The sequence below is a fragment of the Papio anubis genome, chromosome 6 (genome assembly GCF_008728515.1).
Source record: "Papio anubis isolate 15944 chromosome 6, Panubis1.0, whole genome shotgun sequence".
Lineage (NCBI taxonomy): Eukaryota > Metazoa > Chordata > Mammalia > Primates > Cercopithecidae > Papio > Papio anubis.
The window spans coordinates 40,626,375-40,914,732 of NC_044981.1; the positions used below are offsets into that span (position 1 = coordinate 40,626,375).

At 44.9% G+C, this 288,358-nt stretch overlaps 1 protein-coding gene and 2 pseudogenes across 20 annotated transcripts; all 3 read right to left on the minus strand.

The window, feature by feature from the left end:
- Positions 1-4,931: 4,931 nt before the first annotated feature.
- On the minus strand, positions 4,932-231,673 carry TRERF1 (transcriptional regulating factor 1). Of its 20 annotated transcripts, none has more exons than XM_021937267.2 (20): positions 231,139-231,587; positions 230,643-230,727; positions 139,924-140,006; positions 77,934-78,045; positions 62,861-62,959; positions 47,213-48,906; positions 44,818-44,864; positions 43,773-43,923; positions 42,342-42,650; positions 38,601-38,982; positions 37,383-37,449; positions 36,216-36,355; positions 35,981-36,084; positions 33,810-33,885; positions 25,388-25,476; positions 23,161-23,274; positions 19,615-19,701; positions 15,798-16,001; positions 12,635-12,882; positions 4,932-8,664 (listed from the first exon to the last, which is right to left on the minus strand). In XM_021937267.2, the coding sequence occupies exons 6-20, from the start codon at positions 48,647-48,649 to the stop codon at positions 8,340-8,342; spliced, it is 3,780 nt and encodes a 1,259-aa protein (XP_021792959.2). In that variant the 5' UTR covers positions 48,650-48,906; positions 62,861-62,959; positions 77,934-78,045; positions 139,924-140,006; positions 230,643-230,727; positions 231,139-231,587; the 3' UTR covers positions 4,932-8,339. The 20 variants fall into 20 exon arrangements, with proteins under 20 accessions (XP_021792959.2, XP_031522943.1, XP_021792960.2 ...); XM_031667083.1 differs by having other exon boundaries at positions 62,861-62,993; XM_021937268.2 differs by lacking the exon at positions 62,861-62,959 and adding an exon at positions 131,710-131,865.
- Positions 190,871-190,950, minus strand: LOC116275641 (annotated as a pseudogene).
- Positions 231,674-287,312: 55,639 nt separating the features above from the next.
- On the minus strand, positions 287,313-287,423 carry LOC116275607 (annotated as a pseudogene).
- Positions 287,424-288,358: the final 935 nt, after the last annotated feature.

Consider the following 288,358-nt stretch of genomic DNA (forward strand, 5'->3'; position numbering starts at 1 on the left):
GTGTTTGCAACCATTTTTTATTTTATTTTTATTGTTTGTAGAGACAGAGACTTGCTATGTTGCCCACGCTGGTCTCAAACTCCTGGCTTCCAGCAATCCTCTCACCTTGGCCTCCCAAAGTGCTGGTTTTACAGGTATGAGCCACTGCACCTGGCCCATTTGTGCACATTTCTAAGTTTTATTTTCCCAGAATGCTTTCACATATGCATTTTAGCCTAATGGAAAACTGTAGCCTTATCATCAGATCTGGTTTCTAATCCCAGGTTTACCAGTTAGTTGAGTGACTTTGAGCAAGTTACTTCCCTACCCTGAGCCTCAGTTTTCTCATATGTCCAAAAAAAAAAAAAAAAAAGATAACAGTAGTTCCTGCTTCCAATAGTTGCTTGGGAATTCGATGCAATACCAATGTATGGTGTCTAGTACAATACTGCCATGTACTGATACTATAGATGTTATCCACTATCTGTGCCATTAAGTTTCTGCTTCACCTGCCTCACAAGGTTGTTGAGAGATTAAAAATAAAAAGATCAAGTTTATGAGAATATTTTGTAGCATCCAACTAAAGAACCGTACACATATGAAGTTGTTTTTTTTCTCCCCACAAATAGTTATTACTACCCTATTTTGTAGGCAAGAGAACCAAAGAAGAGGTGAAATGATTCGCCCAACATCACACCTATCTAGGAGATAGGAAGGCTCTAGGAGCAGAAACCAGTTTTCCTGCCCCTCAGACTGGCCTCTGTTTACTAGAACTCAGTTCATGTTGAGGTGTGGCAGAGATTCCAGTGCGGCCTTGCACCAGAGTATGGAAACAGCACACTTCACCTGTGTGCACTTCTTATTTTTGAGACGGAGTTTCATTCTTGTTGCCCAGCCTGGAGTGCAATGGTGCGATCCTGGCTCACTGCAACCTCCGCATCCCGGGTTCAAGTGATTCTCCTACCTCAGCTTCTGAGTAGCTGGGATTACAGGCATGCGCCACCACGCCCAGCTAATTTTTGTATTTTTAGTAGAGATGGGGTTTCTCCATGTTGGCCAGGCTGGTCTCAATCTCTTGACTTCATGATCCGCCCACCTCGGCCTCCTGAAGTGCTGGGATTACAGGCTTGAGCCACCACACCCGGGCTCACCTGTGTGCACTTCTGCTGGACTCAGTGATGCCCCATGTTGGCAGGCTGCCCAGTGCCCTTCTCAGAATCAGTCTCTCTGAATTGTGACATTTAAGGGGATTTGCCTCAGCCAATGGGGTTTTCCAACAGCCTCCCCACTCCCAACTCTGTTGCTGCTTCCAAAGTTTGCATCAGTCTGTCCAAATGGCACTTCTGTGAGGCCTTTCAGCCTGCCTCTGTCCCCTTTGAGTAGCCTCAGTTGGGTGAGTGTTCTGCAACCATAGTGCTTGCAAACGACTTTCACCTAAGTTGCCTACTCTGATCCTCACCAGAAGACATGGATTTTGTCCTCATTTAATAGATGAGGAAATCAAGGTGAAATGATTCCCTCAAGGTCATTTGGTAAGTTAGTTACAGCTAAACCAATAACCATCTTAAAAGCAGTGCCTTTTCTACCACTGCAGTGGGCTGGTGCTGATTCTATTATAAGGTTCAGTTCTATTTAAATCTCTTCGATAATAGGACTAGAAATACCCACCCACCACCCTAGCACCACTCCAAAAGAAATAGGGGCTTATATTTAAAGACCTGTGTGGTCCAGACGGCTCCTGGAACTGGAAAGGTCTGCTTTGAACAGTCTTAGGGACTGGGATACCCTCTTCACTCCTGAGGCCAAATGTGTTCTTTTTAGTGATGGGCTTTCACTGCTTACCAATAGTTTCTGCTTCCTCAGGACTCTGCGTGGCCACTGCTTTCTGCTTTGGCTCATCAAGTTTCTCCATTCATACTCTCAAATGTGGGAATTTGATTTGGTCCTCTCATCTTCCTGGGCTGAGCCAAATGTGTCACCAAATGGCCTATGGGCCTAATGGTTTAGGGTCAAGTGCCAACTTGCTAGGGCCTAAGTAGAAGTCATTGTAAGGAGCAACGTCAGGTTTTGCCAAGAGTAGGGCTGAGAACAGTGCTCTTTGGCATGAAGTGTGGGCATGGATAGCATTCTGAAGCTTGGCCTATCCGTTAAGCATCTCTTTCCTACAGCCTAAACTTCTAGACACCCGACCTCATGTAGATGAGCAGGAGTCCGATGATTCTAGAGAGTTGATGCAAGTAAACCTTGCTTTATGTCCAGAAAAAATAAACAGAGATACATCAAATATTTTACAGTTAATCATATTTTGATTGTGCCGGTTGTTCTGTTTTTAAAGATAGCCCTTTCCAAAAGATCCTCTCTTACATAAAGGAAGTAATCAGCCCTTTGGCTCCTTTTTTATTTTTGTCTGTATTATTATTGTTTTTTGGAGACAGTTTCACTCTTGTTGCCCAGGCTGGAGTGCAATGGCGCGATCTCGGTTCACTGCAACCTCTGACTCCTGGGTTCAAGCAATTCTCCTGCCTCAGCCTCCCGAGTAGCTGGGATTACAGGCGTGTGCCACCACGCCCGTCTAATTTTTTGTATTTTTAGTAGAGACAGGGTTTCTCCATGTTGGTCAGGCTGGTCTCAAACTCCTGACCTCAGGTGATCTGCCCACCTCGGCCTCCCGAAGTGCTGGGATTGCAGGAGTGAGCCACTGCACCCGGCCCTTTGGCTCCTTTACACAGGGATATCTGCAATTCAGAGATCACTTATGGTTCTCTTAGGAATATATTATTCAATTTCTTAAAATATCTTCCAATTATGCTTTGCTATGTCAACATGAACTCTCATTCACATTCCTAGAGCACATCTCAGCTCGCTGACGGTGGCTGAGGATGGTAGATAGGGAGTAAATGGAATTCAGGATTTACACACATGTTCTGTCTCTACCAAATGCACACATGGATGAGCATACCTGGAGGACTGGCGAGGTAACTCATTGAACACACAGTTACTTGCTATAAATTGCTGTGTACGTGTGGGCGATGGTGAGAGGATTCCCAATATTGATAGGGCTCTTCTCAATGCTGGAATTGAATCTGTTCCAAGGCCCCCATATGTCTTTCTAGGTATTAAATTCCTTGGCTGGAAGGAATCATGTGTAGCCATCTTTATATACTCTTCTCTGCCATGTATAATACAGTATGGAATAATGCTTGGTACATGGTGACTCATGAGGATTGACTGACTGAATAAAAGTAGGAAAAAAACTTCCGATTAGGCTTCCTGAAATAGACTTTAAATTTACAACACTGGCTAAGTCACACAGTTTCTAGAGGAATAGCTATTTTATTTGGTATAGGTTGTCTAAAGTAAACAGCTAAAATTAAAGTCAAAAACTAAAAGAGGCCAGGCTCAGTGGCTCACACCTGTAATCCCAGCACTTTGGGAGGCCGAGGCGGGTGGATTACGAGGTCAGAAGATCGAGACCACCCTGGCTAACACGGTGAAACCCATCTCTACTAAACACACACACACACACACACACACACACACACACACACACACACAAAATTAGCCGGGTGTGGTGGCACGTGCCTATAGTCCCAGCTACTTGGGAAGCTGAGGCAGGAGAATCCCTTGAACTCGGGAGGTGGAGGTTGCAGTCAGCTGAGATGGTGCCATTGCACTCCAGCCTGGGCAATAGTGAGACTCCATTTCAAAAAGAAAAAAAAATCCAAAAGAGGCTGGGTGCAGTGGCTCATGCCTGTAATCCTAGCACTTCAGGAGGTCAAGGCAGAAGGATTGCTTGAAGCCAGGAGATCAACATCAGCCTGGCCAACATAGTGAGACCCCGTCTCTATGAATTTAAAAACAACAACCCCCCTCGACCCTCCCACCCTCCAAAAGAATCTAGATCAAGGTCTTGAATAGGCATTCCCCACTTAAAGCAAATTTATTTTTGTAAAATTCTGTAAACTTCTGTATGAAATCCAGAATTTCAGTTCTTCTGTAGTTTTCTGTTGACCACAAAGAAGTAAACATACATCACGCCTGTAATCCCAGCACTTTGGGAGGCCGAGGCGGGTGGATCCCGAGGTCAGGAGATCAAGACCATCCTGGCTAACAAGGTGAAACCCCGTCTCTACTAAAAATACAAAAAATTAGCCAGGCGTGGTGGTGGGCGCCTGTAGTCCCAGCTGCTTGGGAGGCTGAGACAGGAGAATGGCGTGAACCCGGGAGGCAGAGCTTGCAGTGAGCTGAGATTGCGCCACTGCACTCCAGCCTGGGCGACATTGAGGGAGTCTTCAAACCACGGCCAGGTGCAGTGAAAGCCACACCTGTGATCCCTAGCACTGGGGCGGGGCAGGCTTGGAGATCAAACGAGGGGCCGGGTTTGGGACCAGCCTGGCTGAGAACCTGCATCTACTAAAGTACAAAGAGTGTCCAGATTATGGTGCATGACCTGTGTAATCTCAACGACTTGGGAGGCTGACCTGTGAGAACTGCTTGAACCGAGGAGTAGAGGCTTCAGTGAGCCAAGATCGTGCCACTGCACTCCAGGCTGGGGAACAAAGCAAGACTCTGTCTCAAAAAAAAAAAAAGTAAACATACTTACTCAAATTTGGAAATGCAGATTTAAAATGCAAATAAATCGGGGTGGACTTAAGACTTTGTGGAGGATTTAGTGTAAGACACCTGTGTGTCACAGTGCACTCCCTTGAATTGCAGTTTGAGTCATAAGGTTTAGAGACCACCAAGTCCCCAAGTGGTTCATCCACTGCTTGAATAGCAGATATGTATGTCTTGGTCTCTGGAGTTGGGGGACACTTTAATAATGAGCATTAAATTTGATCAGCAGAGTTAAACTTGTTGTCTACAGAAACCAATTAACAGGTAAACTAGCATTTATCCAGCATTGAGAAGTCATTGCAGTGGCTAGAAAGAAGAAATATTTAAGCCAAACGAAACGCAAAAAGATAATATTTTATTTTCAGAGCAGCTGATGCAATATTGAATCAGGTTTTCACAAATAAATATGACAGTGTCTATTTGGTTACATCTCCATTTGATGAATGCCCGTCTATAGGAACTGTAATAACTTTCTGAGAAGGCTAATGATTAGAATGTGTTAAATAAAATTTCCCTGGTTCCCTTTCTGAAGAAGCATTGTGACAATTTAAAAAAAAAACAAAAAAAAAAGCTTATCACTTGGAGGGGAAACAACCTAGAATGCCCCAGTTTCTTTCTTTCTTTTTTTTTTTTTTAAGGAATGCACCTTTTTAGGACAAGTCTATAAAACATCTTTATTTATTTGTTACATATGATGTTTAAATATAACTTTGCTTTCAAGCTTCAAACTTTTTTTAAACCCCTGGTAAAATAAGACTTTTGGTTCACCTTAACAAAAACTGACCTAGGAAGAAACATTTTTAGCAAAATGTTATTATAAAATTCACTAGAAAATACTGTCCTCTTTTTGCCAAAATGTTACATAAAATCCTTATTAAAAATACACACATTACAAAAGAAAAATTATGAATATGCTATACATAGTGCTTTAATATGGACCAAGGGACTTGCATTCCAGGAAAATACAGTTAAGCACACTAGATATTATGATGTCAACTTATAATAGTGCAAACCTGAATAAATTACATCCTGATATGGAAGGCATGCAATTCATCTGCTGAGAATAGAACATAATGAAGCCAGAACAGGAAGCAATCACAACCACTATTTAAAAATGTTTTCCTTTTTATTACATTAATTTTTTTCAAAAATACTTTTCTTTACAATAGAACTCCTAGAAAATATTTACAACCTTCCTCTAATAAAATATAACAGCAGTTAAATATATTTGAAAATAAGATGGGTTTTTCCATAAAATATATCTGTTAACTTTTTATATACAAGCTTTCTCAAAGAGGTCTAAATTCACTAATGAAAAACCATCTGATAGTAAACAGTAACCGAGTTGAGACATTAACCATTAGGAAGAAAAGTTCTTTAGGGTGGGGTAAGGGGAGAAGCTAAAACACAACACACACATGCAGGCAGAATTATTTCAGAAAAAAAAAAAAAAAAGTGCAACATTGTCCTAGGAAGTCCATTCTTTAAGTTGATAGTCAAGAAATACTAATTCAGGAATTTGAACTGTCTCGTTATGGAGGAGTTCTTTGGTTGTTTCAAGTCAAAAATCCTTATGCTATACTGCACGGAAAATTAAAAGTAAGCTGTGCATTCTATTTTTGCCATGGCAACTGAGTTTATTTTTTAATGTTTAAAACTGGAACAGCTGGGCAAATCTCTAAACAGAGACAATACATTTGCTTTATAAACACTTTTCTGGATGTTTGCTCCACAGACCCAATAGCAGCACCCTTCTAGGCTCACCCTCAGACACTAAGTGGAGGGCAGTAGTCCCCGGGAGAGACGATCAGCCAAGGATATGACAGCTGTAATGGCGCGGCCACAAAGTTGATGCACACTGCCCAGGCAGTTCTTGACTCACGACTGCTTGGATAAAACAGGATAGCATAATCTTTCTGAAATGGCAGCAAATGAAACTTTTTTTTTCCCCTCTAAACAAAAGATGTAGGAAAACGCCAAGACCTCTTCTCTGAAAATAGGATGGAAAAGAATTTTAGTTTTTCTTCTGTTCATGACTTTCCTGAAGTTCAGAGACCACTGCCTGTGTGGGGCTGCTGTGGCTCACAGCCGGTTCCCCGCCATGAGTGTGTGCTAAATGCTTTTGCAGAGTCAAAGACGTTCGGTCCTACTCTCATGCTTCTGCTGATATTCTCTCTCATGTCAAGCTATGAATGTGTCAGCCAAGTGGCCCAGCGTGATAGGCACATTTATGTGGAGCTGGGAACCAGCATACCTGGGGTGGGCGATGCCTGAAAACACCGGCCCAGGAAATCACGCTGCATTAACTCCGAAAGGGGAGTTGTGTGAAGCAGGATCCTCTCTGTACTGGGGCTGTGTCCCAGCCTGACTTTTGCCCTAACGGTGGGATGGGTCAGTCTGACTCAGTTCAGAAGCCTGGGGCTAAATGGCATTTTTGAAGGATTACAGGTTTATTACCTTCAAGTACAAACAGCAACCCTGCTGACAGGGACAGGAGGAAGCAGAGCAAAGTCATGAAGGTTGGAGAAGTCTAGAAGTACTTTGGTAAGTGACTTGTAATGAATACATTCATTGTTTGAATGCAAACATTATAGCTAAGGTGTATCCGAAGCCATACTGGTTGGCCTTCAATGCTATTTGTCTTGTATTTGCTATCATATGTGTTAGAAAACTATTTCTTATAGCTAACATCAAGGTAAACTTCAGTCCAGCGGATGTGAATTATAGCAAAATCCCAGTGAATGCGGTTTCACAGTACTTCCAAGTGGCATAAAGTAATCTCAGAACTCCACTAATCATTAACAGTGTTGCAAAAAAGAATAGGCTTTTCTGATTTGTTTTTTGGGCAATAGAACACTTTCTGGCATTCTAGGTACTTCAATATGTGTCCTTCAATCACCCTAAAGTGAAAGCAGTCCTGGCAACTTAATATTTGCCTCCAGATGGGTCTCTAGTCAGTTCATGCTGAAACACAGTTCTGCGACCCACAACTTGGAGCTGACCAGCCCCCAGGGAACACAGAAGAGGACAGGACGCACCTGCTGTAGAAAACCAGGTCCTCAGTAAACACTGCTGGGAATGAAAGCCTAAAATTATATAGTACTCCATTCCTGCAAACGGCCCAAAGGATGACAGGCAACACAGGGGAAACCTATTTTCACATTTGGTCATCTCCTCACATGTCACGTGTGCTGGAGGAGAGCTGTGTAACAGCAGGGCTTGCTTTGCCCCTGGAGAGCTGCCCCTAGCATAGTATCTCCAGGCGAAGATGCCATGCTTACTGCAAACTACGGAATGAGGTCAGAACAGAATCAAAGTAACGCTTGATGGGAAAAGTTGGCCCCAAGACTCCAGTACTAAGAGGGTCGCCTGCCTCTCACACACACACACTCACAGCAAGCTTTGGGATAAAAGGCAACCGGGATGGTTGACATCTGAATGCAATGAAACATGAAGGTCAGCTTCAGTCCCTACCAGGAATGATTTCATGAGAAGGTAGCCCAGATGAAACACCTCTTAAAGATAGTTGTGCCAATTATTTATTCCCCCAACCCCCCACAAAAACAATTTTTTTTTTAAATAAAAGGAAAAGAAATGGGATTTTTTTCCTAAACCTGAATAAAATGACCACTTTTAAAACAGGTAGTTTAAAAGGGTTACAAAACAAGCAGGCAGTCCAGGTTTCCTGATTAATGAAGACGGAGGCCGTGGGTTTTCACTGTCTTTAAGTGACACACAGGGCTTTATAGTTCTGCGTCACCCTGAAGCAAGACTGAATCTTGATCATCCAAGAGAAGATCGGTGTCCACGACTTCAGCCTCTTCCATGACACCTCCCAACTGCTGGACGACGTCGTCGTCGAGGATGTCCACGTCCTTGATGGGTTTTATCAGACTCAGCTGGTCCAGGGGCAGCAGCCCTGGCGCCCCCACGGGCCCCGTAGTCCTCTCGATCGTGGCTGCCATCTCAGCTGCAAAAGCCGCCTTCTGAGCCTTTTGCCTCTGCTGTTCCTCCTGCTGCCTGTGAGTTTTCATGTGCGCATTTCGGCTTTTGATCTTGAAGAAGACTCTAAAAATAAAGAAAGAGAGGTGTGTAGAATTTAGAAGGAGATCTGAGTTCTTGGAAATCCGGGTGTCCTAGGGGGAATAGGGGTGCGTGGTCTGACAGAGTCCCTGGCTGCTCAGCTTCTAGGACCTCCTTCCCCTGTGACCTGTCACCTCCCTTCCTTCCTCTCCAAGCATTCCAAGGAAAGGGATGGGGCAGAACACACTGACTGTGCCTCAGGCTTCCTTCCTGTGACAATGGAGGAGGAATTCTCAAAGGCCTCCTGTCCACCTGGAGTCTGGAGCACAGGCCCTTTCTCCGCCTTCAGCCTCCCCCTTCTCCTCATCACTGACCATGCCCTCTCCACTGGAGAATCTTCTAAATCATGCTAACAAGCCCTGATAGTCCCCATCATGAAACAACCCACCATCTGCCTCTGGCCTCTGTCCCTGTTCCTCCACAGTAGAAAGTTGTTGGTGTTTTTTTTTTTTTAATACACACAGGGTGTCTCTCTGTTGCCCAGGCTGGAGTGCAGTGGTGTGATCACAGCTCACTATAACCTTGAACTCCTGGGCTCAAGTGAGATGGGACTCCAAGGCTCCCACCTCAGCCTCTTGATTAGCTAGGACTACAGGCACACACCACCACACCTGGTTAATTTTTAAATATTTTGTAGAGAGGGAGTCTTGCTATGTTGCCCACACTGGCCTCGAACTCCTGGCCTCAAGTGATCCTCCTACCTTGGCCTCCCAAAGTGTTGTGATTACACGTGTGAACCACTGCGCCCAACCCACGGTCAAAATTCTCGACAGATCTGCCCACATGCATTTGGTGGATCTCTTTTTTCTCTCCTCCTTCCTCTCCAAGTGGACTGTTGTCCCCCCCTTGTCAACCCAATTGTTCTTCTCGATGTCATCGGTAACTCTGTGTGGCCAAATTCAGTGGCCCCTGTCTTTATTGTACTTGACTTCTGAGCTGCATCTACTACTCCCTTTCACTTAAGGCCCCTGCTTTGTGGCCAAGATATTACCATAATGGCTATATATCCTACAACACAGGACACCCCCTCTTCCCCAAGCAAGGAATTAGCAGACTCGAAATGCCAATAGTGCTGAGGTTGAGAAACCCTGGGATAAAAGGATACATTGCCGGGGTTAATTCTTCAGATGAGAGGTCTGCAAACTATGGTCAGTGGGCCAAATCCTGACTGTTTTTGGGAATCAGTTTTATTGGCACATAGCCATGTCTATGTAATGTTGATGGCCGCTTCTGTGTTGCAGTGGCAAAGCTAAGCAGTTATGATAAAGACAGTAAACGGCCCACAAAGCCTCAAATATTAACTATCTGGACCTTTTTCAGAAGAAGTGTGTCCAGGAGTGAGACTGTTTATGGACAGGGCGTGGCATAATACTCTTTAGTCACTCCTGAGCTCATGAAGGAAAAAAAAAAAAAATCACAAAACACCTGGTTTCTAAGGCCTGAGTCCAACAGGGCTGATAAATCACAATTCTACCTGGACACACTGAAAATGGTTCCATGTAACAAACATAATTTAAGCAGCTCTAAGAGGTATTTTGTGAACATTTGCCTAATGTTATTCTGAGTTAGGAAAAGCCACATAAACCATTTGTATTTTCCAGAAAGTCATAACTGGATTTCTGGTGGAAAAAAGTTCCCCAGCAACCTAAGACTCCAAAAAACCATTTAATAGATGCCACTGAGACATGGCCGGGAAACACGAAATACTGACTTTTGTTAGTTAAATCATCCTCTGTCTCCACCTGGTGGAATGTAGCGTTGTAGCCTGTCTGAGCCTAATGAGTGGGAGGTGCTGGCTCCTCTCGGGAAAACTGGTAAGACCCTGATACCCTGATGCTGCCACTCCAGGACAAATAAGTGAGAGATCACTGAGAGTCAGCTGAGGGTGGTTCCATCATTATTTCTATTAAAAAAGCCTTAAGATCAATCCAGGGGCCCATTTCTCCCGTGGTGCACCAGTATGTGGTGGGTGGTGATGTGAAAATGACATCATGGCCAGCTTGGAAGGACGGCAGGGTGTGGAGGAGATCCACACCGAATCCCACCTCTCCCATCCCTGTGCTTCACAGGAGGAAGTGATCTGCTAGTTCCAGTTCACTTTGGTGGGTGCTGCCAAGCTGGGCTTAATCAGAGGCAGCATGGCATAGAGCCAGGAGCACAAGGCCAGGCCTGCCCGCCTGATTTGAATCCCCACTAGGCTGCTCGCTGTGAACTGCAACAGGGGCTTCACCTTTCTGTGCCTCAGTTTCTGCCTGTAAAAAAAGAAGCTCCTAAAAGTACCTGCCTCACAGGGCTAAAGATTAATCAGTACATGTGCTATGGGTTGAATGTGTCCCCCAAACAGCACACGTTGAAAACTGAATCCCTAATGCAGCTGTGTTGGAAGGTGTGGCCTAATGGGAGGCGTTTCAGTGATGAGGGCCTCACCCTCATGAGTGGATTCATGCCGATTATTATAGGGTATGAGGCTGCAAGTTCAACCTTTTGCTCTCTCTCCCCTCTCTTTGCCCTTCCACAATGGGATGACTTAGCAAGAAGGCCCTTGCTGGATGCAGGCCCCTTGACCTTCAACTTCCCAGCCTCCAGAACTATAAGAAATAAATTTCTTTTCTTTATAAATTATCCAGTCAGTGATATTCTGTTGTAGCAACACAAAACAGACTAAAACATGTAAAAAATCCTTTAAAACAGTGCCAGGCACATAGTGAGTACCTGATAAACAGCAGTTACTATTAAGTTGCCTGCTCTACTCTATGAGGTCCCACCTGGCCTTGCTTATGTAACTGTGGATGTTTTCCTGGTAGAGTTTCAGAAACCACCTGGGCAGCATCTCTCCCAGGTAACACTCCTCTTCATGCTCGAGGCACTAGGAATTATGGGAAGAGGAACTCAGCAAGGCTCCTAAAGGATGTAATTCGTAACAATGTAGTACCCTTCCAGTCAGGTGGACTTATTGAGAAGTACACTGGAATTCTCTACTGGAGGCTGTGGGAGGGAATCACCCATCTTACCACCAATGGCATTTTCTACCTAAAGCAAAAAACAAAGTAAACCAAAAGGACAGAGCAGTGGTCAGGAGCCCAGGTCTGCATTCGGACAAAACTGGGTTCAAATCTCAGTTCTGCTCTTTACTGGCAGTGTGACTTAGGGCAAGTCATTTTACCTAATTTTTAAACTCTTATTTGTAAAACAAGTATAAAAAAACAGTATCTGTATCACATGGAGTTTCTATGTGAGGATTAAATGAGCTCATACACATAAAGCATGTACCAAAATAAGTGCTCAGTAAATGTTAGCTATTATAATTACTATCTCATGTTACTTTTCTTTAGTTGTTGTTGTTGTTTTTTTAATTATACCTAAAAGGGGAGGATAACAAATAGGTTTTATTTCATGTGTCAACTCTGATTAATTGATTGTGCAGCTTGAAGCATGACAATGAAAAGTATTTGAGGCTTTGTCTTAAAGTGATAGCAAAGAGTGTGGTGATTGATTAGTGATGTCTGCCCTAGGCACAGAAGTAAGCGAAGGTGGTAGGAATACCCTGTATGAGCCATCTGTGTTATAGAGAGTTCCTGATTAGGTGTTCTAGAGCCATTCTCAAATCATTCAGTGGGGATGCAAACAGAGTAATGCTAGTGAACATAGCTTGGGTGTGAAGGGAAGGAGTGGGAACCAGAGTCCCGCCTGCCATTCCTGGGAAAGAGGGAAGTTTTGTAACTTAGAGGTTCACTCTCTGAAGATATCCATCCTTACAAGGCTCTAAGATAACAGAATGGCCATATTCTGAGTCTGCGACAAGGCCTACATACCCATCCCAAAGATGGTATGAAGAAGAATTTTGAATTCTAAGTTCTTTTTTCTGATTGAAGAAACCTTAGGCCATCCTGGCCCAGTCCCCATACAGCAACTATCCTCATGAACTCAGATCCAGTCCCTGGTCCCCTGCACCTACTTGCCACACTCCTTGCAGGGGAAGATGGTGGTGGGGTCTGTCTCGCCGCTGGTGGTGCTGTGAGAGGGTGAGCTCTTCACCGAACAGTACCCACTCTGGGTGCCACCAGGCTTCTGCTTCCCAGAGGGGACGGCACCTCGGGCCTTGGTCACCTGGTTGGTGCCCCCGTGGATGCGGGCATGGCCATTCAGTGCCTGTCGGGAGCTGAACACCTGGGGAAGAAAGGGAGTGACATGACATCTACAGTCCTGAAAAGGAAATTAGGGTTATTAGTTACTCAGTGGTAAACATGGAATACTTGAAACTGTCTAATGACAGGGCACAAGGGTTTTATATAAGCAAACTTTGGGCATATGCTACAAAAGGTAAAGATCAAATACCACAACCACAAATGCTGTGCCAATCAAAACCTCATCACTGCTACAATCAGAAGAGAAGAAGCGATGTGGCACAGGATGAACAACAAAGCTACTGTCTAGAAGTCAAGACGTCAGGGGTTTGGACCCAGCTTTACTGTAACTAAAGCTGCTGGGCGATTTCCCTTCTTTATACTTTATTTTTTTCCATCTGAAAAATGAGGGGGCTGGACCAGCTTTCAAATTTTTTTAAAGCCGGTAACTACCTCCTCCTCTCCCTCCCATTTTTCTTCCTTCCTTCCTCTTTCCCTCCCTCCTTTTTTTTTTTTAAGCAATCAGGTCTTACTCAAAAAACTGAGGCTCAGGTTAAAAGCAGAGGTGCTCTGGCTAGAATGGAGACAGTGCCCCAGAATTGGGCCTGTTTGCTCAGCTCTATCTACCCCCAGGAAGCCCTAGTACCCTAAGGAACCCAGTTTGAAAGACAATGATTAGGTTTTCTGACATATTCTACGTTATATATAGTCTTAATCAGTAGCCCATTGTTGAATCAATGTTTAAGACCCCCAAATTTTAATACAGAATGATAAAAAGAGGGAGGATCTGGGCAGAATTTTAAAATCCTGCCATAAAGCTGGGTTTCTTAACATCAGCACTACTATCATTTTGGGTTGTATAATTATTTGGTGTGATGGGTGGGGGGCTCTGTTGTACAGGATGTTTAGCAACATCTTTGGTCAGACATTGCTTGCCAAATGTTCTTGGGGAATAAATCATGCCCAGTTCAGAACCACCGCTATAAAGGGATGTAAATCCATATCCCTGAATCCCAAGAGTCCTGGCTCCCAGCCTGTTAAACTCATCAGCTAAGGGGAGTACCTACTGGGCTGTCTAGCTGTAGTAGTTGCTGTGTTACGTTTATGAGCTCTGTGTTTTGTTTGTTTGCTTTTTTGTTTTTGTTTTCAGATGGAGTCTCACTCTGTCTCCAGGCTGGAGTGCAGTGGCATGATCTCAGTTCACAGCAACCTACGCCTCCTGGGTTCAAGCAATTCTCCTGCCTCAGCCTCCCGAGTAGTTGGGACTACAGGCACGCGCCACCACGCCCAGCTAATTTTTGTATTGTTAGTAGAGACGGGGTTTCACCATATTCGCCAGGATGGTTTTGATCTTTTGACCTTGTGATCTGCTCACCTTGGCCTCCCAAAGTGCTGGGATTACAGGCGTGAGCCACTGCGCCCGGTCAAGCTCTGTTTATTTTCTTACGTAGGAAAAAACCTATTGCTGACTTGGCAACCAAAGCCTCCATCGTTAGGCAAGGAATAAAATAAAACCAGCATGCTTTTTCCACTGTGATTTTTAAAAGTCATTAAAAAATATCTTCTTTTTTTATGTAAAGAAAAATTGGAACAGAAAAATATCTACCTTGCTGAGCATTTGATTGGAAAAAGTAAAAGATAACTTCCCATTTGGTACACAACTTACTGTACACAGAGCTATGATTTGAGGAGGCATCTAATTTCTGAACAAATTCACCAAGAAATACCATCACTTAAAGTCATTATCGTAATCATGCTGCACCGAACACTCTATACAAAACGGCCAGGTCATTAAACATCAAAGATGGAAAACAAGTCAGCAATTTCTTCTGTTCTCTCTAAAGTGAATGCAAAATGTATATATCTTTGTTTTTTTAAAAAACAATTTCATTTTTTCTTAAATGCAAATCAAATGAATTTCTGCTTTAGGATCTAAATATCTTAAAGACTGTTGCTTTCTCCATCTGAGCGACAGGCTTAATAAGCAGCATTCAGTGCACTCTGGAGAACAGCGCCGTCCTATGTCATGTACGAACAAAGAAAAGCATACCGACTTGAGGAAAATGGGCTTCCTGTGGAAGGGGCAACATTATTTTGAGGGGTAATCCCTCTAGAACTTGCCTATACAGGTGTACCTGGCCTTAAGAAATCTGATTTGGAAAAAGCTCACCAATTCAGACTAGTGGGGGACCAGTGGGAGATTGAGAAATAACCTTTAAAAATATCCATTAAAATACACATGGAGCCTTAGAGGAGGCCAGCACAGATACCATAAGGTCTTTCTTTAGTGCTAAGAATGACCAATGGTGAACTTGTTTTATTTTAGCTAAATTATGCTTCCAATATTCTTGAAAAGTACTGGCCTCAGTACTTAACACACACTCCCTTTCAGCCTGTTTTTATGATTAATTTACTTTTAGTAAATCCTTTTTTCTCCACTATAGAGTACAAACATAAACTTTAGTTAAATCTTTGTAACAATATTCTCAATTTTAAATTAGTGACATTTCAGTTAGTAACACTTTATGAAATGTGAAATGCAAAACCTTCTAATAGGTAAAAATTGCAGGAGGTGGGTCAAGTAATTGTCATAAAAGGATGATCTTTGTCAGCAGGCTCTCCTAGTACATTTAAATGCATGTTGACAGGGCACAAGCTTGTGTGACACACAGCCCAGGGGAGTGCAGAGGCTCCAGGAAATGTGGAATTATGTTCTGGAGGCCAACACTCGCTACAGAGCTTGGAATCACACACTTCTGGGCACAGGGGCCTTCTCCGTGTTCTCCAACACGCAGCATTGTGCTTGACACAGAACACACACTCTGTAAATACCTGTTGGCCAAATGAAGAAGAAAACAATGGCAACATGGAACACCCTCTGCCAAACTGTGATTGTTGGAAGAGCACTCTTGAAAATACATCATCTCTTAAAGCCAGGCACAGCTATATGGCCCTTGCTTGTCCCAGATCCCCAGACGACACAGACACACTTACAGCCCCACAGTTGGGCATTTCACAGATGAAGGAGCCTGAGGGCTGGCCCAGGGCCTGCAGGGGCGGCCCCTCCGTGGGAGCCAGGACAGGGACGGGTGGCGGCTCCGGGGACTTCGGCACCTCACTCTCTTCTTCTTTTGTGGATTTCCTATCTTCTTCCGGGTCCTCCTCCTCCTCCTCTAACTCTTCTTCTTCTTCACTTGTCTAGTGTTAAGGTAATAAAAGCAAGAGGGGAAAATCCCCAAATGGCATTCTTAGTGACGAACAGAACTCACAGATCAACAGAAGAGAGAGGGGCTGGATGCTGGCACTGTGCTCCTTTCTTTCTGCATAAGGAATGGCGGACAGAGCCTGCTAGGCGTGATCCCAGAAAGGTTGGTCTCAGGATGCTTAGGACTTTGAGGTCAAGGAAGTAAGTCCCCTGCCCCATTTTGGGACCCTCATCACTTGTACAAAGATATGGTGAGGCAGAAAGGAGCAATTTCTACATGCAAGGATTCCCTGCCTTGTTCAATACCATTAGATCTTAAAATGACTAAAACTCAGGCTGCACCGTGCCGGTGAGTAGCTCTGTCTCCTCACAGTGGTGAAGAGGGTTTTCCAGCAATACAATACCATGGAATCCCCCTTGGAGAGAGACTAAAGAAGAACCTGTGCTGATTTGTTTTAGAGGCTTTATAACACCACTCTGCAAGATGCTGGATTTGACCTGTGGCGGGCAGAAAGCACGTGACAGAAGGGGCGCTCCACTCTGGTCTTGTCAGAAAATAGAACGAAAGGAGAGAATATGGAAGGGGAAATTCCCTTTTATTTATCATGTGCTTTTCCTTTTGTCTCTGACCATGGGCTTAGAAAAAGCAGTGTATTCAATGTTTCTGTTTATTCATTTTCCCCTACCAGAGGCATTTAATGAAAAAGAACAAGAAAAATATTTCTTATGAATAATGATCTCCTCTGCTTCTATGGCCCCTCTCCCCACTTCAGAACAGCAGCCATGGGGAGAATTAAGCAGAAGGTCCCTGCTCTCCTCAAGATTAACAGAATAGTAAGTTACTGGAATAGCTTGGAGTGGGTGGCCTGGGTGTGCTGGGATGGAAGGGCGGGGATCCAGGAGGCTCTCATTCTCCCCTTGCTTAACTATATTCTGCTCTTTCCATCCTTTCCAGGGTAGGGGTGAGGGTTGCTGGCTCCTGCAGGCCCCGAAAGGGCTGAGGACCAATCAGCCTCATTTCAGCTTTCATTTTACAGTTTACAAAGTGCTTTCACATTTACCATGCCACCGAATAGGCTGCAAACAGTCCTCTCATTTTATAAACGAGGAAGGAAAAGGCATGTCCAGCTGCCCCTGACCTGGCAAGTCATTTGCCTCTGCCAGGCTCTCAGCATAACTCATCACTTAATGCACGTGGACTCCAGTCTACTCTACCCCGACAGTGATGGAACTCTGGGGAGTCTATGATTCTTAAAGCCCAGAAGCAAGACTTTCTAAGAAAGATACAGATTTCTGAAAGTAATGATACCCTAGGACCCAGAAAACACAAGCTTCCTCTCTGCAGTTTGGATTTGGGGTGTGTGTGTGTGCGAGAGAGAGAGAGACAATGCCAGTATGTGTGTGGCATTTAGTGGCCCCTCACTGTTTCAGTATTGTCCTTATTTAATATCACACACATGTACACTTGCGATGCAGTAGGAACAGGGTGTATTTAAGAAATGGCTCCAGTTTCCATTGGTAAACAGGATTAATTAGTAATGATCACATTTGTTAGAAGACCTCAGTGAACACTGATGTAGGCCTAGTACATTTGACAAAGTGGTTTATGATCTAAGGAGCCAGCCTCTTACTAGCATAGAATATACAGGTTGATTTCACTTAGGTGGTCTTATTCCTGTAGGACTCCACCATCTTTCTGTCCCAAAGAGTTTCAGGCAAAATGTTGTTATGTCAAACTGGGACTTTGTGGCCTCAAACATTAAGTAGCCCATGGTCTACAGTTTGGCACTTAAAAATAATTACACACAACAAATGACAATGCCATTTGTTTCATGGTATTTGTATTTGTTATAATGACAATTTTGTCACAATGCCATTGTTTGGCTTAAACATTCTTAGAAGAAATGTTCCATATAGCCACAACATTATAAATTACACTGTACCATGATTATGTATGTCTCCAGAATTTAGATAGGTTTTATTTCAACTGGCAATCTATAAATCACAAAATGATTTATCATCAAGCCATATGGCTCACCAAAGTGACTAAGAGATACAAAGATACAAGAACAGAAATCTTAACATGTAGAACTTTGTATCAACAAGTTGGTCATTTTATGATATATTGTGAAACAAAACATTTAGTATATTCCAAAATTAGAAGGCGGGCAAATATGGGGGTGGGGAGGAGGCTATACATTTAACATGGTGCTCAGAACCTTGAGTGTCCACAATAAGAGTTTCTTGAGGAGGAGGATATTTTTATTTCTCAGGCACACAAATGGAATTTATATTATGAGAAATTGGTAAGTCAGAATACAAATGCTCAACAACCCAAATCTGCTCAAAGACACAAATTTGTGTGTAACAGTCGCTAATAATAATGATGATGATGACAATATTGAATGCCTGCTGAGAATCATGCATTTCACACACACACACATACACACACACACACACAATTTCTAGTTCTCATAACACTGTAAAATTTTTTCATTTTTAAACAAATGAGGAAATCGACCCAAGAAATAAGTTTCTCAAGGTCACACAGCTGGTAAAAAAGTTGAACTGAGATTCAAAACCTGGCCTTATCTTATTCCAAAACTTCAACCTTCTTCACTCCTTGGTCTGGCTGCAAATGTCCACAGGTGCATATTTGTCTATCTGGAAATAGCTTAGAGATCCTAAACCTCTCAGTATCATTGGAACCAGCTGCTTTGAAATGTCAAAGGGAAGGAGGGTGTTTCCCAAGGCCCTTGTCAATGGACTGTGCTGTAGGTAACTGTGCTGACATCATTGTGAGTTCTACCTTTGCCCTTGGAGCCCTGATTGCTGTTTTCCACAGTCAGTTAACTGCCTCAGTTGGTTTCTTGAATTGTGCTAATTTTTGGTCACGGCCAGCCCCATATATTTGTCCTGAGTTGGGGAGCATGAGCACAGGCAGGGGACAGGAACGTGTGGCCAACACCTTCTCCTCTCACCTCATTAACAGAACCCATCTTGGCTCTTCCTCTGCTTCCAGTCACCCTGCCCCTGCGGAGTGAGCAGCTGTGCTCTGTTGACCTCCCGGTTACTTAGCTAAAGGGCAATCACTCCTTTCAAACCTCCTTCTTTCCCCCTCTCTCAAGTCCTCAATAATCCCTGAACCACCTGAGCATGTTCCTTCATGTTCCATCTGCAGGGAAATGGTCACCCGCCCTTTCGTAAAACATTGAAGACACATGATCAGAAGAGCTATCCCAGGTGTCCCAGACAGGCCCCGAGGACAAAGAGTAGGACCACATCCTAGGACTGTGCCTTGCACACCCTCCCCAGGTGCACCCTCCCCGGGATCCCCATGATCCCAGTTTTTCATCTCCACTTGGCAAACTATGCTTAGAAGGCTGACTGTGCACATAGTGCCCACAAAGCCCCTGTGAGCTGCCATACTGGCCTTTAATCAAGATTTTCTTGTTTTTTTTTTTGTGGGCCTGAGTCATCTTTGCACATAAGCCTTTTGCTCTCCCTAAGCTCACAAGTAACCAGGGTGTGGACACTCCTGGCCCAGCCTAATACTGGCTCCTGGTGAATAAACCCGAGGGTGTGGCCCCTCGGGCACCCTCTTACCCTCTCCTCCTTCATCTGAAGCTTCATGCTGGCCTGGGCCTTCCTACCCATCTTCAAAGCCCACGTAGTCCAAGACGGTGCCTCTGCCTTGTGTGGAAACATCTTTGTTAGCATCACTCCTCTGCTCAGCATCCCCTTGTTCATTCCATCTCCCTCCAGTGAATTCACAGAAGGAATGTTTATGAATCAGAGCAACTCCTATGTTCGAAAAATATTCACCCATTCATTTAACGAACATTTACTGAGTGACTATATTATGCCAGGCTCTGTCCTAGGCACTTGATAACGCCCAGGCCTAAGATGCACCAATTTACCTCGGAAGACCATATTCTCTGATTTTGCCCCTCTTCCAAAACATGGCACTGACAGAGCCCAGAACATTCCAGAATTGGAAAGGACTTTCTACATCATTTAAATCATCTGGCCATTTTACAGGCTAGCAAGCCTAGGTCTTCAAGGCAGGAATCTTTGTGCTTCCTTGTTTACTGTCTCTTCTATTCATTTGGAAAGCAATGCTGTGTGACCTGGGGCAAGCCCCTTCCCCTCTCGGGGTCTCAACTTTCTGCCTGTAAAATGGTGAAATTGGGTGAAAGAGTCCTTAAGGCTCCATCTAAGACTTCCTGGTTCTCACTGCATACTGCTTTTAAACACTCTTGGGGTTCGTGGTGTATTTCCACTTACACATGTTGTATCTTCCCAACAAGGACATATGTTCTGCGTGGTGGGGGGAGAGGAGGGAGGGGTCGTTTAACATCCTCGGGTTGCCCACAGCACTATATACACATTGCTGTTTACATTGTGGGAGTTCAACTGCTTTTAGTTGACTGAACTGGAGGAGATCATATTGTTTTCTTTTCTTTTCTTTTTTTTTAAATTTAGATGTAGTCTCACTCTGTTGCCCAGGCTGGGGTGCAGTGGTGCAATCTCTGCTCACTGCAACCTCTACCTCCCGGGTTCAGGCAATTCTCCTGCCTCAGCCTCCTGAGTAGCGGGGACTACAGGCGTCACTACTACGTCCAGTTAATTTTTTGTATTTTAGTACAGATGGGGTTTCACCATATTGGCCAGGGTGGTCTTGATCTCCTGACCTCGTGATCCGCCCGCCTTGGTCTCCCAAAGTGCTGGGATTACAGGTGTGAGCCACAGTGCCTGGGTGATCACACTTTTTTTAAACATTAGGCCACAGACGAGCAAAAGATTATTCTGATATCATACATCACTACTTATTCTGATATCATACATCACTACTTAAATGAGTCAAACCAAAGCCCTGGTCACAAGAAATCCTGAATATAGAATACTGCCATCTCTGATTGAAAAAATGGCAATACCATTCTATTCTACAGATTTCTATTTTCTCTGATATTTGGGCTCTAACATAAATGTATATATGTATGTATATTTCATAGTGAGGATCAATTATTAGTTAGAAGCATAGGCTTTGAAGCATTAATGAGTCCAAAAGTTTTTTTTTTTTTTTTTGAGACCGAGTCTCGCTCTGTCGCCCAGGCTGGAGTGCAGGGGCGCAATCTCGACTCACTGCAAGCTCCGCCTCCCGGGTTCACACCATTCTCCTGCCTCAGCCTCCCGAGTAGCTGGAACTACAGGTGCCCGCCATCATGCCTGGCTAATTTTTTGTATTTCTATTAGAGACAGGGTTTCACCATGTTAGCCAGGATGGTCTTGATCTCCTGACCTCATGATCCGCCTGTCTTGGCCTCCCAAAGTGCTGGGATTACAGGCGTGAGTCACCGCGCCTGGCCTAAATTTCTTTTTTTTAGACGGAGTTTTGCTCTTTTTGCCTAAGCTGGAGTGCAATGGTGTGATCTCGGCTCACTGCAACTTCTGCTTCCCGGGTTCAACCAATTCTCCTGCCTCAGCCTCCCGAGTAGCTGGGATTACAGGTGTGTGCCACCACACCTGGCTAATTTTTTGTATTTTTATTAGAAATAGGTTTCACCATGTTGGCCAGGCTGGTCTTGAACTCCTGACCTCAGGTAATCTGCCCACCTTGGCCTCCCAAACTGCTGGGATTACAGGTTTGAGCCACTGTGCCTGGCCAAGTCCAAATTTTTTATACTTCTTTAAGAAAATGTGTGGCCAGGTGCAGTGGCCTGAGATTACAGGGGTGAGCCTGTAATCCCAGCACTTTGGGAGGCCAAGGCAGGAGGATTGCTTAAGCTCAGGAGTCTGAGACCAGCCTGGACAACACAGTGAGACATTGCCTCTACAAAAAATTAAAAAATGAGTGGGGCGTTGTGGCGTGTGCCTGTAGTCCCGGCTACTCCGGTGGACGAGGTGGGAGGACTACTTGAGCCCAGGAAGTTGAGGCTGTAGTGAGCTATGATTGTGCCACTGCACACTAGCCTGGGCAACAAAGTAAGACCCTGTCTCAAACAAACAAAAGAAAATTTGCATATCACTGCTCTTACCTACACAAGGGAATCAGGCTCAACAACATACTCAGCAGCTGTGTGACTATGGCCAATTTACTTAAGCTCTGTGCCTCAGTTTCCTACCGCATAGAATTGGTATTAAATGAATTACATTGGATTAAATGAGTCAATATTTATAAAGTCCCTAACACAATGCCTAGCACATGAAAACTGCTATTTCATTGTCTGTTAAAGAAAATAACACACATACATGTGCTAACCCTTACAACTGGGGCACAATTGGGAATGAAAATATAATTTCAAATATTTACCTAATTCATGAATTCCCAATACTTTCACTGATGGTGACACAAGCTAGAGCTCAGTAATGTAATACATAATTTTTATATACACATACACTGTAGGTAATGTTTTCCACAGAGTGTGAAAAGGAGCTTTCCCGTGGCTATGGATGCAGGGTGGAGAGTTAATTGCAAGGATCACAAGTGATAATAATCACCAAAGCAACACACACAGGGTTCAGAGACTATTTAGGTCTTGTTGTGTCTTTGGTACATACTTAATGTGCAGTTGACTGTGGACTGTCTGCTAATGAAGGAAATCAATACCAGGGATAAATGGTGATGTAAGGATTAGAATCATCCACATGCAGCGAATTAGTTCCTCAGTGATGGAGGGTTCCTGGCACTACCTAGAGGTCAAAGCTCCTCTTGCTCATGCTTTACAGACTGTGGCAAAATCCCAGGGACCCTTTCTGAGGCATGTTATGGGCTCAGTTCAGTAGCATCTGTGACATGGAGAGATCAGAAAAGAATATTCCAGGGGGTCAGGACACCACCCAATCATAAACCAACATACCCAAAGCTGGGACCATCCTTGGTTTAACTCTTCTGGCTCCTAGCTGCCTTGAAGCGGGCACCAGCCCTCACCTCTGTATCTGAACACTGAGCTACAGGCCAAACCTATGGACGTCTTTCCTCTACCTACTCAGGAGGGCAGGTCCTGAATCCTGCAGGGGAGCTGGGCTGTTGTCACCTCCTTCCTCCTGCTATCTTGGCAGCAAAGCCAAACCGAACACCAGCTACTTACTAACCTGGGCCTGGGGTGGGAGCTGTGCCAGCACAAGCAACAACCTAGCAGCTTCACTCACCACACAATCGTCGATGATTTCCGCCAGGCGTGTCCGGTGTTTCCGCCCCAGCCGCATGATCTTTTTCCATGTGTAGTAGTACTCCACGCACTGAGCCACCGTCTTGGACTTCACCTGCCAGGAAAGCGAGATCAAGGTTAGCTCCAGCAATGGGCAGACAGCAAAGGCAGCAAGCATTTTTGAATATTTAATTTTGTAATAGGTAATAAACAAGTTTGTATAGTTCAAGAAAAAAATGTACGCAGTGAAAGGCCTCCTTCCCACACCTGTCCTTACCCCTCACCCTGAAACACAGGTAGCCCCTTGCATTACTTTCTTTGGGTATCATTCCAGATTTTTTTTTGAGATGGAGTCTCACTCTGTCGCTTCAGGCTGGAGTGCAGTGGCATAATCTCGGCTCACTGCAAGCCCTCCTGGGGTCTTCACACCCACTCTCCTGCCTCAGCCTCCTCGAAAGAAGCCGGGAATTACAGGTGCCCGCCTACCACGCCTTCAGCTAATTTTTGTATTTTTAGTAGAGACGGGTTCGCTCATGCTAGCTAGGGATGGTCTCGGACCTCCTGGCCATTCTGATCCCACTCCCCGGCCTCCCAGCTGGGATTACAGGCGCGGAGCCGGTCACCGCCAGGTCTATGCATCTTAAGGCAAAAAAACATCTCTCTTTTAGTTCATATACCCCACGCATCAGATGGAGTGCAATAAATGCCTGCCTTGCTGGTGGCAGATTAAAGGCTGCATTTCCCTGACGGGAATACCAAGGCCAATTTTACATGGTGATGAAGTCCTGTCTCCTCAAAGTTGCCTCCTTCTCATCCCCGACACCTGGAATTTCCACACTAGAATCACCTGAGGGAGTGAGGATAGTGTCCGTCCCAGAGAGCCCTGGGTTAAAACTCATGTTGCCTGGTAAGCTCGATATACGAATCCATCATCAGTTGAAAGTGTGGGGCCTAAAGGATTGAGGTCTGTGCCAGGCCAGTCCTGGGGGGGAGGGTGACTCAAGAAAGATGCAGCATGAGGGCTGCTGGGCACACGGGGCAGCAAGGGCATGGGCAAGGCAGGAGCAAATGCAGACATGGAGGCGGAGGCAAGTTAGAGAGAAAGTCCTCCTGCTTCTCACACTTGCCCAGGCAAGGCCCTAGACTGATGACAGGAGACATGCCATGCTAGGACACCTCTGAGGACCATCTGTCTCAGCCAGGGGCCAGTGGGTGCTGCCACCTGTGGCCCTGTTCTCTGTGTACCCGAACAGTCTTAAATGGCTTTAACACAATATGGCTCCATCATTCATCAGTTTGTTGAAACACTCTTTGAATGGTTTTAATTTTTTATGCTAAACCATCTTTCAGCCAATAAAGTCAATAAATGTATCTGTTGTATAAAGTGCTATTTCATCTATGGAAAGTTTTATTTTGCTTTAGAATGTTGTATATGCAAGGTATTTTTATTATTACTGTCGTTAAAAATAGGAGTTCAACACCAGAAACCATGCTACTGGGTAGAGGGAGGCCACATGTTCTCCTCTCCCCAGTTACCCAGAAAAAAACTCTGTCAGAAATGTGGTAGATCTGCCAAATATACATAAATTATGTATGACCAGGCACAGTGGCTCATGCCGGTAATCCCAATGCTTTGGGAGGCTGAGGGAGGTGGATCACTTGAGGTCAGGAGTTCGAGACCAGCCTGGCCAACATAGTAAAACTCCGTCTCTACTAAAGATACAAAAAGTAGCCAGGTGTGGTGGTGCGTGCCTGTAATCCCAGTTACTCTAGAAGCTGAGGCAGGAGAATTGCTTGAACCTGGGAGGTGGAAGCTGCAGTGAGTCAAGATCATGCCACCGCACTCCAGCCTGGGCGACAGAGTGAAACTATCTTGAAAAATAAAAAACAAAAAAATAAATAAAATAAATTATGTAAATTATGAACCAGGAGCCCGATTCTCATTATTCTGATAGAATTATGAATTACACATTTTTATTAAGATAGAAAATAACACCGCACCACTGCAGTGTCCAGATAATCTATGCCTTCTTTCCCCTGTCCTCTCCTTCCCACAGTCCTAACACTGGGGCCATACCACCCCTATATCCACTACCATCCTCACCAGCGAGTGTGGAAGACATCCTTTTTGTAAGTATCTTAAACCAGTATCCAAATATTTCTAAATATTTTTGTGTACAATTTCCCAAGTTTAATTTCAACGGGGCAATGGGAAAAATCATGCTTACCATCTTCTGTACAAAAATAAAGTCTTTGCTGTAAGTGGCTAGTGCTTTGTTAAACAGTTTTCTTTCTAGGGAGGTCCACTTGTCCGAACCTACAACAAAACACAAACCTCATAAGAACATCTCACAGTTCCCCTTGCTTTTAGTTGCTGGTTCATTTAGTTAAGTTACAAAATACAACTACAGAGCAAGTGATATAATACGTATCAAATTCCCATTTGAACAAAAAGATAGTGTGATATAATGGTTAGGAGCTCTGACACCTGGGTTCAAGTCTCAGCTATGGCCTTGACCTTGGCAAGTTACTCATCCTAAGCCTGTTTTGTTACCTACAATTGGGAATAATTATAATTGCCTCCACTGATTGGGATTTTTGTGAAACTTAAAGAAGATAATGCACAAAAAGTGCCCAGCATCATCACTGGGAAACAAAGAGCATTCAACACATTTTAGGGACAGTTTTAATGTTATTATCATATTCACAAGTGCAAGCATTCACGTAGCAAGTACCCTTCAGGGTGTGGCTGGATTTACCCTCTACCCTCGAGATGCGCACAATCTGCTGGGGAGACAAACAAGTAGGTCATGACGTTCAAGGTGGTAACTGTAACTATTCAGGTAAAGGTGAGGTGTCATTGGGGCACAAAGGAGAAACACCACACTCAGGTTAGGGCCAGGGCAGCCAGGAGGGCTTCCAGGTAGATAAAACATCTGAGTTGAGTTTTAAAGGTCATAGAGAAGCAAGTCAGGCAATAAGGAGATGGAAGAGTATTCTGGTGAGAGGAAGCAGGATATGCAAAGTCAGAGGCAAGAGTGAAGTCATGCACTTCAGTCATTCATTCAACAGATATTTATTAGGTGTATATTACAAGCAAGACACTGTGCTAGGAAAAATAGCTTAACATTTCTAAGTGCTTACTATGTGGCAGGTTCTAAGTACTTCAGTTATTCATCATCAGGTTCTACTAACAATCCTGTAAGATTGTTATGATGATGAGCCCATTTGACAGATGAGGAAATGGAGGTTTCCAAAGAATGACTAGTAATCTAATCTGGTTCAAGTATACTGTTCCAGCAGAAGCAGATGAGGCTGGAGAGGTGAGTGGAGCCAGTTCTTGATGGACTTGCTGACCAAAGAGGGAGAGGCTTCACTACTGGGCTGGTGCATCTGCCTTACTGGCTAAACCTGATATTTATGTCTTTTTCCTCCATGAAAGAAAGCAGAATATGCAGATAATAATATAAAATGGTACTGGCTTGTTTGGGGCAAGAAATAAGGTCTACTTCTAAGGGGACTCCTATTTCTGGAGGCTCTAGGGAAGGTTCCACCACTGCGGCTGGTTCAGAGAAAACTCAGTCTTGTTCTTTTGGCCTGCTGAATTCTCCACATCTCTGGTTCTTTGGATGGTATTCGGCCAAGGCTCTGACCTCACTACACTTCTCTAGACTTCATTAGTGGTGTCCACTAGTACCCTAAACCGTATCTTTCATTACACTTCATCGGTGGGGTATACTAGTACCCCACCTCACTATACTTCATTACTGGGGTACGCTAGTACCCCAAACCATAATATCTTTCTTCCCTTTCCGGGCAAGTCCAAGGTTTCCATTTTGCTATGGTCAACTGATGGAGCTGCAGTACAGGAAACCCTAATCACTTCTTCCCTTGTAGGGTTTGGCCAAAATAAGTGAATCAGGTGAAAATGCTCTAGGTAGGCAGAGGCCTCCTTAGACCACAGGTGGGGAGCCTAGGGTCCTTAGGAAAATATATGGCTCAGTGACGTAAACTCACATTTCTGAAATAAACAACTTCCTTGTGCAGCTCTTTGATGGGTCCTCAAGCCAGGAGCTTTGGCTCCAGACTCAGAATATGCTTTATTCTGAGCTGGGTGGGGTCAGATGTCTACAAAAGCAGGGCGACCACCCAATTTATTTGGTTTGCAAACTTTTTTTTTTTTTTTTTTTTTTTTTTGAGATGGAGTCTTGCTCTGTCACCCAGGTTGGAGTGCAGTGAAAAGATCTCAGCTCACTGCAACCTCTGCCTCTTGGGTTCAAGTGATTCTCTTGCCTCAGCCTCCTGAGTAGCTGAGATTACAGGTGCGTGCCACCACACCTGGCTAATTTTTGTATTTTTAGCAAAGATGGGGATTCACCAAGTTGGCCAGGCTGGTCTTGAGCTCCTGACCTCAAGTGATCCGCCTGCCTCGGCCTCCCAAAGTGCTGGGATTACAGATGTGCACCACTGTGCCCAGCTGCAAACCTATCTCTTTATTCTAGAAGGAAAGCAGCTTTCTCATGAATCCTCAGCAGAAGGGAGTCATCTTCCATGGGTTCCAGAGGACTAGACAGCTCTGGCTGTGCAGACCACAGTAACAGGGAGCCTCAGGGCAGCTGTGAGTTTGGAGAATCCTTGCCGGAGTGCATGTGAGCACAGGGGGTTGGTGGGATTTGAGGCTTTATAGCACTTCCATCACCATTCTTCAAATTCTGTCCAACATTCAAAGCCTTGGGGTCCCCTTACCCAGAAACAGAGGCAGAAAGAGGGACACAGAAAAGAATAACCAACAATTCAGCTCAACAACCAAACAACAATCATGGTTCCTTTTAGGTATCCACCAAAAGAGCAAACGGGTAAGAGGAGTCAGAAAGATAATGATGGAAAAAAGACCACAATGGCAGTCTGTCATACCAGCTGACTCACGCGAGCTTACACAGAGGTTGCTCCGCTGCCCTGCTGCAGGTCCAGAATCTGTGTGGCCCTCAGTTGCATCTCCAATGGGGAATCAGGAGACATTTTGCTGATGAAACCCTCAACTAGATCAATGAAATTCTTTCCAACCTCAGCCAGATCATCAGTTTCCTAAGTTAGAGTGTAGCTCTAAGACATGACAAGACACTAACAGGGCCATCTAGCCTTCTCAGCTAGTCTCTGCAGTGGATATTCTTTTTTCTACCTGCCAGGCTCATTACCTGATTTCTGGCCCCAAAAGCAGTGTTCCGTTCCCTGGCCTGTCGATTTCTGAGCAGCATGTCCCTTCATGTTTCCAAATTGCTTGCAACTCCACAGGTGAAGTAACTTCCTGCCCATCTGTTAGGAGGGATCCCCAAACCTCATGGGGGAAGGAGACCTTCTCCCTGTTGACTCCTGGTGGTTTTTAAGACTGCTGCTCTGACACTGGATTTGGTGGCTTCCTGATTCTGGAATGTGCATTCTGTACAACTCGTACTGAGCTGGAGTGGGCTGCATGTTCTCCCTGCCCCTCTATGTGACTCTCCCATTCCAAGGGATACAGGGCTGGGTCAGGGAGTACTCTCTGAATAAGAGGTGGCTCTTCCGCATAGTCCTAGGGTCTGTGCTTTGGTGCAAATGACAGTGCTGTGTGTGTGCATGTGTTAGTGTCTGCTCAACAGGATGTTCACAAATTGAGGGACAGAGGCTTGGCCGGGCAACAAATCCATTCTCACACTAGAGCTGGCTTCCTGGTCACAGGATTGCCCACTGAGGCTGAGAGTCCATCCCTGGGCTCTTGGATTGAATTCCCAGGCTAAAGCCTCGGACAGATAAGTAACATATGAATGTGTTTTCCCCAAATAATATCACTGAACTGTGATAAAAAGGGTGATTTTAGTCACTTTAGGTTGTGAACCTGGTTCTGCTACTTACTCCTTCTGTGATCCCAGGCAAGCCTACTTAACTTCTCTGAGTCTCAGTTTCCTCACGTGACATGGGGAGGGTGGCAGTCACTCCGTGACTGACAGGTTTGGTCCTAAGTGTCTGATACATGTTTTGAACCTTCACTGGGCACCTGGAGAGCAGATTCCAAATCAGCCCAGGGCTATGAGACATATGCCGCCCCTGCTGATACGTGGACAGTGGCATCCAAGACCACCTGTTTCTTGTTCTGTGTATTTCTTATCCACAGTCTCACTCCTGGCTGCTTACTATATCCATAGTCTTCTCCTTCCTGCCTCCAAAATCCCTCTGTAATCTGAAGTTAAGGAAAGGCTCAGATGTCTCTCTTTCCTGGAGTCTGACAGGGACAAGTTCCTCATTCTTAGACAAGGTTCTAAGCCGGCCCTTCTTAGATCTTGCATCTTGGACAAAGTCCAGGATAAAATACAAAACCGAGGCAGGGGGTTGCCTCAAATCCTCCCCTATCCTTCAACTACCCTCCCACACCCTCCCTTCTCTCTAGGATCCCTGCTGCCCACTCAGCATGCACACAGGATTCGTGGGTTGAGAATCCCCCCGCACTCATTTGTTCTACCTGGGGATTCCTGGCTATTGGGCTATTACCAGCAGGGGCCCCTAACAAGACGATTAAGGCTAATTACAAAGAACCTAATTAACTGGATGAAACGGTGCTGGAACAGTATCCAGAGGAAAACTGTTCTGACCTTCGGTTGCTGGGAAACAGGCTCTGGACTGTGGTTAATTTGGGGGCAATCTACAGTGAACCCGGGCAATTAAAAAGAGACATGGAGGGGTGAGAGAAAGTTTGGACACAGAGATAAAGTTTAGACAGACTTTCTTTCTTAAAACTTCCATTAATAATTTTTTTTTTTTTTTTTTGAGACAGGGTCTCACTCTGTCACCCAGGCTGGAGTGCAGTGGTGTGATCTCTGTTCACTATAGCCTATGCCTCTCGGGTTCAGGTAACTCTCTTGCTCATCCACCCAAGTAGCTGGGATTACAGGCATGCACCACTATGCCCAGCTAATTTTTGTATTTTTAGTAGAGATGGGGGTTCACTATGTTTGCCAGGCTGGTCTTGAACTCCTGAACTTAAGTGATCTGCCTGCCCTGGCCTCCCAAAGTGCTCGGATTACAGGCATGAGCCACCATTCCTGGCCCCATTGATAATGTTTTGTAGTTACACAAGACAGACATGTTCATTGTAGAAAAAGGAGGACTGTTTTTACACCAGATTTTCATTTCCACACAGGGTTTTCAATAGCGGGTGAAGGTTGAGTAAGTTTTTGGGGGGTGCAAGGTGAAGAAGGCTGCTACCAAAGTTTTCTCTGTGGGTAAAAAGGGGGAAGCCTCCATCTGAATCCAGAATTTGAGCTTGTCCACTAGGCAATTTTTTTTTTTTTTTTTTAAATTTAAACTAGTGCCGTGTTAGGCAAGGTAAAAGAGTATTAACTCAGTCCTACCCTTGAGGGGACCACTGTCTAGCTACAGACACAGGCTAAGGATGCCTGGGAAATGAAATCACAGCTGTGCTTCTTGCAAATTACTCTTTTGAGCGTGTAATTCTGTCTCCTCATTTAACTAGAGCAGCTTCCAAGGCAGAAGAGACCAGTCCTCTCCAACAGAATGAGTAATTCCTCCAGGTCTCCTCTATCTCCACAACTCAGGTCAGGGTTTCAGGACTCAATAGGTGTTTGGGCTATGCTCAGGGCCAATAAGTAGACTCTGTTGAACACTTGACAAGAAGCCAGGGTCAGTTCTAACACCCCTCCACTCTTCACCCATCTGCAGGAATGACCAGTTCAATGAAAAAAGTCAAGCACGCTGCAATCCATCGAATCACAACCAGGCTTCCTCTCCACCCTGACTCCCCCATGCTTGGCCCTTCCCAACCCAAGTGCTAATTGGGAACCACTGCACACAACTGCTAACCACACATGGGTGGGAGGGTGCTGAGAGCAACAGAGGGCTGGACTGTGCATCATGGTGGGGGTTGAGCGCCAGGAGCCACCGCAACAGAACCTTCCTCTGAGGATCCTGTACAGGGTTCATGTGGCCTTGGCAAGCAGCTTTAGGCGAGTTGCCCACCACATCAGTCCTTCCCCTATAGCACATCTCTCCTGGGTGCCAGCACTAGTCACTTCTTCCTTTTCTTAACGAATGGCTTGGAATGGGTGGGAAAGGGAAGATAATGAGTAAAGTAAAGAAGTGATTTTCATAGGCCTGTGTCTTTGTCTTTCTCCCCAAACTTACAGCCTCCCTCCCTGACATGGACAGGCTCAGGCAGGCTTGGGAAACCTGAACTCCCTCTCCAGATAACTAGGAGCCTGGAGAGAAAATTTGGGGCTGGGACTCAGGATGGGTGACACTGGTCACAGCCACAGAGTCAGGAGCCAAAGGAGATCCAGAAGATAGGGTCCCAGCAAGGTGGCAATGAAGCCAACAGGCAGTCACTACTGGGGAGCAACCCAACAGGGCTCAGCAGAAAGGCCAAAGCAGAATGTGGCCATAGAGATGGGATTTGCGGACACCTAGGAAGCAAATGAGGGGGTTCAGCAGTGGGGGAAGGAGGTGGTGGCTGGGGCATGTGATGGGGAAGACTCTGCTGCCTCCCCTGTGGCTTAGAAGGAAACTGTTAAGGAGATTGTTTTGGGTCAGACTTTAGAGATCAGTGACCTCTGCCCTTTTTGCTCATACTTCTAGAAAATTCTCTGGGTCCCAGTCTATCATCACTTCCCAGAGAAGGCAAGTGACTGGCAAACATAGACGAGTACACTTCTCTTGGAGACGTCAACCCTTCACAGCTTAGCTCTACCTCTTTTGCCTCCAAGGACTGAAATGATTGCAGAAAACAGCAGAGTCCTTCCTGGTCTGCTGGCTGGGGAAGGGGGCAAGGGACAGGCAAGGAATTAGCTAGAATCCCCTAATCTCAGGAGATCAATTAATTGTTGCAGAGTTTAGGGCCTTTTTGTTTCAAAGTTTTTGGTAACATTTTAGTGTTTTTATTTTGTTTTGACTGGGGTGTGTGGTGTTCCTAGTACACAGCTTTCTGACCTTTTTAATGTCATGATACACGTAAAATACTTGTTTGGTACACTTGGAAAAACCAGAGGAGAACTGTATCCCAGATGAAGCTGCTCACAGCTGGCGCTAACCAGCCCAGAGGCTCCGGTGACCCCAGCCACTCTGAGGGCTGAGGGCAGCAGCATCTCACAGCACATGGTTGGGAAACTCCTTTTAGCCAATCCACTGGCCCACCATCATGCAAAGAAGCTTGAGACAGGCTCCAGGAGGCTGGACAGCCTCTCAGGGTTCAATGGGCAGCAGATGATGCTGGAAATTAAGAGAGAGGACTGAACTGTTTCCATGGCAGATTAGGGAGAACTCCTAAATCTTTCTACCCACACTTGGGACAGACACCAAGCAGGAAATGATGGAGACAACATTAAGAAGCTGGCTCCTTTAGGCCACTGGAGAAGCGATGAATTTCTTATTCCATACATCTACTCTGTACTGGCCTAGTTCCAGGGGTGACCTACAGGCAGACATCTTGGGCTTACTGTCCTCGGAAGAAGGGCTTTGAGGTCTACCTTGTGATGACAGGCAGGAAGGCTCATTCATGAAAGAGGAGGAGCACAGTAGGTGAGGCAAATATTGGTGGAGAAAGCAAGCTAGTATTTGTACAGAAGCCCTCACTGGGCTGCCCGGACCAAAGACTGGAAAAGGTATAGCTAGGTCCCCAAGCCCACATATTTGGCACCTGCCTAGGCAGGGTCTGCCCAGAGCACCAAAGAAACCCTCAAGTGATTAAAAATCAAGAGGCACTGAAAATTCAGCCCCCTCCAAAATAAAGAACCAGTGTAGGTTTGTGGAGACCCTCAGAAGGAACAGTTAGTACATGGAAATGAAAATGTTGACCTCAGTGTCACTGGTCACTTCTTAGGCTCTCCAACCTATTTCCTTCACTCTTCACAATTCTCAGTCCATTTCAATCTTGAAGGTGTCTTCTACTTCCCTCTTTTTGTGGTATTGTCATTAATTCACATACAAAACCCTGCATGTATGAAGTCTTTCCTGTCAGCGTGATCCATTATTTAATAATTGCCTCCTCCTCAGAGCCTCTAAGCTGTACAACATGGGACTCTGTCCATATCTGTCATAGTCACTGACGCATTTCAGTGTTTAGCAAGTCCCTTGTACACAGTAAGTGTTCAAAAAATAATTGTTGGATAAATGAGTAATAAATGCTATTAGGATGTGCCAGGCATTGGGCTACATACACCATCTCTAATCTCACAAAAACACTATAAGGGATGGAATACAAGTCTCATTTTACAGGTGAGAAAACCAAGGCTGCAGAAGACCACGGTACTTGGCCAAGGGGTACAGTAGAATCTGAACCCATGGCTACTGATTCCAAAACCAGGGGGCTGCTGATTGTACCTTCTGTGGCTCTCTCTGGTCTCATGCACTAGTCTCCTTGCCACATGTGCAGGCACTGGCCACTATCACCCAGGTCTTGGCACACCCACAAGGGGCAGGAGCTTATGCCAACAGACAAAATGCCAACAGTGCCAAAGCAACAGACATAGCTCTGCCTTAGGAGGCCTTGAGATCACAAGTGTGATTAGGACAGAACCGGTGTTATCCATTACCAGAAAGTGACACAACCAAACATGCAAGCAACCCACTGTCAGGAGGCAACAGGGCACAGGGCTCCTGGCAACCTACCGGCATAGTGGTAATTTGCTAAAGGATGACATTTTAACCTGACCGGCTTCCGCAGCAGCAGCATTTCCAGAGCAACCTGCAGACCCGGGGGAGAGAAAAGTCAAGAGTCAGTAATAGGTCTGTGTGTCTTACGGAGACCAGCCACTCAAAGGGGAAATGGAGTTAGCACTGTGGAGGCCAGGGGTGGGGGCACTGGAAGGAAACCCAGAGGGAGACTACCCTAACTAGGGTTTCATGTCTGTTCAGCAGCCAGTAAGACTCTCATTCTAACACCCTCCCCATCCAGGCCTGAAGCCAGTTGTTCATGTCACAGGAAAACAGAAAGACCTGACTCTTGCTTGGTAAAATCCCACCAGCCCCAGAGATGAGTGGGGCCTCCTCTGACTGGAGGTTGAGTCTTTGGGCAAGGGTTCCGAGGAAATGAGTGGGTGATCTGTAACTGTTTTATAGAAAAATCATGTTTCATTACAGCTGAACATAAACAGCTGCATCAGTAACAACTGTACTATGCACACACCATCCGTCCAGAGAGCCTAGCTAAATAAACTGTTTCAAATCAGCCTTCTTCAGCCTTAGTAGCTTTTTAAAAGATGCCACAGGCAGAGTTGAACAGCAGATAGGTTCCGGGCAGAGCAGGGTCTAGAATCTTGCTACTCCAAGTGTGGTCCATAGAACAGGAGTACCTCCCTCACCTGGGAGCTAGTCAGAAAGGCAGAGCTGGGCCCTACTCCCAAGCCTCTTAATCAGAATCTGTATTTTTAACAAGATTCCCCAGGTGCTGTATATGCACATTAAAAGTTTGAGAAGTGCTGTTCTGCCACACTGATCTGAAAGTCTTAAGGACAGTTCTCCAGCATTCTAGGAAATACTTGAAGGGTATCATAGTATTGGGACATTTACTTTCACATTTTCATAAAATCAAAATGCAGGAAGCTAGATCTACTACCATGTATTTATATAAAGGGGAAACAGAGGTTAGTGATTGAGTGATCTGGTCAGAAGTCCAGGTTGAGGCTGGGTGCAGTGGCCCATGCCTGTAATCCCAGCACTTTGGGAGGCCAAGGTGGGAGGATCACCTGAGGTCAGGAGTTCGAGACCAGCCTGGCCAACATGATGAAACCCCATCTCTACTGAAAATACAAAAACTAACCAGGCATGGTGGCATGCACCAGTAATCCCAGCTACTAGCAAGGCTGAGGAAGAATCGCTTGAACCCAGGAGGCAGAGGTTGTGGTGAGCTGAGATCGTGCCACTGCACTCCAGCCTGGGTGTTAGAGCGAGACTCCACCTTTAAAAAAAGGCCGGGCGCAGTGGCTCACACCTGTAATCCCAGCACTCTGGGAGGCCAAGGTGGGTAGATCACCTGAGGTCAGGAGTTCGAGACCAGCCTCAACATGGAGAAACCCCCGTCTCTACTAAAAATACAAAATTTGCCGGGCGTGGTGGTGCATGCCTGTAATCCCAGCTACTCGGGAGGCTGAGGCAGGAGAATTGCTTGAACCTGGGAGTTGGAGGTTGTGGTGAGCCGAGATCGTGCCATTGCACTCCAGCCTGGGCAACAAGAGTGAAACTCTGTCTCAAAAAAAAAAAAAAGGAAGTCCAGGTTGAGCAGGTCAACCGTTAGCTCTGATTTTGGGAAGACAGCACTAAGGCCTGGGTTTGGGAACATCTGCAGAACTGTGTTAAAAGTGGAAGAGTGGAACCAGTTGGTGAACAGCAAACACTTCATTTTGGTTAGATGAGAAAAGAGTTCTATAAACATCAAACTTTGGCTGATTTCCATAGTAGGGAAGAAGAATCAGCAGAGTATGATAGGCTATTTTAGACCAACTTCTGCTTCAGTAAAGCCTTCTACCTCCATCACTGGAGAGACTCAGTTTTCTGAAGTGAAATATAAGACGAGGAAAAGAAATTCTAATGTCCTAGGACAGATATACCCACAGTTCTAACTTTAGGAACAGATGTGGAAACAGAAGTCCAGTTGGAGATTTTTTTCTATAGGTTTTAACATCCTGACTTACTCACTGAGGGAAAGAATAGGGAGGCATGCTGATTGGTCATCACACGCTGATTGGCCATTACAAATTAGTTGTATGGTACATGAGACAATATTGAAACTTGAGAAAATACTCTTCAGGAATTTGTAAAGCCTCTTTTTCATGGTTCCTTACCATTACATCACCTTTGGCCTCAAACAGAGAGTGCAAAGCAAATTCAGAATTGGTCCCTCCACCTGGCAATGCACTGGAACAGCACAAATGCAGAAGATTCTCCACTGTTGGGAATAAGGAGAAGCCAGTGCATCAGAGAGAGCTAAGTGTAATGGAAAACACACCAATCCCAGAGCCAGTGATCCCAGTGAGAGAATCAAACCTCTCCCACCCAGCTCTCCCCATAGGCCAATACCTCTTTGCTGGAGGTCATGGTTTTCTAGTTCTGGCCAGGGCTTCCATACCAGTGTGGCCTTGTGTGTGTCCTGGGCCAGGGCAGAGATATCTTGGAGTTCAGGGATTTCTGCTTGGAATCTCAAGCCAATGTTGATGCGTCTTTAAATGACAAGAAGAAAAACAACAATGTGGTCTTCAAGTTGACGGCTCAGGCCAAGGGCAACTGTCAGGAACTTGAAAAAGAAGGAAACTAGTTCTTTCTACAAGAATGCAGGGGCATTTCCTCAGAGTGTGACCCTAAGATTCCACACACGGCTTTTTTGCTGGGATAAGGAACAGCTTTAAGATTAGGGAGAAATATTTTAGGAGCAAGAAGGCAGTTGGCCTGGGGCTTTTACGGCTCCCCGTAACTAGGAGAGGGAGGGTGATTAATTCCAAGAGAACAGTTTCCCAGAGCATGGCCAATGGTGCCATTTAACCACACAAAAAAGGGGACAAATACAAAGCATTCATTTCACTTTTTTGTCTCTTTCAGATCACTTTCACAGACATTATCCCATTCGAACCTCACGGAGATCTGCGACGTAAGCAAGCTGTAATAATTACTCCCATTTGACAAGTCCACTAAAGCCTAGAAAGGTTAACTGGATCAAGATCAAATTACAAAATGGTGTTGGAACTCAGGTGTTCTGATTCCTGACTCAATCTACTCATCACTCTACCACCTGGCCTCTTTTCTGTGCCTATTCATGAAGATAAGCACCTTTGCCTCTCCTAATACCACCCACTGCCTATGCAAAATTAAAGTACTTAACAAGCCCATTTGGAGGATGGGCCAAGAATGGACGGGGAGGGGGAAGTGAGGACATTCAGAAGGTGCCTCTTAAAGAATGAGAGAGATGCCTGTATCACTAGGGATGAGAAAGCACTGCCTGTGGAGCCAGACATAGGGATGCTAGGCTCTCTGAATACAGGGCTTCATGCTTTGACCATGTATCTAGTCTTTGGCAAAGGCCTTAAAATATTGGCACCATTGTGTAGGGAAACAACAGTACTCAAGAAATAACCACGATCCTACAATTTCTACAACTGCTCTCTCAGTGTAATCCTCTGACTACAAAAGTATTAACTACACTTCTCAAGAAGCTGAAGCTTCTGTTCGAAAGAGTAATTGACTTTTCCTTACGGTTCAACATCTACGGTCTGCTCTCCAGGCCCTGGGGTGACCGTCACGTTGCTGCCATCGATGCTGTCTAAAACACAAAAATCAGAGGTCAACGGGGAAGGAATGTTGAAAAAGACTAAAGGAAATGAGCAGTTACCTAACCAGCCATAACAGAGCTCCTCTCCTACCCAACTCCTGCCAGAGTTACTCCTGACAGTTTCCAGGGAGCTGGGTGGAGTATGGTGCTAAATAACTTACGATTACCCATTGCTCACACAGGGTGAGGAGAAGCCAGCTGTCCCACAATGGTCTGCTAAGCGGTACGATTTCTATGCAATTATTCTTTCTTCAGAAAGAGAGTCTATCCTCTCTATGCTTGATTTTCATAAAGCATGCTAAAATGTCAAGGCTTGATCTTGCATGTAATACCTAATCTTATCTGTACATCTACTGAGTACATTTTCTTTCTTTCTTTCTTCTTTTTTTTTTTTGAGATGTCTGGCTTCTTTGCCCAGGAGGGAGTGCCGTGGCGGGATATTGGCTCACTGCAGCCTCCGCTTCTCAGGTTCAAGAGATTCTCCTGCCTTAGCCTCCTGAGTAGCTGGAACTACAGGTGCCTGCCACCACATCCCGTTTTTTTTTTTTTTTTTTTGAGATGGAGTTTTGCTCTCGTCCCCCAGGCTAGAGCGCAGTAGCTTGATCTCGGCTCACTGCAACCTCTGCCTCCCAGGTTTAAGCGATTCTCCTGCCTCAGCTTCCCAAGTAGCTGGGATTACAGGCACGCGCCACCATTCCTGGCTAATTTTTGTATTTTTAGTAGAGACGGGGTTTCACCATGTTGGCTAGGCTGGTGTCCAACTCCCGCCTCAAGTGATCCACCCGCTTTGGCCTCCAAAAGCACTGGGATCACAGGCGTGAATCACCGCGCCCGGCCTCATTTTTTTCTCTCTTGCACGATCATTGCTGGCAGTCTTAGAAAGTGGGTGAACATTTCAACTGTTTCCTTATCCCAGAGACTGTAGTGATCAGTTTATGCATCTGTCTCCCAATTAGACTGCGATTCCCTTGAGGATAAGGGCTATATATTCCAAGTCTTTCTTAACACCCAGCAGTGTGTGCTACATACAGTCAATACTCCGCAAAAGTCTGTGGGATAAATGGGAAAGCTAAAGAAAACGAGGTCTCCCAGGACTCTACCCAGCACCCAGAGCCCAGGAGGACGCTAAAGGGGTGACTCACTGGAGCGACACAGCAGCACCCGTGGCGTGGGCGTCAGGGGCGTCAGGGGCAGCTGCGGGTGGGCGCCAGGGCCGTGGCCGGAGATGACATTGCTGAAGAGCCCTGAGCCCTGGCGCACCGGGCTCAGCATGGGTGGGGGCGTGTAAGGGGGCAGCTCGTGGGTGGGGTCCAGGAGCAGGTGATCCCCGAGGACGCGCGGGGAGCGCAGCTGGCTCTGGTACAGGGTGGCGCCCGAGTAGGAGGCGGCGGGGTTCGGGTTGTAGGAGGGCGGCGGCGGGATGAAGAGTGGTTCCGGCCGGTGCCGGAACTTTTTCTTCTCCTGCACGGTCTTGAGGGGCTCCTCGGCTTTGGGCACGCTGGGCTGATGCTTCCTGGGGATTTCCTAAAACGGGAACAACGATCTGATTCGAATACTTCAGCTTCCCCCGCAGGCCATTTCCCCAGATTCAGGGAAGAGGGCCTTCTACCGTCTAAGCAGAGAGCCCTTCTGCTTGACCACCCCCCGCCCCTACGCCCCCACACTGACCACATCCATTTCAGGGAAAGCGAGTTCTGGTTGCTAGACTCAGGAGAAAACTAAGGTTTTGGAAGAAATCCCCAATTTCTGAAAGAGCTGGGGGTGGTAGGAATAGTGGGTGGGCAAGAAATAATAAATTCAAATTCTTTATTGCTTATCACTACATTCCCATCTGTTTGAGTGGAATCCAGCTGAGTGGGCTCTTTAATTCCCCCACTGCTCCCCAGGGACGGACATCAGGAACAGATACCACATGTTCCGAGAAGGGGACTGAATAATCTCTTCAGGGAAGCTGGGACCGAGACCTGTGAGGCAGGAAGTGGGGGTTCAAGCCTAGCCAAGTTTCCCAAGGCCAGCGACCCACACCGGGCTCTCCTGGGTCACTTTCAGCACGGGGGAGCGCCCTCGATGACCTCTAAGGGCCCTTCCATGTGCTCACCTAAAAACGGATCTGGTTAACCTCCCCCGTCACCACCCTCACTATTGCTCCCAGAACTCGTAGCTTATTTGTAGCAAACTCTTCTCTGAGGTTGGCTTCCTGTCAGGAGAGTTAGTTTATTTTAATGGCAGCGGAACCAAGCATAGTCTGGAAGGAGGATCTGCCACATGGATACATATATACTAATAAGTAAACATAGGCACGTAAACAGATGAGCAGGGCATGCCAAAGCCAAACAGAAACAGATTCGGGTTGTGTGGTAGCATCAGCCCAGAAAAGTCCAGAGCTGGGTGTGGCTGCAGAGGCGGTGTGGTTGGGAGGGGCCACGGGGATACCTGAGGGAAGGTTCTGGGCAGTCTGGGGTGCCCTCTCAGGCCCTGCAGGCCAGGGGCCAGTCACAGCTGCAGGTCCTGGAGACTCCTGAGCCCAGGGTGGCGCCTGGGTAGGAAGCAGCAGGGGGTGATGGGAAGGGCTGACCACGGTCATGTGACCTGCCCCATGGGCTCCTCTGCTCTGGACTCCTCTCTCTCCAGAGCTTCAGGCTCTGCCCCCTTACGTTTCTCCTTCAGCTTCTCTGCCTTCCATGGTGCCATCCTGGCCTCTAGGAGGGGAGTCTAGGGAGGCAGAGAGTGGGGAAAGGAGGAGCGGGCAGAGGGTCCCAGGCTCCCGGCTCCAGAGTGAGGTTCCTAACCCCCGTCCCCACCCCGGCTCACCCCCAGGGGGCCCTCCTTAGGCCAGCGCGCTCAACTGCCTCCTCTCTCCACCAGAGGGCTCCTCAGCGCCTGAGGCTGAGGCGAGAGAGGGGCTGGGGAGAATGAGGGAAGGAGACTTGTGCCCCTCACAAGGGGAGCAGCCCGAAGATACACCCTGTTCCCGGGTAACAGATAAAGTCATCCAAGAACATGCAGACCTCATACGATCTCAACACGGCACTGCAATCCAGACCTCTGATCACTGGGCCAGAGGTCCCTTTTGGGCTCCTTCTCCTCCAGCTTCTTGTCCTGTTACTCCAGCTCTAAACCTGGATTTTCCAATCCTCCAGGCAAGGCTCTGAGCCACTGGGCCAGAGAAGCCACCCAGGATGTCAAGTCTGGTTGTCAATTGAGAGGAAGCACTTACGGTGTTCCATTTCACCAAGCTATTTGGACACTTTGGGGGTGAGGCCAACAACTGAAAACTTTAAAAAGCTGCCCACAGAGAAGGCTGAGAACCACTGATGAGTCCAACCCCACCAAGGTCAGGGGAGTAAACTCAGGCTCTGAGTGGGGGCAGGTCCCAGCTGTCTTCATCCCAGCTGGCTAGGAGCCAAGCTGAGATGGGCACTCGGGGCTCCTTCCTGGATGTTTTAATTGCTTTACATCAAGTGCCAGGGCCTTGTTCACATGTATTCAGTCTCACCTACATGCTTCCACTTCAGCCTATCGCCCCCACCAACAAGGTCTCTCTCACCCTTCCATTAAGCCAAGGTCATCCCTTCCTTCAAAACCCTGCTCAGAACTCTAATGATGATCTCCTGAGCAAACTCCCTTGCCCCTCCCCAGTCCCTAATGACTTTGGCTACCCTGGTGTGTTCTCATCCAGTCACACCTGAGGCATCCATTTCTTGTCTGCCCCTGTCTTTCTCTTACCATCTTGAATGGATAGGTGGGTGGGGTGTATGCCTGGGACTCTGACTCCCATGTGACTATGAACCCTTAATTCAGAGTTCCCCAAGGGAACTGTTTCCCCAAAGAGACACTGTTTCTCCTACCAAATCAGGAACTTCCCTGGGCAAAGAGGGAGCTTGGATGTGTCATTTCATCTCTGCCTGTTGCTGACCCCCAAGCCCTGACAGCTTATGAGAATCTTCCCCTCAGTTCTCCATCAGTTTCTTTTCTTTTGAGGACTTGATGTTACATAGATAACCATAAAGGCTTTTTTCTGGACTTTTCTAGTTCCTTTCATTATCTTCTCTCCCTCTATCCTGGCCCAGCCTACCTTTATGCCTCCTGGATTCTCAGCAGCTGCCTATTCCTAAGGACAAATATGACCCAACATGCCACTTTGTGGGGAGGGGGTAGGTTTGATATTCCCAACCACACAGGTCACAAATTCCCTAGGGGCCGAGAGAGAGACAGAGAGAGAGAGACAGACAGACAGAGAGACAAACCCTTCCCAGAGCCAAGTTAAGCTGTTTGAGTGAAGCACTTAGAATTAGAGAAAGGACAACAGTGAGTGAGAAAAACAAATCTCTTTGCTTTCCTGAGATTAGGCTCTCAGTGGAACTACTTTGGGAACTTTAACGAATTAGGTTTTCCAGGGTATTTAAGCAGACAAAATATTAAGCATCTGGTAAGGCTGACTGTCAGAATGGATGCCAGGGCTATTGCCTGGAAGCCTGCTGTGACAGTGTTTACCTCTTTGGTTGTGGATTTGGGAGATCTGGAGATCCTGGGGAAGGGGCCAGGGCCTGGGGCAACAGCTGCTTACTTTCTGGGATAGAGTACTTCCATATTTCAATAACGGCTATGATTGTCCCAGTGATTCCCAGCTGAATGATCATCTCTGTTTAAACCTGGGAACACTTTCGGGTCTCTCAGAATCTAACCCAGGCCATTAGTCTGGCATTTAATGGGCAGCAGGCAGTGTGAACAAGGATGGGGTTCCCAATGTGGCCATGGGGGTTCAGCCCTGAGAGACCAAGCCATGTCTGAGCTCAGGTCAGTGACTCTGGAAGGGCTGCCCCATCTCCAAGAAAGCAAAGGGAAGTCCCCACCCAGGCAGGTGGGGCAGAGCAGCAACTCACAGCAGGCGTGCGGGGGGCAGCCCCTTGGGGTGAGTGTGGGGGAGAGAGGGTCATCCTCACGAGCACAGGCATCTCGTCGTCCGACATCGAGCTGGCTGGCTTGTCTCTGGCGGAGGGGGCGGCAACGGTGCTGTTGGTGAACCCCTGAGAGCTGGGCTTGGGCGGGAGAAGCTTGACAGGGACAGACACGGGCATGACCATAGGCGTGAGGCTTTCTGCCTCGGGAGGGAGCTGTGGCGGCGGCGGAGGCGGAGGCGGAGGCGGCAGTGGCGGCTGGGGCTGAGGCGGCAGGACCTTCTCTCCTTCCTCCTACACAGACAATAAAGGCTTTGATCCTGGGCTGAGAGCAGCTCTCACAAGGGGGATGCACTTTGCTTTTCCTGAAAGGCTCCAGGACATCAGGTGTGGGTGATAGAGAACCACTGCAGGGTGATTTCCTTCCTGCAATGCTGAGTCCCTTGGCTGGAGTGATGCCAGCTGATGGTAGAGGCCGCCATGGACTCCATTTTCTACAGTTAAAAAATCTTGACCATGCATTACTTGTATATTAAACTATTTTTTAAAAATTGTGTCAGCTTTTAAAGAAAAGGACATGGACTTGTAATCAGTCCAAAAAAAGGTATGATCTTGTGTAGGAGTTTCTAATTCTATGGGCCTTAGTTTACTCATTTGTCAAAATGGAAATCCATCCTATATTTTATTCAGGCCAGGAAACCACACTGGAGATACAAAACATGTACTTTTAACAAGTAAAGACAAAAGCTTTTTTCAAAAACATAATCTGGCATGGCCAGGAGATGGAGTGATCCGGGTAATCAAAAATTCTGGTCAACAGAGATTTAATCCCATAGATTTAAATTCAGAGTAACAATATTAAAAGAATTCTGAGAAAACTTTTTGATTTTAATCTAACTCTAAAATTTGTGGATAGTTTACTATCTGGATATCCTACCTGGATAATCCAGAGGGTATTTAAGGATCTTTGGATGTTGAGCCAAACACCACTGCATCACTAAACAGAAAATTCTGGCTGAGAGCCTGATGATTATATTAGCTTTCTCTCGCCATTGACCATTAATCTGGAAGGCCCCAGTGGGCCTGGTCTTGGGTGTGTCAAGCAGCAGAAGTTTAAAAATAATATTGCATTTACATGTTTTCCTTTGCTGTCTTCTCCAGGAGGCAGAGAGAGGCTGGGATGACCTAAAAGGCTTTCTAGAGCCTCTGTTTTTGACCCTTACTCATCATAAAGCCGGGGAAGTGGGGCTGCTTGACCTGGCTGGCTCCCAGCGTCAAAGCCTAAGCATTCCTGTCAAGGGAGGACTGTGCCTCGCCAGGTCCCGCATGGGGCTCACATCACTCTCTGTCTGATGGCAGCAAAGCAAAGCAAGCAGCACACGGCCTAGAAAGGACCGGGAACTGGCTCCTGCTAACCTGTTTGAGGTTGGGGGAGGCCCTCATTCCCCCGTGGGACCGCATGTGGCCGTTCAGGGCAGGCAGGTTCTTGAACTCCTTCAGGCAGATGGAGCATGTCAGCTTGTTCTTGGCATCAAACTGCTCCCCAAACACTCCTTTGGGTTGGCCACTGCTCAAGGGTAGAGCCAAATGGAGAGGACACATACGTTGAGGAAGGGGAAACAGTGACTTGCCACAAGACCTCATACCCACCACAAACCCGTATCATTCATCCAATGATCCCATTGTCCATGGCACCACTTGTATCAGCCCAATGCCCTTTAGAGAACAAAGTCCAATTTACAGATGAAAAGCTGAGGCTCAGAATGGGAAAAGTCCTCTCAAACTCATGCAAGAATTGAACAAAACGTCCTTCTTCACGTCAGGACTTCTGGCAATGGATCTTGACTTGGGAACAATAGCTTATTACCCTTCAAGGGTCGGCCTGAGCCCAGCTCTTCCAAAAGCCTCCCCGCTTAGAGACACTTGTGCAAGTTCCTGGGGCAGCCTCTGTATTGCACACTTTAGCAGTTTATCAGGTTTGGCTAAATCTTTATTGACCATGCCCATGAGATGAGGAAGCCAGTCTGTACTGTTCACTGCTGCATTCTCAAAGCCTAGCTCTATGCTTGGCACACAGTAGATACTCAATAAATACTGAATGAATGCACAGTGGACAGAACATGGGCTTTGCAGTCAATCCCAGCACTGTTACTTGATGTGTAACCTTAAGCTCTTTGAGCCTCAGTTTTCTCATTTGTAAAGTAACAATCATACTAGCTAACAATTATTGAGTGCTTACTGAGTATAGGCACATCATCATCATACCCACTCTCACGGGTTACTTTACTACACACAATGCCTAGTGCTTAGCACATAGTATGCACTCAAACACAGCAGCTGCTATTATTATTTCTACGCACTTCTTTGAGGAATGACATGGAATTTAGAAATGAATCATGAGAGACACCCCAGAAAATCCTCCCAGTCTCCCAAAATACCAACAAGGCTCCACTCATCCTACCTTGACTCAGGGGACCCTGGCTGGGCTCTCCCATCAGGTAGGTGCATCTAATTTTGAGCCAAACAGGACACCGAAAAAAAGAAGAGAAAAAAACGTGTTCTGAAGGGAGAAGTCCTCGAGCAGTGGGAACATCAGGTACTCTTCCAGGACTCTTTCTGCCGTCCGCCTTGTGCTGACCCCATTCATGTCCACTCATGCCCTCGCTCTTCTGCATTTGACATCTGTCCCTGAATTGCTCCTTGACTTGGGACCACCGCCCCCACTCCTGGAGCTGCTGCCAGCCACAACAAGCCCACCAAGATGCAACCCCCCACCGTGTTCTTTCCTGTTCTCCCAGGGCACCCACTCTGTGCACAGATAGGCTCCATTCCCATAAAGGACACAGAAGAGAGTTGGAAGACACAGCACTATGCCAGGAGACCTCCTGATGGAATTCCTCCCCCTTTTTTTTTTGAGACAGGGTCTTGCTCTGTCACCCAGGCTGTAGTGCAGTAGCATGATCATGGCTCACTGCAGCCTCTACCACCTGGGCTTAAGCAATCCTCCTGCCTCAGCCTCCCAAGTAGCTGGGACTACAGGTGTGCGCCACAACACCCAGCTAAATTTTTGATTTTTTGTAGAGGCAAGGTCTTGCTCTGTTGCTTAGGCTGGTCTTGAACTCCTGGGCTCAAGCGATCTTCCTGTATTGGCCTTCCAAAGTGCTTGGATTATAGGTGTGAGTCACCATACCTGGCCCTGGAATTCTTCTTAAAAAGCCTTAGCCAAATCATCTAAATCATCTCATTCCTATATTTACAAAGGCTCTCAGTTACTACTGTTTCTGAGCCCCAGACAAAGCAAACTCAAGGGGAAGTTCATCTCTGGCCTTCAACCTCCATCAGAACCTTCTCTCTACCCAACCAGTTCCCATTTGGGGTCGCCTTCTCCTCAGACACGGCTGTCATCTGACTGCAGCACTTGGAATAAGCCACGGCATGAAAAGTGCCCAGCACATAGTAGGCTGTTTTCTGGTCAAATACTTTTGGGAACTAATCAAGGGTTAATCATGGTGCATAGGCTGAACCGGCCTGCAGACATGTTTGTTTGGCTAGACTGTTTTTTAAAAATCCTTAATGAGAATGTATGGGATGGGGTATCTGCTCTCTAGTCCCCAGTCACCACCACTCCCTAATGTCTCATACCAGACAGTTTTGCTTATTTACTTTCCCAGCCTGGATCATGTGGGCAGCTAAGGTTTTCATCTCTGCAATCACACATGGTGTGTGGGAGACTCACAATGCATTACCATATTAAAGACTACAAAAAGTCCTGCAGTACAGCAACCTGTTTCACTTTGGGAGGCTATAGCAGGAGGATCGTCTGAGGCCAGGAGTTCAAGAGCAGCCTGGGCAACATAGGGAGACCTGTCTCTACAAAACCAAACCAAACCAAAGAAAGTACCCAGGCATGGTGGCATGCACCTGTAGTCCTAGCGATGTGGGAGGGTGAAGTGGGAGGATCATTTGAGCCCAGGAGTTCAAGGCTGCAGTGAGCTATGATTGCATCACTGCACTCCAGCCTGGATGACAGAGCAAGACCCTGTCTCTAAAAAGAAAAACGGGCCGGGCACAGTGGCTCACACCTGTAATCCCAGCACTTTGAGAGGGTGAGGCAGGCACATCACGAGGTCAGGAGTTCGAGACCAGCCTGACCAAAACATGGTGAAACCCTGTCTCCACTAAAAATACAAAAACTTACCAGGTGTGGTGGTGCGCACCTGGAATTCCAGCTACTTGGGAGGCTGAGGCAGGATAATCACTTGAACCCAGGAGGCGGAGGTTGCAGTGAGCCAAGATTGTGCCATTGCACTCCAACCTGGGCGACAGGGCGAGACTCTGTCTCAAAAAAAAAAAAAAAAAAAGAACCCCCTAGTTTATCCAGAGAACCCACTGTTTCCCCAGCAATATCCATTAAACACTGTGGAACGACTGTTCTGAGCAATATACTTTGAGAAATGCTGTCATAACGTGGTCTCCCTCCCAAAGGGGGACCAATGTCACAGAGCATATCCTGAGCACACAGATCTAAGGGAACTGAGACACCACCACTGTGTGGTCCCCTGGCACCCTACTCAAGGTCTTGACCATTACATGAATCATTTAGGGCATGATATGGTACTCTGGCCATCTCCTTAGTAGATTATAAGCTCCATGGCCAAAGGACTTAACAGAGATTGATTTTGTATTCCAAGTGCTTGGCACAGACAGTGTGTGACACATGTGGGTTAATGTTTGGGGAATGAATAAAGAACAAAAGGGTTGAGGAGGCTTGGAGAGAGGATTGAGCACTGCAGACTCAGCCCTGGCTGACCCTGTAGCACACTGGGTATAGAGAGAAACTTCCAGTGGGAGAATACCTGGGGCCACATGGCACTAGGAGACAGCTGCTGATGCTGAGGCCCCATGTTGTTGAGGTGGATCCCACTGGGGGATAGGAGGGGGCGATGGGGGAGGGCGCTGCTGACCCGGGTCAGATCCGAGCTCGCTGGGTCTCCCATTCCTGCGTCAGGAGGCCCCAAGTCCCCATGGGAGCTCAGCATGGCCTGGGCCTGTCTGTCACTAGAGTAGGTCTTCAGCTGACTGTCCTCACGCTGCTGGTGCTGAGGCAGGTGGCTCTGCTGGTAGAGGGGGTGGCTGTAGGGCTGCTGGGGCTCCTGGTAGTAGTACTGGGACATGGAGCCCAGGGGAATCAGCTGGACAGTGTGTGCCTGCTCTGGGGTATACTGGTGAGGGTCCCTGTGATAAGAAGGGGGCTGCAGGTGCATCTGTTGCTGCTGCTGCTCTTGCAAGTGCTGCATCATGGGTTGGGGCTGATAATACTGAGGTATCTGCATTGAACCCTGCCGCTGCTGCAGCTGTAGCTGCTGCTGCTGCGGCGGCGGTGGCGGCGGCTGTGGTTGTGATGGGCGAATTTGTTGCGGCTGCGTCTGTATTTCTTGCATGGAGATACGCTGTTGCCCGGCTTGCTGCTGTTGCTGCGGTGGGTAATACTGGTGCTGCTGCATCTGTTGCATGTGCTGTGACAGCATCTGTGGGGCCTGCAGTGGCTGTCCTCCCTGCACTGGCACCTGAGCCAGTGGCTGCTGGTAGTCATAATACAGGTGCCCTTGGGTAGGGTGCTGCCCGACCTGAAGGGCTGGTTTGGACAGCCCACCAGTGAAACCAGGGTGAGGCTGCTGGGACACCTGCTGGTAGCGGGAAGGGATAGCCGGTGCTGGGGGCTCCATGGGCTTCTGAGACAGCAGCTGGCGGAGGGCACTGTCAGGGGCTCCATCCATCACTGCTGACTGAGTGTGCAGCACCTGGGCCATATTGTTGACCTGAATTCGCAGGTTTTGGTTGGCAAACACCTGGGTGAAAGAGTCCAGCTTGTGTAAGACACCGCTGGTAAGCTTCTGGGTCCGGATCTCGCTGGCCTGGGAGTAGGTATATTGGTAGCCATCAGTGGGCTCAGCCTGGGCCGGTGCCCCCCACATCATGTTTGAGTTGGCCAGGTTTCCACGTAGCTGGACATGGTTTCCAGGCCCTGCATGACTTCCCCACCCTCCCTGCCTCGAGGTATCCATTTGGCCAAGGTTTTTGGAGCCAACAGGCAAGCCCAGACCATCCCGCGTTTCTTGAGGGAAGTGGGGGGAGATGGGCGAGGCCTGAGGGGCATCCATTCCGCCCCCTGTTACTGCATTCCCATAGTTGTGGTTCAGCCCGCCGTGGACGCCAAGTGGTGGCTGTTGGTAGAAAAGGTTCTCACTACCGTGGGCCACATGGTTGGTCTTGTACAGTTGCTGGTCACCCATGCTGTCTGCCTTGGTTGTGAACGTCCAGCCACAAAACCATAAAAAAGGTAAATAAAACAAACCCAAAAGGACTGAAACCCTGAGAAGCTGAGAGAAAGTGTCAGCACTACTCCACGGCTGACATGTCTGTGAACGTGGCTGGAGCCAGGTGTTCCTGTTGGCCTGTACCACTCATGTGCAGGGCGGGGGGTTTCACATCCTCTCCCTGGCTGAGGTACGGACCACACAGCACTGCGGTGAGGAGACGGCGCTCACACCTGCAAGGCAAGAGGCAAAACACAGGAAAGGATTTATTTGGATGTTTTGTGATGAGCAATTGATATCTACCATGACCAGTGATAAAAATAAATATATAATCCCAGCTACCTGGGAGGCTGAGACTTGAGGTTCGTTTGAGACCAGCCTGGGCAGCATAGGGAGATCCCGTCTCAAAAATGTTTTTAAATTAGCTGGGTGTGGTGGCATGCGCCTCTAGTCCCAGCTGCTCAGGAGGCTGAGGAAGGAGGATCACTTGGGACCAGAAGTTTAAGGCTGCACTGAGTTACGACTGCACCACTGCACTATAGCTTAGATGACAGAGTGAAACCCTATCTCTAAAATATATACATACATATATATGTATATATATGTATTCATATATATATATATGAAACAGGAGACTCAATTAGAAATAGCCAGTGTCATGCACTGCACTCCACACCCTTTTCACTGAGTCCGCAGATCTTAATTCTCACATGAGATGCAAACTCTTACTTTCGAGCCATTGTTCAATGGCTCAGTAGTTCATTGATTTGTTAATTCATTGTTTTGTTCATTGATTAATTCACCCATTCTTCTGAGACCCTGCTATTGAAAGCCCAACACTATTCTAGGACCTGTGGGAAATATAAAGAGGTTTAAGATATACATTAATCAAGTTATCTGTTCAACACATATTTATCAGACACCTATTAACTGTTAAGGCACAATGCTGAGAAATGACTAAGACATAGGCCTGCTCTCAAGCATGTAGTTAGAAAAGGTGATGAGTTGCATGAATAATTACAAAGGGGAAAAAGATACATGTAATCAAAAGGTAAAAATAAGAGAAGCAGGGTGTGATGGCATGCACCTGTACCCCCACCTATGAGGTGAGGATTGCTTGAGCTAACGAGTTCAAGACTAGCCTGGGCAACATAGTAAGCAAGACCTCATCTCTTTTTTTTTTTGAGATGGAGTCTCGCTCTGTCACCCAAGCTGGAGGGCAATGGTGCGATCTTGGCTCACTGCAACCTCCGCCTCCTGAGTTCAAGCGATTCTCCTGCCTCAGCCTCCCGAGTTGCTGGGACTACAGGTGCCTGCCACCACACCCAACTAATTTTTGTATTTTTAGTAGAGACGGGGTTTCACCACGTTGGCCAGGATGGTCTCGATCTCCTGACCTCATGATCCGCCTGTCTCTACCAAAAATACAAAAATTATCTGGGCGTGGTGGCAGGCACTTGTAATCCCAGCTACTTGGGAGGCTGAGGCAGGAGATTCGCTTGAACCCGGGAGGCAGAGGTTGCAGTGAGCCGAGATTGTGCCACTGCACTCTAGCCTCAGTGACAAGAGCAAAACTCCATCTCAAAAAAAAAAAAAAAAAAAAAAAAGGTTCAATTCCTAGACCCTCAACTTCTACAGAAATTCTTTCTAGAACTCATGGGTGGCAGAGTCCTTTTAGGCGTTCTCTTTCCTAATCACCCTCCTTCACAAAAAGAAGGGCAAACTTCTCGTGTACTGCATCAGGAAGAATGAAAAATGGAAACATAATAAATGCTGATCTTTGTCTCATGCTAGCAATAACTAATATTCTTCTATGGATAATGAAATTGAAAATATAGCTCAGCACCAGCAATGTTTTATTTCTAGACCTTGGTGGGAACTGCATGGTCATTCTCACTCTGTGTAATTCAAGCTATACACTATCACCTGGTCATATACATAAAGGTGTATATGCTGTGTGTCAATTTTTAAAAGTTTATTTTAAAAAGTCACCCCCCCCAACGAAGTTACCCAGTACCACCATTTCATTTAGAGATGCATTTTCAATGTAATTTAACTATTTATGTTTACTATTTATCCAAATTAGTAACACATTTAATGTTGTTTTGATCAACTGTGTACTATTAATAATTGTGATAACTCAAGCCAGAAGAACATTTTAATACTTAGATCTTTTGATTTTAGGAAATTGAAAGAGTTTCAACTTTCTACAAAATTGTTACAGAAAAATATGGTAAGGAAACAAGTGAAAAAGTTCCAAGCATAAAAATATATTACACATATCACATTAGGATAAAATTCCACAGAGCAAGTGAAATGAAAATACAATTTCCAGAAGAAAAAGGAACACTGACGATTAAAGAGGGTGTTCATGCATTTTTAAAATGGATGACGGGAGGTATTAAATTGCTATGGTGTTTAGATTCCACTGGATAAATTTAAAACAGTGATGTAATAGTTTTGCTTAAAAATATCAATGTTTACAACATACTGGAAATTGTATCTTCAGCAAATGTATGATAAAAAAATGTGGGTGTAAACTTAAAACTGTATGAAGGGGCAAAGAGTTTTAAAAGATTCTTTTAGGGAGGATTTTAAACAGAAAAGTTTGAAGACCACTGCAGTCGTCCCCCTCTACCTGTGAGTGAGCTGAGTTGGTCTGTCCCTTTCTGAATTATGAGAGAAAGAGATGGAAAACTTCAGATGAAGGGTTGCATTTGGTAGAGGGAAGGGTGGAGGAAGGCCAGCCGTGGGTGGAAGGGGAGGCTGGCCAAGGATAGCTGCAGCAGGGAAAGGATGCTGGGCACGAGGATGCTGAGCTTCAGAGGCAAGGAGACTAATGAACCTTGCTGCTCAAACGGTGTTCCAGGTCACCTGGGAGCTGGCTAGAAATGCAGAATCTCAGGCTCCAGTTGAGATCTATTGAGTCAGAATCTGTATTTTATTGAGATGATCCCCACCCCCATGTGCACATTAAAATTGGAGAAGCACTGAATTAGCAGACTCTCGCTGCATCCAGGTGAGGCATAACTAAGACCAGAACTCAGAAGACAGTGAGCAGGGAGCGAGGGAGGAATAAGAGAAACATTCCCTGTCTTGCCAGTGGGAAGCCACTCTCCTTCCTTGAAACACTCTGGCCCTCTGGGGCTTAGGACCCAGTCTGAGACACCCACTCCTTTCCTCACACATATTCTCTCCTTTGACAGCCTCATCCACCACCCATCCTTTCTGACCCCTTATTGATTTTAAGCAGTATCATGACTGCCCCCAGCTCATATGGTCTGAGATCCTGATCAGCTCCCTACTCTACGTCACCACGTCCACATTCAAAGGCAATTCAACATCATCTCTCCCAAACTCGATGCTGTTTTCAGGGAGCTCTTTCCTTGAACCTGCCATGCTCTCTTCCACTGCAGGGCCTTTGTACCTGATGCCCCCTCACCATTTGGAGAGCTCTTCCCCTCCTCCCCAACACGGTATCCTTCAGATCTCAGCTCAAATTACACATTCTCAGAAAGCTGACTCTGACCCCAATCCCCAAGTCTACGTCAGATTCCTTTCTTATATGTTCTCATAAAACCATATTCCTTTCCTTTAGACTACTCTCCTCCGCTTGTAATTGTACATCCACCAGTGCAATTATTTCATTAATGGATCTTTCTCTATTAGAGCAGGAACCAGGTCTATTTTTACCTAGGAGTCTCTTCCTCAAACCTACCATAACGCCCAGCACATTGCAGGACTCCAATAAGGATTTGCTGAAGGAAGGGCAGCATTTATTGAATGAATAGATCAACAAATGAGAAAAAATTAGAAAACAGTGATCAAATATCCCAGTGAGCTGAGACAGGCAGAAAAAGATACTCAGTATAGATCAAGAAGTTCTTAAGTTCTCATGAAGAATAGTCAGATTGCACCTTGGTCCTGATAGACAAATAGGGCTTACAGAGGTGGAGAGGACCAGGAAGGGTATTCTGGACAGGGAACAGCATGAACAAAGGCATGGAGTCAGGTTCAGGAGTTCACGCTGGGACATCATGTCCTTGTCCAGAACTCACCAATGATCAGGCTAAATTTGTAAGAAAGGGATAAGTTGTAGTGGGCCTTAAAGTGACATCCGACAGTATTATCCTTTGGGCATTAGGCCTGGCTATTTCAGAATGCTCTACCAGGCTTAAACCTCTCCACTCAACCTTCCTTAAAAGGCTTACACAAAGTCACCACACCCAGAAAGAACTACTTGTTGAAACTCACCCGACTTTGAGCACTATTGATTTCATGTCTCTCTCCTGTGGCCCTGTGGGTAGAATGGAAGCTAGATAATTGAACTTCTGTTGACATGTTTGCTTTGTTAAGTCTTCCCAAACTGCTAGGGAAAGGGATTACTTCCCATTCTCAGTTGCAGGAGGCTATTTTTTATTTGTTGACATTTCCAGAACTGGAATGTAGTTTATTTAGAAGCACAGAACCCTAGATGGAACCCTAGGTGGGTTCCCAAAGTGTGGTTCTTGGGCTAGCAGCCCCAGCATCACCTGGGAAATAATAAATACTAATTCTTAGGCCCCATCCAGACCCCCTAAATCAGAAACAGACTGGGGCTCAGCAGTCTGTGTTTTAATGAGCCCTCTTGTTGAGTCCGATGCACACTCAAGTTGAAGACCACTGCCCCAGAGATGATCTGGTCTCTCCACGTTACAGATGAAGAAACAGAGGCCCAGAGATGTAATTTCTGGGCCCAGAGCAGTGCCTTGCTGATGGTAGGCAATCAAGCCTCATTTGTTCAATGAAAGAAGGGGAAAATGGCTGGGCTCAAGCCTGTAATCCTAGCACTTTGGGAGGCCAAGGCGAGCGGATTACTTGAGGCCAGGAGTTCGAGAACAGCCTGGCCAACATGGCAAAACCCTGTCTCTACTAAAAAAAAGAACACAAAAATTAGCCAGGCATGGTGGTGCATGCCTGTAGTCCCAGCTACTTGGGAGGCTAAGGCACAAGAATCGCTTGAACCGTGGAGGTGAAGGTTGCAGTAAGCTGAGATCAAGCCATTGTACAACAGAGACTCTGTCTCAAAAAAATAAAATAAAAATAAATAAATAAATAAATAAAATAAAAAAAAAGAGAGAAAATGATTTTTCCTAAAACACCGTAGGGAGATAATGGCAAAACCATGTGCTATTTATTTTACATTAAATGTAATATTTTTTGAATAGGTACTAGATTCACATGGTTCAAAATTCAAAAGGTTAAAATGGATATGCAAAACAGCAAAAATTATCCCAAATAAATGCTTGTAAATAAAGTGAAAATCATGCAAATTGTAAAAATAAGAGCATATGTGAAGAGTCTCCCTCCACCCCCCATCCCTAGCCACCCAGCACCCCTTCTGGGACAGTGAATTAGGTTCTTATATATCCTCCTAGAGACACTTTATGCTCATAGAAGAATACTGGTGCACAGCCCCTCTTATACAGATGGTAGCGTGCTAGGCCGTGGTTTAGCATCTTGCCAAAAGGCTATTTTAAACATATCATTTAAAACCTGGAAACTGTTGTTCTTGGTGGATTAGTCAATCTCCCAGAATTCTTATAATACCAACTCAGGATTCAAGTCTCCATTATTTTTCTAACAAGGTAACTGTTTTGCTCATTATGTGTAACAATTCCTACCGGGCACTTTGTACCAGGAGCTTTTTCATTCATGAACTAATTCACAGAACTGCTACTTTCCCATTTCTTCAGTCAGTTTCTTCCTTAGAGCAGGACTCCAGGGTGGGCTCAACAAATAAATGCCCACTCAGAACCTAAGGTGCCACTCTACACTCCCACAGAGCCTGTGACCGCCTTTCCTCTGCACTGACCACGTCACAGTCAGGCGACCCACTTCTGTGCCTATCTCCCGACTGGCTGCCCAGTCACTGTGACGCAGGGACAGCAGCCTGCCCATGTGGTGTCCTCAGGGACTGGGACATAGCAGATGCTCAACAAACGCTCACTGAACTGCAACACTGCACCAGGCAAAGGAGACCTAGAGTGGCTTGTTCCCCTCTGCAGGTCTCATACCTCTGACATGGACTGAGGGACAGAATTTACTAGTTTCTGTTGAGGGCATAGTGCCCTAAAGCACCAAATTTATGGAGTGCTGTAGAAAATAACAAGACTCTACAGAGACCTCCCAGCACACTTTTTCTATACAGGGCCAACTAGTAAATATTTTCAGCTTTGGGGCCCATGCATATGGTTTCTGTCACAACGCTGCCACGGTAGCGTGAAAGCGGCCACAGACCATATATAAACGAATGGGCGTGGCTGTGTTCCAATACAACTTTATTTATGGACACTGAAACTTGAATTTTATATAATTTTCACATGCCAAATGCTGTTCTTCTTTTGATTTTTCTTCAACCAATTAAAAATGTAAAAATCCTTCTTCACTCACAGGCAGTACAAGAATAGGTGTGGGCTGGATCTGGCCTGACCCATGGTTTGCTTGACCCCTGTTCTAGAGCATCAAAGTCTCTCCACACCCCACCCCCTGCCCTGGGGCACCAGGAGACAAGGCCGCAGTCTGCAAGGAGGATATCTGTCCTAAGGGCCACCCTTTGAACCAGAGAGACAGACAGAGAGATACATCAGGAGAGGAAGTTGACTTTGGCCAAGGTCTCCGCAGAACTTGTTTGCTTACAATTCAGAAGGGGTAACACCCTGCTCCGGCCAGACCACCATTGCTTGTTTGAGGAAGAAAAACCAAAAAGATTTTCCTTTTTCTGACCCTGGGCCGTCAGTTACAGACTGTATACACAATTCTCCAAATGCTTTGGCTTGTGTTTTAGTCCAGCCTTCCTCTGCGCTCTGTCAAGGAAGCTTCACTTGACTCCCCTGGGGGCTCCTCTTACTCCAGCTCACTCCCCAGCTCCCCCAAGCAGGCAGGAGCCAAGGGCGGCTCTCCAGGATGTGGGCCACAGTTTGCCGTCTTCTTTTTAGCACCCTTGTTGTTCTAAATGCTTTCTGATTAGTCTTCTAAATAATTCCAGTGGGTATTTTATAATCCAGTTACCCGATTATCGTGGACATGTGCTGCCAATGACGGCGGTTAGTACCTAAATCTTCCTCTGCGCAGTGAATGGTTCGCTCTTACTCCCTCACAGCCCTGGCTTTCCTGCTGACTCGGGGCTGTGGGAGGATTTTCAAGGCTCCCTTTGGGCATCAAGAAACATTCATTTCTCCACCCTCAGGTCTCACCCTGTAGCATCAGTTGCTCCCTCCAAGCCCTGGGGATCAGTAAGAAGCCAGACGCATAGCCCAGGAACCTGCAGAATGGAGGGTTTGGATTGTGCTTCCTGCAGGTGGCTCCTCATTAGGAAATAGAGATTGGAGCCATTTCACTTTTTGGTTGTCACTGTCACTGCCATCTTTCCTCTGGGCTGGCTGTAGTTCTTTACCAGGGACTTGAACATCGTCTCTCCCCTGTGATTACCATATGCCACTTCTTTCTCTCCCTAGCTGCCATGGAGTGGTATGGAAACTAAGGACATGGGGAGAGAAGGGGCTGCAGGAGTCTAGGGTAACTTCCTGGAGGAGGCAGCCAAGGTCTGAGTGGGCCTTGTTGTTATATTCCTAGACACATTTGTTTCATACTACCTTCCCTAAGTATCCAACAGCAGGGGTCTGCCTGCTCCACCTCCAGGGCCCTGGCTGGGATGACCTCACCCTCCTGTGTGGCTTGAGCCCCATATTGTGGCTCCCACCCTGTGAGGCCTGGGGTTGCCAGTTGTCCTTTTCTGCCTTCTGCTTGTGACATTCTTTGGGGCCTTTTTGAAGCCTCCTCCTTCAGATTGTGAGCTTAAAGATACAGGTTTGTCCTGCAGCAGTCCTGACATGGCTAGGATTGTAGGGAGATTAGGAACGTGGGCATTGGCTCTGTGAATATGGTGTAGTTAGAAAAGCACTGGAAAAGGTGGGAGCAGTGGCTCATGCCTGTAATCCCAGCACTTTGGGAGGCCGAGGCCCACAGATCACTTGAACCCAGGAATTTAAGATAAGTCTAGGCAACATGGTGAGACCCCATTTCTACAAACAATTAGCCAGGTGTAGTGGCGTGCGCCTGTAGTCCCAGCTACTTGGGAGGCTGAGGTTGGAGGATCACCTGAGCCTGGGAAGTTGAGGCTGCAGTGAGTGGTGACTGTACCACTGCACGCGAGCCCTATCTCAAAAAAAAAAAAAAAAAATTGGCCTGGTGTGGTGGCTCATGCCTGCAATCCCAGCACTTTGGGAGGCCAAGGCGGGCGGATCACGAGGTCAGGAGATCGAGACCATCCTGGCTAACATGGTGAAACCCCGTCTCTACTAAAAATACAAAACCAAACAAACAAACAAACCAACAAACCCGAAATTAGCCAGGTGTGGTGCTGGGCGCCTGTAATCCCAGCTACTTGGGAGGCTGAGGCAGGAGAATTGCCTAAACCTGGGAGGCGGAGCTTTCCCAAGATTGCAGACAGAGAGAGACTCTGTCTCAAAAATAAATAAATAAATAAATAAATAAATAAAAAAAAAAAAATAAATAAATAAGAAGAAGAAGAAAGAAGGAAAAAGAAGAAGAAGAAAAAGAAGCAGCAGCTCTACTGACTCCATGTGACCCTGGGCAAGTCATTTGCCCTCTCTGGACTTCAGCCCTGGCTTTCTCTATATCCAGATAATTGAAGCAAAGTTTTTCTAGAAAGAGAGCCTGAATAAAATCCATACAATCTCTCCCTCATCTTAACCTCACTTGTAGAGACGAATTCAGGGTTCTGGATCCAGCTGGTATTCACTGCATAGATCTGATGACTGTTTAGGGGGCAAATGCACACAGTGTAGAGGCCAATGTGGTCTCCACCTCTCCTTTTATGACACACAGAAGCTAGGGAGGGGAGGAGATGTTAAATTGATGTAACTGACATGGCTGAGCACTTCCTGTATGACAAACTGCTCTGGGAGACTAGAATGGGACAAGCTCCAACACAGTTACCTGGGATTAACAACTCTAACATCAGTACTGGTAAAGTCAGCTACAGTCTATGGTTCCAAGGAGAAAGTAGCAGATACAAATGCAGAGATCCTTAGCAAACTTACGACCCACACTTACCGCACCTTTCAGCCTAAAGGGAGAGGTGCAATAGGCTCTGAGCAGCGCATGCCAGGGACGAGGACCACTCCAGCTTACCTGGCTCCCCAGGAAGCTTCCTCCCAACCCACAGTTGACACCATCCCCCATCACCTGATGGTGGTGAGGTTGACAGATGATCCAGCTGAAAGGTCTGTAGAAAGAAGATGGGACAGAGGAGCACCAAAACAATTCACACGTGATTCCCTGAGTGACCCAAATGCTTTCATGATCACATGTGTCCCCTAAGGAGGAGCTGCTAAGAGAATTTCAGAATTAATCATCAATCAGATTGAAGACCTGCTATGTGCCAGGAGAGATGAGAGGTCAGGAGGGCCTCTGGCTTCATGAGGTTTACAGTTACATGAACTGAGGCCCTCATGGCTCAGACCAGCACCTGTGCTCTGTCATCCTTTACAGTCTTTTATACCAACTCACACTGAAGACCCTCTATGGCAGGGCCACTATGGGACAAACCTGTGTCTTTAAGATTGTAATCTGGGGAGGAGGAGGCTTCCAAAGGACCCCAAGGAATGTCAAAAGGGGAAGGCAGAGAAGAACAATTGGTTACCCCAGCCCTCGCAGGGTGGGAGCCACAATATGCGGCTTGGGCCTCACAGAAGGATAAGGTCACTCCGGCCAGGGCCCAGGAGGTGCAGTGGGCAGACCCTTGCTATGGGGGACTCCGGGAAGGTCTCTGCAGGGCACTCGGCTGAAGGAGTCTGGGCCCAGGGCCCACAGGAAGGATCCTCCACTCCTGCCCCCGAGGACTTGGGGCGTGGGGCCTTCTGAATCAGCACCTGGGACTTCAGCCAAACAAAGGATCCCCGGCCCTGCAGCTGTCCTGGGCAGGGCAGGGCAGGGCTGGGAGAATGGGAGGAGATTTCCCTCCGGCTGCTCTGAGGCGGCCCTGGCAAGAGTGGGGATAAAGCTAGAGGGGAAGTGGGCTGGCAGGGAGATCTGACCCCCTTGGCCCTACCTACAGCCGCAGAGTGAATTATTAATAGAAGAAAACACAAGTCAAGCACCTGCAGGCTCTGTTGCTATCACTCAAGCTCCACACCTAGCGTCATGGGGCCAAGCGGCCAGAACAGCCTCCGGGAGGTGGGCACCACAGACCAGCTTCCTCTGTAAGGGACGATAGGGAGGGAGGTGGCTGGTGCTGTCACCACATCCTGGCCACGCACATTGAGATGGTACCATACCCACAGACTCTCCAGGCCTGTGTGTGTGTGAGCTATACTCCCAAGCGGATCAGCTGGTGTGGCTTTGGTGTGTGGTCTTCCAAGACATCAGACTGTATAAAAAAACCAAAGGGTCACCCAGGGCTCCAGAAATGGGGGGATTATCTTGGGGGACAACCACTTCCCTTCTGTCTGGAAAACAGCTCACACAGTAAATGTCAGTGATGTACAAAGTCAGTATGTAAAATAACCGTGCAATAGTGTTCTTGTGTTTGGGTTGTCGTGGGTCCCCTCTGGGTCTCCTGCCTGCGTTTCAGACAAAAAGCCCTTGTGGAAGCCCAGGGTATCCCAGGTTACGACGTCGGTGCCACGCGGGAGCATTCTGTAAACACCGGCGGCGACACTGAACTACATCCTGGGCAGTGCCACAGTCCCAAGCTTTTCACTTTTAAGATAAGGGGGCTCGGACAAGCAATCTCCACAGTCCCTTTGGCTCAGAGTTCTAAGGTCTTTTGGGGAATTCTGGGAGTCAACAAACAAACCCGAGGGGACCTCTGGTGACTGGGGCTGGAGGCCTTCCAGTGGGACTTCCTGAGTCGCTCCCTCCTCCAGGCCTCCGAGGATCCGGTTCTGGCCTCCTTCTAGAAGCCCTGGGGGATGGTGAGCCTCACTCAGGCACCCATCTCCCAGCAGGCTTGGGCTCTGAGGGAGGGCAGGGGGAGCCCTGGTTCGCTCGCTCACTGCTCACTCGTCTCCGGGACTCAGCCATGCCCCCGCCTGACAGTGTGAGTGAGTGCTCAGCAGGCACTGACCCAGGGCAGCCAGGAAGAAGCCTCTATGCCCTGCAGCCCTCGGGGTTCAGCCCAGCCACTTGGCTGTGCCTGGCGACGTCTCCCCTGTGTGCTACGGGAGGCTGGCCTACGGGAGGTGGCCTTCCCAGGCAGATGGGTGAGCCTCCTCCTCTGAGGGTCCAGGGGGAGCCTCACTCTCATGGCACCCAGATGCAGGCTCTTGCCTATCAGTGCCAGTGCACTAAAGACCGCAGTGCCAGTCTTTAATAGTTGTCTTGCTCACACCTAATTTGGCAGCAATTCTCTTTTGGTGGCTTGCTGAGGGAGGGGAAAGGAAGGAGTGAGGGAGGTGGCCTGGAAGCCAGTCGGGAAGATGTCCTTGAGAGGCAAGTCCATGGGAGCTGTAGAGAAAGTCTGTCAGGAGGATCTGGTTCCAAATTTGTTCCAAATCACAGCATGCCACAATGAAGAAAAGCAGTATGTTTTAATTCACAAATGCTTCTAAGGATTCAGTGTTATGGAATAAAGCTGGAAGTGAAATTCCCCCTCACCTGAGATTCCCACTGTCTGGTGCTTTGTATGTGGATGGTGGCAGGGATGATGAAGGTTGGCTTCTGGTGACTGAGAGGCCTCAGGGGAAAAAGAGCAAACCCTTTCTGGGTTTGCTCCTCCTCTGGTAATCTTCACGCTCCCCTGGAAAGCCCCCAAACCTGTCTGGACCTGCTCAAGGCAGATATCCTGTTGGTCACTGGCCCCCATTATCTCACAGTCCCAATTTCTTGCCAAAACAACTTCCCTTTGCTGCTAGGGGACCCCTGCAGCTGAACCAAGAAGGCAGAAATGCGGCTCCGGAGCCTGGGCCGCAGGGAGAGTGTGAGGACCAAATCCTAGCTAAAGGTTTTACAGGCCCAGACACACATACTTCTGTTTGTTGGAAACATTACCCCACCAAGCTCAGTCACCTTAGGTACTTTATTTTTCAAACAATACTAGACTTCCAGTTCCACAGAAACAGAATTGTGTTTAATAGCTCTGTTTTTTAAAACCTCTCCCTCTCTCTCCACTGTGCCACGAGCAGTGTTTGACCAAAGCAGATTCACTCAATGTTTATGGAATACAGCAAATAAGTTTGTCAAACATCAACGGTGTGTGCATGGTAAACTATTAGAGAGTGAAGGAGCCAATCCCCTTCTCCAGACCAGCTGAGGTGGTCCAGAGTTACATCTAGGATGCCTGCTTAAGACTGCCCGGACTCTGCCAGCATCCTCCAGCCCTGTGTGGAGGCGGGTCACAGAGGGACGGCTGTAGGAGGGACACCCAGCCTGGCGCCGATGAGCTGGACTAAGATGCTGCTACACAAACAGGAAGGAAGAACAGCAACGATGGCTAACGTGCACTGGGCACTAACCCCGGGCCAGGCACAGTGCCAAGTCCCTTAGAAGCCCCTCCCAATAATTCCACAAGGTGGTAAGCGCATCCATCACCTTAACTACCTTACCAACCTCCCAATGACACCTTGCAATGACCATTCTCAGATGCATCCCCTTAGGAACATCTGTGAGAATTTCTTTAGGATACATACCCAGGAGTAGAGGAAGGTGTGTGATGCTTTTTTTGAGACGGAGTCTCAGCCCACGCTTCAGGCTGGAGTGCAGTGGTCGGATCTCGCTCACTGCAAGCCCGGGCCCCGAAGTTCACCATTCTCTGCCTCAGCCTCCCGAGTAGCTGGGACTACAGGCTCGCCACCGCCTCGGGCTAGTTTTTTGTATTTTTTAGTAGAGACGGTTTCACCGTGAGCTAGCTAGGATGGTTTCATCTCCTGACGGATCCGGGCCTCACCGCCTCCCAAAGTGCTGGGATTACAGGCTTGAGCCACCGCGCCCGGCTGGTGTGATGCTTTTTATGTGTCAATTTGGCCAGGCTGAACTACTGCCCTCAGAATTCCCTTTCTAGGGAGTTGGTTAAAGCAGAGACTCATAGAAAATGACATGTAGACAAGTGTGTATGCTGCGGTATTGCTAGCAAAGCCAAAGACTGAAAACAACCCAAATGCCTAACCATAAGGGATCGATTGAAGGAAATCATGGAATAACCGCAGGATGGGATACTATGCAGTTGTTAAAAGTAACAAGGAGACTGGGTGCGGTGGCTCATGCCTGTAATCCCAGCGCTTTGGGAGGATGAGGCAGGAGGATTGTTTCAGCCCAGGAGTTAAGACCAGTCTGGGCAACATGGTGAAACCCTGCCTTTACAAAAAAATAACAAAAATCAGCCAGGTGTGGTGATGCACGCTTGTAGTCCCAGCTACTTGGGAAGCTGAGTGGGAGGATCAATTGAGCCCAGAGGGTTGAGGCTACAGTGAGCCATGATGGCACCATTGCATTCCAGCCTGGGTGACAGAGTGAGACCCTGTCCCAAACAAACAAACCAAACCAAAACAAAAATTCCAAAAGAACAACAAGGAAACTCTCTATGAAATGATATGGAAAGATGTCCAAGGTTAAGTGAAAAAGAAAGATGCAGAACAGTATGTTCAATATGCTCTCTTTTGTGTAAAGAAATGGTTAAAATAGAACATATATGTATGGAGGTATATAGATAGTTGATTTTTGTTAGTTGTGGTAGTTACATCCTATAAAGTCTCTATGATCACTGAATTAGTGAATACTGAGCCACTGCTCCTAAGATAAGTACAGGGTTAGGTTCCTGCAAGCCCCTGGTTGCAACATTTTTGTCAACTGATCAGTATATATAACCTTGTTTTATATGTGTCTGCTTAAAGGATATCTTATTTAACATCTATTTTTTTCATTCATTAACGTTGACCTCACAGCCAACAGTACTACAACTAAGGCCTGAAAGGAGCTTATCTAATTCACCCATTTTCTCTGTAAGGCAAATCACAGCCTTCTTGTGCTGAGAACAGCAGGCAACACTTCAGCATTACACTTGGGAGCCATTTTAAACAGTGAAACCAACAACAAAAACCACAAAAATATGACAAATGCCACACTAAATACACCACAAAAAGGACACTTGTGTCCAGCAGGAGAGCTGAAATAAGAAGGCGGAGTTACCTTGTTCAAACTCAGCTTGGGAACGTGCATCGGGCGACTCAAAACTTTCACTGCTCTGTGCATGTCCTCAAATGATCAAGAAAGTACCGAGCATTGGTTCTGTGGTTGCAAATAAGTTTAGAGAGTAGAGAATCTGCACATACGGAATTTGTGAATAATAAGGGTCAACTATGTATTTATAATTGATATATATTCATAAAGAAAATCTAGAAGGATCCAAGAAACTAATAATAGTTGTCTGCAGGGAGGTGGTGGAAACTGGGCTAACTGGGGAAAAGAGCAGGAGGGAGATTATTCATTTTATAACTTGTTATATTTTTCTGTGTTTTTGAACCATGTGAATATATTACTTACAAAAAAACCCAGATATAATAAAACATGAAAAAAACCTTCTTTTTTTTTTTTTGAGACGGAGTTTTGCTCTTGCTGCCTAGGCTGGAGTGAAATGGCGTGATCTTGGCTCACCACAACCTCCGCCTCCCGGGTTCAAGTGATTCTCCTGCCTCAGCTTCCCGAGTAGTTGGGATTACAGGCGTGCGCCACCACGCCTGGCTAATTTTGTATTTTCAGTAGAGATGGGGTTTCTCCATGTTGGTCAGGCTGGTCTCGAACTCCCAACCTCAGGTGATCTGCCTGCCTCGGCCTCCCAAAGTGCTGGGATTATAGGTATGAGTCACTGTGCCCCAGCCGAAAAAACCTTTATGTGCACTTAAATTTGCAGTACATTAATGCCTTATGAATTTATTTTAACTTAAAACACAAATATCTTACTGGTCTTTTGAGGCAGGGTCCAGGACTTTTCTTTGCTCATAGATCTGTGGAATAGAGCTCTGTATTTACCTTTTATGCATAAACCACTGATGATGCATAATCTATACTTTTTCAGTTTGGTTTCTTTAAAAAGGAGCCAGAAGTAGAGAAGCCTGGTAAAGGAACTGTAGTGCTGCATCCTCTGACATGCTTTTATTTTCCTCTCCCTCTAGTGCCAATCTTTATAATTTTTAATTTTTTTTTTGTAGAGACAGGGTGCTGCTGTTTCCCAGGCTGGTCTTGAACTTCTGGCCTCAAGCAATCCTCATGCCTTGGCCTCCCAAAGTGTTGGGATCACAGATGTGAGCCACGGCACTACAGTGCCAGTCTTTAATAGTTGTCTTGCTCACACCTAATTTGGCAGCAATTCTCTTTTGGTGGCTTGCTTTTATCACTTCTTTCCAAAGCATTCAACAGTGAAAAATGTGTCGCCGGTCACACATTCTCAGCTGAGGTAGAGCAAGGTGACTCTTACTTTTCATTGAAATAGCACTTCTCTTTCTTTTTTGCATTTATAGTTCGTCAGCTTATATCACATTTAACTAATTTATATAATTACAATTACAAGGACAACTAGCACAAGCAGGTTTGGGGACCAACACAGCCCCTGACTACATTTGTGGGAGTGGGTACTCTGTTTGGGGGAGCTCTAGCAAGTTGTGGAGAAGGCCAGCTGCCACTCAGTTACGTAGAGGCTGGTTAAAGACAGTTCCACCTGCATGTGAGTGTGACTTGCTAACCTTAACATGAGGAGCATGCTAGACGTCTCTGAACTATGCCTTCTGACATCGTGCTTCATGCATTCAAATGTCAAGTAAGTATGTACAGGTCAGGCACACGCTCCTCAGGCAGAGTGCTGGGGTCCCCGTGGTGATCAGAGCCAAGCTGTCATGGGGCAGCCACTCTGAAAACATTTTCTGAAGTGAGCAGACCTTTTTTCTTTTTTCAAAGGTCTTCAAGGTAAGATTTCTGACAAAGCTGACATTTAGACTTCACGGTTTAGGAAAGGGATGGGGAAGGGCAAGTCTGTAAGATCTCCTAAAGTGTCTGGGATTAAATCCCCTGTCGGCCCCCAGTGCCCTAGGCTGAGGCGAATCCCTCAACTGTTTAGAGACAATGTGGAACCCTCTGCTTGTAAAGGCGGAAGAGGCCCAAGTCCATGACCTGAAGTCAAAATGCCTCTGTCTCGGCAGATGACCCTGACCCCTGCTTCACAGAGAATGGGAACTGCCAGCCTTTGCTCTCTCCACCTCCTCCCGCCAAACAAATTTTCACACCTCCTCCCTGCCCTAACTCCTTCCTCTTCACTTATCTGAAACAAATGGTGACCCTTTACCCAGGATCCTGAACCAGAAACTGGGACCCCAAGGGCCCACCACCTCCCCATTCCCACTCACTTCCAAGAGATGATCAATTCCTGCCCACTTCTCCTGCACAGCTTTTCCCTGGCCATCTTCTCTCATTCCCTAATCCATGCTCCTCTGGTCGGGTCTCACCCCCTCCAGCCCTGCCACAGCACCCCTCTCCTTTAAAACCTCCAGTGCTCCCTCTGCCAACAGGTAAGTGTCCAAACAGCTCAGCTGGGCTCAGACGGCCCTCGCGATCTGGCCTCACTCACCTTTCCAGTGATTTCCCCACCCACTCAGACACAGCCTGAGCACCTGTCCTATGAAGCCACACAAGGTTTCCGGAATGCTGGTCCTTCTGCTTGAAAGCTCTTTCTCCCATTCTTCACCTTCTCAGCCTACAAGTTCCTTTTCAAACCTAATGTCTTTCACGAAGTCTTCCCTGATCCTCAGCCCCTCATCATAACAAAACATTTATTGCATGCTCACTATATACCAGGTACAGTGGATATAATGGAGGTGGGAACAGAGATGGTGTCAGTTCTCTGGGGCTTGCTGTCTGGGGGTGTGCATGTCAGCCAGAGACAAGTGCAATTTTACATGTGTCATGAGGAGATATAAGACAGGGCCGAGGGTCGGGCACCGTGGCTCACTCCTGTAATCTCAGCACTTTGGGAGGCTGAGGTGGGCAGGTCACCTGAGGTCAGGAGTTTGAGACCAGCCTGGCCAACATGGTGAAACCTCATCTCCACTAAAAATACATAATTAGCCAGGCATGGTGGCACTCGCCTGTAATCTCAGCTACTCGGGAGGCTGAGGCAGGAGAATCGCTTGAATCCAGGAGGCGGAGGTTGCAGTGAGCCAAGATGGTGCCACTGCACTCCAGCCTGGGCAACAAGAGCGAAACTCCATCTTAAAACCAAAAAAAAAAAAAAAAAAAAAAAAAAAGAGACAGGGCTGTGACCTTGGCAGAAAAGTCAGGGAAGGATCCTCTGAGAAAGTCACGGTGATGCTGTGATCTAAAGATGAGAAGGACATAGGGAGGGGAAATAGGGTGCAGAAAGCTGTATTCCAGACAGCATCAAGGACAGTATGGGCAAAGGCCCTGTGGCAGGTGGGAACAAGGTGGATGTAAAGAACTAAAAGAAGGCCAGCGTGGAGGACAAAGGAACACTGTGATGAAACTGGACAGGGGCCAAGGGCAAGACCATCCAAGACTCTTGAGGCTAAGGATCCTCATCTTAATGGCTCCCCTGAAGAGCATGGGGAACCATTAAAGTATCTTGAGCTGTGTGTGTGTGTGTGTGTGTGACCAAGCACATGTAACTGATCATATTTCTATTTTGAAAAGTTTGCTCTGGGTCAGGAATGGGGGCTCATGCCTATAATCCCAGCACTTTGGAAGGCCAAGGCAGGTGGATCATTTGAGGTCAGGAGTTCAAGATCAGCCTGGCCAACATGGTACAACCCCATCTCCACTAAAAATACAAAACAATGAGCTGGGTGTGGTGGCATATACCTGTAATCCCAGCTACTCGGGAGGCTGAGGTACAAGAATTGCTTGAACCCAGAAGGAGGAGGTTGCAGTGAGCCGACATCATGCCACTGCACTCCAGCCTGGGTTACAGAGTGAGACCCTGTCTCAAAAAACAAAAACATCACAACAAAAAAATCTTGCTCTGGCCACAGTAGAGACAAAGGGTCAGCTAAGTTTTTCTGTTCAAGGCCAGATGATACATATTCCGGGCTTTGCCACCGAGAGGCAAATACAGGCTATTATGTAGTACTTACGTAATAAGAAAGAAAATTCTACACATTTTTGAGAACACTGAAAATATAATGATAATTGAGTGAGTGTAAATTTTTATAATACCGATCCTCTAATGAGAAGAATAGAATTGTTTTTTGGAGAGATAACACTTCCCCTTCAAAGGGAAGGAAAGTCAGTATTCCCATATCATCAAATGCTCATCTGTAAAAACAGCTCACAGACTGCGTGAAATCGACCAGGCAGTGGCTAGATTTGGCTCCTGGACTATAGTTTGCTGACCCCCAATGCAGACAATGGACTGGAGGAAGGTGAATGAGGACATGGGGCAACTTAGGTTTGCCATGGTCCAGGCCAGATAGCTTGGATGAGGGTGATGGAGGGGTGTTGTGGGCTGAACCTGACAGGCTTAGTGATAGAAGGGACCTATGGAGGTACAGCAGGGGGAGTCAGATGTGACCTAGATGTCAGGTTCACATCTATGAAGCTTGGAGCACTGGGAGAGCTGTTTCACATGGAGACCTCAACAGGAGCTGTCACTGAGGCAGCTGGACTGAGGTTCCAAGGCCCAGACAGATGTGTGAGGCCCCTGAGAATGGGCAGTCACTGAAGGCAGGAACACGAGGAAGGGCGGCCAGCGCGCCGGTGAGCACAGGCCCAGTGCTCGGGGGGCACGTCTTCCTCACACCATTCAGCACACTGCTTCAAACTGTTTCTTCTGTCTCCTCCATCAAACTGAGACTGCTTCTAAGGAGTGCCTCATGGTCAGTAGAATACCTTGCACCCACTGGGTGCTAAGGACATGACAGAGGAAGGCAGGGAGGGAGGAGGAAGTGGAGGCTTTTGCTTCCACAGCAAACTCAGAGCAATCACCTCAATTCACAATAGAAGCCGATTTCCTCCTCTTGCCCTGGTCAGTTGCCCCTCGCCTGTGGCCAGCCCTCCCTAGCAACTGCTTTTGAGAAGGGCCACTGGACCCTTCCCCAATCACTCTAAATCATCCAAGTGTGTGAGCACACACACATTTGCACACAAATCTCCTTCCGATCAACCCTGGGAGCATGATTTGTGGTGATGGTGTATTGACAACACACTCATCAACTGTCAGCTCAACATGTCTAAACATTATGTCCCATCACCCAGAACATCATTTTTTTTAATTAAAATAAGTTAAGTGGCAATCTCACAGCAAGGAGAGAGGAAGGAAAAAAAAAGCCACAGGTTAAAGAAAATTAATTTATCCTTTTTTCCATTTCTTTCCTATTTTGTTTTTGTACAGAAGAGTAAAAGGCTCATAATTGCATCTCTGTAACAGCCCTGGGATGGGGAAGTCAGTGCTGGGATGTGGGGTGGCCTGCTCCAGTGACCACATGGTGTGTTCGCTTAACATCAGTGGAGCCCCCGGCTTGGAGACCAGTCTCCCTGGGCCACAGTCACGAACCCTCTGGCTCGGTGTAAAGTCTCTGAGAAGGACACCAAAGATTTTGTGAAAGGGTGTGCATGTCCTCATGGCCAATACTAACATTCTAGAAACTATTTCGTAATAACATTCTTGAAAATATTGCAAAACGAATGGACAGATACTATTTTGTTCTATGAGGTCACAACAAACCTGTGAGGTCAGAACTGTCTTCTCTATTTGAAAGGAGGAAATTAACATGCAGGGGATGAGCTTCCCAAGGTTGCACGATTAGTGATGAAGGGCTAAGCCCCCAACCCTCTCCTGCCAAAGGACGAGGCTTCCTCTGATATTCTGTGGTGCCTCTTGTCCTCCCGCTGCAAATCTGTTCAGCATGAAGCTACTTCCTCCTTGCTGGATGCTTTCAGCTTTTATTATTGGTTTTTGAAGGGCCATCGAGAAAGTTTATGCCATAGTACAGGCATGTCCCATGAATCTGGCTGTCAGCAAACTTCAATGCTTTTTAGCCATGAACTTGGAAGTGTGAAAAAGAAGCTGATGCACTTTACACTAAAAAAAAAAAGTTCTACGCTTAAAAGCTCCAGTTATCTGGACAAGTTTTTTTGTTTGTTTGGCTTTTCTTTTTCTTCTTCTTCTTCTTTTTTTTGTTTGTTTTTGAGACAGAGTCTCGCTCTGTCACCCAGGCTGGAGTGCAGTGGCGCGATCTCAGCTCACTGCAAGCTCCGCTTCCTGAGTTCATGCCATTCTCCTGCCTCAGTCTCCCGAGTAGCTGGGACTACAGGCGCCCGCCACCAGGCCCAGCTAATTTTTTTTTTTGTATTTTTTAGTAGAGACAGGGTTTCACCAGGATGATCTTGATCTCCTGACCTCGTGATCTGCCCGCCTCGGCCTCCCAAAGTGCTGGGATTACAGGTGTGAGCCACCGCGCCCGGCCCTATCTGACAAGTTTTTACTCATCAGAAATATCTCACTGGAGAGAAACAAACGGATTATATGACAAGTATTTTCCTCACGGAAGCACCAAGAACACTGCTTCTGGGGTCAAAGATTGGGGTTCAAATCTCAATGTTCCACTGGCAAAGTGAGTCCCTCCAGCAGGCCTATCTAACTTTGCTTTTGAGCCTCAATTTTGACATCTGTGAAACAGTAATAATAATACCTGCTGTTCTGGGTTTCTGAGAAGATTAAACAAGGGAAGGTACAGGACACATGTGCTCCCAGGGAGGACTCGAGCAGTCTCATTGCCTGGGGTGGGGTTTCTGTTGTTTTGTTTTGACATGGGTTACAGTTTATACCAGGCTCAAAGACTGAGGCTTGATTGAGTTGGTTTGGTTATTTGTTTCCTGGGCAACCTTCAGCCCTCCTTTTGTTTCAGTCAGCAGAATGGTGCTCAGGGGCAGAAACTGCCAGGAGTGGACACAGGAGGGAAGAGAGAAGGGCAGCCCGGGCCCTTTGGGATAGGGACCAATGACCTCGCTTACTCTAACATCCCCTGAAAGCGCCTGTGTCCAGGGCACATTTGTTTTATCCACAATGATGATCCAGAGACATCAAGGAAAGGCCATAGTTCATTCAGTAGAATTGTTCACTGACAGCAGGAAACAGAATGCAAACATGCACATGACTGGCTCATCCTTGCAGGAAGTCCAAGAGAGAGAGGCCTACAAGTCTACACTGGTCAGTGCAATTCAAGGGGTGCAAAAGAGGGAATTGGTGTGGCCACGGGTCAGGCTGAGTTCTCCAACTAGGCGTTACTCATAATGAAGGTGGTGTTCTACTTTCTGGGATATGGTTCTCAAGCAGTTCAAGACCCCAGAAGAGGAAATGAGATGTAATTATTTAGTGGCAATCTAAAGCTTAATTGTATGCAGTAGAATATCACTTCACCTGGTATCACCATCTAAAAAAGTTAGAAAGGGTGGCCTCTGTTAGCTAGAGTCATTTCAGTTCCTCTATAATACCAGATAAAGTGATACTCTACTTCTTTTTCTGTTTCAAGAGGGTACCCAGCTCTCCAATTCCAGAAAATTAGCAGTAACTCTGTCCATATTTACCATTTTCTTACTTTTAGTTACAGCCTTTCCTGCTTAAATGACATTCCCCTTTAAGGAACTGGGGACACACTGCCTGGAAGGGCTGTCCCAGGAAATCGGGTCTGGAGTGACCTCTGTGGCCACATGTGCCACCTGATCCGATGGGCACATGGGCCTTCCCTGGTAGAAGCTCCTGACTCTCTCAGAGCTCATGCCAGCCTCACAGACATGGAAAAAGAAAAAAATGAGGCCAAGCTAACCCTGACAGTTTGTGGGGGACACTCTCGTACCCATTATTTCTCTGTAAGGCAGGCCCAGCAGGAGGTTTTATCTCCATCTTGAGATAAACTATGGAAGCTCCGAGGGAGGAAGAGAGATTTCCAAAGGATCACACATCCTGGTAGAAGCCAACTCAAGGGAGATGAGAATCAAAGGCTCCCAGTCCCAGGCCAAAGAGCCTCCGAAGACCACAAACCACTGCTACTAGAACGAGGCCAGAGCCTCCACATGGCTTGAGTGTTGTCCAAAAATACAAACAAGAAGGCATCACTGAAGTGCAAAGAAACAAACTCCTATTTGTTTCTATTTCATCCATAAAAATGTCACAGCTTTCTCTGAATAGCTCTCATGTTGTCCTCCTTTTTCTCTGCACTCTTGGCCTCCTGGACCTGAACCAAATCTCTCCCTCTCCTCTTAGTTCCGTGAACACAGATTATCTCCCTCTTCACGGGACAGTCACAGGAAATCTAAACATTTTCAGATGGGGTTCTTTTAAGCCCACTTCCCTTATCCTCCACCCACCCCCCACCCTCTTGCTGTGTATTCAGGAAATGCAAACCCAATATAAAGATAACCCGGACCAAACAGAAAAAGAGATGTACCCTGTGACCTGGTTGAGTAAATGACTTCCCCTCCCTGCACCTCAGACTCAGCTTCTGCAGAATAAAGTTGGACCTGAGGAGCCCCAAGCCTCTGTTGGACGAACCTCCTGAGACCCTGCCTGGCCTGTCCAGGACACTGAACAATCTTGGGCCAGGATATTAAGATAGTGGGGTTTCCCACCAATGACATCTGATCCCTAAGGATCTGAGCCTTTCAGGGAAACAGTGCTAGAAGTCAGGATATATGGATTTCAGTCTCAGTTCTGCCATATTTTGGGAAAGGGAAGAGAGTGAGCAGGGGTAGGAATTAGAGTGAACTCAAGCTCTAGAGATATATATATATATATATATATTTTTTTTTTTTTTTTGTGAGACGGAGTCTCGCTCTGTCTCCTAGGCTGGAGTGCAGTGGTGCGATCTCAGCTCACTGCGACCTCCGCCTCCTGGGTTCAAGCAATTCTCCTGCCTCAGCTTTCTGAGTAGCTGGGATTACAGGTATGTACCACCATGCCCGGTTAATTTTTTTTTTGTATTTTAGTAGAGACATGGTTTTGCCATATTGGCCAGGCTGGTCTCAAACTCCTGATCTCATGATCTGCCTGCTTCAGACTCCCAAGGTGCTGGGATTACAGGTGTGAGCCACGGCGCCCGGTCTTAATGTTGTAATTTAAAAAAAATAGAATAATGGATATGACTGGCATAATAAATACTGAAATATTTTTAGAAGGGTTCCACCCAACAGTGAGAAGGGGCTGATAGCCAATCTCCAGGGCAGCATGTGAAGATTTGATGTAGAGCACATTTCCACCGCTTTTATGTGGCTCTTTAAGCACAGAGCTCTTGGCCTGGGGCACCTCCTGCCTCTACACCCGCAATAACCCTGGCACCCCAAACTCCTCAGATAATGTGTCCCCTGGCTTCCTGTCCTGAAAAGGGTCTCCATCTGCATCTAGGACAATCCCTTGTTGCACTGTACAGAGCTAGCCGACAACAGAACTCAACCTGAGGTGTCATCTGATGAAGAATGTTTAATCTACCAGGTAAGCTCTCCATGGGCAAGGTCAGTTAGATGGCGTTAGTAATCAATCTTGGTTCACAGCTCTGAGTAACCAGAATACAGAAGGGGCAGGAAGGATGAATCATGATCAGGACAGAGGCTGTTAACAGACTTTGAGGTTTGCTGCGGGGGACGAGGGGTGGGGTAGGGCTGGGCATTTAACTCCAGGCAAACAGGCTTGGCCACTCGGCTGGGTTGGAAATGCCCAATCATCTTGGGAGACTGGGATAACAAAGAAGCCCCCTCCCTAACTCTAACAATGTCCCTGCTTAGTCCCCCTAGAAACCTTCACCCTTCTAAATATTTGAGCAATGCTTGGAAAAAGATAAGAGGTGAACTTCAAATAATGTTTTGGTGCTCCCAAGAGGCTGAACAATCCCTGTTTTACAGAAGTGAGGTGGTAGCCCAGATGAGCTGAAGCATTAGTCAAAGAGACAGAAGCCATGTGGAAACCCATTCAAGACCTCCATGCTCATCAGCTACGAGTAGTCAAACACACTTGGGAAACCTGTTGTCAAATGTCAGCTGCAGGACTTCTGAATGCTTTTGATAATGGGAGATGGCGCTCCAAGAGGGAACACAAGGCCATCTGTGGGGCTTTCTAAACCCCAGTTCCTACCATTTCTACACCCAGGATGCATGAGGCTCCTTCTCCAGCAGCTCACCTTGGCTGCCCCATAAGACCAGCTCAAATCATCATCCAGCCTCATCCAGGAAGCCCTCCCTGACCATTCAAGGGCACCGTGCTTTTCCCTCTTGGATATCCACTCTGAGTACCTAATGATCTTATGAAGATGTTTTAGACTTTATGCATTTTTTTGGTTATAAAGTCCTCTTGTGATTAATGGACTTTAATTTTAGAGTAGTTTTAGATTCACAGCAACTTTATGCATTCTTTTATAGTACTTGCCCACTGTACAAAGCCCAGAGTCACTATAAATAGCAGGCTTTGAAAAAAGACTTGTTGCCTGATAGATATCAAATCAGGAAACAACACATGTCTAGGTGTAATATAAAGGCATTTATTAGAAGAGGGCGTTAAAAGTGAAGTCTCATGCCAGGTGTAAGAATAGAGCTAAAGGACATTGACGACCCTTCTGCCCCAGCCCCACCACTGCTGAAAATGCGTCCTCAGAGTAGTAATGCAATCCCTTGATCTGGGGGCCCTGCAAGGGGAACCTCCACAGTGAATCCACACAGCCCCAGCTCCACCGCGGTACCAGGACACAGGGCACAGCTCATCAGGAAGGCCAAGATCTGGAGTCTAGAGGTCTAGGCCCCATTTTCAGAACCCCTGGTTTACATCTTCCACAAACACTGGCCAGACCAGTGCGTTCTATCTTCCCTCAGATTATTTTTAAAAACACCACAGTTCAAAGAACATCATAGCGAGGCCGGGATTCCCACACTTACATTAGATTTCTGCCTCCATTTTCACCCTATTTTATAAACCGGCTTTGTCAATTTAAAAGCATCACCAGCAAGAGCACTGGCCTTGAAGTGGTCTGTTCTCAGTCATAGTTATATGAACCACCACTGACCAAGTGCTGATGATGTCCAAGCTCTGTGTTACAAGCTCTACAGGCATCGTTTCATTAAGTCCTTGAACAGCTCTATCCACTGTCCCCATGTGACCAATGAAGAAACGGAAGCTTAGAGAGATTCAGTTATTAAGTGGCAGAGCTAGGTTCAAACTCAGCTCTTTCTCCCTGCCCCTCAAAGCCCAAAAGCCAAACCACTGGCTCTGTAGACTCCCCTCCAATGAAAGGCACACCACCATGAAAAAGAAAAACCAGTTGCAGGAAGGATGGGGAGAGGGGAAAAGGAAGAAGAGGCAGAGGGAAGCGAAGAAGGTGAGAAGAAGGAGAGAGTAGCATAAGGAGGAAAGGAAGCCAGGGTCTGGATGAGAAGCCCATGGGATCTGGCTTCAGGTTCAGAAGACTTTCTGAAGAATGGGAATGAAGCAGGAGAGCTGCTAGTGACTGCCAGACAAACCACAAAATATGCAGAAGCCATTTCCTCCCTCAAGGAAGATAAACAATAGATTCATAAACAAAGTATACAAAGCTGTTCAGCTAGTTAAAACATTTTTGTAGCAACTCATATTCTTTGTGAGACTAAAGTTTGTCCTCACCAATGGTCAACAGTTACCTTGGGGAGAGGGAAGGTGGGGAGAGAGAAGAGGAGTGGGACATATTCTCTCCCAGCCTTTCACCTGCTAGGCCTATGGCTATACCCTATCTGAGCTTCAGGTCACTCTTCTGTGAAGAAATAGAAATTCCTGCCCAACAGGACTATTGTGGAGAAGAAAAAGATATAGTTTTGGCAAGATGGCAGACCAGATACCTTACCTGCCCCTCCTAATGGAAAGAACTAATATGCTGGATACAATTTTAGATATGAGGACTGAATACACATTGCTGAGATAGTACAAACGAAAAGACCAAAACAAACCCAAAGCAGGAACCTTGGGAGGTGAGCTGGCATCAAAGCTGGCTTTTGCCCTGAGGGTTTCTGCTGAAACCTGGAGATTCTAAGTTTCCCAATGACAGCAGCACAGGGTTAATGGCCTAGGGAGACCCCTCCACAAAGTTGGGACTTCAAATGGCCCCACTCCACAAAATTCATTCGACTTGGTGAATGAGAAATAAATGCACAACACAGAAAGAGACTGCAAGAAAACTGGACCTTGGGCTGAGCAGGGAATGGGGGGAGAAACTCTCTCCTGAAAATGTGTAACCATAGCTGGACTTCACACAGGTTTGTAGCCTGAAGTATATTACTTGGGTAGCCAGAAAAGCCTTAACTAGAAAATTAATTTAAAGTGATTTTTGTTGGTAGTGCCCACCAGACAACTAGCAGAAGTTAACGCAAATCCTCTCTGGCAAAGACAACTCAACCCACACCTCAGATAATTCCCAAAGATAAAGTGCCAAGAAAAAATGAGCAATTCACAGGAAATAAGGCATTACGAACACCAGCCAGCAGAAACGGCAAGTGGCAGAACCAGACCTACAAAGACTTCAGATTTGGGAATTACAAGACACAAAATTATAAAATTTCTAAATACCAAATTTATTATTTTAAAGAAATAAACATCTTCAGATATGAGCAAGAAATGAGAGACCACAAAAATCACCAAACAGAACTTCTAGAAATGACAAATAAAGAAAGCAAAAAGAAAAAAATCCAATGAATGGGTTAAACAGCCTTTAACACACATAATATATTAGTTAAATAGAAGATAGTTTTTTTTGTTTTTTGAGACAAAATCTGGCTCTGTCGCCCAGGCTGGAGTGCAGTGGTGTGATCTCAGCTCACAGCAACCTCCACCTCCAGGGTTCAAGTGATTCTTGTGCCTCAGCCTCCAGAGTAGCTGGGATTACAGGTGCACGCCACCACACCAGGCTAATTTTTGTAATTTTAGTAGAGATGGGGTTTCACCATGTTGGCCAGGCTGGTCTTGAACTTCTGATTTCAGGTGATCCACCTGCCTCGGCCTCCCAAAGTGCTGGGATTACAGGCATGACCCATTCCCCCAGCCAGAAGATGGATTTGAATAAATTATTCAGAGTTCAGCACAGAGAGACGAAGAGATGAAAAGTGTAAAATAGGTTTGAGGGCGGTGACTCACGCCTGTAATGCCAGCACTTTGGGAGGCTGAAGTGGGTGGATCACTGGAGGTCAGGAGTTTGAGACCAGCCTGGTCAACAGGGTAAAACCCCATTTCTACTTAAAATACAAAAATTGGTCGGGCACAGCGTCTCATGCCTGTAATTCCAGCACTTTGAGAGGCCGAGATGGGCGGATCACGTGAGGTCAGGAATTTGAGACCAGCCTGGCCAACATGGTGAAATCCCATCTCTACTAAAAATACAAAAACTAGCCAGGCATGATAGTGAACGCCTGTAGTTCCAGCTACTTGGGAGGCTGAGGCAGGAGAATTGCTTGAGCCCAGGAGGTGCAGGTTGCAGTAAGCCGAGACTGTGCCACTGTACCTCAGACTGGGAGAGAGAGAGATTCTGTCTCAAAAACAAAACAAAACAAAACAAACAAGTAAACAAACAAAAAAAGTTAAGATAGCTACTTGGGAGCCTGAGGTGAGAGTATCACTTAAGCCCAGGAGTTTGAAGCTAGCCTGGGCAACAGAGCAAGACCCTGTCTCTAAAACTATCTATCTATCTGTCTGTCTGTCTATCTATCTATCTATCTATCTATCTATCTATCTATCTATCTATCTATCTATCTACATATACATATCCAGCTAGCTGGATAACCCCTGAAAAAACACACATAGAGTGTTTTTTCTATCTATCTATCTATCTATCTATCTATCTATCTATCTATCTATCTATCAATCAATCATCTATCCAGGTAGTTAGCTGGGTAACCCCAGAAATAACAGACATAGAGTGTGTAAATTCCAAATAAGAAGATGGAAAATGGAATGAGGGGGGAAAATACCTCAACCTAAAAGAAAGAGCAGAAAAAATTAAATGTATATAAAGATGGTAGAAATAAATCCCAATTCATCAATAAAATACACCAGTTCTAAACATCTATGCACCAAACAGCATTGCCTCAAAACATATAAAGCAAAAATTTCAGCATTGCCAAGGAGCAACTGACAAATCCAGTGGGAGGCTTTAACTAAAACACCTCTCTCAATAATTGATAGATAATCAGACAAAATCAGAAAAGGATATACTATAGATGATTTGAGCTGCAGAAGAAACTAACTTATTTTTCAATGATGGTATATAGAAAACTATATCCAATATTTGAAGATTTTTTTCAAGCACTTATGGGACATCTAAGAAAAAAGTTGCAGAGATAAAAATGTAAACAAGGAGCACATGGAAGTAGTTCGATGCATATTTCAAACTCTCTCTAAGAATCTAAACCTATTTTGTCTTTAAAGACAGAGACCCTGTCTTTCTTCTTCACTGAGATATCTCCAGAGTCTAGCACAGTGCCTGTCACAAAGGAGGCTGTAAATAGCCACTGAAGAATGAATGGTGAATGAATGATTCTCTACTGAAGATGGTGCAGGTTGCATGAGCAACCAGCAAGGCAGACACTGGAGATAACTAAAGCCCTTTCCAGGATGGAGGGGATGAGAGGACAAGGTGACTGGCACCAGTCCCTAGGGAGAATTTATACCAAAAAAGGAAAGACGGAGTCATGACAGCCAAATCTTCAAATCTTCAAACCGAATGAGAGAGGCATGTGGAAGAGTCTTTGAAAGCCAAGTCTTTGCGGTTCCTAATGGCAGAGCAGAGGCCAGCAGACAGAACTTTCTAACAACTAACTGTCCAACACTGGCTGGAAACTGGCCTGTCTAAGGCCCCTTACGACTCTGTGTGGGACGGAAGTCCGTGTGGCAGGTACTGGGACTCTCAGGTCGTGGACTGAGTAGTCTTTCTCATTCTATCCTGTCTCAGAGATTTTTTCATTCAAAATTCCCTGGATACCCCATCCTGAAAGACCCTATCCAAGGTCCCAGATTCAGGAAGTGGTGGAAGAATAAGAAGAGCTGTATTCTAGACACTCAGCTCAGTCCTTTCTGCTCCATATTGGGCTCTCCTTTAACCAAAATGAGCACGCTTTAACCTGTAAGGCTGACACGCACTTTCTAAGTCTACCCTCATCCCAGGAAACCTCATTCTTCTAGCACACAGCAAGGGATTACAAACGCATACAGAATGTACTAAAATGAAAATTCCTCAGCCTTCCAGAAGAAGGAAAGTGAGCTTACCTTGACCTCCGCAGATGGCTGAGTTGGGGGCCTGGTTCTGGGGGCTTCTCCTGCGGTCGGCCAGTCATGCTGCTTTCATGCTGCTGGACAGACGGGAAGAGGAGGCCTGGTCCTATGGGGAAAGGAAGAAGGAAAGGTCATTTCCTCATCATTTGCTCCTAGCTCTCCATCACCATCCTGCAGAAGACACTACCAGAAATCCCAGGGAAATTCCTGAGGCTGTCCTCACCCACTCTTAGGTAACAAGAAAGCAGACAGGCATGCATTCAACAAACATTTCCAAAAGTCTGCAATGTGCCAGGCAGGGCGCTGAGGAATGAGGCCACGGAGATGAACTGCATGCAGTCTCTGCATTTAGGAAACAGTCAGAAAGAGAGACAGACAGAGACAGAGAGACATAGAGAGAGAGAGAGAGACAGACAGAGACAGAGACAGAGACAGGGAGAGACCTGAGTCTCATTATAACATCATTTGCTAAGTGCTGCGATTTCCCAAATCCATTCAACAGCTGACTTTCCTTATGGGGGAGCGACAGCAGCTTACAGGTGCCTTGGCATAGAGCGTCTCAAGTCATTTGTCATGAAGAACCAGTTTTTTCTTTTTTTTTCCCCCCGAGACAGAGTCTCACTCTGTCGCCGAGGCTGGAGTGCAATGGCGCGATCTCGGTTCACTGCAACCTCCGCCTCCCAGGTTCAAGCAACTCTCATGCCTCAGCCTCCCAAGTAGCTGGGATTACAGGTGCCCACCACCATACCTGGCTAATTTTTGTATTTTTAGTAGAGACGGGGCTTCACCATGTTGGCCAGGCTGGTCTGGAACTCCTGACCTCATGATCTGCCCACCTCGGCCTTCCAAAGTGCTGAGACTACAGGTGTGAGCCACTGTGCCCAGAGAAAGGACCAGTTTTTTAAAAAATTTCCACACCATTACAGATGACTACTTTAATAAAATATAGTAAAAATGAACTGCTAGAAAAAGGAAATGAAAAGATACTGATACAAAGTGCAAGCTCACTTTTAGGTTCTCTGATTCAACAGATTATTCCGTCAAATCGGCATGAAAGTTACTAAGCACCAACTCTCAGTTTCTGAACTTATCTCATGGACTGCTAAAGAGTTTGCAGAGAGCACCACTCCTGAGCCACAGCTGAGTAGTAGCATTGCGATGGTAGAGACTTCCACATTGCACACCTTTCCTAAGATGTCTAGTTGATATCTTGGTTCAGAGAGGGAGGCTAGAAAGAGAAATGATTTCAAATTCACTCTCTGGACTATAAAAAGTTAGTTCAGAGAGTCTCTCTTTGGGAAGGAGAACCACAGCAGGAGCTTTGGGAAAGTGTGGCTCCATGCTGTCTGGAGACAGGTGGTGGCACCCACCTGCTGTGTTCAGGTAACAAAGTGTGAGGCTCACGGAAAGCTGTTCCTGGAGCCCTGTCTGCCTCCACCCTGAACTTCCCAACCCTAACTATGGCAACCCCACCCGAAGCTCCCTCCCTGAATGAGAAGAACAAAGAGTCATCTATTAAAATGGACTGGGACATTTCAGAAAATAAATCATTTTCAAAATGTCAAAAGGGCTGCTGGTATGCATTCCTACTATTTAATGCTATAAAATGATTTTTTTTTAAAATGAGAAATCCTTTGTCTGTGACAGCCAGCTCCAAAAAAAACCTTTAACTGCCTATTTCCTTAATACTTGAGGGAGGCATTACAAGTCATTTTCACCCATTTGAATGTTTAAGAGAAAGTGCTCATTCTTCTAAATTCACTGCTTTTAAGTAGTTTTTATTTTAAGCTTTAGAAGAAGATAACTCTGCAGAAGAAAACTTCCTTTTTCAAAGCCTTTTTTTTTTTTAATGCAAACACACATACACTCTCACTCCCTGCTTCAAATGTTAAATCATCTGCAATTTTGGAGTTTGTTGCTTATGAAATTCTAGCGATAAGCACATCACAAACATTCCTATAGCAACAGAGTGTTTTTGAAGCAACATCTGTAATGTTACAAAGATTGTATATCATTATCTCTGAATGTTGGCGAAGGGAAGGTTATGGGGAATAACTGTTTATGTACAAATAAGTCAGTACAGTAACTGGCAACCTGAATAGCAGACCTTACCGAGGAGCTAAGCATGGCACGGGTGGGAAGCAGGAATGCACTTCATTCTGTTTCTATGAATAAATTCACCATCCTTATCCTCTATGTGTGAAAATAACTCTCTAGGGTCCTCTCTGCAGCAGCATGAGCTCTTGGAACTGCTTGTCTTATGGGCAAGAGTTTGTCTTAGACAACCATATGGTCAACTTTTATTAACCATCTACTATATGTCAGGCATGGAGCTAGACTCAGAGCTTCTAAAGATAGGTTCTTCTTCAAAGAGGCTCAAAAGAGACATATAAACAGATAATTACAATTCCCTGAGAAGAGATTATTGACTGGAGTTAAGGGAAAGGAAATGAAATTAACTAGCTCAATCCATTCGTCCAACTATCCATTCACCCATCCAATGTTGGCTGGTGCCTAGCATGTACTAGGCAAATGCAAGGCACTCGGCATACGAGAGCTGAGTGAGACCAATGTGTTCCCTACTTTCATGGAGCTTACAATCAAGTGGAAGAAGGAAACCAACATTAACAAATTAGATATAACTATAATAGTGGTCCCCTAAAGAAGCATAGCTAATGCATAATAGCATATGCCAGAAGGTGGACTAGCATGGACATGGGGCAGAAGTGCTTTCTTAAGGAATTAGTCTTTAATATGAACCCTAAGAATAAATTACTGAAGCAAAGTAGAGAGGAAAGCAGGGGAAAGATAGAGAGCAAAGGTGCTGCTGGTCCCCCGAGTAGCCTGTGCAAAGGTCCTGTGACATGACAGAGCATGGTGTACTATAACTAGGAGAGAAGGCTCTTAATCAGGATTGCACTGTTTCTTAACTTCACACTGTGCTCCAACCACTGTGGCATTCAAGACAGGCATTAAAGATGTACAGATTTGGCTGCGTACAGTGGGTCACACCTGTAATCCCAGCATTTTGGAAGGCCAAGGCGGGTGGATCGCTTGAGCCCAGGAGTTCAAGACAAAACCTGGGCAACATGGCGAAACCCTGTCTCTACAAAAAAAATACAAAAATTAGCCAGGTGTGGTGGCTTGTGTTTGTAGTCCCAGCTACTTGGGAGGCTGAGGTGGGAGGACCACTTGAACTTGGGAGGTGGAGGCTGCAGTGAGCCGAGATCATGCCACTGCACTCCAGCCTGGGTGACAGAGCGAGACTCTGTCTCAAAGAAAAAAAAAAAAATGTTGTACAGGTTTTTCCCAAAAGCACCCAAGAAGTTTTCTAGGGCAAATTAGGAACATGCTGTGCCTAACTGCTAAATTCTTCCTCTTCCCAAACTGGCATGAGACATCCAAAATAGGGGCACCCTTGCCCTCCCTCCCAATGTGTGATAAGTTTTAAGATTCTTATCTACTTGTTTTCTGCAACAGTGGTAAATTCAGTCTGGCCGGTGGCAAAATTAGGTGGCCAATGCTGACATAGGGATGTGGATAAGCATTCTATTAAAATTATTCCTGGAGAAGCCTCATGGGGGGGTGTTACTTTCTAAGGAAGGTGATGCAATTTCATGCATAGCGTGTGAGCTTTGGAGCTAAGGAGACCTGGGTTCTGCCCTAGGTCTGGACCTGCCCCTCACAAGCCGTATGGCCTTGTTCCACTTCTGTGAAATGAGGTTAGCAGTGTCTTCCTTGCTGATCAGGGAGATCAGTGAGAGCACAGGTCCCTCACTGAGCATGCTGCCCCTGCTCCCAATGGGCCCTGGATAAGTGGCAGCTGTTGCTAGCACTATGCCCAGTGAGTGGGGATAGTCATGCCCCTCCCTCTATGTGAATATCCACAAGAATCCACAAGGATTTCCCAGCCGGTGCTGATGCTGCAGGGCAGCTTTGCAAGGGCTCAGACTTAGCTGTCACTGACCAGGGGTCTTGATGACTTGCTGTTTCTTGGTGTGTGCCTTCAAAGTCCCCAATCACTGTGCTGAGCAATCCCAGAACAATCCAGATACCTGGCCCCCACCCCTTAGAAGTCAGTAGAACCTCCCAAGCTGAGACAATGAAAAAACTCTCCAGACATTGCCAAGTGTCTCTTGCAAAATCAGTCCCAGTTGAGAACTACCACTCTACTGTGTACAGAAAGGCCTACCCACAGCAAAGATTATTCAGCTCACAAAACCAGGGTGCTTACAGATAGCTCCTCCCAGGAGCTCAGGGCCTGAAGCCAGCATACCTGGATTCTAGTTCTAATTCCAGCTCCACCATAATGATTGGGGTCCTCTTGGACAAACAGCCGAATCCCAGATGGCAGGGGAGGTGGAACAGCTACTATATCCCAAAGGCCAAAAAGGCCAAAGAACAGCTATTATATCCCATTCAGACCAGTCATGTTGCTAGGACTTCCCAGACAGTGCCTCTAGTATTTACAACCATCCTGCTGAGGTGCTGTAGGGATCACCATTCTACAAGGGAGGAAGGGAAGGTCTGATGCCTTGCCCAAGGTCACAGAACTGAGTGGTGGAGCCAGAGCTTTAAGGGCCAAATCCCATCCTCTTTACCCCATCACCCTACCTCCTTACAGGGGTAGAAATCTTATCTCCTTCCCATATGACCAGTAAAGAGGCGGCCCTGGAGGGTTCTGTGACTTTCCAAGGACCTGTCACATTCATCATGCCACCCAGCAAGGCCAGAATCTTCCCATAGCCCCACACTGCTATCAGAATCTCAGTTTCCCTTCTGTGCAATGGGGGTGACAAATGCCACGTCACACGCCACACTGCTGTTGGAGTTAAGGGAGAGTGAAGATTAGGAGTCTTAGAGAAGGAAGAAATTAATATGCAGAAACAAACACTTTAAATGAGTATCTAAAAGCCCAAATCAAAGAGGGGTTCTCTGCAGCCACAAGGCCGTTGAAAAGAAAAGAACAGCTCATGTCTACCAGACTGGGGACTGGGGGTTCAGCCAGGGGAAGGGAGGGACACAGGATATAAACTATGAAGCAGGACCAAATGAAGTGTGAAGAATTCCCTCCATGCCACCCACAATTCATTAGAAATTGGCGCAGATTTTAAAAAGAAGAAAAAGGAGCAGGGGGAGGAGGATGGAGGAAAATGGGGAGGAAGAGGAATTAAACGTGAGACAGGCTCCACAGAGCATCTGAGAAACAGTGCAGAGAGGAATCACTGCAATGAGATCCCAGGCTCCAGTCACCTAGGGACCCACCGTTCTGTCAAATGAGTTCTATGTGGAGATGCTAGGAGATGTAATTTTCAAGTGAGGCCCAGAAACTTTTCAGATATGAGGAAAACTCCCTTCTCTCTCCAAACATCTCTCCTTTTTTTTTTTTTGGACAGAGTCTTACTCTGTCGCCTGGGCTGGAGTGCAGTGGCGCAATCTCGGTTCACTGCAACCTCTGTCTCCCAGGTTCAAGCAATTCTCCTGCCCTAGCCTCTTGAGTAGCTGGGATTACAGGCATGCGCCACCATGCCCGGCTAATTTTTGTATTTTCAGTAGAGAGGAGGTTTTGCAATATTGGCCAGGCTGGTCTCGAACTCCTGACCTCAAATGATCCACTTGCCTCAGCCTCCCAAAGTGCTGGGATTACAGGTGTGAGCCACCACACCCAGCCAATCTCTCCCTTCTTTTAACGCCCTTCCTCTCTCTCCATGGAGGCTGAGTAAATAATTTTCACGCACTGGAGAAGGTGATCCTGCCCAGACCATGATCACTTAATCAGGCCCTCATTTATCTGCTCATTCCAGAGCACAGAAGCTTGGGCCTTTCACACCAATATCAGAGCAGCTCAAACACTGACAGCATGTAAGGTGGACTCACCACAGGCCAACATGGGTGACAGGCTACCATCTGCTCCCCAACCTCAGGCTGCCCAACCCCCTTGCTCACAGCTCCAACCAGCGTGTCTTTCAAGTCCTCAGACACACCAAGCTCTTTTCTACCCCCGGGCCTTTGCACGTGCCAGTCCCTCTGCCTGGGATGCAGCTCTCCCCTCATTAGCATCTAATCGTCTGTCAGGCTGTAGCTTCGGGAAGGTGTCTCCAACTCTTTGAAATTTAATGGGGCAACAGCATTTATCAGAGTTGTAATTACTCAATTATGTGATTAACGAGTTGGTCTCCCCAGTCAGACCATTAGCTCTATCAGGGCATGGGTTGTGTCTAATGGCCTGGCACAGCGGTCAATCCTGATTGCACATCAGAATCACCCGGAGCTTTAGAAACTAGGGATGCCTGGGTTCCACGTGGGCTCTTGTTGAACACCTTGTTAAACAAGAGCGTGCAAAGCTTGCCAGGTGGCTGTGATATGTGGCCAAGGCTGAGACCGACGACTTGAAGAAGAGGACCTTGGCTTATGTCCTAGAACAATTTTGAAGCGGTGCAGGCAGTTATACTAATGGTAGGACCTTGCTCCCTTTGCTTGCGTATACAATGTATCACTTAAATGTGTTCCACCCTAGAGATTAATTTTGAGGAAATTCCAGAAGAAGAAAACAAAACCCTCATTGTTAAAGAGGAATACTATTCCTTTCATTAAGTGCTCCTCCACACGGCCTCCTCCCCGACACTCCTCTGTCCCCTTACCTGGGTTTATCACCTTCATCCTAAGGGCCACAGGATTAACTTGATGTGTTTCTGAAACACACTTAAATATTTGGAGTAAAATCCTTTAATTTTTAATTAAAACAGGCCCAGCTATATTACACAGTAATATAGAATTATACTAAGATTATATATTCTATAATATAATATAGAATTATATTACTGTGTAATATAAAAGTAGAATATAAAATTCCACATTAAATTTTATTAAAACAGGAGAGTTCAAGGCCATTTCATGTTGGAACGGGCCCTCCAGGCCAGCCTCAGGTGAACAGGGAGAGGTGTTTGGAGAAACTCACCCAGGGGAACCAGGGAGTGGGTCATCTGTGCTGATCCGGCTTTCCCAGGACAAGTCAATGGCAAACTGTTCTCTACTCAGTTGTACTTACTAAAGGGGAGAGGGTAAGATATAGATAGATAGATAGATAGATAGATAGATAGATAGATAGATAGATAGATAGATAGATAGATAGATCCAATCGCTATTACAACAGCACATGAAGTAACAATTCCAGTTCCCTGATAAGCTTCCCCAGCCCAACAAAGGCACTGCTGCAGGGAGTCCCAGGACATGGGAGCAACAGACTCTGACTGAACTCACTGAAAGAGGAGCTCTCATCAAAGCGGTGGTTCTCCAACATTTGGGTCCACACGAACCATTCTGGGAACTTGTGAAGAATGAAGCTTCCCTTCACACCCACCAGGTTGGCCATAACCAAAAAAACAAAATCACAAGTGTTGACCTGCAAGTGGAGACACTGGCACCCTATGCATTGCCAGTAGGGATGGAAAATGGTGTAGCCACTGTGGAGGGCAGTTCAGGCGGTTTCTCAACACATTTAAACATGGAATTACCATGTGACCCAGGAATTCTGCTTCTAGGTATATAACCCACATCACTGAAAACAGGTACTCCAACAGAAACTTGCACACAAATGTTCCCAGAAACATTATTCACAGAGCCAAAAAGGTGGAAAGAACCCAAATGTCCATCAATTGATGAGTGGATAAACAAACGTGTTTATCCATTATATTCCAAACTCATCCATTATATTCATACAATGGAATATTATTCACCAATAAAAAGGAATTAAACACTAATACATGCAATGACATGGATGAACCTCAAAAACAGGGTGTTAAGTGAAAGACGTCAAACACAAAAGGTCACATACTATATGGTTCCTTTTATCTGGAACATCCAGAATAAGCCAATGCATGCAAACAGAAAGCAGGTTAGTGGTTGCAAGGGGCTGGGGAGGGGAGAATGGTGAGTAGGTACAGGGTTTCCTTCTGGGATGACAAAAATGCCTTGGAACTAGACAGAGGTGAGGTTGCCCAACATTGTGAATGCAGGAAATGCCAATGACTTGTATACTTTAAAATGGCCGTGCCGCCATAAAGAAAAACAAGATCATGTCTTTTGCGGGAACATGGGTGGAGCTGGAGACCACTGTCCTCAGCAAACTAACGCAGGAACAGAAGACCAAACATCCCATGTTCTTACTTATAAGTGGGAGCTAAAAGATGAGAACTTATGAACACAAAGAAGGAAACACAACAGACACTGGATCTACTTGAGTGGGCAGGGCGGGAGGAGGGAGAGGAGCAGAAAAATTACAATTGGGTACCGGGCTTAATTCCTGGGTGATGAAATAATCTGTATAACAAACTCCCGTGACATAAGTTTACCTCTGTAACAAACCTTCACATGTATCCCCGAACATAGAATAAAAGCTAAATATTTTTTACATGAAAAAAAAATGACCAATGGTTAATTTTATGTTAGGTGAATTTTGCCTCATACATATTTTTTCTTTTTTTAAAAGAAGCTTCCTGAGCCCTACCATTAGAGACTTTAACTCATTAGGTCTGGGCTGGGCCCAGGGACCTATTTTTTAAAAGAACATCCTGGGTGACTCTGAGATGGGTGGTCCCCAAACACAGCCTACAATGCAGGGCCGATTTGTGTAAACAATGCCTTTTCTTTGGATGAATCCATAATGACTGATACTATTTACCTACTGAGTGCCAAGTATCTGCCAGGCACTGGGTTTGGTGCTTTTAAATGCACTATCTCAGAATCACACTGCAAGGGAGAAATGATCTCTTTTATTTGTAGATAAGAAGATGGAGGCTCAGAGAGGCTAAGGGCACAGAGCTAACAATGGATTCAAATCAGTATCTGTCTGACTCCACAGACCATATTTTTTCTCTCTCCTTACTCTATGCCACTGTGTTCTTCAACAAGCTCTTTTAGGCAGCAGGAATATCATCTCTGTGTTATATGTGCAAAATGCTCTTTATGTCCCAGACTTAGACCATCTTACTCCAAGGTGTGGTCTTTAGACCTGAAGCCTTAGCATCCCTGGGAATTTATAGACTCTCAGTCCTCACCTCAAGTTTGCTGAATTGGACTTTGCTATCCCCGGATAATTCATATGTACATTGAAGTGTGAGCAGCACTGGCCTTTCTATAGCTGTGCTGTCCAATATGGCAGCTACTACTAGCTGTAAGTGGATATTTAAATGAATATTAATTAAAATAAAATAAACTTACAAATTTACTTTATTTTATTATTCTGTTTTATTTATTGAGACAGGGTCTCACTCTGTCACCCAGGCTGGAGTACAGTGGCACAATCAGGGCTCACTGCAGCCTCAACCTCCTGGGCTCAAGTGATCCTCCCACCTCAACCTTCCAAGTACCTGGGACTACAAGCATGTGCCACCAGGGGTCTCCTTTAGCAGAGACAGGTTTTTGCCATGTTGCCCAGGCTAGTCTCCAACTCCTAGGCTCAAGCAATCTGCCTGCCTTGCCTCTCAAAGTGCTGGGATTACAAGCATAAGTCACCGCACCCAGCCTAAAATTAAACTTAACTCAGCTTTTCAGTTGCACTAACTACTTTTTTTTTTTTTCCTTTTTTAAGAAACAGGGCCTCACTCTGTCACCCAGGCTAGAGTGCAGTGGCTTGCTCACAGCTCACTGCAGCCTCTAACTTCTGGGCTCAGGTGATCCTCCTGCCTCAGCCTCCCAAAGTGCTAAGAGTACAGGCATGAGCCACCACGCCCCGGCCTATACATTTTAAGATGCTCAATAGCCATATGTGGCTAGTGGCTACCATATTAGACAGCACCAAATAGAAGATTTCCCTCAATGCAGAGAGTCCTATCAGACAGAGCCCTCAGAGCAGCATAGCTAAACTTTGGCATTTGTGACTCTGTGGGTTGGATAATTCTTTGTTGTGGGTGGGGCTTTCTGAACACGGCAGAGCAGTAGTTCTCAACAGGGAGTGATTTTACTCCTCAAGGGATACTTGGCAATGTCCAGAGACATTGTTGGTTGTCACAGTTGGGGGAGTTCTACTAATATCTAATGCGTAGAGGCCAGGGATGCTGTTAAACATCCTGGAAGGCACAGGACAGTCCCCAACAAAGAACGATCTGGTCTAAAATGTTAGTAGGAGAAACCCTGCTCTAGAGTAATCAAGAGAACACCGCCAGTCTCAGCAGAACTGGTAGCAGGAGGCTAAGGAGACCAAAGAGTACCTACCCCCAGCCATTTGCCAAACCCCAAGAAGCCTTCAGAACTCTGAGAAGCTACTCACCAAGAAAGCAGGTGTCTGTTTTTGCCAAAAATGCAGAATAAGAAGTTCTGGTTTCCAGAAAAATCTATAACTCATTACTAAAATGAAGTCCCTGCACTTCCAATCCCGAGGGCAAGGAAAGGAAAAAATTCCTTTATGGCATTGATGTTTGAAATGTGTGATAAATTCTGCATGGAAACCACAATCTGCTGTTGGTTAGGCGTAGAGATATATCACTCATTCAGCTGTCCATTCATCTATTTATTTATAAATATTTATTGAGCACCTACTATATGCTGGGTACTCTTTTAGTGTTCGAAACACAGCAGGAAACAAATAAAAGGTCCCTGCCCTTGTGGAGCTGATATTCTAGTGGAGGAGAATAATAATATACAAGTAAGCAGGCACATGTGCAATGTCATGGCAGATATGATGAGTGTTATGAAGGGAAATAAAGCAGGGTAAGGGTCAGAGGAATGATGAGCATGGGTGGGGCCTATCCATGGTTACCTGAAGAGGTGACATCTGGGCATAGGCCTGAATGAACTGACTGAACCAGGTGAATCAGGGAAGGAAGAGAGTCCCAGGCAGAGGACACAGCAGCTGTGTCCTTCCACTCTTTGGTGGAATGAGCTTGGTGAAGGGAGCCGGCAGGTGCGGTCAGTGAGGGAGGAGGCCAGGCTGTAGGCGTAAGAGATCATGGAGGGCTATGAGCAGAGGAGTGATGGGGTCTGATTCACTTTTCACGTGGAGAACAAACTATAAGAGGACAAGAGTGGAGAGAGCTGTTGTCGTCTTCCAAGTAAGAGCGGGTGCTGGCTTATTATTAATTCATTAATTAAATCATCAACATTAATACTAATTCTCTACTGGGCCAATGCTATTACTCTTCTATTTCAGATATATGATGGGCAGACCAAGCATCGCATTCCAGCTACTTCTACAGGAAAATGCATTCTGAGTTTCATGATCAACGTGAAGCCTTTTCCATCCACCTTGGTTTTAAGCTGGGGACTGTGTGGTCGGATAGAAGACAGCAGGAAAGGGAGTCAGGGATGAGGGCAGATTAACAGGAGGAAAAAGGGCATCTCCCCCATCATGCCTTTTCCCCAGAGCCACAGAGAACAGTGGTCTGAATGGAACCTTCCTATCACACTCCTTCCAAGGTTTGTTGGGCAGCAGATAGATGAGTCCCAGCTGTCTTGCTCCAGGCTGGCTCTCCCAGAAGGATGGCACTGCAGCTGTGTCCAAAAGAGAGCTATGGAGTCTTTCTCAGAAGCAGGAAGCCCCTACTTTGGAGTTTCTGAGGATTCAAGGCAGCACTGGATCATGGAGTCGGTAGAAGTGGGGCAGAAGAATCCCCTTCTGCTGCTTACTAAGCGCACAACAGGCACGCCACCCAATCTCTCTGACCCTCGGCATTCCCCTCTGTAAAATGGAAACAACCTCCGTGGCCTCTCAGAGTGGTTATGATGGGTCGAAGCAGACAATGCTGGTGCTGGGTGTGCCGAGGTCTGGGCATCCGGGAGCAGATACAGATGCTCCATCCTCCTCGGGCACGCGGGTTTGTGTTGTACTCGCATCCAGGTAATTTGGCTTTACCTATGGAAAGCGGTTTCCCTTTCATTAATTCATCGACTCCACACACATGCACTGGGTCTTAGTGCTGGGTGTCATGTTTGGAAGAACAGTCAGAGGCAGTCCCCGCTCTCCAGGAACACAAGGGCAGTGTGGGAGACAGAGGGCAGTGTGGGAGACAGACACGAAATAGGTTCTACCAATCTTCCTTCTCCTTCAGTGCCTGGTTGCCCAAATAGTTTTCTTGCATTCAGACTAGAGCATCCAGCCTTTTGGGGCCTACAGATTCCCCTCATCTACCCACAGCTTACAGCCTCGACCCTGGGGCAGTGCCCTCTGCTCATCTCCAGACTGGCAAGCGGGCCTGACTGTTTTTGCTGAAGCAGGAAAAGATGGCGAGAGAAAGGCAGGGCTGGCTGGGCAGAGAGGGGAACCAGCAGAAGGCTTGCCTTCAATAAGGCTTTCCTTCCAGACCACACTTCCAGGACACCCACTTGTGACCCTGAGATTGCCTGGGGTTCGGCACCTCTCTGGTGCTTCCCAAGGAACGTCTTCAAGAGAAGGCTCTGGCTCTGAGTCATCTGAAGCAGAGAGGAGACCTTGTAAAAATAACTCTAAGTATGAGGCTCCTGTATTCATATTATTCACGATACAAAGAACAAAAAAGCAGGGCAGGAAGCAGAGGAGGAAAGTGTCGTTCACATCAGTTTTCTTCATATGACAAGCAGCCAGGAACTCACTTGCTAAGCTCCATCTCTCTCTCTCTGTTTCTCTCTCTTTCCTTGGAGCGATTACATAAGCTGGAAAAGGGGTCTTCTCTGCAACATCCTAACTCTCCCACCAACCCCTCTCCATCTGTCGCCTGTAAATCTGAGCCTTCCCAGTAACCCTTACCAGGATGCAAACATGCTCAAGTTGTGCCCTCTCCTGGGATGTGGGCCCCAGAACAGGGAATTCCCTTGAAGACCCAACAGCCTTCACTGAGCCCCAGGGGTCGGGATTTCTGGCACTGTGACCATATGAGGGAGAATCTATGGGAGAGGCTGGCAGGGTTGGCCAGGTCCCTGAAGGCATATGTGGTGGGGCTTCCTTGAAAGACCTTGGATTTCAACATGTTAGGAGATGTGGGCCTTGGGAACTTTCCTGGTCATATTCAGGACTTCCTGGGCTCCAAGCTGGGAGGTGCTGCAGATTCACTTCTACGCTGCCTTCTGACAGCCATGGTGTTCATGGATCATGGAGGTAAGGACAGGGATTTTGAGACAAGGATGAGAGCCTAGTAAGACAAAAAGCAAAGGAATAAGCCGGGATCCAGGAGAGATGAGAAATAAACAAGATCCCGGGAAACAGGGAACAGCCGGAGGTACGGCCCTAAAGGGTTTTTTTTGCGCTTATCAGGCAGGGCCCCTTCTGGAGAGGTGCCATAGTGGTGGTCCTGACCTCTTGTGGCTCATAATTGAAGACTAATTACTTTTAGACAAGTGCATGTACATATTAGGAAATGAAAACCTCTACCATGGCATGGTAAGTATAAGCTTCAGCTAAATTCAGAACTCTAGCTGATGCCAATAAAAAGAACTATTAGCAAATTCACTGCTTTGTGCTTTGTAAACATCTCTATTCACAAGAAAACATGCTTTAGAGTATGAGTCTACCCTGACAGAACTCTTCATCAACATAAATCCCTTGTTTTACAACAAGAAGCCAAGCTCACCCGGTGCGTTCAAATGTGCACAGTTAAACTGGGGCAGAGGTCCCAGCAAGCCTTGCAAAATTAAGCTCATGCATCTAAAAAAATACTGGCCGAGTGCCTCAACGCGAGGCATTGTTCTCCGTGACTGCCATGCAACAGTGAACAAAGAAGACAAAACTCCCTGCCCTCATGGAGATTTCATTTTAATAGGGAGAAACAGAAAATAAAAATCATTATAATTAAAGTGTATAGTGTATTAGATGGCTGTAGATGCTACGGGAAAAAAATGAAATAGGAAATAGCCAGGGAAGCCCTCTCTGAGAAGGTGATATCTGAGCAAAGGACTGAAGGAACAAGAACAATGAGATCTGGGGAAAGAGCATTCTAGGAGGAGGAGCAGCAAGAACCCTGTTGGTGGGTACACGCCGGATGTGACTGAGGAATTAGAAAGGTGTGGCTGGGACAGTGAAAACCAGGAGGAAAGCGGTAGGAACAAGGTCAGAGATTCTAAACGTGATTTTAAAACAAAACAGAAGCATGCACTGGATGGAGCGAATGGGTTGGCTGCATAGGGAGCTTAGGAAAGGCCAAGGTAAGGAGGTGTCAGTTGAGCTGAGACCTAAATAAGCAGAGCATGAAGATGTGAGGAGAGAACGTTCAGAGCAGTGGGGACAGTGAATGCAGTGACCCTGGTAGGGATGAGCGTGCATGTGGCAGGTGTGCAGTTGGTGGGATGAGGCAGCGTGGTAGGAGGGGGTCTCCATTATGGAGGGTAGTGGTCTCCACCTGGAGTGATTTTGCCTTCCAGAGGACATTTGGCAGTGTCTAGAGACATTTCTGTTTCACGACTAGGGAAGTGCTATTGGCACCTGGTGGGCAGGGATGCTGCTAAACATCTTACAAAGTGCAGGACAGTCCCTTTCAAGACAGAATTCTCTAGTTCCACATATCAATAGCACTAAGGTTGACAAACCCTGATGCAGGGCCTCACGAGTCACACTAAGAAGTCTGGGTGCTCACAGAAGCACACACCAAGGACTTTCTAATGCCTCGTGCCTGCTGGAGTGTGATCCTTACACGTGGCACATCCAGGTCTAGAGTACGCACTTTGGGATGAAAGAGAAAGGCTCTAGGATCGGTGCTCAGAACACAGAAGCAGGGGTAGAGGCAAAGAGGCTGTGACGAGGTCACCCTAACCTAACTTGGAGCTAAGAGGGAGCTCCTGGAGTAGAGACAAAGGAGGTCAAATGAAGGGGGGCCATTGGGCTGTCTTCCAGCAGCTGATGTCCTTCAAGAGACCAGGTGGGACTTCTGGGTCAGGGTTGGGGAGAGGAACACCACCCCCCCCACCCCGCCACCCCTCGACGTCATAGCAAAGTAGCTGAGGGCTGGAGAACGCTGCAGGTCTGAGCAGTGTGGAAGGCACAGGCTGGGACCAGTGTGCAGACAGCTCAAGGCTCAAGAAGGACATCATCAGCAGAAACACAGGCAGAGGCTGAACAGGAAGGACTTGGGTGGGGGTGTTCTCCTTTCAGGGGAGAGGACACCCACACCTATCCTCACAGTACCTGGAAGATACACGTGAGGACCCAAGGGAGGCCTAGAAAATAAGAGGCTGTTTTGGGATGATCTCAGATTTGGTTCCTCCTGCAGAATGAGTTGTTCTCTGCTCCACTAGGGGTGGGGGCACCTGGACGTCAGGCTGCCTCGCTAATGGGTCTACACAAATGGCATTTCGAGTCACAAGCTATTTCATTTCTCCCCCAAAGTCAAGAAAGTCCATGGGTCCGGGGAAGTGGCTGTGATGACCAATGACTCTGGCATGCAGTTAACCCCAAGCATACACCTCCTCCTCCCCGCATTGCTAATCTTGATGATTCATCCAGAGAGGCTGGTCTGCCTCAGTGGAAAGAAAATCTAGGTGAGGGTCTCATTACTAAGAAATGAGAAGAATGCCTCAGTGCAGAAGCAGTTCAGAACCCTTCCTGGTCACTATCCAAAGCTTTTCTAACTTGGGGAGGATAGATGAAGGGGTTGCCTCACAGTGACTTTGTTCTAACAAAATTTTGGATGGCATTTTCAGGTGCATGCTTACGTGTGCACAAGCAGGCAGACACCTTCATTAATACTCTTGAAAACACCTTTGCAAAGATTATGACATGGCTGACTCCATCTTGCCTCTATCCCCACAAGCCAGCTGTCCTCCCTCATTCCTGGGTGTAGACCAAGCTAACCATGGGAGGAATTTAGTTTATCGTTCTAACTTTGAAGCAAGGATGATAATAGTCCCTCCCTGAAATGAACCCCCTCCTTGCTCAGGGACCAAAATGGCCTTTGTAATAGTAATCAAAGGCCACAAGATTAGGATTATGGGAGGGGCCTGAATTCTGCTAACATATAGGTGTAGCTAAAGGATAACCAGCTACCCCCCCGCCCAACTTGCCTTTTTATAATCCTTTGCTACTCAGCAGTCATGTGGCCAGAGGTCACAAGATTTGTGACTTCCCCAATTGCTCCTATAGATAATATCACTACTGTAGAACCTAAGATGGGTCTTTTGAGATGCTTTTCAGACTTTTGCATTCTGGCAACCAACTGACTCTACCAGGACCTGGGACTCATGACAACCTGTCCTGTGGCCCCCTAATGTAGAGGCTGACTCAGCGCACAAGTACCATTTTCCACAGCCCTATGATTTCAACCCTCACCAATCAGCAGCACCCATTCCCCTGTCCACAAAATTATCCATAGAACACCCTAGCCTCTGAGTTCTCTGGGAGACCAATTTGAGTAATAACTCCAGTCTTTCTGCTTGGCTGGCTCTGCCTTAAACTCTTTGTCTACTGCAATACTGTGGTCTCAGTGAATTAGTTTTGTCTGTGAAGCAGGAAGGAAGAACCTGTTGGATAATTATACCCTCACTCAGCACTAATTTCCTCCCCAGTAGTTTTTGTTTGTTTGTTTTGAGGCAGAGTCTTGCTCTGTTGCCCAGTCTGGAGTGCTGTGGCATGACCATGGCTTGCTGCAGCCTCAACCTCCCAGGCTCAAGCAATCCTCCCACCTCAACCTCCCAAGAAGCTGGGACTAGAGGTGCGCACCATCATCCCTGGCTAATTAAAAAAAATTTCATAGAGACAGGGTCTCATTTTGTTGCCCAGGCTGCTCTTGAACTCCTGGGCTCAAGCAAGCCTCCTGCCTTGACCTCCTGAAGTGCTGGGATTACAAGCGTTAGCTCCCAGACCTCAATAATTTTTAAAATAACATTCTTCTCCACATATAAAACATGTTCACTGTAAAAATTTTAGAAAACAGATACAAAATAAAAAGAAGAAAAACTCCATCACTTGTTGAGAATTTTTTTTTGCTGAACTTTTTAAGATATAGTTGAGATTATATTGTATACATAATTTTGAATCCTGCTTATAAAATAAGCATTTTGTCATGTTATTAAAAGTTCTAGGCTAGGTGCAGTGGCTCACGCCTGTAATCCCAGAACGTCAGGAGGCCGAGGCAGGCGGATCACCTGAGGTCAGGAGTTTCAAGACCAGCCTGGCCAGCATGGCGAAACCCTGTCTCTACTAAAAATAAAAAAATTAGCTGGGCGTGGTGGCAGGCGCCTGTAATCCCAGCTACTCGGGAGGCTGAGGCAGGAGAATCGCTTGGAAGCTGCAGTGAGCCGAGATCGCACCACTACACTCTAGCCTGAGTGACAGGACAAGACTCTGTCTCCAAAAAAACCAAAAAAACCAAAAAAACAAAGTTCTTTGTAAATACTAGTGTTAACCATTGAATAATAATCCACTCTAATGCTACAAGAAATAGAGGTCCATATTCTCCAAGGTCTTATTTCACTAAATGCAGGTAGTTTTAAGCCAATGCTCAACACTGAATACAGGAAATTTCTGAGCACTTACTACTGAGTGCCAGGCACTCTACCCCTACCATGTTGGGTGGCTGTGGGGACAGCTAACACTGGACTGCCACAGACAAAATTTCTTTCTTTTCTGCAGTCTTGGGAAAGGATCACTTCACTTGGTACAGGGTCATATTCCACTGTTTTCAGTGAAACAGCCAAGACAAAACCTTTATTCAGTTGAGAGGAAGCTCTAGGCTCCAGTTAGGCACTGGAATAAAGGAAATGCGGGTTAGGTCCCAAGAAGCAGAGGTAATGGGGACAACTGAAAGGCTCCAGAATGGATACTCAGGGGCTGGACAACTACAGCCTGCAGGCCAATCAGCTGCCTGTTTATGTAAATAAAGCTTTATTAGAACAGCCACGCCCATTCATTTCAGTATTATTTATCTACAGCTGCTTTTAGCTGCAATGAGCAGAGTTTAGTAGTTACAATAGATACCATGGCTGCAAGCCCAAAATATGTAGTACCTCGTCCTTTAAGACAACATTGGTTGATTCCTGTATTGGGACGCCAACCATCCTCCAAAATTGATGCTCTCCCTTCTTTGGCTAAGAGTCCTCACTTAGAGGTACTCTGAAGTGTGGCCAGCCAGAGACTACATTTCCGAGCTCCTCCTGCAGCAAGGTGGAACTCCCTGACTAGTTCTCTCCAATGAAATGTGGGCCAAGTAACCTGTGTCGCTTTTGGGTCAAGGTGGTTAAGAAGCGGGTGAGCCTTCTCCGTCTTCTGTTTCCCTTCCACCTGAATGAAGAGTCCTCATAGGCCTGTGGCAGTGTTTCTCCACCTTTTCTTCATTGTTGCCCTCCTAAGGGACCTTTTTAGACATTTTTTTTCCTAATCACTTTCCTCCATGACATTTTCACACCACAGATATACTCTATATCTGCTTATGTACCATGTAGATATCTGTGATTTATGCATCAAAATATAAGATTTTTCAGCCTCCAAGATCTTTGCCCCCTTGGGCATGATACTGCCCCCATTTGAAGATGCATGCTCCAGAGTATAGCAGAGTGACAGAGACAAGGCATGTAGATCCCTAAATTACCTTGTAGAGGAAAGCCAGTTACAACCAGAAACACTTGCATTGACTGTTACAAGGGCAAGAAATAAACTTCCTTCATGTTAAACTCCTGAAATGTGGGAGATGATTACAGCAGCTAATGTTGCCCTAACCAATACAAGCTCTTAATTTGATTGTTTAAAAAAAACTATGAGCCGGGCACGCTGGCTCATGCCTGTGATCCTAGCATTTTGGGAGGTTGAGGCAGGAGGATCACTTGAGCCCAGGAGTTCGAAACCAGCCTGGACAACATACGGAATCCCCATGTCTACAAAAAAATTTAAAAATTAACTGGGTGTGATGGTGTGTGCCTGTGGTCCCAGCTACCTGGGAGGCTGAGATGGAAGGACTGCCGAGCCCGAGTAATAAGGCCATGATCGCATTCACTGTACTCCAGCCTGGTGACAGAGGAGACCTGTCTCAAAAAAAAAAAAAAAAAAAAAAAAAGGTGGATTCAATAGACATATAATAATAGAATATATTATATATTATATTACATTATATTATTATTATTTGTTTTTGTTTTGAGATGGAGTCTCACTCTGTCTCCCAGGCTGGAGTGCAATGATGATCTCAGTTCACTGCAACCTCTGCCTCCTGGGTTCAAGCAATTCTTCTGCTTCAGCCTCCAGAGTGGCTGGGATCACAGACACCCACCACCATGCCCAACTAATTTTTGTATTTTAGTAGAGAGAGTTTCACCATGTTGGCCAGGCTGGTCTCAAACTCCTGACCTCAAATGATCCACCTGCCTCGGCCTCCCAAAGTACTGTGATTACAGGCATGAGCCACCGTGCCCGGCCATAACTAAATTATATTATATTATTATATGTCTATTCAATCCAACTTTTAATCCTAAATTTACCCCTTTAGGATTTATGAAACCTGTCCTAAATCCTAAAGGGGTAAATTTAGGATTAAAAGTTCCCACTTTAGGTGGTGGAGCGTTTAGCCTATTGGCTCTTACACTGAGATAGGCCAACAATTTAAACAGATTCAAGAAGGGTTGAGATCAATTCTGAGCACAACCTATTAAAGACGAATACATTAACTGCATTCATTTATATCCTCTCCATGTGAACACATCACCACCAAAACAAAAGTGAAAGAAATTTTTTTTTTTGAGACAAGTCTCAGCTTCTTCCAGGCTGGAGTGCAGTGGCGTGATCTTGGCTCACTGCAACCTCCTCCTCCCAGGTTCAAGCAATTCCCCTGCCTCAGCCTCCTGAGTAGCTGGGATTACAAGTGCCTGCCACAACGTCCGGCTAACTTTTTTATTTTTTAGTACAGATGGGATTTCACCATGTTGGCCAGGCTGGTCTTAAACTCCTGACCTCAGGTGATCCACCTGCCTCGGCCTCCCAAAGTGCTGAGATTACAGACGTGAGCCACTGCACCCAGCCTAAGAATGTTTTTAAAAAGGCATAACTTCAACAATAAAGGGAACAGGTGAGGGCTACCCAGGACAGAGACTGGGACAACTTTGTGGAAAACAGACAGAATATGGAAGATTAGAAACTAATGATGCAAGCACAGGAAGCCTGAGCTCCAGCATTCAAATATTAAGAGATTCCATTAGCCTGGCAAAATGGCCAGAGGCTCATGACTCAGAGATGCCAGAACAATGGAGGGCAGGAATCAGATAGGAGGCTGAAAAGGGGGTAATTTTAAAAAATCTGAAGTCAGAAGATTTGCGCCCTTCATAGGTAGCTCATGAGGCAGCCAGGTTATCTATTCTTCCAAGTCAAAAAAAAAAAAAAAAAAAAAAAAGGGAATCTCCTTCTCTGGAGAAACTGAACTGACCACCCCCAACCCTGAGACCCCCTCAAACCCCACCCTGAAAAAAAATTTGAGATCCAGGAAGTAGTAGAACCAATCTAGAAACGTAGTCAAAGAAATCTCAGGTGACAGCTCTGTAGCAGACCTAGAATGAAATCAAATTTGAGAAGAATAGAAGACCCTGGGAGAAAGGGGAATACATAAAATACCCAACTGGTTAGACAGTTTGACAGAAAATAATGAGGATATAATAACAGCAAAGAGTTTTTTAAAAAAGGCAAGGAGAAACTCTTAGAAAAATTAAAGCTGTTAAAGTATCCATAGTATATTACTTGGCTCCGAAGAGAATAACACATCAAGCATCAGGGTCACACACTTAAATGCCTTCAGGGGCAGGTAAGTAAGTAAATACATGAGCAAGTCAGGTATTGGAACACTTGCATATGCTGTGAGTGGTGGGAACTGTGGCAAACTGGAGTAGGAATGCCTGTTCCAAAGGGGACAGACTCCAGCAGAGTGTTACTATATGTGGGAAGTCAGACCATATGTGCCAGAACTTCCAATTTTTAAAACAAAACCCCAAACTCTAGATCTTTTATAAAAAACTCTACCAATTTTTAAATGTTGGCTGTAAGCCTAAAAAAAAAATCACTGGGCACATCAAACAAGTATGTCCAACGGTGGATTGTCAATGTGCAACTTGTCATTTATGCAATCACAATAACATAAGCCCTATCTCCTAGTTTTTCAGCCTTTAAGATCAACCTGTAGATAAAGCATAAAAGACTGAATGGCAGCTACAAAATAAAAATATAAATGTTATCAATCTTAACAATGTAAAAGTAAAAGCAGAGATGACAGAAGTTGGAACGTGGAAGGCAAATTAGGTAAGAACGCAAATACTGCCATTTTACTGCACAGGGACGCAGGAAGTACCGTTGTTAAGAAACAAGAAATATGATAGTAAGGATCTTACTTACAAAGGTAACTAAGCAGAGGAACTATAAATAATAATATAACTTTGTTGTGAGGATGTGGGGAGGAGAGGTAGAGGGATGGTATAAGGGAGTTAAATTGTTATCTATCATAACAGAAAGTCAACAGGTAATTTCTAAAATAGGAGTCAAATTAAAGCACATTATTGAAAATATGGAGGCAAATGTCAAATAAAATAAAATAAAATAAAATTGAGTTAAAAGTGCCTCCAAGGAGTGGATCTGGGTTAGGAAGGGAAGGGACCAGGAGACAAATTTTTATTATAAATTCTTCTGAATGCAACCCCCCTGCCCCAAATAAAGCAAAATGCCCTTTTCAAGAAAATAACATAGATCAGTTCATGGGGTTGTATATTGGGACAGATAACTAAGCCTGTAAGTTTGACTCTCAGATACTATCGATAATGATCAAAAGAATTTAAATAAAAATAATTTAATAAATGAACAAGTTAGAGAGGTGTGGGGAGGATTAAGGCAACCAGCAATATATGGTGCAGCACGCAGATGCTAAATGCTAAATGTGAAGGGCAAGCAGGCAGAACAGTGTTACTGTAGCCCAGTGCGTCTGGAGGACTGGAAGGGGGCTGTAAAAGATAGCCATTGCCTGAAAACTGATGAGGCTGAGAGGAAGCAGGGGGATTAATGCTCCCTGCTTTCCTCTTGTTCTTGGATCGCCTACTGGTGCCTCCTACTGGCCAAACCCAACCACACCTGGAAGGTAAAGTAAAGGAGCCTAGTTGACACAATTCACTGGGGTTGGTCTCCCAGGCCACAGCAGGGCAGAGGATGGCACTGGGAGGAGGGGGGCAAGCAGAGGATAAGGAGCACCTGTTCTCACACTCTCCATTACCCTGCCCTCTCCATGGCCTATCTGAATGAAAAAATATGGATTCAACAAAACAGGTATTTGTCTAAGAGTGGTAAATTCTGACCTTCTCTAGTTCAGCAGCAGAACTAAGGAACTGTCAGGAAGAGGTGATAAAGGAGGTGCAACTTTCCCCCAGTTGTTTTTTTTTTTTTTTGAGATGGAATCTGACTCTGTCGCCCAGGCTGGAGTGCAGTGGCATGATCTCGGCTCACTGCAACCTCTACCTCCTGGGTTCAACTGATTCTTCTGCCTCAGCCTCCCAAGTAGCTGGGAATACAGGCATGCACCACCACGCCCGGCTAATTTTTGTATTTTTAGTAGAGATGGGGTTTAACCATACTGGCCAGGCTGGTCTCCTGATCTTGTGATTCCCCCCGCCTCAGCCTCCCAAAGTGCTGGGATTACAGGTGTGAGCCACCGCGCCTGGCCTCCCCGGGTTTTCATTAGGGATACTGATGGATAACTTCCATAGGTCAGCCCTTCATTCTGTCATGGGAGAGGAAAGATACCAATGAAGCAAGAATCCCAGCAACTTGACAATAGGGAAGGTGAGACAACCATGGAGAAAGACCAGGATACAAAGTAGCATGATGAGCACCAGTGAAAAGTGCAATCATAGGTGCCTCCAAGTCCCAAACCAGGAGGCAACATGTCTTGCCAGGTTTTCCTAAGCAGGTGAGCCTTGGTCGGCCCCAAAGGTTGAGTGGAACTAGACAGGAGAAGGCAGCCAGTGAGACATGTTTAGGGACAGTGAGCAGGTCTACCTGGTAATAGGAGGAGTGAGAGATGGGCTGTTTGCCAGGCCAGGGCAGTGCAATGGGGAGATCTAAATGCCAGGCTCAGGAGTTGGAACTTTATTTCAGAACAGATTGTTGCCAAAGTGTTCTGATCAAGTGACATGTCTGAGGCAACAGGGACATTACATGGATGGGATGTGCTTGGCATTTGTTGAACCAACATCAAAGAGAAGGTGGAGACATAAAGTGGAAGACTTGCTAATCTTGGTATTCCCACAGCCTAGCATAGGGTCTGGTCCATAATTAGTGCTCAGAAAGAGCCAAATCAAGAATGCAATCCCATTTACAACAGCCTACCCGCCCAAATACCCAGGAATACATCTAACAAAGGAGGTGAAATATCTCTACAAGAACTACAAAACACTGCTGAACAAAATTACAGATGACACAAACAAATGAAAAACCATTCCATGCTCTTGGATCAGAAGAATCAATATCCTTAAAATGTCCATACTACCTAAATGGCCAACATCATTTTTCACACAATTTGAAAAAATTATTGTAAAATTCATATGGAATCAAAATGAGCCCAAAGAGCCAAAACAATCCTAAGCAAAAAGAACAAAGCTGAAGGTATCACATTACCTTACTTCAAACTATACAAGGCTATAGTAACCAAACCAACGTGGTACTGGTACAAAAACAGATACGTAGATCAATGGAAGAGAAGAGAAAACCCATAAATAAAGCCACACACCTACAACCAACTGATCTTCAACAAAGTCGACAAAAATAACAATGGGGAAAGAACTCCCTATTCAATAAACAGTGCTTGGAAAACTAGCTAACCATATGCAGAAGATTAAAACTGGACCCCTATTTATCACTATACATAAAAATTAACTCAAGACGGATTAAAGGCTTAAATGTAAGACTTAAAACTATAAAAATCCTAGAAGAAAACCTAGGAAATAGTCACCTGGACGTCAGCCTTGGAAAAAAATTTATGACCAAATCCTCAACAGCAATTGCAACAAAAATGAAAATTGACAAGTGCGACCTAATTAAACTAAAGACTTTCTGCACAACAAAAGAAACTATCAACAGAGTGAACAGACAACCTACAGAACGGGTTAAAATGTTTGCAAACTCTGCATCTGACAAAGGTCTAATATCCAGAATCTATAAGGAACTTAAATAAATCAACAAGAAAAAAAAAATAACCCCACTAAAAAGTGGGCAAAGGACATGAACAAACACTTCTCAGAAGAAGACATACAAGTGGTCAAAAAGTATATGGAAAAAATGCTCAACATCACTAATCACCAGAGAAATGCAAATCAAAGCTATAATGAGATACCATGCCACACCAGTCCAAATGGCTATTATTAAAAAGTCAAAAAATAACAGATGTTGGTGAGGCTGTGGGGAAAAGGGAATGCTTATATACTGTTGGTGGGAGTGTAAATTATTTCAGCCACCGTGGAAAGCAGTTTGGAGACTTCTCAAAGAACTAAAAATAGAACTACGATTCAACTCAGCAATCCCATTACTGGATATATACCCAAAAGAAAATAAATCATTCCACCAAAAGACACATGCACTCATATGTTCACTGCAGCACTATTCACAATAGCAAAGACATGGAATCAACCTAGATGCCCATGAACAGTAGACTGGATAAAGAAAATGTGGCACATATATGCCATGGAATGCTATGCAGCCATAAAAAAGAATGAAATTGGACCAGATTCAGTGGGAGATTGAGACCATCCTGGCTAATACGGTGAAATCCCGTCTCTACTAAAAAAAAAAAAAAAAAAATTAGCCAGGCGTGGTGGTGGGTGCCTGTAGTCCCATCTACTAGAGAGGCTGAGGCAGAAGAATGGCGTGAAACTGGGAGGCGGAGCTTACAGTGAACCGAGATTGCGCCACTGCACTCCAGCCTGGGCAACAGAGCGAGACTCCATCTCAAACAAACAAACAAACAAACAAAAAAGAAATTGGCTGGGTGTGGTGGCTTATGTCTATAATCCCAGCATTTGGGAGGCCAAGGTGGGAGAATTATTTGAGCCCAGGAGTTCAAGACCAGCTTAGGCAACATATTGAGAACCTGTCTCCACAAATAATTAATAAAAAAAAAAAAAAAAGCTGGGTTTGGTGACTCACACCTGTAATTCCAGAACTTTGGGAGGCTGAAGCAGAAGGATCATTTGAACCCAGGAGCTTGAGACCAGGCAGGAGAACGTGATGAAACCCTGCCTCTCAAAAAAAAAACAAAACTAATATTAGCTGGCTGTGGTGGTGTGCACCTGTAGTCCCAGTCCCAGATACTAAGGAGGCTGAGGTGGGAAGATGGATTGAATCCAGGAGTTCGAGGCTGCTGTGAGCTGTGATAGCACCACTGCACTCCAGCCTGGGGCCACAGAGCAATGAAATCACGTCCTTCACAGCAACATGGAACAACATGGATGCAGCTGGAGGCCATTATCTTAAATGAATGAACACAGAAGTAGAAAAACAAATACCACATGTTCTTACTTATGAGTGGGAGCTAAACACAGGGGTACACATGGATGAGGACAGACACAGGGGACTCCAAAATGGGGGAGGGTGGCAAAGGTTGAAAAACTTCCTATTGGGTACTATGTTCACTACCTGGGTAATGAGTTCAACTGAAACCCAAACCTCAGCATCACACAATATACCCTTGTAACAAACCTGCACATGTACTCTCAAATCTAGAGGAAAAATTAAAATAAAAAAAAATTCAGTGCAACACTGGCCAGGCAACTGGCTTGCCAGGTGGCGGGCTGGATGGAAGGGGTGACAGGGGCCGTATGAGGGTGGTAGCAATGCAAATGAATCAAATTAAATGCAGAATCAGTAGGTTCCAAAGCCTGGATGCTTCTCAGAGTATGCAGGTCTGACGCCTGTCTCTCTTGGAAAGTGGGAGATTATAACACAATTGCTTTATCACTCTGCAAATATTTCCCAACTTGTGAGGGCATGTTTGGTTATTAACAGATCGTGCAACAAATTAGACACAGGAAACAAAACAGAATGACAGAAAGGTGGGTGGGGCCCAGGGCAAGAACTGGAGACCAAAGCCTCCCCTGACATACAATCCAGGAGGATGGGGCCAGACACCCTGGCTTGCTTTGCTCTAAGATTTGATCATCCCATTCTTTATAGCCCATCTCAGGAGGGTGACAAGGAGTGAGACTCCTTTTTCATGGGGCTGTTTCTCCACCATGCACCCATGTATCATCTATTACCACAAGCTTGTTTTTAACTAATGATTTTGGCAAAAATGATAGAAAGCAAAACAGTGCTTTTGTATTAGGTTCCAGAATAACAACAGCTGTTGGAACTGTTGGAATTAAAACAGCCAGACTGGCAGCCTAATAATGAATCAGAACAGTTTCCTCAAAAGGTGCCCTCAACAGGCAAGGGACTTTTCAGTGGTCACCTCTTCCAAACAATATAACCAACCACTTCCAATCATATGGGACTGCAGCCTCAAATGCCATAATCCTACTGGCCAGGTATAGAAGCACACCATCTCTTCTAGCAGCAGGCCAAAAAATGATTTTGAGATTCTAGCCGGAATCCTTGAGACATTTAAGAATCCTCTGATGTTATACAATGCCCACGAGTAAGGGCAGGAGATGGGGGGAATCTGATAAACTCAGTACCACCAGGATAGAGATCAATAGTGGCTGATTCTCCACCATTCCTTCATCCAGGTGGGAGGAGGGGGATGTGCTTGTTGTTTCCTGGTCCCAGAATAAGTATACCCAGTGACATCCTGCATCTGTGCCCCACTGTGCATGTCTCAAAGTGGTTTCACCCATCTATCTCACAAGAACCAACCCAGGGGAGCTGGGGGTCATCCCTTTAACTCCCTTTTACAGATGGGTAAAATAAAGCACAGGTATCTGTGTAGGCAACTTTTCCAGGGTCTCAGAGAGGAGTCACTGACCCAATCTGGTCTTGGAACGTTGGTCTGCTGATGACTGGAATGCAAAGATGATGACTTCTGTATCCCCAGATCCTAGCACAGAGCCTAGTCCATAATGAGGGCCCAATAAACGTTTACTGAATAGATAACTCCCAGTGCCCAGCTATCCCATTAGCCTCCCTTAGGACTCAGTTTCTTTGTCTGTGGAGTAACAGTCTTCTTTTGTAAGGTTAACATGAGGATCAAATGCATTCACACCCAAAAAGCTTTTACAACACTGTCTGGAACATAGTTGGTACTATTATTGCTGAGGTTGTAACTGCTAAGAAAACAGAGTAAGATGAGAGAGAACGGTTGTTTTGGAAGATTCTTCTGAGGATGCACCTCTCTCACTCTGTCGTTCAGGCTGGAGGGCAGTGGTACAATCTTGGCTCACTGCAACCTCCACCTCCCGGGTTCAAGCGATTCTCATGTACTTCAGCCTCCCGAGTAGCTCAGACTACAGGTGCATGTTACCATGCCCGGCTAATTTTTGTATTTTTTGGTAAAGATGGGGTTTCACTGTGTTGGCCAGGCTGGTCTCGAACTCCTTGCCTCAAGTGATCTGCCCACCTCTGCCTTACAGAGTGCTAAGATTACAGGCATGAGCCACTGTGCCCAGCCAACTATGCCTAATTAAAAAAAAAAAAAATTTGCGGGGCGCGGTGGCTCACACCTGTAATCCCAGCACTTTGTAGGGGCCGAGGCTGGTGGATCACCTGAGGTCAGGAGTTCAAGACCAGCCTGACCAACATGTAGAAATCCAGTCTCTACTAAATACAAAATTAGCCAGGCGTGGTGGCTCATGCCTGTAATCCCAGCTACTTAGGAGGCTGAGGAAGGAGAATCGCTTGAATCTGGGAGGCAGAGGTTGCAGTGAGCCGAGACCATGCCACTGCACTCCAGCCTGGGCAACAAGAGTAAAACTCCGTCTCAAAAAAAACAAAAACAAAAAACAACAACAAAAAAAACCACCAAAAAACCCTTTTATTTTAGGCTCAGGTGTACCTCTGCAGGTTTGTTATATGGGTAAACTGGTGTCACGTGGGTTTGTTGTGCAGATTATTTCATCACCCAGGCACTAAGCCTAGGAGGCAATAGTTATTTTTTCTGCTCCTCTCCCTCCTCCCAGCCTCCACCCTCAAGCAGGCCCCAGTGTCTGTTGTTCCTCTTTGTGTCCATGAGTTCTCATCACTTAGCTCTCACTTTCATGTGAGAACATGTGGTATCTGGTTCCTATCCCTAATTTTTGGGAGGAAAATGTGGAGTTGTCTCTCTGAACAGCAACGCCATACTAGGCAGAGTCTAAGGGCCACTCTGAAGGTTTGTTCAGAGCATCTTAAATAGGGCTGAAGAATCTGCTCTGCTGAAAGTTAAAAAAATCCCTACAGCACTGTTCACACATTTCTAAAACTGAGTTTACTTTCTAGGCCATGGGCAACCGGCTGGGGAAAATGAGGCTCCAGTTCACCCTGATCCTGGAAGGCCGCAGCTCATGCTCAGCAACAGCAGCTGAGAGACATTTCCCAGCATCCACCCCAGTCAGCCACCACCTCCCTGACCAGGTCTCCGGGAAGTCACTATGATGTGGCGGGGGGGGGGGGGGGGGGCACGGGGCGAGGGGGGAAGAGGCGAATCTATACAGCAAGCACTGGGAGAAACACACATTGGAAGATAAGGCCCTGCCTTGAAACAACACTGTCTTGTGCCATTTGAGGCTATTTTGTGCTGTTATCACAGTGAGGACAAGACAAGTTGGACCGCCTGACTTGATTCAATGCTTTATCCAAATCAGCATTGAGTCAAGTCAGGCGGTCCAACTTGTCTTGTCCTCACTCCCACTTAGGCTCAATCGGTCAGAATGGACTTGGGCAGGAATACCCCTCCTCTTGACACCAGCTTGGTTCCCAAGGTCCTAGTGTCCAACATTGCTCCCTGAGGCCAGATGTCAGTGGCCAGGGTGGGGTGGGGGGCTTGCTGAGATGACAGCCATGCTCATCCCCATCATGCCCCTCCTGATGTTCACTCTCTGCCTCTGAATTGCCCCAGTTCAAGGTGGGTCTTGGAACGCTTCAGCCAGCAGCTCCCAGGTCAATAATGTGAAGGCTCAGGTGGGGACTGCCTCTTCCCTGGGAACAACCTCCCACCTCCAGCTGCCACCGTGCCTAAGCAGCCCCCAGAGGAACTGTCCACTGTCTTCTGAAGGAACCGAGGATCACAACCTGGAACTCAGTCACAGATGCATTTGCGGCCAGCCCATCCCTCAGGCCCAGTGAATGAAGATATAAAGGAAGTTCGGGAACAGGTAATTCTGGAGGCACACTACACAGGAAAAAGACTGAGACATTTTACAATTGAAAATGTATTGATTCAGCCGGGCATGGTGGCTCACGGCTGTAATCCCAGCAGTTTGGGAGGCTGAGGTGGGCGGATCATGAGGTCAGGAGTTCGAGACCAGCCTAGCCAACATGGTGAAACCCCGTCTCTCCTAAAAATGCAAAAAATTAGCTGGGCGTGGTGGGGGAGGGCACCTGTAATCCCAGCTAGTCGGGAGGCTGAGGCAGGAGAATTGCTTGAACCCAGGAGGCGGAGGTTGCAGTGACCCGAGATTGTGCCATTGCACTCCAGCCTGGGCGACAGAGCAAGACTTCATCTTGGCGGGGGAAAAAAAAGTATTGATTCTATGTATGAACAAACAAAAAGGGGTAAATAAATTCAATGTCAACAAAGTGAAAAAATAAATTTCCCTCTGCATATTAATATCCTTAATATATAAAGACAGCCTTAAAATCAATAAGAAAACAATAACCACACGAGGGAAAAAAATGGGTTATAGGCAACCCACAAGAGAAGAAATACAAATGGCATGAACACACAAGAAATAGTCAACCTCAGGAGACATCAATAAAATGCAGATTAAAATAGCCTGTCAAATTGGAAAAGAATTTAAAATCATACTGCAGCGTTGGCAAGAATGTGGAGGAAACATGTATGCTAATATACTGGCTGGGCGGAAAAACCTGGTAAACTCACCAGTATCTATTAAAATTTCAACATGCATGCCCTCTGACCCCAGAGTCAAGACTGCAGAATGTTCACATTATATACACAAAAACATATGTTCAAAGATATTCAGTATTGACAAAGGTGGAAAGAAGTGGACACATTTATTGCTAATGGGAATGCAAAATAGTATCACATTTATAAACAGAATTTTAGCAATATGCACCAGAAACATCTTAAAGTTTTGCATATCCTTTGACCCAGAAATTCTTACAGAAATTCACCTGTAGGAATATGCCTAAAGATTTAGCTGCAAGGATACTTATGCAAACATTGTTTTAGTTTTTATTTTTTTGAGACAAGTCTCATTCTTTGCTTAGGCTGGAGTGCAGTGGCATAATCTTGGCTCACTGCAGCTTCAACCTCCTGGGCTGAAGTGATCCTCCCACCTCAGCCTCCTGAGTAGCTGGGACTGCTGGTACATGCCACGGTGCCCAGCTAATTTATTTATTTATTTATTTTTGTATTTTTAGTAGAAATGGGGTTTCACCATGTTGGCCAGGCTGGTCTCTAACTCCTGGGCTCAAGAGATCCTCCCACCTTGGCCTCCCAAAGTGCTGGGATTACGGGTGTGAGCCACTGCACCCACCAAATGTTTTTTTAATGGGGAAGCTGTAGGGAGGAACAAGCTAAGTGTGCAAAATACGAGACTGGGTAAATAGAAGGCACAGGAATAGAATGGAATACAACAAAGCTCCTCCAAAGTATGCTGCAGGACTGCTGATTCAAAGATGGTAGATTGAAAGCATGTCTTTATCTCCTTTCCTTTCTCAGATTCCACTAAAATGACGGTTTACAGGAGAGAGGCAATTAGCAACAAATTATAGGGAGACCACGAATGGATGGGAGCAGTAACTGAGGCAGCAGGACAGGACACTCACAGAGAAGGATGTGCATAAGAAGGATGTGATCTGCTCGGTGAAGTCCAGAGAGTAAGAGAAGCAGCAAGGAAGCCAGGGGAGTGCAGGATGGGGACTGAGATGAGGCTAGAGATGGGACTAACTGAAAGTCAGAAGGCAGGAGACTGAGACCTGCAGAGACTCTCCCTCCCTCCACCTGCCTGCACTTTGCAGATGTGTGAGTGGAGGTTCCTTCTCGGGATTAACTGACTGGCAACTAGGTCACCCCGAGTATCAGCCCGTTCCCTGGGGATCACCCACCTGATAACCACTAAGTCAGAGGGTTTGGAGGTACGTATCCCACAGAATGAAGGGCCACTGGGTGCTGCAGATCCTTATGCAGGGGAGAGGCTGGGATTCAGCAGCTGGGGCAAAATCAGATATTAATTAGCGAGGGGAGGGCACCCTGTGAGCCACAGGGCTGGGTGCCGGGTGCTGTTCCTTCTAGCTCTGACATTCTGTGCCACTGAGTTCCAGGTGAAGCTGGCCTAGCAGCGCTGCCAGGGGCACACACACCCCAGGCCCACACGGGCCATGTGGCTGGCCCCTCCACCCCCAGCCTCTCTTTCCCTTGAGCTCTGCCCCCAAAGAGTTAGGAATGAGGAGTTTGTAAAATATGTGTCACCGGCCATTCTTGCCCTGAAAAATCAGGAAATATTCTTTTTTTCTTTTTGAGATGGAGTCTCACTCTGTCGCCCAGGTTAGAGTGCAGTGGCATCATCTCGGCTCACTGCAACCTCTGCCTTCTGGGTTCAAGCAATTCTCCTGCCTCAGCCTCCTGAGTAGCTGAGATTATAGGCATGTGCCACCACGCCCGGCTACTTTTTGTATTTTTAGTAGAGACAGGGTTTCGCCATGTTGGCCAGGCTGATCTCGAACTGCTGACCTCAGGTGATCTGCCTACCTTGGTCTCCCAAAGTGCTGGTATTACAGGCATGAGCCACCGCGCCCAGCGGGCAAACATTCTAAACCAGCCGTGACAGCCTTGCAAACAAGAGGCCCTGAGAGAGACAAGGTGAGGTGTATCACGCGGGGCCAAGCCCAAGGACGCAGTGCCCACTCCAACATTTCCTTAGATCCCTATAGACAGAAAACAACTCAGAAAGCAGACTAACCATTACAAAGGTCCCTTGGACAGTCAAGGCTCTCTCGGAGATGGAGCTGGGGGCAAAGCCAACTCACCTTCCTGGGCTGCAAGCAGCAATGAAAGGGAGAGCAACCTCCCATGGCTGGGGCTGAGCAGCGGCTGCCTTGGGCAGCACTCTCTACTCCTTGATGGAAGGGATGGTCCCCTCTAAAGGAAGGAGATAGCCCTTGCACCTTTTCTGTAATAGGACCTCTCTTCCCACCACTGTAACCTTCACCTCTGTAAATGTGCCCAAAGGACCCTCATGGTTACTTAGGGCCTGTTTAAAGAAGACTTCTTCCACTGGTTTCTTTGGGACAGTCAGTATTTTCCTGTCATGGTGCTTACTTTTTCTAAGAATTCCAGCAGGCTGCATTCTGGCCATTAAGATTGAGGTGATGAACGGCCAATGTTTTCAGCTGGGTATAAGGAGGGTCTTCTACGGAGGAGGGTCTTCTACAGAGCAGAAATTCCACGCCCTTATGAGCTGAGAGGAAAGGAGAGGAAAATGGCCTACTTTTACGGGTCATTTTCCCAAAAAATTATATAGGGAGCTCCCATGCTATTCCAGGGACTGTTGGAAGGTAAAAGAATCAATCCTTACCCGTAAGAAGAGCCTACTAAGTGATGGGTTGGAGGTTAGTACAGAAGTTGAGTGTGTGAGTCAGCAGAATGAGCCAGCATTCAATAGCTTGTGGCAAAAGCACACACTCATCGCTTAAGGTCTTTTTCCTTAATAGAGATGAATTGGTTGCTGGTTGGTGTTAACTGAGATGGTTCCTGATTAAAATCATCAGTAAATGAAAATGTATCTCAATTTTCAGAAGTTCATTTCATATGAATCACTTTCACTTTTCTGGGATTTCAAATAAATTGGAGAGCTTGGGTCAAGTGATGTTTTAGGGTGTTCACAACTGTTCTCAATGCTTAAGAGTTTACTTGAAAGAGTAAGTTACAAGCCTCTTCGTGAGACGTGAGTTGGACGTCCCAGGGGATGTTTCCCTTTGTTATCCAAAGGACCTGGAACGTTGTCCTATCAGGTGCCTGACTCACTGGACCTCTTCCCTGTGGCTGCTCACTGCGCCTGACAGAAACCTGCGGTGGCCGCATCCGTCAGAGGCTGCCCTGCACCCTGCGCAGCTGGAGAAAGGCTTCTGCTTGGCCTGAGAACTGACCTCTGGTCTCTGGACAAGGATGCAGGGTTCCCACCACTGGTAGGTAAAGGGACTGCCCCCCATTCTAACAGGCGCAGGGGTGGAAAATAACTGTAAGATCCAAAAGGGGCCCCGTGACTAACTTCAGCCTCCACGGGAGGAAAATACAGGAGCCTCCGAGGGCCACATGGGCCCCTCGAGTGCTTACTTAACTTGAGGAGGAAATTGCCCCACAGACTCCACCAACGGATACAAAGACACTGAGGCCCAGGGCAGTGACGAATCCCAACGGCCACATCCGACCACCTCCTGGTCATCAAGAAATGGAAAATTTCAAGGATGCAGCCAAGATATTTTTTCTCTTAGACTGGTAGTCCTAGGTGAGCTTTCAGCTGAGGCCATTAGGAAAAAAAAGACCACACACATACTCTCTCTCTCTATATATAAATATATATGTACATGTATGTACATATATATGTATATGTACACATACACATGAATATATATGTGTGTGTGTATCTTATACATAAGCCACCCTGGTGGGATAAACGTGGAAATCTAAAAATAAAACAAAGAAAACTTTGGGAAGGCAAGTGGGACCTGGCACCCAGTGACCTGAAGGTAGCTGAGTTATGTCAGGGTTATGGAAAGCTTAAGACAGGAACCCCAGGAGATCTGCCTGTAGTAGCCACTGAGACACTCCTCCTTCCAGAACAGCTGACATCTCAGGCTCTGCAACAACTTCCACCATTACTACCCTGTTCCAAAGTTGTAAAGCAACTGAAGTCCCAACTCTAATAGTCTCAACAATTGTATTACCTAACAGTATTACACAGGCCAATGTCATTGATCAAATCTCATTACAAGAAAGAATTGCTTGTATGGGCCAAGTCGTGGTGATATTTTGATTTGGTTAGCAAAAAAAGTGTCTCTGGGACTAATTCTACACAGCAAATCCTCTATCTAGGCCTGTCCCTTAGAGTGGTTACTCTGTGATGGAAATAGCTGGTTCTGAGCAGGGAACAGGGTGGACCTGTGACAGGGGCTGAGTAGAACATGGCATGGCTCTGCTTATGGCCCCAACTCCCTCATGGGTAAGAGAATTAAACTCCAAGGCCCCACCCAGGCAAGGGAGGTCACAGCCACAGGCCCAGGAGCCATAAAGGTGAAACAGGGAAGGGAGGATGCTCCCTCTGATGTTTCAAAGCTCTGAGTGAGCGGCAGAGTACCAAGGAGCTCCATGTGTGCTTGAGTGAGGCACTAGGGGACAGGAATCGGCACTGGGGTTCCAGCCTGATGGTTCCCTCCTGGCTCACTCAGCTTTATCTTTGGTGAGGTGATGGGAGTTGGCCCAGACGGTCCCTTCCATCTCTAGAGTCCTAACATCCATACCAACATGAATCGGCATATTAGCCCCAGAAATGACCCTGCTGGATCGTTATCAGGCTACGTGGCACACAGGCCACAGAAGTGGCTTCGAGTGCTGTGCCTTCTGCACAGCAAAACTAAGTATTTATGGGATCAGCTATGGAGAGTAAAGCAGAGAAAAAGGAACTGGGCAGAGTGAGAAGGGGATACCAGCAGGCCAGAACTCTTGGCTCACCTGGAAATGACAGCCAAGAGCCTGAAAGCCTTGCTCTCAGATGCTGGGGGCTAGCACGAGGTATTCCTTAATTCTACCAATAGCTCGAGGTAGGACATCCCCTCTGCTGACAAGGCAGGGGCACGGCAACAATAACAGCAGCAGCCAACCACACTTACTAGTGCTCACAGCGCGCCAGGCACTCCCAGGTCCCTTACATATATCAACTCATTTAGTAACGCCACAAGACAATTCTGCCATGGACATATTTTAATGCCCATTTTACAGATGAGGAAACTGACGCACTAAAGGTTTAAGAAGCTGGTTTTGAACCCAGGCCATCTGGATCTAGCATCTGTGCTCGGCAGGGTTAGCCAGGGCCTGTACTTCCACATGGTTCTGGATTAGTCAACGTGAGTGCGGATGGGGCATGCCATTTATTGAATGCCACTGACGCACCAAGTCTAGGCACTTATTCACGTGCATTAACTTTGGGATTCTCTCTCTTCTACCCTCCTCCTCAACAGTCCTGCCAACCTGCTCAGCACCTGGTCCAACTCTAGCTCAACCATCCCTTCCTCAAGGGCACCTTCTCTGACTCTCCAAAACAAGGTCTAACTTCCATTACATGCTGACATAGCTTCCTCTACTCCATCTTCCTGTTGCTTCTCGTGGCTTGACATTATTTGCTTGCCTGTTTATCTGATAAACGCTTCTCTCCCTGACTCTAAGCCTAAGCCTGACTCTAAGACTCTAAGCCAGTGCTGACCAGCAGAACTTTCCACAACAATGGGGATATTTTACATTTATGCTGTTCAACTTGGTAGCCACTAGCCACTTGCCGCTGTTGAGTACTTGCAGTCTGGCTGGTGTGACTGAGAAACTGAATTTCAAGTTGTATTTCATTGTAGTGAATTTAAATTTAAATAGCCACATGTGGCTACCACATGGGACAGCGCAGGCCTAATCCCCACGAGGGCCTGTCTTGTGCTGCAATATCCCCAGGGACTAGCAGGATCAGAATGCAATAAACATTTATGAAATGAATGAATGCGGAATGAATGGAAGAATGAATGGAAGAACACATGAGAGGGAAGTTGATGATGAAGTAAGAAGCAGGATACAGGAGCACCCGCTCTTCTTTCCTGTTCTTTCTGCACTGCCCCACTAACCTGCCATGCACCACCATCCCCGACCATCACACGCCTCATCCCCTGGGTCTTGAGAGGTTCCCTGGAGGAGCTCCCTGCTGCTCTACCTTTACAGCTTCTGAAATCATCACAGAGCCAGGAGCCATAAATGCCCATTTCTACCTCTCCACCTTGGTCAGGAGGTATGTCTTCTGCAGACTGCCTTATTTTACCTATTGAAGATGCACCGGGGTAAACAAGCTATCATCCCCTGTTTAAATAATCTTAAGAGATTATATGTCCCAAGAGAGGGATGATCCTTCTTTCCCCACTCTAAGCTCTGCACATAACTTAACCAGCAAATGTAGATTCATCCTATCAGACTGCTCACCTCCCAACTTGGTGGAGGAGCATGAACTAAGTAAGGAAACGGTGGCTCAAGGAAAACTCACAGCACCCTGGACTGGGGAGTCAGCAACCTTGGGTCAAATTCTAGTTCTGCCACTAACGCATCAGGGAACCTGGTGAAGCCTTACAGGCCTGTCTCACGGCTGCTGCTCAGTGTTTGTTCAGCTCATATTTATTAAGCTCCGGCCATGTCCAGGCTGTGTGTGGGGCACTGGGGCTGCAGCGGAGGACAGGGTGATCGTGGCTCCGGCTCAGTGGAGCCCTGGCTTTAGCAAGCACCGGAGAGAACAGCTGATGATAGGAGCTGCAGGGGGCAGGGGGTGCGTGCAGGAGAGTGGGCATTTGGAATGGGGTGGGAAGCAAAGGAGGCAGGAGGATGCAGAGAGACTCTGGTCACTGAGGAATGTCCATGGGCACCCCGAGCTGCTTGGTGGCAGTGGGAGCAGGAAGGAGCTGGACACACCCTGCACGCTGCCCAAGACCCAGCAGGGAGGCAGCTGGTCAGGGAAGGGCAATGGGTAGGGGCCATAAGACCCCTCTCAGAGTGGGGCCGGACCAGCTGTGTGCAGCCCAAGGGCCAGGGAGCAGGAACTGTAACACCCTCCATCTTCTCCAACAGCTGAAGCATCTCTTTCCACTTGGCCTTATACCCTTAGAAAAGCCAGGCTCAAGTTCTAATTCCGCTCTTGATCCTCAAGGAGATTAGCCGGAGCAGGTCTGAGGTCCCTGCGGTTTGTCTCTGGGTTCAGGAACAATCTGCTCTGCTCCTATTTATTGAGTCCCCCCCCTGCAGATGAGCAGGGTGATCCTCATCTTCAAGGCCCACCAAGTCTACTGGGAGAGGCAGCCATGCTCACACCTATCTGGAGGCAAAATGAGCCACAGACAGGCCCACGTGACGTGAGAGCTCAGAGGAGGGGGAGTGACATCAACAGTGGGCATCAAGATGGCTTCAAGGAGACACGGCCTCTGAGCAGAGCCTTGAAGGACACACAGCCTTCTAATGGGGAAGCAGGGGAGGGGCTTAAGCAGCAGGGATAGCATAAGCAAAGGCATGGAGGTGGGAAAGCCGCAGATCAATGGTTCTCAACCTTGGGATATGAAAACGACTCGGGGAGCTTTCACAGGCTGATGCCCAGGCCCCATCAGCCAGAGATTCTCAGGCAACTGATCTGGGATAAGGTCCAAACACTGATATTTATTAAAAGTTCCCCAGGGTTGAGGGTTGAGACCCTTGCTACCTGGACCTGCAGCAGCAGCAGCGACATCTAGGTGCGTGTTAGGCATGCAGGGTCTCAAGCCCTACCCTAGACCTCCTGAAACAGAGTCTGGATTTTAACCAGAGCCCCCAGATGATTGTGGGCACGTGCAGGTCTAGGAAGTCCTGCTCCAGAGGAGTTACATTTAAATCAGCCGGCTTACATTTTTCTGATCAAAGGCACCTGGATCACTGCTGTGAGGAAGTGGCAGGACCCAAAACAACACAAAACAACCAAAAGCAGCACTGGCCACATGTCAGAGCTGGCCTCTGCTGGGCACCGTGGGGAAAGGAGGGTCACCATATGGCTCAGGCACAGGAGAGAGCGAAGGAAGAAACTTGGGGGTAGGGAAACGGGCAACCAGTGTTCTGAACAAGACTGGGATTCTAAGGCAGAGAGAAGAAAAGGAGACCTGGGTCACGGAACGTGGGTAGGGGATGCACGCCTGCACACACACGCATGCGCACAGAGGTATGAAATTCAAAATGGTGCTAAAGAAGTGTCAGGCTCTAAGAACTGCTACCAGAAGGTGAGTACTAAATTAAATGCATATGCTCATTAGAATGGAATTTTTAAAGAAATTAACAAGCACTCTCCTGTTCACCTCTGGAAAGCAGCAGTGTTACATCGGAGAATTATGAGCTGGAAACCAGATCAAAGGTAGACCCACGTGGTGCTCCCTCTGCCACCTCCCTTCCACACACACCATTCCTAGGAGTCCTTCAGGATTTATGACGGCTCTCCCTGCACCCAGCCTGCCATCCCACATCCAGATCTTGGTAGTAATCAACCACGTGGCTAGAATGGGACCTACCAGAGGCCCTTCCGCACCATAACACCAGGGTTCCCACATGGGACTCTCTGCACAGCCCACACTCAGGAACTTCCCAGGAGCATGAGCTTTTTGTGGTGGTGATTCAATGTATATTTGTTTATCTTCGTATTTTTTTCACAACTGGTCTGTGCCAGACAGTTGGCTGACTAACCCACCAGTAATCCCTAACCTCTCCTGCCCACCTCCACTACAGAGGCTGGAAAAGCTAAATCATCTTTTTCCCAGCCTTTCTTGCAACTAGGGGTGAACACATACTACTGCCAGGACTGACGAAAGCAGCAGCACTCAGCCAAAAAGCCAAAACACAAAGAAGGGCAAAGCGGAAAGACTGAAAACTCTTATCTATCCTTGAGGTCACTGCTGAACTGCAGGTCAGTACCACATAACCATTGCCTCTATCCAAACTTCTGGTTTATGGGAAAGTGCGTTTCTCACATCACCATTCCTTTGTTTTTCTGCTACTTACAGCCAAAAGCATGCCTCTGGTCTTTCCTGTCCTCCACGTCTCTCCTTCCATCTGCTTCACCTCTTTGCCTATTTACTGTTTCCATCAGTTTTTGTACCACCCTCTGCTCCTTTTTTCCTTCATCTTTTCCTATTCATCTCCTCCATCCCCAACTCACAATATAAGTGGGTGGGACAACCAACCCACTTTTGAAACATCAAGTCTTAATGTCCAATCAGTTCTCAGGCAGCAACTTCTTCTGAGCCCAGGAAACTCGATAGCTACAAATTGTACCCAAAGCTGCAAAAAACAATAAGCAAATTCTATTATGTTGTTTCTTTACTTCTTGGATTACTTTTATGAGCTAATAAAAGCACATCATAAGGATATTTCACAAGTGTGTTTATGTTTCTATTTAACAAACCTTGAATTTCATAGCAGGTATCAAGGCTCAGCCAAACCCATGCAGACTGACAGATCAACAAAGACAACAGGCCGTGAACAAGCAGCTCCTCCTGAGAACAGATGTGTAAACAGAAACACAATGTATGAATTAGCCCAGTGCTCTTCCCCAGGCAGACTGAGAGAATCTGGACACTACCTGTGGCTGAGCCCTGGAGCCGCCAGAATTTAATCAGATATATGATTAAGAAAAATCTATTTTAATGCTGAGTAAGTTTAAGATTTCTATCTTTCAGGTTACTACTTAATATATATTCAAACCAACATGTTTTCTGCAACCATCAACATGTCTTGACCTCTTTTAGGGTGTGAAGCGCTCAAAGGCAAGAACTGTGTCCAAATGGCACCATGTCCTTCCACCCTGCACCCACCCGAGGGCCAAGTCTGGTCCTATCCTCAAAACAACAGCTATCAAGTCAAAATCAGAAATTGCATAGCAGTTGCCAGTCACAACCAAACAGCCATTTTTTACCTGTACATGCTACAGAAATTACTCATATTTTCAGGGCTCCCTCATTTCAAGAATGATTCACATTTTTTTTGTGACTCAGACACACCACCCCATTCCTGCTCTAGCTCATAAGGAGTGTGGAGTGACAGCTTTAAGGGATGCGTAAGTACCCCCAAGCCTACCTTGGAGGGAGGGCAGGCAGAGAGAGGGATGAGGGTTCACCAGGCCCCTCCACAGACAGTTGAGGGTTCTTTCTGCTGGCAATGGGCAATTTGTCAAAACATGAATATTGCTGCCATGTTCAACGTCTACTTATCAGCCTATAGATTAATCTATTTATTCTTTTACAAGTAGCATTTTCCCCCTGTATTAGCTTTGTTTCTTCTTCACATACCACATAAGAAGCTTCAGAAAGGTCACCTTTCCCGAGTGATAAATATGGGCAAAAAGAAAACTCCTCATTTTATTTTATTTATTTATTTTCAGACAGAGTGTTGCTCTGTCAACCAGGCTGGAGCGCAGTGGTGCAATCATGGCTCATTGCAACTTTGAACTCCTAGTCTCAAGCGATCCTCCCACCTCAGCCTCCTGAATGAATAGCTGGGACTACAGACGTGTGCCACCACACCCGGTGGCAAAAAAGAAAACTCTTCTCAGATCGCAGTAAATTAACATTCTCAGAGGATTCTCCTGAAATGATCAATTTCTCTCTAGAACGTTCTCTGATCAGTACCTCCCTCCTCCATAACACCCCTAGCTGATTGGATTTTAAGGGGTAATCTTCATGCCTATGGGTGCTGCGTAATTGTTTAGAACTAGTTACTCCAAGTCCCCTGCCAGTTCTAAGGGGCCAAGGGCCCATCAGTTCTGCTTGGGTTCCAAAATAGTCCCCCGTGTACAGTGGAGAATACAGTCTGGGTTCCCCCCACATCCTTCTGGATTTGGATGCAGGATTTTCATGACCTCAAATCATTTACCAGCAGAGCAAGGAGTGGAAGAAACAAGAGGACTGACAGACAGAAAGCTCTAGGTTTGAACCCCGCTCTGCGTGATGTTAAGCATATTACTTAACTCCTCCAAGCCTTGGCCATCTCATCTGTAGATTAATACCTGCCACGCAGGGGTGTTTCAAGGATTACAAATAACTGTAGGAAGTTTCTGGCCCAAACAAGATGCTCAGTACTGGCCGATTATCAATAAGCATCATTCTTATCACCATAGTGAAAATACTCAAGAATCACATTCAACGCTGAATCACACCTAAGTACAGGCACTGGGTGGTCTGTGTGTATGTCTGCTCAGGATTTTCATTCTGCCGTGGGTCTGTCCATGGGTCTGCCTCGGAGTCTAAGACCTGGGAACAGGATGGAGTAGGCATAGAGCAAGGTTTTGCACAGTGCAACCCAGCAAGGTATGTTTCCTTCAGAGATGGGGTGCCTGTTGTTTTTCTGGGAGACTTGGCCTACTATCACAATTCAATGGGTTAGCAAAGGTCTGAATGATGCCAAGGCCCCAGGTCTACCCCTAGCATGGCTCCCTCTTCCAAAGCCATGGAGCTTACAGCCTTTACTTGTCAGTTGTTTCATGAAAAAAAATGATCAGCAGTCACAAAGGGCAAGTTACCATAATCCATTGACACTACTACAAGAACATAAACATTTCTTCATCAGTTCATGTTGGATGTGATGGGGTAGGAGTTTCAACTTTCTTTGTGGGAAGGATGGCATAATGCATGTTCAATATCAAGTGATACATAGACATTCCCCTCCCGCAATCCCAGGCTTTGGTAATTATTAGTAGAGCCATCTGCTCGGCTTAATGAAATGTGCAATCTCCTGTACATATAATTAGTGAAATCATCTTAATTAATTAAACAAATTAATTAATTGCAAGAATACTGCAACCATTTTCCAGGAACTGCATCCAACTCATTTATTCTGCATGTGTCTACTGGGCTCCCCCTGAGGGCAGAGGCCCATGCCAGTGCTCTGAGGAGGTAAAGATTCCCACTGTCCTGAGCAGAAATGGAAGCCCAACACATACAGTTGCTGATGACTGTCCCTTCTGCTCAGGGCATTCAGTTCATCCTAGCTTTCCTGGGATTGTCATGGTTTTAAAGTTGAAACACCATGTCCCAGGAACTCCCTCAGCCCTAGGCAAACTAGGGTGGTTGGTCACCTATACTTTGGTTTGACCTGGGGTCAAAGGTCACCATTAGACAATCTCTACTGTAAAGGAGATGGCAAATACTGGGTATCCTGCAACTCCAGCCCCTACTCATGGCAGACATTGCTAGTAGACCCAAGAATCCTGCATCCTTCTCACCTCTGTTCCAGGCAGCCACTGTTAATCACCCTGAACAGGAGGCCTGGGAAATCAAATCTATTTTCTACCTATGCCTGAGAATCACAGAAGCTCTAGGCTAGAAAAGGCTGTCAAAGTCTAGTCTAATCATCCATACAGTGCTTAAATCCCTTCTACAGTGTTCTCCACAAGTGGCAAGCCAGCTCTCCTTGCATACTTCTAATAATAGGGGACTCACTATCTCATAAAGCAGTTCTTCCTGTCTTCAACAGTCTTGGCTGTAAAACCCTTCCCGTGAAATTACTAACATGTCTCTCTCGTCAGTCTCTTTTTTGGAAACCACATGGTGGCCCCTCAAGTGACGAAGCACAGTTATTAAACTGCTCCCAAGTCTTCTCTTTTCTAGGCCCAATTTCTCCAACTGTTACTCACATGATTTGATTTAAAGTTGGCATGCCATCCTAATCTAATGACCCATCCAAGGCCTCTCTGGGGCCAGGTACTCAGACATGGCTCCCACACCAGTCACCTTGTTCCTGGTGGATTCTCTACTCTGCTATAGTATCTGGCTGCCCCACTCCACATTGGCTCATATCAACACCCTGACGCCATTTCTGAGCCTGTTACTGTTGAGCCACAACTCCATCCATCTGTCACTGGGCCTCCCAGGAGCTTACACTCCATCTGGAGAGTCCTGGGATATGAGAAACCCACAAGATGGTAAGAAAACATAATATAAATTACAGAGTGCCAATTTCCCAGTTACAAACAACTTGCTCTAAAGGTTTGCTTAAAAGTAATTTCTTTAAAATGCTGACAGCATGTAGCCACAAGAAACCATATTTAAAATAAGGGTTAGACTCCCAGGTCAGCCCACAAAAGCCTTCTGAACTCATAATGTTCCTGCCGCATAAAACTAACGGTGCTATTTTAACTCAATGTAGCCACCATTTATAAGATGGTTTCCACGGTGACATGCACTCTGCGATCCATTTCAGAGAACTACACAAAAGGTATACCTGGTGTTGCACTGCTCTGTGAGGTTGTAGGGGGTGCCTGCTGACCTCGCAGGAGAACTGACTCTAGACACTGGTCCTCCCAACCCCCTTCAGGGCACAGGTCCTCTGAAGTATGTTATCCTAAGGACAGAGCCTACGTGCACAAGCCTGAGTGAGCTGTGAGGCTGCAGACAAGAGAACTTCTGGAAGGAGGCAAGTGATAATGGGTACGGGGTTTGGTTGTGTGTGTTTATGGTGGTGCTGTTTTTTCAACAATCTACTACAGACATGAGGACATGGGTATTTCTCAAAGTCAGAAATGCAAAACTAGAAAAGTCATGAATTGTCTTATTCTTCTCTGAGCCTGTAAGCAGGATCTTTATAAGCTGGTGCCTACAGTGTTAAGAGGGTAGGGGGAGGAAGATGAACTGAGGCATAACTGACCGTGTGGGGATGCCAGCAGAGCTGCTGAGCCTCAGTTCTTGCCTGTGGAAGCTCCAGCCATATCCTTCCTTATTTCTGCCCCAACCGTCCCTTGGCCCCAGGCCGACAGAGCAGGCAAGAAGGCACTGCATAGAATTGGAGGCCAACTCTTCCTGGGCATCCCACCTGAAGGAGAAGGAGCTGCATTCACCTAGAGAAAGGCAGGTGCTCCCAAAGACCGAGCTGCCTGGAGTCTCAAGGCCAGACTGGAGACCCTGCTCCACGCCTCCACTATTGTTCCAAACTTGTTAACTAGCGCTGTTAAACTCCCCAAGCCTCAGCTTCCTCATCTCTAAACTGAGCAGAATGTCCTCTTCGCAGGTTGGGTGCCAGCAGTAATGGAAAGGCAGTCATAATAACAGCTGAACTTTCTGAGCTCTGACCAGCACTGCTCTATGCATATCGCTTCCATTAACTCATTTCAGCTGTATAAAAATCCTATTATTTTGTAAATGAGGAAACTGAGGCCCAGAGAAGATGAGTTATTTACCCAAAACTGTGTAGCTAGTAAGCAACAGGGCCAGGAGGATAGGTAAAAAGCTGCTTTGGAAACTGTATAATGATATATAAATGGTGGTCATCATTATTGTTAATGACTAACACAGGAAAATGCTTGAGTGCTCAAGCCTGGGCCATCTTTTCTCCCACAAGGCATCTGGGCAGTTCCTGCCCAGTGCTACTAAGGCTCTGATAGGATATCTCCTCCAGTCCCAACTGCAGATCAACCCAAGCAGCCACCTTGGCAGGACATGCTGCTTGCTAAATGTCACAGCCCCCTACCAGATGCTTGCTCAAAGGCTGCCACTTCACCTGACCACCTGCATGAAAACTGCAAAGTGCACCCTATCCACCTTCTTTGTCTCATTTTTTTCCCACAACACTTACTACCTTCTAACCTTCTACATATTGTACTTATTTGTTACCGCATGTCTAGCCCAACTAGATTATAGGTTCCATGAGGGCAGGGAACCTTCTCTGTTTTGTTCATTGCTATATCTTCAGCACCCAGGACAGTGCTGGACATGTGGTAGGCATGTGGTATTTGCTGAATGAATGAGCAAGTGAACCTATATTGTCATGGAGAAAATGTCCATAATATATTGTTAGGCAAAAGAAGGCAGGCCTGCCTCTAAATTCTATATATGATGATCTCATCTGTGTAAAAGCATTACTGTGTGTCTGAGCATGTGTGAGTGGACAGAAAAAAAAGTCTAGAAAGCTACACATGAAAACGTTCATTGCGGTTCTTTCTAAAAGGTAGGAGCAAAGACAATTTTAACTTCTTTCTAAATGTTTTACAAAGACCATGTATTATTCCTATAAGTTTGTAAAGCAATTACACTGGAAAGCAAACACATTTATGCATGTGCGCACGCGCGCACACACACACACACACACACGGGAGAAGCATACGTTGGTTACAGAGGACCCGAGCAAGAGGTGAGGCCCAGTGACAGCTTACCCACCTTCCTGACAGTGGGCTGGTGCAGCTTCTTCACTCACAGACCGGCAATGCTGAGAGAAATAACAGAACGAGGTTTACATGGGCCTAGGACTCAGCAGCACCTCCTTCAGAACTCCTCCAAAAAAGGAAAACTCTAAAAACCAAAAACTATTTCACTGCCTCTCCAGAGCAGTCTCAGAATTATTTAATCCTCTGTGATTGTTTTTAAATTATATTAGAATGTTTCAGAAAATGTAAAGCTAAACTAATATATAAAGTGCAGTCTTTTGCAACTAAAAATCCACTTTGCATTAAAAGCCTCATTCTCCCATGCCAGTATTAAACTGGAAGTCAGGATAACTGAATTCCATCCAAGATCCTGGGCCTGGCTTGGAGCACTGTCTTGATTCCTGCCCTCCTTCTCCATTCTGACAGCATATTCTGTATACAGGTGCCCATACGAAACCAACCCAGTGGCTTACACACCCCCTGTCACCCATAAATCACCGAGGTGCCATTAATCAATAATATGCACCCAGTGAGGGCCAACTCTGGGCCCAGCAGGTGCTATCAGGTGGAAGAAAAGGAAACAAAAGATAAAGTCAGCCTTCAGAGAAGGACTAACACACAAGAAACGAGGAAGAAAACAAGTGCACTCCCTTAACGGCACAGCGCTTACTATATGTGTAATGGGAGTTCTAAGAAAAATGAGGTAAGTGTGGGCAAGAAGGCTGCGAGGAAGAGGGCGGGCTCATGCTCAGGCTGAGCCAGCAGCAGACCAGGATGCTGAGGCTGGAGACAGGAGGTGGACCTCAGCGCCTGTTACCTCAGGACTGTGGGCAGAGCCACCCCAGTCACTGCCGATTCCCCTGCCCCTGCCTTCCAGGCAGGGGGTGCTGCTTTGACCAGTTAATCAGCTGCCCACTTACTGAGCACCACATGTGCACAAACAGCCTCCTGCACAGAGGGCCGACTCCCCCTGAAGGCAGATGAATTCTAACTCTCTGTGACAGAAGCTTTCACATCTCAGTTGATTTCAGGAGCCAACCAGAGCCAGAGAGGAAGAGAAGCATGTGCGTCTATGTCCAGCTCCAAGAACTCTGGTCAATCCACAGTGATTCAGAGCACTGCTCTAGAAAGGCCTCTATTAGAAATGCAAGCAAGGCTCGGGTAGAAGCAGTGGAGAAGGCAGAAAGAGGAGGAAAGAGGCCAAGTCAAGGACACTGCAAAGGGAAAAGGAATTTCAAAAGACAGCTTTGCAGGGGGCAGGGAAGAGAGCAAGTGGCATCTAAAGAGACCAGCCATCCTACAACTCAGGACTTCCAGTACTAAAACCAGGACAGCCCCAAGCAAAGCAGGACAAGTTGGTCAACCCAGCCATACCATCCTCAGGGATGCTAAGAAGTTGCCTGATAACTGGGTGTTCTTTCTCACATCCTTTGTGGAACCGTCACTTCTCGTTAGCACCCCTGGGGCCAATGGTCAACCCAGGGAGGTGACTACTGTGTCCTTCCTGCTGGTCCTTCTGGCTTGTATCCTCTCATCTCAACCATACAGGTTTCCAAAGGGGCTGAGGTAGAATAAAATTCTTTATTGTTCTTAAAATAAAACCTAGAATCACAGCCACTATCCTTTATTCCACTGTTTCACAGACACGAGCTTATCAGCCGACCAGTTGGGAGAGGGCCCCATGTATCCCTCTTGGAGAAATAAGCACCTTATCTGTAACAAACTTGGAAATCAGAAGAAGCTGGAGAGGTTGGCGCACTCAATCTTGAAGCCATCCCCATTCATTCTCCATCTCCCTCTTCCCTCTTAGAGCTTCAGTTCCCACCCACCTCTCCCAAAGGCAGGTTCTAAGAGATTACTCCACCCACATAATCTGTTCATTCAACAAGGATTTACTGAGCATTTACTATGTGGCAGAAAGTTTGTTAGGCAAGATTCAGAACACAAAGCACAATAAGACACAGTCTGTGCCTTCTGAGAACTGATGGTTCAGTCAGGGAGAGGGAGTGGATGTGCAGGCAGGGATGGTGTAGAGGTGAGAATCGTTCAATTATTCAACACATATTTACTTTCCCCTTAAGATGTGCCAAGAACTGTACTGTGAGAATGTAGATAAGTAACGGAACAACTGCAAAATCATGTATAAATGCTGGTCATGCGGGAGACCTCAAGACAGCAACCGCCCCAGCCACCGAGGCAAATACCAACGGATCACCGCTTCTCCTTCACATGGCAGTATGTGCTGTGGAGGACTAAAAACAAAAGAAAAGTGGTAAGACCAAGCCCTGACCTCAAAGAGTGAGCCAAATGATCAAGGAGATAAAACCCTCACAGATAAACCAATCTGCGAACCACCAGGTATGGGGAAGAGCTAACTGTGGAACACAGAATTTCAGCACAAGGAGCAACAAAGCTGGACAAAGTCCGCAGAGTTCCCCAGAGGGAGCAGAAATAAAATCTGAGAAGTAATACCAAACGGGGAGCATTTTCCGGGCAGGAAGAACATAGCACGTATCTGTGATTTTTCTCAAAAATCAAAGATGAATGTATAGTTATTACTGAAAGTGTTTCTAAATGGCACACCTATCCACACGTCTTTGGCTTGAGTAAATAGGAAACTTGCCAATAGTGACCTTCACAAATGTGAGTTACACTGGAATAGAAAGATGGGCATCAAATCTGACTTCAGCTGTCCACACTATGAAGGTGGGGAATTGAAACATACTTAACCCTGTAATGAAAGTCAGTGTGCATGTCTGTATAAACACATACCCAAATTTCCCTGGCGTTTTTTTTCTTTTCTTTTCTTTTTTGAGATGGAGTCTCATTCTGTCACCCAGGCTGGAGTGCAGTGGCGATCTCGGCTCACTACCAACTTTCATCTCCCAGGTTCAAGCGATTCTTCTGCCTCAGCCTCCCGAGTAGCTGGGATTACAGCCATGCACCACCATGCCAAGCTAATTTTTTATTTTTAGTAGAGACGGGGTTTCACCATGTTGGCCAGGCTGGTCCCGAACTCTCAACCTCAGGTGATACACCTGCCTCTGCCTCCCAAAGTGTTGCGATTACAGGCGTGAGCCACCACGCCTGGCCTCCCTGGCTCCTCTTTACAGGTCTACCCTCAAGCTAAACAAATTTCATCCTTCTGTTAGAAGAACATTCCATAATTCAGAGAAAGAGAAACTGAATTACCGGGGATGATCTACAGATTAGTAACTGGGAATCGACCACATTGGTTTTTGCTATAATGATATTCACTAAGTATGAGCAAAAAGGCCACCTTTGGTCTAATGGTACACTGGTCACTCAATAACAAGTTAACAACCATTGACTGTCTATTTAATGAAGAACACTGCAATGGTGCTAAAAGGAATGGAAGGAAGGGGGCAGTGGGAAAGATAAGTTAGAAGGAAGGCAGGATACAGTGAAAAGAAATGGAAGACTCACGAGATAGTGAGTCTGGTCCCAGTTCCACCACTGCAAGGTCTTGGGTAAGTTGATCCCACCTTTACTTCCGCATCCATGAACATGTCCTATCTATCTCTCAGGGTCATTTAGAGTTGAAATGAGACAGTGTAAGCCTAAGTGCTTGGAACTGCCGAAGGCTCTGTATAATGCACCATGAGGGTTTGGAGGGACCTACTTCCCCAGCTTCACTAACTACCCTGTCTACTTTCCCAAGAGTCTTCTGAATCTCTCAATTTGTCCAATCCTCTCAGACAGTATCTGTTTTAGGGGAGCACAGGAGCCAAGGGAACCCAGTCAGGGGCAACTAAACTCAATTCCAGACCTTTGGGTAGCCCATCAAGGAAGCTGTCTTGTTTTTTTTCCACTGGAAAAACTGGTTTCGGGGCATCTCAGCTGAGCCCTGGGTAAAGCCTCACCTGATGCTAGAATCTACCCCTAGATTGTTCAACCACATAGGCCAATACATTTTCTTCTTTTGCTTGAACCAGTCTGGGTTGGTTTTCAGGTACCTTCTAACTCCTCACTAAACCTGTGGCTCCATAAGCTACCCAGTGAACCATTTCCTACCTGGTGTCCTGAAGTGGGTGAAGAGGTGAAAAAGATCATTCAAGGAACAAAAAGAAGAAAGACAATCATAAGCAATAAAACCAAAGTGATTACTGGGTCTGCCTTTATTGCTTCCTGTCTTCTAAGACCAGGGAGGGTCACAGTGATGGAGGGGGTAAAACCCTTCAATGGTAAGCCAAAGAATTAGTGTCCATCTCAGCTCTATTTCTGCCTGTTTTCTCCAGATGTTTACCTATTCCCTTTCATGGTAACCGCCGAAGAGCCCAGAGGAACAATACCAGTATCCCACTGATTTATTTTATATCTTAAAAAATTACTCAGGGCCTGCAGTACTGAGCTCATGTTCAAATTAAGTTTGCTGAAAATCTAATTTGGGATGAGTAATTTAATTTGGCTACTACAATTAAAAGTGGTACAGTATTTGTGTTTTAGAGGAAAATCGTATTAGATTCATCTAATCTTATTAGTGGACTATCATATTTAGATCGCATTCTATCTGGAACAGATACATACTAGATTGATTTCCTTCATAAATCATTTGGGAGACCAAAGGGACTAGACTTCTCCCTGCTCCTTGACCAACCACCTGACACAGGTCAGTGCAGCCAGTGAATGCAACAGAGGCCTCACTGAGAAGCCCACCACACAGCTCTGGAATTCACTAACCCAACACATCCACCTAGAACAAACCCTCATGTTTTGCAGATGAGTAAACGAGGTCCAGAGTAGACAAGCGACTTGCTCCGGGTCACAGTCTGTTAGTTAGTGACAGAGCTAAAACTACATTTAACTTCCCTGTGCCACAGTTTGTGTCCCTGATGCTCTAACACGTGTGTTCTTTATAAGCTCTAACACAAAAAATGGCCAGATGGACCCTGAGTCCCCACTGTTACTCACTTGGTTAAAGCATGGAGTCATCAGATGCCATCTCTCAGCCTGCCTCTCTGCCTCTCTGAAGTTCCCAGGGAAGGGAAGGAGCATGGAGAAGCTGATCTCACTATCCCCATGGATAACTTAGACCAGTGCCCCAAATCCTTCCTGTCAAGTCCATTTTCTTGATGACGAGTTTAAACCTCCTCACTCTCAGATAACAAACATTCACATTAAGGACATTCAAACCCTATGACAGGTCAGGAAAAAGAGTCTGGTTTGCTTTTTAAAATGTTCTTAATCTCAGGAGTACTGTTAACTGGGCAAGACTCAATGGGTATAACACCACACATCGGGGTTCCAACTGCAGAGTTTAACTTAAGAAAATGAGGTTATGAAGCAAAAACATGAAAATAAGAAGCTAGATAAAAACACTTGCAACATGTGACAAGTGAATACACACACCGCATAAAAATCCCCTGTAAATGATTTTTCAAAAGATGGAACACTGCAAAATAAAAATGAGAAAAGACCCAAAGAGGCAATTCTCTCTCTCTCTCTCTCTCTCTCTCTCTCTCTCTCTCTCACACACACACACACACACACACACACACACGCAGATTACTGATGGCCTCATGAAAAATGTTCAAATCCATTAGTAAGCAAAGTTTGCAAACTGAAACAACACGATACTATTTTCAACGATCAAACTGGCAAAAACTGAAACAACTATACTGTTCACGATAGTCAAGGATGCTCTGAAATAGAAATCCTCAGATGCTACTGATGACTGTAAATTAGTCCACATTTCTGAAGGGCCATCTGGTGATATGGATCACTAGCCCTAATACTGAGTTCACTCCCAAGAATATTCCCTGATGAAATAATCAGAGGAATACTCCAAGATTTATGTGCAAAGACATTTATAGCAGCAATATTCATACTAATAAAAATCTAGAAAAATCCAATGGTACCATAATAGAAAAATAGTTAAATAAATGATACATCAATACAAGGAATGCTATGTCGGCTTTAAAACTCATGTTTTTGAAAAAGATTTAAAGACACAGGGAAATGCTCACAAAATTATGCTAAAACTCAAAGCTATTAATAGGATGGTTCTATTTTGTGAAGGAAAAACATACAGCATATACATTATATATATCATGTGCATTATAAATATAGTATCTTGTGGCAGATTCAGCTAAATGTCCAACAAATATTTATGCTTCTCTTTCCAGAGTGTGGGATTTTCGGCGAGAAGCAGCTGCTCAGCCAGGGGCTACATGCCCCAGCACCCCCTGTATCTAGGTGGTGCCATGTAACTACTCCCACCAATGGAATGGAAAGTGATTTGAGCACTTCTAGGCTGAGGGAGGTGGAAAGTGATGTGCCTTCTCCGTGCTCTCTTCCTCCATCTGCCAAATGGACACAGGGGACCCCAAGACCCTAGGGAATGGAAGAGCAACCAATGGAAGGGGCCTGGGCTGCTGAATCGCTCAGGGGAGGGCTCCACCGGTGGAGTGATCACCAATCCGAAACACCCATGTTGGACTGAGTGAGAAATAAACTCTATTGTGTTAAGCCATAATTTGGTGTGGGTGTTGTTGTTGTTGTTTTTGAGACAGGGTCCCAACTCTGTCACCCAGGCTGGAATACAGTGGCATGATCACGGCTCCCTGCAGCCTCAACCTCCCAGGCTCAGGTGATCCTCCCACCTCAGCCTCCTGGGTAGCTGGGACCACAGGCACACAACCGTGCCTGGCTAATTTTTTATGGAGATAGGGTTTTGCCCTGTTGCCCAGGCTGGTCTTGAACTCTTGGGCTCAAGCCATCCTCTAGCCTCGACCTCCCAAAGTGCCCGGATTACAGGCGTGAGTCACTGCATCCAGTCTCATAATTTGGTGCTTTAATGGTTTCTTCAGCTAGTGTTACCTTAATATGCACACATAGAAAAACTACTAAAAGGAAATCTACCAAATTTTATCTGATGCACTGTATGTTAGTCAAATTATAGGTATATTTTTAAAATTTATTTGATTTGACCACAAACATGTCTTATTTGATAACCAAAAAGTTACTGAAATAAAAAAGCAGACTTTAGGTAGCAGTGTTATATGGTGAAATATTAAAATAGTGAACGTGGTTACAAACATTAAAATGTAGAAAATTATGGCCGGGCGCGGTGGCTCACGCTTGTAATCCCAGCACTTTGGGCGGCCAAGGCTGGTGGATCACGAGGTCAGGAGATCGATATCATCCTGGCTAACACGGTGAAACCCCATCTCTACTAAAAAAATACAAAAAAATTAGCCAGGCTCGGTGGCAGGCACCCGTAGTCCCAGGGGCTCGGGAGGCTGAGGCAGGAAAATGGCGGGAACCTGGGAGGCGGAGCTTGCAGTGAGCTGAGATCACGCCACTGCTCTCCAGCCTGGGAGCCAGAGCGAGGCTCCGTCTCAAAAAAAAAAAAAAAAAAAAAAAAGTAGAAAATTACAAGAGCTCAAAGGGGAAAAAATCTAGACATACGACCTTTTAGCAAGATCTACTTAAACAATTCTGGACAAATGAATTGTCCAAAAATGAACCAAGGTTAGAATCCTTTAATATGTAAAGAGCCCTTGTGAGCCAGTTAAGTGAGAGTTAAATATAATAACTGGGGGAAAAGACATAACCACTTAGTTACAAAATATGAAATGTAAATGACATACACATATAAAAAGATTTTCAAACTCACTAATAATCAAATACATGCAAATGAAAATGAGATAGTCTTTATCTCTTTATCAGATTTATACATTTAAAATATTATGAATACAGGATCCAACATTGCTAAGATTATCATGAAATGGGTAATCATATACACTGAAAAAAGGAGTTGAAAATTGTATCATAATTTCAATCAGTAATTTGGTATGACAACAGGAAAAAAATGCCTTAGCTTTCCCAGGCCGGGTGCAGTGACTCACACCTGTAAACTCCTCACTTTGTAGTCCTAGCTAATCAGGAGGCTGGGCTTGAGCCCAGGAGTTCGAGGCTGCAGTGAGCTGTGATCACACCATTGTACCTCAGCCTGGGCGACAGAGTGAGACTCCCTTTCAAAAAACGCAAACAAAAAACAACCACAACCCGTTTGACTTTCTAGATATTTGTTGAAAGAAATAATTAAACAATATGCAAACTATGCATCAGAGTTGTTTGAATAGGAAGATGAAAAAAACAAAACAAAACTCAGGGCCGGGTGTGGTGGCTCACTCCTGTAATCCCAGCACTAAGGCCAAGGAGGGTGGATCATCTAAGGTCAGGAGTTTGAGACCAGCCTGGCTAACATGGTGAAACCTGTCTCTAGTAAAAATACAAAAAATTAGCCAGGCGTGGTGGCGGGTGCCTGTAATCCCAGCTACTTAAGAGGTTGAGGCAGGAGAATCGCTTGAACCCGGGAGGTGGAGGTTCCAGTGAGCCAAGGTCACGCCATTGCACTCCAGCCTAGGCAACAAGAGCGAAACTCCACCTCAAAAAACAAACAAACAAACTCACTCTATCTGTAAGGAGCTGGTTAAATACATTATGATACATGTGTGTATGTGTATTCATGTATTGAAACAATTTATAGCCATTAAAATTATGCTGAATATCTGAATGAACAAAGCATAAAAACGCTCATAAGGTAAAAAAGCAGGATATAAAGCAATTCAAGTAGTATGATTTCTTTATTGTTTAAAAAAAGTGTGTGTATATACATATATGTATAAACACGTTATAAATGCATAAGAAAAGATTATGGGAGGATTTCAATCAAAATGGTGATGGTAGTTGTGGAATTACATATTTGCTATATTTTATAAGCTTTCAACAATGGACATGTATTACTTTAATTTTTTTATGTTTTATTGTGAAAAATTTCAAATGTATACAAAAGTAGCTAGAATATATGTACCTATCACCAGCTTGGATGAAGATCTTCAGGGGTCTTGGTGTAAGAGCTGGAATGTGGCCAGAGGCCCTTTGTGAGGCATGGATGGGATCTGGGTTTGGATCCAGCTGCCTTGGAGGGTGCTTGTGTCAGTGCTTGGGGGAAGGGTCCAGATGCAGCCTGCAAAGCCATGAGAGGGCATATTTCTTATTACTACTGAATTTGTACATTTTCTATATATTTGTTTAGTGTTGTATTTAGTTATCTATTCAAGTGTTCTAACAAGGTTTAGTACTTTTCTTTTTAATTTGAGCACTTCACAGTATAAAGATTAATGCTGTCGTATTATTGCCAGTCTTTCCCCAATCTGTTTCCCTGTGTTTTTTTTTTACATAAACGCTTCATTTTCCTGTAGTTTGATTGACTATTCTTTTCCTTTTTGAATGCTTGCCTTTGTTTCTAAGCAATATTCAATGCTACAGATTTCCTATGCCTCTACATTTTGCACTTTAATCGTTTAATCCATCTGTAATTCATTTTGGTGAAGCCAAAATGATTTTTCCCAAATTGCTAATGAGGCATCAGAATTATTTATTGAATAATTTTCCCTTCCCCACTGATTTGTGATGACTGCTTTATGATTTATTAAATTATTTATGCAAGGGTCTATTTCTGAACTATCCTAGTTCACTAATCTACTTCATCCTTTTATGACAGCACCATAGTATTTTAATTACAAAGGCTTTATATTGCATCTTAATACCTGGTAGTGCTATATATTTTAATATCCAATAGATCTGACTCCCTTCCCCCAAAACCACTTTCAGAATTCCCCCGATGTTCTTATCTATTTATTTTTCCAAGCAGACATAGAAACATCTTGTGAAATTTAAAACATCCTGATGGGACTTTCAGAGGAATGGCATTAGACTCATGAACTAATTTCAGAAGAATCCAAATCCTTAATTTCAAGTTCATCATCTAGAAATAGGGTTTTAGTTAAACTCTTTAAGTCTTCTTCATCTACAACTAGGCAATCTGTAGTTAATAATGTTATCATTTTTCTTTATAATATTTATTCTCCAAGTTACTATTTTATGACTCTCTGCATTGACTAAAACTTGAAGAGGTAACCAGTGATGCCTTTAGTGTTTCACCAGTAAGTACAGTGGCAGTGGGCTGCATGAACCTGATCTTTCTTATAATGTTAAAGATTGGTCACTTTATATATCACTCTTAAAGTGGTATGTAAAAACTTAAAAACTGATTGAATACACTTTTGGAATTAATGAGGTTATTACATATTTTTATTTAAACAACTTATGTGAACCATAGGGAAATATATGTATATGAAGCCATTCTTGCATTCCAGGAATATAATCTATTTGGTAACATTCATATTCTCTATTGTTGAAATCTACTCACCAGAATTTTGTCTAAAACTTTTACATTCCTAAGTGAGACTGGTATAGATCCTCCCTTTGGGGACTTGCCTGTTTTGATATCAGGGCTATGCTTGCTTGAAAGAAGGATCTGGAAGTTTTCCATCTTTTTTCTCAATCCCAGAACAGTTTATATAACATAGGAATTATCTGTTCCTTGAGAGTTTAAAAGGATTTTCAAAGGCTTTTTTATATCTTAAAATATTCCACCTGGCACAGGGGTGTATGAGCGTGTGTGTGTCCATGTGGACATTACCATGTTAGTATACATTTAGAATGACATGTAAGATACTGATCTCAAATGGAACAGCTCTATTATAATTTATGGCCGTTCTTTCCTCCAAGAAAAGGGAGTAAATGCCCAAGATGATAAAGTGTTGGGAAAAAAACGCATTTTCCCAGGCTTTGGTTCCAAGAGCCTCCTTTTAAGAGGCACATGAAGGTTATAGAAGGTGATCATGGCATATTGGATGTGTTGAACCATTCAAATTTCATTGAGGCTGACCAAGTTTGGCAACCACAACTTGACCACTGACATTCGGAACTAGAAAAGCTAAGACCTGGAGAGACAAGGAGAACCTCTGTCTAACCCCAGGTCACCTCCAGCTCTGTGGTAAAGGTCTTCCAACTTCCCATTTTATTGTGTCATCTCCAGCCTAGGATGCTTCCCCTCTTCCACTGCAATGAACACTTGTCACTCTAAGGCTTTCTGTACTGCAGGGCCCCTGGGCCAGTGACCCTACAAGCACTTCACAGGCACCACAAATAAAGGCTCAGAGTTGTTTTGGACTGAATGTTTATCTTCCCCCAAACTCCTATGTTGAAGCCCTAAACCCCAATGGGATGCCATTCGGAGATGAGGTCTTTGAGAGATAATTAAGTTTAGGTAAGGTGATGAGAGTGAAGCTCTCACGATGGGATGGGTGATTTTATAAGAAGAGGAAGAGGAGATTCCTGTCTCTGGGTGCACAAGGAAGAGATCAGGTGAGCACACAGCAAGATGGCTCTCACTCACAAGCCAAGAGACGAGGCTTCAGAATAAAACTTACCTTGCTGAGCACCTTGATCTTGGGCTTCCCAGCCTCCAGAGCTGTGAAAATTTCTTTTTTTTTTTTTTTGAGATGGAGTCTTGCTCTTTTGTCACCCAGGCTGGAGTGCAGTGGCACAAGCTTGGCTTACTGCAACCTTCGCCTGCCGGGTTCAATGATTCTCCTGCCTCAGCCCCCCGAATAGATGGGATTACAGGTGCCCGCCACCACACCTGGCTAATTTTTCTGTATTTTTAGAGACATGGTTTTGCCATGTTGGCCAGGCTGGTCTCAAACTCCTGACCTCATGATCCACTCACCTCAGCCTCCCAAAGTGCTGGGATTACAGGTGTGAGCCACTGCGCCCGGCCCATAAATTTCTATTGTTTAAGCAACCCACTTTATGGTATTTTGTTATGGCAGCCTGAGCTAAGACAAAAATGTTGTGGTAATGTCTGTCAAAAAGTACAATGTCATCTGCCGTGGAGTAAGATATGCCTTAAGTGAAACCAGTGGTAAGGGGTCTGAACAAATTAAGATCCAATGTCAGCCGGGTGCAGTGGCTCACGCCTGTAATCCCAGCACTTTGGGAGGCCAAGGCGGGTGGATCACGAGGTCAGGAGTTCCAGACCAGCCTGACCAACATAGTGAAACCCCGTTTCTACTAAAAATACAAAAATTAGCCAGGCTTGGTGGTGTGTGCCTGTAATCCCAGCTACTCAGGAGGCTGAGGCAGGAGAATTGCTTGATCCCAGGAGGAAGACGTTGGAGTGAGCCAAGACTGTGCCACTGCACTCCAGCCTGGGTGACAAAGTAAGACTCTGTCTCAAAAAAAAAAAAAAAAAAAAAATCCAGTGTTTGCTAGAACGTGCAAGAACTGTGCCATAAAAGCATATGAGCACAGATGAGGATACTAGAAGGACTCAAATGGTAATGCTTTGCCCAGGAATGCGGTTAACAGGCAATAACTGTAGGTGTTAGAGTGCCACAGAATAGTCTTCTTTTTATTGAGAAAGACACATCTGAGATCACGTCCTTGTTTACAGGAGACCCATGAAATGTTAGAATTAGGACACCTTTTGCCAGTCAAGGTGATGAGTGTTAGGACAGTCCTGCAGGAAGGCAACAAACTTGCTTTGGCTCCAGGATTTCATGATTCCATTCATAATTTCACACGGGCGAGCAAACAGTCTTTCTGTCCCGGTCAACAAGGATAGAGGAGTTGCTTTCACACCAGTCATGGCCTAACACAGAAGCTTAATCCTGGCTGGAAGGCAAAGTGTGTTTGTGGCAAAGCCAGGCAGACGTGTAATGAAAGCAGAATGAGTAATGTTTAGTTAAGCTTCTGGATGGCAGGGGTGGTTGGGTGTATGTTTGGGGATTTTTAATGACTCCAAAAGGCGTCTTAAAAAGTCACACTATTTTGGCACTTCTGAGATGCAACTTTTGCTACAAGTACTAACACCAGCAAGTGACTGCTATAAGTATTAATACTAGCACTTACCAGCAACATTTCTCACAAGCATCCCTTCCTTTCTGGAGCTCCAGGGATCAAACCAAGCTTTCTGCATATTTGTGGGGGGGGGGGGGGGGGTGGCGCACACACCCTTTCCCACCTGCAGAGGCATACCATACAACTGAAAGCCAGATCAAATTGAAGACATTTATCAATTTTAGGGTTAAATGGTGGAAAAGGAAAAACTGTTGACACACTTTCTAATTTGAACTACTTAGGTATTGCAAGATTTTCTCCCTGCTGGTGGAAAATTAAACTAACAATTCTAAGTTAATGACTGGAGGGTAAACAGTTCCTTCTTTATAAAATAAATTGGATTTATCAAAACTTGTATTAAAATGGATTTTCTCCCAACTTTAACTTATAAATCCAATCAAGATATGACTCTAGAGAACTCTTAGGCTCCAAGTGAGGCTTCAAAAAGTAGGGTGTATTTCCCTACAGTTGCGCATTCAGGAGCTAACTCCACATCACCGGGTGAGCGCCCAACACCTGGAGGGCAAATGCAGGGCAGTGCCCACGCTCCCTTGGTGTGCTTTTCACAGGTGATGTCAGAAAAATAAGAACAATGTAGTAAATTATTCCTAAAGCTGAGCGTTTTCAATTTAAAGATTTTTGTTTTGTTCTTATATTATCTTTTCCTACTACTTTGGCATTAAGATGGTTTTTTCATAAAAGCTTGGTGATGAGTGTTAAGAGTTTTTAAAATGTCCTAACTTGGCAAAATAAAAAAGACTGGGAGTCCTAGGCCAATGCCCTAAAGCTTTTTTTTTTTTTTTTTCTCTCTCTCTCTCTCTCCTAGTGTTTTCTTGGTCCAGGCAATCTTCATTTGAGAACCACTAGTTTACAGCACTCTCTGAGCCAAGGAATTTGGAGTCAATCAGTGCTCATCTAGGTATCAAAATGGTGGCAAGCCCCAAGTGCAACTAACAACCTACAGAAAACGGAAGTCTAACTTTAGTCAACACTCAGGGGAGTGGGGATGAAGAATGTAGTCTTCAAAGCTCCTGGTCATTCTGGAACACTGTTCTCCTGCTGCACCCTACATGCTCAGCCCTCCATCGTCAAAGCCTCCTCCTCCTGGTTCTGAAACAGGTGGTAAAGCTTTTGGAGGCCCTGTGCCAACCTGTGCTCTCCCCACCATTAATCTGGGAAACCCAAATCAAGATGCTTGACCCTCCTGGGATTCTGAGAGGTCAGCCCTGTGGCACCAGAGGCTTTCGGGAATGATTCACCATATCATCAGCTGAAATTCTACTAAAGTGTATGCCCAAGACTAGCTTCTCAGTACTGCGGCATCTCACTCAATCCCAGTGATCCGAAAATCCATCCATCCTCCCAGGACAGCTGGTTCAGGAAACCAAAGGCAAGGGGGTCACTCATCCCTCCAGAGCCTCCAAACTGAGAATAAGGAAAAAAATCGCCAGGCTCAGTGGCTCACATCTGTAATGCCAGCACTTTGGGACACCAAGGTAAGTGAATTATGAGGTCAGGAGATTGAGACCATCCTGGCCAACATGGTGAAACTCCGTCTCTACTAAAAATACAAAAATTAGCCGGGCATGGTGGCGTGTGCCTGTAGTCCCAGCTACTCGGGAGGCTGAGGCAGGAGAATCGCTTAAACCTGGGAGGCGGAGATTGCAGTGAGCCAAGTTGGTGCCTCAGCACTTCAGTCTGGCGACACAGCAAGACTCCGTCTCAAAAAAAAAAAAAAAAAAAAAAAAAATCAGCTGGCACAGGTCATGACAGGCCATCAACTATTTAAGAGATTTTTCAACTAAGAATATAAGAACATATTGCCATAAAATTTTAAAATCTCTATATTCTAGAGGTTATATCTATTTTTAATTGTATGCTCCTTAAACTTCTATTTAGGCTTCCCCCAAAATGAATTCTAACAGAAAACAAACAAACAAACAAACAAAAAAAACACTTCAGTAAAAAAAAGAATCCACAAACACTAAATATTTTAATACCTTTATTTATCTTCTCTCTAACAGAACTAATCAGCAGCAGATAATATATTTGTTGTGAAGAGAGTTAATTTTCTAGATTAAACATGTACATAAAAACATAAAGGTGACAATATTTGGCAATATATGACACTAATAAAGGTAACATTTATTGGGCTAGCCGCTGGGCTAAGCGCTTGACTCGGACGGATCACCTCAGTTAATCCTTACAGCAAACCTATAAAATAGGTGCTATTCTTATTTCCATTTTATAGATGAGGTTATAAATGAGGAACCTCATTACTGTAATTTAATCTTCACCAACCCAGAATTTGAGTTCAGTGTTTACTCTGGCTATTAAAAGGTTGAATAAGCAAATGAGAAATTAAACGGGATTTCAGAAGGTATATTTAGCCTGCTAGACGGTCCTACGTTTTAAGACACACTGAAGAACAGATGCTACCTGCTTCTAACAGGATGTGTTTGGGAAGGTTCTGCTTGACACTATACCACATTAAAACACTGGAAGATTCAAACTTTTAGTAGTTAAGGTTGAGTGTCCTCTCACTATTATCCCCAATGACTGGTCCAAGTTAGTAAGGTTATTATTCTACTTCTACCGGTGGTACAGTATGATGGATGTCAGCTGTGGCTCCCAAGATCTATTTTCCTCCTCCCCTGACAGTGTCCAGAACTCTACACACCCCCAGTCTCCCCACAGCCTGGTGCAGAAGCCAGTTTGGTGCAGAAGCCAGCCTGAGGATGAACTGACCCAGGGAGGAAGGAGCAGCGAGATTTAAAAAAAAAAAAAAAAAAAAACCTTGGATGGTTTAGGATACTGCTGAGCTGCTGGTTCACGCCCACCCTGCAGTCCACCCTATCCCTGCACATGGCAGGTACATGAGCTGATTAATCAGTTCATTGTGCTGACCTCACAATGCAAAGTTTCACTCAAACATACACAAAAGCTTCTTTTGGTCTAAAGTAGAAACATCCTTGTAATCCAAGTGACCTTCAACTCTTGACTCTGTGAGACTGTTCCCATTTGCTCCGCAGATCCACCCTCCATCCCCCTCCACACAGCTCTGCCCTCCGTGGACAGCACCCACCCAGTTCCCTTGCCTTCTGGTTCTGACTGAGGCTACCTAATGGGAGGCACCAGCATCAGGAGACGGGAGATCTCAGGGGTTCAATGAGGATATTTATTTTCTTGGCTCTTTCCTGGCCATGCTGCTGTAGGTTGATTACATTCCTCTACCAGGGACACCTCTCTAGCTCCTGTTTCCCATCCTGACAGCCAATCCCTCCCTCTTCCTTCCAGGCCTAGGCACAGTAACAGCTCCCTGACACTGCTGACCCTGGGTGCTTCAGCATCCCTTGTTGGCTTCTCTTAACTCTGCCTGCATCCTTATAAATAGTCCCTTCAGTACAGGCTCTTCAATTACCCCATTTGCACGAGCCACATGTTTCCGACTGGAACCCTGAGATACAATGGCTTTAAAATTAAATCAGAATTAGGCACAATAAAAAAGAAACCGAAGCAATCAACTCTGAGCCTCACATAGGAGGAATGGAAAGTTTGGCACATGCCAAGAAAACAAAACCACACACACTGAAATAATCAAATCAGATACCACCACCCCCTTCCCCACTGTCACCAAGAATGTGTGGAGGACGGAGCCATCTCCTGCTGGATCAGGGTTTACACCTGAAATAAAAGCTTAACATTCTATTTATGCACAAACTACTGACCCTTGAAACAGCTTGTGGGAGGCCCGGCAGAGGAATCATAGCTGTATGCCCATTTTATGGAGGGACAAACTGAGAATGGAAGGGATCTCAAGGCCAGAGCTGATAAAAACACGAGGAATGCCCCAGGGCCAGCTAAGGCTCCTGAGTCCAGGAATCCGCCTCTGGCATTCTCTGTGGAGCTTCCCACAGCAGCCTTCTACACCACCACTCTCCAGAGATGCATCCCAGGCATTTTTAAGTCCTTCTAAACACTTCTAGAACTACCATCCGTGGACGTCCATTGGATCCTCAACTATTTACAACTCTGCGAAATCAAGAGAAACAAGATGCCCTCCACCCCATTCCAGAAGCTGCCAAAAACCATTATGTGAATCCACAATCCCTGACCATTTCCCAAAGAAAATTTTCTAGAAATCAATGGATGTCCAGGCCCAGAGCAGCCCTCCTCCGCTTCCTGGGCCGTTCTCCACAATATGTGGGTCCAAGAAATGGTCTTACGACTGCTTTGCTGTAAAATGTTCCAACACCAACAATACCCAAGAAGCTACCTGTTTGAGGATGAAAAGGCTGAATCTTTCAGGGTTGTCCTGCTTCTGCGTCTTCTTCCTTCAGCATCCTCCACAGCCAGGGCCTGCAGGAGTGACCCAAAGAGCACAGTCAGGACATCTGGCTTCAGCATGGGAACAGTAAGTATTGATCAGGAAGAGACTGGAGGACTGACCCGGGATAAAACCCTGAAGAACCCAGCAGCTGATGGCCCCACCCAGGAGGAGGACCCAGCAAAGGCTGCTGAGGAAGGTCCCCAGGGGAGAAGAGGACTTAGGAGACCAAGACGTCCAACTTCACTCTGGTTATTCAGGCTCTAAACCCAAGTCATCATGGCTTTCCTCTTTCCCTCACACCCCACGTCTAATCCATCAGCAAAGGACGCCAGTTTTAACGTAAAGTAATATCCAGACCCTCACCATTTCTCAACACCTCCACTGGTACCACTTTGGTCCAAGTGAGCAGCATCTCTCATTAGTTTACTGTGATAACCCCCTAATTAGTTGTCCCACTCCTCCCCTTACCTTTCTATAACTATGTCTTGGAGGTTGAACAGTGTCTCTCCAAGATTCCTATGTTGAAATTCTGATCCCTCGGATCTCAGAATGTGGCATATTAGGAAACAGGGTCATTGAAGATGTCATATTAGGAAATAGGGTCATTGATGATATAAAAGTTAAGATGAGGTCCTACTGAAGTAGAATGGGGGTTCCTAATCCAAAATGACTCTGGTATCCTTATAAAAAGGGGACATTTGGAAGATTGGAGGTTTTCTGCCACAAGCCAAGAAGCTACCCAGAGTTGGAGAAGGGCCCAAAACAGACCCTTCCCTGGAGTCTCCAGCCAACACCTTGATCTTGGACTCGCAGCCTCTAGAGCTGTGAGACAATAAATTCATGGTTTAAGCCACCCAGGGTATGGTACTTGGTTATGGCAGCTCAAGCTAACAAATACAGCATGCTCCCCAGAGCAGCCTAAGTGATCATTTAAAAATCACTCTTCTGCTCAGAACACTCCTATAGTATTTCATCTGTATCAAAGTAAAAGCCAAAGTCCTTGACATGGCCACAGTCCAAATGACTTGGCTGGGTGTCTTCCCTGATGGACTGAGACACCTGACCCCTTCTCCTCCTACTCTGCCCTTCCTCCATTTCCTCCAGCCACAATGGCTTCCTCAAACATTCAGGAAGGCTCCTGCCTCAACCCTCTGCACTTGCTCTTCCCCATCCTTGCAGCACTCATCCCCCAGGCATTTGTCACTTCCTATAGGTTTCTGCTCTCATGTCCTTTGCAGTGAGGCCCACCTCCAACCCCGGCCCCCTTCCTAGCCTCCTTCCCTGTGGTATTTCTCTTTACAACTCTTATCACCACCTGACATTTATTTATTTTTTTCGTCCCCCTTTCCCCACTTCCCTTAAATTGTAAACTCCCTGAGAGCAGGGACATCATATTATGGTGTGCCCAGAGCCTGGCACATAGTAGGTGCTCAAGAAATAGCTGTTGAAAGACTTTGTATGATGGAATCAAATAAGCCAAAGAAAAGAAAGTTGCAAGAAGGAGGAAGCTGTCCACAGTGTCAAAAGCAGCAAAGAGCCCAGACAGATAAGGACTGAAGTGTCCGTTGTGTGTGGCAACATGGAGGCCGCGGGTGACCTTAGAGAGAGCAGCCCCTGCAGAAGGCGGGAGGCCTTTGCAGCAAACCCACCAGCTCCCTGCCCTGGACCAGGTACAAGCCCCCACCGGTGGAGGCCAGCCTGCGTGGGCTGTGTTAGCGAGGGCAGCTTATTTCCATACATCCATCTGTGAGGGGTGGAGAAAAGAGAAGGTGAGGCTGAGGGGTGTGAAGGTCTGAGGAAGTTGGGTTGCAAGACTGAGGCGTGAGGTCCCAGGGGCTGCAGGAAGCAGGGGGACCCCTGTACAGGGAGAGGGTTCTCTCTAGCCAGGAGGAAGGATGTCTCTTTCTCTGAGTGCAAGGAAACCAGGTGGGAATGAGCCCAGATGCAGGTCAGCACACAGGAGGGCAGGCGGGAACCTGAGTGGGCTAGTCGTGGAGTAACATTTTCAGTGAACAGAGAAGCCAGGTTGTCTCCTGAGTGGAGAAGGGCAGATAGGAGAGGAGGCTGGGATGCATGTCCCACTGTGGGTATCAAGTGCAGGCGTGGCCCTGAAACCCAGCACCTCCTGACGTTTGTGCCCTAGGTAGCTCACTGTCTCACCCTAGTCCACACCCTGACTGAGACAGCCAGCTGCTGGCCAGCATCCAGGAGGGCCCTGCTCTAACCAGAGGCCGTGGTTTCATAGAGGCACAATCTGCATGGATGTGGGGTTTTCTGTGACAGCCCTCAGTAGCCAGGGTTTAGGAGGAGAAGTTCCTAAAGCTGAATTCAAAGCCCTAAACAGGTCCATCTCTTTCTATGAAGGGTTCATCATTCTCTCGGGCTCCCAGACCCAGAACCTCATACTCCACTCCCTTAAATCCTCCCAGTCACAAAATGATGCCTCTTCCTGCATGAGAAGATTCATTATTCCTTGAGTACCTACTAAGTACTGGGTGTGTTACAAGTTAAAATCCTCAAACAAGAGTCCTGTGGAGTGTTTTTAGCCACTATTTATAGACGACAAAACAGGTTGAAAGAGATGAAGGAATTTGCTCAAGGTCACACAGGTAGCAAGTGGCAGAGCTGAGATTTGAAACTTTCCACTTCCCTCTCGTCTTTTCTACATATACTACCACCACCCTAGTCCAAGTCCTCAACATTTCATTCCTAACACTTGACATGACAAATGTCTCCTAAGTTACCTCCCAGGACTGCCCATTTACAGTTCACAAATTGAGATGGATCTTCTTACAGCACTGCATTTACCAATCCCGGCCCCATGCTTTGGCTTTGGAGGCTCCTCAATACAGGAACATTCCAAGCTCCACAGCCACCCCTTGGGATCCTTCATAAACGGTGCACATCTCCTTCTTCAATCTTGCTTCCCATGCGTACCTCTGCTCACCCCATCTGTAATCCCCTGCCCAGTCCATGCACCCCATCGAGGTCCCAACACCCAGCACATTCCTCCCCTGCAGCTCTGCCGTCTGGCCACCCAGCTCCAGCCCTCTCCTGCAGTCTGCTGGGCGGCACCAACCCAGCTTACCAAGCTCTCCCGGCTCTTCTGAGCTCACTGCATCTAGCTTCTCTGGGCAAGAGTTCCCTGTGCTCATGTGGACTGCAAGCCTCTTGAGGGCAATGAATCGTCTATTGAAAATGCTTGCAACTGCCCGCTGCTCAACACAGTGTCTCAGTTATTTGATCTACAGAACAATCTGATACTCAGGCAAGATTCCAGAAGTTTTTCAGAAAATACAGGGGAACCAGGATGGCCAAGTGAAGGGACACGGGGCCTTCTTGAAGCTGGGAGGCATACCTATTCTTCCTGTGCAGGAGGCACCGGAGTCCAGCACCTCCTAACATCCACTCTAACGGGGAGGAGGACGGCTGGATTTGGCTCCTCCCTCCTCTTCCTGCACCTGCATATTCAAGGTCTTGGTGTCCTTTCTTTGCCACCCTTTCACATGCTTTTGTAGACATAGATAGATATACCCTCTTCTTCCTGCTTCAAGGGAGAGCTTGAAATGTGAGAAATCCAGCTGTATGGAGACGCTCATGGTGACTGGCAGAACAGTCAGGGCTGGGCGCCCAGAAGCAGGAAAAAGAATATTCTATTTCTGGGAAATGAGAAGTTGGACTGATCCACTTCAATCACTGGCTACGGACCACCATCTAACAATTCTGGGATTCCCAGAGTCACAAGAGGAAGATGCCCGGGAAAAGTGAAAATCAGCAAAGCACTCAAAGGCCATCCAATCACCCCAGGCAGACAGATGGGCAGATCTGGGTAACAAGGGGCTGAGAGAAAACCATAGGTTTCAAGGGGATACTGTCACCAAGATGCCCTATAAGAAATCAGGATCTACCCAAGCCAGGGGCAACCAAAGGGGCAGTGTACTCCTCAGGACTTAGCTGAAGTCATAGGAGCACTGGAGTCAGGCCTGGGATCAAATCCTAACTTCATCAGCCAGGTCAGCCTTCACCTCTTGGAGTCTGGCTCTGCATAAGTGACTGTGATGCCTAAATAAAATAAGTGTAGGCTGGGCGCGGTGGCTCACGCCTGTAATCCCAGCACTTTGGGAGGCCGAGGTGGGCAGATCACGAGGTGAGGAGATTGAGACTATCCTGTGAATGGTGAAACCCTGTCTCTACCAAAAATACAGAAAATTAGCCCGGCGTGGTGGCGGGCGCCTGTAGCCCCAGCTACTCGGGAGGCCGGAGAGAATGGTGTGAACCTGGGAGGCGGAGCTTGCAGTGAGCCGAGATCGCGCCACTGCACTGCAGCCCGGGTGACAGAGCAAGAGTCTGTCTCAAACAAACAAACTAACTAACTAACTAACTAACTAACTAACTAACTAAATAAATAAATAAATAAGTGTATGGAAGTATAATATCTAGCACAGTGCCTGGCCTTACATAAGGGGCTTCCTCAGTCGTGCTCCCCTCCCCGTTTCCAGCCTTCAGACCTCACAGCTCTCTCTACTCTTACTAACAGAAACAAGCACAGAGGCCACAGAGCATTTCCCAGCAAGAAGGTTTCCAAAGAAGGACGGCAGAAGTCCGCAAAGGAACAAACAGGCCACCCCACTGCTGGTAAGAGAGAAGCGCCGGACCTCGGTGAATGCCCGGGTTTCAAAACACAAAAAGCTCCGAGCCTCTTATCGTACCTAAACAGGAAGTTTGTGACAAACTTAGAAAACACGCATGCACAGTGGCAAGAGGCTGCACGCCACTGAGAAAAGATGAAATCCGGCCCTGCTGGGGGCCCTGTGTGGAGGAGGAGCGTGCGGACCCGACACTCCCACCGCACCAAGATCTTCCTGGCTCTAGGAGACACACTTACCCTGGGCTTCTCCTCACCCCAAGCATGGGAGGGATTTGGGCCAAAATGTGCGGAGCTGCTCCGGTTTCCAAAGCCAGGCTCTGCTCACCCCCTCCTGCTCTCTCTCCCACCCCTACCCACTCAGGCATCTAGGACATCAAACACTCCCAACAGCTGGCAGGGGCCTAGTGACTGAGGTGTTTAGCGGGGGGACCATTTTTTCAGCTGGGAGATCTTAACACAGAAAGGGGAAGTGACACACAGAGGTCCCGCAGAGCTCCCGTCCTCAATCTGATCTCCATCTGGCTGCCCGGCCAGCGTCTGTATCATCGGGCCCTTCAGCATTCCACAACGGGGTCTTCAGCTGCCATCTCCTTCCCCTTTGACATCCTGCCTGGCCCTAACATTTTTACTCGCATTGTTCACACCAGGATGGGGCTCGATAACTTCAGTTCATTTATCTGAAAGTGCAGGCAAATGTGGACACAATCTGTGTCTCATCTCAAGTAGAGGACAAACTAGGAAGCTCCTTCCCCTTTGTTCACAATCTCCCAAGCACCTGTGGAATTGGCCCTTCGTCCAGGCAGTATATTTGGTGGCTGTGCTCCAGTAAATACTCGGTAGATTAATAAACAACATCAATACTTCCCTATTGCGCCTCCCCAACCAGGTTATGTCCCACTTGTCTCTGAGTCACCCTCAGCAAGAACGGGTCCCTCCACCCCTTCTGAGTGGAGGGCCCAGCTGTAAACTCGGTCTCCTGATGGTTGGCTCCTCAGCGCCCCCACATTCAGCACCTCCCGCAGTGGTTTCCTCGCCCCCCCCAAGTTAGGTTCCTTTTTAAAAAAATGACTCATTTAGGAAGAGACAAAACCAAGAACTTCAATGGTAAAGATAAAACGGCAAGCACCAAGACTCTAAACACCTCCCACTCCATGTAGAATTTAGATCCGATACAGCTTCCCCAAACTGGACCTCCTAATTTGGAACTTACGGTATACACAATTCTTCTAGCAAAGACGCTTCCAGTAATGTCTCAATATTTCAGCGTCTTCTTTACAAATAAAGATGGCCCCAGGACTCCAGGCAGTAGTTTTTGCAAAATGAGGGAATGAGAAATTAGAGATTAAAGTCCATGCTTTGAACTTCTGGGTCAAAAAAGTAATTATTTGATGTTTTACTATGTTTATGAGTCTAATTTATCGATTGCAGGACATAGGCATTATATCACAGGCCTAATGAGAATTATGGGGAGTTTTTCATTAAAAAATGACTTCTTGGTATGTAAGAAGCTTATGACATTTGTGCACAGTATCTGAAGGGAATGAAATTATATGATACAATACAGAGAATCGTAACATTTCAGGGCTAAAATGAGCCATTAAGATGACCCAAATCCAGGGGTTCCCAATGTTAGCTGCATTTCTGAAAAAATTCCCAGGATCCCCCAGATTCTGACACATTCCATCTGAAGTGGGGCTCTGACATCAACTGTTCTCTTTTATAAGCTTCCCAGTGATTTTAATGTGCCTACAGGGTTGAGAACCACTTATCTGCAGATAAGAAGGCTGGGATCTAAAAGAACTGAGGCGGCCAGGCACTGTGGCTGTCATCTATAATCCTAGCACTTTGGGAGGCTGAGGCGGGTGGATCACTTGAGGTCAAGAGTTCCAGACCAGCCTGGGCAACATGGTGAACCCCGTCTCTACTAAAAATACAAAAGTTAGGCCGGGCGCAGTGGCTCAAGCCTGTAATCCCAGCACTTTGGGAGGCCGAGACGGGCGGATCACGAGGTCAGGAGATCGAGACCATCCTGGCTAACACGGTGAAACCCCGTCTCTACTAAAAAATACAAAAAACTAGCCAGGCGAGGTGGCGGGCGCCTGTAGTCCCAGCTACTCGGGAGGCTGAGGCAGGAGAATGGCGTAAACCCGGGAGGCGGAGCTTGCAGTGAGCTGAGATCCGGCCACAGCACTCCAGCCTGGGCAACAGAGCAAGACTCCGTCTCAAAAAAAAAAAAAATACAAAAGTTAGCCAGCATGGTGGCAGGTGCCACCCAGCTACTCAGGAAGCTGAGGCAGGAGAATCGCTTGAACCTGGGAGGCAGAGGTTGCAATGAGCCAAGATCAAGCCACTGCCCTCCAGCCTGGGCAACAGAGGGAGACTCCGATTCAAAAAATACAAACAAACAAACCGAGGAGTCCAAAACTGCACAGTCGGTCAGACCCAAAACCAGAACTGAATCTAAAATCTGCACCCCTCGCCCAGTCCGGTTCTACACTTTTGCTCAGGTTTTTGGTATTCACAGATTTGCTAAAACTTTTTTTTAAAACAAACAAACAAACAAAAAAAAGAGGGGACTAACTAGGGCTGCCAACTTTTGTTTTGTCAAGCAAAGGTATTTTACAAATATCTACCAGTTATCATACTATCACCACTTCCTGATGTGTCTCTTGCCCATTTGCATATCTGCTGCCCCCTCTAGTCTAGTCTCCACCCAGGAGGTAAAATTTCACAATATTTGGCCCCACCCACTGTTGCATTCACCTTCACTCACCCTGCTCCTTATGACAAATCCAATCAAAACCCAGTCCTAAAAACTTCTCCATCTCCTCCTTCTCTAACTCCAGTTTCTCAAAGTCTCTTCTCTAACCACAAACTACTTCCCAGTCCCTCTAAACCTACCCTTCACCTCCTCCTAACCTCCACACGACAACATCTGTATAAGCCATACTAACAGTTTTGCTATTCCACACACATTATCCCTTCTAAGTGTCTCCCTTGTCAATGATATACCAGCAACTAGTCGAAGAGGCTGCCTCTGAGGAGCAGAATTAGGGGGTAAATGATGGAGGCAGGGGAAGGTGGGGGGTCTCTTTATATCCTACCATTCAAATTTGGGACAAGCATGTATTCTTTTCAATGGACACAAATCACATATACACACAGCAGGTTACAAAATGCATTTTTATTTGCTTCTGTATTTATAAAAACACAGAAAATTGTCTGGGAAGTATACATGCCCAGGTTCTAAATGTAAATTATATCTGAGTGGTGGGATTATGGGTTTCATTACTTTCATTTCCCTTTCCTCTTTGTTATCTTTATTATGTTTTATTTTCAAAATAAAGAAAAAATAATAGTTTAAAATCTGGACCAGAGCTGGGCATGGTGACGCACGCCTATAGTCTCAGCTACTTGGGAGGCTGAGGCAAGAGAATCAGCTGAGTTTGAGTCCAGCCTGGGCAACATAGCAAGATCCCATCTCTTAAAACAAAACCAAAACCATGAACCAAGGCATCATCTGATGTCTGAAACCTACATAGTATTAAAAAGCAAAGGCACCAGAGCAGGTCACAGACTGGCATAGAGAACTATCTCTTTTCTGTAAAATGAAGGGTCTTTCCCAGCCAGGCCCTCCTGGCTTCTGTGCCCGGCCTGGTTCCTGAGTCTACCACTGCCATTGACCCCAAGCTACCCCTTGGCCCTGCCAGCCCCCAAGAACAGATGTAGAAGAGATGTCCTCGCATAGGTGTAAAGCCCCTTCCAGAGCCTCTCTGGCCTCCTCAGGTCAACGCCCACCAGCTCTCCCTGGCCCCTGAGGAGGATCCATTATCCTCTCCTGAGTGTCTCCTCTGAGCCCTGGTTTTCTCTGTTTTCCTCTATGTTTTCCCCAGGCTATGCTCCCCAAGCCTTTCTGAGTCTCTGCAAAGGGGAGCAGCCACAGACAATCCAAGTAACCCTCAGGCCCACAACCTGTAAATCAGGAGCCCAGAAACTCTAGATGGAGTGCAAACCGTGGGATTCTCCACAGTCCCCATGACTCCCTAATGTTTTACAAGGCAGAGAAGAGGGGTGGTGGAGTGCTCTAGGTAGCAAGAACAGAACTGAGAGTTCAAAGGCGTGGAGGTCAGAGGGTAGGTGATGTGTTTAGGGAAGTAAAAGGCATTCAGGATAACTGGAGTGTCTCTGAGCATGTCCCAGGCCTAGCAGAGATAAAACTCCAAGGAAACTTATCAAAATTCACAAGGGCCAGCAAAGAAGGGCCTAAATAAAGAGTTCTCAACCTTTCATCTGTTGTGTCTCCTTCCAAATGCTTCCTCACTTGAGCTACCCTTCCAGTGTCCAGGAGGATCTAGGCCAAAAGGAGTGGGTGATAAAATAGGAATAGAGAAAAAAGGAACGAGATTAAGCAGCTCCACACAGGAGGCAGCCTGAGGTCCTCCCAGTGCAGCGGTTCCCAAGGCCGGGAGACCTGATGCTCAATCCCCTCCTTAGCATCAGCTCCAAAGGCGAAGGACATTTGCAATGTATCCAAACTTCTGGGGCTCTCAAGGAAGCTTTTTAAAGAACTTTGAGACTTCAAGAGTGCCAAAACACGGATTGGCGTGCTCAACCAGATGCATCTGTGACCTGTGTGAGGCCTTCTGGGGAACCCTACAGAGCTGGACTAGCATTCAGCCCCTGTCCTATAAGAAGGAAGCCATTGGCAGTTCTGTCTCCTTAAATGTTCCCCTCCATTGTGCCTGCATATGGCAACCTCATCTGTTCAGGGGGAAATCTTGCCCTGTAGAAGTGCTGTTCTGTTTAAGTAGGTGGTATGTGCCTGTCTTCCCTCCCTCAAAATCTCAACTAAGGCCGGGCACAGTGGCTCATGCCTGTAATCTCAGCATTTTGGGAGGCCGAGGAGGGTTGCTCACTTGAGGTCAAGAGTTCCAGACCAGCCTTGCCAACACGGTGAAACCCTCTCTCTACTAAAAATACAAAAATTAGCCGGGCATGGTGGTGGGTGCCTGTAATCCTAGCTACTCAGGAGGCTGAGGCATGAGAATCACTTGAACCCGGGAGCCAGAGGTTGCAGTGAGCCAAGATTGTGCCACTGCACTCCAGCCTGGGTGATAGAGCAAGACTCGGTCTCAAAAAACAAAAACAAAAACAAAAACCCCTCAACTAGACTGTAAGCTCCTACTAGAGTCAGCTCTAGCTTCTGCTTCTTCACTTGCCTTAAAGAAAGCCCTCCCCGTTGGCTTTCATTGAATTCTTACTAACCAAGTAGAAAGCCAGTTCTCAAATCCATCAGCTCCTACATGAGGCTTCTGTCCAATAGCTACGGCTCTCACTGGGCTGTGGTGACAGTTCTCTCCAATGGAGTTCCTTCAGGCCTCAGAGGGGCAATGGCTTCCCCCCACAGGACCATTCCCCTGTGACCACTTATAGTACAGTCCCTGGGTGCCATATCCTCCCAGTTAGTTCCCTTCCCCCTAACTTAAAAGTCTCTTCAACTAAACCTTTTGAGTGAAAGAAAACTCAGGACCTAGGATTTGCACCTAAGAAAGCTGGATTCTCACTGGAGGCTTTGGAGACGTGCACACTCAAAACAGCCGGATAACATCCCAAGGGATGGCTGAGAATCGCCTGCCACTGATGCCTAATAGAGAGATGGAGAGGGCTGAGAAGGTCTCAGGGAGGAAGTGAGATCTGAGTTGGGTCTCAAGAAATGGGTTCAGTGGGGTCAAGTGGAGAGGAAGTAGGAAGACCATCCCAAGCAGTGGGCCAGCACACACATGGCACTGACCACAGGGTGGGTGGGGCCCCACTACAGAGGAATGAGACCGTGAGGCAGGCAAAGGGTAAGAGTATATGTTCGGGAGTCAGTCGGAATTGGTCTGAGCTGAACTCTGCCTCTGGCTAGCTGAGTGACCGGGCAGCTTGCTAACCTCTCTCAGCCCCGCATTCTTCCTTAGTAACAGGATGAAGACAAGGATAATCAGGGTACCCATGCTACAGTTGTTGTAAAGATTTAATGAGAGGATGCACATAAAATGCTGTCAATAAACATAATTTGTTATTCTTGCTATAGTCAAAATACCAGTGGTCATCCTGCTGGTGTGGCTGGGGCACTTTCTTCTTTCTAACAGCCACAGTGTTGTGAAGAAGGGAGTGCTGGTGGACTGGGCACATCCTGAGTCACCTAAGAAGGGGAAGAGGCCGGGCGTGGTGGCTCATGCCTGTAATCCTAGCACTTTGGGAGGCCCAGGCAGGAGGATCACCTGAGGTAGGGAGTTCAAGACCAGCCTGACCAACATGGAGAAATCCCGTCTCTACTAAAAATACAAAATTAGGCCGGGCGCAGTGGCTTACACCTGTAATCCCAACACTTTGGGAAGCCGAGGCGGGTGGATCACGAGGTCAGCAGATCGAGACCATCCTGGCTAACACGGTGAAACCCCATCTCTATTAAAAATATAAAAAATTAGCCAGGCGTGGTGGCGGGCACCTGTAGTCCCAGCTACTCGGGAGGCTGAGGCAGGAGAATGGCGTGAACCCCAGTGGCAGAGCTTGCAGTGAGCCAAGATTGTGCCAGTGCACTCCAGCCTGGGCGACAGAGTGAGACTCCATCTCAAAACACAAAACAAAACAAAACAAAACAAAATTAGTGGGGCATGGTGGCACCTGCCTATAATCCCAGCTACTCGGGAGGCTGAGTCAGGAGAATCGCTTGAACCTGGGAGGCAGAGGTTGCGGTGAGCCGAGATCGCACCATCGCATTCCAGCCTGGGCAACAGTTAGAGCAAAACTCTGTCCCCACCCCCACCCTCCAAAAAAAAGCCGGGCGCAGTGGCTCACACCTGTAATCCCAGCACTTTGGGAGGCTGAGGCAGGCAGATTACAAGGTCAGGAGATCGAGACCATCCTGGCCAACATGGTGAAACCCTGTCTCTACTAAAAATACAAAAATTAGCTGGGTGTGGTGGCATGTGCCTATAGTCCCAGCTACTCAGGAGGCTGAGGCAGGAGAATTGCTTGAACCCAGGAGTCAGAGGTTGCAGTGAGCCAAGATGGCGCCACAGCACTCCAGCCTGGCAACAGAGCGAGACTCTGTCTTTAAAAAAAAGAAGAAGAAGAAGAAGGGGAAGAGGCTGCCAAGCCTTAGAATGCCCAGGCAGCCAGGGTGGGTGTGAGCAGCTTGCCCCCACACACTCTGTTCTCTGCCCTTCCTGGACCACTGGCTACATCAGTTGGGCTCCCTGGGCTTCCAGCTGGATTTAGTTAAAGTGAGAGCATTTATTCCCCCTTCCTCCTCTTAACCACAGTTTGGCAGTGGTTGTGTCTCACCACCATCACAGCTGTTGTCAAGGCCCTTTCTACCCATCCCTGGGGCTCCTTCCTTCTGGCCTAGGGAAGGTAACAGCTTCCTACTGTTGTCAGCTCTGGGGAGCCTCACCAGCCTTGGATGGTTTCCCTCACCATGCCCACACATCTGTAAATAGTCCTCCCAGTTAAACCCTCTGTGTGCACCAGTCATTTCCTGCCAGAGCTCTGACTGACAGAGCAAGACCTACACCCACCTACCAGATAGATGGGGCTGAGAGGACAGCCTGGTCCTGCCCTCACCCCCTGCATCTCCTCAGAGGTAGAAATGTGAATGGCAGTGTTTAAGACATAAGCACCTGGCCAGCTGTGGTGGCTCACACCTGCAATCCCAGCACTTTGAGAGGCTGACATGGGCGGATTGCCTGAGCTAAGGAGTTTGAGGCCACTCTGGGCAACGTGGTAAAACCCTGTCTCTACTAAAAAAAATACAAAAAATTAGCCGGGTGTGGTGGCGCGCACCTGTGGTCCCAGCTATTCAGGAGGCCGAGGCATGAGAATTGCTTGAACCTGGGAGGTGGAGGTTGCAGTGAGCCAAGATTGCACCACTCCAGCCTGGGCAACAGAGCAAGATTCTGTCAAAAAAGAAAAAGAAAAAAAAAAAAGGACATAAGTACCAATGTGTTTTGCCCAAAAGCAATCATATGGGAACTTAACACCCCTCGGAAGCTGGAAGAAACCCAGGAAGCTCAGGGGAAAGCGACTGTCCCAGCCCAGGCAGGGCCCTCTGTGTTCTTCCAAGTCCATCACACAATGGGGTGCCAACAAAGTCACAGGCTCTAGATGGGTGCCTGGCATATGGTAGGCACTTCATAAACACCTGTTCATGAAGATGCCTTCTGGCTGAAGATGCAAGCCCCAAACCCAAGAGATCCTGCAGAACAGGATACTCCATGAAAGCCACTGCTCTGTGGGGCAGCTCTGGAGCCACCTTTTGCTCATCATCCCCCACACACGAAGCTCTGAGGGGCCTCTTCTTTATCCACGCAAATGCTATTTCCTCCTCTCTTAGCAAGAAATGCCCGAGGCTGACAGCTGCCTCGCCACCTCTCTTGCTGATTTCGCTGCTCCCCAAGCCCTCACAGGGCCAAACACAGCCTTGGTTTTGTGCAGTCCAAAAGCATTTATTAAGTGCCTACTATGTCCAAGCACCATGCCAGGCACTAAAGTCCAAAGGTGATTAAGACAAAAGTCTCAGCGTCCAGGGACCACAAAGAATATGCAGGAGGAAGGTTACGGTTACACACTGAATAAAGAGGATTCTCAAAGACAGGTGAAGAAGCCTGAACTAAACTGGTCTTGAAGACTGTGGCTGTGATTACTATGGGGGGCTGTGATCACTATCACTATGGGGAAGGAGGGGGAAGGTGCAGGAGGTGTAAAGAGGGAAGTGGGAGCCTGGAGAACTCCTGGGCAAGGGCAAGCAGAAGTGAACTTCACAGGGTCCAAAGCAGATAAGAACCAAGCAAGGGGTTCTTATCTTGTCTCAAATAGGGTCCCCTTGATTCAAAAACCAAGCACATTAAACAGGGAAGAAATGAAACCTGATGAGAAGCTGTCTCCTCCAGCAGCCTCAAAAGTCACAACGTCCCTCCTTTGGAAAATGTGAAGGCGGTGTGGCTGGGTCTGGGGGAAACTGCTTGTCCTGAAGAGGATATTTCTTAGCCTGCTGCTCACCACCAAGCTCCTCAAGTCTTGGGGTCAGCCCAATCAGTGTGAAGGGGGCCTGGCCACCCCCAGTTCCAGGGCACTGAGCGCTCCTACCCCAAACAAAATAAAAACCTTTCACACATGCTTGCTCTTACTTGGAATTCTAAAATTAAACATTCATTCCTCTCACCTAAAAGGTTTCTCCTTTTACAAGTTAATATGCAAATGCCTTGGAGAAGCTACGTCTTCGCAGCCACATATCCGCTTAGCATGAAAGCTTCTAGAGGATCTTCCTGGAAAACAGGCTTTGTGTGAGGGATGTCTGAGAGATGATCTGTGGCTGGGGTAGGGGAGAGTCAGGAGTAAGAGGGAGATACACATGGAAGGCAGAAGGCCGCTCCTGTGCTGAATCAACACCCAGAAGGGCAGAGGGTTAAATGTTCACGACTTTTCGTCTAGCTAATTTTTTTTTTTTTTTTTTTTTTTTTTTTTTTTTTTTTTTGAGACGGAGTCTTGTTCTGTCACCAGGCTGGAGTACAGTGGCGTGATCTCAGCTCACTGCAACCTCGGCCTCTCGGGTTCAAGTGATTCTCCTTCCTCAGTCTCCCGAGTAGCTGGGATTACAGGCATGCGCCATCATGCCCAGCTAATTTTTGTATTTTTAGTAGAGACATGGTTTTACCATCTTGGCCTGGATGGTCTCGATCTCTTGACCTCATGATCTGCCCACCTCAGCCTCCCAAAGTGCTGGGATTACAGACATGAGCCACCGCACCTGGCCTCCTCTAGGTAATTTTTAAAAAATAAAAACAATTTTTTTTTTTGAGACGGAGTTTTGCTCTTGTCATCCAGGCTGGAGTGCAGTGGCACAATCTGAGCTTACTGCAACATCTGCCTCCCGGGTTCAAGCGATTCTCCTTCCTCGGCCTCTCAAGTAGCTGGGATTACAGGTGTGAGCCACCACAACCGGCTAATTTTCGTATTCTTAGTAGAGACGGGGCCATGTCAGTCAGGCTGGTCTCAAAATCCTGACCTCAGGTGATCCACCTGTCTCAGCCTCCCAAAGTGCTGGGATTACAGGCATGAGCCACTGTGCCAGGGCTAAAAATCAAAATTGAATCAGCATAATAAAAACTTCACTCTCTTTTAAGGTGTACAATTCACTGATTTTTAGCATAGTCACAAGGTGGTACAACTATTACTGTGACTACTTAATTTCAGGACATTCTTATCATCCTAAAGAAACCCCACACCCATTCACAGTCACTCTCTTTTCCTCTCTTCTCCTGACAGCTGCTTTTTTATCTCTATGGATTTGCCCATTCTGGACATTTCATACAAATGGAATCATATAATAGGTGGTCTTTTGTGTCTGGCTTCTTTCACTCAGCATAATGTCTTCAAGGTTCATGCATGTTGTAGCATGTATTGTACTCTAACCACTTTTATGGATGAATAATATTCCATTATATGGATATACCACATTTCATTTATCTATGAAAATACTTTTTAAAGGACAGAACAAATGATGCTCTCAGCACCCATGGGGCTGCTTGGGCAGTATAAACATTTATAAATCATCCTTCTCTGCCCCTTCTACCAGGACTCATGGGCACCATCCAAATCCTCCCTACCCAGTTGTATGGATTTTCCAAACACACAGTGGCTCAGGATAGCAGCCCTGAATCACACAGGCCATGACAGAAATAACTCAAATTCCTTCTGAGGGAATGTTCAGTGCCTCTCAAATTGTGTTATATACATCTCCATGGTTGGTCCTGGTAACCTAAGATGAAAGTGGCAAGGGCAGCACTGGCTTTAGGGACGTGTGGCCTGTGCAGTCTCACAGGACCCAACGCTTGCTGAATGTGCTGTTGTCACCATCTTAAAAGTCTTAATGATTTTTAATCAAGAGGCCTCACATTTTCATTTGCACTGGGCCCAGTAAATTACGTATCTAGTTCTGGGTAAGGGGGAAGGGTTTGGGAAGGGGGAAGAATTTAATGATCTTTCCACAGTTAGTAGGACTGTTACTACTGTGTTATAGCAGCTCATTGGCCAGGTTGAGGGGCAGGTGAAGGGTTGAGGGGAGGTGGAGATAAGTGGGTGAGGGGTACCAGCTTCCAAAGAAAGCCCAAGACCACATCTTCCTTCTCTGAGGGCTGAACACTTGACTGATAAGGCCTCCCCAAAACAGCCAGACTAGCTGAAAGCAAACTTGGTAAGTCAAGGCGATACAGGCTCAGACTGTCAAGCAGAATGAACTCAAACTGAAACTTGTTTGATCTTGTGATCGCTTATAAGTTAAGACCAAGAAGAAAAAAGAAAAAAAAAAAAAAAAAAAAAAAACTCCACATTTACTAAAGTAACCAGCACTGAGAAAACTTTTTAAACATTTATTTTTTTTAACTGTCACCTTTATTTTCAGCTTATCAAGAAAGTCATGGTTTCATCAAAAAGCTGATATTCAATCCAAAGAGGGCAGAGTTTCAAATGCAGAGGTCTACGCGGATGTCAGTACTAGAAGGGACCTCGGGAACAACCTAGATCACTGGCCCTTCTGAGACAAAGACCCCCAAAGCCCATCTGCATGGATCCCTAGGAGAGTCGATGCCTAGTCCAATTCTCATTTATACATGAGGAAGCTGGGGCTGAGAGAGGGGAAGTAACTGTCCAAGGCCACCCACAAAAAAGGGGCAGGACCTAAACCTGGGAGCTTTCAGCTTCCCCTCCCAACCTCCCAATTTTATGAACACAATCAAAATTTATATATTGTAGGCTGGGCCCGTGGCTCATACCTCTAATCCCAGCACTTTGAGAGGCCAAGGCAGGCAGATCGCTTGAGTCCAGGAGTTCGAGACTAGCCTGGACAACATAGTGAGACACTGTCTCTACTAAACATTAAAAAAAAAAAAAGGCAGGCATGGTGGCATGCACTTGCAGTCCCAGCTACTCGGGAGGCTGAGGTGGGAGATCAACTGAGCCCAGCAGGTAGAGTCTGCAGTAAGCCATGATGGCACCACTGCACTCCAGCCTGGGTGACAGAGTAAGGGCCTATCTCAAAAAAAATTTTTTTTAAATATATTTTGTGTGTACTGTCCCCCACAGTCTTTCCCTGGATCCTCAGCTCATCTTCTACTACATGCCTTTTCCTTGCCAGAAAAGGGAGTCTAGGCATGGTAGGTACAAGGACCATGCACGATGAATGGAGATCAGGGTCGACAGAAAATGCTGCCAGCCTACTATGCCAAAGAGATGGATCCAGATGGCCACTGGAAAGCAGTGGAGTCTCCACCACCCCAGCCCATTGTGTCCTTTTCCTATAGACGAGACTAACCAAATCTAATCATCCTTAATACCAAGTGCCTGGAGGCCTTTCATTTCCATTTGTGTTTATCTTTCCTCCCTCCCCGCAACCTTTGCTCCCTTCCTTCTTTTAACAGATAGATACTGGACACTTACTATGTGTCAGGCATGTTTGTTTGTTTATTTATTTATTTATTTGACAGGGTTTTGCTCTGTCACCCAGCCTGGAGTGCAGTGGTGCAATCACAGCTCACTGCAGCCTTGACTTTCCAGGCATCAGCGATCCTCCTACCTCAGCCTCCCAAGTAGCTGGGACCACAGACGTGCACCACCACACCTGGAAAATTTTTGTATTTTTGGTAGAGACAGAGTTTTGCCATGTTGCCCAGGCTGGTCTTGAAATCCTGAGCCTAAGCAATCCACCTGCCTTGGCCTCCTAAAGTGCTGGGATGACATGGGATTACAGGTGTGAGCCACCATGCCCAGCCTGCACCAGGCATATTCTAGGTGCCGGGGACAGAGTAGTGAACAAAACAGAACAAGTTTTGGTGTTTACATTCCACAGGGAGGAAAGAAAGAAAGAGTTAAATAAATATCTATATGCCATGCCAGATGGTGATAAAGGTCTAGAGAAAAGGAATACAGGAGAAGAGGGATAGAGAATGGTGAGGAAGGAGGGTGTTTTATCTAGGATGGTCGGGGCAGGGGTCTCTGCAGGAGGAGCAGAGTCAGCCATGCAGACACCTGGGGGGAGATATTCCAGGCAGAGGATCAGCAAGTGCAAAAGGCCCTGAGGTGGGAATCTCAGGAACAACCACGAGTTCAGTGTGGTAAGAGTGAGGAGGAGCGGGCAGGTTAGCAATGTGAGGGGTGGGCAGGGGCAGTGAGAGCCAGGGCAGACCGGCCCTGAGGCCAGTTAGGCCCTTGGCCTTTTCTCTGGGGGAGATGGAGCATGCAGGACTCTGAGCCAGGGAATAACTGACCTGACCAAGCCTCAACAGGACTTCCCCGACCACTGCTATTACCAGGCAGCCTGTGTGAGGCACGCCAATGACAGCGATAGACTCAGGAGCCAGGCTGAAGCCCAGGACACAGCCTCTAAGCAGTGTGTAATGCTGATAAAAACCCTTCCCTTCTCTGGGCCTCCATATTCTCCTCTGTGACATGAGAAGGTAAGGCTAGATGATACTTTGTATCTCTTCTTCAAAAGTCTTCTTTTCTGACCCTAAGACAGATTGCCCAAAGAGTCTAAAAGTCTCACCCCCTGACTTGAGAGAAAGTAGGGAACAGCAGCCAAGTTCGAGAAGCCCCCAACAATTCCCCAGCGCCCGCCCCACTGTATAGCAATTTCTCACTCCCCAAAGGGCATGGCTCTCTAGGGAAAAAGGTCCAACCCAGGAAAGAGCCACGTCAGCAATGTCCTCTAAAGATTACAAAGGGCAACCACTAAAGATAGCACAGCCTCTGCATGGGCTCCAGAGGGGGGTTGGGCCCATAGAGGGGCCACATCAGCAGGCACCACTACATCTCTTCTGCCCAGGCTGCCACACTCTCTCCTGCCTCCTCCACTTCCGTCCTGGGAGAAAGAAAGTTAGGGGTTTAAGAATGGAAACATCCATTTCCATGAGGATTCTCTTTGTATCACACATCATCAAACTGAGTTAGAAAGCAAGACTCAAGTATCCTCCATCAGGCTGGATGAGCAGGGTCTGTCTCTCCCCCATCAGACTGGGAGCTCCTGAAGAACATGAACTGTTTCACCATCAGTCTGAATTCATCCTGCACCTCCTCCTATGCCTTCCCCCTCAGATGGGGGCTCCCTGAGGACAGAGGCTGTGTCTCCCTAACAGATTGGGAGTCCCTGTTGGCAGGGGTTGTGCTGCCCCCATTGGACTACAAGCTCCCCGGAGACAGGGTTGTAGTCTGCCTCTTTCCCTCTGTCACCTCGCTGCATCCTATAAGGTGTCTCAGTAGTTGGTGGTTTCTTAAAACAAGGCGCTGGTTGCCAGCGCCTTGTTTTAAGAAACCACCAAATACAGGGATTGGACCACCCACCCAGGCATAAGACCCTGTGATCCCTAGCCATTAACCTATCTGAATATGAAGCTCCAAGCTGAATGAAAAGAAATGAAAAATCAGCTTCACCTAATGACTTCCTAGCAAGACTGTTTATAGGGTTGGACCAAAGGCTGTCCTCGTTTTATAAATAGCCCTTTCTGGTGACTGTGGTGAGACTGAGCTGAAATGCACCTTGAGGACCAAGAGCAAGGAGCCCGCCAGCCCAGCCCTGATTGAAGCTGGGTTCTACAACCATCCTCTTAGGTTGCGGGATAAGAAGCCCATCTCAGAGAGGCAGGGCCACTCCTCCCTCAACGGAGGAGGGAAGGGTGGACGAGGAGGGAGGGGAACTGGCTCAGCACAAGCTTCATCCTGGGAGAAGCAGAGCCTGCCCCGGACTCGGGGAGAAGTATTCAAGCACAGCAGGGCTCAGGGATGCCATCGGAAGCTCCCCTGGAATCTAGTGTGCTGGCTGATCTTGGCAAAGGGTTTCCACAGGACTGAAGAGGAGGGGCAAGAAGGCTGGAACTGCCGGTGGCTGCAACCAATAATCATCATCATCACAATTATAATAGCTAACACTTACTGGTGCCATTCTAAGCACCTTCCCACACTCAGTTAATCCTCATTACAGTACTAATACTATTCCCATTTTACAGACAAGGCAACGGAGGCCTGCCCAAAATAATGAACAGGTGAGGAGTGAGGAGTGAAGATTTCAACCCTGCAGTGTGGTTCCCGAGTGTGGTGCCCAAACCCTTGGGTATTTCTACGGTTCCTCTGAGTCTCCAGGGTTGAACATGGAAGGCCACCCAGAGACGGGCATCCTGAGGGCACAGGAGACTCATAGCACAGCAGGGTCTACCATGTGGGGAGCACGGACACACTGAAAATGCCACCTGATGCATCAATGACGCTTTCAGACCCTTTCCGCCTCAGGTTAAAAAATCCCATCTCCTGTGTCCAGAGTATCCTTAAGAGAAAGAGTGATCCTCTTAGCAAAAGCCTTTTCAAAGACATGACCAAAAAAAAAAAGCTGCCAAGCAGAAGGCAGTAGGGTGGAGCCAGTGGTCACTGACAGGTCTCAGCTCTCACAGTCTGAAAAGTTAGGACACAGGGTACTGACTTATTTTAAAAACAGTGTGCTGGTTGCACTTTCAACTAAAATTCTCCATGTTTTTCCTAGGCCTCCACACCTTTTCAGGTGAAGTTTTTCTGAATGTAAATCAGTGAGTCCCACTGTGCCATAAAAGAGTGTCCAAAATGTCTGAAAACAGAAGGAAACAGTGGATTCGTGATGCTTTTTTTTTTTTCATATTAACAACCAGACCCCATTTGCTTTACATCAGGGCTTTCATGTCTTGAACATGGGATTTGGGGTAAAATAGGGAGCTGTCCTCTGCACTGCAGGATGTTTAGTAGCATCCTTGGCCACCACCCACTAGATGCCAGTAGCATTCTCCTTCCTCTCCATCTCTCCCAAAACACAACAACTGAAATGTCTCCAGACATTGCCAAATGTCTCTTGGGGCTTGGGGGGTAGAGTGGGTATGGAGCAAAATCACTCCCAGTTGAGAACCACTGCTTTGTGTTTAGCTAAACATCTCAAAAGTTGTCTGGACGTTGGGGAGAAAAAACATATTGATAGCAAGACCCTGGCTCTCCAAAAAATAAAAAATGAGCTGAGTGTGGTGGTACACACCTGTAGTCCCAGCTACTAGGGAGGCTGAAGTAGGAGGATCGCTTTAGCTTAGGAGGTCAAGGCTACAGTGAGCTGAGATTCTGTCACTGCACTCCACTGCACTCCAGCCTGGTTGACCAAGTGAGACCTTGTCTTGAAAACAAAACAAAACAACATATCCAGCATAGTTTTGAAAATGTAACTCACATACTGTTTAAATCCAAATGTATCCTATTTCTCCTGACTTCCTGGACACTGTGTATTTGAAAATCTCCAGTGTCACTATCATGCCTCTTTCCTATGAATCTGCCTAAATGCCAATACTCCGTGCTCTGGATACCCCCCAACACCCCCTTCGTCCTCCCAGCCCTGGCTTTCCTAGTCTCATTTATGTCTAACTCCTCACCAACCCTTCCTCACGTATTCAACCCACCAGGAGGCATTTGCTCTCCATGTGAGTCAGACAGCTCCCCGCTCTGATGAGCACTGCAGGGGCGAGGACCAGAAACCACCAAGCTTGGAGCCCCCAGCAGCCTCCAATGCAGCAATGGCCACACCCAAGAAAATGGACTCCTTTTCATCACCAGACAGTTGATCCATCCCACTCACCAAAGCCTCGTTCGAATGCACAGCCTGCCTCAGTCCCCAGAGTGGGCTACACCAAATACAGAAATGGGTCAAAGAGATACCAAATCTGAAAGACTTGGAAAGACCAACAACTCAACAGAAACATGGGCAGACTATGAATCAAAAGAAAATACAAATGAATCTTAAACTTGTGAGACGCTCAACCATACTCATAAAAGAAATACAAATTAAAACTGAGATACCAATTTTCATCCATCAGATAGGCAAAGATAAAAAAAGTCTGATAACTTACTGGTAACTCATCAATGGTTTGATGGTTTCAGTGTAAATTGCTACAACTTCCTTGAAAGGATACTTAGTATGTCTATCAATATCACAAATGTAGAGATGCTTTTACCAGCAATTCGACTTCTAGGAATTTATCCTATAGACATACTCCTATATATGCAAAATAAAGCATATACAAGGATACTCACTGCAGTGGGATTTATGACAAAAGATTGGAAATAACTACAATATCCAGTTTGGAGGGCTGCTTTAATAACTTGTGATTCTTCTGTAAAATGGAATGTTATGCAGCTAAAAAAAAGAAGAAAGGGAAAAAAAATTTAAAAGAATGAGGGCAGCTGGGCACGGTGGCTCACGCCTGTAATCCCAGCACTTTGGGAGGCTGAGGCAGGTGGATCATGAGGTCAGGAGATTGAGACCATCCTGGCTAACATGGTGAAACTCCATCTGTACTAAAAATACAAAATATTAGCCCGGCGTGGTGGCAGGCACCTGTAGCCCCAGCTACTCGGGAGGCTGAGGCAGGAGAATGGCGTGAATCCCAGAGGCAGAGCTTGCAGTGAGCCAAGACTGCGCCACTGCACTCCAGCCTGGGTGACAGAGACAGACTCTGTCTTAAAAAAAAAAAAAAAAAAAAAAAGAATGAGGACATCCTCTATATCCTCTATGTCATAATATAGAATAATTTTCAATGTATATTGCTAGGTAACACAAGCAAGCCACAGAATAACATGAACAGTATGCCAACAGTTGTTGAAAAATAGTATGTATTCATATACACATTTATATGCATAGATTATCTTTGAAAAGATATACCAAAAGCTAATAAAAGTGGTTACCTATAGAGAGGAGAAATGGGTAGCTGGGGGCAGAAAGAATTATTTAACCCACTTTAGACTCTTCATAACTTGCAAATTTTATATCATATACACACCTCAACTATTAAATCAATCAATAGGAAGCAAGCAAAAAGAAAAAGTTTCTAAGTAACTGATGTAGTTCTACCATCACCATGTGTGCATGCATGCAACACACATTACGGTCAGCTATAATTTTAAATCCTCTATTCCTATAAGTATCCATACTCATCAGTTCAAATGTTTCAGTTTTTTGTTTGTTTGTTTGTTTTTTGTTGTTGTTTTTTGAGACAGGGTCTCACTCTGTCAACAAGGCTGGAGTGTAGTGGTGCAGTCTTGGCTCACTGCAGCCTCGACCTCCTGGGTTCAAGCAATTCTCCCACTTCAGCTTCTTGAGTAGCTGGGACTACAAACATTTGGTACCATGCTTAGCTAGTTTTTTCTATTTTTGGTAAAGACAGGGTTTCACCATGTCCATGTTGCCCAGGCTGGAGTGCAGTGGTGTGATCTCAGCTCACTGCAACTTCCGCCTCCCAGGTTCAAGCGATTCTCCTGCCTTAGCCTCCTGAGTAGCTGGGATTACAGGGTGTGCCACCACGCCTGGCTAATTTTTGTATTTTTAGTAGAGACAGGGTTTTGCCATGTTGTCCAGGCTGGTCTCAAACTCCTGACCTCAAGTGATCTGCCTGTCTCGGCCTACCAAAGTGCTGAGGTTACAGGTGTGAGCCACTGTACCCGACCTGGTCCTGTTTTTCTGATTCAAAAGTAGGATGATCAACACAACAAGAACACACAGGAGCTCACCAGATTCTCTTCTTAACAGGGTTTTGAAAATGTTCTTCCTCAAAATTACCTTCCCATTATCTGAAAAATGTACTGACACTGGGGCCACCACCACCCTGAAGTTACGTGGACAGGCAGGCAGAACCCTTTAAAAGGTGCACTGTAATAACAACTGCCAGGGACGCAGGGGCACTCACGCTTTCAATAATGCCTCCAAGTACTATCAGCTGAGACCGTACATCACAAAGTGACCTGAACCCCGAAACCTATCGGGAGCAGCAGGCACCCCTAGAAGTCACCTGAGAATGCTCCCTGCAGCTCTGCCTGTGGCAGTGTTTTAATGGCATATTACTCAAAGGCACCACTGACATCACTTTTAAACCTACCCCACCACCACTGCCACTTCATCATAAAATAACCCTTATATTTTAAGCTGTAAATCAGCATTTGTCAAGTTCTAAATTGGGCTACAGCAATATTTATTCATCAAAGGATAAATCTTCTCTGCACAGTCATAAAACTGCCTAATAATTTAATATGCTATCATTCTTACCTGAAACTTGTCAAAAAGTGACCTGAAAGAGGTATGTGTTTTACACATACTGGCGGTAAGCCTATAGTTTATTAAATAGTTCACAGTTTTAATTCTCTATATGGGGGGAAATGGCACACAGAGCATGTCCTGTGCAGAATAACAATTCAGAGATTCATTAACCTCTGTTTTGGGATAGAAAAAAAGCAGATTCTAACCAGGTGTGGTGGCTCACGCCTATAATCCCAGCATTTTGGGAGGCCGAGGTGAGCAAATCACCTGAGGTCGGGAGTTTGAGGTCGACGTGGCGAAACCCTGTGTCAGGCACTGTATTTTTAGTAGAGACAGGGTTTTGCCATGTTACCAGTTCAAATGTCTCAGGTTCTGACATACAGTGACTGTATTTTTAGTAAAGACTAGTAAAGTGCTTGATGGCAGGTGCCTGTAGTCCCAGCTACTCGGGGACTGAGGCAGGAGAATCGCTTGAACCCAAGAGGCAAAGGTTGCAGTGAGCCGAGATCATGCCACTGCACTCCAGCCTGGGTGACACAGCGAGACCCTGTTTCAAACAAAACAAAACAAAACAAACAAACAAACAGAAAAGAAAAGAAAGAAAGAAAAAAGCAGATTCCCTAAAGAGGACCAAAGACTTCTCCAGTGGGTGGAATAGATAGAAAAGCAAGAAAAAACCAAATTATAGCACTTGGCGTGGAGCATGGACAAAAAGCACTGGATTAGAGAATTAATGCTGGGGACAGGTCTGTGTAGCAACAAGACATGACGGAGAAATGTTAGAAGGAAAAGGTGGAAACACCTCTAAGCTGCAAAATTATCACAGATGGATCAAGAAGCCAACTCCTGGGAGCCCTCCGGATCTTCGGAGTGGGAAGCTCTCCAGGGCTGGGGGTTGCATTTCAGCAGCAGGATGTTCCTCTCACAGCCCAGTGCTGACACACTGCTCTCTCTGAGGATGAAATGGGCAGCAAGTAAGCTCTTAGGTCAAGACTTCACAACTATTGACATTCAGGCTGATCATTCTTTGTTGGGGAGGGGGTTCCTGCACATGTAGGATGTTTAGCAGCATCCCTGGCCTTTACCTATCACTTGCCAGCACCCCCTACCATCATCACCACCATCACCAATTATGACACCCAAAAATGTCTCCAGACATTGCCAAATGTCCCCTGAAGGCAAAACCACCTCGACTTCAGAACTACTGTCCTAGATGAATTAAGTCTAAATTTTTATTTATTTTGGGGGCTTTAAAAACAATTCTGTTGTTGTTTTATACACAGGATCTAAGAATTAAGTCTAATTTAACAAAGGTGGGTCACTGAGGGTAAACCCACTCTGCCCCAACAAACGTAATCTATTTCCTTTTCACTGCCTTTTCTGAGAAGTTTCAAAATACAAATCTAAGGAAATGCAGAAACTAGAACATCAATATTTAGCTCACATGCTGCAAACCTCTCACTAGTGAAGTCCAAGCCTGCCTAAGGGCCGAGAAGCTCCAGCCAGAATTAGCTTTCCTGCCTTCTTTCTCTACTCTGCAGCCCCTCCAACATATCCCCTACCTACCAGCCTTTACCTTTCACTACTAAGTTACCCCCCATTTCCTTTACGTTTTTCCACAACCTTGTGGTTTACTCTGGCACAAGAACATCTTTCGGGCTGGCATGCACTGGTGGTTAATGACAAGGTGGTTTTCTAAGCCACAAACTCTATTAATTTTATGTTCAAATGCACTTGCTCTGTTCATGGGTGAGTGTGGGAGGCAACGCCTCCCCAGTGCTGAACACTGAATTCATTATAGTACTTCAATAATCAAACAAAGATAGTGAATCACTTTTTAATTGGGGGGAAAAAAGCCAATTTCATATGTTCACATTCGGGGCCACATTTCCCACAAGAATTTTTACATCAGTAAACCAAGATGCTACCTTTATTTATTTATGTATTTATTTTTTGAGACAGGGTCTGGCTCTGTGGTATAGGCGAGAGTGCAGTGGCGCAATCTCAGCTCACTGCAACTTCTGCCTCCCAGTCTCAAGCCATCCTCCCATCTAGCCTCCCAAGTAGCTGGGATCACAGGTACATGCCACCACGCTTGGCTCATTTTTACATTTTTAGTAAAGACAGGGTCTCACTCTGTTGCCCAGACTGGCGATCTTCCCACCTCCACCTCCCAAAGTGCTGGGATTACAGGCGTAAGCCACTGCACCCAGCCCAAGACACTACATTTAACACGAAAGATTCTAGCCAGGGAGCTGCCTGGCTATCAGGGCATCGAAACCAATTTGGAGATAAGAGAACCTGGACTGAACTCAAATAAATGTTGTTAAAAGATGCAGTTTTGATTTTATTGTGAGTTTTTTTTTTAAAGGCAACTTTATTCAGGCAGGACTGGAATAGGATGGGAAATACTAAAGTGAGGCTGGGTTCGAATTATTTTTCACCTGTTTTTAATCATCTATCATGCAGGTAGAGATGTCCAACCTTCAAAACCAGAAGAGCAGGAAAAATATGAGCTTAGCACACCTACACAGTCTCAACTCAGTGCTGGCTGGCCTGGCAGCAAGTCCGCACAGTGGCCACCAACCACAGTCAAGTTGGTACAGCTTCCATAAAAAGCTGAAAATCAGACTGCCATAAGATATGCCTGAAAGCATATCCCCAAGTTTCATCCACCTGAAAAATGCCAGTTACCATCACCTAGCACACCTTTAAGCAGCTTGGTGGCACTGCCAGAGTAAGAGACACCTAAGGCTTGGGTATTTCAGAAGGTGGGGATGCCGTTAGTAAGTTGATTAGAACTCCCAGAATTAGCCCAGGAGTGTCAAACAGCCACTAGAGGCAATCCACTTGGTTTTTTAAAATGGTTTCAGTCTCATGTCCTGCGTGTTCCATTCATTGTGTACAACTTCACTGAATTAGCAGACAGTCCAGCTTATGGCTTCCATGCCTCCACCAAACAAGATTAGAGGAAAAAAAAAAAACAGAAATGAAACCACAGGGAGGCAGGCAGGTATCCAAGTCATGGGCCCCAGTGTGGATCAGTCTGGATGCACTGTGTGTCTAGAGGGTCCTGCAGGTGAAAACAGCCTCTGTTACTGAATCCTTCCACCAAGACTGGAACCTAGACACCCAGAGCAGGCCTTAAACACAATCTGAGAATGACAAAGCCAAAATACCATAGACATAAGATAGAAATGGGGAGAGGAGGTACTTAAAAAAGAAAAAATCGAGACAAACCATTAGCTTTTCTTTAAAATAGCCCACTCCCTGGTGCACTTCCAGTAGAATACAGTTGACACTGAAATCTGCAAGGCTATGGCACAGGCAGGAAGCGAGGTGCACCTCTGTGTGTCAGTGGCCAGTCTGCCTATCCATCAGCAAAGCTGGAGGATGCCGGGTCAGGATGTGTCCTGGACAAGGAAAAGCTGGCCCTAGAGAGACATTCTATTGCCAGGCTACAGACCACACCCCAAGCCCAGCCCTCTCAGAAACTGATGCCAGTGAAGGCAACGTGGGAGATGCAGGCTGTGATACGAGTGAACTAAGGGGCAGGACACTGCTCCATCACTTCGGGTCACTGCTGGAGGTCTCCACTGCCCATCTCTGATTGGCATCCCTTGGCGTTAAATAAGACCAGACCAGTGACCTAGCACAGAGACTCTGAACCCCAAAGAATGTGCCCAGCAAGCATGGGCTCACCATTCCTGTTTTCATTCTTTCATTATTAATATTATCCAGCCATCATTGATTAAGCACCTATAATGCCTTCCCTCCCAAATGCTTGATAGGAAGGTAAAATGAGGCAATTCAGGTGAAGCCCACACAAACACATAGCTCTTATCATTAGCACAGCTATTACTGTGAGCTCAAACCCACTCAAAGCCCCTACAGAACTAACTCAACCTGAGCTAAGTGAGCTAAGTGATCTCCTTTTTCAAGTCATCAGTTGGAAATGAAAAATGGAGGTAGAGGCAGAGAAAGAAAAAGTGTCGGGGGAGAATTCTACTTTCCCACGTCTTCAAGTCCAAGAGCTAATCTAGTCCTACAAAGAGTCCTACCAAGAGGGAGTGCCTATCAGAAGCTTCATTTCTCAGGACCACGTTTGCTCTTCAAATGAAAAGCTAGTTGTCTAAAGGAACAATCTCTCTCTCCATCTGGCCAGCCAGTGACTTGTCCCTTGTATGTGTGAAATGTGCCTTCCCCAACAAGAGGCATTTTAAGTTTGACGGGGTTTTGTTAAAGTTAATATACGTGGGCTCTTTACAGTCTTTGAAACTAATTATTGAATTGCTTCTCCTTTTTCAAGTCATCAGGTGGAAATGAAAAACTGAGGTAGAGGCAAAGAAGGAAAAAGTGTCGGGGGAGAATTCTGCTTTCCCCACGTCTTCAAGTCCAGGAGCTAATCTAGTCATACAAAGGAAGGTATACAAGAGGGACAATTTAAATAACTTTCCCAGCCTTTAATTAAGCAAAGTAGAGTGAAAGGATCAACAGCCTCTGACACGAATTTGCATACCCTTCGCCAAGTTCTGTGTGTGTGGAGGGGGAGTTACATCTTCCCTAAACTTGTTTCACACTCACTACTCACTCTCTCCACAGGCCTCATAAGAGGCACAACCATTTAAAACAAACAAGAACTTCTACCCCAACCATTTGAGAGAGCTATGTGATTTTAAAAAGAGAAAAAAAAAAAAAAAGGTCAACAGCGTTCTGAGTACATATCACAAGCTTTGTTCTACTCGCTTCCCCACTTCCTGTTGCTTCCTCACCTCGTAACTTTTTATTTTTGAAGCCTATGCGTTCACACTGGTATCACTGTAAGGTTTCAGTGGGAGGCCATCGGAGAGACCAGGATGAGGAGGCTCTGTACTGTTCTGAGACACACAGGACTGTACGAAAGACAGAAATCACAACCGCCCGGCCCTCAGGAAAGTACAGCCAAAATTTCACTGCTCCCGTCAACGTGGGGGTGCTAGGAAAACAGTTGTGGGCAAGCTTTACTTTGTGGGGAGCGCACTGTGTGGGCAATGGTCACTTAACCACTAGTTAGTACCAAGTGGCTTACAGCTGGGAACAAGGGGAAAAAACATTTGACACCCACAGACCAAGAAATACCCTGGAGGAGACACGAGCCGGCGCTGCAGGTTACTCGGGCCTCTCCAAACACCTGCCCAAGCCCCGCACTCCAGGGAGGGACCCACTGGGAAAAGGAACTGAAAGACTGAAATGCTTTGTGAGTGGGACCCTGTCTTATCTCCAGCTTAGAACAGAGGTCAGAACAAAAGGGGGACCTGGACACCATTTGGCCAGCCCCTTCCTGTTACAGAGGACACCAGGACCAAGAGCTGTTATCACAAAGCTAATTTACTCACGGGAGACCAGGTACTGGATTCCCAGTTCTCCCATCTCCCAGGACAGGGCTTTTCAAGATCTTCTCAAATTCCATGGGGCAGGTGCTCAATAAATGTTGGCTCAGCTACACTGGACTGCAATGCATGGAGGGGGCAGAGAGGGCAACCTTAAAATCCTTTTTGTCTGTTTGCTACCAGGAGTTCCCATCTTCTAGAAGATATTTTGGGGGTTAGAGTAGCCTGTCCTTGTAATCTACTCTGGCTCTTAAATGCCTAGGGTTAAGGACTGCCCTTCAACAGGTCCCTAAGCTACATTGCTGCACCCATCTACCATTATTTCCCAGTCGGTGGGAACAATTCTGGGAGATAGGGTGATGTTGTACAAGGCACAGGGCAGGGAATGAAAAGCTGGGCTCCAGCCTCTGATGAACACAGTCTCAGCAGATGGCCTCAGGGAGTCCTCCTGCACCCCACCCCATCCTCCCCCATGCCTTCCTGCATCCACGTGTACCCTTTGAACATGATCTCTAAAAAGCCGCTGGTCCTATGGGTCTCGGATCCTAAGAGCCTATACTCTTCCATCTGCTGGCCATCACAGAGCTCATTCTTCTGCCCCTACCTTCACCCTCAGCCTTCCCAGCTACTCTACCTGCCTAGGACATCTGTGGGCCCTCAGAACATGGAGCAGTGGGTTGGAGGGTTCTATGTACATTTGTACCTAATTTGAGTTTACCATGAGCTCTCAAAGTGTCTTCTGGAATCCTCCCCATAGAGTAAAGCTTTGCTCCCAAAATAAAATAAAACTTAAAATGTGATGAAGGCCTGTATGGGCAAGGTGCTTGGCCAGGGTCAGGCTGGGCTGTGTCTCAAGGACTGGGAGAAAGACATCCAGAGTTGGAATCCAAACAGCCAAAGTCCAGCCTCACCCCATCAGCCTCTATCTCCTTCCCATGACTGATTTTCTTCGCAGACCTCATCGACACCTGACATTGTAGTAGATGTGTACACGTTTACTTATTATCTGTCTTGCTCTTTGGAAGGAATGCTCCATGAGGGCAGGGGCTGGCTTTGTCTATCCTGGCAGCCAAGGCAGTGCCTGGCACATGACAGGGGTGTGATGCCTGCTAAATTAATGAAGAAATGAATGAGTGAATGAATGAGGAGTCGATCCTGGATGTGCCTCAATCACGACCAAGTCACTTAACATCTTTAAGTTTCCTTATTTACAAAACAAAGATAATAATCACATATTCTTTATGTGACTGGAGTGAGCATTAAACAAGAAAATGATCATAAGAGCATTTAGGAGGTACCTGGCACACAGCAAACCATCGATAAACGTTAGCTATTACTTGTTAGCCATTATTATTATAGTCACTGATGGAAACAGAGAGAAATAAAGCCTCTTTATTATACCCTGGGCAGTTTTTAGGCTAACTGAAATTCTGTGTGTGTAAGACCTACCTAGAAAGGATCATTAAGAGAGGCCTGAGCCATGGGACTGCATAAATACTATGGGTCCCTCAGAGCGTCAGTCTTAGCAGAAAATCTTTTCATGTCCCTGAAAGTGATAAGCTCATCTGCGCAAAGGCTGCTTTATGGGTCTCTGCTAGCCATCATCCCAGCAATTAAAGTCTTCAAATACCAAATTCCTGCCCTCAAGAGCTTACAGTCCAGCTGGGGGAAATGAGACATTAACATATGAAAGGAGAACTATAAATTCAAACTCAAGACAACATACGTCAAATGTCAAATGAGTACACTGGAGACGAAGTCCTGAGAAATGCTGGTAAGGTGAATGTTTAACAAGCAGCTCTCTCTATCTCTCTCTCTCTCTCTCTCACACACACACACCCACACACACACATAAAGCGGTTGTCAATTTCCATGGTATAAATACTCCCACTATGGCGTTTCAAGTTGTCGATGCGAGGGCCACTGGACGTGGAGTTGGGAAGAGAAGTGCACAGTCAACTCCCATAAGCTGGTGTGAGCCAGCTTCCACACACACCACTGGTCTAGGTCCTATTGTCAATCATCTCTCAAAGAGGTCAAGGGCTGTGGACCAAGTGGTCAGTGCTAACAACCAGCATCTTTGTAGTACTTCAGGATACAAAGCACATCAGAGGTCATTACTGTATTTCATCCTCACCACCTGGCCAGAAAATCATTCCTGCCCTCATCTTGCAGATAAATAAACTGGGTTTCAAAAAAGTAGCACAAATTTTTCACTGTCATTCTGCAAGTGACATTGTCAGGACTTGAACCAGTATCTTCTGGGGCAGCCAAGGCCTCTAGTCATCCCCTCTGCCACTGAGAAGGGGGGCTTCTCAGAGAAGTGGTTGAAGGATGATGAGAATTAAGTAAAGGGCAGAACAGAGATTCGGGAGAGGTACAGCGCTTACCCAGATGGTGAATTCACTGCAGAGTGCAAAGGTCACGGGAGTGTGCAAGGCCTGGCAAAACCAGAAACTAATGCAACCATTTAGTTCAGTGTGCTTCACCAGAGAATTTCTTTCCTAAAACAGTGACCTAGCTATTAAAATCTGCATTCCCAAATCCACTGCAGCGTTAGGTGAACGAGCAAAAGAAATGGAAGGCAATTTAGATGACTAAATATAGGGGGGCTGGTTAAATAAGTTATCGAACTTCCGCATAATAGAATGCTGTGCCACCACAGAAAGTCAGGTTTTAAAAGAGCAGTGTACAACTAGGAAATCCTTACAATAGAGTTTTTAAAGCACATTACATAACAATATGTGCAGTATGATTCCAGTTCTGTAAAAATGAACAAGCAGGCAAACTCTCCAATGTATATATGCAGGAAAAAAAAAAAAAAGACTGGGATGTAAACTTCCAAATCCTCACACTGGTTTCTTCCAGAAGGATGGATGTTTTTATTTTCTTCTCTATGATTTTCTGTATGTTCCAACTTATTTCTATAACAGGTTGGTTTTATGACCATAAAACAGTAAACAGACTAGATTTTTAAATCTGGATTTTCAAAGCCTGAGAAGACTAACTACAAAGAGTCAGTAAGGTGACGCCCAGGAAGACACCCCTCTAGGGTGAAGGTCCAGGTGTTCAGGCCTCTGATACTTTCCCCATATACCCCAAAGAGACAAGCCAGGTCACCCCCAAACTGCAACTCTCCCCCGACATTACACTAACAACAGCACATCCCTCCATACCATCCCCGTGCTCCCTCTGTCAAGAGGCTATCCTGTCTACACCCTCCCCTGATCAACGCCCACCTCGGTGGGGGGCAAGGCTTAGAAGGCACAGCAGAGAAGCCAGGCACAGCCAGTAATTCATGAGCACCTTCCATGTGCTGTGCAGTACGCTGGGGCTTCACACACGGGACTATAGATGTACACATTCATTCTAATACCTTGTCATTGCTTCCAACACTTTCCAGGGAGGAGACTGAAGTTCAGAAACAATATCCAGGCTCATTCAGCCAAGCGAGTGCCCAGGATTGGGAATAAAAACCAAGTCTAACCAGAATTGGTCTATAGATGCTTAAGAGGCTTGCCCAACAACTGCACTTGGCCATTAGGAAATGCAAAATACTAATAATATAGCAACACCAATGCAAAAAACATTTCAATTCAACTTTTCATTTACACTTAGGCTGAAAGTGCACCACCAGTCCTGATTTGAGAATATAAAAATACAGATATTTAATAGTTTTAAAGGAAAGAAAAGGAAAGGGGGGGTAACCTTAGCTCTGTGCTCAACCCTCATTCAGTGAAGTAAAAATAAAAACCCAACCTCCCCCCAACACATTGTGCTTTAATGAAAGCACCAAGCCAATCTTCTTCACTACCGCCCACCACTACCCACTTCGTTTAAATTTAGGCACCCACCAGGCAAACTGTACCCAGCCGCATTCTCTGAAATGAAGTCATAAAATTCTCATCTGTAACACCGGCACTTGTTCCCAGGAAAACAGGACAGGTGGGGTAGACAGGGCTGGCATCCTTCTGGGGAGTCCGGGCCGTGCCTCGGAAGAGCCCTTTGCAAAGAGCTGGTTCCGTGACCAGGCTCAGCCCACATGGGGCTGTGTGACCTTGTGACAGCCAACTTCCCCTCTACGAAATCAGGGTGGACTAACTAAAAGGAGCGCTAAGACCCATCTAAATGTACAGCTCTATGGCTAAAGCCCAGGCGCCTCACCCACCTCCCAACACCCAGAGAATGAACAGCAACCCAAGATGTGGGTAGAGCAGGGCTAAATTTGGTGGTGTGACCTGGGGCTGCTGTCATTCTTAAGCTCTGGCTCTTGCAGTATTCAGTTCTCAGGAAATGTCTGGCAACAGGAGGGAGACAGAGGATTGAGCCCGCAGGAAGACTTTGGCAATGAAGGCTCTGTGGCCACCCTTTGGTCCCATTCAGGCAAGATCGGAGAGATTTTGCCCACTGGGACTCAACAAACTCTGAGTCCCTGATGCCATACTTGGCTTTGTAAGTGTGATCGGGTCAGAGAAGAGACCAAAGAGAGAAGCTACTAGCTAACGAACACTCTCCCCAGTTTTCTGGATGAAACTGAGGCTTGAGGAGACCACAAGCTAGCTGGATTTTTCTTCCAGCAACCCAGTCCATGGATTTTTTTCCAAGGTTCTCTTCCAGTGTTTCATGAACGTGTCTAAGCCCTTCCAGTAGGTCCGTAATCACCCCTCAAGCAGAGGAATGGGACACCCTGGAAAAGGGGAATACAATTACCATTTACAACTCAAGGAGAAGCACAGCCTTAACAAATGCATAGTTCACATCTCCATACTACAGATGCCATCAAACTACCTCATGCTCTCGAGACCTGTGGATTGACCGCGCTGTTCAACCAACATGTGATTCCAATTCCTGCAATCAGTGGACGAGCAACTGTCATCTGATCAATGGCCATGCACACGTGTATGTGTGCGCACACACACAATTCTGGTCTTCCCCAGGCCCTGCCCCGCTTCACACCTAGAATGTCCCAAGCAGGTCTGTTCCCAGTTCCTCATCTTCTGAGCCACCCTCTAAGGACTCCATCAGAATCCAGCAGAAAATCAGAAAGGGTCAGAAAAAGGAGATGCAGAGGAAAGTGGAGGGAAACTGATGGCTTCCGTGCTCGGAAGCTCTCAGATGTGTGACTTTACTATTCTGCTTCAGGAGCTGAGAAACAACCTCCCAGACCTCTCCCCTTGCTCTGACTGACTGAAACAAGAGCCCCAAATCTGGGCCCCACCCCTCCTCCCACCATGGCCAACTCAAAGCCCAGAATGCCCCACCCTCCAAAGGTAGTACTTTGAAGGCAAATAAAAGTGAGATATGCATATTATACTAATTTACACAGTGCTAAATTTACCCAGCCCATCTTCCCAAGAGGGGGAAATGATAGAGAATAATAAATACTTTTATTGTAAAAGTAAATACAGTACTTTTACAGTAAAATACTTTTTTAAAAAGTATTTTTTAAAATATTTTTTAAAATACTTTTTTAAAAAGTATTTTACTGTAAAAGTATGGCTGATGCAGATAGTAGTGAAGATCATGAACTCTGAAATCAGGATCTGGATTCAAATATAGACCCTCTCACTTAGTAGCTGTGTGACCTCAGGCAAGTTACTCAACCTCTTTGAGATTTCTAGTCTGTACAGAGTGTATTATAAGAGAGAACATATATAACTTGGGATTTATTCATTCATTTCCACAATGAAACCCACAAACTGTTTTCTTCAGCAGCCTGGGATGGTAGGAGGAAAATTACAAGTACCCCAAGAACTAGAAGGACCCAGATTTCAGAAGCAGAGTAAGAACAACAAGACAGACACATCAGTCCCCTACCATATCTAGGCCCCTGTACACACCCATACCCACACGCTGCAGCAGGCGCTGTGGCCCTCACCCACAAATCCCCTTGGGCCACCCTTGCAGACAAGGAACACTGCAGAAATGATCCAGGCATTTGGTTTTCAAACTTTTTTTAGCAGCAGAATCACAGACCCCAATATAGAGAACAGAGATAAAAGGCAAGATGCTCTCAGAGCAGTGGATTCTAAGATTAACTGATCTGCAGCCCTGGAAGAAACTTACAAACTAAAATTACACTGTAACAGAGAACGGGGAGAAAGAAAGGAGAGGAAGGAGACAGAGGGCATCATCCGAGTATGGAGACAAGAAATTTGATGTGTAACTGGGTTGGGACCTCGTGAGGATTACATCTCATTTGTGAGACAAAAACCAACAGCCTCAGCACTTTCCCCAGAAAGTGTTCTCTATACAAACCCCTGGATAGAGGGGTCAAATGACAGCACACAGGCACTGTCGGATGTACTGTAGAATGAAAATATTATATTATTGATTAATGTTAAGATATTATTTAATATTAAATTATTAAGATTCAAACACTCACCCTACTCCCTGAATGGCTTTCACCTGCCTGACTAAATCCCCTATGTCCCAAGACTTCTTCTGAGAAAATAGATCCAAAATGCCCAATGCCTTTGCCCCAGGAAATGCCACCTCCTATTCAGCCACCACTCTTCACCTCATTCATCCTCGTTGTTTGTCCTTTCAGGTTTCATGGACAGCATTTGTTTACCAATAAAACCCCACTCCATTAAACAGAAGGACACCCAGCCAATTGTGCCAGCTCAGAAGCTTGTCTCCATCAGAAATGCATTAACAACCCACACAAAAAAAGTGTATGACTTGCTAGTTTGGGCAGGTCATAGGTCAGAAGATACCTGCTCTTAGAGAAATAATATATACAGCAATCGTCTGATAAACCAGCCAAAGACCAATATTACAGAGGAGTGGCACTGTGGAGGGTCCTCCAGAAAGCATGGCCAAAATAGAATATTCCTTCCACTCATCACAGAAAGTCTGAGTGATGTGAGTTAAGATAGCAAAATATTTTAACAAACATTCCCGCTGGTCAGAAGCCAACTCCACTTTGCAACCTGAGTCCTATATTATTATTCAGGAATGACTGTTTAGTATCAATGATCCCCAGGAAGGTGATAAGGCTAGCAGGATGGGAAGGGCAGGGGCCCCGAATTCAGAGTCCTGAGTTCAAAGCCCAGCTCCAGCACTTGCTAGCTGTGTGCTCTTGATTAGATGATGTATGCAGACTGGATAAATGTACACAAAATATTCAATAAATACCAGCCCTCTCCTAATGCCTTCCTTCTATCTCCAACCCTACCCCCAAAGTGAAGCAGGTCTGAATATTTTGCAAAACCATTATAGGGCAAGTACCATTTAAACCCAGGAAAGAATCACCTCTGTGTTTGTGCAGTATGGTAATAAGGAATCCAGAGTGTGGCCATCACATGCCCTTGGTCCCTAATTTCCTAAGCACCTTTCCATAATTTGCCCAGTGCCAAAATTCTATTCATCCTTCAAAACTCAGATCCAATGCCATATTTGCATCTCTCAACAAAAATTAACCCCCGCTTCCACTACTCCATTTTGCCTGTATGCTTATTACAGTGCTTACTTCGTTCTCCTGGGTATTACAGTTATGTTATGGTTCTGCCCCTCCAACTCCAAAGAAAAGACTCTTCAGAAATGGGATCTTGTCTCTCTCATCCCCCAAACCTTCTGGGCCTCGCACATTGCCTTGTGCTGGGCAGATCAAGAAAGATTTTGGATGAATGGATGAATAAATGGATAGATAGATAGATGGATGGGTGGACGGATGGACGAATGTATGGGGAAGGAATCCATTCAAGATTGTCCTGATACCATATAAAAATACATGGTCAAAGCAATTCTGTAGTGAGAGCTCATTTTAAGTAAGCCAATGAAACTACAAGAAGGTCATGCACTGCTAGGGAGACTATCCCACATGTAACACCAATACTCTGGGGAGTAGCAGAAATACTGGCCTGGAGCCTACGCTGTGTAGGCCTGATTCAAGCCCTGATCCAGTGGGTACTTCAATAAATTCCCATCCCCTCCATGGGCCTCAGTTTATTCATCTCACTTCCTGCCGCCTGGAAAACAGAGGGAGAGACTTAACCAGATGGAAGGAAGGCAGGCAGCATGGAGAGAAAATGCAACATAGTCCCCAGGGTCCAGTTTTATTTTCTAAATGGTTTTGTTGTTTGGTGACTTTTAAAAAGAAAACTCTAGAGGAAGAGAAATGAAACAGAATGTACAGAATTTTTAAAAAATAAAACAAAAATCAGAAGGAAGTAGGGCCCTCTCATAAGTTTCTCATTAAACCAATACCGTAGTCAAATTATAGTAATGAGCTCGCGCTATCATTCCCTTTACAGACAAAAACATATTAAACCTAAAATGATCAAAGAGAAAGTATAGGCCCCACCACACTAAATTCTACCCCAGAGTTCCCCTGAAAGTGAGGTCTAATCTTTCCTGACTACCAAGCGAGGGACCTGGGTTTCTTCAGGTATCTGCTTGCATGAAAGGAAGACGCACTCCTGAATGGAAGCCAATATCCGAATGCCAGCACACAACCAGGAAAGAACCCAGCCCTTGGAGTGGCTGCAGCGCTGGGGTCCCTGGTCAATGCAATCCTAATGTAGCTTTGTATCTAAAACACTGGAGCAAGCAAGTTCTTCCAGTTTTAACACTTTAGAAAAGTCACATGCATTGCTGTCGTCTGTTCCAGGCCTAATGCTGATCTGAAGTAACCAGAACTTGACCATGGGGACGAACGGGAAGTAGGGAGGAGAGAAGAACTCCAGTGGGTCATTGAGACTAGAACTGTGGCATTCTTAACATGTCTGGTGGTAACTGAATGCTCTGGGAACAGAGGCCAGCTTCTCTACCCTAGTTTCTGATTCCTATCCATCTCCCATGGTCAGATCCTCTACGGTGTGGTAGTGAATGCAGAAAGTCACTTTTGTGGCCCACCACTAATCCACACTCTTTCTGTCCTCCAAGAGGGTCCCACAGGACCTCAAATAGATAGAATTATTGTATTAGAACATTCTGGTATTCCAGGAGTCAGTGTGAGGCTGTGCGAAGAACATACTCTTTGGAATCAGAATTGTGTGAGAATCCTGATTGTTACTCAATGGAACGCACCCCAGAGGAAAGCCTGCTTTCACTGTATCCAGTCGTATCCAAACAGGAGTCACAGGACCTGCATCTTTTGTGTGGAGAAAAATACTCCTGGTCCCAGTCACAGAGCATAACCTAACCTCAGCCAGCTACACCCTTAACGAAGCACCACTACTACACAATGGAGAACCAAGCACAGGGGTCTCGTACAGCTCCATGTGATACAACCCAAATGACAGCTAGAGAATAACAAATATAACTATCCTGTGGGGTGGGGTAGGGGCTGCAGTTTCACCCTGTCTCATTGTGAGGGGCTTTCCTTTGGCACTTCATTCATTCACGATTGCTTGACACTGGCTTGCTTATTGGGGGTATGCCTGGGGACGAAGCTGCAAACAAAACACAACCTTCTCCCCACCCCCCAGTCACCCACCACCACCAGGGCCTGTGCCCTTAGAAGGGCAGTAAACACTAGCTGGAGGAACAGCAGCATCCTTGTGAGACTGTGGGTTCCGGAAGCAACGGGGCTCTACTCTAGGACAATCACCTCCCCAGAAAGCTGGGGATGGGAAGAGACGAGGACTCATGGAGAAGACACCAGCAATAAAGAAGGAGGCAGGCTTAAAGGGTGTCCTTCCATGGCGACCATCATCCTGAATGTCCCCAAAGTCTCAATGTCAAATAGTCTGTCACCACCACTCCCATAAACACTGGCTGTGTCCCAGACAGCACCACACTTCAGAATCTAAGATAGATGTTCTTGACAGGTCTTGCTCCTAAGGAAGACACAAGATTGTCTAGGAGACCTGAGTCCCAGCTGGGGCCTTGGAAAGGACAGAATTCACCACCTCCTCTGCTTCACTGGCCAGAGAAAGGTGGAGGGGTGTGAAGTAAACTGCAGGGGCCCCTGGCCATCCTCCCAACGCACCAGAAAAGCACCACCCTGTCAAAGCATCTGGGGCCAATCATTCGAGAAGCCCAAGAGGAGGGCACAGGCCACAGAGGGTGGGAAGGGCAGGTATTCTATGGGGGCCAGCAGCAAATACCTCTGTGGAGAGGCAGCAACCAGCCAAATGAGTACAGAAGCCAATCTGAGATACTGAATTAATTACCATAAAAAAACAGGCCGTCAACTACCAGTTACCCAGAAGGAATATCTCAACAACCTTCTTTTCACCAAAGGCTCCCTCCACCATCCGTGCTCTCAGAATAAAAGATTCACAACACTTCTCATCATTACAACTACCACCTTTTCAGCCCTACTATGCTGTAGGCCTACACTAGGTACTTTAAATATCTCACCAAATCCTTAAAACCACCCAATTGAGGAAAATTGTTATTCTCCCCATTTTACAGATGAGCTAACTGAGGCTGAGAGGCCACATAACTTAACCAGAGCTCCAAGGCACAGATAAGCATACAGACATGCACAAAAACATTTTATCTACCCCACCAGACTTGAAACTCCATGAGACCCACCCCCAGGCCCTGCCACGGAGCCCGCTTGTGGAGAACTTAGCTCCCAGCTTGGTGCCAGCGTGTATGGGGCACTCCGTGGGCACCTCTCCAGCCACTTACCACTCTCTACCCCCTGCCCGACCCCGCCCCACCTGCAAGAGGGAACGTGCTGTGCCTGGGAGTCTTATCTTTTCAGTTCTTCACAACTGAGTTCATCCCCAAAGACTGAAATGCCCCAAGCCCTGTGTACCACTGGAGACCAAATGGAATTTCACAGATTCATTTCTTGAAAAGAAAACGATCACCTGCAGGCAGAGAGGAGCCAACTACATTTCTACTTAAGGAAAAAGGTATCGGGCTTTGAAGCATTCCTCTCAGTGGCCGATAATGAAGAAATAGGGTAGGTCCTTTTATTAAAAATTAATATTTTACATAAAAACAAAACAGACACAACATAAACCTCCAGTCTAGAAGCAAGTAAACACCAATTTGCACAGACTTGTTTAGTTGGCTCCAAAATGTGCCTTCCACTGTTTGGAGACCAAAATTAACTTCCAGTAGTAAATTTAGGAATGAAGAAGTTAAGATGGCTATGGACCCTCACCCAAGACCTCGGTACTACTTGGGACCACAAAAATGATTTTCTGTGTCTTTTTAGACCCCTGAGGCTGGGTTGCCTGTATTGCAGAGAGGGCCCTGTCAGTCCCAACTGGCATGCATCTGCCGGGCATCTGAAAGCTTTACAGTAAATGGTGACTCATCTACTGCAGCCACCATACGTACTGCTAATGTAATAAGCCGAAGTTTGTTCCATCCACATGAAAGAGAAACACTGGGTGCAGGGCTGTGAGTCTGACTCAAACTGAGACCCCTGTTCACCGCTACTCGTCAGCATCTAGCTGCAATTCAAACTGTAATTACCCAGCTCTTCGGGACTGAAGGCAGGGGGAAGGGGGGTTTCTAAGGAAGGGTCACATGCATAAACACAGAACTCACTTCTTATAAGTCATTTCTTTTGTTATTGTTGTTTATTTGGTTATTACCAAATGTCTACCCTTCTGAATTCTTATAAAGTCATTTCTTATCAAGCTAAGTCTCCCCATGTGGTCACTGATTCAACAAATATTAACGGAGTACCTACTATATCAGACACTACGCTAAGTGCCAGATGCACAAAGGTGTGCAAAACAAGCTAGAATGCTGCCCTCATGAAGATTCTAAGTCCGGACTAGCTGCTTTACATACCTTTTCTCATTGAATAGATCTATCTTACAGATGGGAAAACTGAGGCTAGGAGAGGTCAGGGAAGTCACCCAGGGTCGCACATTTAATTAAGTGGAGAGCCTGGACTCATACCCACTTCTGTGGCACCCTGAAGCTGAGGCTCTCAGCCACCAAGTTACTGACAAAGAGAGAGGAGCAAGGTCCAGTCCCTGTTCTGAGGAAGCTGGAGCCTAGTTAGGACAGGGACAATGAAGAAAATATTGGGGTGAAAAAAGAAAGTACTGGGGTGCTCGCAGAGAGGGAGAGGCTCACGAGACAGAGACAGCAAACCTCAGCTGGGGTAGGATTCTGGACATCTTCCCCAAAAGAGGCCATGAAAGTGGTAGGGAAACAAGGTCCAGAAAAGCAGGTAAAAATGAGGCTGGTGCTAGGCTGTCTCCCAAAAATTCATGGCCACCTGGAACCTTAGAATGTGATTTTATTTGGAAATGGGGTCTTTGCAGACATAATTAGTTAAGATGAGGTTATACTCATCGTAAGCTCACCTAATCCAATGACTGGTGCCCTTATTTATAAAAAGAGAAAATAGCGATACACGCACGCACACACACTCACTCACGGAGAATGCCACGTGACAATGGAGACAGGGATTGCAGTGATGTTGCCACAAGCCAAGAAACACCCAGAATCGCCAGCAGCCACCAGGAGCCAGAGAGAGGCACAGAGCAGTTTCTCCCTCCGAGCCCCTGGATGGAACCAACCTTGCCAACACCTTGATTTCAAACTTCCAGAACCGCAAGAGCAGACATTTCTGTTGCTTTGAGTCATCCAGTCTGTAGTACTTAGTTTCAGCAGCCCTAGAAAGCTAAGACAAGGCAAGCTCCAGGCAGGCTATGCACACTGTGTGAAGGAGTTTGCACTCCACCCTGCAGGTGTGGGGCAGATTATAAGCAGCAGAATAGGATACATCCCAGGGCGCATTTTATAACTGGAGCTTATATCCTTCAGATCTATGGCCTCCAGTCCGAGAACAGTTAGTGTCCTCTAGGGCTTCATTGTCCACTGTCCATGCTTCCCCTGCCCACATTCTTCTTGCTGGGCTCATCCGCACTGACAGATTTGAAATTCCATGAGACCTCCCAGGCCCTGCCACAGAGCCGGCTTGCAGAGAACCTAGCTCCCAGCTTAGTGCCAGGCATGTATGGGACACTCCATGAGTGCCTCTCCAGCCACTCACCACTCTGCCTGACCCCACCCCACCTGCAAGAGGGAACATGTTGTGCTTGGGAGTCTTGAGTACTAGACTCAAGTACTAGAATCTGTTTGCAGATGGTGCCCGACTCCAGCCAGGACATTCTTCTGAGCAGATGCCTCTAAACTGTAGTTCTCATGGGTTTCTCAGGCTCAACATGTCAAAAGGTAATCTCAGCTCAACATCTTTCCCCTTACATCTCTTGGGTTCCCCCTCATCTTTGTCAGTGGTGCCAAGCATCCAGTAACATGCTAAAAGCTGGGGGTCAGCGTAGACTCCCCTGCACACCTCCACATCCAGGGAACTACAAAATTCTCTCTCCATTCTAGTCCTCCTTTTTCACTCCATAGCACAATTCCCATCATTTCCTCTCCGGATTCTTGCTGTGGCCACATGATGCATTTTCATTCCTCTAAGACTCTCCCTTTTCTCCCCTACCCCCACCCCAATCCAGTCATCTTGATTGCGAAGCCAATGCTGACTCCAAGAAGCACGGCTTTCAGAAAAGCTACCTCCAGCCCCAGTGCACCCAGCCTAAGGGCCTCTGGTGATTCACAGGCCTTAACCCCGTCAGCAGCCCCACCCAACCTCATTTCCTTATCCTCTCACCCCGGCAGGATACACTCCTCCTACATCTTGATCCTACCCTCTAACTGCTCTGTGTGCTTTGATTCCTGCTTCCTATCAGAGCTAAGCAAGTGCAGAATCTAAGGCCCTAAGGAGCTAATACCTTAGGGCTGCTGCTTTCTCTTACTAGGAAACTCTCGCTTTGGGTTTTCTTTGTATTCATCCAAAGTGGAGAACGTTCTCATTTGCAGGATTAAGAGAATTCCTCTTGCCCAAGGGTGGGACAGGGAGATTGGAGGGTCACTAAAAGTTTTACATATTTAGTCAAAGCTAATATACCCACCCCCCAGGCTACAGTCAGCAGATAGGTCAGTTTCTCAGGGGGTTGGATAGTGCTCAAAGTTGCAGACCAATGTAACAGTAACCACCACTTAACAGCTGTGCTCCAAAACTTTGGGTATTATTTAATCTTCCTGGTAACCCTATCAAACTAGGTGCTGTTATCACTGCCACTTTATAGACAGAAGAGTGAGGCATTAAGGGGTTAAGTACTCTGACTCAAAGTCTTACAATTGGGAAGGGAAAAGGCAGCAATTAAGAACCATCCCAGCTGTGTTCCAGTGAGGTCACTTACAAGGAAGGGAGGGAATTTGGTTCACACAGGCTTAAGATGTGAGGCCCCAGCACACAGGGTTACACTGATGTGTGCTCAGGGATGGAGACAGAATTTGAATCTCCTCCTGTAGGACTCTCTAGGCCTCCATTTCCTTATCTGAAAAACAAGAATGATTAGCCCCACCCACAAGAGTTATTGGGAGGATTTAAATGAGATGATGTATGTTAAATTACAGAGCAAAATGCCTGGCACACAGAAGGTGTGTAATAAACATAAGCTGCTTCAAATTGAAAATAGACGGGTCCTGCGTGATGGCTCACACCTGTAATTCCAGCACTTTGGGTGGCCGAGGTGGGCAGATCACCTGAGGTCAGGAGTTCAAGACCAGCCTGGGCAACATGATGAAACCCTGTCTCTCAAACAAATACAAAAATTAGCCAGGCATGGTGGTGCACACCTGTAGTCCCAGCTACCAGGGAGGCTGAGGTGGGAGGACTGCTTGAGCCTGGGAGGCAGAAGTTGCAGTGACCTGAGATCACATCATTGCATTCCAGCCTGGGCGATAGAGCCAGACTTTGTCTCAAAAAAAAAAAATAATAGGGAAGGGACAGAGTAAGATCAAGACAGAGAGAAGCAGGCAGAGGGGGAAGCAGTGCCCTGCCCCTGTGGAGTACAGGGAAAGTGTTACTGACCCAGCATGCAACAAAGCCCATGACACAGAAGCACCGTCATTTCCAAGGGGCATGAATCCCTTGTGATCACAAAAATAACAAGAGCAACAGCTAGTGTGTATAGAAGACTTGGAAAGTTCCAAGCAGTTTCCAGATACAACTCAGTTAGTCCTCCCCATATCCCTAGGAGGTAAGTTAGTCATCCTCATTTTACAGAGGGAGAAACTGAGGCTCAGAAAAGTTGGCTGACTTGGTCACAGTTATGGAGGCTGGCAGCTGTAAAGCTGGCACCTGGCCCCAGGTGACTAACTCCAGGTCCCACAACCTATCAACTGCTTCCCGAAAATCAGGCAGGCCCCCTTCCTGGTTCCTGACCTTCCTCTTCCCTCTTCATCTCAGAATCTTCTTGCCCTTCACCCTCTTCTCTTCTGCCCCTCTCCTCACTCCACAGAAGAAGATGAACGCTGGCCAGTGGCCATGACTCCTCTTGTTGAAAAGGCATTGGTACAGAGAAAGGATCACAGGCAGAGCAGGCAGAGGCCTCTGTCCTGGACCCAAGTCAGTCCAGAAAGGAGCTCACACCCAAGTCCCTGCACACTCCAGTTCCCTCAGCTCACAGGTTGCAATCAGGCACCAATGAGGTAACAGACCTGGGTATGTCCAATATATCCTAGATGACTGTTCAAATCTACCTAATGCCTTCTGGAACCTTCCTCAACAAATGCCGCCTCTCTCAGGCATCCCCTATACTGCATCTTGCCCAGTCACTAGCCCCTTGCCCTGAGTGGCCCCAATGTCCCTTGTCTTAAAAACAGCATCCCTGGCCTTGCTGCCTTCTCATGACACTTACCTCCCATACACCCCACTCCTCGGCCTCTGCAGGGATTTGTGTAACCACTCCCTCTGGATGTACAAGCTCCCCAAAGGCAGGGACAATAATCCACATCCCCTATGGGATTCTGCATTGTGTCTGTTTTGGCATGCATCCAGGGGAAACCTTGAGAAATAGTAATTGAAAAGCACAAAGAACATTTAAGCATGACATCTTAGGTCATTCTCACAACAAACCAGGGAGACACAGAGGTTACTCCCATTTCAACATGAGGAAACTGGGGCTTGGACTAAGAAACTCAAGGTCATCTTGCTCCCAAGTAAAGGTGCTCAATACTAGAATTTATTAGTTATGCCCCAAAGTGTCCTAAACACACCAGATAAGTGGCTGGCCTCCTTTCCTTTCTGCTTTTTCCACAAACCAGGCTTACAAAAAGTTTCAACTGCACGGTAAATCTAAGTCTGTTCAACAAAATGTTCTCTTTAAGTCTCTGTCTTCTCCTCTTAGGCCACATCTCCAGATCTGAAATGGAAGGGGCACATATTTATTTGCTGGGGGTTGCATTCTCTTTTCACCGTTATTCGCAATGACTCTGTTGGCTGCCCTGTTTGGGTCTGTGTTTGTCTGCCTGCCCGTCTCTGTTGTCACGCTAGCCCTGGATCTGCCCCCCAACTACAGACGTTCTGCAGAGATGGGACAAAACGAGCGAGAGCTGACAAGGGGCTCCAGGACTCTGTAAAACCGGCTTGACAAAGAGAGTGCTTGCTCAGAAGCCAAAAACTCCTGCGATCTAATTTGTGGGTGTCACCATTACCTCCTCTCAGGGTGGAGACTGGGAGCTTGAGAAGAGAGATGTGACTTGTCCAAAACCACATGGCAACGTAGTGACTCAAATCCAGCTCCATGTGGATGACTTCCCAGTGCTGTCTCTCCACCGCAACACATTTCCTCTTTTTACTACCAGAAGCTCCCCCCTCCTTTCTTCTTTTAAAAACCAGCATTCCATGACATATTAAGAATTTGACAAAGAAAAAAACCTAATCAAAAGTACATCAAATAAGCCCTACACCTGTCCAGATTCTTATGGACGTGTGTGCACTGATATTTACCAGGTCATCATCAGCACAGGTAAACAATTCCATATTCTTGTCCCACTTAACCTTGCTCTGTCTATCTCATATCAAGTGTTTAAGTTCTCCACTGTACTGTTTTCACAGCATTTGCCTAACTATTCCCTAATTACCTGCATTTGGATTATTTCTGGGTTTTGTTTCTGTTTTTTTTTTTTTTTTTTTTTTGCCATCTTTGGATAAGTGGCTTTCCTTCCTCTTGGGATTATTTCTGTAGGACTTATTCCTAAAGTAAAAACTCTGGTAAAAAGGTAGGAACAGGACCACGGCTCCTGTGGCCCATTTGTCCAGCATCACAATGCTCTCCAGAAAACCAGCTCCACGTGCAGCAACGTTAGTGGTACTCTGTTTTCCTTCTCACAGGCCTCAAGAGTGGGTTTTATAAATGTAATCCATTTCTGGCTAACATGACAAGCAAACTGAAGTGTCACCTTAGAGCCGGCTTAACCTACATTTCTTTTGTGTTGAGATAGCTAAACACTTTGGCTGGGTGTGGTCTCTCATGCCTGTAATTCCAGCATCTTGGGAGGCCAAGGCAGGAGGATCACTTGTGTCCAGGAGTTCAAGACCAGCCTGGGCAACACATCAAGACCCCTATCTCTGCAAAAGTCAAAAAAGTCAAAAATTATCCAGGCACCATGGTAAGTTCCAGCTACTTGGGAGGCTGAAGCCAGAGGACTGCTTGAGCCCAGGAGATTGAGGCTGCAGTAAGCCATGATTACACCACTGCACTCCAGCCTGGGTGACAGAGCAAGACCCTGTCTCAAAAATAAATAAATAAATAAATAAAAAATAAAAAATAAAAGAAAGTGAAACACCTTTGTATCTCTCAGTTTATGATCCAGGCTTCATACAAAATGATGTGTTCCTATGCCTGGGTTTTTCACCAATATAGTCTAAGTATTTGCTTAAAGATCTTCATCAGTTCTGTGCTTAACTTTGATAACATGTCTTATCCATTGGTTTATTACAACTGTTTCCCTCTTCCATTAACTTCGCTATATGTGTATATATATATTTATTATTATTTTTTTTTTTTTGAGAGAGAGTCTCACTCTGTTGCCCAGGCTGGAGTGCAGTGGTGCAAACTCGGCTCACTGCAACCTCTGCTCCCCAGGTTCAAGCGATTTTCCTGCCTCAGCCTTCCAAGTAGCTGGGATTTATAGATGCGTGCCACCACACCTGACTAATTTTGTATTTTTAGTAGAGATGGGGTTTTGCAATGTTGGCCAGGCTGATCTCCAACTCCTGATTTCAGGTGATCCACCCACCTTGGCCTCCCAAAGTGCTGGGATTACAGGCATGAGCCACCGCACCCCGACATCTTTTAACATGATTTTATTATTTTTATCTTATAGATTTTATTCCTTTATAGTTGAACACATCTCATTCCATTAATGATCATTTTTATGGAATTTTCAAACACATTTGATCTCGAGGATAAAAATACCATCTGCTTCCTCTGAGTTTTAAGAGTTTGTAAAACTTTTTAATACATCTAAAATATATAATATATGATGTGAGATATAAATCTGAGTTCATTTTCTCCACATTGTTATCTAGTTTTTCCCAAGAGCCATTTACTGTAAAATTATTTCTTTCACTATTATTTACCTCTCCAAATTTGTCATATACAAATGTCTTCCAGGCCAGGCGTGGTGGTTCATGCCTATAATCCCAACAATTCGGGAGGCTGAAGCAGGAAGATCACTTGAGCCCAGGAGTTCAAGACCATCCCAGACAACATGACAAAACAAAATGACAAAACCCTGTCTCTACAAAAAAAATACAAAAAATTAGCTGGGCATGGTGGTGCACGCCTGTAGTCCCAGCTACTCAAGAGGCTGAGGTGGGAAGATTGCCTGAGCCCAGGAAGTTGAGGCCACAGTGAGCCGTGATCACGCCACTGCACTCCAGCCTGGGTGCAGTGAGACCCAGTCTCAAAATAAATAAATAAATGTCTTCCATTTATTTAGATCTGTTTATTGTACTGATCTTCCATTTTCCTGCTTTATCCTACTATTGTACTATTTTAATAACTACTGCTTGCCTGCCTTGTTTGCTTAGAGAAGTCCTGCTCCTAAAAGATATTCAAAACATCCTTTGATATGCATGTCCACCAATTTTTCCTGACTATTATTATAGTTATCATGTTCCTTCATTATGAAGTATTTCATTGGAATTTTAACTGCCAAAAGGGCATGAAATCTAGGCATAAACTTTGGAATGCTGACCCTTTAATGCTTTAATTTCTGATCAGAAGCAGCCATGTAGGATTTTGTAATTTTCTTTGAATAGAGATTGTGTCATTTGCAAACAGCGATATTTTTATCTCTTCCTTCCCTATACCAATCCCTCTAGTTTCTCTTTGTTCCTATATTGTTATGACAAGCATCTGTTAAACTATGTTAAATAAGAGTAGAGATAAGGGGCATTTTGGTTTAGTTCCTGTTTTTCAGGGCACACTTCTAGTATTTCCCCACTCTGTATCTGCAGCCCCTGTGTAAGGATTGCTACATGGTTATACACAAGCAGGCTCTTTATCCTACATAAGGGTAAATCCCCCAACACACCTATTTTTTACTCTTCTGATGCTTTATAATGCATATGTAATTATTTCCAGTATTTTTCTACATCCACTGAGACCAAATTCATTCATCCATCAAATATTTGTTGACTGATTATATGTTAGGCACTGTGCTAAATAATAGGTATTCTGATTTTTATGATTTCTTTCTATTAATATTGGTCTCTCTGTGTTGAATCAGACTTACATTCCTGAGATGAGCCTTGCTTGGTAATTTTTCAAGACTCATTTTTTGAGACAGGGTCTCACTCTGTCACCCAAGCTGGAGTGCTGTGGCATGATCAGGGCTCACAGAGTCTCAGCCTCCAGGGCTCAAGCAATCCTCCCACCATGCAATCCCTCCCAAGTAGCTGGGATCACAGGTATGCACCACTGTGCCCGGCTAATTTTTTTTTTTTAACTTTCTGTAGAGATGGGGTCTCACTATGTTGCCCAGGCTAGTCTAGAACTCCTGGGCTCAAGCAATCCTCCCCTGTCAGGTTCCCAAAGTGTTGGGATTATGGGTGTGAGCCACTGCACCCGATCTCAAGACTTCTTTTTTTAAAGAGCCCATTCAGTGATCATAAAATTCATCTGGAAAAATTAATAAAGAATACTGAGATATCAACCTCCAAAACCCAAATCAAACATCACCTCCTGTGTGAAGCCTTCCCAAACCTCACTTTTATTTTTTTACCCTTGCCTTTCTGAAGTAGAGTTAGAGGCTCCACAGTCCCCCCTCCCTCCATCACCACATTCATTTATCACAGGGACTGTAATGCAATCAATCAATGGCCATGTGTCTGATTCCCCTCAAGACTCAGTGCCCTGAGGACAGAAACATGGTATATCACCAGGGCTAACTACTATGGCTACTGGATGGTAGATGTGCAATAGACATTTCCTAGTTAGGTCATTCACCTATTTATTTATTCCACTGATGACTTCTGCAGCTGTGTGTTTACATGAAATTGATCTGTAATTTCCTTCTTGGGATGAGCAGGGCATGGACAAGTCCACTCAGTTCCAAGCACACACAGAGAAGCTGTGGTCCAGTGGGCAGGCCTCCTGTCTGGAGAGATGCTGGCAATCTCCAGCTGGCTGGGCTCACAGGGGCTGTGGGGAAGGGGACAGCCTAGAATAAAATTATGAATAGTCCCAACAAGTGGGCAAAGCTCTATGATGGGGGAAGTCAGGATGGGCAACCCTCTGCAACTCAGGCATCAGGACATCTATTGAAGGTTACTAAGGCTCCATCCATCTGGCTGGACTGGGCAAGACTCCAACCCCTAGGACTAGTGATGCTGGCTACTACTTATCAATAAACACTGTGTTAACACTAGTTATCAAAAACCAGTTCTATGACCACCCTGTCAGGTATATATCTATGAGACTCCTGTCTTATACATAAAGAAACTGAGGCCCGGGAGGGTTAAACAATTTACCCAAAGTTACACAGCCAGTAAGGACATGAGCTGGAATTCAAACCCATGTCTCCCCACCACACCTGGTTATCACTAACAAATGGACAGGACAAGGTCTCGGTCCCAATTCGGGACCCGGATATCAGGCACATTAGCAGAACAGGAACTAACACACAGAAGCCTCTTAGAAGAACTGAGACTCAGAGAAGGAAACGGGACACAGTAACGAGGCAGGAGGCCCTGCGGTGTCAAAGCCAGAATAGTGTCTGAGCCCAGAATCCTAACCAGAAGGGATCTGAGTCTCCATTTCCTCAGACCAGACATGACTATAAGAGCTGAGGGCAGGGCTTGGCTGAAGGAAGTAACCCATGGAGCTGCCCTTACCAAAGATGAGGCAGGCAAGGTCTGGATGGGTGTACACCACTCAGCCCAACAGACCCCACAGAGAACCAACGCGTAGTCACACAGGCTTCCCACTACGACATCAGCTGCAGTCAGAATGGGAGGGAGGCTGTGGAACACGGAGAATCTGACTTTGAATAAATGTCTGAAAATCTTGGCCTTTGGTTTCCTTATCTGTAAATAAACAGGGCTGGACCAGATGACTTCTGCAGACACTATGGATTCTGTTTCTCATTTGGGGATTCTTTGTCTTAACAACACTATTTATTTGAATTTTTTAAAAAATCTTTTTTTTCTTTTTTGAGACGGAGTTTTACTCTTGTTGCCCAGGCTGGAGTGCAACGATGCGATCTCGGCTCAGCACAACCTCCACCTCCCAGGTTCAAACGATTCTCCTGCTTCAGCCTCCCAAGTAGCTGGGATTACAGGCATGTACCACCACGACTAGCTAATTTTGGTATTTTTAGTAGAGACAGGGTTTCTCCATGTTAGTCAGGCTGGTCTCGAACTCCCAACCTCAGGTGATCTGCCCACTTCGGCCTCCCAAAGTGCTGGGATTACAGGCATGAGCCACCGCACCCCGCCTAAAAAAAATCTTTTAAAATATTTTCTGGTGCTCTACATGTTCAGAGAAATTTCTTTAGTAGTGAACTATAGAAATGATTCCTGAAAGTACAGTCTTAATAGCACCATTTAAATCAGGGGTCCTATGTATGGTCATAGCTAGCTAGGCTTTAGGAGGCTTGCAGCTCACACAGGCAAAATAAAAACTGGGAGTTTGGTGTGCATGAATACAGAAGTGGGGAATGTTTCTGAAGGGAAAGTCCATGGCTTCCATCATATTCCCAAAGACGTCTGTCAGCCACCAAAAATGTTAAGAATAACTAACTGATCCAAATGGATCTACAAAGTCAGCTCAGTGATGGGGTATGATGGCTCATGTCTGTAATCCCAGCACTTTGGGAAGCTGAGGCAGGAGGATCACTTGAGGCCAGGAGTTCAAGATCAGCCTGGGAAACATGGTGAGATGCCTGTTTCTCCAAAAATAATAATAATAATAATAATAATTAATTACAAAAAAGTAGCCGGACATGACAGCCATGTGTCTGTCGTCCCAGCTACTAGGGAGGCTGAGGTGGGAGGATCACTTGAACCCAGAAGTTTGAAGCTGTGAGGAGTCTGAGTCAGTGAACTATGGCTGTGCCACTGTACTCCAATCTGGGCGACAGGGTGGGGCCTTGTGTCAAAAATAAAAAAAATGAAAAAACAACTCAGCTAAATCAGTGGAAGCTAGGACAGCAATGCTTAGCCATAGCAGTCAGCTCAACTGACCAAATGTGCCCAAAGAAATTGTGTAGCCACAAACCCTCTTCTACCCTCTCGGACCATCTAGAAAGGATATGGCCACTAATGAAGCCAAAAAAGTGATTGGGTGGGTCTGGGCATCTCATCTTCACTACTTCAATAGAAAACAGGATGAATTTCATTGCAATAGAAGATCATCTTTACAACAGTTTGGTGGATTCATTCGATACTGGATACTTGGGTACTTAGTGCCCCAATATCAATGGAGGAACAAGTGTCATTTCCTCTACTTTCCCACTCCCCAAAGGTAGGCCCCACCTGGAGCTGGTTAGAAATGCATCTGGGGCCTCACTCACACTTGCTGGATCAGAATCTGCATTTTTTTTTTTTTTTTTTTTTTTTTTTTTTGAGACAGAGTCTCCCTCTGTCACCCAGGCTGGAGTGCAGAGGCGCGATCTCAGCTCACTGCAACCTCCGCCTCCCGGGTTCAAGTGATTCTTCTGCCTCAGCCTCCTGAGTAGCTGGGACTATAGGTGCGTGCCACCATGCCCAGCTAGTTTTTGTATTTTTAGTAGAGACAGGGTTTCACCATGTTGTCCAGGATGGTCTTGATCTCTTGATATCGTGATCCGCCCGCCTCGGCCTCCCAAAGTGTTGGGATTACAGGCGTGGGCCACCACGGCTGGCCCAAAATCTGCGTTTTAACAAGAGTTCTAGACCCAAGGAGATTCATGTGCACCTTGAAGTTTAAGAAGTACTTCTGCGCTTGCGTTGGCCAAAATTTACAGAAGAAAAAATGAAATATAAAAGAAAAATTACAAGTGAAAATACAAGTAACAAGAATGTGAGCAAATGTCAGGGAAGAGAAGGAAAGCCAAAAGTGGGCCCTGTGGGAAAAAAAGTTTTCATGAAATTAATAAACCATGGGCCCAATTTATTTCAAAGGAATAAACTGGAAAAGTTAAAAAAGAAACACAAAGACCCAATAAAAGCCACTGATACAAGGAATTTTATGTGCAACCTTCAGATAATAACTTTGAAAGACAAAATCAACAGGGTGGTACTTACAAATTTACAAGACACCCAAATGAAAGCAAAAGGAAAGATACAAACTGAGCAGCAACAGAAGACAAATTAGAGTAAGTGAAAAACAACCAAAGGGAAAGCACCTGGACTTAAAGCATCCTTGGAGGGTCTTTCAATAATGTGTAAACATTTTTTAGCCACTTATACAGCCAAAACATTCACATTTTTAAAAAATGTGTCATAAAGCACAGGCCCCTCTGAACACCACTCTGTTTCCAGAGGAAACCTCTGTTACAAGCCTGGTTCACAGCTTTCAGGCCTCTTTTGTATGAATAAGTGATTCCATTAAAAATATTATACTGTCAAAAATATGATATTGTTTTGCGTGTTTTCCTTTTCAAAAATAGTGTCACCCTGTACCTATCACTCTGCAACCTGCTTTTTTCACTCAAAATTACGTTTCTGAGATCTAGTCTTACGACTAGTTACTAACTGAATGTATTCCTTTTAACTACTCTTGCAGTGTTTTCCAACTTTTCTGACTGAATCACACAGTAAGAAATACACTTTATATTGTAATCCAGTTCGCATTTGTGAATACACAAAACTGAAACAAAAGCTCACCAAATATTCAGCCACATTATGTGCAATGCACTCCATTATCTTCTATTCTTTTGTTTCACACAGTGTCAAAACCCACTAAGGTATTTTATTGACCCACTAAAGATCTGAACAACTCAGGTTTTATTTAGCTCATCTCCCACTGATGGATATTTACATTGTTGTCTTCAATTTTCCACGATTACTATAATGTCCAATGAACATTGTACATGTGAGTGTTTCTCTAGGACAGATACCTATTAGTGGAACTGCTGGGTTCTAAGAGATGGGCATTTATAATTTAGATAAATATCACAAAATTGCCTTCCAAAGCAATTATATCCATTTACTCTCACCAGCAATGTATGAAAGTAATATTTCTTTACACTGTCACCAAATCAGTGTATTATTAAATATTTTGATCTCTTCCAATCGGATAGATTACAAATGCCTTCTTATTGTGGCTCTGATTTGTACTTTTTATTATAAGAGGGTTGTGGATCTTTTCATATATTTAAGAGCCACTTACACTTCTTTTCTGTGAATTTCTATCCATGTCCTTTTGCCCATTTTTCAATTAATAACACTTTTTATTTATTTTTAAAGGCTCTTTGTATATGAAGAAAAGTAACTCCTTTTGTCATATTTTTTCCAAATTATTTTTCTCAGATTATCATGTATCTTTTGACTTTGTTTATGGTGTTACTCTCATGAAGTGGTTCTCATTTTGATGTCAAATGTATCAATCTTTTATGTTATAGCTTCTGGGATTTGTGTCAAACTTAGGAAGGTCTCTCTACTCCCAAGATAACAGAAAAATTATTCTATGGCTTTTATACTTTCATTCTTTATTTAACCATTTGACCTATGTTTGATAGGCTTATTCTGGTCTAAAGCACAAATTAGGGATCCTGCTCTTTCTTATCTCCCAGATAGCTATCTGGTTGTGAAGATCCTATATTTCTCCATACATTTGAAATACTGCCTTTATCACAAAATACACACACACATACACATGCCCTTATTTATTTCGGGTTTGCTATTCTGTCCCATCACTTGTTCAGCCAATTAGTACCAAGTGATCTTAGTTACTGTAGTTTTTTTAAATGCTTACTATATATCAGAACTAGAACTTTCTTTTTCTTTTTCATATTTTTCATGCATGCTAATTTTTCCATATGAACTTAGAACCAGCTTTTCTACACCCAAAATAATCCTAGTGGTAATTTTATTGTGATCACACTTTACATGTATAGGAAAAGTGACATTTTTATAACACTGACTCTTTCTAGCCAAGATTACATTATCTTTCTCTTTAAGTCTTTTATGCCCCTTGGTAGTGCTGAGGTTATATATTAATATAATTTTATTAAGCTTATAACTAGATATTTTATCTCTTTTGTTGCTTATACAAGTGGGATTTTTTTTTTCTTCCATCATATTTTCTAGCTGGATATTTATGGGGGAGTACTACTCATTTTTGTGCATTAATTATGCACCAAACTACCTTACTGAATTCTCTTGTTTGTCTTTTAGTTTTGCCTTTTCCTTCTAGGTTTTATACCTCTTATCTAATTATACCAGCTTATCCCCACCAGAACAAGGTTATGTAATTATGGTGCTTAATCGAGATTTTAACGGGAATGCATCTAGCATTCACCATTTTAATACTAAGCAAAATTTTGGCTACTTGCTTGACAAAAATGTATTTTCCCATGTTGAGGAGGTATCCAATTATTCCTATAGCAGTTTTTATTAGAAACGGATGTCTAATTTTTCATAAACCTTTTCAGCATCTTATTTTCTCCTTAGATCCTTTAATACAATGAATTTTTATTAACAGAAATCCTAAAGTTAACCTATCCTTATCTTCCTATTCTGGAACTCCCGTGACCATGGAGTTCTTTCAATGGGCTGCTGGGTTCTAATTATGTTATTAGAATGTTGCATCTTCAGTGTTCAAAACAGAGACCGGAGACCACTTCGTGGCTCTGTGTGCACACCTGTTTTTTTGTCACATTTTGTTACACTAGCTTCACAAAAAGAATTTAAGCGCTCTTTCTCTGCTCTAGGACAATGTAAATTGCATTAGAATCACCTGTACCTTCAATATTTGAAAACATTCACCTGTGAAACCATCTGGTTCTGGGACTATTTTAAGAAATAGCTCTTTGATAACTTTCTCCATTTCTTCTATGGTAATTGGTCTGTTTAAATTTTATTCTATTCTAGTGTCTGGGTTTTTTGTGTGTGTTTTTTTAAGAACACATACTTTCATGTTATATAAACTATTTCTAAACATAGAAAAAGATCCTACCAGCATCACTATAAGAAGTAAATATAGCCTCCACCCCAAACCTTACCAGGACAACGCCCAACCAGCCTGGTTCCTAGCTGCTGCACCCCTCCTCTCTGCCCTGTTTAAGGCCTCATCTTTTCTCACCAACAGATTCACAAAAAAAGAGGACAGACAGGTTTGCAACAAACTAGAAATACACTCCAAAGCAACATAGGGGCTACCCCTGTCCACCCCACCTCCAGTGCCATCAGGGAAGGACTGCTGAAACTCGCCTTACTTTCTCTCATGTAGCCAAATGGCCCATTCCCCTCTCAGTAGAGGTCCTTCCAATTTTGTGTAGGCTTCTTTTTCTGAGCCTTCACCAGCCCCTACCCCATGGCTGAAGCCAGCAGCCCACCCCACTCCACTCACTCCAAATCCTCTGCCTCCTACGCACAGTATGAAGGAATCCATGTGTATGCCTGTCCACCAGGCACCCGGCAGAGGCTAGAGTACCTGCTATACACAGGTCCTGCCCTCTAAGAGCGTGTTACCCGAATGAAGGGTGAAGACCTGTCCACAACTAACAATAAGTCCCTCAGGAAGCAGCCCAGAATGACCAGGCACTAAACAGTGCAGCAGAGAGTGATCCCGGGGTGTAAAGATGAGGAACGACTGGCTGGCCAGGAAACCCACATCCAGCAAGAGACAGAGGGCAAGGCTGAAGACCAGCATCTGCCTGGCCAGAGCAGGGGCCAGATAAATAAACCTGGAACACATGGGCCCTGAAGCCCCAGCAAGAGGTTTGGACAGACAACCAGAGCCCCTGTGGGCTCCAGGGAGTAACAGGAAGAAAGTGGTGTTTTCGTCACACCCCCCAACAGTCTATGATGCCAGACTTGCATTCAAAGAAATGGCTAGCTGTGCCAAGAACTCGGTGAGCTGCAGGGGGTGAATAAACCACAACCCGACGCTGATGCCACAAGTGACAATGAACACACACACACAATTCCAGGCTCTAATGACAGAGAGCAGACTGGAATCATATCACAGCACTAGGGCTTAAATCATTTATTGCACTACACAATAAAAACCACATTGCCACAAATCTCTAACCTCAGGGGGCATCTGTGCTAGCCCAGCACTTCTCAAACTTGACGTGCACCCAATCACCTGAAGGTCTTGTTAAAACTGCAGATTCTGATTCCACAACTGTGGATGGGACCAGAGGTTCTGCATTTCTTTCTCTTTCTCTCTTTCTTTCTTTTCTTTCTCTCTCTCTTTCCTTTCTTTCTTTCTTTTTTATTTTTTGATGGAGTTTTGCTCTTGTAGCCCCGGCTGGAGTACAACGGCGCGATCTCAGCTCACTGCAACCTCTGCCTCCCGGGTTCAAGCGATTCTCCTGCCTCAGCCTCCTGAGTAGCTGGGATTACAAGCACACGCCACCATGCCCGGCTAATTTTTTGTATTTTCAGTAGACATGGGGTTTCATCATGTTTGCAAGGCTGGTCTCAAACTCCTGACATCAGGTGATCCACCCGCCTCAGCCTCCCAAAGTGCTGGGGTTACAGGTGTGAGCCACCGCACCTGGCCCTGCGTTTATTTCTAGGCAGCTCGCAGGTGATGCTGCTGGTGCAGGGGCCATGCTTTGAGTACTAGATTATACTAAGGCTCTAGTGGGCTCGCAGGCAGCTGATTAAGGGCATTAACCACAGGCAGAGAGAGAACTGGGGGCTGCCTGTGGCCTGCGGCAGAGCACCCAAACTAATCAACTCATTTTCTATTCAAAAGATTCACGCTGGGGGTTCAGTAACAGGCAGGGCTGCCTTAAAGCCATTAGTAAATGGAAACCACCCCCTGCATTTCACAACTGCTGTCTAATTACCTTCATGTAACCTCTCACAGCGCCCTAAGCCAGCTCTTTCAAGTACTGATGCCACTAATCAAGTCGTAAAGCCTTAAAGCATCATATTATTAGCCTTGATAACAGAGTGTAAAACAAACCTGAACAACAATGCATTCACTTCTCCCAGCTGAGGCCATCAGTCAAGCTAACGTTTACGGTACAACCCAGGTCAAGGGAAAATGCACTTAACCAGTGAGAATCCCATATCCAGGATGGGCCATGCCAGAGAAAAGTAGTAGCTTTTTAAATGAACTATTTGAGGAGATTCTGGAAACTGATATGACCTGCCACAATCCCAGAGACTTCTTTCCTGTCTCCATCTCCTTAGATAAATCAAAACTTGGAAGAAGCTTCCACTTCCCAGCCCCCCCCCCCCCCCCCCCCCCCCCCCCCTCCCCCCCTCCCCCCCTCTCCTCACTCAGGTCACCTGCTTATGCACAGTGACCCATTCAAATCAACCCCCCTCACAAACCACAGTGCTCCCCATCATGGCTTGATTCTGAAATCAGGTAGCCTGTGTTTCAAGCGCATGCCTGTGGCCTGCATGTCCGAAGGCAGACCTGGACCTCACCTCCATGCGATCCACAAAATTAAACCCCCTACACATCCCCCCACACGTGCCAACAAATCAGGGTTCTAAAGTGTACAGAACCTCAGCACCTTACTATACACTGGGGGATTCACAAGACATAATCCCTGAACTTGAGAGGCTGCTACAAGAGGAGATACAGCACCCCAAGCTTATGTAGCAACCAAACCTTAAGGTCCCCAGTGGCTAGTACCCACCGATGTGGAGAATGTCCTATATTGGGCCCACAGTTCTACAGCACATAACTAATGACAACTCCATGGTGGGGATTAGGTCATTGGCTCTGGAAGGAAACAAGGCTGAGGATGTGCCCTGCTCAGGGTAAGCACTCCTGCTGTGGTGTTGACTGGGCAGAATGTGAGGAACAAGAATTAACCTGTCCTACAATGGCCACAGGTGGGTAACTCACCTGAGATTACACGCTGGGTATTAATGCTGAAACCACAGCTCAGGTCTCCCAACTGCCAAGCAGAGGTTCTTTCCACTAAATTACACTCCCACTCCCCTCTCCTCCATTTTGGAATTCCTCAATGAAATTAGCATTAGATTTGCCTTTTATTTGCTCTTTATTCTCCCCACAACTTCAACCAACCTCCAGCACCCTCAACGTGATTTAACCCACCTAGGAGTTGCTCCTGTTCTGCTGCTATCCATGAGACGGGAGGACAGCAAAGTCAAGTCACCTCCCTTCCAAGGGCTTCGTTTCCTTTTCCCTAAATGAAGGGGTCAGTGGAGATACTTTCTCAGATCCTTTCCCGCTTTTTTTTTTTTTTTTTTTTTTTTTTTTTTTTGAGTCGGAGTCTCGCTCTGTTGCCTAGGCTGGAGAGCAGCGGCGCGATCTCGGCTCACTGCAAGCTCCACCTCCCGGGTTCACGCCATTCTCCTGCCTCAGCCTCCGGAGTAGCTGGGACTACAGGCGCCCGCCATCACGCCCGGCTAATTTTTCGTATTTTTAGTAGAGACGGGGTTTCACCGTGTTAGCCAGGATGGTCTCGATCTCCTGACCTCGTGATCCGCCCGTCTCGGCCTCGCAAAGTGCTGGGATTACAGGAGTGAGCCACCGCGCCCGGTCCCGATCCTTTCCAGCTTTAAGCAGAATCAATAGGCACTTCACTTTGCAGGTAAAACAGAAAAGAGGCTCCCTAAACTATGGCCCCTGCCTCATCCTGGTCTGTGCAGGGAGGATGGGCTGGTCTAGGCACCTGATAAGAAGCTCCAGTCCACAAAGAACCCGTCCACCCATCGCCTCCCATGGTCCACCCAGAGCTTCCCCAGCCCACACAAGAGGAGGAACAGAATGCTGCCAGCAGCCTCTCAAAAACTTGCCAGGAAGAATTCTTAATTAGAGGTTTTTTGTTGCATTGCGGTATTTTATTTTCAATGACTTTTTTAAATTATAGAAATTATAGTTAGTTCATGCTCATTAGAGAGAATCAGAAAACATTTTATTTTTAATAACTTAAAATCATAAAATAAATGTCATTGGTTAGAGAAAAATCAGGAAACTTATTAAAAGAAAATCTTACCTATAAACAAATCTAAATATATTTAATTAAATCATATTTCAATCAAGAATCAAAGAAACCCAGGAGTTGGGATTGACTTTAGAGTGACTGTACAGGATGAGTCTTGGACACTGTCATGTAAGTCATGGGGGGATTACTATGATCCAATCCAATCTCCCACTGAGGTAGAAGAAGGTAGGCAAGAATTCTGTTTCCACTGTCCCTGACAGGGGTCCACCCAGCCTCTACCTGAACACTTCCTGCTTTTTCAGCCCTTCTCCAGACAGCCCAGGCCATCTTGGAGGACAGCTCCATCCACAGTTCCTCCTACAGCAGAAGGTAGTAAATAAGCACAGGCTTTTGAGAAAGTTGGGCTCAGGTTCAATTCCAGGTTCAGCCTCTTACATGCTCCATGACCCTAGGAAAGTCATTCAGCCTCTTTGAACTTGAATTTCCTCATCTCTGTAATGGTAACAATAATGCCTGCCTCATTGGGTCGCTGTGAGATTTCAATGAGAAAATGTCTAGCGTGCACTTGGCAAAGTGCCTTCCACAGTAGTCTAAGTGATCAATAAACAGCAGGTATTATTATTAAATGGTAGCTTGGAACAATGGCTTTCAAACTTTTTCCATTCTTACTCTCACCAATTAATTACACTTTATATCATGACCCAGCACATAAAATATCTCTATATACACATAAATATATCAAACTAGACAAATATTTTCAAGAAACAAATGCTGACCCATGTTCATTTGGTCCACTCAGACTTTTTTTTCCTACTTTCCTCTCCTTTCTATTCACTTCCTTTTTAAAAACTGCTGGTCTTCACGGTGAAACCCCGTCTCTACTAAAAACACAAAAAATTAGTCAGGCGTGGTGGCGAGCGCCTGTAATCCCAGCTACTCCAGAGGCTGAGGCAGGAGAATGGCGCGAACCTGGGAGGTGGAGCTTGCAGTGAGCCGAGATCGCGCCACTGAACTCCAGCCTGGGCAACAGAGCGAGACTCCGCCTCAAAAACAACAACAAAAAAACCCAAAACTGCTGGTCTTGGCTGGGCACAGTGGCTCACGCCTGTAATCCTAACACTTTGGGAGGCCCAGGCAGGTGGATTGCCTGAACTCAGGAGTTCAAGACCAACCTAGGCAAAATAGCAAGACCCTGTCTCTACTAAAATACAAAAAGTTAGCCGGGCATGGTGGCGCAGGCCTGTAGTCCCACCTACTCGGGAGGCTGAGGCAGGAGAATTGCTTGAACCCCAGAGGCAGAGGTTGCAGTAAACTGAGATGGTGCAATTACACTCCAGCCTGGGCGACAGAGCAATGCTGTCTCAAAATTAATTAATTAATTAATTAAAACTGCTAGTCTTGATCACTAACTTGATTGCACAACTGACAAACAGATTGCAAATCACAGTTTGAAAAACACTGGCTGAATGCAGTGGCTCACACCTGTAATCCCAGCACTTTGGGAGGCTGAGGCAGGCAGATCACTTGAGGTCAGGAGTTTGAGACCAACCTGGCCAACATGGTGAAACCCTGTCTCTACTGAAAATACAAAAAAAATTAGCCAGGCGTGGTGGCGTGCACCTGTAGTCCCAGCTATGTGGGAGGCTAAGGCAGGAGAATTGCTTGAACCCAGGAGATGGAGGTTGCAGTGAGCCGAGATCGTGCCGCTGCACTCCAGCCTGGGCGACAGAGACTCCATCTCATTAAAAAAAAAAAAAAAAAAAGAAGAAGAAAAGAAAACAAATGAAAAGAAAAAAAAAAGAAAGAAAAGAAAAGAATAACACTGACTTATACTAAGACCAAATCTCTCCTCCTAGCTGGGCACCATGGCACTTTAGGAGGCCAAGACAGGCAGATTGCTTGAGCTCAGGAGTTCAAGAACAGCCTGGCCAACATGATGAAACCCTGTGTCTACAAAAAAATACAAAAGTTAGCCAAGTATGGTGGCATATGTCTGTAGCTCCAGCTATTCAGAAGGCTGAGGTGGGAGAATCACTTGTGCCCAGAAGACGAAGGTTGCAGTGAGCCAAGATCTCGCCTGGGCAGCAGAGCCAAACCCTGTCTCAAAAAAAAAAAAAAAAAAAAAAAAGAATCTCCTGCCATACCTTCCACCTTTCACTTTACCTTCTGGAATCACACAGATCTACTCTGCTCCATCTTCCACCTCAGACTTTCACATATGAAACATTCTTCATTCTGTCAAGCAGTCATTTCATGAGATGGGGCTGCCCAATCCACCTTCGCTCCATCCCTTTCTGCCCAACTCCTTCCTTCCCCTGCACTCTGTGCCCCTTCCATCACTGCCAGCCAGGATGGCCGTGATCTTCTAGCAGCTGCCCTGCTTCTCCCATGGCCTCTCCACAGCCTCAGCTCAAGCAGCCTGGCGTGAGCATCTTTTTTTTTCTTTTTTTTTGAGAATGAGTTTCGCTCTTGTTGACCAGGCTGGAGTGCAATGGCATGGTCTCGGCTCACCACAACCTCCGCCTCCCAGGTTCAAGCAATTCTACTGCCTCAGCCTCCCGAGTAGCTGGAATTACAGGCGTGTGCCACCATGCCTGGCTAATTTTGTATTTTTAGTAGAGACAGGGTTTCTCCATACTAGTCAGGCTGGTCTCGAACTCCTGACCTCAGGTGATCCGCCTGCCTCAGCCTCCCAAAGTGCTGGGATTACAGGCGTGAGCTACAGTGCTCGGCCATGGGCAACTTTTTGAACCTTCATGCAGGATGCTTTATCCATCTCCAGAGGAACTCATCTTGATTTCTTCCAGCCCATCCGTAACTCTACTTGGAAAGCTGGTTCTCTCATATAAATGTGTTCCTTCTTTGTCCTTCCACAAATTAGGATGCCTTTGGGGCTCATCAAATAAGAAAAGCGAAAGTGAGGAAGAATTTTAGTACGCATATTTGAGCCAAAACCTACAACCAGAAAGTGCCCCCTTCTTACTCATTTCTAAACTAGCTCTGCCTGCTAACCCTGGAACCAAACCGAGAAAGCCCCACCACCCAGCCACATCTATGTCCCCCTTACGGTGAAAGCGGCCCCGAGACAAGGAATCGCACACCTGGCTGCAAACGCAGCCTTTCAGAGCTGAGATCTCCCAGCACCACCTTGCATGGGCAGGAAACCATAGATATCAGATGCAGCCACAGTTTCCCATATCCTATCTGTATTTGTAGTGATCAAAAAATACATCCGTGGTAGTAAGAAAAAATAAAATAAAATGCACACACATGCACCTAATATCATACTCCAATTGCTAACATTTTGTAATTTGGGTTATTTTTTTAAAAACGTTTCCAAAGCAATGACAAAAATGTCTACTCTGCCTTCAAAACCCAAGCTGATTCCTCCTTGATCCCATCTGTATCATTGTACTTGAGGAGTTTGTCACAAACACATTTAAGGGAGTGGTTCTCACAAGAGGAACCTTTGACAACCTGCCCCCAACATTTATGGCTTTCGTAGATAATCTGTATCCCTAGACAATATAGTTTTATGTTTTTATTGACCTTAAAATGTAATAAAAAGATATCATGCTGTATGGAATATTCAAAGTCTTGTTTTTCTAAATTCAAAAGTATATTACTAAAATTCACTCAAACCATTACATATAGATGTTGTTCATTCATTTTGCTGCTGTATAACAATCTATCACATGACAATAATGTATGTACCCATTCTCCAGCTGATGGGCATTTGGGTTTCCAGTGTTTTGCCATCATGAACAGTGCTACTAGGAATATTCTTAGTATACGTTATGTATACATGCTGCCCACATAAGCAAGTTTCTCACGATGATTATATACCTAGGAGTGAAAATCCCAGGACATGCTGCATGTGAATGTACAACATTACAAGATACAGGTTGAACATCCCTAAGCTGAAAACCTGAAAACTTGAAATGTTCCAAAATCCTAAATTTCTTGAATGCCAACATGATACCACAAGTGGAAAATTCCACACTTGACCTCAATCTCATGACATGTTGCATCGAAATGCGATCAAAGCTTTGTTTCATACATAAAATTATTTTATGCATTTGTTTATATATAACAAGTGCATTATAGTATCTCAAATATTCCAAAATCGGTCCCAAGAATTTTGGATAAGGGATCCTCAATCTGTACTACCAAACTGTTTTCCAAAGCAACTGCATCAAGTTACACTCCTACCAGCAGCTCCTAAATGACCATAATGTCCTAACTCCTCTTCATCTTCAATGCTTGCTGCTGCACAGCTTCTTCACATCTGCCCATCAAACAGGGATGAAATGGAATGTCACTGTGATTTGTATTCCCTGATTACTAATGAAATTAAGTGTCTCATCATAAAAAGAGATCCTCTCCCAACCTAACTCCCTATACTTTTCTTTCATGCTCATATTGTCATCCATAATTAAACATTTGTGGGATTAACTGATGAAAGCCCATCACTATTTTCTTCACCACGGCATACTGCACAAGTGGCACAAAGTAGAGCCTCTGTGTATCTGTTGAATTAATGAATGCACGGGTAACCCAGTACATGAGGCTATTCAGTTAGTCTTCAGGCTCTGACCTGATTTTATTAAAAGCCCGGGTTCATGACTCAGGGTCTGACCTCCCCAGCTGAGTTATCATGGAGGTAAAAGTGACGAGGTACCTCCTAACCTGGACTGAAGAGAGGGAAGGGCCCAGAGAGGATGGGGGCAAAGTCCACTCTGGAACCAGGGTGATTAGCCATGCCTCCTCAAAAACAGTAATAGTAAAAAAACAACTGCTTTAGTGAATTGCAAGCTAAGCATGGGTCACATACTTCACACTGACTAATAAAAGCTACCATTTACACAGCATGCTGTCACTTACTGGATTATTCATCTGATCCTCACAACATCTCTATGGAATGAATATGACACCCCCCCACCCACATTTTACAGCACAGAAAATGGAAGCTCAGAGAGGCGAAGAAAGTGCCCAGTCACAGAGCACATAAAGGGCAAACCCAGAGTCAGAGTCAAATCAAGTCCAGTCTGGCCCCAGAGTCCATGCCCCTTTCACACACCTAAACCAACTTGGCCCCCAGGCTTTTTTTTTTTTTTTTTTTGAGATGTAGTCACGCACTGTCATCAGGGCTAGAGTGCAATGGTGCGATCTCAGCTCACTGCAACCTCCACCTCCCAGGTTCAAGCAATTCTCCTGCTTCAGCCTCCCAAGTAGCTGGGATTACAGGTACCAGTCACCACACCCAGCTAATGTATTGTATTTTTAGTAGAAATGGGGTTTCACTATGTTGGCCAGGCTGGTCTCAAACTCCTGACCTCGTGATCCGCCCACCTCGGCCTCCCAAAGTGCTGCGATTACAGGCGTGAGCCAGCGCCTCGCCGGCCCCCTGGGCTTTTTATCTTCTCTGCATGGGGGTGCTTTTCCTCCCCACCTGCCCCCACAAACCTCCCCAGGCTCCAAGTTTTGCTCCACATCCCATAAAGACTTTCCCTGCACATGGAGAGCAGTGCTCTGGAGTACAAGGTCACCCTCCAGTCTGTCCCTAACATTTGCTCTGACATACTTACCTGACAGTTCCCTGGCTGCAAGATGCTAGGTGTCACCCAACAAGTTGGCAAGGGGACATCGTCCAGGCCTGTCTCTCCTAGGGTTCTCCCAAGTCAAAGGTTTCCCCTTCAGTTCTGCAGAAACCAATCCCTTTCCAACTCTGAAAGGCTTTTACTGCAAACTGGAAGCAAACATCTAGCAAATGCCTACTACACACCGGGCACACGACATGTCTTAACTCAGCAAAAAATAGTATGTAGCCACTAAAATTATATAATCCAGACCAACACATGTAAATATACATGAAATTCTGTGAAGTGAAAAGAAAGCAACTCAAAAATAGTAGCTCCATGCCAGATGTGAGTAAACACAGTACCCCCACCCAGACACCACTGGATAATAGAAATAGAAATGGGTGTTCATGACAATCTTTCTTCAGGAAAGTTACCTAGAGTTCCAATGTCCCCCAGGAGCTACTTGTCAACTATTTATAACAGGTGTGGTTTCAAAGCAATGCTACAAAGAATTATTCCCAACAAGAATGAAAACTCCATGTGGGTTATGATCACATCTATTTTGTTCACAGCTGTCTCTCCAATGCAGAGGTTGAAGCTGTCAGACGCGGGATCAGCAACTATGGCCTGCTGCTAAACCTGGCCAAACACCTGGTTTTGTGAATAAAGTATGATTGGAACACAGACACGCTCATTCATTTACGAGTGATCTATGACTGCTTTTGTGCTACAGCAGCAAAGTTGAGTAGTTAGGACAGAGATACTGCCCACAAAGTAAAAATATCTACTCTCTAGCCCTTTATAGAAAGTTTGCCAATCTTTGATCTAATGCTTAGCCTGGAATTCTGCATATAGTGGAATAATACTTATTGAATTAATAAACTAACTTATGAATGTCTTATATAAATTTAAAACCTTATATGAAATTATTATTAGGTTTATTGACTTCAATTAACCTAAACCAAGGTAATATATAAGAACTAAGGACTGGGCACAGTGACTCACACCTATAATCCTAGCACTTTGGGAGGCTGAGATGGGAGGATCACTTGAGGCCAGAAGTTCGAGACCAGCCTGGTCCACAGAGCAAGAACCCATCTCTATAAAAAATAAATAAATACATTCTTTAAAAAAAAAAAAAAAAAAAGAACTAAGGTTTATTCACCTAGGGCACATACATGTGTAGTGAATGAGAAATACATTCTTTTGTTTATTGTTTGTTAAATTTTGATAGAGACAAGGTCTCACTCTACCACCCAGCTGAAATGCAGTGATGCAATCATAGCTCACTGCAGCCTCAAAACAGCTAGGCTCAAGAAATTCTCCCACTTCAGCCTCCCAAGTAGCTAGGACTATAGACATGCACCACCATGCCCAGCTAACTTTTTTGTAGAGACAGGGTCTCACTATGTTGCCCAGGCTGGTTTTGAACTCCTGGGCTCAAGCGATCCTCCTGCCTCCATCTTCAAAAGCACTGGGATTATAGGTGTGAGCCACCTTGCCCTGCCTTACTTTTTTTTCTTTTCTTTTCTTTTTTTTTTTTTTTTTTGAGACAAAGTCTCATTCTGTCACCCAGGCTGGAGTGTGATAGCACCATCTCAGCTCACCGCAGCCTCCACCTGCCAGGCTCAGGCAATCCTTCCACCTCAGCCTCCTGAGTAGCTGGGACTACAGGCGTGTGCCACCACACCCAGCTAATCTTTGTATGTTTTGTAGCGACAAGGTCTCCTTATGTTGCCCAGACTGGTCTTGAACTCCTAGGCTCAAATGATCCTCCCGCTTCAGCCTCTCAAAATGTTGGGATTATAGGCATGAACCACCACACCCAGCACATTCTTTTTAATATTTAAAAAAAAAAAAATCAGGCTCTTGACACCATCATTAGGAGGTATGTATGCCTTGAACAGTTTATTCCATGGCAGAGACAGATTACACCAAGTCATGTACACCCTAGAGCTAGGGTAAGTATCATGCAGCCACTGCTTGCAGTGGGAAACAGCTGATAAGAACTTGGCATGACATCTAGGGCCAGAAATAGGAGTCAAGTCTGGGTAACCAATCAAAATGCTGTAATAATCCCCAAGTGGGGCTCAAAGTAGGATTTTGGCCTCCTGAGCCTTATGTTCTAAGCAACTAAGCTACAGGCCCAGGCTGACTAAGGTGAAATCATTTCATTTATTTTCTATGTAACTTCTGGTAGGGACAATGCATCGGAAAACAATTGTAGGCTCAATGATTTTCCCCTTAATTTATCAGTACCATCTGCATTATAATGTAACTGAATATTTTTAGTTCTGCAGACTTGATTATTCAGAGGCTGATCATTCAGCTGTTGGCTTTTTGAAGCTCATTATGGCCCGAGTACCCGAAGACAGGAGAGAGGAAATGAAAGGAGGTGAAACTCAAATCAGTGGGCGTTGCTACTTTATTAGCAGATGAGACATCAAGATTGGGGTGGAGGGGGTGCTAAAGGGTGAAACCCCAGGTTTCCAGAGCTGAGGCTCTCTTCAGGCAGCTTTTATCAGACTCACACATCTTACATCACAGCACACCGACAGTCTGTCAATAATTCTGTGATACTGGCCTATCCCTATAGTGATGCAAGACTATCACTAAGCTCCCTTCCTTGGTTCATATGGAAAAACCAAAACTCCAAAGGAGATTAACAGTTGAAGCCTTGAGGCCTAGAACCAACCCTTGGCCTGGAGAAGTCAGAAGACAGGTCCGCCCAGACTCCGAAAAGCCTGAGGATGGATTCATTTAGGGAAATGTTTAGAAAAGAATGCTGGGAGGAGTCTAAGCCACTTCCTCATGGAGCCCTGCCTTCCTCTCCCTCCTTTCCACACATTAATTATTCCCAGCAGGCCTTCCCACTTCCCAGGAACCCACAGATAGAGAAGTCCAACACATTGGCTCTGAGCCCTGGGTCACACCCAAGGTCCCCTGGCACTGTCCCTCTCGCAGCAGGCTGAGCTGTGGTTGGAGACTTGACTCAGGTACCAGGCCCACAGGCCCTTCAACCCCTCTGTGCCCAGCAGGCACTGGGTGAATGTTATTGAACAAATGAATGAAAGCCACTCATTATTTTAAGTGAAAACTAAGTCACACCCAAGGAGGACCACAGTCCTAATTTCTCTAGTGACATTATTCCTCCAGCTGAGGCATGCAAAACACACCTCACTTCTCTCTCCTCTCCTCTCCAGTCTGCTTCCTTTTTTCTTCCATCCTGAGCACTGGTGTCTGGAGAAACCCCTACCCTGGGAAGGTAGCATTCTCTTCTCTGGCTGACAACAGACTTTCCTGTGGATGGACCCTGCGAGGTCTGGGAAGCCCTACTCACCTAACCCAGTAGGCTCCAGGCCGTCCTAAGTGAACCAACCACAGGAGAAAACCACGGAGTGGGGGAAATGGAAGGAAGCACCCCCTGCTACCGCCTCCTCTCACTTTCCCCAGGGCCTTAGCTCTGTCAGATTTTGAAGCATAATGAGTTTTGTTTCATAACAGTCTTAAATGAACTGGAAGGGGGAAGGGGATGACAATGATAAAAATCTTAATTAAAAAAAATTCCTACAGGCAAAGAGATTATCCAGATCCTGAGATGTGATAAAAGTGTGTTGAGTTAGGCGCCCTCCCGAGCCCCCAAGGACACAGCACTGGACATACATTTACGGAGCGCCTACTGTGTGCTGGGCACTCTTCCGAGGGCTTCGGATGCAGCAGTGAACAAACCCATTCTAGGAGAGGGAGGACAGGCAACAAAGAAAACGAATGAGCAAATTACAGAGGATGCGAACAGGCTGAAGCGTTTTGGGAGAAAAGGAACAACAGAGCAGGTAAAGGGGATGGGCCATTCGGGCGAAGGCCCAGGGCAGTGCTAACTGGGGAGGTGAGGAAAGCCCTGTTGAGAAAGAGACAGACTTCTGAGCAAAGACTTGAAAGAGGGCAGGGAGGGAGCATTGCAGATGGGTATCTAGGTTCTGGAAGAGCAACCCCAGCAGAGAGGACGGCTGTGCAAAGGCCCGGAGGCAAGCGCATACCAGGTGTGGGGCTAGAGAGGAGGAATGAGGAGGAGAGCCGTAGAAAGACAGGGCCTCAGGGGGGCTCCGGACCACTGTAGGGACTCTGGCTTGTACCGCCTGACGGGGGCCGCTGATGGGTTGTAAGCAGGAGAGAGACAGGTTTCCTTGTCATTCTCTGCCACCCCATCCCATCATTCTTCCTGGTAATCTCCCTTGATATCATTTAATAAATATGGCTCAAAGCCCTCTCTGACTTCTCGCGATGAGTTATAAACTCAAACAACCTTAAGAAAACTGGCAAGTCCCACACCTACTGCTCCCCTAAATCAATATTAGACCATCTTCCCTCACTCCAAAAAGCAAGGAGTTGAATCTTTTTTCTATTAAGAGCTGCTGACCCAGAGAAGAAACAGAAATTGTTAATTAATAAGCCAAGCACTATGGCTCATGCCTGTAATCCCAGCATCTTGGGAGGTCGAGACTGGCAGATCGCTTGAAGTCAGGAGTTTGAGACCAGCCTGGACAACATGGTGAAACCCCCTTTCTACTAAAAATACAAAAATTAGCTGGGTGTTGGCTGAGTGTGGTGGCTCACGCCTGTAATCCCAGCACTTTGGGAGGCCAAGGTGGGTGGATCACAAGGTCAGAAGATTGACACCATCCTGGCCAACACGGTGAAACCCCGTCTCTACTAAAATACAAAAAATTAGCCAGGCGTGGTGGTGCGTGCCTATAGTTCCAGCTACTTGGTAGGCTAAGCAGGGGAAATGGTTGAACCCAGGAGGCGAAGGTTGCAGTGAGCCAAGATTGCACCACTGCACTCCAGCCTGGCAACAGAGCAAGACTCCATCTCAAAAAAAAATAAAAAAATAAAAAAAATTTAAAAAAAAATTATCCGGGTGTTGTGGCAGGTGCCTGAATCCCAGATACTCGGGAGACTGAGGCAGGAGAATGGCTTGAACCTGGGAGGCGGAGGTTGCTTTGAGCTGAGATTGCACCACTGCACTCCAGCCTGGTGACAGAGCAACACTCCACGCGCCACCCCCCCCAAAAAAAGAAAATGTTAATTAATAACTAAAGACAAGGGAAGAGTAATCTCATTCAGCAAATTTTTTCTTGAGAGGGCAAAAGCTAAAAAGCTTGTTTTTAGACTAAAAATGGAAAAAAGTATTCAATAAGTAGAAGACATTTTAAAATACAGGCTACTTAACATATATATAACTAGCAATTAATAGAAAGGAGGAAAGCGAGAGATGGAGAAAAAAAGGGAAGGTGGGTAGGTAGAAAGACAAGAGTGGAAAATAGAATGACAAATACAGAGAGGAACACGGAGATATATGTGGAAAAGTACAGAAGCCTCCAAACAGAGAGGCAGAAAGAAAAAGGAACTGAAGTTACACAGGGTTTGAGGTTTCTTACTCTTCATTCACTCCCTGAAGTTTATTAGGTCCAAAGCACCAGCGCTTAATCCTTTCATTCCCTACTGCCCTGTGGCTGCCCTGATACTCCAATTAGTGGGCCCTCTATTTACACCTCTTTATCCTTACGCTAAGTAGAACTGGAGGAAGGGAGGGAAGAGACAGATTAAATTACTCTTCATGTCTAAACTGCAAAGGCAGTGGCCCAGCCAACACTAGCCGGTCAAGCCAGAGGTGGCAGCAGAAATTCCCTTGTCACGAAATACACACCAGGGACCCCCCACTATGCCCCCCACCCCACAACAGATACAATATAAGCCACTAGGCAACCTTACCTGCTCAAGCTATGAAGTGAGCCGCCATGTCTGAGACCAGGTCCCAAATGCGCCTTCTGTCAATAGAACCTTCTGTCCCAAATTGTCCCCACCTTCATGCCCATCCCCCAACCCGAGAAAGAAAAAAAAGCCCAACTAAGAGAAGACTGAGGAAGCCCTGAAATAAGCTAAAATGGTTAGAAAGAAAGTAATAATAAATTAGAACGATGAGCTCATGGTAGTATACTATAGCAGTTAACAGTACAGGCTCTAAGGTCAGAATGCATGGCTCAGCTCTGCCACTGACAACTGTACCGTGGGCAAGCGACCTATTCCCTCATGCTTCAGATTCCTCTTCTTGAAAAAGAGGACCCGTAATAATACCTGTGTCCTAGGGCTCCTGGGAGAATTAAAGTCAGTATTACACAGCATGTAAAAGAATGTCTGGCACGTGGTGAGCATTATATGAATATTTCTCAAGAAATAAAAATAGTTTTTAAAAAGGAAAGCTTCTTTCTGAACCATCCAAGAGAGAAAAGGTCTATAGTTTTATTTTTGTACATGCTATATGCATAAAAACAATCACTACTGATTGGTATTTTCAACTCTGATCATTTCTACTCCACACTTTTAAAATATGAATAAAATGCTTTGGCAAAAGCATACAAAGTCATTTGTGGTGGTATTATTCATAAAAGCAAACTGTGGGAAATGACCTAAGTATCTGACAATTGAAGAAAATGTGAGTAGATCATAAAAGCCATAACAGGGAGTTATGTACAAATATTAAAAATCACATGATGAGCCAGGCACAGTGGCTCATACCTGTAATCCCAGCACTTTGGGAGGCCGAGGTGGGATAACTCTGAGGTCAGAAATTGACCAGCCTGGCCAATATGGTGAAACCCTGTCCCCACTAAAAATACAAAAATTAGCCAGGCATGGTGGCAGGCGCCTGTAGTCCCAGCTACTCAGGAGGCTGAAGCAGGAGAATCACTTGAACCCAGGAAGTGGAGGTTGCAGTGAGCAGAGATCATGCCACTGCACCTAGGTCTGGGAGGATGAGTGAGACTCTGGTCTCAAAAAAAAAAAAAAAAAAAAAAAAACACCTAAAGAAGAATTTTTAAAGACATGGAAAATCCTTCTAAAGTTAAATAATAAAGGATACAAAATTAGACTTCACTTTCAGGTATTATGGGGCAGTGAATATTAAACTAGTCCTCTGGTACAGAATAGCTACATAAGATAGATAAAATACAAGATAATTATAACAATAATGTTTTGAAGGTGTGGAAATACAACAAGGCAGTTAGGACTTGAGGGACCAGGCTCCTAGAGGAAAGGGAAATGCAGAGAGGTGAGCTATGTATTAGTAGCTACTGTTTTCCCTCAGGACACTTGCCAATTTGGTACGAGGAACACAGAGGTAAAACAGAAAGCAGTAAATGAAAGCTTTCAGCAGCTTTCTTCCTGGGCTGAAAAGACAAAAACTGGAGTTCAGGGCTATGAAAATATCCAAGATTTAGGAGACCAAGATACCAGATAAAAAAGTGAACCCCAAAGAAATGAGTACAATGTTCCGTAAGCGATTTCTCCTCAAGGCACTGACACACACCTAAGTCTTCTGTGTACAGAGCTAAAACCTAGGAATCCAAACAGAAAAAAAAAAAAAAAAGCTATTAAAACACTAATGCATTAAGCAGAGATGTTGGTAGTTTTACAGTGGCAGGCAGACAAAACTCTGAAATCAGGGCCTACCAAGGCCTCCTTGTACCATTGTACAAGTAAGGGCAAATAACAAATACACCAGCCTTAACTGAGCCTCTACATTTTCCATGGTAAAATGCCCAGCACTCAAACAACAATCACCAAGCATGTCAGGAAATAGGACCAAACCAAGAAAAAAAATATAGTCAATAAAAACAAACCTCAGAAGGTATCCAAATATTGAAGTTGTCGGCCAGAACTTTAAAATTACAAGGGCCAGACATGGTGGCTCACATTCATAATCCCAGCACTTTGGGAGGCCAAAGCAGGAGGATTACTTGAGGTCAGGAGTTCAACACCAGCCTGGGTAACAAAGCAAGACCCCATCTCTAAAAAAAAAAAAATTTTTTTAATTAGCCAAGCATGGTGGAGCACACCTATAGTCCCAGCTACGGGAGGCTGAGGCAGGAGGATCACTTGGGCCCACGAGTTTGGGAGTGCAGTAAGCCAAGTTGGTACCACTGTACTCCAGCTTAGGCAACAGAGTGAGCAAGATCCTGTCTCTGTTTTTCAAAAAAGAGAGAACTGAATAGATGGGCTTGACAACAGAAAGGAATAGTAGAAGAAATGGCTGATGTTGTGGAAGATGGGTCAGCAGAAAAAAATATATAAAAGCACAGAAAATACAGAAATGAGTTCCAGAGACATGTAGGATACCATGAAAGGGTCTAACATATGTGCGGGAGTCTGAGAAGGGGAGGACAGGATTAAAGGGTAAAAGCAATATCGGAAGAGAATGCTCCAAGAATTTTCTAAAACTGACCAAAAACACAGAGCCATGATTTACAGAAGCAGTCCAAACTCCACAGCGGATCATAGTCAAATTGCTAAAAAAACAAAGCCAAAGAGGAAAAAAAGATATGTTACTTTCAGAAAAACTACAATAAAACTGACAGATGACTTTTTAACAGAAATGAAGGAAGCCAGAAGACAATGGAATGACATTTCCAAAGGACTGAAAGAAAATAAAACAAGCCCAAAGTCTATATACAGGGGAAAAAAAGTCTCCCATATATGAAGGTGAATAAAAGGCATTTTCAGGCAAACAAAAACTGAGAGAACTGGACACCCTCCACCACACACACACACACATATTACACACACTCATACACACACACATCTAATAGGAGTTATTCAGGTAGAAGGAAATTAAGCTGAGAGAGAAGCATGCTTAAATGGAAAGAAATGAAGAACAGCAAAAAGAGTACGTATGTGGATTAATCTAAATTATTATTGTCTATATAAAACAATGGGCTGAGCATGGTGGCTCACGCTTGTAATCCCAGCACTTTGGGAGGCCAAGGTGGGTGGATCACCTGAGGTCAGGAGTTCAAGACCAGCCTGGCCAACATGGTGAAACCCCGTCTCAACTAAAACTACAAAAAAGTTAGCTGGGTGTGGTGGTGGGTGCCTGTAATCCCAGCTACTTCAGGAGGCCGAGGCAGTAGAATCACTTGAACCCAGGAGGTGGAGGTTGCAGTGAGCCGAGATCATGCCATTGCACTCCAGCCTGGGCAAAAAGAGCGAAACTCTGTCTCAAAAAAAAAAAAAAAAAAAGAAAGAAAGAAAGAAAGAAAACCAACCAAACAAATAAGAAAATAATGTCTTCTGGGGTTTAATAGAGAGAGAAGTAAGACACACAAGACTTCAAAAGGCATAAGGGAGGTAAAAAGAGCCTAAGTGTTGTAAGTGGCCTGAATTGTCCAGAAAATGGTGAAAATATTAATTAAGGTTAAGCTCTTTAAAAGTTTTTGTATTTTTTGAGGAGACACGGCTGGCATGTATACAGAGCCGGGTGCATCTCCTCAAAAAATACAAAAACTTAGCCAGGCGTGGTGGTGCACTCCTGTAGTGCCAGCTACTCAGGAGGCTGAGGTGGGAGGATTGCTTGAGCCTAGGAGGTAGAAGCTATAGTAAGCTGTGATCACACCACTGCACTCCAGCCTGGGCGACAGAGTAATATTCCTTTCTAGGAATTTACCCCCAAAAAAGAATCTAAGATGTACTCAAAGATTTATGTACAAGGATATTTATCAAAGCATTATTTATAATAGTTAAAAAATGATAAAGAAGGCAAATTCCCAATAATAGGGATTAGTTAAATAAGTTATGGAGGCCAAGCATGGTGGCTCACACCTGTAATCCCAGCACTTTGGGAGGCTGAGGCGGGCAGATCATGAGGTCAAGAGATCGAGATCATCCTGGCCAACATGGTGAAACCCCATCTCTACTAAAAAAAAAAATTACAAAAGTTAGCTGGGCGTGGGGCGGTGGGGGGGCACTTGTAATCCCAACTACTCAGGAGGCTGAGGCAGGAGAATTGTTTGAACCTGGGAGGCGGAGGTTGCAGTGAGCTGAGATTGCACCACTGCACTCCAGCCCAGGCAACAGTGTAAGACTCTGTCTCATAAATAAATAAATAAATAAATAAATAAATAAATAAATAAAATAAGTTATGGGACCCAGTGCCCTGTAAACAGTAGGTGCTCTATAAGTATCTGTTGAACATAGAGTCCATATGAAAGGATAATAAGCGGCAGGGCATGGTGGCTCATGCCTGTAATCCCAGCATTTTGGGAGGTCAAGGCAGGTGGATCACAAGATCAGGAGATCGAGACCATCCTGGCTAATACGGTGAAACTCTGTCTCTACTAAAATACAAAAAAATTAGCTGGGCGTGGTGGCACGCACCTGTAGTCCCAGCTACTCAGGAGGCTGAGGCAGGAGAATGGCGTGAACCCAGGAGGCGGAGCTTGCAGTGAGCCGAGATCACACCACTGCACTCCAGCCTGGGTGACAGAGCGAGACTCCGTCTCAAAAAAAAAAAAGGATAATAAGTAATTTTTTTAAAGTTTCCAAGAAATATTTAATGAGTAAGTATTAAATCACATTCAAAAGAACCCTAATATGATTTTGAAAACATAATATCATAGCTAATATTTATTAAGAACTTACTATCTGCTAAGCACAGGCCCAGGCAGTCTGACTGTAGTGCTTAAATTCTTTTTTTTTTTTTTTTTTTTGAGACGGAGTCTCGCTGTGTTGCCCAGGCTGGAGTGCAGTGGCGCGATCTCGGCTCACTGCAAGCTCTGTCCTCCCCCAGGTTCATGCCACTCTCCTGCCTCAGCCTCCCATGTAGCTGGGACTACAGGCGCCCGCCACCACGTCTGGCTAATTTTTTCTTGTATTTTTAGTAGAGACGGGGTTTCACCTTGTTACCCAGGATGGTCTCGATCTCCTCACCTCGTGATCCGCCCGCCTCAGCCTCCCGAAGTGCTGGGATTACAGGTGTGAGCCACTGCGCCCAGCCCAGTGCTTAAATTCTTAATCACTAGACTTTACTGCCTAGAAAAAATACTGGAAGGAAATATATTAAAATGTTAACAGGGAGGAATTAAAGCCCATTTTTATTTTATTCCTTATCTGTGTCAGTATTTTCCAAATTCTCTATAATCACTATGAATTATTTGCAATCTCCCTCTACTATATATATATACACACACACATACATATATATACACATATATATACACACATATATATACACATACACACACATGAACTACTTTCACTTACCATTTATACAATTTCAGTGAAAAAATCTTAACGCTAACAAAGCTTTCAATTATGTCTGCTCCAGGCCTTAGAAGCAGGAGACTATGGTGTAAATGTGAGGCAGAACATTCTGACCAGGGAAGGCTGATGAGCCTGGTCCAGAGACTACAGAGCCCATGACTTCCGTTCCACAAATATGTCATCACCATCTTGCTTAGCAGGTGTGGATTTTTACACACATTCTGCTAGTTAATCTTCCTAATAACCAAGTAGATGTGACCACCTCAGGAAACAGAGTTCAGGAAGGTGAAGTGATCCTCCTAAGGACACACAAGGGCACTCCAGCTCTGGCTGGAGGTTCTCCCACTTGCAGCCCAGCCACCAACGGTTCCCCCAAATCATGCGGAACAATTTGGGGCAGACCTGAGAGCCCATTCAGCCCCAAACACTTCTGGAAGCTAACAACGTGTGTGAACCACACACCCATCGTGCCCAAAGCCCAGGGACGGCATTGAGATCCCACCCTCACAGAGTTTCACCCCCTCAGAAAATGATTATGCAGAAGAGTAAAGAATATGGCTTCACAGTTCTCAAAGCACTTTTGCATTTTTTTAAATCTCATTTTACTCTCAAAATAAACCTTTTCAGTCAGTAAAACAAAGGTACTGAGAGGACAAGGAAAATGAGGCTCCAAGAGTTAGACTGCTATCCACGAATAGCCCCAGAGGGTTGGCGTGGTGTTCCTTCCACCATATTATCAGTCATATTTTTGAAGGAAACTCAGGCCATGCTGTCTGGTAAGGCGAAATGGGAGGTAGGATAAGCAAGGGGGAAAAGAATCTGGTTTTACAGTCACCCAGGTCTGAGTTCCTGAGTCTGAATCCCTGCCCTGCAATTTACTAGCCATACAACCTTGAAAGAGCTTCTGCATCTCTTTGTGCCTCCATTTCCCCACCTGTATAATAAGGATAAGAATGCCTTCCTCATGCAGTTGCTCTGAGGGTTAAATGGGGTAACAGACCTAAAATGATGGTGTGCATCTGCACTAGGCAGCTGTTATTTATTTAACTTGTTTGTTTATTTATTTATTTATTTTTGAGACGGAGTCTTACTCTGTCACCCAGGTTCAAGAGCAATGGCATGATCTCGGCTCACTGCAACCTTCACCTCCCAGATTCAAGCGATCCTCCTGCCCCGGCCTCCCGAGCAGCTGGGGATTACAGGTGCCCACCACCACACCTGGATAATTTTTGTATTTTTAGTAGAGATGGAGTTTCACCATGTTGGTCAGGCTGATCTCAAACTCCTGACCTCAAGTGATCTGCTCACCTCGGCCTCCCAAAGTGCTGGGATTACAAGAGTGAGTCACTGTGAGCAGGTAAGCAGCTGCAGCTGTTACTTTTTAAAATGTATCCTGTCCCCCAACATATACAAGGTGAGGTCGCCATGGCCAGAGCACATTGCCTCACCTTCCTAAAGAAAACAATCCCCTGGCCAGGTGCAGTGGCTCACACCTGTAATCCCAGCACTTTGGGAGGCCGAGGCAGGCGGACCACCTGAGGTCAAGAGTTCAAGACCAGCCTGGGCAATATGGCAAAACCCCGCCTCTACTAAAAATACAAAAATTAGCCAGGCGCGGTGGTATACACCTGTAGTACCAGCTTCTTGGGAGGCTGAGGCAGGAGAATTGCTTGAATCTGGGAGGTGGAAGTTGTAGTGAGCCGAGATTATACCACTGCACTCCAGCCTGGGCAAGAGAGCAAGACTCTGTCACAAAGAAAAGAAAGAAAGAGAGAAAGAGAGAGAGAGAAAGAGAGAAAGAGAAAGAAAGAAAATAACCCCGCATGCTTTTCCAAATTCTGCCATCCTAGTTAAAACTAGATTCATCTCAGCTACTTGCCTTTTTAAAACTCTTTCCAAGCTTTTAAATTTAAGCCCCTAAAAGTATCCTCACAGAAGGAGCAGATACGAGTTGAGGAGGACAGAAGGCTGAGACCCCAGGCTCTGTGTTCTGTGCCTCTGTGCAGATTAGACCAGAGGGTTTAGATACGGGGAGGACACAGCATACGGCCTGCCCTGAAGGGAATCACACAGGTAAGCACAGGATGGGAGGAGAGGGGAAGGAGGGCAGCCCACCAAAAGAGTGGAGAGTGGAAAGGGAGTGTCACAGAGTACATGGCCAGGGGCCTCAAGGAAGAAAAGGGGACAGACACAGAAGTGAAAGTGCCTCTTAGAAACTGAAAAAGAGCAGGCAAGATGGAGAGAGAAATGGCAGGCTGTGCCGTAGAAAGATGGCAATGCTTCTCCTTCAACATCACTGCCACTTGCCGCTGTGTTTCCAACACTTTCCTAAGTGGTCTCCTGGCCTGCAGACTCAACCCCTCCAGACTGGACCCCATTCCCCGACACATACTTCCTAACTCCAAAACCTTCAGTGACTCCCCTACTACCTGCAGGGTCAGGACTACACTCCCTAACATGACATCAGGTTCTCCCTGCCCAATCCCTGCTCACTTCTCCAGTCTCATCATCTGGCAACTGTCTGTGAGACAGTACGTGCCAGGCCCCAGGATGGGTGCTGAGGACACAATAAATAAGACATGGTATACACTTAAGAAGCTGGAAGTTGGCTGGGCGTGGTGGCTCACGCCTGTAATCCCAGCACTTTGGGAGGCAGAGACGTGGGGCGGATCACCTGAGGTCAGGAGTTTGAAACCAGCCTGGCCAACACGACAAAACCCCGTCTCTACTAAAAATACAAAAATTGGCTGGGCGTGGATTGGGGGGCGCGGGAGCCTGTAGTCCCAGCTACTCGGGAGGCTGAGGCAGGAGAATCACTTGAGCCTGGGAGGCAGAGGTTGCAGTGAGCTGAGATCACACCACTGCACTCCAGCCTGGGCGACAGAGCAATACTCCATCTCATAAAGAAATAAATAAATAAACAAACAAACAAGACTCCAAAACAAACAAACAAAGGGACTCTGAGGGCGCCCTGGCCCATTCCGCCATGTGAGGACCCAGTGAGAAGATGACCATCTAAGACCAAATCTGCCCCTGCCTTGTTCTTAGACCTCCTGGCCTTCTGAACTGTTAGAAATAAAAGTTTATTGTTTGAACCACTCAGTCTATTATATTTTTGTTATAGTAGCCCAAACTGAAAGACAGAGGGATAAGCCTAGCTGCTCCAGACAGTATGTCCTGTGAACTTCTTCAGAAATTCTGCCTTTTTCTGGTAGGCATCACTGTGTGTCATATTTCCATTTTCACATGACCGTCCTTCGCTAGACTCTGAGCTCCTCTTATTTGTCCTGGCATTTCCAGCCATTGGGACAATCCTGATATACGGCAGGCACTCAATAAATGCTTGATGAACAAGTTGTCAGCAAAGCCACCCACCGTGGCCTGGCAGGGGATGGGGGCAGGGCACTCATCTCTTCTAACAAGGCTATGAGACCCTTGACCTTCCTTAGAATAACAGCTCACTCCAGGAACTCAGGAAAGATTCTCTTAAACATCCTGAGCACTCTACCCGTAGCTGTCAACGGCAGGCCTCATTGGCAGCTCTAGATATTTTGCTGAGGTTCTTAGAGTCTAGAGGTCTGTACATAGCAAGCATACAGTGACTAGGCAATTTCTAAAGGCAGCATAGTCTAAGGATCAGGAGCCAGTCTTTGGAGCGGGTCCTGACTTTGGATACTAGCTCTGCCACGCAGCACCTGTCCTTAAACAAGTTGCTGAAACCCCCCGAGCCTCAGTTTCCTCAAGTGTAAAGTGGGTATCACATCTGCTTCTTGCAATTGTAGGAGAATGAAATGACTAAAATATCCACACAAGGCCAGGCACATAGTAAGCTTTCTATATATAGCAGTTACTACTACTAAAGCGATCTGGAGCCCTAATTCTGATACCCCACGGCCTATGCAAATTCCTGAGCCCCTAAATAGGCTCTTTTTGGTGTGCTCTGGGAGGCAAAAGACATCCAATCTCTGACTCACAATATGTTGCCAAAATTCTCCTCGAATTCCCAAGAGAAAACGTATTTTAATTCCCTCTGACTTTAAAAATTAAACAGTTCTTACAGCATTTTGGGGTGGCAGGGGTGAGGAAGAAGACCACAAAATCCAACAAGCAGCTTTTAAAAGGTTACGAACTGATTGAAGAAAGAAAGGAGAAGGCAGCTGGAGGGGGTGAGAAAGGGGGATGGAGACAATCCCCTGAGTTTCTGCTATTATTGAATACCCCAACTCTCAAAGTAGCCTGGCTGCCCCCTCCTCCACGTGGGCTAAGCTCTGTTAATGAGAAAGCCGAGCTCTGCCTACATTACCACAATAATGATTTCCCGGTTGCATTTTTACATGCCTGCCGCTTTATCATAGCAGAAGTAGACATATATTTTCAATAAATCCCTTCTCTCCTTTCCCCTCCCCAACTCGAGCTCTCCCAGTAAATGCTGTTCCCTCTGCACCCTCCCCCAACGCAATCCCAACCCTGGAGCACAATGAGTTCCACTAATCAAAACAGAAAGAAAAAGAAAAATGGAAAAATCACAGCTGCTGAAAAACAGCATTTGCTACAAGTCAAAGCCCTCTACATTTTTTTCTGCACGCAGCATTTACTTCTTCAAGGACACATCACCCCGCCTCTATCAGAAATCTTACGTAGAGTTGCTCAAAGGGGAAGGAGGAGGGGGTGGGTGAAGAAATCTAATATTCAGTCTCTTTCCTATTTTGACTAAGCCAGCACAGACAGAAATATAGATAAGGCCTTGAATAACTGATTTAACAAAATGTCACTTATTAAAAGGAATGGGGGATGGGACAGCATTTGCATTCGAGAGCTCAGTTAAACCACCCCAGCTAAAGGCTGCAAGGCCAAGGCAAGGCAAGGGGGAAGAAAATATTTCTCAGGTCTGGTCTTCTTCAGTGGTTGCAAGGACTGGGCCTGGTAGCAGAGAAGCCTGGATTTCTCCTTCCATCAAGAACCAATGGGGAGAAAACCAGAGGTTTAAAACACACACACACACACACACACACAACCAAAACCCAGCTGATTCTTAAGTAAGCGTTTTTACAGCACTAACTAGTATCAGGCTCTGTGCTAGAGGCTGGGGGGTACAGAAATGAGTGATGACCCAGTTCTGCCTTCCCCAAGCTCCCAGTCCGGAGAGGTGAAAGACACGTCCCACCGTAAGCATGACAGCAGCAGCCTTATAAAGCAGCAGGAGCCCAGGAATGGCCCCTTCTAGCCCACCCACTGCCCTGGCCAGGCCCAGGCACACAGAGCCATCAAGAAAGACTTAAGGAATGAGCGTTTGCGAGGTTTGAATTCCATACTGCCTTCTAAAGAAGCTCAGACTCTTCAAAAGGAAAGAGGCCCCTAAATGTCCTTACCTACTGTGGCTCCCCCTGAAAACCCCTCAACTCGCATGTATTCACCCAATTAACAAAGAAAAGCGAACTCAAGCCCCAATACTTCAGAATCAGCCTCATTACTGTGTCCTTCAGTTGAATTTAAGGGAGCTTGGTATCTCCTATTGTAATGACAACAGAGGGAACTCAAACGACACTCCTATTAAAACTCCTTGGGCATCAACTCCAGCTTTTTCTCTTTTTCTTTAAGAAAAAAAACTTTCAAAGGAGTTAGATTGGGGGCAGTTTCCCAAAGACCAAGAGAGGCCCTAGGAGCAGCCTCTGTAATGACAAAGACCCCTGGGGCCCTCAGGAAGGATTCTTTCTGAGGGAGCAAGCTGTCCAGGGCCCTGTTATCTCCAAAGTCAGAGCCCAGGGGCTAGAGGCCACACCATCTAGAAATGACCACTAGACCACCCAGGTCCCTCTGCTGAGGGGCCCCACAGAAGGGATAGAGCTGACAGTAGGAGACTGATGGCAAATAGCTGCCCCATGTGTTAAAGTCAAGTCTTGGCCTTCATTATAAGGCAGCCTTAAAGCTTTGTGCTCCAGAATAATGGAGGCAGACAATTTAAGTTTTCAAAAATGTCATGCCAAAAACATGCTTAAATCATCTGAGTATTTCCAACTAAGCTCATTGGAGTTGTAAGCCCAAAACACCCAGATGATCTTACTGATTTCCACGATCTTTTACATATATTCTGTACCACATTCTTTTACTTAACGCTGTATAGCATTATCTATTTCAAGAGTGCACAAAATTTGGACACCATTCAAATTGTGGCATTAAATCAGGGCTTTGGATGCTGGCTGAACAGGTGACTCTTAGTTGATCATTTATTTTTACTTTTCAATTTTACTTCTCGAGCCTCAGTTTCCTCAGCTGCAAAATGAGGATGTCTACCTTCTCTGGTTGTTGCAGGACACGAATAAGACATGTCGAAGAGGCTTTGGAACTATAAAGTGCGAGTTATTTCAGTGATGGCCTCCATTTCCTCTCTCTCTGATTTTTCGTTGATTTCTTCCTTCTCTCTATGAAACTAAATTGGTATCAGTTCTACTGCTTTTCAAAATCAACAACACATATTTATTATACAAATACAGGAAGAAGCCCCATCATCCATGGGTGTAGCAAAATCTCAATAATTGCTAAATCTAGGTGATGAGTACAAGGGAGTTCATTATACTAGTCCTTCTGCTTTTGTGTATCTTTAAAGATTTTTCATAATAAAGATAATTTTTAAATAAATAAATAAAGCTTCACCTTCTTAGGCAGAGGCCAGAAGCCTGATTAGTGAAAAGCACTGGATATCTTTTTAAAATGAGAATTGACTTTCCAGCATACACAGTAAGACTAAGGGCTAATGACTGCTTTTAGGTAGATTCAGCTTTATAGCACAATCCTTTTTTGCAAAACAAACACTGAATGCAAATGAAGACGGCCAAGACTGCAGAACCTCAGTCGGGTTTCTTGGGGGTAGGTTCAAGGTTCCCCTGCACCCAGTTCACATGATTCTTTGCAGAGCAAACCAAGTTTATTTGGCCCTTTGGGTGAGCAGGTCCCAGATTCTGAATATGGAATCAGAATTTGAACCTATATAGACTGGCACTGCACAGCCAGCATTTCTGAGGGCAGCCTTCCGACAAGAAGAGCAGTTTCGCTAAAGGGATCACAGAGAACTTGAAAACCCCAAATAGAAGGCAGTTACATGTAGGGAACAACAGTGGGAGTGGACAAGGGAAATGTTTCGCTAGCTGTCAGATTTTCTATCTGAAAAGGAGACCTGGCTGAAGATCAAGCCGCCTTGCTGCTGCCTGTGTTCTATGCCTCTTACCGTTGACATCGCACTTTCCATACATGATCTGATTCCCCCCCACAACTTGAAGAGGACAGGTGAAGATGGTACCAGCCCTCTTTTTACAGATACAGAGAGGCTCAGAGGTCGACTCATTCAGAACCTTGGTGTAGAGCTGGATCTCAATCCAGATCTGACTCTCTCCTCTTTCACCCACCTCCCTTGCAGACCCCACAGCTGGGAGTCACCGAGGCTGGCAGTCCATGGGACATTTTTTGTAAAAGACAACCGAAACAAGAGGCAGCCTTTGCCTTTTTTTTTTTTTTTTTTTTTTTTCTTTCGAGCTTCTTGCTCAAAACCTATGACAGTATCCACCAACTCTGAACAGGGCTGAAAATCACAGAAGTCTTTTTTCTAATCATAGTTTTCAAATAAATTTAATGCGAGGCCCTAATTATTTTAACTGAAGACTCTTTTCTCCAAGCTAAAGAATTCACTCTTTCCTCTGTGCTGCTCAGTAACGCAGTCAAATGTTCAGAAAAATGCAGTACCATTTCTGATGCAGTCTTAACCCTTGAGTCTCTGGCTGGTGTCAAGTCCTAAGCCCAAACTCCTTCCCAGGGACAGGGCAGCCTCAGCCTGGGGAGGCAGAACATCTCGGCCATCCGCACAGTCCCCTGCCTGCCCACTCCTTAGCATCTGCCCCCTTATCAGTTTTTCTCCCCTGTCATGATGAAGCAAGTCCCTGAAGTATCCCCCACCCCCTTACAAAGGCCAGATCTTCCCCTCAGACCTTCTCACGGGCTTTTTGCTCAACTGACCCAACTCGTTTCTCTTGATCAATCACTCCCTCTCCACTGATCTTTCCCATCAGCACACAAATTACCAACCCTTCCAAAAAACCTCTTTCCCTTTTGCACATCCTTCCAGCTCGCACTCCATTTCTCTGCTCCTCGCCTTTCATCAAATTTTGCCAAAGAGTTGACTACAAATGCTGTCCGCAGCTCCTCACTCACGATCCCCTCCCAACCCTCTCCAATCATGGTCCTAGCCAATCCTTCACTCCATTGAAACTGCTCTTCACAAGTCACAGACAGATTCCATTTTGCCAAATCCAGGGCCTGGCGCAGTGGCTCACGCCTGTAATCCAGCACTTGGGGAGGCCAAGGCGGGTGGATCACCTGAGGTCAGGAGTTTGAGACCAGCTTGGCCAACATGTTGAAACACCATCTCTACTAAAAATACAAAAACCAGCCAGGCGTGGGACGCATGCCTGTAGTCCCAGCTACTCGGGAGGCTGAGGCAAGAGAATCACTTGAACCTGGGAGGCAGAGGTTGCAGTGAGCTGAGATTGCACCACTGCACTCCAGCCTGGACAATAGAGTAAGACTCCATCTCAAAAAAAAAAAAAAAAAAAAAAGAAACAAATCCAATGGTGACTTTTCTGGCCTTATCAGCCTCATGAAACACTACACACACACACACACACACACACACACACGCACAGGCACACACAGCACAAACCCCCTTCACACTACCTGTCCTTCTCTCTTTATGGGCTCCTTCATGCATTCTGTCCACTCTCCTGCATTTAAATGCTCTCTCCATGCTGATGGCTCCCATATTTTTATCTCAGGCTAGGTGGTAGATCAGATTATCCTACTTAACATCTCCACTTTGAGTCTATCAGGCATCTCAAACTTAGCGGTGCCCCAACAAAAATATCTTGCCCACCTCCCTCTCCCAATCTTTGTATCAGCGAACAGCAGCACCATCTACTCAACTGCACAAGTCAGAAACCTCGGAGTTCTTGATACTTCTCCCCACCCCACAGCAGCCCTGCCCATTCTACTCCTAATGAGTATCTCACACCCACCCACTCCTCTCCATGCACCTCCTTCACCTCCTCCTCAGCCTGCCTCTTTACTGTGCTCTGCCTTTCTCTGCTTTCTTCTCCACCAATGCAATCCTCTTTAACACGAGTTAGGGGCTGTTGCTTCCCACTCTAAACTTTCTTTTGTTTGTTTGGTTTTTTGTTGTTGTTGTTTTTGAGATGAAGTCTCGTTCTGTCACCCAGGCTGGAGTGCAGTGGCGTGATCTCCACTCACTGCAACCTCCGCCTCCTGGGCTCAAGTGATTCTCCTGCCTCAGCCTCCCAAGTAGCTGGGATCACAGGCGCCCACCACCACACAGTCTAATTTTTGTATTTTTAGTAAAGACAGGGTTTCACCATGTTGGCCAGGCTGGTCTGGAACTCCTGACCTCAGGCTATCTGCCCCCCTCGGCCTCCCAAAGTGCTAGGATTACAGGTGTGAGCCACCGTGCCCAACCCCACTCCAAACTTTCAGTGGCTTCCCACTACACTTCAAATGAAATATAAACCTTTTCAAAGCCCAGAGAATCCCGCACAATCATCTCATGCCACCCTCTCTCCTTCATTCTTGACCACCTGTGCCTCTTTGAGTTCTCCTCAAAACCAAAGTCCTTCTGCACAGGCTCTCCTCTGCTTCATGTGCTGTCTCCCGCCACCCCCAAACCTCAGAGAGGCCTTTCCAGGCTACTCTAATGAAATCCATCCAAGTCACTGGACTTGTGGTTTCATCAGAGCACTGACCACAACTGGCAAGCTGTATTTCTTTATATGGCTGCCTCTGGACTGTAAGTGAGGTGGTAAGGGTAGGGGTATGGGTAGAAGGAGATGATTATGTCTCTTTTAATTATCAGTATATTTCTGGAGCTTTAACACAGTGCCTGGTAAATAGTAAGTCCTCAATAAGAAGCTGCCGCATGTATGAAAGAAACCAGGGCTGCTTATGGCATTAAAAAAAAACCTTGTTCCATGGCCACGTATGGTGCCTCATGCCTGTCATCCCAGCACTTTGGGAGGCCAAGGTGGGTGGATCACTTGAGGCTAGGAGTTCAAGACAGCCTGGCCAACATGGTGAAACCCTGTCTCTACTAAAATGAAATAAAAAATAGCTGGGCATGGTGGTGCACGCCTGTAATCCCAGCTACCTGGGAGGCTGAGGCAGGAGGTTCACTTGGACCCAAGAGGCAGAGGTTGCAGTGAGCTGAGATTGAGCCACTGCACTCCAGCCTGAGTGAGAGAGTGAGACGCTGTCTCAAACAAACAAACAAACAAATGAATAAAACTCTCGTTCTTTGAGCCCAGAGTTATCACTGTTATTTAGGCACATGGGTTCTTTGTCCCCTTCCCGCTCTATCAAACATTTAAAAAGAAATGTTTACGTTGCTAAACCAATACCCCAACAGCTCAGCATATGCTACCCCATGCCAACTCATTGTCTTCCATGACGAAAAACCAAGAATCATCTGTTTCTTCAGTAAACCAAATTACTACAAGCAGCTACTCTGAGAACTTAAAATTCTTAGAAAATACCACAGAGGCTTTTTGTTGTGTGTTTTCTTTAGCCCAGAAAAAAAGATTTATTAAGAGAGCCCTGGGGTCAAACTCATGTTACTGAGACTATACTATTCCTTAAAAATGCCCACAGCACCCTTGCGGCAACGCATGCCAGTAACTAGAATCCAGTTGTTGTTGTCCTCCTCTCTCCACAAAAGAAATCAACTATATGTTAGTTCTCCTTTATTTTATTGGTTTCCCTCCAACATGCAAATTCAGAAGTATCATTCATCCACAAGATCCCAGATGATTTTAATCCTCCCTCCTCCCTCAGCCACACAGTTTTATGAGGTCAGAAATAAAATAAGCTGAATTCAACTGCCTTTAGAGTAGGACCACGAGCACCCACTTATACCACCCAGGTATGAGCCACTTGCCTAGATCCTTACTTTTCTTTTTTTGTTGTTTTTGTTTTTGTTTTTTTGAGACAGAGTCTCACTCTGTCACCCAGGCTGGAGTGCAATGGCGTGATCTCGGCTCACTGCAACCTCTGCCTCCCACGTTCAAGCGCTTCTCATGCCTCAGTCTCCCAAGTGGCTGGGATTACAGACACCCACCATCATGCCCGGCTAATTTTTGCACAGACAGGGTTTCACCATGTTGGCCAGGTGATCCGCCTGCCTCAGCCTCCCAAAGTGCTGGGATTACAGGCATGAGCCACTGCGCCCAGCCCTAAATCCTTACTTTCCATGTCAATGTCCAAAATCAATAAAAACATCAAGAGCTTCTCCCAAAAATGCCCACAGTGAAATACAGAGAATCCTGGTGATAAAAAATGATACTATATCATTATTATGAACCTTATCACAAATATTCAGCCAAATCACAATTACCCACAGAAAGCAGGCAAAGGCACACTGGGCTTTCTGGTCTCCCGCTTATCCCCAAAGCTACCTCCTCCTGCTGCCTGGGAATAAGAACTCAGTTAACCTTAGACTTGACCTTAGACAAGTTAACCAGCTGGCTGGAAAAGAAACTTCTAAGATGAACAGAAATTATTTTTGGTGCCAAGGATATATACATGCTCTACTCTCTGTTAGTGCATAGAATTGGGATTTTTTTTTTGTCCAAGACACTGGCATTGTTTTTTGTTTTGTTTTGTTTTGTTTTTTGACTGGCATTGTCAAAAATACTTTATTCACAACTATTTCCTTGTGTTTGATGGTCAAGATCACCAGGCCACTCAAGAATCCTTTCTGGAATACCAAGGATCAAATCCACTTTCTCCATGAAAAGACAAAAACAGAAGTTAGTCAGCTCACCCAAGTCCATGAAGCAATTGGCCGTTGGCTCAGGAAGAGACTGTCAAGACCTCTGGAGACCTCGCTTACAAGACACAGAATTTCAGAGCCGGAAGGGAACTCACGGATCAAACCACGCACTTTTAAGATAAAAAATCCAAAGCCCAGAAATGGCTAGAAATTGGTACTTTCCCCATCTTTCCTTCCAGTGCTGTTTCCCCAGTCTTGAGCATGAACCACGTTTAAGTTCTTTGTCACTTTCCAAATACTGTAAACTTGAGCCAACTATTGAACACAAGACAATTTTAACACTTCCTGGCTAATCAACTTCAAGGAGAATCCTTACATTTGCCAAAAAACAAAAAACAAACAAACAAACAAAAAACATGCTTTCGGTTATTATGACCAACCCACCCATTAAAGAAGGAGAAAAAGAAAATTATAAACAAGCTTTATTTTTTGTGGCCACACATTTTATTATATAAGCAGCAAAAAACACTATAGTCTGTCTCCTCTTTTACACTTTAAGTTCCTAACTCAACAAAAACCACAGGCCCAAGCCGGTTAAAGGAGGCAAAACAGTACTTTCCACACAGTTCATAGAACAACTGTTTTCACAGCAAGCTCACATAAATGCTATGTGATAATAACACATGCCTGCTATGTGGAAGCCTGCTTACCAAGCTGTGAAAAGACCCATGTTTACTATGGAACCTGCAAAATTAATCTTCTCCTACAGCAGAAGGGAAACGCTCTTTTTGGGATGTCAAGCTGGCTTCTAAACAATCCTTTGGCGAAAACGGACATGCCTAAAAGGGCGGAGCCCAGAGAGGTGTGTCACTCTGGGTATCAATTCCTATAAATCAGATCCTGACAATCACCACAATATTTTAAAAAGAATGAATTATGATTCATGGGCCTTCAAACCTTTATTACCACAAGAACATTCTCAGTAGAAGAGAAAAAAAAAACCTACTGTGACTTGATTAATGGCCAAAGCAAGACAATAAAATAAATCTCATAAATATAAGGAAAAAAACCTGAATGACTGCTCTTGGCTCTGAGGCTAGGCATGTAAATAATTCCACCCTGGAATGAACATACATAAAGATTTTGTTTACCCTCCCAGCAAATACAACAACCAGACTCAGATTTTCATCAGGTAAAAATAATAGCTAATTTGTTTAACTAATGCCTAGTTAGGAACATTTGATAAGCAGCAATAATATTTAATTCCCAACTAACTCAACTCTCAAACTGCCAAGTATCAACCCTCAATCTGGAAATCTGACGACAGTTAGGAAAGGAAAAAAGCACTCTCCATCAGCAATGTGTAGCGAGTTTTTTAAAACCCATTTTTCTCGACCCTGCTAGAACACAGCCTGTCTACAGAATTGCAGAAAGCTTAACAAACCTTAGTTAACCCCACTGCCTAGTGGCTACTCCCTAACCCTACTAAACGTCTCTGGGTTGGACCTCAGATGCTAAAATTATCCTAGCAAAGTTAAAACTCCCAGCATCATCAAGGTAGCTGACAGCCAAGACCTACAACTCTTCTGCAGACACCAGTAGGCTGAGGACCAAGAAAACAGAGGGAAGGAGAGGCAAAGGCTGCTGGTTAACTAGTTAAGCGCTGAGGACTCCTGCTGTTATCCTCTCCAGTCAGTGAGCATCAACACCACACTTCCTATAGCCAAACTCCTTTCTTAAAAGGGTCAGTGATGCAGAAGGTGGGTGCTAACTGGAACAACTTAAAACTCCCCTTCTTAAAGCTCTCCTCCGTGACCTGCTGAAAAGTGCACCTAGACCGGTTTTCGGGAGACATTTTTTAATGAACTCTTTAGCCACTCCCGGGCAGTCATTCCTAAGCACGACTTCCACGCACTTCACAAGACAGCCCAGGCCACGCTGACTTGAAGACACCCCCTTCAGCACGGGCAGTTGCCAAAGCTGCCTCCAGTCTGGGGAAGAGTTTCCACAAAGCTGGCTCTAACAGGCCAGTGGAAGGCACACGGAGGAACCAGAAAGCGTTTTCTTGTAAGCTAAGGATGGCAGGCGCACATGCTCCAGTCCAGTGCTGGCCAGAGGCTGCCTGCCAGGTGCTCTCGGCCTCCGCCAGTGAATGAGTGGTTTGGTTTGGTTTTTAGTATCTGTTTCTTAAGACCACCGGCAGTAACTTCCCAGTCTCCCAAACTGAAGTTGGGGAATGAAGGAACAGGTTTACCCCCTTACACACTGCTCCCATCTGGGTGGCCACACTAACTTCTGGGGAGTACCCAGCCCCCACAGAGCCCGCAGGCGCGTATACATACACATATGCATCATGTCAAAAACCCCAAAAGGCAGAGTCCTGCGGTTTCTGAGCTGGAGAATGAAGCCTTTATAACATCACAATCTCAAATGCAAGCCCACCATCACTACCTTTAAGCCAGGGTTGCCAGTTATAGCGCCCATCTCATCCCTCCCCCTTTGCTGGGATGCTGTGCAGCCCAGAGAGGGAAGAAGGGAAGAAGGGAGAAGGCCCTGCTTGCATAGTGAAAGTAAAGGGGGGGAGACTTCTCCTTCTCTGTCTCCCCACTCTTCCCTCCCCACTCCGCCCCACCCCCGTCTTCTCGAGGAGCATCCCCAAACTAATTTTTAAAAAATGAAACTTAATAAGCTTCTTGCCTACCTTGGCTGTTTCTGCAACAAGTGCATGGGCAATCCGACGAGAAGACCAGTCTCCGCTTGGGGGGTGAGATGGGGGGCGAGCAGAGCTGATGGAGTAATTTCAATATTAATTTATGTCAGCCGCCTTCTCTCAGCGCTACTCACTTACAGTACTGCCCTCAGCCTGTAAACAAATATCGCTCCGCCAGGAAACATACTCCCCAGATGCAAGCCCCTCTCCCCAGCAGGGAACCTGGCCCCTCGCCCCGCCGCAAGAGTGTGCTCCCCCACCCGGGGTAGGAAGCTTTGGGTTTCCAAAGCACCAACCCACCACCTCCTCCACCACCCCAGCAAGAAACTTACTCGGTCCGTCTACGCCTCCACCCTCCCTTCAGGAAATCTACTCTCCATATGCATTCAGCCTCCCCGCAGGAAATCTGCTCCCCCCTCCCCCCTTCTATATACATGCACCCCTCCCTCTCCTCCTCCCCATGCGCCCTCCCCGGCCAGAAACTTACTAGTGAGCAAGCGTGCAGGCTCTCCTGATGCTGGAAACTTACTCCCAGATATAGCGCCCGCCAGCCCCCTTTCCCAGCCCTGTTCCCCTTTCTGCCCTCCGCCGCAAGCAACTCCAAACTCTCCGCATCCAGCCGTTCTCCCTCCCCGGTGGAAATTTGCAGCGCCGGGCTGCGCGCGTGCATCCACCCTCCCCTTCAGGAAACTTACTCCCCATCTGCATGCACCGCCTCTCAGCCATCGCTTAGAGGGAAGGGGGTGTGCTGGGGAGACAGAAATACATATGTATCTCTCGCCCCTCCCCCGGCCGCAGCCCACTCGGGGCCGAGCCGCGGTAACCTGGCCTTACCTTTGCATTGCTCCCCATCCTCGCCCCCTCCCTTAACCCTCCTTATCCGCTCCCCGGTACCCCCCTTTTTTCAGCCATTACCCACCCCTAGCAACCGTTCCCAAGCTCCTCTTGGCCTTTTTTTTTTTTTTTTTAAATCCAGGATGCAAATTCCTCCCCTGTCAGCAAATCGACTGTCAAATTATTTTCTTGCAAAAGGAGAAAGGCGGGGTGGGGGGGGAGCAGGAGCAAAAAGGGGGGAGGGCGGGGGAAGGGAGGGAGAGGGACCGAGGAGGGGAGAGATATCCCTCCGCAGAGCTGGGTCTGGCCGCGGGCGGGGAAGCAGGAAGTAAGGTGTCCAGCGCCGCGGCCGGCTGGTCCTCCGCCGCGGCCCCCGCCCGCGTCCCCTTTCCCCCGGGGCGCAGCGCTCCGGCGGGCGCGGGTCGCCCGGCGCATTGTTCGCAGCCTTCGCGGCGGTGCGCTGCTGACTTTATTTGTGCGCTTTGCGTGTGCGTGAGGTTGCACCTTTTGTAGGCTGGCGAGTCTCTGGACGAGGATGGGACGGGGGACACGGGCCCAGTTGCGGCCCTGCGCGAGCGGGACCTGTCAGCCCCGAGGTGCAGCGGACTCTCCGGCGTGGCCGGAAAATCGAGGCCGGGGAGAAGGCAGCGTGGCCGGGAAGCTGCCGCCTTAAACCCAGACCAGTGCAGGATTGCTTCCTGCGTAGCCGTCCCGGTTATTGTAACGCGCTTTGCAAGCTAACGACTGGGGTTTGGGAGGTGGTTTGTTTATTTTTCTAAGGGTCTGCAAAGATGCCGAGATCGAGGCGGGCTGCGAGGAGACGGTCCGCGCCTACCCCCACCGCACCCTGGCCTCGGTGGGGCTGGGAGAGGGCTGGGGCTCCGGAGAAGGGGCTGGAGGTTCGCGAAGCGCGCGTCTCCATCCCTCCGCCCCGATGGGGGCGGGGAAGGGGTGCAGTAGACCGCGCTGGAAGAGCAGCTCTCTGGGGAGGGGTCTCCATCGCCGCGGCGGGCGCAGCAGGCCAGGGAGGGAGGTTGCCTAGGAGAGGGGCCGGGCGGCGGAGGGGAGGGGAGGAGAGGGGGCGCTGGTGCCGCCGCCGCGCGCGCTCGCCCCTCCTCGCGCGCCATGACTGTGGAACGTGGTGCCGGGGAGGAGGGAAGGCCGCCGGGGGCCGCCCGGGGCTGCTCGGCATTGGTGCGGAAACCCGAGCCCGGAGTCGCTCCGTCGCTCTTGTCTCCTCCTCCTCTGCGGGGGAAACCGCTGCACCCAAACCGGGAGCAGCTGCGAGCAGGGGGCAGGGCGCGGGCTGAAAGGCGAGCCAAAGGTTCAAACCTTGGCGGTGCGGGCGGGGGGTGGAGGGCAACAGCAGGACTGCCCCCAGGTCCCGCGAAGGCGTGGCAGTGGTCGGCCCAGGTGCCAGGGATCCTGGCCTGATATCCCTGCATTTCCAAGCTTCTTTCCTGGTCAGTGGAAACGTGAGCCAAAGGTAGTTCAGCTAAACAGACCACCTCGAGCCGGGTTCGAGGCATCTGTCTCGAGGGCAAGACAGTATTTTTTGCACTACAGAAAGTTACACCATCCATTTTTTTTTCATGGGGGAAATCGTTGCGCCCCTTCCCCCAAAATCTCGCGCAAGAAGAATGACCTCCCGCAACCCAGACCTTCGCCAGTGTCCCCCACCCCACCCCCACCCGGGCGCTGGGTGTGGATTGGGCGGAGGGAGGCTATATAGGAGCTTAAAGCATGAGGTCATGGGCGGAGGAGACTGCTGCCAAAAGCACCCGAGGTTTTTGTGTTTTTTGAGGGGTAACGGTTCTCCATCTTCAGCAGTGGAAAGTCCTCCCGCCTACCCTACCAATTCTGGGGCACGTGGACCAGAGAGTCCCTGAAAGAGGAGGGGACCTGGGCTATTTCGCTTAATGAGCGTTTGGCGCGTGCCCAGCCCTTTATGGAGCCCTTCCACATAAGCAAAGCTGAGGGACAGCGCACAGTGTTGGCGGCGACTGGGAAAGACTTCAGATGCTCGACGTCCCCCGCCCTCTTTCCTCAGTCCTCGGTCATCTTCCAAGTGGGCTGGTTTCTGCGATAGCTTCCTGTCCCCCTCCGACCCATTCCTCCCAAGCGACTAGAGGGGGTCTTCCTAAAACTCCCATTGACATGCTTTTAAAGCCTTCAAAACCCTCCTCCATTGCCCTTAGAATAAAGCCAAGTTGTGATTTCGCCTCTACAGACCTCTTCACCCGGCCAGCTCTTCCTCGGATGTTGTAAGCCCCGTCGAGCTTTCTTTGTTCGAGGGGTGGAGGAAGGGGAGGCTAACCTTTCCCCTTCCACCTCTTCTTACTAACTCCTGCTGGACCTTCAAGATTTGACTCAACTGTCAGTAACTTCAAGATGCCTTCCTGAGGGTACACCCAGGTCTCTAACTACCTCAGGGGAAAAGACCTATGATAGGTCTCCTGGCTGCAGCGCTGTGGCCGGAGATGGACCCAGTGGCGGCCTTTTTCCAAGCGGAGAAGGACCAGCCAAGCTAAGCTTGACCACCATCACCGCCCGGGGACCTGAGCGGGAGCTGGCTAGGACAAAACCTCAAAACGAGACCTGGGAAAATCGCACCGCCCAGAAAACTCGGCCCCTCCACCTCCCACACCCAGCACACACACACACACACCCTTTTAATCTAAAACAACTCCCCGAGGCAGATAAGGAACCTATTCGGGAGAGTAAGTTAGTTGCCCCAGGTCAATGTGGAAATTCACAGCCTGTCTTTCCAGCTCCTAAGCTGGAAGCTGCAGAGAAGGAGGGATTTGGAATTTGCGGCTACATAGCCAAGGACGTTTTTGTCATCTTCAAAGGACCCCTTACACCCTACACTCTTGGCCCACTCTGTTCATTGCCAGCAGAGGGATAGTAATGCCAGATGGTTAGCTCTGCAGGCTCTGACCTTAGGCAAATTACTTAACCACTTGGTTCAGTTTCTTTGCCTGTAAAATGGGAATGACAGTATTCATATCTTCAGTATAGTGTTATTGTGAGGTTTAAATGAGTTATTTTATGTAAGGCCTTAGAACAGAGTTTAAAGCAAGTTACTAATATTTGTGAATAGGGTTGTGTACCCTCCCCCCACCTTCCAAAGGACTCTGGAAAAACAGATCGCCAGAGTCCCAGAGTCTTAGCTGATTGAAGCATAACAAAAAAAAAAAAAAAAAAAAAAATCTGTGGGGCCATGCAGAGTGGCTCACACCTGTAATCCCAGCACTTAGGGCGGATGAGGCAGGCAGATCGCTTGAGCTGAGGAGTTTGAGACCAGCCTGAGCATCGTGGAGAGACCCTCTCCACGTTTATTATTAAAAAATAAAAAATTAGCCAGGCATGGTGGTGCATGCCTGTAGTCCCAGCTACTGAGGAGGCTGAGACAGGAGGATGATGGGATTGAGGCTGCAGTGATCAGATTGCCCCACTGCACTCCAGCCTGGGTAACAGAGCAAGACTCTGTCTCAAAAATTAAAATTATAGATACATAGATAGATATATGGGGGGAGAGAGAGAGAGCACCTAAAGGACTGGGAAAGCACCGGCAGATGCACAGACAATGCATCCCTGATTTTACCAATAGACTTGACTCCCAACAATGCATACTCTTGAAGCCAATCCACAGGTTGAATAAACCAAGTCCATAAGCACTGGGTCTGTACTGTTTCTAAAAACACGGTCAGAAGGATGGTGACTGAAATTAAAATATTAGCTTGGATCTTTGAAATCAGAGTCAGGCTGAAAAAGTCCCAATCTTAGTTCAAAACCTGTCCTGCATGACTGAAGCCCTCCTAGGGCTGCACAAAGTATAATGGAATTGCTATTATTATTATTATTATTATTAGATCCTAGTCTTACCATTCTCAGCACTTATCCCCATAGCAAAAGATCATTTTTAAATGTAATTTATTCTTTTGGAATAGGTTGAATGCATTCACATGGTTCCAAATTCAAATAAACAGCAAGAAGTCTCCCTCCCACCCTGTCTGCCACCCACTTGGTTTTCCTTCTCTGGAGGCAACCTGGGTTAGTGGTCAGAAGACACGTTTAACTGTTTTCCAGCTGAGGCCTCGTGAGAACTCCCTGGACACCAATTTAAATCTTTATGTCTAGGACTCCTTTCTCCAATCCAGGTAGAGCCACTCCCCTATCCTATCCCCACTCCCACCCTTCCCCTCTTCAGCCTCAATCCTGAGCAGGCTCTATTAACAATGATGAGCCACCATTTCCTTGAGCTACTAACAAAAGCAAATGATGAAATACTTTGTGGTTCTTTCTCCTCCTCTACATTAATTGCTAACATTTATCAAGTGCTTTCCATGTGCCACGCACTGTGCTGAATACTAGACATGCATATTCTTATTTAATCTGCCCCGAATCTTCATCATTATCCTTATTTACAGATGCAGACAGAAATGAAAGTTCAGAGAGATTGTGTAATTTGCACCAATTTGCATCCAGGCCAACCTGAACCCAAACCCTATCCTTTTTTATTTTTTTCTTTCCTTTTTTTTTTTCTAAACAGGGTCTCACTCTTGTCACCCAAGATGGCATGCAGTGGCACAAGCTAGGGAGGCAATCAGGGTTAGCAGTCAGCTCACCGCGGCCTCAACCTCTCAGGCTCAAGTGATCCTTCCACCTCAGCCTCCCCAGTAGCTGGGACTACAAGTGTGCACCACTACCCCCAGCTAATTTTTGTATTTTTTTGTAGAAATGAGGTTCCACCATCTTGCCCAGACTGGTTTCAAACTCCTGGACTCAAGCGATCTGCCTGCCTCGGCCTCAAAAAGTGCTGGGATTACACCCGTGAGCCGCCACACCCAGACCCTGTCTCTTAAATAGTGGCCTTTTTGCCTCTCTGCAACACAGGAAAAATTCTGGTAGCCCACATCAGAAGGAGTGGCATGGAGGCTTTGGAGTTAAGCAGATTTAACTCAAATTATGTGTCCAGTGCCTGCCAGCAATGAGACCTTGGTAAGGTTTCTTAACCTCTCTGAGCTGGGACCATACCTTCTGCATTGGTTTAATACGAAGGTTAAATGCATGTAAATAAATGACTTCTAAAATAAATAACATTCTAAAATGTTAGTAACAAGTAAATACAATATTTAGATATTGTGTGGATTTGATTTGAATAAGTAAATTAGATTTTTTTAAAAGACATTTTTGAGACAAAACGACTTACTATCAGATATTAAGAAATTAATCATTTTTTCAGACATAATGGCATTGCAGTTTTTTTAAGTTCTTATCTATTACAGATACATAATGAGGCATTTTGAGTGAAAATATATCTGGGATTTGCTTTCCAATACTCCATCCCCTCCCCACCAAAACACTAAATAAATAAAACAAGGTTAGTAAAATATGGAAAATTGTTGAAGTTATTCATTATTCTGTTTCCCATATGGAACTTTTCATACTAGTTTCCCTACTGCTGTTGAATATTTGACATGTTTCGAATACATTTGAAATAAATTTATTGTCTGAGATTATCAGGTTGAAAAATAATGAAATAAATTTCAAAGTAAAATAAATATAACCCTTTTAAGCATTAAAATTAAAAATTATGAGGCTTGTTGAATTATTATTGTTATAAATAATTACATACGTATATTTTTGAAATATAGGTATGCTCTTGCTCTTTCACCCAGGCTGCAGTGCAGTGGCACGATCACAGCTCACTGTGGCCTCGAACTCCCAGACTCAGGTGATCCTTGCACATCTGCCTCCCAAGTAGCTGGGACTACAGTTGTGCACCACCATGCCTGGCTAAATTTTTCTTTTTTGTAGAGACGGGTTTTACGATTTTGCCCACACTGGTCTTCAAGTCCTGGGCTCAAGCGATCCTCCCACCTCAGCCTCTCAAAGTGCTGGGATTATAGGCATGAGTTACTGCACCCAGCCTAACATTTTTTAAATTAACAAAACCCAGTGTTAGTACATAATGGGCACCCAGAAATGGCATTTTTTGTCACCATGAGCCATTCAGGGTAGCATGTAAGTCAGACCTGAGCCCTGAAAAGAGCAAGGTAGACAGGTAATTGTTAAGGACTCATTTAATCCCACAGAGGACAGCATATAGGAAGATAAATGGCAGAAGGACTGGGTGACAGGAACAGGCAAATTAAAGTTAGAGGCTGGTTTTCCCTGAAAATGTGCATCACTGCAGAGATGCCTCAAGAATGCATGGACTTGGAATCAGATGCACTGGGTGAAATTCTCAACTCTGCTTACAGTTCTACCACCCAGTCCAGAACTGTGACTGACTTCCCTCGTTTGCAGTTTGGATGCTAGACCTCTCTGGCTCCTTCCAGTTGTCTAGACTATCCACAATGCTGCTGGCTTTCCCAAGAGAATGATCATTTCTGAGGCTACACTTGTTATTTGCCTATCTCAGGAACAAATCAGAGCTGAATGGAAATGTATCCAGTTCATAATCAAACGAAACGTTTTAGGCCCAGTGAGCGTTTGTGTATTGTTTTTGGAGCAATTTTTCCATGCTCTGGATTTAAGCAGCTGGAATGATTTTTACATATGACCTCGTTTTGAAATGAAAGTTTGTCCTCTTTAAGAGAAAGTGTGCATTTTGGGGAAAAGATAAGACAATATATTTTGTAACTCTTCAAATAAGTGAACCCTTCTATAAAATATTTCCCTTTATATTAAAGGTGGAGCTTTGGGAGAGCTTCTTAAAAACTGGACAAACTGCAGGCATGGAAAAATAGACAAGAGCAAGGAGGGGGAAATACCACCTCTGTTGCCTTTCTACCCACTGCTGCAGAATGAAGGCTCAGAGAGGCAACAGGACCAAAGGGGATAGCACAAATCAAGTGTGTGCTTTAGGGATGAGTGATGGATATAATTCATGCAGTTGTTGAAGCAGTCCCAGTGATCCAGAGGCAGGTGAGTCGTTCACTTTCAGTGGCAAATGAAAGCAATGGAACAATAGGGTTGTAGGGTGTTTCTCAAACCCTTGTTTCTTTGCCATCCTTGAATCTGCAGCAACCAAAACAATGAAAACAAAAACAGAAAATGGAGGCACAGGAGGGTTTACGGAACTCCCATTTGAAACCAACAAAGCAGCATAATTTATTGTAATTACTTCAACCCTCAATTCTGTTAAGGATGGTATTGAGAGAGCTGGCCTTACTCAAGACCAGAGGCCTAACTGATATTTGTTTAGTAATACTAAGAGATTGCTATCTAGGGTAAGTTTCTAGCCAGAGAGAAAAATAGGTTCCAGGATATGAGAAGGTTCTCAGTTTAAGCCATTTTTTTTTTAAATTAAGTTATTTAGTAGATTCTGTATCCAATACAAAAACTGAAAGTGATCAACTGGTTTGGGTAACTCTAAAACGTCCTGCACCTGCCCAGGAGGCGTGCTTGGGAGTCACACATTTCAGCTATGGCAATAGCAGGTGGCATGCAAGGGCTATGGTGGCCCACAATAGTTCCCAGCTTCAAGCTAGTCCCAAATGAGTGGCTTTGTTAGCTGTGAGGGTGAGGCAAAAAGAGAATTAGTTAATTTCCTACTGCAGATGCAAATCTACTAAAGTTTTAAATTGCACAGTGAGTATAGATTACAGCTAGTTTTCCAGATTCCCTAATGGAGCCACAATTCTTTTTAAGTGGGAGAGAGAACACATGCGACCTTGTATCGAAATAATTCTGGCAGGAAACAGGCGGTATTCTCAATAGATAACTGCAGATCATTTAAGGTAAGTAGTATTTACAATACAGTGCAGGCAGGGCCAAGCTCCATGGGTGTGCAACCTGTGCAACTGGACCTCAGACTTAGAGGGGCCACACACTAGTTTAATGCTTTGCAATCCCCATCTTGAAATTCTTTGGAATTTTAAACATGTATATAGAAATGGAAGAGTCTGGCTATGTTGCCCTGGCTGGTCTTAAGCTCCTGGCCTCAAGCAATCCTCCTGCCTCGGCATCCTGAAGTGCTGGGATTACAAGCATGAACCACTCTGCCCGACCTTTGTAATTTTTCAGTAAAGGACCCTGCATTGCACTGGCCCCACAAATTACGTGTGTGCAGTATTACTGGAAACCAGCAAGAGGTGGTATAGCACCAAAGGACCAAAACAAATATGGAGCCTTTACCACTCCTAGTTCAGAAACGGCAAGAAAAAAAATATCTGCAATGGAGTGAGAGCGATTGCTGAAGTTGTGGCCACAGGTATAGCTATAAGAGAGGCCCACCTAAACGGAGCTGTGGTCTTCAATAGAAGAACACAACCGCAGCCAATTCATAGCCTGCAGAGAGGGAGGTGGGTAAATACATATCCCAAATTATTTCTCTTCCTACCCCCTGATCTCCCATTTGTGCCTCCCACAGCTGAACCTAACAGGAAGCCAGAGGGTATGGGAGCCCATTGATGCAATCGATGGAGGTCAGCCTTCCAGAGCATAGAGTACAGTAGAGAAAGGTAGCAAGTAGGTCTGTAAAGAGCAATCAGAGAAGATCCAGCCCAGAACTTGTACCTAAAAATTTCAGGATCATGGTTAAGAGTAAATAAAATACAAATATCACAAATTTCAGTGAAGAACTGTACATTGTAATGATAAAGGACAGTCGTTTGGCGTGTGTCATGCATGGGATTTTACACATTTTTAAAGGAAAAACAAGATTAAGGATTTCAAGAAAAGAGGCTTGGGTGTTCGAAAGAGTCATCACTAATGAAAAGAGAAGGCTGGGATTTCAAAATTTTTGTAAACATTCCAGGCCCCAGAGCCACATTTTGCAAATACCCCACTCCCCTTGATCCTCACTTCTCTCACCCTGAGGCCACCATCACAATAAAAAAATGCTTTCACAGGCACAGCATCCCAAGACTTGCAAGAGCCACTTGGGCAACAGCAGCTGAATAGAATATATTTCAACAAAGAGGATTTTGGTTTAATTATATATTTATTGGTACCTTTTACGTATGAAGAGCATTGAAAAGGTGGTGTAATGGGAATACATTATGCTAACTTGTAACCATTCTGACCACTCAATTCCTCAGCACATTATTAGGCTCTCCAGTTCACTTTCAAAAAACAGCATAGCACTGATTCATTTGGATTCCACTCATAGTTCCTAACTCAGAAATGGGCACAGCTAGATTGACTCTTTATAATTTGCCTGAAAAATAAAGATTTTTCTACAAACATAAACAAGATTCCAGAGACACACCTTTTTTTTTCAGATTGAGGTAAAGTATACAGAACATAAACTTAGCCATTTTAAAGTGTATGATTAAGTGGCATTTTGTACATTCACAATCCTATGTAGCCGTCACCTCTATCTAGTTCCAAAATATTTGTATCATCCTAAAAGGAAACCTTTACACATAAAGCAGTTAATCCTCATTTCTTCTTCTCAGCCCCTGGCAACCACTAATCTGCCTCTGTCTCTAGATTTACCTATTCAGGATATATATATATATATAGTAGTAGTAGTTGTTGTTGTTGTTGTTATTCCCCAGGCTGCAGTGCAATGGCATGATCTTGGCTCACTGCAATCTCTGCCTCCCGGGTTCAAGTGATTCTCCTGCCTCAGCCTCCCAAGTAGCTGGGAATACAGGCACCCACCACCATCATGTCTGGCTAATTTCTGTATTTTTAGCAGAGACAGGGTATCAATATGTTGGCCAGGCTGGTCTCGAACTCCACACTTGGTCTCAAAAAAACAAAAAAACAAAAAAAAGTCACAGAAAACTTTCTGAAAGAGCTAATCACTTGCATTAAACCAAAGTGAATAAAATATCTAGCTTATAAGTTTCCCATAATATTAAACAGAGTAAAATTTAAAATCTCAATTACTTGTATATCCCGTGTACACTGACATAAATTATCTTTAAAGTACTATTTTTTACAAAGGCACTGGAAACAAAGTCGTTGGTCATTGGCTTTCTATCATGATGTTTAATATCAAGATGTAAAATCCTTGCTTTAAGGATTATAAGAATTAAACTAGGCTGGGCACAATGACTCACGCCTGTCATCCCAGCACTTTGGGAGGCCAAGGCAGGCAGATCACCAGGTCAGGAGATCGAGACCATCCTAGCTAACACAGTGAAACCCCATTTCTACTAAAAATACAAAAAAATTAGCTGGGCTTGATGGCAGGTGCCTGTAGTCCCAGCTACTCGGGAGGCTGAGGCAGGAGAATGGCGTGAACCCGGGAAGCGGAGATTGCAGGGGCGAGATCACTTCCACTGCCTCAGCCTGAGTGACAGGCTGAGACTCCATCTCAAAAAAGAGGTCAACTAAGGCCAGTATAGTATTGAGATCCATGAGGTCAGGAGTTCAAGACCAGCCTGGCCAACATGGTGAAACCATCTCTACTAAAAAAAAATACAAAAATTGAGTCGGACATGGTGGTGGTGGCTATAATCCCAGCTACCCTGGAGGTTGAGGCAGGAGGGAGATCTGAACCCGGGGAGGCGGAGGGTTGCAGTGAGCGAGATGCGTGCCACTGTGCTCCAGCTGGGCAGAGTGAGACTCCGCAGAAAAATAAAGACAGACAGAAAAGAGAAAGGGAGAAAGAAATGCGACCAGACGGGTGACAGACCAGATGGATGGGCAGGAGAACCGGACAGACGGGCAACCGCCGCCAGTCCGCCGGAGGGAGGGAGGGAGGGAGGAGAGGGAGAGGAGGAGGGAGAGGAGAGGAGAGGAGAGGAATTAAACTAACAAGATGTTTTCCTGATTTTTAATTTGGTTGTTTTCCTGCTATTGAGTTTTGAGGGGTTTTTCTAGATACAACTCCTTTGCATATGCAGTTGGCAAATATTTTCCCTTAGTCTACAGTTTCATTCTCTTAACAGTATCTTTCACAAAGCCAAAGCTTTTAATTTTAATAAAATCCAATTTATTACTTTCCCATTTTGTGGGTTGTACTTTTGATGTTAGCTCTAAGAACACTCCCTAATCCCAAATCATGCACATTTCTACTGTTTTCTTCTAAAAGCTGTATAGTTTTACATTTTATTTTTACATCTATGATGCATTTTTGAGTTAATTTTTATATAAGGTGTGAGATTGAGATGAAATTTTTTTGTTTTTAATTTTGTTGTTGTTGTTGTTGTTATGTGTTCATTTGTTTGTTTTTGAGACAGGGTCTTATTCTGTCACCCAGGCTGGAGTGCACTGGCACAATCTCGGCTCACTGCAGCCTTGACCTCCCAGGTTCAAGTCATCCTCCCACTTCAGCCTCCCAAGTAGCTGGGACTACAGGCATGCACTACCACTCCTGGCTAATTCCTTTTTTTTTTAGTAGAGATGAGCTCTCTCTATGTTGCCCAGGCTGGTCTCGAACTCATGGCTTGAGCATTCCTCCCACCTCAGCCTCCCTAAGTGCTGGGATTATGAGTGCAAGTCACTGTTCCCAGCCTGTTTTTAATTTTTTTGTGGAATATTTTTGTATACAGATGTTCAGTTGTTCCAATACCACATGTTTAAAAGATTGTCACTTTTCTATTTAATTGCCTTTGTACCTTTTTCAGCAATCCACATTTGTGACTTCATTTCTGGACATTTTATCCTTATTAATTGGCCTGTGCATCTATTCTCTGCCAATAGCACACTATCCAGATTACTGTTACTTTACAGCAAGTCTTAAAATCGGGTAGATTGATTCTTCCTGCTTTATTCTTCTTTTTAAAAATTGTTTTGGCTCTTTTGAACCCTTTGCATTTCCAAATAAATTTTAGAATCAGCTTGCATATACTTACAAAAGTCCTATTGGAATTTTTATTGGAATTGCATTAAATCTATAGATTAATGTGAGTAGAATTTGACATTTTAACTAAATTAAATCTTCCAACCCACAGTATGTCTCTCATTTATTATGTCTTCTTTGGTTTCTTTCATCAATGTTCATAGTTGTCAGCATACAGATATCTTGCACAAGTTTTGTTAGATTTATACCTAAGTATTTCTCATTTTAAAACTTTAATTAGTATTTTTTAAAATATTAGTTTCCAAATTTTAAAATAAAGTATATAGAAGCATGATAGATGTTTTTTGAGTTGACTTTATATACTGGGACTGTAATAAATTCATTAATTAGGGTATTTGAATATTCCTTGGGATTTTCTACATAGAAAATCATATCACTTGCAAATAGGAACAGTATTTTTCTTTCTAATCTGTATGCCTTTTACTTTTTTTCTCTGCCTTACTGTACTGGCTAGGACTTCCAGTACCATATCGAATAGGAGAGGTGAAAGTAAATATCCCTGCCTTGTTTTCTATCCTAGGGGAAATTATTCAGTCTTTTACCATTAAGTATGATGTTCACTTTGGTATTTTGTAAATTATCAAATAAAGGAAATTCTTTTTTATTTCTAGATTGCTGAGGGTTTTTACCATTAAGGGATGCTGGGTTTTTTGAAATGCTTTCTTTTTGCATTGTTTGATATGCTCTTGTCATTTTTATTCTCTGGTTTTTTAATATGGTGAATTATAATAATTGATTTTTGAATATGGAACCAGCCTTGCATTCCTAGGATCTAGGATAAACCCCACGTGGTCATGAAATGTTTTTTTTCTTTTCTTTTCTTTTTTTGAGATGGAGTCTCACTCTGTCGCCCAGGTTAGAGTACAGTAGCGCAGTCTCGGCTCACTGAAACCTCTGCCTCCTGGGTTTAAGCGATTCTCCTGCCTCAGTCTCCTGAGTAGCTGGAATTACAGACACACACCATCATGCCTGGCTAATTTTTGTATTTTTAGTAGAGACAGGGTTTTACCATGTTGTTCAGGCTGGTCTCGAACTCCTGATCTTGTGATCTACCCACCTCACCCTCCTATGGTGCTGGAATTACAGGTGTGAGCCACTGCGCCTGGCCAAATGTTATTCTTTTTATATATTGCTGGATTCAATTTCCTAATTTTTCATGAAAATTTTTGTGTACTGTTCACGAGGGATATTGGTCTATAGTTTTCCTGGACTGTCTTTGTCTAGCCTCATAATATGAACTGGGAAGTGTTCATTTCTCTTCTATTTTCTGAAAAAGATTGTGTAGAATTGGTGCTATTTGTTTATTAAAAGTTTCATGGAAATTCACCAGTGAACCTATCTGAGCTTGGAGATCTTTTTATTTTATTGATATTCTCTATTGTTTTTCTGTGATCAATGTTATTGATTTCTCCTCTTTATTATTTCCTTCCTTCTGCTTGCATTGGGTTTTATTTTGCTCTTCTTTTTGTTAGTCTGTCTGTCCTTCCTTCCTTCCTTCCTTCCTTCCTTCCTTCCTTCCTTCCTTCCTTTCCTTCCTTCCTTGACAGAATTTCACTCTGTCGCCCAGGCTGGAGTGCAGTGACTTGATCTCAGCTCCCTGCGATCTCAGCCTCCCAAGTTCCAGTGATTCTTCCACCTCATCCTCCCAAGTAGCTGCAATTACAGGCATGAGCCACCACACTCTTCTGATTTTTGTGTTTTTAGTAGACACGGGGTTTCACTGTGTTGGCCAGGCTGAGTCTCGAACTCCTGATCTCAAGCAATACACCCACCTCGGCCTCCCGAAGTGCTGGGATCACAGGTGTGAGCCACCATGCCCGGCCTAGACCTTTCTTTTCTCTTAATGTAAACATTTTAATGGTACAAACTTTCCATTAAATGCTTGTCTTAGTCTGTTCCTGCTGCTTTAACAAAATACCTTGAGGAACAAGGTAGCTAGCTTGAGCCATAGCCATGGTGACTAAAGAACACTGCATTGGAATGCTTGGAGCAGAAATGTAAAGTGGCCCTGGGCAGCAAGTCTAAGCTCCCGAGGGTGCCCTGATCCTCTTCTTTGAAGCCATTCTGCTCTCCAGGTCCTGACACTCTGGGCCTGTGATGGGAGTGGCAGCCCTGATGGACTCCAAAATGCTTTCAGAGTCCTTCTTCCATTATTGTTTCGTTTGTTCATTTGTTTGTTTTTGAGACAGGGTCTTGCTCTGTCACCCAGGCTGGAGTGCAGTGGCATGATCATGGCTCACTGTAGATTCAACCTCCTGAGCTCAAGTGATCCTCCCACCTTAGCCTCCTGAGTAGCTGAAACTACAGGTGCATGCCACCACCACACATGGCTAATTTTTATATTTATTGTAGAGACAAGGTCTCACCATGTTGTCCAAGTTGGTCTTGAACTCCTGAGCTCAAGCTGTCTACCTGCCTTGTCCTCCCAAAGTGCTGGGATTAAAGGCATGAGCCACCATACCTGGCTTATTCTTCCATTATCTTGAGAATAGCATCTGGCTTCCTTCTACCCATACTAATCCCCTTATCAAAGGTCATTTGGCCACACTCTTGGTGTTCTCTCTGGAGCATGCTTTCTTATTCTTCAGCTGGCCAGGCTGAGAATTTTCCAACTCTTTAAGTTCTCCTTCGCTTCTCATTTTAAATTTTGTCTTTAATTTGTTCCTCTATTCTCACATTTTGCTGTAAGCAGACAAAAGAAGCCATGCCACCCCTTCAACACTTTGCTTAGGGATTTCTTCTGCCAAGTATCCTAGGTCATCACTTGTAAGTTCTGCCTTCCACAAAGCACTAGGACATGGACATAATTCAGCCAAGTTTTTTGCCATTTTATATCAAGGATGGCCTTTCCGCCAGTTCTCAATAACTTATTTCTGTCTGAGACCTCAGTGGAATTGCCATTTGCCGTTTACCAATATTCTATTTACAACCACTTAGATAATGTCTAAGATTTAGGTTCTCCCTACAGTTCTCTTCTGCACCCTCTCCAGAATTGCCCTTAATGCTCTGTTCATGGCAATCCAGGCTTTTCCTAGCATGAACCTCCAAGTTCTTCAAGACTCTACCCATTACCCAGTTGTAAAGCCACTTCACTTCCATATTTTCAGGTACTTGTTATAGTACCAATTCCTTAGTCCATGCCTGCCGCTATAACAAAATACCTCAGACTAGATAATATATAAATAATAGATGTGTATTCTCACAGTTCTAGAGGCTGGGAAGTCCAAGATCAGGGCACCAGCAGCTTTGGTGTTTGGTAAGGGCTTGCTCTCTGCTCCCAAGATGGCACCTTCTTGCGGTGTCCTCATGGAGGAAAGCAACAAGGGCAAAAAGGGGATGAACTCACTTCTTCAATCCCTTTTATAAGGACACTAGTCCCATCGTCTTGGCTTAATCAACTCCCAAAGGCCCCAACTCTCAATACTGTCACCTTGGGGTTTAAACTCCAATGTATGAATTTTGGAGAGACACATACATTCAAACCATAGCAGCACTGCTTTAACCTCATCCCACAAATTTCTATGTGAGTGTTTTCACTTTTGCTGAGTCAAAAATATTTTCTAATATCCCTTGGGACTTTTTCTTTGACCCACAGGTTATTGAGATATGTGTTGTTTAATTTCCAGGGGTGTGGTGATCTATCAGTTATCTTTCTGTTATTGATTTCTACTTCAATTCCATTATGAGTGGAGAACATACTTTATATAATTTCAGTTCTTTTAAACTTTGTTCTATGGCCCAGGATATAGTCTGTCTTGGTGAAGGTTCTATGTGTATTCAAAATACACATAGGAGTATATTCTGGAGTGTATTTTGTGGAGTATTTTACAAATGTACATTAGATTCAGTTGTTTGGTGATGTTGTTCATCTTTTCTATATTCTTGCTGATTTTCTGTCTAGTTTCATTTATTAATGAGAGAAGAGTATTGAAATCTCCAACTATAATCGTGGATTTGCCTATCAGATTTTGCTTCATGTATCTTAAAGCTCAGTGGTTTAGTGCATATACATTTAGGATTATTATGGCTTCTTGAGAAATTGACTTATTTTCTATTATGTAATGTCTCTTTTTATTCCTGTTCATTTTTCTTGCCTTAAAGTTTACTTTTCTTAATGTTAACAGAGGCATTCCAACTTTTGTTGGCATTGTATATCTTTTTACATTCTTTTACTTTTAAGTTACATATGATATTATATTTGAAATTGGTTTCTTGTACACAGCATATCTTTGGGTCTTTATTTTAAAAAAAATTTGGACAATCCCTATTTTTTAATTGGTTTGTTTAGACCCTTGGCATTTAATGTAATTTTGGGCATATTTGAACTTGTATTTACCATTTTTACTATTTGTTTCCTGGTATTTGCTTCTCTATTTCCCATTTCCTAATTTCTCTTGGACTATTTGAATATCTTCTGTTATGTATGTTAGACATTTAGGTGTGGTCCCATGGATCTCTTAGGCTCTTCTCATTAAAACAATTTTTTTTTCTCCCCATTAAGACTGAGTAATTTCTATTGACCCATCTTCAAGGTCCTGAACTCTTTCTTCAGTCATCTCTGAACTCTTTGCTACTGAGCTCTTCCAGTGCATTTTTAACTTTAGTTATTATATTTTTCATTTAAAAAATTAGGCCAGGCACAGTGGCTCATGCCTGTAATCCCAGCAGTTTGGGAAGCCGAGGTGGGTGGATCACAAGGTCAGGAGTTCGAGACCAACCTGGCCAATATGGTGAAACCCTGTCCCTACTTATAAATATATACAAAAAAAAATTTGCTGGGCATGGTGGCATGTGCCTGTAGTCCCAGCTACTCAGGAGGCTGAGGCAGGAGAATCACTTGAACCTGGGAGGCAGAGGTTGCAGTGAGCTGAGATTGTGCCACTGCACTCCAGCCTCGGTGACAGAATGAGACTCCATCTCAAAAAAAAAAAAGTTACTGCTCACTTCTTTATATCTTCTATTTCTTTGATGAGATTTTCTATCTTTCCATTTGTTTCAAGAGTGTTCATTTGTACTTCTTTGAGTGTGGCCGTAATAGCTGTTTAAAAGTCTGTCTCGGCCGGGCGCGGTGGCTCAAGCCTGTAACCCCAGCACTTTGGGAGGCCGAGGCGGGTGGATCACGAGGTCAGGAGATCAAGACCATCCTGGCTAACATGGTGAAACCCCGTCTCTACTAAAAATACAAAAAACTAGCCGGGCGTGGTGGCGGGCGCCTGTAGTCCCAGCTACTCGGAGGCTGAGGCGGGAGAATGGTGTGAACCCGGGAGGTGGAGCTTGCAGTGAGCCGAGATCGCGCCACTGCACTCCAGCCTGGGCGACAGAGCGAGACTCCGTCTCAAAAAAAAAAAAAAAAAAAAAGTCTGTCTCATAATTACAACATTTGTATTTTTTTCAAGTTGGTGTCTGTTGATTGCTTTTTGATTTGTTAGCTGAGATTTTCCTAGTTCTTTGAATGCTAAGTAATTTGGGATTGTATTCTAGACATCTCTAAGGGTAAAATATAGGAGGCCTCAAAAATTAGGATTTATTCTAGATCAATATTTTAATTCTGGACACATATTGGAATCAGCTAGCAACCCCATATCAGCTTGGTTCCAATAGTCGCCCTGTTCATGGAAGGCCTTCTTATTTAGTTTATTTGGGATAATTTTGCTTATTTTGCTTTACTGTTATGGAATATATTGGTATTATACTCTTTGTGTAGGAATGCAGCATAAGCTTACTGAATGTATTCTTAAATTGAATACGTATTAATCTTCTAGATAACGCCTTTTGTCAGAACTCAAGAGTTATGAAGGGCCCTCGCCATATCAATGCTTTCTGACTGAGCTTCTCTCTATCCTGAGTACAAGAGACCCTAATAGTTAGGCAGGAATATCATCACCCCAATTCAGCCTGAAGAAGTTACAGAAGATGGATCTTTGTCCTTCTACAACCCTTAGGATGAAAGGTTCCCTTGTAAAAGGGAGGGGGGAATTGTCAGAAGTGTTTAAACCAGAGCGACTCCATCTTGTGTAGAGGCTGGGTAAAACAGGGCTGAGACCTACTGGGCTGCATTCCCAGGAGGTTAGGCATTCTAAGTCACAGGATGAGATAGAAGGTCAGCACAAGATACAGGTCATAAAGACCTTGCTGATAAAACAGTTTGCAGTAAAGAAGCTAGCCCAAACCCAGCAAAACCAAGATGGTAACCGAAGTGACCTCTGGTCGTTCTCACTGTTCACTGTACACTAATTATAATGCATTAGCATGCTAAGAGACACTCCTACCAGCACCATGACAGTTTACAAATGCCATGGCAACATCAGGAACTTACCCTATATGGTCTCAAAAAGGGAGGAACTTTCAGTTCTGGGAAGTGCCCACCCCTTTCCTGGAAAATTCATGAATAATTCACCCCTTGTTTAGCATATAATCAAGAAATTACTGTAAATATCCTTATTCTAGCAGCCCAAGTTGCACTTATCCTATGGAGTAGCCATTCTTTATTCCTTAACTTTCTTAATAAACTTGTCTTCACTTAAAAAGAAATAGAATTTGTTAGTAGGTTTTTCAGGTTTGATATCATTACAATCCAGTGGAAAATGAAAGAAAATTGTTGATAATTGGATATACTTTTTGAAAAAGTATGCACTATGTATGCATACTTTTGAAAGTGTGTCACTGCATATGTAAGTAAAGGTTGATATTGAATTCTGTTGCTTTTTAGCAAGTAAAAAAGTATTGTTATTTTATTTTTCTAAGCAATGCTATAACATAGTGGTATGCAAGTTAGAGCCATACTACTTATTCAGTTACTAAAACATTTTTTGATAGCTGTGGCCCTAGCCCCTTGGGTCTCTCTCCACTAGGCCCCCACTATCTCAGCTTTTTCTTTGGAGAATCCCAAACTTCCCTTAATCCAGGAACTAAAGAGTTAATGCCTGGCTGGGTAGGGAGCCTCCTGGACCCTGCAACAGTACTGTGGTTGAAGACTATTTGGATTGGTCAAGGCCAGTGTCTACTGGTCATTAAATATTTGAAATGTCACCTCTGCCAGTATTTTACAGCCTTTTATAGTTTACAAAAGATGTTTACCTATATTGTCTTATTTAAGCTTCACATTAACTCTGTGACATCAGTTGGGGTTATTATTGCCATCAGAAAGCACTTTATAAAATTCACACATGATCAGTGTGGAAAATGAATTTGTGTTGGAGAACTCTAGACTCAGAAAGGTTGTCATTTACCCAAGGTCACATGCTTAAAGGCGTTGGAGTCTAAACTCCTAATAGCTTCAAGAATGGTACACAACTTAAATGCTCTGAGTTTTGGGGAGGAAAGTTTTACTCTGCACTGGGTAGATCTGAGAAGGCAACCGAGCTGCTGGTGGGATCTGAGTCGGAAGAGAGGAAGAACAAGGATACATTTTACAAGAACAATGGTATCTTACTCAGAAACAGTATGAAATGCAACCCAAATGCAGTAAAAACAAATCTCACTTCCATGACCTTTTCATTGCTCCTTCTCTGGAGGTGGTTGGAACTGAAATTCCACAAAGCTTGGCCACAGAGGGCACCTAAGGCAAAACTCTCCTCCACTACATTGCCTGCTCAATTCTGAATTGCTGTTGAAGGAGGCAGGAAATGAACACCCATGAGCAATGGGAACAATTTGCTCACATAACACTTCTTTAGCTCACTTAACACAAGGATTGGATCCAGGTTTTGTGGCGCTTGAATCTTACACAAATTTGGGCTTCTTAAAAAAAAAAAAAAAAAGGAAATATAACTAGAAATAAAAAAATTAGGCACAGGACTTTGGAAAGAACTCTGCAAGGGTCCAGAAGCTTAGACTTCGTTAGTGTCACAGAATATCTACTTGTGCTTAACAGTAGTAACACATCTGATGCAAGGAGGGGAAATTATCCCATTAAATAGCAGCAGAGTATTTCCCACTGTATATTCACCCCTGCTTAAGAGTGACTTTAAAAATCTGATAAAAGGAAAAAAAAATTCCATGAATAGCACGGAATATTTTTTAAATGGTATCTGTGCTATTAGCTTCCAAGGTATTATTTTTTCCCTCTAGTACTTTTTAAATCGTTTTATTGTGGTATAATAAACTGCTCATATTGATGAGTTTTGAAATAAGTATATACCTGCAAATTACCACCACCACCAAGATATATCTATCATCCCCAAAAGTTTCCTCCATCACCCTCAAAATTTTCCTCATGCCCCTCTGTAATTCCTCCACCCAGTCCCCTCTGTACCTCCCTCCTACCTCTGCCCCTATTTTTTCGTATGTTTTTATCTATTTTGTTAGCATTTTAAGGCAGAAGGGTAAATCCAGTTGCTGTTATTCCATCTTATCCAGAAGTAGAAGTCTCTGAGCATTTTTTTTTTTTTTTTTTGAGACTAAGTCTTGCTCTGTTGCCCAGGCTGGAGTCCAGTGGCGCCATCTCGGCTCACTGCAAGCTCCGCCTCCCAGGTTCATGCCATTCTCCTGCCTCGGCCTCGCGAGTAGCTGGGACTACAGGTGCCCGCCACCACGCCCAGCTAATTTTTTGTACTTTTAGTAGAAATGGGGTTTCACTGTGTTAGCCAGGATGGTCTCGATCTCCTGACCTGGTGATCCACCCTCCTCGGCCTCCCAAAATGCTGGGAAAACAGGCGTGAGCTTTTTTTTTTTTTTTTTTTTTAAACACAGAAAATATTATTAACAACCCAAACATAAAAGAAAGGAAGAGATACTCCTTTAGGGTAAGTATGGTTTTGAACAGAGAAACTAGAAGACCTATAACCCACACATAACTTTCCCATCTTAAGGGCAAAAGTGGAGACCACAGCTAAAGGTATGTCCAGTTCAAAGGGGTCTTTCTTTGCAAACTCATAGAAACACTTTTGCGATGTTATCGTCAATGTAGAAATCACATAAAAGGAGAAGATTACAGACTTTCTTTCCATACGTGACTTGTCATAAATGCACAATGGAATTAATTTTCGTTTCAGTTTTTGTAGATTTTGGCCACAGTCTAAGAGGGGTATGAGCCACTATTATGCTGAGTGTGTACTTGTGCCCAAGTAAAGTTTCTATCTGAATAAGATAATTGTTCAGTTCTTCACTTTGCTCGGTCAACAGTGTTCACTCAACACCTGCTGTGTGTAGTGGAGGCACTGTGGGAATTTACAGAAGCCCTGACATCCTCCCTCACCCTCTGCCTAGGCTCTAGAAGATGCCAAGCTGGTTTATCATCTAAGGCTGGGTTCACATGCCCCTTCTAGGGCCACTCAGCCCAATCATTTTTTCATTTGGAAGTACCTGCCAACTGTACATTTCAATGAACATTGTTTCCTGAACCCCTTGTCTTATTTTATCACTAAATACTTTTTTTTTTTTTTGAGATGGAGTCTTGCTCTGGATTGCTTGCTCCCAGGCTGGAGTCCAGTATGCAGCCTCTGCCTTCCAGGTTCAAGCGATTCTCTGCCTCAGCCTCCTGAGTAGCTGGCATTACAGGCATGTGCCACCACACCCAGCTAATTTTTGTATTTTAGTTGAGATGAGGTTTCGCCATGTTGGCCAGGCTGGTCTCGAACTCCTGGCCTCAAGTGGTCCGCCTGCTTTGGCCTCCCAAAGTGGTGGGATTACAGGCATGAACCACCACACCCAGCCTAAATACTTTTCGAATGCATGTTCTATCTTCTGAATTAGATCATAAAGTTTCTAAAGACAAGAACTTACTCATATTAGTATTCTACTCCTTAGCATCTCTCTCCTCATCACAGAGCCTAGCACAGCTTGATATATATGTACTTTACTTTCAAGTATAATTTGTCCTTATATAATTAACATTTGTTCTGTTATGGAGCTGTTAGATAATACAGACAAGCAAAAATAACTTTTTAATTTATTTTTGTTTTTTTTTTTGGCAGCGTCTGGCTCTGTCACCCAGGCTGGAGTACAGTGGTGTGATCATGGCTCACAGCAGCCTCGACCTCCCAGCTCAGGTGATTCTCCTGCCTCAGCCTCCCGAGTAGCTAGAACTAGAAGGGCATGCCTCCATATCCGGCTAATTTTCTTTTTTTTTGTAGAAATGGGGTTTCACTCTGTTTCTCAGCTGGTCTTGAACCCCTTAGCTAAAGCAATTCACCTACCTCAGACTCCCAGAATGCTGGGATTACAGATATGAACCACTGTGCCAAGCCTAGAAAAAGTTTTAATTATCTGTAATTCCATCATCCAAGAATAACTACTGTTAACATTTTATATACAATATACACCAATCAGTAAGGATATTTGGCCCAAGAGAGCTAAGATGTTAATGGAATGAATTGAAATATACACAACCACAAGAAAGAAAAGCAAGAGTTACGCTTCTTGATGTTTCTTTTGGCCTAGGGCAAGCAACAAAATAAGTGTGCCTTTAGAGACCTGGTCAAGCATTCTGGTCAGAAAATACTTCTCCTCATCAGTTTTTGGGATCCTTATAGCATGAATGAAATCTGCCCTTCCACAGGAATGTCAATTGACTTAAGAAGTGTGGTTCCGTGGGCTGGGCTCCGTGGCTCACGCCTGTAATCTCAACACTTTGGGAGGTTGAGGTGGGAGGCTTACCTGAGGTCAGGAGTTCAAGACCAGCCTGGTCAACATGGTGAAACCCCGTCTCTACTAAAAATACAAAAACTAACTGGGCATGGTGTTGTGCGCCTGTAATCCCAGCTACTCAGCGGGCTGAGGCAGGAGAATTGCTTGAACCCAGGAGGCGGAGGTTGCAGTGAGCCGAGATTGTGCCACTGCCCTACAGCCTGGGCAATAGAGCAAGACTCCCTTTAAAAAAAAATAAAAATAAAAAATAAAAAAGTATGGTTCCCCCAACCAGCAACAGCATCAGCATCAACTGGGAACATGTTAGAAAAGCAAATTTAGGCCAAAAGAATTTTTTTAAAAAACTTATTTTTCTCAAAATCACACAATTGGTAATTGAGAGAGGAAAGATTTGTACCCATTGTTGATTGACATTAAGTCTAGACTCTTTCCATTATGTCACCCTACTTTCCAAAGCAATGGCCTCCAACTAAATAACAACAACAATAGCTCACATGTACATGACACTTTATATGTGCCAGGCACTGTTTGCTGTGGTTTGAATGTGTCACCTCCAAAGTGTAGAGGTTGCCAATGTAATAGTACTGAGAGGTGAGGCATTTAAGAGGTAATTAGGCCATGAGGGCTCCTTGTGAATGAGATTGAGTAAGGAGAGGCTTCACCTATGTTCAGCTCTCTTGCTTTCTGCCTTTGTCCATGTGAAGACAGAGCATTCCTCCCCTCCAGAGGCTGCAGCATTCAGGGCAACATCTTAGAAGCAGAGACTAGAGTCTCACCAGACCATGAATCTGCAAGTGCCTTAATCTTTGACTTCTCAGCTTCCAGAATTGTCAGAAAATAATTTCTGAGTGTTCATAAATTACCCAGTCTCAGATATTTTGCTATAGCAGCACAAAATAGACTAATACAGTCATGAGTTTTACATTTACTAATACTTTGACCCTCATAACACGGTGAGTACTGTTGCTCTCTTCATTGTACAGATGAGGAAACCAACACACCAAGGAGCTGAGAGACTTGCCCGAAGGCTTGTCCCCATCCTGGACCTACTGAATCAGAAACTCTGAGAGTGGGCCCAGCATTCTGTGTTTTAACAAGCCTTCAAGTGACACTAATACACAGTAAAGTTTGCGAAGCACTGTCTAAAGTCTGGGCTTGTATCCTGTTCCGTGTTGAACTCTCTGTTTCAGCATCTGGTGCCTGGAAGGTCAAAAAGAATCTGTTAAAGAATAAAAAAGGCCGGGCACAGTGGCTCACGCCTGTAATCCCAGCACTTTGGGAGGCCAAGGCGGGCAGATCACGAGGTCAGGAGTTCAAGACCAGCCTGACCAACATAGTGAAACCCCATCTCTACTAAAAATACAAAAAATTAGCCAGATGTGGTGGCAGGTGCCTGTAATCCCAGCTACTCGGGAGGCTGAGGCAGGAGAATCTCTTGAACCCAGGAGTCAGAGGTTGCAGTGAGCCAAGATTGTGCCATTGCACTCCAGCCCAGGTGACAGTACGAGACTCCATCAAAAAAAAGAAAGAGAGAGAGAGGAAAGAAAGGAAGAAAGAAAGAAAGGAAGAAAGAAAGAAAGAAAGAAAGAAAGAAAGAAAGAAAGAAAGAAAGAAAGAAAGAAAGAAAGAAAGAAAGAGAGAGAGAAAGAGAGAAAAGAAAGAAAGAAGAAAGAAAGAGAGAAAGAGACAAAGAGAAAAGAAAGAAAGAGAAAGAAGAAAGAAAGAAAGAAAGAAAGAAAGAAAGAAAGAAAGAAAGAAAGAAAGAAAGAAAGAAAGAAAGAAAGAAAACCCAGATCATGAAGTTGGTGTTAATTATTCTTCACATGTTTTATGCTTTTATTCATGTATCTATAAACAATATATGGTATTGTTTTACAGGATTTTAAACTATTTAAATGGTATCATGTTCTATATACCCTGCAATTTGCTTTTCTGTTTTGTTTTTAAGACTTATCATTGTGCAGACACAAAGCTGTGATTCATCATTATAAGTGCTGTATAATATTCGTGTGTATGAATATATGATTATATGTGAATCTGTTCTTCTATTGATGACATTTAAATGTTTCCAATTGAGTTTTTTTCACTTTTAAAAGCAGTGCTGCCACAAACACACAAATCTTCTGATGCAACCAAATAGTGTTTCTCTAAGGTATATACCTAGGAGTAGATTTCCAGGGTTGTGGGATATGAGCATTTCCAGTCTTAACAGAGGAAATCAAATCGCTCCCCAAAGTGATTGAGCCAATATTTACACCTTTTCCTGAGATTTGGTATTGTTAGATTTTTAAAAATTTTTTTTGCCAGTTTGGTGAGTACGAAATAGTATCTCATCATTGTTATAAATTTTTCAATACCTTAATTTCTAGTGATGTTGTGCATCTTTTTACATTCTCATAGGCCACTTGGCTTTGAAAGATGTAAAATTAACATATTTGCACCAAGACATAAATCCCTGTATCATCTCCATTTCTGAAAGAGAATTTGGATAGGGAGAAAGCCTGTGAGAAAGGAGAAATTGGAAATAGCCCTGCAAAGGGAGCAGCTGGAGTGAGGGGAAGACGGAGGTACTATTTGCCTTCCTTGGGGTTTTTTCCAGCGCCAGCACAGCCCAATTGTCTCATCAGCCCTGTTTCCTTCCCATGTAACTGGAGTCCCATGGCGAGGCTGTAATAAAATGGAGGCTGTAGTAAAATCTTGGCTGAGGAAGGCTTTTTCTGGTCCTGGGTTTTTGGGCTTTTTTGATTCAAGACTAGTTAACCCAGTGGTTATTAACAAGAAATGTACATCCCTACTTGGGTGTGCTTAGGACATTTTGGGTGAGTTTTTGATGATCACAATGATTGGGGGGTTGGCATTACTGGCATGAGTGGGCTGGGAATGGGGTGCTACACTTCTTTCAATGTATGAGACAGTCCTACTGAACAAAGAATTTCTCTTGTCCATTGCACACAATTTTCAAAAGTCCTTCTGGATATTTATGTGAGTGAAAAGCCTGTTTATGTGAATCAAACCTAAAATCTAACTCTGTTTTCTGTATAATCACAAAGTGTTTTGTCACAGGTTTGCACGGATTTTTTCCAGGAATGTAAACTGCTATTTAAATTGAGGGACATTTCTAGCTTTTTTTTTTTTTTTTTTTTTTTAAGAACTTTACCAAGAGTGGTTAACTCTTTGACAGATTAAAAAAAAAAAAAAAAACAACTACCACCCAACAATACTGATCATGATAGTTGAATCACCAATATAAGCCACACACCAATACACCGATACCAATCTACTATTGAATTATAACCTTCACAGTAATTCTACATATAGGTGCAAACATCTGACAATTGTGTTATGATCTCTATTACAGTGAAGCCTGAGCATTTTAATGATAAACTGTTCTCCTGTCATTTCTTTTTTATATTTATTATACTATGCTTAATTTTTAAATTTCATGTGTAGAATGATCATATTCCCCATGAATTTCATTTTGGCGTAGAAAAAGGTGCAGTACAAAATATTTATAGAGAGGCAGTGACCTTGATAAAGAAATTTAGGCCAAAAGAATTTTTTTAAAAAACTTATTTTTCTCAAAATCACACAATTGGTAATTGAGAGAGGAAAGATTTGTACCCATTGTTGATTGACATTAAGTCTAGATTCTTTCCATTATGTCACCCTACTTTCCAAAACAATGGCCTCCAACTAAATAACAACAATAGCTCACATGTACATGACACTTTATATGTGCCAGGCACTGTTTGCTATGGTTTGAACGTGTCACCTTCAAAGTGTAGATGTTGCCAATGTAATAGTACTGAGAGGTGAGGCATTTAAGAGGTAATTAGGCCATGAGGGCTTCTTGTGAATGAGATTGAGTAAGGAGAGGCTTCACCTATGTTCAGCTCTCTTGCTTTCTGCCTTTGTCCATGTGAAGACAGAGCATTCCTCCCCTCCAGAGGCTGCAGCATTCAGGGCAACATCTTAGAAGCAGAGACTAGAGTCTCACCAGACCATGAATCTGCAAGTGCCTTAATCTTTGACTTCTCAGTTTCCAGAATTGTCAGAAAATAATTTCTGAGTGTTCATAAATTACCCAGTCTCAGATATTTTGCTATAGCAGCACAAAATAGACTAATACAGTCATGAGTTTTACATTTACTAACACTTTGACCGTCACAACACGGTGAGTACTATTGCTCTCTTCATTGTACAGATGAGGAAACCAACACACCAAGGAGCTGAGAGGCTTGCCTGAAGGCAAGCAGCTAATGTGTAGCACAGTTGGGATGACTGATCCCTAACTGTCTGGCTCTTCATCAGTTCATTGTGTCATGTCAAAGACAGATTCAGGACGCCAGGCAAACCCAAGTGAGGCATTTGGGCTGCAGAAGTAAAGAGAAATGGACACACCCAGTGAAGAAAAATGGACACACCAAACCATTGCTTGAGTGTCAGAATATCCCAGAGGAGCTTCTGGGGTTATATGGATCCCCTGAAACTGTAAGAAAATCATGTATCTATGTGTGTGTGTATTTGCACATGATTCTAGGGAGCAAATCCATGGTTCTCATTGGATTCTCAAAGGGGTTCCCAACTACAGAAAAGTTAGAACCACTGGTAAAAAGGGCGTATCAGCAGGACTTGGTGACCAAGAAGATCTAAGCCCAGAACTTCCCAACCCAACACAGGAGTATGGGAACTGGCTGAGGGCTAGGATAGAAATTCCCTTTGTTCTCAAGGCTGCTGGAGCCTCTTTATTCTTATTGGCATCTCCATCTAGGAGCAGCCTCTTCATTTTGGTTTGCTCAAAAGCAAACCCCGAGAAAATGGATATGCTGTGCAAATAGGATCCTTTTCTGTGTATTCAATTATATGTGAAAGAGTAGAAGGCACTGATGTAGGAAGAAAATGGGGAGAAAGAACATATCCTAAGAGCATGAGTGAGGTCTGAAGAGCCGCTTAGTACACAAATGGCTCTCCAGCTTTTTCTGCCCCAACACATCTAGGGAGGTAAAGAGGGCAGAGACCACCAGGAGCCACATTAGGATCTGATATGCAAGGGGCGACTTGGAAGGGAGCCGTTGTCAGTGTGCCATCCATAGCCCCTCAGCTCACCTGGGAAACAATCAGCTTTGGTGGAAGTTCTTGTGCACACCAATGGTTTCATATCCCAAGTACCTGCTTCTTCTGCCTCTGAGCTTCTCTGGCTCAATACTATGCCAATCCTTACTCCCAGGAGCAATAATCAATCAACAAGGATGGGAGTTGGGGAATAAATATCTCAGCTTCCTTGTCCTGGCTGGACAACTCTTTTTAGAGGCAGGGTCTCACCCTGTAGCCCAGGCTGGAGTACAGTGGTACAATCTCAGCTCACTGCAAACTCTGCCTTCTGGATTCAAGCAATTCTCCTGCCTCAGCCTCCCGAGTAGTTGGAACTACAAGCACATGCCACCATGCCCAGCTAATTTTTGTATTTTTTGGCAGAAACGAGATTTTACCATGTTGGCCATGTTGGTCTTGGAGTCCTGACCTCAAGTGATCTGCCCACGCCAGCCTCCCGAAGTGCTGGGATTACAGGCGTGAGCCACCAAGCACAACCCTGGCTGGAAAATTCTGAGCTGTGTTTTGCACTGTCTTTCAGAGAGTCCCCAGTGGGATTGGGCCTCAGTTGCCTGCAGCAGTAGCCTGCTCATTGATGCATCCTTCATCGACATTTCCTGTTTTCCCCAACTTCTCACTGTGCTTCCTGGGACCACCTCTGAAATAAACTACTTATATCAAAACCCTTTTCTTCAGGTCTGCTTTTAAGGGAACCCAAGCTAAGACAGCCCCTTTGGAGAGCACATGTCAGTTGAGAATTCTGAGCATATAGACAAGGCCTGTGGCAGACTTTGTATAGTATCTTGCCAGATGCACCATAACTATGCAATAGCTGGGTAGGTGGGGAGGGGTTGAGAGCTCAAACCCTTGTAGGATGAATCTGAAGTACTTCAAAAACCAGGGGGGAAAGCATTAGTCCAAATCCTGAAATGGGAAATTTTATGTGTAATTTAAAAGGCTTTATACAGTGAGGCCTACACCATAATGGCTCAAGAAACAAATTCCAGAAAGCCAATTTATTGTATTTTTATTTTTTATTTTTTTCTGAGGCGGAGTCTCTCTCTGTCGCCCAGGCTGGAATGCAGTGGCAATTGCAACCTCCGCCTCCCAGGTTTAGGTGATTCTCCTGTCTCCGCCTCCCAAGTAGCTGGGATTACAAGCATGAGCCACCATGCCCGGCTAATTTTTTCTATTTTTAGTAGAGACGGGGTTTTGCCATGTTGGCCAGGCTAGTCTCGATCTCCTGACCTCATGATCCGCCTGCGTTGGCCTCCCAAAGTGCTGGGATTATAGGCATGAGCCACTGCACCTGGCCCACGAAGCTAATTTATAAACAGGCCTTAAAAGGACAATCGTGTGCAACCAAGGCCCCTGCAAAGGCTGTACAATTTATCCCCTGGCTGCAGGGACAAGTGGGATTGAATTCCAGCCTGCCCTATTCTAACCAAGCTGTGAACCCACGTGAAGGATCTACGTTGTCGTCTTTTTTTTTTTTCCTCTTAAGATGGGGTCTCATTGTGTCACCCAGGCTGGAATACAGTGGCACGATCACAACTCACTGCAGCCTCGACCTCCTGGACTTAAGCAATCCTCCCACCTCAGCCTCCCAAAATGCTAAGATTACAGGCATGAGTCAGAGAATCTTGCTGGGTCTACATTTTTTAAATTTGCATAAAGGAGGTTATTCACATATAGTCCTTTGTGCAACTACCCCATCTCTGCTTTTCACCCTAAAAAATCAGCTATGTTTCATCTTCAGATTCAAAATGTCATTGCTAGCAATATGGTCTTTATAACAATACTCCACTGATCTTGAACAAAAGCAATTTGAAAGCCCCAGGCTGTTTGTTTTAATGGAATTTTCCTCATGTGAAAAAGTAAGCATTGCTGTTGTATTATTAATGGAGTTTTATCCTTTTTTCCACCAAGTTGACAGTTTTAGTATCATGTTGGTACGATTTATTCTACTAAATGATTAGAATACTTCTGTGTCATATTTCTATCTTCCTTTTCTAAATTGGAAATGTTTGTATTCTTGCTGCATTTGTCCACCATTTAATGAGATTTGAACTTGTTTGATTTGTATTGAATGAGATTAAACCCCCTGCCAGTGTCCACCCTGAAGTCTTTGTGTTGGGGAGCCCCAGTTATTTGGGCAAATGGATGGTTATTCTCAGCAATAAAAATGAGCAAATAATGTGAAAGCACCCATACTTCAAAAAGCAGAAGGGTGACCTCTGTTTGACCTTGAGATCTGCACACTAAAGAGAAAAGTTTCCTAACAGACAAAACAAGCTGCGAGCCAGAGAGAAAGAGAAGATTGCTTACTTTCTGATTACTTTGTTTAAACCAAGCTCCTCTCTGGTTTATAATCCTTTATGGGAGCATATTAAGAAGGGGCAGCTTAAGGTCTGTTTAGATTGGAAAAGAATCGTGAAATAAACCATTAATATTTAGGAAAAGGACCCAGAACGCTTTATTTGTAGACTTTTTCTCCTCTCATTTAATGAATAATAGCCTTGGACTGTGGTCTTGGGCTTCTCATGCATTTATTTTTATTACTGTTGTCATATATTCACTGGTTACACTCTTTGTACTATTTTGGACAATCCAAAATTAGGGGAATTCGTTGGAGTAAATATTTTGATCATTTCTGCTGGTATGAGTTGTATAGAGAATACAAGAGTGTCAATTCCAGGAACAAGGAAACAAATTCAGTGCTCACATTTTATCCTAGAAAAGGAGTCTTGGAACTTTTGCTTTGGGTGAGTTTTAAAAATCAGTCAATACTCTTTCCCATCTATCCTAAGACTCTATTATGCCCCAGCCCAATGTCTGGTCCAAGTGATCGCTGATGATCCTGCCTAGAGCAGATCTGCACTGCCCAGCCTCTGGGCTTCTGCTCAGGTCAGCTCCTCCTGCTGAGATGGCCTCCTAGTCTTTTGTAGCTATGAATTCTACACATCCTCAAAAAGGAGATCAAATCCTGGTTCTCCTAAGAAGTTTTCTTGGGAGGCCTGGATACCTTCTCTTCCTCTACCAAACTTCTCTGCCGCTCACTGCCTGGCCCTTTTGAATATATTATTAATTGTCTTTTCAAGCCTACAGGTTCTTATTTCTCCAGGTAAATTCTAACTTCTTTAGGCAGAAATTGTAATTATGTTACCATCCAAAAATCCATTCTTCCCTGCTTTTTAGTAACAGAATCCCAATTATTCAGGGTGGCAAACAGCCATATAAAATTTAAAGCCATATAAAAATTGCATTTTCTAATCTCCGTTGCCAAGTACAGTAATGTCACTAAATTCTGATCAATAAGATATAAGTTATTGGCGGGGCACAGTGGCTGTGGCTCATGCCTGTAATTCCAGCACTTTGGGAGGCTGAGGTGGATGGATCACTTGAGGTCAGGAGCTCAAGACCAGCCTGTCCAACATGGTGAAACCTCATCTCTACTAAAAATACAAAAATTAACCGGGTGCGGTGGTGCCCACCTGTAATCCCAGCTACTTGGGAGACTGAGGCAGAAAAATTGCTGGAACCCAGGAGGCAGAGGATGCAGTGAGCCAAGAGCATGCCACTGCACTCCAGCCTGGGCGGCAGAGCAAGACTCCATCTCAAAAAAAAAAAAAAAAAAAAAAAAGATATAAGTTCTAAAAAACATTAGAACTTACAGGAAGATTGCTTAAGGGGAGCAGATTCTTCAGGAAGGCCGGACTTTTTGTCCTCTCCTGCTTTCACACTCCTGCTGCCTGAAGTGAAGAGGGATGAAGAAAAGTGCTAGAAAAAGCTGTCTTGGACCGTCAGGTAAACTTCAGGATGGAAGCCACTGACTAAGGACAATGGAGGAGAAAGATGGAAGAAGCCCAGTATCCAATGGCTTTGTAGAGCCACTCTTACATTCCTGGACTGTCTCCTTTAGACTTCTTTTCTGTAAATGAGTAAGCCTTTTATGTTTAAGCCATTGTTGTTTCGTATAGTCAAACCCACTTCTTCTATGGTCCATCTTCTTAAGGGCAGATCAGCTTGTTAAATCATGGTGTCTCCAGCAGTGTCAGATATAGTACATGATAAATTCTGAACAGCTATTTGTTAAAGCTTGAAAATATTTTCCTTCTGACCTAAAACAGTTCTCATCCTGATCAACAATAGAATTGCTGTCTTTAAAATTATGTCCATTGATCTGATGTTCCAATTTCAAAAGTTCACATTTTTCAACTTTCGTAAGTCTAGAAAAAGTGCCATGAGCTCTCATAACCATGCCATGGTTGACTTCAAAGAATTTAAAACTTTCTCCTATCGTCTAGATGAGGAACTGAAGGGAATCACCACTGATGCCTGCAGTGTCCACAGGGGTAATTCTCAGAGGTTGCTGCTGAACGTCCTGTCTGCCAAATGCCACATATCTGCTCCTCACCGCTGGAGGAAAAATGGTTTCCGACTCTCCTCTGCCTTAGATCTTCTATAAATGCTTCTCATTGGCAGAATCTTTCCTGGAATCTACTGGTAAGAGATTTGGAGAAATGTCATTCCCAAGCTTCCAGCTAACCTATCAGTTAGGATGCCTTTTTTCCCCAACAAAAATGGCTCTAACTCAATTTAGTTTAAATTATAGGAAAATATTTGGTGCTCATCTCTAAAATTCCAGAGGTAGTCAAGTTTAAGATTGATCTAGTACCTCTAACTCTGTTTCCCCGCACTTCAACGGGCCTGAACTTATTTGCGTACTGTCTTCATCCTCAGGTTGGTGTTAGGATGGCTAGCATTCTAGGTCTTCCCACATTTCCAACCCCTGGAAAAGCTGATGTACAGTCCCTAGAATGGTTGCTAACAGACAATCCAGCCCATCTGTTTCTATCACTCTTCCTTAACAAGTATCAAATTCTATTACATGTCTACAATCACTCATCCATAAGTCCAGAAATCCAAAACACTGAACACCAAATGATTTTTTTCTTAAGTTTGGTACAAACACAATTGGCAGCACAAACTGACCTGATATACGACTATTCAGTTCAGTTCAGGTATTTATTCCATTTACCGTGAATATCTACATGTTTTCTTTACAGAATAATCACATTGGATTACAATGTATTGCTCCACACCTCAAAGAGGGCATTGAGTAATATATGGTAAGATTACAATATTATTTCTCTAATATCCAAACATTCTCTGTGTGTGTGTGGGGGGGGTGTGTGTATGCGTGTGTGTGTCAGAGTCTCACTCTGTTGCCAAGGCTGGAGTGCAGTGGCACAATCATGGCTCACTGTAGCCCCAACCTTCCAGGCTCAGGTGATCCTCCCACCTCAGCCCTTTGAGTAGCTGGGACTATAGGTGTGTGCCACCACGCCAGGCTAACCATTTGATTTTTTCTAGAGATGGGGGTCTCACTATGTTGCCAGGACCGTCTCTGATTCCTAGGCTCAACCAATCCTCCCACCTAGGCCTCCCAAAGTGTTGGGATTACAAGTGTGAGCCACCGCTCAAGGCCCCAAAATTCTGAGTTTCAAAACACACCAGGTCCTAAAAGTTTCAGATAAAGGATTGCAGACTTTCAGAACAATAAACACACCAGGTCCTAAAAGTTTCAGATAAAGGATTGCAGACTTTCAGAACAATTCATTCCCTATGTTCCCTATGGCACACTGACAAAATTGAATCTTTATGTATTTATTTTAAATTATACTTATGGAAGAGTTTTTTTTTTTTTTTTGAGACGGAGTCTCGCTCTTGTTCCCCAGAGCAGCGACACGATTCTGCCTCCTGGGTTCAAGTGATTCTCCTGCCTCAGCCTCCCCAGTAGCTGGGATTATAGGTGCCCACCACCACACCCAGCTAATTTTTTGTATTTTTAGTAGAGACAGGGTTTCTTCATGTTGTCCAGGCTGGTCTTGAACTCCTGACCTCAGATGACCCAACCGCCTGGGCCTCCTAAAGTGCTGGGATTACAGGACTGAGCCACCGCGCCGGGGCGAAAGAGTTCTAATATAGCAAAATAGTTATGTTATAACATTATGTGGAAAAAACCACGATACAAACCTACGTAATATTTTTATTTATTTTTTATTTTTTGAGACAGAGTCTCCCTCTGTCGCTAGACTGGAGTGCAGTGACTCGATCTCGGCTCACTGCAACCTCCGTCTCCTGGGTTCAAGTGATTCTCCTGCCTCAGCCTCCGAGTAGCTGGGATCACAGACACCAGCCACCATGCCCAGCTAATTTTTGTATTTTTAGTAGAGACAGGGTTTCACCATGTTGGCAAGGATGATCTCAACCTCTTGATCTTGTGATCCACCCGCCTCAGCCTCCCAAAGTGCTGGGATTACAGGCGTGAGCCACTGCGCCTGGCCATATTTTTATTTTATTATTTATTTAATATGAAATATTCTATTCAGTACAATATTTTTATTTTAAAATATGTATATTTATTTTAATGTGCATGTTATGTATATCAAAATGTATACTAAAAGTCTAAAAGCAAATGTAGCATAATTTTTCTCCCAGCTTTATTAAGGTATAACTGACAAATAAAAATCATATATATTTACAGTGTGCACGGTGATATTTTGATAAATGTGTACATTTTGAAATTATTAAATCCAGCTAATTAACATATCTCTCACCTCACATACTTGTTTTGTGGTGAGTACATAGAAAATCTACTACTCTCTTAGCAATTTTTAGGGATACATCCATTATTATTAACTATAGTTACCATGAAATATAGCATCAATTTTATCAGTAGTTCTTAACTTTAGCTCTCTGGCTACAGGTCCCTTTGAGAATCTAATGAGAACACTTAAGGTGACTTTTGCTTTTTGTTTCCTTCTGGTTGCCTAGCATCCAACCGCTCTTCCTATTTTTGGGGAATCCTTCACCAGGTGAATGTTGCTGGGGGCTGGATCCTGCCTTCTAGACCTAAGGAGGGGAGGAATCCTATGTCTACCTCTCCAACTCCAGAGAGCTAGGAGCAGTCCCAGTCCAATGCCCTGCCAGTCAGACCCTACTGCTCAGGGATCTGAATCTTTGGGAAAGGACAATTAGAGATTGTCCGTGGTGGCAGCGTCGGGTTGAGAGTTCAGTGATGGCAGCACTAAGTGTCCTGTGACGGCAGGGGCGTCCTCCCCACCAGACTCTCCCTAGGACTGCCGGTCCACCAATCATCTGCTGCTTTTTCTAGCCTGGTTTTCCAGCTTTCCTGCCACTTCTGATGGCTTTTCAAAAGACATTTTTTGTCTAAGTTAGCCAGCATTGGTCTCTGTGTTTTACAACCAAGAACCTTAATTGGTATAGCTATAAATTCTTTCCTTAGAAAAATGCACATATCTATACAGATTTGTACCAATTTTCAGGGCTTCATGAACCTCGTGACCACCATGAGACTATGGACCCCAAATTAAGAACCCGTGTACTGATACTGGTTTTTGTTGTTGGTGGTGGTGGTTTGTTTGTTTTTTAAGACGGAGTCTCACTCTGTCACCCAGGCTGGAGTTCAGTAGCGCAATCTCTGCTCACTGCAACCTCTGCCTCCCAGGTTCAAGCGATTCTCCTGCCTCAGCCTCCTGAGTAGCTGGGATTACAGGTACACGTCACCATGCCCAGCTAATTTTTGCATTTTTAGTAGACACGGGGTTTCACCATGTTGGTCAGGCTGGTCTCTAACTCCTGACCTCAGGTGATCCACCTCGGCCTCCCAAAGTGCTGAGATTACAGGTGTGAGCCATTGCACCCGGCCTTGATACTGTTTTCTGAGAGTGTGGAGTTGTAGTGACTTTTTCCCACCTTCTTATTGTGTTATGATTTCCAAATTTTCCACAATGAACATGTACTACTTTCATAATCTGAGAAAGTAAAATAAATTATATTTTAAAGAAAAAGATTATTCCAGAGAAAAAGATTGTTCTCATACTCTTGAAAAAGAAACTTATTAAACCATTGTCAGTGATTAACATATTATGTAAGAATATTGAGAAGGAAAATATTCCTCAGACTGTTCCCAGGGATCTGTAAATTGACCTTTGGCAAATCACTTAACTTTGTGTAGCAGCCCTTTGACTGTCTGTAACATTGTCACACATGTGTGCTGTTTCTCCCACACAAATGTGGCTGGGATTGATGAAATCATCATTGGTACATATTCTTCAAGTTCCTCCCATGGAAAAGCACTTTGCAGACAGAATAAATGACTGTTGCCCTATTATTATTTCCTAGAACATTGATGGCTGCCAGCCTTGAATGAAACCTTATTTTAAAAAGCATATTATTTCCTTTGCCTTTCTCCTGAGTATGACAATCCTATAAGAATAAATGGAAGAACACTTCTGTTCCAAAGCTGTGTAGAATATGCAGCAAATCATAAACTTTGTCATCTTAAGGAAAAACAAGTTTAAATTTAATGTTTTCTCTCCATTTACCATCTCCATGCTCAATATTACATACTTATGTGCCCATTTTAAGCTACCCTGGGAAGCTTAAACTGTACCGGTGCTCTTAAATTTTAAAAGTGCAGGCCAGCTGCAGTGGCTCATGCCTGTAATCCCAGCATTTTGGGAGGCCCAGGGGGGCGGATCACCTGAGGCCAGGAGTTCCAGATAAGTCTGCCCAATGTGACAAAACCCCATCTCTACTAAAAATACAAAAAATTAGCTAGGTGTGGTGGTGGGCGCTACTCCCACCTACTCAGGAGACTGAGGCAGGAGAATCGCCTGAACCCAGGAGGCAGAGGTTGCAGTGAGCCGAGATCGCACCACTGCACTCCAGCCTGGGCGACAAGAGCGAAACTCCATCTCAAAAAAAATAAATAAATAGGCCGGGCGCGGTGGCTCAAGCCTGTAATCCCAGCACTTTGGGAGTCGAGCGGGCAGATCACGAGGTCAGGAGATCGAGACCATCCTGGCTAACATGGTGAAACCCCGGCCTCTACTAAAAAAATACAAAAAAACTAGCCGGGCGGTGGTGGCTGTAGTCCCAGCCACTCGGAGGCTGAGGCAGGAGAATGGCGTGAACCCGGAGGCGGGAGCCAGTGCAGTGAGCCGAGATCTGCCACTGCACTCCAGCCTGGGTGACACAGCGCGAGACTCCGTCTCAAAATAAATAAATAAATAAATAAATAAATAAATAAATAAAATAAATAAATAAATAAAAGTGCAATAACCCAGAACTAGAAAAGGACCTTGAAAGGATAGGTGATCGTGTGCTCTTTTTCTCAGATAGATGAACAGCTAACCTATTAAGGACAAGTTTCAGTCCATTCCATTCATGAAGATTTCTAGGAATTGGGAAATCTATTGCTTTCCCAGATAGTCTTGTCCAACATTTTCAAGTTCTCTTGCATATTTAGTCAAAATATCTCCATCTCTAGCCCCACAGCTACCCTATTAAGACAGTTCTCTGGCTGGGTGCGGTGGCTCATGCCTTTAATCCCAGCACTTTGGGAGGCTGAGGTGGGTGGATCACCTGAGGTCAGGAGTGTGAGACAAGCCTGACCAACATGGTGAAACCCTGTCTCTACTAAAAATACAAAAAAATTAGCCCGGCGTGGTGGCGGGCGCCTGTAATCCCAGCTACTCGGGAGGCTGGGGCAGGAAAATCTCTTAAACCTGGGAGGCGGAGGTTGCAGTGGGCCGAGATCACACCATTGCACTCCAGTCTGGACGACAAGAGCAAGACTCCATCTCAAAAAAAAAAAGAGATAGTTCCCCTAGAAGGGCATCACTAACACACGGCATCTTTTATGGACAGTGCAGTGGTACAACCATAGATCACTGTAGCCTCGATCTTACTGCCTTAAGCAATCCTCCCACCTTAGCTGCCCCAGTAGCTGAGACTATAGACATGTGCCACCATGCCCAACTAGTTTTTGTATTTTATGTAGAGGCAAGGTCTCGCCATCTTGTCCAGGCTGTTCATGAATTTCTGGACTCAAAGGATTCACCGGCCTCGGCCTCCCAAAATGCTAGGATTATAGGCTCAAGCCACTGTGCCCGGCCTTAACTTGCTATAATTTTTTATTGAACATAAATAGGCCCACCTACATACAGGACATACAAATGAGAGAGTTTTAAAAAAATCAGATCAATGCCAAGTGAGAAACAAGGTGTGTATGTCTTAGATAGGATGCCTTCTCTCCACTCATCAGGTCATGGATTCTCTCCTGGAAACTCACATATAGAGGGAAGTAACTTTTTTTTTACATAATAAAGGAACATATTTTCTAGGAAAATATTCCCAAAAGGAACAAAAGATTGATGAGCTATTGGGTTGAGATCCAATCTATATAAAACCCATATGTAAAATTAGGTCATTCTTCCTTTTTATACCCAAACAGTTATACCCAAATAATTATGGCTCAAGCCCCTAGCACATTACTTACTGTAAATGACCACATAACGCTCTCCTTCACCTTCAGGGAAAGTGTTTGAGAAACTCCTCATTGCTCACCATTCTCCTAGACATAACTCCCTTCTGCTGATGGCTATTGCTAACCACCTCTGCTCAGGTTTAAGACACTTTTCCAACCCTTTGCCCCATGCCTAGGCCCCCAGTTCTTTCCTGTTTTCTCCCAGCAGCATTGAAACTGAGGTGTAACTTTAATAACAATAACACTTACTGGAGGTTGGGAGCAATAGGCAGGGTGGACCACTCCCAGAGGAACTTATAGCTACTTCCTGAGCCCATTGTGATGGCCTGCCTACATAAAAGTGGTCCAGGTTTTTCCTTCCTATGAAGAATAGATGTTCCCACCAGCAATGATCCTGGGAATAGGTTAATTTTCAGTCAGGATATAAAAATATAAGAAGGATCGTAAGTGGGAGAGGGAAAGAGGAAATTTTATTTTCCTTCTGGACTGGAAATCAGTTTTTCCAGGATTTGGAAATACAGAAAAGCCTAGAATTTAAGCCATCTTGATGTCAACCTGAGAATGAAGCCAACCCATAAATAAATCCAGGACCAAGAGAAGTTTAGTGAAACAGCTCAAGACACTGGACTGGGGGCCGGACACAGTGGCTCACATCTGTAATCCCAGCACTTTGGGAGGCCGAGGCGGGCAGATCACGAGGTCAGGAGATCGAGACCATCCTGGCTAACACAGTGAAACTCCATCTCTACTAAAAATACAAAAAAATTAGCCGGGTGTGGTGGCGGGCACCTGTAGTCCCAGCTACTTGGGAGACTGAGGCAGGAGAATGACGTGAACCCGGAGGGCAGAGCTTGCAGTGAGCCGAGATCGCACCACTGCACTCCAGCCTGGGCGACAGAGTGAGACTCCGTCTCAAAAAAAAAAAAAAAAAAAGACACTGGATTGGATCGCTCTTAAACCTGCCCTACCTCTGGAAATTTAGTGATAAGAGCCAATACATTTCCTTATAATTTTAGGCATTATCTGTTTAATCTGTCATACAATAGATGTTTTCAGCTCATTTTTCAATACTTCCTGTACTGCCCCTTTTTGGCTTCTCTGTTGGTTGCCTTTATACTATAAATAACATCCTAATACCTTTATTTTTTGTTTCATCAACTATCTTTTAATGCTTTTTATAAAATGAAGATAATAGCTCCCCAACCAGTCCACTCAGCAATTTTACACCTTTTGTCATTTGCACCTTTTGTCATTCACATTATCAAGGTTAATAATTTTTATAATATAACTACATTTTCTAAGCTTTGTCTATTAACTACATTTTCTATGCTTTGTCTATAGGTTGGTTATAAACAACTAAAAAATAATGTACAGATATTATTGTGACTATGTGTCTTGGTCACCTCAGGCTCCTATAACAAAATACTATAGATGAGGTGACTTAAATAACAGGAATTTGAGAAGTCCAAGATTGAGGTGCCAGCAGATTTGGTTCTCACTGAGAGTCATCTTCCTGGCTCACAGATGGCTGTCTTCTTGCTGTATCCTCATATGGCAGAGAAAGAAATCTCTGGTGTCTCTTTCTCTTCTTATAAGCCATCATGGGTGCTCCGCTCTCATGATGTCGTCCAAACCTAATTACCTCCCAAAGACTCCACCTCCTAAGGCCATTACATTGGGAGTTAGGACTTCAACAGGTGAATTTGGCAAGGGGTTGGGGTAGACACAAACATTCAGTTCATAACACTATATAAATATTGTTTATTGCAGAAGCAATGATCATAAGGGTTACATTTCATTTCTTACTTCTTTCTGTTTTTCTGGGATTTCTTTTTGTTTGTTTGTTTTTGAGATGGAGTGTCTGTCTCTGTCACCCAGGCTGCAGTGCAGTGGCGTGGTCTTGGCTCACTGTAACCTCCAACTCCCGGGTCCAAGCAATTCTCCTGCCTCAGCCTCTTGAGTAGCTGGGATTACAGGCACACGCCACCACGACTGGCTAATTTTTGTATTTTTAGTAGAGAAGGCATTTCATCATATTAGTCAGGCTGGTCTCAAACTCCTGACCTCATGATCTGCCCTCCTAGGCCTCCCAAAGTGCTGGGATTACAGGCGTGAGGCACCGCACCAGCCTTTCCTGGAATTTCTATCTGCCTTTATTTTTATTCCACACTATTTATAAATGTTTATAAACAATGTAAGAAAATTTTCTATATCACCATTTATATTTGTTACGTCGTTATCTTCTCTAAAACTTTTTCTATGCATTTGGTTGTATGGTGTGTGTAAATATATAGTTTTATTTTGTGGTTTTGTTTTACATAAATGTTACACATTGTACATATTGTTCTTTGACTTGCTTTTTCACTTAACAATATGCCTTGGAGTTCTTTCCACATCTTTTAACTCTTTCCTAAGTACTTGATATGGTTACATCACAGTTTTGTCCATTTGTTTGTTTTTGTGTTAGACCTCAGTTATATGAATGGATTGATATGATTTAATTATTCATACTCCTCAGTTATAGCCAGTTTGGGTTTTTGTTCCATTACCCCCACTCCTCCCATATGTTTAATTTGTATCTTTTCAACCCACATGCCACATTTTTCTTACATAACATACAGCATTATTTTGTGAGCTTAAAAATTTTACAAAAATGGTGTCATACCATATGTATCTACAACTTCATGCAAATTATGTTTGAGATTCATCTATGTGATAATTATGTCTAGTTTATTCCTTTTAATTTCTGTGTAGTAATCAAATGACTAGATCACATTTTATCTATTCATTCCTCCATGATGGTTATTTAGGTTGCCTTTTACTATTTGTCATTACAAACAGTGATGCAATGAACAGTATTGTACATGTCTCTTTGTGTACATGTATAACCCATGGATAATTTAGCCATTTCTCAATTGATGGGGAGTTTTTTCCTAAATTTTTACTATTATTACAGATCTCTATCATGTGAGCATATACATTCTTCTGATATATATTATGCAAGTCGCATTCTTACATAAAAGCTATGCATTTTTAAAATTTTTGATATCACTAAATTATCTGTTTAAAAGGTTATATCAATTTAAATTTCCAACAATTAAACATGGGATATCAACTTTCTACACGTTTGCCTGCATTTGATACAATCAACGTAAAATTCTTGTCTACATCACAATTAAGAAATAGTATATCATTGTTGTTAAGATTTGCATGTCCCTGATTAACTGTAAAAGGTGAGTATCATTTAATATCTTTATTGGCTTTTTGTTTTGCCTCTTTATAGCCTTTGAAAATTTTGATATGGAGTTTTTTCTCATTGATTGTCTTACATATTTGTGAAATTAATGTTTCATTACTACAAATATGATGTAAATCTTTTCTTCTAGCCTCTTGCTTTTTCTTTCTTTTTAGTTTTAGTGTGTTTTACAAGAATAAGGTTTTTAAGTCATCAAATGTATCTTTCTTGTAAAGCTTTTTGTATGTTGAGGTGTTTGTCTTTAGAGAATCTTTCCTACCCCAAGGGTTATAAATATTTGCTTAAATTTTCCTATACAATTATGTGCGTGTGTGTGTGTGTGTCCTTGCTTTAGTGGCTCTGTCCTTCTCAGTGGTTATAAATATTTTGTCTGTATTTTCATTGAATTATTTTGTAATTCTGGGTTTTGTTTTTAAGTTTATCCCTTTAATCCATCTGGAATTTAATTTAATTTTGAGGATGATATATGACACAGATGTAGCTTTGTTTTGCCTAATGGTATAGTGTTTGCTAATAAATGTATAATACTAAATATTTAACTAATTAATTAATACTAACTATATTTATTAGTAAATAGTAATTCTTCCAATACCATTGAATTTGAGATTATGCTACTATTGTATGCTAATATTATACTGGTTCTCATATATAGACAGATCTATTTCTATAGTCTCCATTTTACCCCATTAAACTGTCTCTATACCAAAACTACAGCTTTAATCATTTTAGCATTATAAAATATTTTTATATTTGATATGACAAGTCCTGATATTTGTTCCTAGCAGTATAGTAGACCAGTTGCCCTGTACAGACTTCTTATGCAAAACAAGTAAAAATACTAGACAAAATAGATTTGTTTTCAATTTTAAAAATGATCTTTTTTAAGCAAGTTGGTCTGAAATTCCCAAAAAGTTATGGAAGTCAGATGAGTGAAAGGAGAAAGCCAATTGGAATGGCAGGTGCTTTTATAGTCATATTTTATGATCGTAAGTTTCCATTTTTACGCTCTCATGAAGTCTAGAGCACAGAAGTCCTTCCAAGATGTGGGAGATGGGTAGGAGACCCATGAACAAAGCTAAAATACCAAGAAACAAGTTTGAACAATCCAGCCTGAAGAAACATACCGTAAGAAAACTTGCCACTTCAACCTTCATGGTGGGTAGGAGAGGAAATAAAATATCCTCTAAGAATGTAGAACTGCAAGCCACCCTTCACATTGTTTGTGACTTAAATTCACCCAACTCATGATTTCTGAAAAACCTCGATTTGATGCTTCGTTTTTAAACTATTCTAGAGTAAATATAACATTGATACCAAAACCTGACAAAGATTTTACAAAGAAAGAAAACTACAGACCAATCTCACTTATAAATGTCAATGCAAAAACACCAAATAAAGTTGTAACAAGCAAAATCTATAGCACAGTTAAAATACTAACCAAGGGTCATTTATTACATGAATAAAAAGTTGGTTTAATATTAAGAGTCTATCTATATTAATATATCTGAGGAGAAAAAATATATATGATCTCAACTGATACTAATATGAATTTGGGAAAAAGTAAACACTCCTTCTTGATTTTAAAAACACTCCTGAAAAATAAATAAATGATACTTTCCCTAACACCTATTTATTAGTCCAGAGATCAGAACCAATCTTAATGGACAACACTGGAAGCATTCAAGCAAAGTGAGAAACAAGACAAAGATGCCCACTATCAACATTAATATTTAATATTGTTCTGAAGATATTAACAGATACAACTATACAAGAGAAAGTATAAGAATTGTAGAAAAGATGGTAAAATTGTCACTAATTTCAAAAGATCTGATTTATATTTAAGAGAACCAACTGAAAAAATACTATAAGTAACAAGAGAACTCAGTAAATCAGCAATCCCCAGCCTTTTTGGCAACAGCGACTTGTTTCATGGAAGACAGTTTTTCCATGGATTGGGGTTGAGGGAGATGGTTTCAGGATGATCCAAGCACATTACATCTATTGGGCACCTTGTTTCTATTATTATTATATATTCACCATAATGTAGAATCAGTGGGAGCCCTGAGCTTGTTTTCCTTCAACTAGATGGTCCTATCTGGGGGTGGTGGGAGACAGTGACAGATCATCAGGTGTTAGATTTTCATAAGGAGCACGCAACCTAGATCCCTCAACTGTGCAGTTCACAGTAGGGTTTGCGCTCCTTTGAGAATTTAATGCCTCCACTGATTTGACAGGAAGTAGAACTCAGCTTCAATCACTGGCGGTTCACCTCCTGCTATGCAGCCTGGTTCCTAACAGACCCAGATGGGGTCAGTGGCCCTGGGTTTGGACCCCTGTATTAAATTACAGGGTATAACATTAATACATAGCAAAAATAACTCTCTTACATAAATCAACACCAATTAAATAGTAAAGTGTCTAAGCATAGTGGTGTGTGCCCATAATCCCAGCTACTCAAAAGGCTGAGGTGGGAAGATCACTTGAGCCCAGGAGTTCAAGACCAGCTGAGGTAACATAGTGAGAACCCCCTTCTCTTAAAAAATAAATAAATAACAAGTGGAAAAGAAGTTTGTGTCTCCAACAGCAAAAATGAGAAGAAAGAGGTAAACTATTTAAGAGTAAGCTTAACAAGAAATATATAACATCTTTATGAGGAAAATTCCAAAATACTACTATGGGACACAAAAGTAGAACTGAAGAAATGGAAAGATACGCCTATTCTTTGGTTAAAGAAACATTTGGCTGGGTGTGGTGACTCACGCCTGTGATCCCAGCACTTTGAAAGGCTGAGGCAGGTGGATCATGGAGGTCAGAAGTTTGAGACCAGCCTGGCCAACATGGTGAAACTCTCTCTTTTTTTTTTTTTTAATTAAAAAAAATTCAACATCACAAAGTCTCTTCTCTTTGAATCAGTTTATAAATTTAACTTCATCTTTTTTCCCCTGCTTTAGACAGGGTCTCATTCTATTGCCCAGGCTGAAGTGCAGTGGGGCGATCTCAGCTCACTGCAGCCTTGAATTCCCCAGGTTTAGGTGATCCTCCCACCTCAGCCTCCCAAGTAGCTGGGACTACAGGCTTGGGCCACCATGCCTGGCTAATTTTTTGTATTTTTTATTGAGACGGGTCTCACCATGTTGTTGGTCTTTTGAACTCCTGGGCTTAAGTTATCCTCCTGTCTCAGTCTCCCAAAGTGCTAGGATTACAGGCATGTACTACCTCATTGGGGCTAACTTTATCTTAATAAAGTTACCAATGGTTTTATTTTTCCTGGAAATAGATAAGTTGTTTCCAAATTCATGCAAAACAACAACAAAAAAAAAGCAAGAGTAAGAAGAAAATCCCTGAAAATGAAGAACAATGTGGTGGAACTATCTCAATCAGATATTGAAACATGCTATAAGTTTCCACCAATTTAAAAAGTATTAATATGATAACACTGCATGACTAGATGGGCTAAAAGAGGAGGCCAGGTGCAGTGGCTCACCCCTGTAATGTCAGCACTTTGGGAGGCCGGGAGGGGCTGCAGATCACAAGGTCAGGAGTTCGAGACCAACCTGGTCAACATGGTGAAACCCTGTCTCTACAAAAATTAGCTAGGTGTGGTGGCGTGCACCTGTAGTCCCAGCTACGTGGGAGGCTGAGGCAGGAGAATTGCTTGAACTTGAGAGGCAGAGTTTTCAGTGAGCCGAGATCATGCCACTGCACTCCAGCCTAGGTGACAGAGTGAGACTCCATCTCCAAAAATACATTACAGAAATTTGATGTGCAAAAAGGAGGCAACTCAAAACAAAGTGGCAAGAATGAGTTTCAAATAAATGGCGTCTGACAACTGGATAGCCACCTGGAAAAAATAAAATTGAATCTACACCTCTCATCATGTATCAGAATAAAGGCAAATCAATTTTTTTAATCTTAATTTTTTAAAAAAGCCATGAAGCTATAAGAAAACGTGAATTTCTTTATGAACTGTGATTCAAAATACAAAAGATGCATGCAAAAAAGTAATTTCTACTATATAAAATTTCTACTATATAAAAAAAATTTTGGCCAGTATGGTAACTGATACCTGTAATCCCAACACTTTGGGAGGCTGATGAGAAAGGGTTGCTTGAGGCCAGGAGTTCAAGACCAGCCTATAGAGACTCTGTCTCCACAAAAAATAAAAAATTAGCTGGGAGGGGTGGTGCACGCCTGTCATCCCAGGCTGAGGCCGAAGGATCCCTTGAGCCCAGGAGTTGGAGACCACAGGTATGGTAGCACCAATGCACTCCAGCCTGGGTGAAAAAGTGAGCCCCCATCTCTAAATCAAAAATCATATAAGTGCAGGGGAAGATATGCCATAAGCAATACTGAAAGACAAAGACAAAATGGGCAAATATATTTGCAATTTACACCATAGACAAAGGGCTAATTATCTAAATATATAATTACAGTAAATCAATATGAAAAGAATAATTAAGATCCATAATTTTTTAAAGAAAAATGAGCAAAGTATGTGAACAAAAAGTTCACAGAAAAAGATATACAAATGGCTTGTATGCATATAAAAAGAAAGTGAACTTCACTCGTAATAAAAAATGCAAATTAAAGCTAAACTGAGAAAGTGATTAGATCAGAAAAAAATCCAAAAGTTGAACAGCTTTAGAATAGTTAACAGAATACGTGGGGAATAATAATGGGGAATAATATATGAAGAATAAGGTAATCTCATACATTGCCAGTGGGACTGAAAGATGGTATAACCATAATACAAGGCAATTTAATATTTCTGTAATCTTCAGTGCATTTACCCTTTGATCTGGCATATTCACTTCTGGAGATTTTATATATTCCCCTGCACACTGACAAAATGATGTATGCACAGGGTAATTCATCATTGCATCATTGTAATAGAAAAAGATTGGAAACAACAAAAGTGCCCATCAATAAGGAAATGGTTAAATAAACTATGCTATATTCATATAATGGAACACAATACAGCTGTAAAACAAAGCAAAAAAATTAAGACGCCTTGGCCACTGAGTGGGATGAAGACAGAGAAAGAGAGAGAATTAGGAAGCCTTTTTGTACTGATATGAAGAGCTAAAGGATCTATTTTAAGAAACAAAAGGAAGGTACAGAATAGTAACATAATCTTCTACCTTTTATGTAAGCAAGAGGGTAAAATAAGATATATTCTTTTATTCTTCTTCTTTTTTTTTTTTTCTGACAGACTCTCACTCTGTCACCCAGCCTGGAGTGCAATGGCAGGACCATAGCTCACCGTGGCCTCAACCTCCCTCCCCGGCTCAATGGACAGCCCCCCAAGTAGCTGGGACTACAGGTGTGCTAATTAAAAAAAAAATTTGTTAAGAGATAGGATCTCGACTATTTTGCCCAGGCTGGTCTCCAACTCCTGGGCTCAAGTGATCCTCAGGCCTCAAACTCCCAATGTGCTGGGATTACAGGAGTGAGTCACACTGCATCTGGCCTAATTTTATTTATTTATTTATTTTATTTATTTTTGAGATGGAGCTTTGCTCCTGTTGCTCAGGCTGGAGTGCAGTGGTGTGATCTTGGCCCACTGCAACCTCTACTACCTCCTGGGTTCAAGCGATTCTCCTCCCTCAGCCTCCCCAGTAGCTGGAATTACAGTCGTGTGCCACCACACCCGGCTATGGCCTTACTTTAGGTTTTGTTAAATTAGGATAGGCTAGGTTATGTTGCAGTAACAAACACATGAAAAGATCAGAGGTCTAGCCCCCTAGATTTTTTTTCTTTCCTCCACAAAATGTCCATCCTGGGCCGACTGGGAACTCCATTCCATAGTTCTAGAATACGTGTGTGACCTAGGTCTGACTAATGAGATGTGACAAAGTATCCCAGGGACTTCTGGGAAATATTTCCTCACTCTTGAAAAGAGACAAACAGAAGTTGACATCACTTCCGCTTGACATGCTTATATAGGATATCTGGAACTGTGGGAGCCATCTTGTTTCCTTGGGAGGGGCAAGCTGGAGAGCCACAAACCTCACATTCCTGTAATAGTACAGGTAAAAATAGAAAGGCCCTAGGTCTTTTTTTTTTTTTTTTTTTTTTTTTTGAGACTGTCTCTCTCTGTCGCCCAGGCGACAGTGATTTCGGCTCACTGCAACCTCTGTCTCCCGGGTTCAAGCGGTTCTCGTGCCTCAGCCTCCTCAGCCCTGGGACTAGCGTGCCACCACACCTAGCCTATTTTTGTATTTTTAGTAGAGATAGAGTTTCACCATGTTGGCCAGGCTGGTCTCAAACTCCTGACCTCGTGATACACCCACCTCGGCCTCTCAAAGCGCTGGGATTACAGGCATGAGCCACCGCGCCCGGCCTTGGGTCTTTAATTATGTCAGTAAACCTCTGAATTAACCAACTCTGGACACTCCCTACCTCAGGATTTCTTTATGTTTTTATTTTATTTTGTTTTATTTTATTTTATTTTATTTTATTTTATTTTATTTTATTTTATTTCAGTAGTTTTGAGGGAACAGGTGGTGTTTGGTTGTATGGAAAAGTTCTGCAGTAGTAATTACTGAGATTTTGGTGCACCCATCACCTGAGCAGTGTATACTGTACCCCATATGTAGTTTTTTACCCCTCATCCCCCTCCCACCCTTCCCCCCGAATTCCCAAAGTCCATTATATCAGTCTCATGCCTTTGTGTTCCTCATAGCTTAGCCCCCACTTATAAGTGAGAACATGTGATGTTTGGTTTTTCATTCCTGAGTTACTTCACTTAGAATGATGGTCTCCAACTCCACACAGGTTGCTGTGAATGCCATTATTTCATTCCTTTCTATGGCTCAGAAATATATATATATATATTTTTTTTTTTGATGAATCTTTAGGGTTTTCTAGGTATACAATCATATCATCAGCAAACAGTGATAGTTTGACTTCCCCTTTACTGATTTGGATGCCCTTTATTTCTCTTGTCTGATTGCTCTGGCTAGGACTTCTAGTACTCTGTTGAACAGAAGTGGTGAAAGTGGGCATCCTTGTCTCATTTCAATTCTCAGGGGTAATGCTTTCAACTTTTCCCCATTCAGTATAATGTTGGCTGTGGGTTTGTCACAGACAGCTTTTATTACTTTGAGGTATGTCCCTTGTATGCCAAATTTGCTGAGGGTTTTAATGAGAAAGGCATGCTGGATTTTGTCAAATGCTTTTTCTGCATCTCTTGAGATGATCATATGGCTTTTGCTTTTAATTCTGTTTATATGATGCATCACATTTATTAACTTGCATATGTTAAATCATCCCTGCATCCCTAGTATGAAATCCACTTGATCATGGTGTGTTATCTTTTTGATATGTTGTTGGATTTGGTTAGCTAGTATTTTTTTAGGATGTTTGCATCTGTGTTCATTAGGGATATTGGTCTGTGGTTTTCTTTTTTTATTATGTCCTTTCCCACTTTTGGTATTAAGGTGATACTGGTTTCATAGAATGATTTAGGGAGGATTCCCTGTTTCTATGTCTTTTGGAATAGTTTCAGTAAGATTGGTACCAATTCTTCCTTGAATGCCTGATAGAATTCAGCTGTGAATCCATCAGGACCTGGCCTTTTGTTGTTGTTGTTGGAAATTTTTAAATTACTGTTTCAGTCTCACTGCTTGTTATTGGTCTGTTCTATTTCTGTTTCTATTTCTTCGTGATTTAATCCAGGAGGGTTGTATATTTACAGAAATTTATCCATCTTCACTAAATTTTCCAGTTTGTGTGCATAAAGGTGTTCATAGCAGCCTTGAATGATCTTTTTTATTTCTGTGGTATTGGTTGTAATATCTCTTGTTTTGTTTCTAACTGAGCTTATTTGGATCTTGTCCACTTTTCTTGGTTAATCTCACTAATGCCCTATCAATTTTTTGATCTTTTCAAAGAACCAGCTTTTTGTTTATCTTTTGTATTTATTTTGTTTCAATTTCATTTAGTTCTGCTCTGATCTTTGTTATTTATTTTATTCTACTGGGTTTGGGTTTGGTTTGTTATTGTTTCTCTAGTTCCTTGAGGTCTGACCTTAGATTGTCTATTTGTGCTCTTTCAGACTTTTTGATGTAAGCATTTAGTGCTATGAACTTGCCTCTTAGCACCACTTTTGCTGTGTGCCAGATGTTTTAATTGTATCACTATTATCTTTCAGTTCAAAGAATTTTTAAATTTCCATCTTGATTTCATTATTGACCCAAAGATCATTCAGGAGCATATTATTTAGTTTCCGTGTATTAGTATAGTTTTGAGGGTTCCTTTTGGAGTTAATTTCCAAATTTATTCTACTATGTTCTGAGAGGGTACTTGATATAATTTAAATCTTCTTAAATTTATTGAGACTTGTTTTGTGGCCTATCATATTGTCTATCATGGAGAATGTTCCATGTGCTGATGAAAAGAACATATATTCTGCAGTTGTTGGGTAGAATGTTCTGTAAATATCTGTTAAGTTCACTTGTTCTAAGGTATAATTTAAGTCCATTGGTCATTTGTTGACTTCCTGTCTTGATTACCTGTCTTTGCTGTCAGTGGAGTACTGAAGTCCCCCACTTCAGCAGGGTTGTTCTGTCATGAATTGCTGTAAGGTCCTGAGCTGGTTGACCTCCAGCCAGAGAGCACCAGAGCTTTTGGCCTGTCTCATGGAATTTGCAGCAGCCTGCTGCTGCTTTCAAAGGATCTGTGATTTCTTTCAGTTTTCCTAGTACACTCTTGTGATGGTTCCTGGAGCAAAAGTCCATGACATGAGTCTCCACACACTGTTCTGTCCATAGAAATGGGAGCTGCACATCAGCCCTGTCTCCTATCCGCCATCTTCCCTCACCCGTTTTTTTTACTTCAACAATAAATCGTCAGCCTAATGTAGATGGGCTCTACCACTTACAGCAAGTGCACATTACTGTTCAGGTAGACCAAAGTCAAATCATGGTGGAAGGTAAAAGGGAAGCAAGGCACATCTTCACAGGGCTAGAGAAGGAAGAAGAGAGCCAGAATTTATTATGTGAGATAATAAAATGTATTTTTTGTATAAACTACTTCAAATTGTTTTTTCTGTTATTTGTAGATGAAAATATCATTTATAGGTTTCTTATTTATTTTTCTTGTTTTAATTGCATTGACTAGATCATCCAGTTTGGTGTTGTATAGCAGCATGAAAGCAAGCATCCTTGTCCCATTCCTGAGGTAATAGGATTACCTCTAAATTCACCACAAAGTATGGTGATAGTCATAGGTTTTTGGTAGTCCCTTTAACTAAGATAGAAAATTTCCCTTCTATAGCAAGCTACTGCAAGTCTTTTGAAAATCTTAACAGGTGTTAAAATTTTCAATTTTTTAAGCATTTATTGATATAATCAGATGCTTTAATTTGTGCATGTAGCGAATTATATAAACTTTCTTTTTGTTTATTATTATTATTATTATTTATTTTCTTAGAGACTGGGTCTTACTATTTTGCCCAGACTAGTCTTGAACTCCTGGGCTCAAGTGATCCTCGGCCTCCCATAGTGTTGGGATTACAGGCATGAGCCACCTTGAGGGCCAATGTGTTTGTTTTTATCAACATTCAGTTTTCCATGCCAATAATGATCCTGCAAACATTATGAATGTTCCTAAAACTCAGTGGACTTTCTGTAAGAAGTATGGCAAGCACCAACCCCACAAAGTGACACAGTATGAGAAGGGCAAGGATTCTCTATATGCCCAGGGAAAAGGGCCTTGATGGGAAGCCTAGTGGCTGTGGTGGACAGACTAAGCGGATTTTCCAGGAAAAGGCTAAAACTACAAAGAAGACTGTGCTAAGACTTGAGTGCGTTGAGCCCAACTGCAGATCTAAGAGAATGCTGGCTATTATTGAGATGCAAGCATTTTGAACTGGGAGGAGATAAGAAGAGAAAGGGGTCAAGTGATATAGTTCTGAGTGTCATCTTTTGTTTTATTATGAAGACAATAAAATCTTGAGTTTATGTTAAAAAAAAAAAGATTCAGTTAAGATTCTTACATGCAATCGAGTGATGTTTTTTAGGTAACTCGTAATCTGTAATCCCTCCCGGCCACACACAAATACACACTTTCTTTTTTGCTTGGAATATATTTTTTGGATCATTTGTTCTGTAGAATTTCCTACAGTCTGGATTTTGCTGATTATCTTTCTGTGATAGTGTTTAACATGTTCCTCTGTTCCCTGGTTTTTTGTTTTGTTTTGTTTTGTTTTGTTTTGTTTTATAGAAAGTGGCCAATAAGGGTTTTTTTAAAAAAATTATTTCATTTCCATATTCATAAACTTAAGTATATTTGAAGTGTTTTAATCATTGTAATTATCATTTTTATTAATGCATGATTGTTGCATCTTTAGCCAGTAAAAGCCTCTTCAAGTTGTTTCCTAAGCAATTTTGACACTCTCTCTGTAGTCTTCAGCTTTCTTGCTTAAGATATGACATGTTGGTCTAGGCTCATCTTGTATATTTCTTGTCCCAGACCTGGAATCAGCCTTTTTTCAAGTGAACATTGATTTCGTGTGTATGTGTGAAATGATGTTTAGAAACTACTATCTAGTTACCAGGGGTGCTGACTACTGCTAGGTAGATCCACTTTCTAAACCTTCCTTGAATTCCGTTTTATCTGATTTAAATATAATCACACATTTTTTCATTGGAATATCCTTTTCCATCACTTTATTTTCAAACTTCTCAGATGATTTTGTTTTAGATGCGTCTCTTATAATGGTTTTCAAACATCCAATCTAAAATTCTCCTTTTATCCATGGGCTTAACCCAATCATATTTAATGTGATATTGAGACATCTGAACTATTCCTCTCATTTTATTTGTCTTTTCTACTTCTCCTGGATTTTTTTTTTATTTCCTTTTGCCTTTTGCAAAATCAGTGAGTTTTCTTTGTCTTATTTTGTCCTTCTCAAAATTTAAAACTTGCACCTGTCACTTCTTCTAGTGGTTATCCTAACTTATATGAGTTTTACAATAAATTTTACTGATTTCTTCAATAAGATACTGCTTCATGTATTTCTTTTTTTGTTTGTTTGTTTTGTTCTGTTTTTGTTTTCTGGTTAAGTTCATTCTCTCTTAATTCATTGTGGATAGTAAATTTTCCAGATCCTTGAATATTTATAAATGTATTTTTTTTTTGCATTTACACTTAATAGTTTAGCTGGATATAGAATTCTAGGTTTGTAACCATGTTCTCTCAAAATGTTGAAGATGTGTTTATATTGCCTTCTTGTATGCAATGCATTTTTACTGAGAATTCTGATATTAGTCTTTGCAGAAAAATTTTAAAAAATCTTTGGATGCTTTTAGAATTTCTCCTTACACTTGTTCTAAAATTTCACTATTTGTATCTAAGTGTAGTCATTTCTATTCATCCTACTCAGTTTTCAACTGGAAGATTTATGCTTTTATTCAACTCTGGAAATTTTTCTTTTAATATGTTTTTAATTTTTCCTCTCTCTCGTATTTTCAATTTTTTATTTTCTTCTGGAATGTGAATTGATAGATTTGGGAGCTTTGGTTCTACCCTCCATGTTTCTAAACATTTCTTTCATAATTTTTCTCTGTCTTCTTATACTACATTCTGGGATAATCCCTCAGCTATTGTTTCTAGCTCAATAAACAACTCTTCATCCGTATTCATTCCACCATTTCCCTCTCTTCTGAATACTTTTCACTTCCAAGATCCCTATTTGATTCTTTTTCATAATTTCCTTCTTGTCTTATGGATTCAATTGTCTTTTATCCCTGTGATGAAAGGTTCATTATACTTCTCTTAAAATCACCTTCTGCGAGTTCTAGTATTTGTTTCTCAGATATTATAGTCATTTGTTTCATTTCGTGCTTCTCTTTTATGATGTGTTAGTAATTCTTGGCTCTGTGCACATCTTTTCCTTTGAGATTCTCTGTTGCCCCAACTATGGGAGCTGTTTATTGCAACCTTCTTCCAGCAACTGTGGAGGAAGATGATGGGGATGGGCCTAGATGTAGCCTTCTGAGTCTGAAGAGACTGTTTCTCCTGGGTGTCAGCAGCCTACTAAGACATTGCCTAGGGACATAAGGATTTCCCCTCACTTCTGAGAGCAGAGATACCTCTGCTAACCACTGCATACACAAAGTAGAAAGTGGGAAGGGGCAGAAGTATCAGGCTTCTCCTACCCAAGTGTACAGTACTGGGTTAAATAGTAACCCTGCACAATTCATGTTCACCCAGAGTCTTATTTGGAAATATTGTCTTTACACAGAGACTTGGTGTCTGTGTCCAAATCGCTATCTCTGTCTTCCCAGTGGGGAGAAGACCATGTGAAGACAGAGATTAGAGTGATGGGTGCACAAGCCAAGCCATGCCAGAGACTGACAGTAACCACCTGAAACTAGAGCCTTCAGAGAGATCAGTTGCCTGCTGACACCTTGATTTTGGACTTCTGGCCTTCAAAACTATAAGAGAATGAATATCTATTGTTTAAGCGTCCCAGTTTGTGGTACTTTGTGATGGATGCCTTAGGGAACTGATACATCAAGTAACCTTACCAATCACTCCTGTCCCACTCTCTACCCATTTTTCATCTTTCCAATTTTTAACTGTAAGATTCTCAAGTTCATGATAATGTAGAAGCCTTTTCCATCTCTCTTATAGGTGACAATAACAAACTGACCCCATATCACCCCCTGCTTTTAGCCAAGAGAAAGAAATTTACCACAAGACGGTCTTTCCTACTTGGCGCACTTGCAGTTGAAACTCAGTGCTCCCTCCTAGATATCAGGTCATTGTGATTCCACTCTTTGAGTCTCAGTTGATTCATCTAGAAAATAGGAATGATGATACTACCTCTTACCCAACAGAATTATCGTGAAGATCCATAAAGATAAGTGCCTTCGTCCATTTTCTATTGCCTTTTTTTTTTTTTTCTTGTCTTGCTCTGTCAGGCAGACTAGAGTGCAGTAATGCCATCTCAGCTCACTGCAACTGTCCCCTTCTGGGTTCAAGCAATTCTCATGGCTCAGTCACCTGAGTATCTGGGATTACAGGCATGTGCCACCATGCCCAGCTAATTTTTGCATTTTTGGTAAGGAGGTTGTTTTGCCGGGCTGGTCTCAAACTCCCAGGCACAGGTGATCCGCCCACCTTGGCCTCCCAAAGGGCTGGAATTATAGGCATGAGCTACTGCGCCCAGCCTGTTTTCTGTTGGTTATAGAATACCTGAATCTGGGTAATTTATAAAGAAAAAAACAATTATTTCTTATAGTCATGGAGGCTGAGAAGTCCAGGGTCAAGGGGCCACATCTGGTGAGAGCCTTCTTGCTGGTGAGGACTATGCAGAGCCCCAAGGTGGCATAGGGCATCACATGGCGAGGGGGCTGAGGATGCTAGTTCAGGTCTCTCTTCCTATTCTAATAAAACCACCAGTCCTACTCCCAGGATAGCCCACTAATCCATTAACCCCCTGATCAACTAATCCCTTCATTAGAACAGAGACCTCATAACCCAGTCACCTCTTAAAGACCCCCTCCTTAATATTACCATGTTGGAGATTAAATTCCAACATAAGTTTTGAAGGAAATAAATATTCCAACCATAGCAATAAGTTTGGTAAACCTCTTGCAACAGAGCCTGACTCAGAGTTGGGGCATTGTATTTTCCTTATGCTAAGTGCCACTAAGATAATATTAGCAACTATGACACATATAGAAAGTAATACGTGTCATCACAACTTTTGCACTGGCTACTCTATTCTGTGAAGATACTTTGAGAAAATAACATAAACTACTGAAACTTCTTTATGCTTGAAAAATGTTCATCATAGTAATCCTTTAAAAAACACTGGCAGTAACCTGAATAGCCAAAAATGGGGGAATGATTACATTAATCTGCATCTTCCAATGTATATTTTTTTACTGTGCAAATGTTCTTTATCAATTCATGTATATAAATATACTTATAAAACTTACAGTATTTTAAAATATTTTGTAATTTCATTTTCTTTTTATTTAACAGACACACATAATGCTTATTACATACCAGGCACTGTTCTAGGCATTGTTACAGGCACTTCAAAAATATTTAGAATATTATAAATATTAGCTCATTGATATATGTTTTATAATTTTTTGTGAAATTTTTTATGTTTAAAAAGTATTACAATTCTACAAAAAATATTAATTTAATATAATCTTCAATAATATTCATGTTATTAAGACAAAATTCAACTTTCTGTTTAACATGTGACACATACTTTAAATCAATAATGTAAGACAAAATATAGTTTGTGATTTACATTTTGAAATGAAATTATTATGGTCAGTTTAGGGACTAAGCCTATATTCAGTATAGATTAAAAGTAACTACATGCAGCTGGGCCCAGTGGTTCATGCCTGTAATCCCAACACTTTGGGAGGCTAAGGTGGGTGGATCTCCTGAGGTCAGGAAGAAATGGTGAAATCTCGTCTCTACTAAAAATATAAAAATTAGCTGGGCATAGTGGCACACGCCTGTAACCCCAGCTTCTCGGGAGGCTGAGGCATAAGAATCACTTGAACTCAGGAGGCAGAGGTTGCAGTGAGCCAAGATCAAACCACTGCACTACAGCCTGGGCTACAAAGTAAGACTCTGTCTCAAAAAATAAAATAAAATAAAATAAAATTAACTACATGCTATGGCAGTTAAATGGACAAAAGATATTGTGATTGCCTAATGTTTAGAATTTTTGCATTTTAGCTTAAAATATCAACTTTTTTAATTAAAAATTTCTTTTCACATCAGATGAGTAATGTGGCTGATGTCATAACAAAGAAGTTTGAAGGAGTCCCATCTCACATATTAGCATGAAAACCCAATCATTGCCCTTATGAATCACAAACTTTGGATCTCAACTGTTTTATTTTTGGACATTTTATACTTTGTTTCAAAACAAAGAGATGAGAGAGATTTCAGGCTGTCATTTGCAAACAATTTTCTACAAGTACATTTGGAAATGGAATTGGGGTATGGATAATCATTATTCCCAGTAAACGAATTGTTCCTTGCTATAGTTTGAATGTGTCCCCTAAATTTCTTTTCTTTTCTTTTCTTTTTTGAGACAGAGTCTCACTCTGTCATCCAGGCTGGAGTGCAGTGGTACTATCTCAGCTCACTGCAATCTCCACCTCCCGAGTTCAAGCAATTCTCCTGCGTCAGCCTCCCGAGTAGCTGGGATTACAGGCACCCGCCACTATGCCTGGCCAATTTTTGTATTTTTTGTAGAGATAGGGTTTCACCATGTTGGCCAAGCTGGTCTCAAACTCCTGACCTCAGGTGATCCGCCCGCCTCGGCCTCCCAAAGTGCTGGGATTACAGGCATGAGCCACTGCGCCCGGCCAGCATAATGTTTTTAAGGTTCATCCATGTTATAGCATGCATCCATGTGGAATTTATAACTGTCCAATAGACTTCTTAGGTGTTAGTCCCCAGTGTGTTGTGCTGAGCGAAGTATGGACTGACGAACTGGCTTATTATCTCCACTAACCCTGTGTGTATCCACGTGACACACACCCAGAGGCTCTCACGCTGCTCAGCTTTAAAGGGGCAATGTTTTAAATAAAAAACTGAGCTACTTTTTACTTTTCAAAATTAAAACAAATGCCATTGTTGTCTTTTACAATATGACTCCCCTGGAATGATGTTCATGAATCCTCTAGAAAATCATGAGCACCTTATGGGACCCCCATGAAATGGACCTTTTTGCAGCCATTAGATGTGATGCTCGTGAAGACAAAATGTATGAGAAAAATGTTTATGATCTAATGTCACAGGGGAAAGTGTAA

Excerpts from the sequence above, each read along its gene's own strand:
- TRERF1 (XM_021937266.2), bottom strand. The coding sequence starts at position 48,649 with ATGGGTGACCAGCAACTGTACAAGACCAACCATGTGGCCCACGGTAGT. Across the intron at positions 44,865-47,212 it reads CTAGTGCCATGTGGCCCCAG|ATGCACCTACCTGATGGGAG; the intron begins GTATTCTCCCAC and ends GCTCAAAATTAG. Across the intron at positions 43,924-44,817 it reads CCAGGGTCCCCTGAGTCAAG|TGGCCAACCCAAAGGAGTGT; the intron begins GTAGGATGAGTG and ends ACCCTTGAGCAG.